The following is a 288,358-nucleotide window of genomic DNA, read 5'->3' as shown; positions in this document are numbered from 1 at the left end:
AATCCTGCTTCGAAACTGATTCAGGTCCAAAGAGATTGATATGCATCATAACCTATTATTATTAATTGTAGTGTGGGAATGTGTAGAAACCATAATCAGGGACATTGTACTAGCTGCACAATCACAGAACAAAAAGATGGTGTCTGCCCCAAGGAGCTTACAACCGAAAGGTTATTCTGTGGCGTATGAGGAAATGGGTTGGTGATTTTAAGCCAGTGTGCATTGGAAAGGTGCTGACATCACAAAAGTCACCACAACTTGGACTAAGTGACATGCTTGTTGATGAAGGCATCAAGCACTGAATGGCCTATCTGGTCTAATAACAATAAATATATGAATAATGGTTTGACAGAAATGCTCTTTTTTCTAATCCAAAGCTTTGGGAGAAATATTGTCAAAACTGAACACTTTTATGGTTTTTTAAATCAAAAAGTTTATTGATATATTTTGTTTACAGGCTTTCAATAAATGAAAAATTTCAATAACCATTTAAATTTTAAAATGTGCATTTTTTATGAAAAACAAAGGGTCAATTTTGAACCCTGAGAAATGAAATCAACTTGGACATGTATCATGGAATGCTTTTTCCAATTTTTTTAAACAGTTGCAGTGAATGGACAAAACAACTGATCTCTCCCTAAAAGTATGGTCCCTTCAGTACAGAGTTGAGGTACGTTACTGGAGCACTCTGGAGGAAATGTGTATTGAGCCTGTCCCATTGACGTTCGATGGGAGTTTTGTACTGATTTCAGTGGGAACTGGGTAAGGCCATTGTGTCTAAACAGAGGATTTCAGCTTCCAGATATTAACATGCCACCTTTGAGCAGCAAAATATTAATTCATAAAATAAAATAAAAAATAATAATAATCTAGGCAAACTGATTTTTTGGTTTTGGATTTTTGTTTTTGTTTTTTTTTGTTTACTGAAAATCAAACCGAGTACAAATGAAGTCTTATAATAGGATTCATAAAGGTACTTAGGTGCTGAACTTTCCTGGAAATCAATGGAAGTTACATTTCTAAATACCTTTGTGAATCCCACCCTTAAGAACAAAGGATTAGAACCAAATATTTAACATTTTCACTCAATAAACAACTTATTGGCATATTAGGCTGCAACAGCAAATAAGGAACCTGTATAAGAGGCAGAGCATATTCATTGGATCAGCATTCAGTCTGGAAAAGAGAACAGCACTGTGTATTTACCAGTCCTTAATGCTTTAACTATTGGTTTGATACATTTCATCATGTGATAAAAAATACCTTTACACAGATAACAGGGAAGAGCAATTACTTATATAAAAGCTGCTGAAAAGTTGTCCCAAGGTATATAATAAAAAAATAAGATTTCCCCCCCCAGTGAGAAATGATTGCACAGTAATCCACGCCACTTAGTCAAATACCAGAAACGGATCCCTTAGACCCATAATTACCAATGTAACAAGCAGAGCCTTGAGAAAACAAGCTGGCTCTCAAGACACTAATCTCCACTGCTAGAACCTAACCACCAGGCTTCATCTTGAGAAGTGAATGAAGCGGGCCAGGCAATAAAGGGACTTACAGAGCCGGCATGAAAATTCCACATGTGCTACTTTGTGAGTGGCCTTCAAGGGGGTATGAGGTGGGAAGCGGGAGAAAAGCAGGACCAAAAAAAGAAAAATAACAAACCAACTTGCTTCTGCAGAAGCTGCAGAGCTACATAAAAATAATTAATCCAACTGGTCCCCTGTTTGCAGAAGATCTTATCAGTAAAAATAATAATAAAATGAGCCCTAGCAGCCTGGATCTCTGCAATTACAGTGTGAATTGCATGAGAGGATTATATGAAGTGCTCTTGGCTTGAAGGGTGGGGAACCAAGACGCTTCAGCTTGAGAGCAGCAAGCAGCTGCTTTGGGGCTTTGCACCTGCTGGTTACCAGGCTGTTTTCACCTCTAGACGAAAAGCAGCCTCTCTGTCTCTCTCTCTCACTTCTTTTCACACAACTTCCCAGTCTGAAAACAGAAAAGAGGAATAGAAAAATAATCAAATCACCCTCCTAAAACCTTAAAGGAGTTCCACTGAAGCAGCAAGAAACTTCTCAAGTCAGTAAAGGGAAATCTAGAGATGAAGTTTGGGGGCAAAGAAGCGGGGCAGAGGCAGCAGACAGAGTGTGATCTGCTATTGGCAAAGTTTCAATGTAAATCCAGGGGGGCAAGGAAGGGGAGGGGGCTGGGGAGAGAAGAAAGGACTCTTTTACTGTTTCATGCTTCTAAGTCCTGCCGATCAGCATAAGCTCGACATTCTGGGAATAGCAATGAGGCACACACAACAATCAAAACACACTAAATCCGTTTGATGATTCAGACACTTGGTGCATCTGCACCAACAAAATGGGACTTCAATTAAATAACCTTGCCGATTTCCACAGGAAAAAAAAAGTCAGGGGAGCATGAGGATTTTTAATTAGTAACTCCAGATACAAGCCGTTTTTTTAATTAGATATTTGCATTACCACTTTAGTCTAAAGTGAGAGTTGTAAGTGCACGGGATTGTTCTGAAGAAGAACCTGGACAGTTTGTTCTTAATGTTTTTGCCGCAACCTGGATTTTCCCCATACAGCTTTCTTTCTTTCTTTATTTTTTTAAGCAAATGGAACTCAGCTGTAATTCGTCAAGTTGTTCAAAATAAGACAGGCTTCCTTTAAGACTTTTTAAAAATATATCGTGAACCAGGAATGTGTTCCAAGGCCATAGAATAATTGTCCCATATTTTTAACATGTCAGGTTTCTCTGGGTGTTTGTGTTTAATCTCCATATATATATGTAATTGTATAGTGGAATATGTACACTCTGGTATAGTAAAAGTGGAATTGAATGAAAGTCCTATATAACTGTAGTGCATTGCAACCGACAATACCAGTCAGAGTGAACCTTTGATGATAGTGAACTTCTGTGGGCCATAAAAAAATAAAATAAAAATGAGTGAAATCTGGGCTCCATTGAAACCAATGAAAGTTTTTCTGTTGACTTCAGTGGGGTCAAGGTTTCACCCTATAAGTCTTCCATAGTGTGTTCTGGTATGAGAGTGTAGAGTCTCCCTCTCCTTCTCTTTCCAGACATGAGCACACACAGAGAGTTCTTAAGGGGCACCCCTTACCTGCTAGGCAGAACTGCCCCTGAAGTAATGAGATTTTGTCTGCCTACGGCCCATGCTGTCTTCTCCTCCTGAAGGTTTAGAGGGAAAACCCAAGCTCTCTGACAGCTTAACTGCCAAATCACACCAGGGTGTGCTAGTGCCTTCATTTTTGTTTAAAAGAATTAGACTGGTAAGGATACGTTTGTATTGAATTGTGAAACATAATTTTGAATCCTTGCTTTCTGGCTTTGGCAACAATTTTTTCTTTGACAGGAAATTTTCACCCCTGATGTGGAAGTGTTAAGATTGGGTTCCTTTTTTTCTCTCCAGTTTTTAAACCCATAACCTTTGTTTCCTCCAATTGCAAAAATTAGATAAAAATATTCCCTCCCTCCCAGAGATGCTGTGAGGCTTACCATTTGTAAATGGCTTTGGGAACTTTGGATACACAAGGTCATGTACATTATTAGATACTATTAAATACTTTGTTTTCTTTCTACATACACAAGGCCTGACTTCCAAAATGGCAAGGAATCCAGCCCCGTGAGCAATTTTGGGCCTAAACTGAATGCACAGTAACTACAGTTGCATGCACAAATCAGATATCTGTGCATGCAGACTAGACACACAACTGTTTACAGACCTGGACAGCTTCTGTGTTTTGGAAAATCAGGGCTGCAGTACACTAAGTAGATAAAAAAAATGTTGCTGTCTGTATAATATCAAATGGCTCCCTGGAAAGCATTTTGAACGGGTTAATAATGAATGATGATATCAATTCCTTGAGAGACTGAAGTTGAAAACGTTAGGCATTTATTATGTAAACTTCAGGTTATGTTGATTTTGGAAATCTTGCATGGTCACCTAGCTTTAGACAAGGCATGACAGATTAGATTCTTAGCAGAGGAAAAAGTGGGTCTTAGCAGGTGTAAATCATCATTAACCCCATTAAAGTCAATGGAATAAACCCAATTTTCCAATTGAGGATCTGTTCCTCATTGTATGCTGACCAGGAAACCAAATATATTCAAAGCTGGATAAGTTTATTCTGTGAAGCATTGCAAAGGTTTAATTACTTAGGCCTCTCTAGTACTCTTCATTAAGCAAAACGGACCAAAACTAGGAAAATTCTCCTGAAAAACAATAGCTCTGATCGGCTTGGGGGAACTGGAAAGGAATTTTGGTGCTGGTTCCTTTTGATTATGATTTATTTGTAAGCTAATGAGGTCCTATGAAGAGAAAAATGGCCAAAGCCAAGCAGAGGGGGAGCAGGAGTGCTGGACCGATTTTTAAAGTGGGTGCGCTGATCATGGAAACCATGTATTTGATGTTTGTTATTACTACTTCAAGCCAGAGAGAGAGGCAGCACCCTAGTTCCAGCACCACTGGGGAGGAATATGTGGCATGTACCCCATCTCTATACAGTTGCATGCAGCCCCAGTTCAAATTATCCTGGTGACCTGTAACTGTGCAGGAAAAGAGAGCATGGATAAGCCACAGGGGGAGAAGGGTCAGAAGTAGGATTGTGCAACATATTTACCCACAGATCCCCACCCCGACCCCTCTGTGGGATGTCAAAGCTACATTTCTCAGTGTTAACCAGCATCGTTTACTATCTCAATGTATCCTATGTGCTCTCCCTACCCTCCATCATAGGAGGCATATCACCCAGGGGCCATGGGGAACAGGCAAGATGTTCCATCTACTTGCAAGAAGGAAGCGAAGGTTGCTCTGTGGATGCCACCCTTCACGTGCCCACCGTGCCTGGGATACACCTTTTCTGGCCAAGTGTCACAGATGCTGGAACTAGGGGTGCTGGGAGTGCTGCTGCACCCCCTGGCTTGAAATGGTTTCCATCATATACAGGGTTTACAGTTTGGTTCAATGGCTCTCAGCACCCGCACTATATAAATTGTTCCAGCACCCCTGCCCAATGTAGTAGAGAATTCCTGTTCCTCTATCTCCATACCAGGTTTTGAGGTGAATGTTCCTCTCGCTCACCTTTTTACGAGTGGGAACATATGGTTGGGACCTTTTGTTAGTATCTGCCCTTAGCAGTGTACTCACAGGGGAAAGGGACTACAGTGATGCCTGTCTGCAATGTGCACCTCTTCAGCACGGGTGACTGGTGTCAGCTTCTGATGTCCCCATCACCAGGGCTTATATGCTTTAAGCAGTAATACACTAATTCACTACTGTGGTAGGAATGATTGAAATATTTAGACATAATGGAGGAAGTTTAATAGGGTCTACTGGGAAACCCAGGTGTTTAGATCAGCTTAAAAATAATAACCTCCTCCCCTGCTGAGAGCTTTCTTTTCACAATAAGCTCAGCTTTTATTCTTAGCCATAAAGGCTACCTCAGACAGGAAATTATTCACGTGATTGGTCTTTACAAGTAGTGGAGGGTTTAAACTCAGGGCTGGAGAGGTCATTAGTGGACAGCCATGTGATTAACCTTTGCTAGCCCATTTCTTTTCACACTTTGTTAACAGCTTCCATTATTGCCCTTCTATGTCTTGAGGAAGTAGTTTATTGACAGTATTAAAAATACATAGCTACAAATTCCAAAGAGGCCATCCTGGTGTAAAACGTCTAACAATTTATAACCATCTGATGTAAACGGCACAGAACTCCTCTATTTTTTCATGAGGGAATCCCAAAAGAAATTGAACGGCTAACATTGGATTTGATTCATACCCATTGTTTTACCCTTCACTGGGTCCCTATTCCCCGACCCCTCCCCAAAAATATATTTTATGTGACACACACACACACACACACACACACACACACACACAAAAACCAGGTCACAGCTGTAAAGCTTGGTTAGCAGTCACCTAAAGTGTCAGGGTTTAATTGGATGAAATCAGATCCTTAATATTATTTTAACTGGAGATGGGTTTGGACCAAAATCCAAGGATTTTGAGGATGTTTAAAATTAAAACCTGGATCAAGGTCCAAATTTTGCAGCTGGCCCCCATTTTTACAGTGATACGAAGATAAGGACATACTATGATACCTTTCCTTTTGGTCCATGTAAGCTGTGGATCAGAAAATGTATGCCTGATCAATAACATAAAAACATGAATGATATCAATCATGTAACAGAATCTTTAGTGACATTTTAACAATGCAAAAAATTTCAACTGATACATATATTTTAATATTTTAGTGGCACCCGCTTGCAGCCCTATTCTTAAAGATGTGTTGGAATTTCTATCCTAAACTTTAGCTGGTGGCTAAAGTTTGACACACAAGGACACAGGAGCATATGTTTTAATGAAATTTAAAAAAACGCAATTTGACAGGTTTATAAGATGTCCGACTGTTTCTAAAAAAAATTGTACACCAAGGTATTTTTTGTTCTCTTGTAAATCTGGGATTTTTAAACAGAAATGTTGCTGTCTGTTAGTTTGCAACAATTGATATTTTGTGGTATTTTATGGCAGTGGGGACGGGAATCAGGAAAGGCACCAGGGTAATGTTTCAAAAAGCAGCTACTACATATATGCTTAATTAATTGTCTTCCCCATTCACTCCTCATGCATTTTTTTTGACCAGCCCCTTTGCACTTCTCTGGCAGCACCAAAGGGCTGAGATTTGGCCAGGTGAGAACACTGTTAAGTGGTGAGGAGCTCTCAGCTGGTATAAAGCAGTCATGCAAGATCTTGCACCAGCTGCCCCTTTCTGTCCAGTCCCTCCCCCTGACACATACTCCTCCTCAAGCGTATGGCGTGTGCGAGGACAGGGCAGAAACGTGCCAAGGACAGAGTGCAGTTCTCTGCTTCACTACTCCTTTGTACCTACACTAGTGACATAAATAGAGCAACCCCTAGACTGCTCACACAGAACCTGAGCTAACTATTCCCCACAATATGACTCCCTGACAATGCCCCTGTGCTGAGTGAGTTTAGTTGCTGAACAGAATCTGACCCTTAAATTAACACAGATTTAGATTTGAGATTTGGCCCAATCCTGCTCCCAGTGAAGCCAATTGCAAAAGTCCCATTGAATTCAGTCCCAATGTTTGTAAAATGCTTTGAACATGAAGTGCTAAGTATGGTTATTTGAAGCCTGTGGACAGTGCTTGCTCTGGGAATCACCTCCCTACTCCTTAATGCTGCATCATTTCAGTCCTCAGCTAGACTCTGGAATCTCAAAGATTTGGATTCAATTTGATGAATGACTTATTTTAACTGAACTAGTTGGTCTCTTCCTACTATGACCTATATGCACAATGGATATTATCATTGGAATTAGGTTCCATTATTATTACTTTATGCTGTTACTGGGATATCACGATACACTATATATATATATATATATATATATATATATATATAATGCATATAAATAGGTCTCTAATATATATAGTTGCATCTGTCTGATGTATATGCATTGTTCACTGCAATATATTTGCTAGTAGTATGTGTGGGGTTTTAACCAGATACTTGGGGAGGGTTCCCCATAAATTACTACAGTTAGAAAGTTTTCTTATCCAGTAGCACTAGTGTACCATATAGATCTTTATTTTATTTTATTTTATTTTATTCAGCATCCATAACCTATTTCCATCTAGGATGGAATAGCTAAAGCACTGTTATCAGTTGAGGTTGACCAAACACTCAAGAGTTCAGAAGCAGAGACCTCATAAGGCATGTTACCAATTAACATGCCATTATTTCCCTTTCTGAGCATAGTTTCATGTGGTAATCGAAAGAGGGAAGAATTGTGTTGTCTTAAAGAGAACAACACTTACTCTCAATTGTGAAACAGGTCGATGTGGCCATACGCCTCAGCATTCTCACTGCATTGGAATAGTCAGGACTCAGCAAAGTTTTCAGTTAGTCACAATAGTACACTTTCTAATCATGGTTTAATTTAGCCGAAGAGTAAGGGCATGACAAAGGGCATGATGAAGCCCTGGCTGGGATGATTTAGTTGGTGTTGATCCTGCTTTGAGCAGGGGATTGGACTAGATGATCTCCTGAGGTCCCTTCCAACCCTAATAGTCTATGAGTCTATGTCTTGACAGGAAAACAGGTGTTCTTTTCAGTTGTGTTAGCTCATCTGAGTTGGCTAACATGGTTTTAAATACACTAACCTATGTATTAACAGGGCTTTTCAATCATGTTAAGCTAAGTCGACTGAGGTAACATGGTGTGGGGGCATCAAGACATGGCCTCAGATTCAGCTTTATCTAGTTTTTAGTGAATGCTTTAGCTAAAGCCAAAGCTGACCTCAACCCAGCTCAGCTGCTGCACAACTGTGCAACTCTGTCCTGGGAGAGATTAGAATGACTACAGAACTTGCTGCAGAAGGCACTTCTCTGTTGTAATGCGTCAGCTTTCCCACTATTATGCAGTTTAAAAAAAATCCTTTCATGGTCTTGTGGCTAAGGCACTGACCTGAGAGACCTAGGTTTAATTCCCAGATTTGGCACCATTTTCCTATGGGACCTTAATCAAGTCACTTCATCCCTCTGTGCCTGCATTTATTGTCTGTAAAATGAGGTTAATATTTCCTTTGTTTCTATTACCTATTTAGATTGTAAGTGTTCTGGATCGGGGCTGCCTCTTATCACATGGATTTACAAAGCTTAATGCAATGAGGCTCCCCATCTTGGTTCCCTCCCTTAAGCAGTACTGTAATACAAATATTAAATACTGTAGTAATAAATTAGGGAAGGAGAGAGAGAAAGAGGTCTCATTCCTATAATTTATTTTAGTTCTTTCAAGATACCTCAGCACCACTAGGATGAATATTGTGAATAACCAGGTTGACAGCCTGCTGTATGGGGAATGACCAAGCAGGAGAGAAAAGAAAAGATTAATTCCCATCGTGAGGTTTTATTTCAGTGTGTCAGGTTGATGGTTTACAATAACTGCTTGGTATCCAAAGGGAAAAAGAGAGAAAGAACTATTATACCAATAATATATCATACTGCAGGCTTTAATTGTGTCCTCTGCATCAGTTTATATCCTGAAATTTGACTCTGCAGATCTGCTCCAATCTACCCTAAATCAGCTGTCCAATTAAAGGTTTTGCATATGAGATAATCCTCTGAGTCTGCAGGAAGCTGAGCTAATGTTTGCTTTATATTTTAATGTCTAAAACCCTAATAACTTAAACCTCAAAATGCCCAGTCAAGTTTGGGGAGAAGCCCTTCATTTTTTAATTCAATGCAGTAACGGTTGGGATCAACATGGTATCTCCTCTCCGAATTCTGGCCACAGCACCTTGCCATTGCCAGCTATTTGGCTATCTTTTCCACACTGCTTTCTCAGGCTTCTTGGAACTCAGACTGGAAGACAAAAGGCAATTCAGACCAGCTTGATGCTCTCATATACTGAGAACTAAACCACTAAGCAGATATCATCAAAACACATTTCACTTGTGACCTTTCACAGCCAATGAATTGGAAGGATTTTCTTTTGCTGTGGATTGAATTTAAAACTACTTCCCAGGAGCGAAAGGTCATCTCATGGAGTCATGATATCCAGTTAAAGAGTTCTATTTAGCTGTATTTAGCATCACAATGAATGTAGTTATATATTACCTGGTTTGGGACGCTTTTGAGCTGAGAAGGGAGATGTTGATGGGGGAATAGATCCTTCATCACCCATGGAAATGCACTGTAATAGTTGAGTGAAAGAACAAAGGTAAAATATTTGACTAAATCTGCTCTTAAATCTGTTCCCCTTTGCCAGCAATGTAAGTGGTCAGGACAGCATGGTTTGTGTTGCATAAAGGATGCATTCTCCTCTTGATGTGTACACATTCATGGGAGTTAAGCATGCATCAAAGCAAGAATATACTATTTACCAACTTTCTACAGAACTTTGATCTTCAGATACAGGATGTATTGTGGTAAAAAAACAAATTCATTGATCTTGGTGCATGAAACCAAATGCCCCCACAGCAGCAAATTGTACCACCGGCTACAAATCTAATTGGCAGCTAAAGGGCCATATACACCAGGGGATCCCATGACATTATGTATCCTTTGAGGCCATCTCTTTTCTAGGGAGCACTCCCTCTGCTCCAGATCTCTCTTATCTTAAGGCCTCTCTATTTCAGTCTTTCCCTTTCTGTTCGGATTTCAGGAACGCCTTTCTCTCTGAGCCAAATTCAGACTAGGTGTAAGTGTGTGCCACTCACAGAGCTGGCTGCAGTTCATGGCATGGGAAGTGATTTCTGTAGACAATTTGGAAAATGTTTTGGGATCCTTTGGCAATATAAAATGAGAGGTTCTACACCCAGTGTTATACATGATTGTACTGCTGAGCAAATACCACTTAGGGAATAATGTGGGTGATTTAGCTGCTTATTCTGTTTGTGAGATTGCCACACCAATTATGGTTTTTCATGAACTAAGCCATTTTTTAAAAAACTATTCAATCTTCTTAAGTGTTTTTTAAACTTTGTGAATTGCTTTGAAATTGCTGCACTTACCAATACTCAAAACTCATAATTGCTGCATGTGTTAGTTGTATCAGTCATGATTCACATAGATTCATAGTTATTTAAAGGCCAGAAGGGACCATTATGGTCATTTTGTCCGACCTCCTGTATAATATAGACCATCGACCTCACCTAATAACCGTTGCCTCAAGCCCATCATTTCTGTTTGAGCTCCAGCATATGTCTTAGAAAGACATCCAGTAAAGACTTCAAATGATGGAGAATCCACCCCAACTCTCTGTAGCATGGTGTTCGAGCGGTTCCGACTGGATGAGCATCACTTTTATAATCAGGAGGTGGGCAGCTTAAAGAATCCAAAGGGGCTTGGAATCTCTCAGGGTGAGGGAGCAGATAGAGTTGATTGAAAACAAAAGGAAACTTTCATTAAAACGTTCATAAAAAAATTCATTTTGATTTTTTCATCAAAGTTTTGAAATTCAAGGGAAAAAAACTTTTGCTTACTGAGTTACATAGGGCTTGCCTGAGGCACCATTCCTAACAAAATTAAGGGATTCTAAGGGTACATCCCCACTGCAATAAAAGACCACTGGCACGGCCGTGGCTGGCCAGGACCAGCTGACTGGGCTTTGGGCTGCAGGACCCTAAATTGCAATGTTGGTGCTCGGGCTAGAACCCCGGCTCTGAAACCCCTCGAGGGGGAGGGTCTCAGAGCCTGGGCTCCCTCCAGCCCAAGCCCGCACATCAACACTGCAATTTTTACCCCCACAGCCCAAGCCTTGCCAGCCAAAGTCAGCTGACCTAGACTATTCTCTGTGACTCAGATTTTTTATCATAGCATACACATATCTACTATTTACAATCCTGCACCCAGCCATTACAAGTCTTAATGTGTGCTCTCACCCATGTGTCTGCAAGGTGCTAGTTTTAAAGGGTGCAGTCAGGCAGATCTTAGTTTGGCTCATTCAACTCCCACTTTGCCGGGGATCAAGTGAGGCGTTTTTGAGGATTCTGTTGCCCAGCTATATTAGGGAGTTTCACAGCCCATCTAAAATATACTATTTCCCTTGCAAATACTCACCCAAGTCTGCTTAAAACTCAGTTTCTGCAAGGGTTGATGCGAGTAAAACATAATCTGTCAAGTGTTTGCAAGAAGCAAACAAACAGGTAATGTGAATGTGGCTAAAGTTGTTATTAATGTTGATTACTTGCAATGTGGACCAGTTGTAGTAAGCACTGCACAAACACACCAGAAAGCTCTGTCCGGAAGATCTTGCAATCTAGTTTCAGATAATGGCAAAGTGAAAACTGATAAAAGGAAATCCGTTTGATGCCAGGTACAGTTAGCCTGTGGAACACAGAGCCAAATTGGATTAGACATTGATATGAATAACAAGAATATTCAGAATCAAAATAGTAAATACTAAAAATAAATAAACAAAAGAGGTTAAAACATAAATCATCCCCAGGGACAGATTATCTCATAACTGACTGCTCCAGGGCTTCTTGCATTTTCCTCTGTAGCACCTGGAACAGTATTGTAGGCCCGATGAACCACTGGTTGGATCCTGTATGGTTTACGTTCCTAGAAGATGAAACAACTGAGTGTACAAGCAGTGAAGTGCAGAGATGGAAAGAGTATGAGGGGATCAATATTAAAAATATGCACTTAGGCCAACTAGGGACATAAATTGATGGTTCTAAATGACTTTCTAAAGTTCAAAATAAAAAAAAGTAACTAAGTAAGTATCAGCCATTCCTACTAGCCATCCAAATGGCCTCTCTCCCTGTAGATATTATTCTTGAGGTAGGCCTTGGGAGAGAAGAGGGATGAAAGGGGGTGTAAGATTTGCCTTGCTCTACAATACAATTAATGTTTTAATTGCTTTAAAGTATTCAGTGAACGCACTATACATGTATCTGAAATGTATTGAAACAGCCCAGTCTTTCTCTGGTATAAACTAGTTTAGCAGCCCTGGAGACAATGCAGCTAATGCTGATTTACATCAGCTGAGAATTTGGCTCAAGGGTGTTGTTTTTTGTCTCCAGTTTTCCAGCTTTTACAAGCTAGAATAGGGCACATTCCATGCAGGAGCTCATGTTACGCATTTAGCATAGGAAATCATCACTTTTATGCAGGCAAGTAGCAATGTTTCTAGAAGGCTCGCATTAGGCAAAAGCTGATTTATGGGTGAAAAGGAAGCACTTTACACAAATGGGGAAATGCCTACCGTGCAGGCATCTGGAATTCAAGACGTGCATATTGCTTTGCTTCATGCTGGCAGAGCTGCAACTAAATTCTGACCCAGAAGACCACTGCCACCTCAGGGTCTCAGCTCCTCCAATCACCTACAGTTTTTCTCCTCCCACAGCTTTAACCCTTACAATGCTGGCTGAATTAATACTTCATGTGACATAGATATCTGTAGTTTTCAAAAGACTAATCTGTCACCTTTCTCCACACCCCAATTTCAAATTAGAAACCTGCCCCGCAATATATCTTTTCGGATTTATGGAAATACTACATTCACACAAGCCATTAATGAGTGATTCTGTCAGTTAGGACCCTAATATCTCAGAATTATCCTGTACTGTAGTGGTTTCTAAGGCAACCACTCTTTTTGAATGAACTGTAGAGTAAAATATGTAACAGTCAGTCTACAAAAAGCAGCCACTGCTGTTCTAAGTACATGCAGATAGCAGGGAACCTGCTCTTATTGCATTTAAAGGCTGGGCCACATCCTCAGCTTCAATGAAAGGAACTGTAGTGATTTATACCAGCTGAAGCTCTGGCCTTTGGTGATTTGGGATATGATATTTAATAAAAATCAAGCAGTTGAAGAGAGTAAGACTATAAATTAGGAAGAAGGAAAGCCACCAAAATATTAAGACCAGTCCTTTTCAAGTCCTTTGAGGACTCCCACTGGGCTTTGAGTGAAGAGGAGGTGATTGGAGGGATCTGAGGAATTGTATATTGTGCTTGGGGTTTCAAATTGTGCAACAATTTTGGGGTTTTCTGTTTTGTTTTTAAGATCCAAAACTCCTTGAACTCTAGGAGAAATTAGTTTGGAACTTTGCAGCCTGGTTTTCTCTTATATCCCTAAGTGTTTCCTCCCAACCCTAGAATAGGTACAGTCTGGGTGTTTAAAAAAAATCTAACTTTAATTATGTTTTCCCATATACAAAGAGCTGTGCTCTAATTTTGGTGATAATGGGTCATATTTTGTATTAAGAGAACCCCATCATCGAGAGAACAAATGTAAGGTTTCCATGAGAGAGAGAGAGAGAGAGTCTCCTCTGTAATAGGCTGACTCTAGACACAAAATAGCAGCCTCTGGAGCAACGAGTGGGAATGCTCTCTGTTTAAAGGTGCAGTACAAATTCAAAGATCTTTTAAGCTGCATATAACGCAACTCTTACCCTAGTTTTCTCTAATTGAATCTAGTTAAGGCTTTTGAGCACTGGAGAATCTTAAGGAATTCTGAGAAAAGTTGTTCTCAAAGTCCATAAAATCCAACCAATAGCATGCATTAGTCATATCTAACTGAAGAAAGTGATTGGGCCTCCCAGAGAGAGGGCAACAGTGTAGGTTTCTAAAGGAAAGTGATTGACAGGTTCAGAGATGACTGCTAACTAACCCTTATGGCAAATATATTTAAAAAATGTGGATTTCAGTTTTCCCCAACCCCTCCTTCCTTGCCACCATCCTCTAATCAATATTGGACTATGCATGTGGCTATTTTGACATATCCATATCAACTTTAACCTGATCCACATGCATGTTCTTTCAAACAGAATAGCTAATGGAGACTTTTATAATGCCAGATCTACAGTACAACAATGCAGCATAAAATATACTTTCAACTATTGTGCACATCTTTTGCAAAGAAAAACTTCTGATGCATTCTTTTATTTACTCAATTTTATGTGGGCCAGCCCTTGTGCTTCTAGATTTTTCCCCCCTCCAAAAAAGAAATATTTGTCTAATAGATTGTCACTGCTCTCACATTTCTATTTTTAGCACATGCATATGTGCTCACTCTGATGGAACCTTTCATTTTACTAAACATGGAAAAGGATTTTTTGTCCATACACCAATTGAGCTGCAATTAGGATCATTACAAGAAATGGATCCAGGAAAGTTTTTTGTGTAAAGTAGGTCCTAGGTTTCTTGGCAACAGATTTAAAAAAAAAAAAAAAACAAGAAAAGAAATCCAGGACATCTCCTTCACAACAATCTCCTTCCATCATATCTAGTCTTTTGTTGCGTCTTTTCATTTTTTCAGTTTCTCTTCCCAAGAAAGTAGGTAGTGATAACCATAGGTATCCCAGAGCCTTTTGTTAATGCCGTAATAACAGAAGAAGACTGTTCAAAGGTGTGCTTGAAGTATGCAATTTCCAATTCCCTTTTCAGTGGTCAAACATTATTCAGCCTTTGCTTTTGATTCAAGCTAAACAAAAATCAAAGATACACCAACCAAAATTCAGGGTTTTGAAAGTTTCATCACCCCATGTTTGCTGCTAATACTTACGAAATAGAAAAGAATTCTAATTTAAAAATGTAGGGGGCGATAAGTTCACTCTCCTTGCCATCCTAAAGATGTAGTTCAATAGGTATTATGAATTTTGTAATATTCTTGCAGTGTTTTTACTAAAAGCCAAAGCAGAATGACCCTAGCTGAACAATACCTCTTGTAAAATTGCAGCAGTTGCTAAAAGCTTGAATACTGCAGATAGCCATGGGTCTGAATGCAGTTCTGTGTACTCTTTAAGAACAATTGATATAATTTTCAGGTATCTGAAGTACAAAGACTCATCTGCTGCATTCTGCCAGGCAATTATGAGGTTGAAAGTGGCCTGGATCTCAATAAGTAGACTTGAAAAACCTGTATGATGGGGATCCTGAAAGGACAACATTGGGGGATTTGCTGGGAGTCAGCGATGCTGTACTTCATATGTGGCTGTGAAAATAACACTTAATGGGTGGATGGAAAGGATGCCTTTAACTACTGGAACTTGAGGAAACATTTTAGGTGGGATGTTTATTTCTGAGACCTTTAATCTATTTTTCTAAGGGAGCAGTCGCCACATTTCCTAAAATGTTTGGACAACAGTAAGTGTATTAAGCTCCAAACAGCTGCTGTGTGTTCAGCAAAGTCAGAGAGAGCATGCCTTATGCACATTTAACAGTGGGTGGCACACATGGAAAAATGTCTTCTTCCATCAAACTGCAACATGATGTGTCATGAACAGCTTGTCGGAAAACAATGTAGGTTTTGTGTTTGCTTCCAGGTATTACTAGATAGAGAACATCTGACCTGTGATTTTTTTTGCAGCTAATTAGGAGGTGGGGTTACCCACACAGATGCAGGTATTTAGGGATTAACTGGAGATTATGCAGGTAGCATCACTTAGCAGAAATTCAAAATAGTTAACACAGTTTATCTGCTACCATCACTTTTTAAGAGGGTCATGATACATACCATACTCTCTTTGCTAATTCATAGATTCAAAGGCCAGAAGGGACCATTATGATCATCTCATCTGACTTCCTGTATAACACAGGCTATAGAACTTCCCCAAAATAATTCCTAGAGAATATTCTTTTAGAAAAACATCACGTTTTAATTTTGAAAATTCGCAGTGATGGAGAAACCCTCACAACACTTGTTAAGTTGTCCCAATGATTAATTATTTTCACTATTAAAAATTCACACCTTATTTCCAGCCTGAATGTGTCTAGCTTCAGCTTCCAGGTGGGATTGTGTTACACCTTTCTCTGCTAACTTGAACAGTTTATTATTAAATATGTATTCCCCATGAAGGTACTTTGAGCAGCGGGTTGGACTAGATGACCTCCTGAGATCTCTTCCAGCCCTAATCTTCTATGATTACAGACTGTAGTTTTGTCACCTCTTAACCTTAACCTTGTCCTTGCTAAGATAAATAGACTCAGAGACTATCCCTATAAGGCATGTTCTTTAATTCCTTAATCATTCCTGTGGCTCTTCTTTGAACCCTAACCCAGGCCATCACTTCCACCCAGACTTTGCCCCAAGGCCCCCCCCTTACCCTTGAAGCTGGCGGAGGCTCTGCTCCAGCCGGCGGCCAGGGACAGCTTGTGTCAGCCCCAGGGATTGGGCCAGCAGCCTGGGCTGGCCAGTGGCCCGGTTCTCAGTGCTTGGGCTGGTGCACGGGCCAGCCTGGGGATCGGGCCGGCACAGCTGGGGAGGGCAGACCAGTGGCTCAGCTTGGCACTGGCGGGCCAAGGCTCCTCTGGCCACAAGGGGCTCAGGGTTCCAGCCAGAGGGGAGGGGTTTGGGGTTCTGGCAGGCAGGGCCTCTGGTGGAAGAAGCAGGGGGCTAGCCTCCCCGAAAGGGGGGTTCACCCGCCGCCCATGAATAGATAGTTGTGTAGGGAGACAGTCATCCTGTTCCCTAGTGTGGTCTGGCATTCTGTAGCAAACACCAACTAATATCCCACCTTGTGCTTTATCTGTTAGGACATTGGTCCATCCTGGCTTTTATAGAGATGAAAACAAACCTTATCACATAGTATATGTCTATGGAGGAGCATAAGCACAGTAGCTGATTTAACAACAGAACATGATAATTTACCACTTTAAAGCTTCTTATTGGGTTTTTAGTGTATTCAATTAGTTGGGTAAAGTAGGAAATTAATAGCATATACATAGCCGCCTATTTTCATGTTGGAATATCGTTTGATTCCTCCCCTCCTCCCTCATTTAAGAATCTCTGGGTCAATGAAACAACTTCCAGGATTTGAACCGTTAAAAAAAATTGAATTTGGGATAAAATGTCTAAGTCAAGGTTTATCTGGATGCAATCAGAAACCCTGCAAATTGGAAGGAAAATGGTCACCTTTAAACACAGAGCCAAATTCCACCTACAGATTCCCAAGCACCACTCCTACAAACTTTAATGGGAGTTGTACATGTAACCTTGGACAAAATTTAGCCTATTACTGTGAGACATTGGTGTAAATCCATGAAGTCTCTAAACCATCATTTGAGGACTTCAATAACTCAGACTAGGTGAGAGATTTATTCCTGGAGTGGGTGGGTGAGATGCTGTGACCTGCATTGTGCAGGAGGTCAGACTAGATGATCATAATGGTCCCTTCTGACCTTAATGTCTATGAGTCTAAATCAGAAGTGAAGTATTAATTAAAAGGGCCAATCCTGCAATGTTCTGAGCAACTGCTAAAAATTTACTAACTGTTTTGACCCCCCACTGAGTTCAGGGCATTCAGCATGTTGCAGGAAAACCTAAGCCAATTTTGTTTGGGATAAAAGTGACTGTGGACTAGGACCACATCCATGGCAGAGTTATACTTTCCTCCCCGAGAATGTTGCCTTTGCCAAAAGAAGAAATAATTTCACCTTCCTATTGAGCCAACACAGACAAATCTAACAGTATGTGCCGCAAACCATATTTGTGTCTACTCCTGTGAGGGCTTCTGTGAGGTCCTGAGTAGCCTCAGAAAGTCACTGAAGTCCTGAGGGTTACGTGGAGTTCTTTTTGGTTCATATATCTTCAGCAATAAGAATTCTATGATCAGAACTTAGTTAACAATTCTGTTGAGGATGGACAAGATAAAAGGGAATCAAGCTCGCTCCACAAGAGCTGGATCAGTTCTGCACCTGCTAACAATAGCAAAAGGTAATGAGAACTTATTTTAGTATGTGAAGTTGGCAGACATGCCTCTGAACCCAAAGTTGCACTTATAGCACAAGGATCAGCTCTGATTAAAGTGCCACTTTTGGATAGTCCATTTTTTTTAAGGATAAATCTGCACGTCAAGGAGGAATTTGAAGGGTGGAGGCACTGGACAAGGTGAGGGAAGGATTCTCAGGTATGTGGGACTGCATGGAAGGTGTAGAGATGAGCGGGAAGACAACACAAAGAGGGAAGATGAGTGGCACACAGTCAGCAATTGTCAGTACAGGAATAAAAATAATAGGAAAAATCAGTGATGTGCCATAGAAATCCATACTGTTAGTAGGTAATGGCTGAAGTTTATATTACTAAAGTTTCCGCTATTGTTGGGCTACATCCTTGGCTGATAGAAATCCAGTGTAGCGTCATTGAAACCAGTATAAATATATCAATTTACACCAGCTGAGACTCTTATCTGTGTTATATTTATCTTGTTACTGTAATCTTAACTGGGGCCTCATTGGGCTGGAGCCATACGGACACAGGTTCCTGACTCAAAGGTCTTACAGTCTATGGGTATATTATGTGTATGAGGAAGTGGCACCAGTTTAATTAACAGTGTGATTTTCTTAAAACTGATGTAGTTAAACTGGTGCAAAAGGCTGAGAGCATACTGTTATTTCAGTTTAAACTAGGCTTATTTTGGTTTAGTATAAATCACTAAGGAACTAGTTGAAGCTAAACCTGAAGAGCCACTTTTAAAACAAATAACTGTCCACACATGGGTTTGCATTGTTTTAACTAAACTAGTTTAAAAACTGTTGCAACTTTCTCATGTAGATAAGTTAAGACCCACAAACCCATGTGCAGCAGTCAGAAGGAATAAAGGAAAGAAGACTAGCAAAGGAGTCATAAGAACATAGATTTGTATGGGCTGGCACTATGCATGTTTTGAGGTGGTTATTTTGTGAACTAGATGTTAAAATTAATATAAATATCAGAAGTACCTAACTAGACATGCATCCAGCTGTTGTTGGTTGGAAAGTTCCAGTGGAAGTGGGTCTTGACAAGGGATCTGAAGGAAGACAAGGTAGTGTCTTCATGGACTAATTTGGGGAGGATGTGCCATGCAAAAGCCCCAGTGGGATAAATGGACAAACAGCAAATGGGGCTGCCATTGCTGGACGAGGGAACAATGTGATAAGATATAAACAGGAGAGGCTAAATTGTGAAGGGCCTTAAAGATAAGGAGAAGAAAGCAGGCAGTTGATGAGATGGAGAAGTGGGAGGAAACTAGTGGATGATTCTAAGGGTTGGGAGTTGGAACGGTCAGAATGACAGGCATATTACTTATTAATTTAAAATAATGAGATTGGCACCTTAAATGTCACTGCATCAGAGGACAGAGAGATTCCTGAGAAAACAATAAAAAATGTTCTCCTGAACAATACAAGAGTACTGGCAAGAACTGACTCCACTACCAGAGTGGAGATATAAAAAGGACATCGTCAAGATCTGTGAAAGAGAGGGAGATTTGGTTCATAAAAGACATGCCAAAATCCAGCCATGAACCTAGCAGAAAATAGTGGGCCAAAATCTCTGCTGGGGCAATTCTTTGGTCCTTTTCTTTCTTCTTTTTATAACTCACCATTGTGTTGAAAGGGACTCGGTACTCTAAAGACCCTGTTCTATTTGGGAAGATACGGCAGCGTATGAATCTGGACAATGAGGTGTTTGTCTGAAGTTCTCCTTAAAACTGTTTGAATTTTAAAGTAACTAGTGTGGGGAGCCAGGGCCAGATTAACGTTTTGTGGGCCCAACACCAAACTATTTGTGGGCCCCCATGGTGCAGGGAGGGTCAGTCACGGGAGCGAGGCAGGGGCTAGGGACAAGCACAGCGGGGTGGGGGAGCAGATAAGATCCCCCCGGGGTGGGGAGGAGCTGGTACCTACCTCTCTCCGCTAGAGTTGGGTCCTTAGCAGCTAGTTCTCTTTCTCCAGCTGAGCTGCAGCTCTTCAAGGCACCAGCAGCTGCTCTTCCTGCCCTCCTGGCAGGAAGGTTGATTGCAGTTACTCCTGTAACTGGACTTTTATTGTCCGCTTTTCGACTGGACTTTCTGGTAAAAAACCGGACACCTGGCCACAGGGATACCGGAACAGGGGGAGCCAGGGGCCATGACCTCATCACTTTTTTCTCTCCTTAAGGGTGAGAGATGAGGGGAAGGAGAGGAGAGGAGCAAGCAGTGGGTGAGGTCTCGGGGGAAGAGGCAAAGTGGGGCAGGGCCTCAGGGCAGAGCACTGGTGGGACCACAGTCCAATCTCCAATGCCCTCCCCCCCCCAACTTCTAGGGAGATTCCGGCACTCCATCTGGCAACCATAATGCGTCTCTTCTGAGCATGTGCCCAGTGTGATGGCACCATTGGCATCATTTTAAACCGGGTACTGTGGAGAACAATGTGTGAATAGTTTATTATGCAATAAAAGAGGAAGCTTAAGACTGATAGCAGGCTCTAAGAACATATGGAGTGTGAATTAGGTGTTCCTACTGTAGGAGCTGATTCAGCTTCCCATTGAAGTCAGTGAAAAGACTCCTATTGACTTCAATGGGGAATTGAACTGGGCCTCAGAAGACTATTCCTACAGCCCTTCCTCACATGGGTAAGATCAGCAGAATTATGCCCTTAGTGACTGCAATGTTTAGCATGAAGGAAGCAGTCATATTAGTCAGAAGAGAAGATACAGCATTTCCTTATTAAATTCGTTAGCACTTAGCTCATTCTGAGTCTGTTCAGGCTTCTGAAGCCATAGTTCATGCAGAGTATGCTCAAAGGCTTAATACAGGTGCTAGAATAGTTGGCTCCATATTAGAATTACATCATCTTGTTTTTCAAAGTTGAGCCCATGGTAGTAACTTGATATCTATCCTGATGAGCCTCTGTCATGTACTCTGGTTCACAAGCATGGCTGCCTTTCATTCAATTGTGTCCAGTCAACCAGTCACTAGTGTCTGAGCTACTCACAGAATTGTGTTTGGGGCAGTCCCATTGCGGGTTAGATAGAGTACATATAACTGGGAGATTTATTCAGCTAAGGTCCAAAGGCCCAATTCTGCAGCCCTTATTTCCATTAGTGAGGATTGAATCTTTAGTCTGATAAATGCTATTATTGCCTAGCAAAGCTGGGACCGCTTTGCTGTCCCATATTATCCTGCTTAGTTTGGTCTGAAGCCAGCCACGTTGACCATCACTACTGATATTCAATAAAAGAAAAAATGACTCCTGCAAAACAACATACTGAGACCAAGACCAGGCAAACAAGTCCAGAGGTGAAACTAACATTCACAATCTCCCACCGCAAATCTGAAAAAACACCCAGAGCTGCAGCTGACATCATATCAATAGAACAAATCAGGGATCTGGACTGTGGATCAGAGAGGAGAATTTTGTTCAGAGAGGTCCACTAATTAGATCCACCAATAAGCAGCAGCTTCCACCAAGGCAGCACATACAGAAAATGTGAGTTTGTTTTGTAAACATGAAAGTATATGTAAAGTATGCCCTGTAAAGTACATAAATGGCAATATTATTCCCATTTTCCAGATAAGTAAAATGAGATACAGAGAGGTTAAAGGGGCCAGTATGAGAACCAAAAGTCCTGCCTACCAGCCCCTGTTGTAACCATCAGACAGCATCCTCAAAATGAGGTTCTAAGAGCTTGGCATGCTCTCCTGAAGGACTAATTCCACCAGCGATGGCATTCTTTTGTCCTAAGGCCAGGTTTTCACCATAGAACATATCTGCTCATAATGATGGAATACAGTGTTGGTAGTGAGTGGGAAGGGGACATCGGGGGAATTACAGCAATTGTATGTATTTGCTTGCCTTTATGACTTGCAGGTGGTGGACAGCTCCGAAGCACTATTTTGATTTATATAAACAATGTAACTCATCCAAGAATGAATTTGTACTCCTTGAATGAAAGCGGCAGCTGCTCAGCACAAATATCAACCTCGGAAATAGACACATCTTCTCATTTCAGCCTAACAACTGTAATCCACCATCGACAAGTTGGAAGAAAATGAATATAAGAAATCAGAGCAAGAGGAACAGAGAAGGGAAGTGTGACAGAGGGGTAATGCTTAAGATGAGCCAGGAGGAAAAAACAACCCCTAAATAGATTCCATATTCCCTTGCTGTCCTTGTGAAAGGAGGATAAGGCAAGGCAAGACAGAGATGCTAAAAAGATGAGACGCAACACAGGAAGAAGCAGTGACAGGATGAAAGGTTTGCTGAGATCAAACAAGAGAAATGAGAACTATAAGAGTCATTGCTTCCTCTTACACTTGCAGTTCAGGTACTGGCTTGTGCAAGAGCCACAAGGGAAAAAGCAGAGTTCAATGGATGACCTAGAGATGCAGGGCCTGATTCGCGGCTCCATTACACCAGTTTACACTGGTATAACTCTGACACCAGTGCAGAAAACTGGTGTAACACAGTAGTGATTCAGCCCCTAGTTTGAACAAATGGTATAACAGTATAGAGCCCAAACCATGTGGGCTATGTTGTGGAACAGTAATAGTGCTATGATTTCCTAGAATCATCGAATTGCAAGACTGGAAGGGATCTCGAGAGGTCATCTAGTCCAGTCCCCTGCACTCATGGCAGGACTAAGTATTATCTAGAACATCCCTGACAGGTGTTTCTCCTACCTGCTCTTAAAAACTTCCAATGATGGAGATTCCACAACCTCCCTAGGCCATTTATTCCAGTGCTTAACCACTCATTAGGAAGTTTTTCCTAATGTCCAACCTAAACCGCTCTTGCTGCAGTTTAAGCGCATTGCTTCTTGTCCTGTCCTCAGAGGTTAAGAAGAACAATCTTTCTCTCTCCTCCTTGTAATACCATTTATGTACTTGAAAATTGTTATCATGTTCCCTCTCAGTTTTCTCTTCTCCAGACTAAACAAACCTAATTTTTTCAATCTTCCCTCACAAGTAATGTTTTCTAGACCTTTAATCATTTTTGTTGCTCTTCTCTGGACTTTCTCCAATTTGTCCACATCTTTCCTGAAATATGGCACCCAGAACTGGACACAATACTCCAGTTGAGACCTAATCAGCATGGAGTAGAGCAGAAGAATTACTTCTCATGTCTTGCCTACAACACTCCTGCTAATACATCTCAGAATGTTTGAGTTTTTTGTAACAATGTTACGCAGTTGATATATATTTAGTTTGTGATCCACTTTGACCCCCAGATCCCTTTCTGCAGTACTCCTTCCATTTTGTATGTGTGCAACTGATTGTTCCTTCCTAAGTGGAATACTTTGCATTTGTTCTTATTGAATTTCATCCTATTTATTTCAGATCATTTCTCCAGTTTGTCCAGATCATTTTGAATTTTAATCCTATCCTCCAAAGCACTTGCAACCCCTCCCAGGATGGTATCAGCCACAGAATTTATAAGTGTACACTCTATGCCATTATCTAAATAATTGATGAAGATATTGAACAGAATTGGACCTGAGGGACCCCACTTGCTATGCCCTTCCAGCTTGACTATGAACCACTGATAACTACCCTCTGGGAACAGTTTTCCCACCAGTTATACACCCACCTTTTTGTTGCTCCATCTAGGTTGTATTTCCCTAGTTTGTTTATGAGAAGGTCATGTGAGAGAATATCAAAAGCCTTATTAAAGTCAAGATATACCACATCTACCACTTCCCTCCTATCCATAAGGCTTGTTACCCTGTCAAAGAAAGCTATTAGGTTGGTTTGACATGATTTGTTCTTGACAAATCCATGCTCACTGTTACTTATCACCTTATTATCTTCTAGGTGCTTGCAAATTGATTAATTATTTGCTGGATTATTGAAGTTAAGCTGACTGGTCTGTAATACCCCAGGTTGTCCTTATTTTCCCTTTTATAGACTGGCCCTATATTTGCCCTTTTCCAGTCCTCTGGAATCTCACCTGTGTTCCATGACTTTTTGGAGATAATTGCTGATGGCTCATTGGTCATTGGAATGCACCCAATTTTTGGTCAAGATTCTTAATGTTCAACTTGAGGACTTTCACATTTGGTTGCAAATACAAAAAAGGCCCTGTTTTTGCAAAAACTTCACAATAAAATGAGCTCGTGAAGCAAAATGGTTTTCATTGTGAAATTCCATGTTTTCAGAGACAAATTACTATGATCATGAAAATGTACAGAACAGAATTTCATAAGAAACAAAACCACAATGATAGTGCAAATAGCCAATCATGCAACAGAAAGACTAGACATAGGAGTAGATATACCAATTATATAATAAGGGGTGGAAATAGGAACAAGCATTCTTCTCTGGTTTGTTCTTCTTTGTATAAACCCTGGACAAAACTGATCAAGATTACTGCATTGAAACTTCACAAATGTATCCTTAGCCTGGCTTCCTCTGTGCCTAGTAAGTATTCATGTATGTCCTTGTTGTAATACCATGTCATGTGGTTCTTCCTACTACCAGTCTCTAGTCAGTTACTGATGCACTCTTTCACTGAGCAGGTTGTTTCATGCACATTTCATCAGTCTAGCTGATATTTCCACAAATATACAGTAGCTTACAGTTTCCATAATGTGTATCTGTAGCAAATTGTACTTACGAACAGAATTGATCTTTCTTCCCTGAAACTTGATTTACTTTAAATGTACCTTGCTAAGCTGTAGTTCATATATATAATCAATATGATTAGTTCTGAAGTGACATACAGTCTTTTTTTAGTATTTCCCCAAGTACCAACTACACCTCCCAACAGCAAGTCCTGTGACCCACCTTTCTTTCCTTATATGCCTTTGCAGGGAGACATAGTGACCTTTACATTAGAACTGGGCAAAAAAAATTGGACAATTGTTTATTCACTAGAAAAAGCAGTTTGGTATGCCCTAAAACTATTTACAAATTTGACAAGAATTCACCAAATAGTTTTGGCCCATTGGTCCTACTTTGAGCAGGGGGTTGGACTAGATGACCTCCTGAGGTCTCTTCCAACCCTAATCTTCTCTGATTCTATGATTTTTTGTTCGAGTTAGATTCACAAAGGACTTTGGCACCATTAACAAAATGGCCAGAGGAGGATGTGCTCCTCCCTTTACAATTTTTAGCCCAATGGTTGGAACACTCCCCAGGATGTGGGAGACACAGGTTCAGTTCCATCCCTGCACACAAACACACACACACCCCCGACGTGGAGCAGTGTTTTGGTCTTAGATCTCCCATCTCCCAAGAGAGTGCCTGAGCACTGGGCTTATGGGGTATTCTGGAGCAGGTCTCTCTCAATCTCTCCTAAAAGAAAAGGAGTACTTGTGGCACCTTAGAGACTAACAAATTTATTAGAGCATAAGCTTTCGTGAGCTACAGCTCACTTCATCGGATGCATCGTGAGCTGTAGCTCACGAAAGCTTATGGTCTAATAAATTTGTTAGTCTCTAAGGTGCCACAAGTACTCCTTTTCTTTTTGCGAATACAGACTAACATGGCTGCTACTCTGAAACCTGTCAATCTCTCCTGTTGATGTTGTTCCACTTTGTATAACATACCTCAAGAGTCATTAGGCCAGAGAGAATAGCCCAGTGGTGAGGGCACCCACCTGTGAGGTGGGATGGGAGACCAAGTTCAAATTCTTGCTCCACATCAGGAAAAGGGGGGAATTGAACCTACATTTCCCACATTTTGGGTGAGTGCCCTAACTACTGGGATAAAAGTGATAAAGGGGATATCACCAGCTCCTTCTCCTGTTTTTAATTCTAGCCCTTTAAAAATGCCCTGGGAAGCAAAATGTTTTATTTTCACTAAACATTTTAGTTCAACCCCAAACAAACATTTTTGATTCATTGAAGATTCAGAACAATTTTAGATTTGGTTCAGCCTGAACCAAAAGTTCTTCTTTTGTTTGTTTGTTTGTTTTGTTTTAAACTGCTGACAACTGAAAAATCAGTTATACAGCGAGCTCTACTTTTCACCCCTTCCTTTTTCTTTTTCAAACCTGATGGCCTCTCCCACCTCCCACAAACCTCACTGGATATAGTAATGAGCACAGGATGTGAGTCCTAACTTCTTGCATGAGTATGTAGGCAAGAAATCCTATGCCTGATTGTGCATAATCGTAAAGATGTCTTGTGTGACATGACATGTTGTTGTAAAAGAAGTTCAAGTGTTCATCACTAGCTGGAGGCAGGGAGTTGCTCACCCCGGTAGCAGCATCCAATAAGGGCTGGTGCTTTCCGCCATCATAAAGGCTGTCTTGGATGACAAGTGGAATATGGAACGAGAAAAGGGAAACAAATTTCTAGCTCTGCTGCCGGCTGGCTCTAGTGAGCTGGAGCTGAGCAATCCTGTGTAATGTTTAGCACTGTGGCTGCATATTATTAGAGTTCTCTAGTGAATATGTTCAGGATTAGGGGGACTCTAGAGGAATTTGGCAGTGGGAGTTAGGAATGCTTTTGATGCATACTACACTTCTAGAAGAGTTTATTTTGGCCTTGGATTAGCATCATTTCCTCCTTTTGTGGTTCTAGATGACCAGGCTGTGGGAAGCGGCCACACATCAATCTCATAGCCCCAGGCAAGGGATTGAGCCATCTGACTCCAGGAGAGTAGAGCAGGGTGGGGGAAAGCCACCAACCTCCCCTGAAGACAGCTAAGGTACGGTAAGAAGAGGAGTCCTGGGAAGGAACACAGAGAAGCCAGCTTACACAGGTTTTGTAGCTATGCAAACAGCCTCAGTCAAGGACCGCAGGCTCACTGGATTAAATCCTGGCCTCACTGAAGTCAAACTCCCATTGACTCAACAGGGACAGACTTTCACCCACTGAACCTTGAACCCAAGTTTCAGTTGAGTGAATTTGAGATTGATTATTTTACACAGCTTTACTATATATATATATATATATATATATATATATATATATATATATATATATAAAAAGAAAGTGTTTATTTAATATACAGGGCCCAAGCCTCCCAAAAGACAGGGATAGATGGATGTCTAAAAGCATTGTTTTCTATATTGCATAATGTAGGTGACATTACCACTAGTCGTCTTAACTATTGGATGACTTATTCTAGTCCAATAAGATTCATTTAGAGCCCTTCTGTCAATGAAATTGGACAATGTTTTTATTAGCTGACTGTAGTGAGGTTGAGTGGCCTCCCACTGAGCCAGAAGGGGAGGGACCACTACCTGAACCCAGGTGGGCGGAAGTAGGCCATGCATGCCCCTCCCACCGGCAGTCAGGAGGAGCGACAGGAAGTATAAAAGGCAGGTCCTGGAACTCAGTTGGACTTCAGCCATCGGAGGAGATAGATGCCTCCTGCCTGCTCCCAAGCCGCGAGACCATAGTGGAGTCCTGCAGAGCTGAGGACCAGGTACACCCCGGGTGGAGGGGAGGAAGTAGCTCATGGGTAGCTGACCTCAATCTGGCTACATCGCTGCCTAAAACATGGTCAGTGTGTTGCGGCTGGATTCCCTGATAACCCAGAGGCAGAACGTTCCACCTCTGTTAGAGCCCTGGGCTGGGCTCAAGTCAGTCAAGTCAGGTAGACCCGTGTCCCCTTACCCCCTGCCTCCCCTCCCCTGGGGTGACAGCCTCCCCTCTCTTGGCCAAGAGGCCTGAATTTGTTGGCCGTCCTCTGGAGCTAGGATGCCAGACCCCTTTGCTGCTCTGTCCTGAGCACAGGCCAGAGCCATAGACCATTTGCTGCCCTGCCCTGACTGAGGAGTGAGCTCATAAACTGTTGCTGCTCGGCCTTGATTTCAACCCAGAGCCCCAAACTGTTGCTGCTCTGCCCTGACGGCAGGCTGGAATGATAGACTGGTTAGTGCCTAGCCCTGCTTGAGGGCCTGGGGCCCAGAGACTCGTTTGCGGCTCTGGCCGGACTGTATGCCAGAGCCATACACTGTTCAGTGCTCTGCTAATTCCCTGACTGTGGGTGATGCCCAGTGATGTAGTGAGATGGAGTGGGCTCCCACTGACCCAGACGGGGAGGGACCACTGCTAACCCACTACACTGACTCCATAAGTAATTTTTCCAGTTGCATTGTTGGAACAGTTCACGATGTAATCACTCTTGAAAACTATCAGCAAGATCACTTCTGATTCCATGGTGTATTTTGGTTAAGCTATTGGGTGATTTAATTAAAATCCAAGGTGGGCAACATGTCACATCGATGATGTTTTGGAAAGTTTGATCGTTTCAACCCCATACCATCTGCTTTGAGGATATTATATTTAAAAGATCGTCTGAAATAACATTTCCATTGGCATTAAAGATACTGTCATGAAAAATAGTTTAGTTTGGGGCAGTATATTTTCATGAGACTAATATGTATTAAACTAAGCTGTTAATTCTGAGTTGAAGCCAAGACCTGGCAAATAAGATTTGCTTTGCTCACGAAGTGGGATTTTCCTTCAATATTATTTTTTCTTAAGATTAAATAGTCTTCAGCTGAATTCTGAGCATATTACCTAACATTTCTCACAGTGTGCCTGTAGCCAAAATATCAAACCTTGGATGATACATTTGAAAACAACTGCTTGAGAAGTTGAATTTGATTTTTTTTTCAATTAAAAATATAGACCCTTAGTCAAAAATTTGACTGAGACCTCTTATCAAGCCACATGTAATGTGTGTTATGACATATTTTTTATCATACATTAATGAACTATCTTCTCAGTGGAAGAAGACTGCATGTCTCAGCAATCTGAATAAGTACAGAGCATTTAGTTCCTCTCCATAGCAAATTCAGCCTTCAACAAGTCAGTGCTTCCAATGATGGCAGAAATGCAAAACTGCTTCGCAAATGTTTTGCTGGGTTTGTTGCTAGGTGATGCCTTGGAAAACTTTGCTATTCCTGCTGAGCAGTTTTAAAAAAAGGCTTCATATTAAATAGCATAAAAATAGGCCATCTTGCTTCTTTAACTTCTGTTTTCTACCCCCTGTAGTTCCCTTTCCCCCACCCGTGCACACACTCTCAGCTCTGCTATCCAGAAGTTGGGGCCACTAGAAAACATTTACATTTTGTAAGTAAAGCAGGGGAGGGAGGAACATTAATCTTGCTGCACATGAAATATAGTGACTTTTACAAATGCCCAGTGATTTATGGTGTCTCTTTGTTTTTACTTTAATTTCAGGTTAATAAAATAATCAGATTTTTAATTATTCAATGTGATTGGAGTTGGGTTTACAGGTAACAACAGATGAGGGAGTTAGTTCCATTGCTCCTGGGAATGGCCACTCCAGCTCAGTATGTCTGAACCTGGGCTGTATTTCAAAAAGTCCTTGGCTGTGACTCCTTCACCTGCCAAGCAGCAGGGAATCCTGGGAAAGCCCTTAGGCTTGTCTGAGGCCTGGTAGCATGTCAGTGATTAATGATGTAAAGTTCTAGAGGTGAGACACTGTTAAATCAGATGGTAGCACAAAGAGTTAATTCTTGGGCTATTTCCAAACTGGGCTTGTGAGGGAAGACAAAATATTTATTCAAGACATTGTACCTTTTGTATCTATGGAGGTACTTTTGATGTCTTATTCTCTAGACATGATGCCAGCAAAGTAACCATAATAGTATATGGCTAAATACCATACAGTTAGATGCAATTATTTGCCTTTTTTTTCTGCCTTACTGTAGACTTCTTTTTAAATCTTTGCTCTGTTATGCGATATGTTGTAAACATACTGTAGGAACAGCCATTTTGTGTGGCAGATTTGGACAAAAATAAACAGTGGCCCAAATTTGCCACAGTCATAAAAAAATGCAACTCCGCTGATATTCGTGGAGTTACCCACATTTTCAGCCAAGAATCTGGACCACTGACCTTTATAGCATCCAGTTATAATCTAGCTCATAGGGCTTGATTCTACAATGTGCTAAGTGCAGAGTCCTTAAATCCCACCTCCAAGGAGATGCTCAGCAACTTGCAGGATTGGGTGTTTTAAAAGTGCAGCTTTCTTCCGCCCTTCCCCCCCCCCCCCGGGGTGTGTTTGGTGCTGTACAAGCATAGAGGAAGATTTGGTTCAAGAACCTTACAATCTTAGGCCCCAGTCCTTCAGGGATTATATAGCTGTTTAACTCTACGTACATGAGTTAAATAGCTATATAATTATTTCAATGAGACCACTTGCATGCATGAAATTCAGCATGTGCGGAAGTCAGGGTCTGAAAACAGAAAATGAACAAACATCAGAATTTGTGCTGAGTTTCCTGTCCTTAGAGGAGTGGGATGAATGTGGGTTTGGCTCTGCTAAAGAACTCTTTTCTTATCTGTGTGTAGTTTCCCTCCAGCTGATGTACAAACTTTAGCAGAGTCTCTTTAATACTTCATTAATTATTGAGAGATGGCAGAAGTTGTACGCTCCCACATCAGTAAATAGTAATTTAGGGGAGTGGGGGGTGGCATAAGTGAGCATCTTTTTCACTACAGCTGCACTCCGAGTGGTACCGAAGGTCTTTCTGTGCTTTTTGCCAAAAGAGCTTGTTAGCATAACCTTTATGGGTTATATTATTTAAAAAAAAATAACAATAAGAACAATTTTGGTGCTAAATGTGTGAAGCAAGAATGGGTGAATACATAACATGTTGAACAGATAGATCCATGCTCCCCACACTTCATTCATTTTATATCTTCATATTGGACTACAGAGCTGAAAGGCATAAAGACAAATTGATTTAATGATGATACGTTACATAACATCATAAAAAATTTAACATTCATTACAGCATTGCTCTTCTCGGCAATATACTTGTCATTAAGTTAGGGGAGTCTGTAGAACTTGGGAATGGTTAGCTAAGGTTAGCTTATTATCAGGATATTACTTCATGGTTTCTAGATCCATCCCTTGGGGGCCAAGGTTTTCAAAGGTTGGAGTCTAACTTTATGATCCCAAGGCTATAGTTAGGCTCCTAGATAAATGGCTTCAATTACAAAAGTGCTGAGTACTAGGCCTGGTTGCAAAATTTCAAGCAAAACATTTTCCCATTGGAAAATGGGCTTTTGTTGAAAATTTCCATAGGAAAAGATTGATTTTTGGCAGAATTTTTCATCAAGAATATCATAAGCCACAGAGAGACTACAAAGCATCATGGGAGATGTAGTCCTATGAGCCCTACTCCCCTGCTGGAAAGAATGGGGGCAATAGGGACATGGAACTACAACTCCCATGAGGCACTGTGGCACCTCAAGTAGATGCAGAAATTAAGGTTGATTTAACCTGAAACAAAATGTGGTGATCAAAAAATTTTTGAACGGCTTCTTCCATGAAAAGTTTGATATTTTGACTTTTCTTCCTGATTTGAGACAAAAACAAATGTCATATTATTGGAATTTCTCACAGGATGGAAATTTTGTTTTGGTTTTTATCGACTCTGTCGAACACCCAGCTACACCTATTGAAGTCAATGGGTGATAACCACTTCTGAAAAATCCAGGCATTAGTTAAACTGGATTTAGGTACCTAATTTTAGGCTCCTAAATCTTAATCCTAACTCACAGGAACTGAGCCAATGGAAGTTGATATAGCAGTGACCTGTAAAATAAACCCATTTGGCACACTTCTGTATTTGATTGTCAGCTCTCTAGGGGCAGGGACCTTCTCTTTCTTTAGGTTCTTCTCCTCTCTCACCCACTGGACCTACAAGATGAGGGAGTAGCCACCTAGTAGCCTCTAAATATCCCAGCACAAGATTACCATATAGGCACTCTTTCCTAAGACTTCAAATGAAAGAGATATGCAGACCTTCTTGAAGCAGAAGGGGGTGTTATGCACAGAGGCAATGCAGTCCAAACATTATCCAAACCCAGGCCAGTTGTGAAGACTTTTACCAGCTCTGTGGGCCAACTTGCATTCATTGTTTGTAGCAACCTGCATGGAACTTGGAGGGAGGATCATAGGTTGCAGGACGGAAACATACAGAGGAGGTACCAGGAGCCAGTCTGTGTGCACATGACTTGAATGTTAGTGGCAGTTGCAACATCTCTGTCAATAGTTTCCTTAAAGATCCAGTTTAATTTTAGAAACATGGAGCCTTCTCATGTTATTACCCAGGATATCATACATAAAATCTGGTGGCAGTAATCAGTCTAGTGTGACCCACAGTAAGGAGAAGAGTGTGATTAATAGGATAACAAAGAGAAACCTAGAAATAGACCAAATAGGCAGCATGAAGGGACTCAGACCACTGGGAAAGCTTGATTTGTATACAAAAAAATCTTATAGAAGTATGAAAGCAGTGGAAGCAAGAATTGAGCCAATATACAGAGGTGATCATGGGAGACAAAGTTGGGACAATGAAGCTAAAGATTTCTGCCTATCTCATTGGGGGGGAAAGGTTGAGAAGCGAATGAGACACTGTTGCCAGAATAATGCCTGAAATATTGAAACAGATGATAAAGGCGACTGATGAGTACTGTGACCCCAGACTGAATAAGATTGTAGAGAGACTATTTTTTTACCCAAAACCAAGAAGCAGAAGAGGGAACAGATACGTTACAGAGCTGCAAACTGTGGCATCAATATGTAACTTTGGAGACATTAAAGATGCCCTAATTAAAGACAAGATTGTTTGTGGGACATGTAATTCCATCTTACAGCAGATGTGAGAAACAGATATAACCCTGGAGAAATGCCTCCAAATAGCAAGGTTGAGATGTGACCAAGTGCTGGTGATGCACAATAAAACCATTCTGAGGCCAGTGCACAAAAGCATAAGAAACCCATGAAACAAGGCACTCATCCTAAAGTACTACAATCATGGGGAACGGCTAAGTCTACAGTGTGATGCCTCAGAAGGAGACCTAAGAGCAGCACTGATGCAAAGTCCAGCGACCCTTTGCATTTGCTAGTAAAGCCCTGACTGACACAGAAAGGGGATATGCTCAGATGGAAGAGGGGCTATTGGCTGTGCGCTTTTGATTGGAACAGTTCCATCAGTTGGGCACAAGATGGATGTGCAGTCTGATCTACTGCCAGGTCAGGAATGTGGGATTTTTATTTAAAGGGGCTAAAGTGTAATCCTGGGAGATTTAAGAGCTCACATAATGAGACTGATACACGCGTCACACCTGGGGACAGAAGCATGCGTGAGATGAGCAAGGGAGTATATCTGCCAGCAAGGCACAAATGCCAAGTTGAAAGCATACACAGAGTCATGGGTGGTGCATGAACTGCCGGCTGGGAGAGGCTAGCCCCCAGTCCCGCCCCTTCCACCAGAGGCCCTGCCCCTTCCACCCCAGCCCCAGAGCACTGGGAGGGCAGGTGGCTTGACCCCAGCTCCAAAGCGCTGGGAGGGCAGGCGGCACAGCCTGAGCCGGGGCCACCCCACAGGGAAACTGGTCACTGGAGCCACGTCGAGTGGAAGCAGGATGGGGGCAGAGCTTGGGCACGGCCACTCTTGGCTGTTTGGGGAGGCACAGCCTCTCCCAGCCTATGTTTCCCGCCGCCCATGCATGGAGTGGTGCATGGTGTGAAAAAAGTATAGTGGCCGACAACAGAAGGAATGAAATCCTCTACAGCCAATGAAATCTCAACCCGACCCTGGAAAAAGGTCAGAACAGATCTGTTTACTTGTAATGATAATAACTACATGGTCACAGTAAATTACTATTCCGGTTTGTGGGAGGTGGACTATCTAGAGGACACTCAGGCAAGAATTGTGATCAGGAAACTGAAGGCGCATTTTACAACATATGTCATACTTGACACGCTGGGCTCAGACAATGAGCTGCAGTACGCTGCAGCAGAATTCAAACAATTCATGGCCAAATGGGATCCAAGGTACCTACCAACTAATGGGAAGACAGAGCCGGCACTAAAGACAGCCAAGAGTCTGATGGCGGAGGCAAAATAGACAGGAAGGCAATGTTGGACCTACCAGGCAATGTTGGACCATTGTAATATACTCTCCCAGGAACTAAACAGTAGCCGGGCACAGGGTCTGATGAGGACCGACTCTCCAGGCACAGGGCTGGAGAACCAAGAGACAGTACACAGAAGCAGTTAAGAAAATGTCAGGCTAGACAGACAGTCTGCTACAACAAAGCAGCCAATGACCTGAGGCCGCTACACATAGGTGAGCTCTGGGTCCCACCATCAAATAGCTACACAAAGCAATGGCAAAAAGCTACAGTCCCATCTGCAGTGGAAAGCAGGTCATATTGAGGTAGGTGCAGACTCAGGACGGCAGTGGAGATGAAACCGAAGACAACTGTGGAGTAGTGACAGACAGTAGACCCACAGGACCAAGGCCAGAACCAGGAGAACTAGATGGACTGATATACCTCATTTCTTCTGACTATATGTGAGCAATACAACAGGACAACACCCTCCAGAATTACAGCAGTGGAGTGGAAGCAAGTTCCCCGCCAACACCAGCAACACAAACCAGAAGTGGCAGACAAGTTCTAAGACCAGCATCCCTAGAAGACTAACAGGCCTAGCAGAGGCCATGATAGGCTGGTGGTAAAGGCCACATCCCTACAGTGGGCTGTGTACTAGCAGCCTCTGGCCTGAGCAAGTCAGTAAACACTGGCACAGAAGACACAAACAACAAAAATTGATGAAAGATGTAGAAACCTGAGTAGGTCTTGGAGGGGGGAGCACAGGTTGCAGGAGGGAAGAGTGTGAAGGAGATGCCAGGAGACAAGTCTTTGTGCATGTGGCTTGAATGCTAGTTGCAGTTGCAGCATCTCTGAAAATACTGTCCTTAATAAAGAGCCAGTGTAGTTTTAGAAACAGGGAGTCTTCTCATGTTATTACCCAGCACAAGTTTACATGCAACAACTGTCTTGTTTTAACCACTTAAATGACTAATGCTTTTCCACTCTGGCTGTACTTACAGATATCCCAGTCTAGATCTTGAGTGGCCCATGGGAGCTTGGTGTAGCTCAGAATGGAGGATGGCTTTAAGCATCTTCCCCATCCTTGGCATAGCAGGTGAGAATTACCATGGAATAAGAAAGCTCTGGCCACACCCTATGCAGGAACCATTACAGAGGGTGACTAACTAAACTGCCATCAGAGCAGCTTTACACCAACATCTGAACTGTTCTTTTTATCACATAGCATCTGCTAACAGGGAAAATGTTCTAGGTCAGCCAGTATTTACATGACAGACTGAACGGCACGAAAGGAGCTTATTCTGGTCTATTTGGTAAGTAATAATATATCTTTCGCATTTTTCTTTTTAATATGTATTTGCCTGACATACTGGAATGGCTCAGAAGAAGCAGTTTTGTTCTCTTGGGTACAAAACACATGGTGTGTTTTTTTGTTTTGTTTTGTTTTTTGTGTTTTTATTAACTTCCTGGATATACATTTACTCAGTCTCCAACATAGCAGGTCTGTTTTCTGGAATAAATAATACACATCTTATAACCTTCCATTACATTTGAAAAGAAATACATCAATTATATAATTTTTTTAACATGTTATACAGATGGAAAAGTTTTGGCAAATCTACAGGAGCCAGAAAACTCTACGTTTAAAGAACACCGTTGGATTAAAAAGTTCTTCTCTTTATTGCAAACACCACCTTAGATTATTAATAGTGGATGAATGTATTCTTTGGCCTTTGTTTCCTTTTTCATTTGTGTAAGCATGAACAGTGAAACCAGACAAGTATTCTGCTCACTTTTGCTTACGACAGGTTTCCAGGCAATTGCACTCCCCGGTTCTCATGGTTTAATGCTGCAATCGGTGGATCTTATTGGGCACGTTTGTGGGGGCAGGACCATTGTTTTGTTCTTTGCAAGCACCTAGCACAATGGGAGTGGGGGCTGGCTCATGACAGGGGCTCTTAGATGCTACAGCAATGCAAACAATAACTTGCAAGTAAGCACTTTTTCCTGCTGGCTGTCATCTTTTGCTCCAGAGTCTAAGCTTTCTCTTAAAGTAAAAAAGTTTGCTCCTGATCCAAAGCCCAAAAATGTCAGTAGATGGCTTTCCCAGGATGAATTTTTTAATTTTATCTATGTAACTCTAGGTTCCTCCAAGGAGCTGAGGAACCTAATTATGTTCTGAATCTTGTGGGAAAACGCATCTTTTTGAAGGAACTCTCTTCCTGGGTTTACATTTCATTGAATGCTCCATTCATGAGCTCATTTTAGAATGTTTTATTTCCCCCAGCTTCTCTTGTGGTACTGACAGTTTAATGGTGCCAACATTCTGCTACGACAGCAACGTTTGCTGATGAGACAGATTCGGTAGCTGTGCGTCTAAACTTCCATTTTTTTGCAGATTAAAAACAATCCAGTCCTGCCCCTGAACTGCTCTGAGCAAAATGTTTCTGTGCCCTACAAACACCAACAGTCAAAAGGTGGAGATAACAGAAAAGGGCGCAACCAAACCACTAAATATGGATTTGTAGCTGGGCTTCAATAGCTCATGGTTCAAGGAGGGGGAACACTGTTCAGTCCATTGTACGTTTCTCCATTGCATGATGTGACACCGTCATCTGTTCTCATGTGGCTATACAGTTCAGTCCATGATGAGCAAGATTGCAAACTGATGTCACACAGGAATGTGCAGGCTCCCACAGAAGACATGGCATCACATGTGGCCCTTTTTCTCAATCAGTTTTTTGTGTCTATCTTCCTCAAAGTGTTTACAGCCTTTATTGATAATTGCCATACGTGTCTGTCCATGGCTCCATCTTCAAAGTTATCAATATTTATGCTGCATAAGGGCAGATTATATTAAGGGTGTCTTTGAAATGTTTTTGTTGTCCACCGCACATTCCAGGTTTCAGCTCGCCATAGAGAACTTTTTTCAGGAGTCTCTCCTTACCTCTTCTGATAATGTCCTGTCCCTCTAAATTGAGCTTTAATGATCATTGCCGGTGGTTTTTGATCTTTCAGCAATGTTAGTGATGGATACTTTGTCTTGACAGTGGATCTTCAGAACAAAGCACGTGGCATTTTTCAAGTTGTTTAATGTGTCGGTGGTAAACTATCCATGTATCATGCCCATGTAAAAGGCTCTTTGCTGCATTGTACATAATCAGTCTTATTGGCTGTTTGATGGTGTGCTGGTTGCGTATCCTATGGTGAAATCTTCTGAAGGCCTGGCTTGCCTTTCGTAGTCTGTCTGATATTTCTTGATCCAGGGAACCATCACCAGAGATGGTACTGTCAAAGTGTATAGCTATACATTATACAGCTAGGGATTAGTCATAAAACTAAGTTCCAGATCCAAATGTTCGCCACATCAAAGCCAGTTCACACATGCTGCCACATGTGCCTTTGCAGGGGACTTCCAGGAAAAGGAGGCCCTGCCCCACCAGGGACAGGGTAAAATACTATTGAAGCGTTTGCCATTTGTGTTCTAGTGACATGTAATGTAGAGTATCAGCAGATTTTAGATGACTGAACTGTGATAACAACTTTAGCCCTATATGGAGCTGGAACATTTCCCTCACTGTCTAGCCCTGGCCAGAACACATCATGGTTCCCCTTTCCTCCTGTGTAACAAGGATTGTCCCTTCTCTAGTCCCCCATCTCCACTCTCACACATTCATAATGGGAGACGTTACACGAGATTCTGATTGCATTTATACCGGTGGAAATATGATGTGACTTCACTGATGTCAGTGAAGTAATCATGTCTTTCCTCTGTTTGCCCCTGCGGGAATAAACACTCCCCTTCCTTCCCTAGCTGGCATGGCACAGGCAGTATTACTAATCTCAAACATTCAAACAGGTCCCCAGACTTGAGAGAGGCTGAAAAACCATGAGACTTAAAAATGTATCGTTTTTTGGTTTTGATTTTGGTTTTGGTTTGGTTTGTTTTTGGTTCTGAGTCTTTAGAGTCACTGATTCAAGCTTTTCTCTGCAGCCACGACAGCTAGAAACTTGCATTAAAAAAAAAAGCAAGCTGAGATTCTCCTGTGATCACATGATTCCAGAAGCTGGGGCTCTTAAAAAAATCCCCCAGATAAAGTGAGAGTCATGATAAAAGTGTTGGAGTTGGCAACACAGACACTGACAAGATTTTGAAAGTCACCTGGATCAATATTTAGATTTTCATGAGGTAGCAAGTTTGGAAAGCTTTGAAGGTGGCGATTTGCATTTAAACCCTAATTGAAAGTGGAAAGAAAAGCATGCTTATAATAACAACCACCTCCTTTCTATGCCTCCCAATGTGCAAAAGGGAGGCTTGAAGACTTTGCCAATTTCCATTTGCAATGCTGGGGGGGGGGGATTACAGCTCCCCCCCCCCTTTTTTTTTTTTTTAAAAATATGAGAAAGGGAAGTTCACTGTAAGCTGAAAAGTAAACAACCAAGCAAAGACTTTCCATGTACAAAGCAGATGGATGCGCATGGCCTTTCTTGAGGGAGCTGGGCAGGTCTCCTTAACCACAGCTTGTTTTGTACTGCACATCACTCCGCACTGGCAATTGTTACTGTGCACCTGTCTGTAATTTCAGAGGTTCACCCACCTCAAGCAAGCTATATTTAAAAACTTGACACTGATAAAAAAAATAAATAAAAAAAGAAAAGTTCAGAGGAAGGGATTTCCTAGGTCACAAATAAACATGTGCAGTTGAGCGCTCACTAAGTAAACAGAAAACAGGGGCAGCTGAGAGAAATCAATTTAGCTGAACAAACAATGTTCCATGTAATGAACTACTAATTATCCTTTTATGCCATGTCAGTCTGAGTGATTACAGAGCCGTGCAGTTTAATTTGACGTTTGAGCATTGCCTTGCTCCATTAGCCTCATATAAAGCTACGACACGTTGAGAGGGGCTGGGGGGGGGGAAGTGGTGTATGGGGCGGGGGGAGGCTGTCTTTATCTAGAACTAAGTAAGCACCTGTAGCAATAATAAGGAAAATATCTTTTGACAAATATCCGGATGATGATAAAGGGCCCAGCATCTGGGGACTGTAGCAAGCATGAGGAGGCATCTGCTGCCCTTTCAGAAAACTTAGCTCTGTGTTTTGATGGTGTCCCAGATATTTGAGGCTTGCATTAAACTAGGCATAAGTAGAGAAATAAATTCCACAGATCAGCCACATGGACAGGTTGTCTCTGTCTCCAATACACAGGCTGCTGCATGGGGTTTACCTTTGGCTGCAAACTCTAAAGGAGAGGATACGTGGGCCTCCCAGATTTGAGAGGAAAAAAACAACACTTCCTGGGCATAAATATCTTTCCGTGTGTGTGGTGTGGGTTGTTGGGGGTCCCTCCTCCCAGCACACACATACAGTTTTATCTGGCAGTTTTCACACTGTAGATAAAGCAAATCCCCTTAGTATTTGGGAAATCTCCTGGTTAATCTGGAACTGAAAGAAGTGTATGATAAATACTAGTTTATCATCACACAGTTTGTCCAACTAGCTGTACTGATAACAGGATTAAGGAGAATTAACATGTGGAGAAAGCTAAAGACAATTATTTGGTATATACATTCTGGCTATTAACTCTGAGGATACCAGTGTAATTACCATATTCTAATATCTGGAGATAAACATTTTGGACTTGATTCTCTTCTCACAACAGCATACATCCAAAACAATTCCTCAGAAATCACTGGAGTTACTGCAGTGTAAAACTAGTATAAGTGTGAAGAATTGGGCCCATTGTCCAGTATAATAAAATGCAGATTCTTAAATCAATACTTTCCTCTAAAAATAACCACCCAAGCCTGGAAACCCCAAGGATATGTTTCAATATGTTATCTTTCATATAGGATGTACCATCTATAGTTCACCTACAGTCAGATCCCCAGCTGGGGTAAATCAGCTAGCTACAATGACATCAGTTTACACCGTCTGAGGCTCAGGTCCACAAAACGTAACATACTCAAACATCCACCCTCCAGAGTTCTTGCAGTTTCCACATCTTGAACCATCATTCAGTTTGGCCTTTTCTTAGGCTATTCCCAGAGTTTCCACACTGTCCCCAGTTTAAGTGAATTTAGAGCTGTGGAAAAGTATCACGTTGACAACCCTGAAGAGTGAAGTCCTCTTATCTACAGTACAAGTATCACGAAATTGGACCTACCAGGAACGTTGGACACTTTTTTGCCTATAGGCTTCAACCATAATTTGGCATGACCATCATTAGGGAGGTTCTGTCTCCATGCTCATTCAGTTCTTGGCCTTTCTGCTGAGCCAAGAGCCTCAGCTGCGATTGGTGGGTTTTGTTGTTTGTTGTTCTCAGTGGACAGGTGTCCAGGATTGAGAACACCAAGCTCACTTTGCATAGGATCCCAAGCACCTCCAGGGTGATGGCGACTTTTTGGTCACTGCCAACCTGGGCCAGTTTACAACACACTGGGTAAAATTCAACTCTGGTGTAAGCGACAGGATTTAAAAATAGAACTGCATCTATCACCCCAGGGCTGAACTGGCCCCATTATTTCTTTTTAATCTGGTCACTGTTGTACACATTGGGGTCTCTCTCCAAAGAGCATTTGTAACTCCCATTGATGCTAATGGGTGTGACATGCGGGTATCCAGAAGACAATAGATCCCATTGACTATCGTAGCTCCCTAGACTTGAGTGATGCTCAACACTTGATTAACCTAAACTAATGAGGCACAACTAGAACTAGTGGAAATGCATAGGACTCATGCCCTCTGAAAGGCTGTAGTGCAGAGTTTACAGTGGTGTTTTCCAATCAGACACACCAGGAGGGCTTCACCCTCATCCTGAGAGGGGCCAGTGGAAAGTGACGGCAAGAAAAAAGTACACTCTTAGGAGCAAGCACTCTCTTCCTTGCACATGTGTACAGTGCACAATGGGGCCCTGATCCTTGTCTGGTGCTCCTGCAATATAAATAATAATAAAAATGACATAGGAGATTGTTTCAAATTCCTGGGAAGTTTAAGATTTTGCAAGATTTGATGTCAGCTCTCCACTCGTGCTCTTCCTCTTCATAGGCCAGGAGCTTGGAGGTTGCTTTCCCAGTTGGCATTAGCCAAGCAAGAATGACCAGCTCTTGCCAACATAAAACACTGATAATATGGCAAGCAGGAATCAGGGAAATCTGTGAAAATCCAGTGTCCCATGCAGTGGACACTGGTCATGTACTGACAAGTATCTGGCATTGTCATGGAGTACTATCCATCAACCTGGTCCTGAAGGGAGGTCAACACTTCTGCAAGGTGATAAGTGCCATTGTTCATTCATTTATTCATTGATTCTCCTGCTCATGCAGTGTAGAGTGCATGCTTTGGATCACCCATGTCCAGAGCCTGCTCTCCTGCCAGTGTTGCAGCCTGCTCTGTATTAAGGCTGATGTAGGCAAGGTCAGAAGCCACAACATCCCTCCAGTATTTGTGCAGCCATCCACGAGGTCTTCTCCATCCAGCTTTTATTGGATCAAGTGCACAAAGCTGGCGGACTTGCATGGACTCCAGCATATAGAGCAGAAGTCCAAGCATCCTGAGCTCATGTTGAGTCATTTGGGAAGAAATTGGAGGCTGGTTAGTCTGACACCTGACATCCTTGTTCAGAATGTGATGAAACCACCATGTATGTATGCCTTCAATTCATCCTCGCTGGTTCATGTTGTAAGTGTCGAGCTGACACATTTGAGTCTCTGTGGTGGCCCAGGTTTCAGAGCCATACAAAAGGATAGAAGTCACTGCTGCTTGATAGATGTGCATCTTAGTCCAAGATGATATGTAGCATTGATGCCACAGAGGCTTCCAGAATGTGCATAACACCCAGAGCCTTGCTGATGCAATGTGTCATATCAGCAAGGCAACCTTCCTCCTTGGTGATAACAGAGCCAAGATACTCAAATGAGTTAACAGATTCAACTTCTTGTCCATCAGTTACAATGGGTAGGAGTAGAGGTCCACCATCAGCTTGGTCTTCTTCCAGTTGACTTGAAGACCAAGCTTACCACTCAAATTAATGCCAAGGGAGCCCCTATTAATCTGCTCCTTCTCCTCTTGAAGTTAATGGCAAAACCCCAAGGGAAGCTTAATCAGACCCTTATACAGGTAAGAAACAGTATTAAAAATCAAAGTCTCATGTAAAACATATAGTTTATTGGGAACACTTGGTATAAAAGTTCTGTAGTACATCAGTCTTTCTCATTGTATTTTACACTGCCAGTGCATTCCAGGTCACAGCAGGTTAGTGTTTTTGTCATATCTTGCAATGCTTGCCTTTATGTAAGTGCTGCTAAGAATAAAATTAGCAGTGGGAGAGAAAGAGCAGTTTGATGTCTAAATTTAGAAAACTTGATGAATAAATCTATTAACTTCATTGCAGGAGGAGAAAAGAATAGCAACCCTTTTGTTTAAAGGAAAAATAAAATAAATATAAAATAAGAGCTGATTGCCCCTTTAGTTTCTTGAAGTGGCTGATTTAAAGTCTTCTAATTCCAGGTAGAAATCTAAATATTAGTTGATTGCCTGGTTTGATTCATGGGACCAGGACTTAAGAAGAAATTTTCCAGTCAGATCTGAGAGATTTTTGATGAAAATATTGTCAAAAAGGTCTCCTTTCAGCATTTATTGGAGGGGAGAAGCACAAAAGGCTATGTCCTCTTCATTACATAGCATAAAGCAGGTTCTTCCAGGTGTTCTGTGCTAACATGATGCTGGCTTCACTGTAACGCTCACAATAATCACATACCACACCTCAGACATCGGGCAAGCAATACTGCTCACAAAGTGAGGAGGACCGGAAGGAGTGAAAAGCTGATTCCTAAAATAATGGTGAAGTGAAATAGCACAGGGAGCTGTGGGTTTTAAGAGAGAGGTTCCAAGCTTATAAATAATACAGAGGATACCAATAATTTCCTAAAGTGAAGTTAACCCCAGTGCAGATGGCCTGCATAGGAACATATGCACCACTTAAACCCCATGGTAAGGGCCAAATAGGGTATATATACATGGAAGCTCTGATCCAGCAAAGCAACTGAGCACATGCTTAACTTTAAATACATGAGTAATCCCATTGGCTTTGCTGGGACTACTCACATGCTTAAAGTTAATTAAGCGTGTGGTTAAGTACTTTCCTGGATGGTGGCCATAAGGCCTTTCTGCCCCAAGGGGACATCCACCTGGAGAAGAGATCACAATTTCATGGATCCTGAGCCATGCCTGAGGATGGATTTAATTTGTCCCAGCTCCCTAGCTCATCTCCTTCTTCCAGGCCAAAAAGGCCGCCTCAGGAGTCCTGGTGCCAAGAGAGAGGCTCCAAGATGGGAGTCAAAAGTCCAAAAGAACAACGTGGTGTGACTATAGATCTGTAACACACACATATCCCAAAGCTGCTACTGCAGAACCTTAAAGAAACAGTCCATGACTATGGCAATAAAATCAATAGCCATGGCATGACACTGCTCTTTCCTTAGCTTTCAGATTAAAAAAAGGGAACGCTCATAGCTAAGCATGTTAAATCCCTGCTGAGCAGGAACAAGACTATGCCTCAAAATGTTTATTTTCTTCCTTGAAGAATATTTGCTCAGCTTTGATTTCCAGTGTTTTCAGTTGCCATATCAACCTGAGAAACTTGCTCTGCAATTAACAACATATTTTTCTACACAGGATTTTAACACTGGTTGCGTCAGCACAGAGTTTCGATTGCTAACATTCCATTTTTTTTTTTAAGTCTGTATCTTCCCAGATAACCCATGTTAGTTTGGGAATGTGCCATTCCCTGTTTACTCAACACTTCTCAGGTTTAAAAATGTCTCCTGAAAGGCAAGACGCAATGGACCAGAATCACCCCAGCAGCAGGAGAGAGGTCAAAACTATGGGCCAGATCCTTAGGTCTTGAAAATCAGCGTCACACCGTTAACATCAGTAGAGCTATACTGATTTAAACCAGCTGGGGATCTGGGCCTATACGCTTGCAAGGCAGGCCTGCGGTACCGCAGGAGGGATTCAGCCCTCAGGGAAGGATAGTAACCATTGCTGCCCTTCTTTTGGAAATTCGATCAATCAAAGTCAGCTTCATTCTCTAGAACTCTATGGGACTCTAGAAGCGTGGCTGAAAGAGGAGATACATTGAATCAATGGCGAGCACTACCTCTTTTCTTTGGGGCTGTGCTGTCTCTCTTAGAGCTCCCCCAGTGGAGGGGACCTTGTCATCCTCCAGTATTGTTAGAACCTTAGCCTTCAATCCAGTGGACTTCCAGTTGCCGTTGGCCAACCTACTGGCCTAAACAGGAGTGAATCTGGCCCCAGTGCATGAAATGAGTCTGATAGAGTGAGAGTCTATAACATTTTTCATGGTGACTGTACTGGGCTTTTAAAAAGAGAGAGAGAAGGAGAAAAGAAAGCAAAAAAACCCTGAATCTCTATCTCTTTAACATGGAGATGCTGCCACAGCAGGAAATAATGGATTGCTGTGATGATGGTTTGCCTGAAAGCCTGTAGATTTATGTAACGAGAAATACAATTCTTGCAAAGGACATTGCTAAATCTTTTCAAAATTTCAGCAATAAGCCATTTTATTGCTAATAATATGGCTAGATCCTTCTTTTGAAGAATCTAAGAATGTTTGACAAGAGAGGAAAATGGATAGGACTTGAGGCACTGTAATCTATATTTTTCATTTACCTTGCTTGAAGCTTGAACAACACATGTGCCACAAATGATTTGTTTATTACTCATAGCCCCTAAGGGGACCAGTATCCAGTCTCGGAAGCATAATGGCTATTCAAATGAAAGCTTTAATAGATTGTTGCAGATTTGATATCAATGCAGCAAGAGAAAGAGATATGCAAATGTTCAGAATTAAACAAACTAGCAGCCACCTTTCACCTCTGAAGCCGCTGTTTCAAATCTGGATCACATCATAAGTGAAATGAGTTTGTTGGCCTCAGTCCAGGTCTCTGGGGAAGTTTTTTTTTCTGTCTCACAGTAACATTGCCCAGTTTGAGATGTTTGGCATCTAACTGGCGTTTGTGGCTGAGGAGAGCTCAGGGCTGTTTCAAGTCAGGACCAAGGTATATTAGCAGGGGAAACAGCTGCAGTCCCGGTCTGCTTGTAACCTGGGTTGACTACCACCCAAGTGCCACCGCATGACCAGAGGTATCTCTGCAGCACTCCCCTCCTCCTGTTGTCTCCTTCACAGCGTTCCTTAACCAAACTCATAATAGTTCAAAGGAAATTAAAACATTCCCATCCTGTGGTCCAAGTTATTCACTCTTTAAGTACACACTGGCCCTCTAGCCCCCAAACCCTGTTCAATATCTCTCTCCCGTTAGTTGAGGGGTTCCCAGCCCTCTTTCCCAGAGTTGGGCACAGTTAAAAGCCTCTGCGAAAGCTAATCTTGCTGCCGCAGATCTCTGCCTCCAGAACATCCCCCACCTTACTGTGGCCACCTGCTGCTCTTTATAGGGAAGTTCCTGATCCTACTCAGGTGGGGTGCATCCTGTAATCAGGGTTGGCTTAACCCCAGCACATGGGGCAAGCCACCCTGTTACTCTGCCCTATGCCTATCTTAAACCAGGGCTAGTAATCTCACCCTTAGATTCTGTATAGATTTTTATACCGCACTCATCACCATAGCATCTGATCGCCTTCCAGTAAGAAACGTGACTACACAACAATCATGTGTTCTCTTATCCTTTTCCCAGGGGGAGAAGTGTGTGCAGTGGAGTGTCGTGCTTTGGCAGGGTTTTTATTTAACTATACGCGTTGCTCCATGTTTATGTTGCAGAAGGCAAAGTCAAAGAAATGCGCCTTGCACTTGGAGTGAAAGGTGGTGAGCTTTTTGCTGGTCCTCCTACTGAGTCATAGAAATTAAAGATGGGAAAGCACTATACACAAAGATCCCAATGGCCCCCCTATGTTGTGTTAACTGCTGTGGCAGGAGGACCCAGTTATATGTTTGGAGAAAATAGAGCAGAGCTGTAGCTTCATTTGAGGACACAGTTTAAACATGGTTCCATCCCATCTACACTGCAAGACCATGTTGGGGGATTGCCTTGTTGTTAGCGGGGTCCCCCATGGTACAATCTGCCTAGGAGCCCAGCTCCAAATACACATCAAGAAATGCTAGTATAACACCCTTGTCCACCCTGCAATTGAAACTCTGCAAGCAACAACTGAGAACATGAAACACTGGGGAAAAATAATAATTATACATAAAAAAAACCCTGTAAAAGTTTTCAGTGTCTTCTCAGTTCTTGTAAAACTGCTATTATCTTGTCCAACCTCCAGAGCTTTTTATGCAATTATCAATTATGTCAGGTGGATTTCAAAATGCAGTCTGAAACACAGAGGCCACATTTCAGGAAAGAATGCTCAATATGGAGAAGTATTCCTCTTAGCCGTACTTTTATTTGTTATTTGCCCAAAATGAAGCATAAAAATAAGACAATGGAAAAGGTTGCAGAGAAGGATGGTCCTGCGGTTAAACCACTGGGTTGAGATTCAGAAGCTGTGGGTTCAATTCCTGACTCTGCTGCAAACTTCCTGTGATCATGGGCAAGGTGCTTTAATCTCGTCATACCTCACTTCTGTATCTGCAAAATGATGATAATGATAATCCTGATGGCCGTCTTGTCTACTTGGATGGCAAATTCCTTGGGCAGGCAGTGTCTCTAACAATGTATTATTAGTAGGATTATAACAGTGGAGCCTAAGGGTCTGTCTGCACTGAATTGTAAACTTGGGTCTGTTGGACCTGGGCTTGTGGATTCAGTGGGTAGGTCTACACAGCAAGCAGAAATCCTTAGAGAGAACCTGGCAGAGAGTCTCAGAGCGCATGTCTATAGACTCAGGCTTACAGAGCTTGCATCAGGGCAGTAAAAATAACTGTGTAGACATCTCAGGTGCCAGACTCTGTTTGCTTTTTAATACATTTGATTCTTTTTAAACCTGGTTGGGCCTTAGGATGTTTTTCCAGAAAGTTATCTTGCCTAAACTTTAATATGGTTAGCAGTCGATTTTAGAAATAAGTAAGGAGATGTCAGTAGATTTATAGGAAGAGAGAGTAGCAGCCGTTCATAATAAATATTTAAAATATTGTGCAGAAAGGGTCTCAAACCCTATGGCTTGGGGTAGTGACGCAGCAGTGTTTGGTGCTGTTGCTATAGAATAATATAGTATTTGTAAATGGAAAGATAAGTGGATGCGTTACTACTATTTGGTCCATATTTTTCAGTGAGAATGACAGCACTGAGCACTCCATGACTTGAACTCAAAAGTAGAGCTGGTTGGGAATTTCCCAACAAAGTGTTGTTTCACTGACAAAAATTTGATATGTAGAAACTGAAATTGTTTGACACAGAGGGCTGGTTTCAACAAATCTCCTGATTCTATAAAAAAAAATTATTTTTTTTCAACTTGTCAAAACGTCCGAATATGATAGTTTAGAAACAAAAAGTTTCATGTGTGCATTCTAAATGATTCTTTGCTTTGAAATTTTAATTTATTCTAAAAAGGTTTTTTTTCTAAACCATCAAAATTGCAGTGAAATGTTTCAAAATTATCAAACTGAAATGTGTTGTTTGAGCCAGTTTCAAAAATCTTTCAGATTATTTGTTGGTGAAATTTTTCAAGATCAACTTTTTGTCTGTTTCAGGATGGGAAATCCATTTCCCATCTGGCTCTACTCAGAAGAGACCAAGGAAATTCTTTTGTTCTCTTCTTGGTCCCACTTAAGTACGGCCATGCTAGGTCAGACCAATTGTCCATCTAGCCCAGCATCCTGTCTTCTGACAGAGGCCAGCAGCAGATGCTTCAAAGGGAATGAATGGGATGGCAACTATAAAGTGATCCATCCTCTGTCGTCCAGTCCTAGCTTTTGGCAGTCTGAGGTATAGGTACACCCTGATCATGAGGTTTCATCCCTGACCATCTTGGCTAATAGCCATTAATGGACTTATACTCCATGAATTTATCTAATTCTTTTCTGAATCTAGTTATACTTTTGGCCTTCACAACATCCCCTGATAACATATTCCACAAGTTGACTGTGCATTGTGTACTTGTGGCACCTTAGAGACTAACAAATTTGGAAATCTATCAACTTCATGAAAATTTGTTAGTCTCTAAGGTGCCACAAGTACTCCTTTTCTTTTTTGCGAATACAGACTAACATGGCTGCTACTCTGAAACCTGTGCATTGTGTGAATAGGTACTTCCTTCTGTTTGTTTTAAACCTACTACCTATTAACTTCATTGGGTGACCCCTGGTTCTTGTGCTATGTGAAAGGGTTCCCTATGCACTTTCTCCAAATCATGCATGATTTTATAGACTTCTATCATATTAGTTGTCTCTTTTCTAAGGTGAACAGTCCAAGTCTTTTTAATCTCTCCTCATATGGAAACTGTTTCGTATCCCTAATCATTTTTGTTGTCCTTCGGTATCAGTACTGATCTATGTTTTTTTGAGATGGGACAACCAGAACTGCATGTAGTATACAAGGTTTGGGCATACCATGGATTTATGTAATGGGATTATTATATTTTCTGTCTTATTATCTAGCCCTTTCCTAATGATGCCTAACATTCTGTTAGCTTTTTTGACTGCTGCTGATTTCATACCAATGCAGTTTTCTTCATGCTGCTTTCCAAGACCAAATCTGAGCCAGACTCTCAATTTTGTGTGAATGGCAAGTGGGTTTTTTTCTTTTTTTAAAAAAAAAACAAATGTTTCCTAAGTATAGAAGGCTGTCTGATCACAAACAGCTTTTAAAATGATTTTAGTAAATAGTTTGAAACCAGACCACGAAGTCTCTCGTAACTGTAGGCTTGTCCTAATTTGGTTTGTCGCTGGCAGCCCATTTTCATTTTCTTCCCCAAGTCCCCCAACCCCCTGCTCTGTAAGACCAAAATGTTGTATGTTACTTTTGAATAAGGATTTGTAGGAAGCTGCTACACCAAACAAGATACATAAGTAAACAGCGACACCTTGTGGACAAAGTGTATCAGCTTTTCCAAAATATGGAAAAGGCTTGTCGACATGATATTTCTATAATTTACCCTCTGTCCTAGAAAAATCAAATTTCAAATGGAACGAATTAAATGTGACATATGTTTTGGTTCATGGTAGTATCAAGAAAGAGTCTTATTTCCACAATTCTGCAAAAGTGAAGGTGCCCAAAGCAGTGGCCTACAGATAGGGGATCTGGATTATTCTAAGGTCTGAGCATGGACACAGCTCCAAATAATGTCCGGGGAGATGATGAAGGAAGAATAGACTCTCAAGTGCAGAACCTGAAATTCAAAAGGTAAATAAGCAAAACATGACAAGCTATAGAAATGCTTATCAGGGGACTTGCTGGGCACTAGCAGATGCTCACATAAACAAGGGCTCAGTACCAGATCGGTCAAAATGAAACTACCATTTATGCATCCAATGAAGTAAGCTGTAGCTCACGAAAGCTTACGCTCAGATAAATTTGTTAGTCTCTAAGGTGCCACAAGTACTCATTTTTTTACCATCCATTAGTACAGTTCTGCCTATAAAGAGTGTAGAAGTCTCACGAGGATTTCCATACGAGTAATGGTATGGCCACGTCTCTCACCAAGTCAGGTTAAAATGAACTACTAGCTCTGGTCAACTGATATGTTTAGAAGAATATTTGTTACAAATTTGGCCTTTTATCCTGTACATGCAACAATACTAAGCTGAGTGTTCACCATCCAGAATGAACAAACTATGTTCATCTCATGCTACCGTTCATTTCTTCTCTTTGCTACGTGTAATAAGTATTGTTTCTGCTCCCTGACTGAAATCTTTCAAGCCAGCGACAGAAGCATAACAGGCGCTCTAGTGTTTTTGTGGAGGAAATAATTATTTGTGCTGAAATTCACGAAGCTTTCATGATTCTCAGACTTCATCAATTATATCGAGTGGCTGTCCAGATACTAAAGGAGTACTTGTGGCACCTTAGAGACTAACAAATTTATTAGAGCATAAGCTTTCGTGAGCTACAGCTCACTTCATCAGATGCATTTGGTGGAAAAAACAGAGGAGAGATTTATATACACACACACAGAGAACATGAAACAATGGGTTTATCATACACACTGTAAGGAGAGTGATCACTTAAGATAAGCCATCACCCACAGCAGGGGGGGGAAAGGAGGAAAACCTTCCATGGTGACAAGCAGGTAGGCTAATTCCAGCAGTTAACAAGAATATCAGAGGAACAGTGGGGGGTGGGGTGGGGGGGAGAAATACCATGGGGAAATAGTTTTACTTTGTGTAATGACTCATCCATTCCCAGTCTCTATTCAAGCCTAAGTTAATTGTATCCAGTTTGCAAATTAATTCCAATTCAGCAGTCTCTCGTTGGAGTCTGTTTTTGAAGCTTTTTTGTTGAAGTATAGCCACTCTTAGGTCTGTGATCGAGTGACCAGAGAGATTGAAGTGTTCTCCAACTGGTTTTTGAATGTTATAATTCTTGACGTCTGATTTGTGTCCATTCATTCTTTTACGTAGAGACTGTCCAGTTTGGCCAATGTACATGGCAGAGGGGCATTGCTGGCACATGATGGCATATATCACATCGGTAGATGCGCAGGTGAACGAGCCTCTGATAGTGTGGCTGATGTGATTAGGCCCTATGATGATATCCCCTGAATAGATATGTGGACAGAGTTGGCAACGGGCTTTGTTGCAAGGATAGGTTCCTGGGTTAGTGGTTCTGTTGTGTGGTGTGTGGTTGCTGGTGAGTATTTGCTTCAGATTGGGGGGCTGTCTGTAAGCAAGGACTGGTCTATCTCCCAAGATCTGAGAGAGTGATGGCTCTCTATATCATAGATATATATATATCTATATCGGAAACCTACTGACCGCTATTCCTACCTACATGCCTCTAGCTTTCATCCAGATCATACCACTCGATCCATTGTCTACAGCCAAGCGCTAAGATATAACCGCATTTGCTCCAACCCCTCAGACAGAGACAAACACCTACAAGATCTCTATCATGCATTCCTACAACTACAATACCCACCTGCTGAAGTGAAGAAACAGATTGACAGAGCCAGAAGAGTACCCAGAAGTCACCTACTACAGGACAGGCCCAACAAAGAAAACAACAGAACGCCACTAGCCATCACCTTCAGCCCCCAACTAAAACCTCACCAACGCATCATCAAGGATCTACAACCTATCCTGAAGGACGAGCCATCACTCTCTAACACATACAGACTAACACGGCTGCTACTCTGAAACCTGTCCAGATACTCACACACTAATAATAGGACCTTACAAGTCATGGCAAACTGAATTTGGTGTTCTTGCACAAAAATATTTGTGAATCAGGGTTTCTTTCATGTTCAGCCAGCTCTCCTAAACCCTCTCTTTAACACAGGCTAGAGCTGCAAAGCTCCAAATCCAACCTGCCTTAGTGAGAGATGTGGACATATTGTTACTTGTATGGAAATCCTTGTGAAACTTTTGCACTTTTTGCAGGCAGAACTGTAGTAATGGTCGGTAGGTTTATATTGACCCATCTAGAATTGAGCCTTTGTTTATGTGAGCATCAGCTAATGCCCAGCAAGTCCCTTGATGATCATTTCATGTTTTGCTTCTTCTGTGGAAGCTCCTTTCAGGATCATGCCCATAGTTTGTCAGTGGTGCTCTAGGAGTCTGATTCCAGCATCAGTAATGCTTGTTTGACAAAGGTGTAAGTGTGACTTCAGCAGATTGACTCCTGATTTACATACACAAGGATAACCGAGACACGAATCAGGGCCTGTGTTTTTGCCAGTCAGGGTTCTTGCAAAATGTCCGTTCTTAAACTTATGTGTTTATTATTTATTTGCATTGTGCATCACGGCAAAGAAGAGTTTTAAGGGGGGATTTGAAGGAGGACAATGAGGAGTCTCTGTAGGTTATGTGACAGGGTTGGGCCAGATGGCTACAGAAGAGTGATAGAAGGCAGATATATTAGCCCCAGGTTAAGTAGGTCCCTTTTCCCTGGGTAAGGTAACAGGGAAGGTTCCAGAACTATCAGGAACCTTCTGGAAACAATTAAGACAGACAGGCTGATTAGAACACCTGCAGCTAATCAAGCTGTTAGAATCAATTAAGGCAGGCTAATCAGGGCACCTGGGTTTAAAAAGGAGCTCACTTCAGTTTGTGGTGCGCATGTGAGGAGCTGGGAGCAAGAGGCACTAGGAGCTGAGAGTGAGAACACATACTGTTAGAGGACTGAGGAGTACAAGCATCATCAGACACCAGGAGGAAGGTCCTATGGTGAGGATAAAGAAGGTGTTGGGAGGAGGCCATGGGGAAATAGCCCAGGGAGTTGTAGCTGTCGCACAGCTGTTCCAGGAGGCTCTCTAGACAGCTGCATTCCACAGGGCCCTGGGCTGGAACACGGAGTAGAGGGCGGGCCCGGGTTCCCCCCAAATCCTCCCAACTCCTAGTCAGACACAGGAGAAGTTGACCTGGACTCTGGGTTCACGAAAATGACCAAACTGAGGGCTGCCATGAATCTCCGAGGCGAGCAAATCCACCAATAAGCGCTAGACCCACCAAGGTAGAGGATGAACTTTGTCACAGTACTTACAGGGATCTCCTCCCATGCACCAGTGGCAGCATGGGAAAAAGCACCAATGTGCTTGTTTGAAAGTTTAACAAGTGGGCGATGAAGGCTGGCATCATTGGCGAATCAGAGGCAGGAGGCAAAATCATGATAGCCTCAGAGAGATGATGGGTTGCATGGGGATAGACTGTGAAGGGCCTTGAAAATTAAGCCAGGTAGTTTCTGTTTGATGGAATGGAGAAGAGGGAGCCTGTGAAGAAGTGTAAAGAAAAGTGTAATATGGTCAAAACAACAAGCTAGGGATCTTTGCAGCAGCATTTGGGATAAATATGAGCAAGGCAAGAAGGGATTTGTCAAGGCCAGAGAAGGGGATGTTGATATTGTGACAGACTGACAATATGCTGGACAAGCCTTATGGAATTAAGATAAATTTTACTGAATTTAGTTAAACCTTATTGAATTGGGTTTAATACCTTTGGGGTTCTTTGTATTTTTAAAAATGCAGTTGTCTGTTGTGGCATTTTATGTAACTACTCTAGTAGGTGGGGGATGGTAATATCCTTCCTCTGTTATCAGCCCTGTGAAGCCACCCTCCAAGAGAGGTGCGCACGTACTAGTTCCCATGAGCGTGGGGTATCCATAGGCCAGAGAAGGCTATGCCTCCCCAAACAACCAGGCATGGCCCTGCCCACGCTCAGCCCTGAGGCCCCAGTCCTGCGTATTCCTCTTTCCCCGTGGCCCTGTCCACACTGCTCATCTTCCCGCTCTCCCTCAGCCTCTCCCCTGAAGCTGGTGGGGGCTGGGGCTGAGGCTAGGGTGGTCTGGCCAGCAGCTCAGGGTAGCTGGTGGGTTGGTGCTCAGGCCGGCTAGTGCTTGGGCTGGCTGGCCAGCAGGCCGGGACTCAGGGCTGGTTGGCCAGCAGCCTGGGCTGGCAGGTGGGCCAAGATTCATGGTGGCCAGTGGGCCAAGACTTGGGGCAGCTGGAGCTGGGCTCCTCCAGGCACGGTGGAGGACTCGGGGCTCCGGTGGGGTAAGGAGTGCGGAAGGGGAGGGGTAGGGCAGGGCCTTGGGCAGAAGGGTGGGGCTAGAGGCTAGCCTTTGCGAACAGGGGGTTCACGCACTGCCAATGCTAGTTCCAACTGGATTCTCCAGGGACCAACAGACAAAGAAAGGAGTGTTGGATAAATAGCCTGATTTTACACAGGCTCAGGTCCAAGGTATTAGCACCTCATGTTTTGCAGAAGTCCCCAATTCTTAGGGAAGGGTTGGAAGAACAGAGCCAACAGAGGCCCCATAAGACTGGATGCTTGTTCTGAGCTGAAGCTGCAATGAACTTGAAACCACAAGGAATCCCTTTGGGTTGGGTGTTGAAGGCCTGCTCCTGCCAGAGCCCCACATGAGGGTTGGGGTGATCTCTGGTTCTTTTATTGTTTTTAATGTGTTTTCTCTGTAATGCTTTTACCTTAAGAATAAAATAGCCTAGCATAAAAGAATTGCATGGTAACTATAACTGTGGGCAATCAGGCTATTAACCATTCCTGAAGCGCAAGCAAGCAGGCCTGCTTGGGCAACCTGTCTCTGCTGGGAATAATGCAGTGAAGACAGGGAACTGTGCAGCCTGGAGGTACTGCAGTCAGAAGGGAGTGAGATGCAGGTCTCCACTGGGGAGCTGAAAGTCTGAGAGTGGGTGCCCTTGCTGAACCATTCAACTGAAATACAGGTGCAGTTGCCATGAAGTGTGACAGATACTGCAGGAGTCAATATTCTATTAGTCAACTTGATATTATCTAGTCTTCGAATTTCAGGGATTTTTTTCACTGTTGTTTTTAAGAATGAATATCTATTTTCCAAATGAAGAATATTCTGATATTTGATTGGTAAGGCATTATTTTTACTGATAAGCTGATTCAAGGCCTCTGATATTTTTCTTTCCAGCTGTCTAATAGAGGTGTCCCTCATTAAACCAAACCAAACAATTATGTGAGGCCTTATTGCCTGTCAAAAGCCAAATGGAACTCTATATGTGAGTAGTCTAGGGTGACTTCACACTGCAAGTTGGGACACATTCTCATTTGAATATGGTTGTGTTTGCAAAACAAACACTTGTGTAACAGTATCTACCCTATATTTAATGCAGGCTTCCATCGAGCTATTTTATATTTCTTTTTCAAATATACTTTTGGACAGTTCCCTAGTTATCATGGAATAGTCAGTGGAAGTGAGTATTTCCTCGTGGCTAGTGCCTGGGGTAAGGATACTATTTTTGGCTGTGCCAAGGGCTCACTGCATAACTTTGAGCAAATTCCTGCTCTGCACCTCAGTTTATCTGTCTGTAACATGGGTTTAAAAATACTTACCTAATGGAGGTGTTAGAGAGACAATTGTCTTTCTTACCAACAGAAGTTGGTCTTAACAGAGATATTACCTCACCCACCGTGTCTCTCCAACATCCTGGAACCAACATGGCTACAACATGGCAAACAATAATGGGGGTATTGTAATACATAGGTAATAGTTGAAGGATCAGAGATCCTTGGGGGAAAGGTGCTATGGAAGAGAAAAATATTCTTATTACTAAATACAACATTTTTCCCTGCCTCCAAAACACTTGAATTTACAGTAAATTACACAGCTACAGGGGCATGTTATCTTCTCACTCAGACGTAAATGAAAAGGAACTCTTTTAAAGCCAGTGGAGTTACAATAGTGTAAAAAAAGAATATGGGAACTTAGAATCAGGCCCATCTGTTTATACTGTTCACATCAACTTTTAATGGAAATAAAATGGGTGGAAAAACAGGAATGTATCAAAGATTCTACCCTTGTGGAATTTTTTAAACTTAGAAATAAGATGTCTGGACTGACAATCCTGCAAGAAGAAGATACTCCCTGAAAACCCCAATATTAGTCACATATCGTCTTTCTGTCTATTTAATAGAAATTCAACTCCCCTGCGGAATCATTTTTCAACTTCTTTCCATGGACTCCGAAAATACTTCAGAGACTCTCTATTTTTTTTTTTTTTAAAAGTGCCACTAAATCTTCACCTCATTGAGAAAATACTAATTTCATTCAACAGAATTGTAATTAATCTAGTTTGGAGGTTGAGGAGGGCTGGCATATCCCCTTAACTATGGTAATGAAAGCCCAAAATAGACTCAGGCAGCTTAACGTTCATGACTTGGAATCCTGCCCTTAACAAATGTATTGGATGTTCTTACATGGCCTCCTGGCTGCTTATGCTCATATATCCATGTGCTTTGATGGCATCGTGCCCAATCACAAGGTGGCATGCCAGTTTCGCTGGGGGCATAGGTACCATACAAAGAGGGGGAGGTTTGCTGGGTAACCTGCCTAATGCTGGAAGGTCAAAGGAGAAGTGGTAAGAGGGGAATGGAGTGTGCAGGATCACGTGTAGTAAGAGAACAAAATAGGTCTCTAGGAGAGAGGAAGATGACCTGATGGTGTGTGTCTTCTGTACACTAGGCTGCTGACCGAACACAAAATGGAAACTGCCAGTGCATTTGTCATTTCTCCATTCTCTAAGAGTGCAGTAAAATAGGGTGACCAGATATCCCGATTTTATAGAGACAGTCCTGATATTTAGGGCTTAGTCTCATATAGGTGCCTATTATCCCCCATCCCAGTTTTTCACTCTTGCTATCTGGTCACCCTGAGTATGTAGAAAAACAAGTCGCAACAGATTCAAACTACTTACAGCAGATATTCTATGATCACCTTTCATGCGTCTTCATTTGGTAAGAAGTGTGGGCGCTCCTGAGGCCTACGAATCAAACCGAACAACAAGGAAAATTTCAGAAAATAAAAAGTTATCAGAGACATGGAAGAAAACACTTTTTACTCTTTGACCAACATGTGTTTTACTTAACAGGAAAAAAAGAAAAGGGGGGAAAAAGGCTCTGCAGTTGCTGGGGGGGGGTGTATTATTATCAAAGTACTAATGAACTTGTCGTGGGAGAATGGGTCTGATTTCCATTATTTAAAAAAAACCACTTTTCCAAGGCTAATTGTGAGTAGGGCCCCTGATGGCTCCAGGGAGGGGAATGGAAGGATGAAGATGTGGGGGATATGGAGGCTGAGGGGGTACTGAGCCCTTCGTCCTCCGCTCCAGGTCACTGGTTTGAATTTGTCCCTGATTGTCGTGGAACAAGCTTTTCCCTTCTTGGTCTCCAGTTCATATCCAGCCCCAGGGCTCAATCACTGCCTTCAACTCTGTGAGTTGGGGGCTGGAGAAAAGCTTGGCAAGGTTCCCTTCCTGGAGATGGACTCATAGCACTCTGCCAGTGGACAGCTTTGCCTCCTCAGCCTGCCACCACTTCCCCAAGGAAAAACAGAGGCTTCTGTGCCTCTGTATTGGCCCTGTGTTCCCCTCCCCCACCTCCTGGGTAGGGTGGTTACAGTGCATCCACTCTGCTGCAGGCGGCTGCCCCTGAACCTGCGAAGCAATTGAAGGGGCTTCAGCATAGTCAATGCAGCTTCAGGCTACATGTTCACTGTCGGGCTTGGGTTAAGAAGATGATGCACATGCCTCAGGCCTCTAACTGCCTGCTGTCAGCATGACCATTTTCATAGGATCCCAGGCCCGTGGAACTCCCTTCACAGAGGTTCGGGGAAGGGATGGGGACAGTGCACCGAAGTCTGTCTCACTCCCAAAAATCCTATTGCATCAACAAGGGCAGATCCTCGTGTGGATAGATCTCTTCACATACTAATCTTAGGGGCCCCGAGTCAATAGCTGTTTAGTGGCCTCTGTAAAATGGGTGAGTGGATCTCAGGCCACTTTGTCAAAAAGAGGTCTCCACATCAAAAATCACCACTACAGCAGGGTAGTGGCATGAAGCTGTCTGGGCACCAATCTACCGCCTCATTTCTAGAGGTGGACCCATATAGAGTCACACTAATGAGGCTGGAACAGCTTCTTCTGCTTCTGCCTGTTCTGTAGATAAATATAGGACTCAATCTCCAGTCCAGCACCTTTCCCCACACTAAATTCACTATGTATAGATTGATAGATAGTGGATATTCTTGTTCGTGTTCTAGAGGTAGCCTTAAACAGGATGTTTTAAGCCATGTTGCTGGCTCCTGGAAAGGTTAGCCACATGACCCTGCGGTGAGCAAAGTGTGTGATTGCCATCGAACTAGGCAGTCATGCTCTCCTTGTCTTGGATTTCTTTATATGAGTCAGAGGATGAGTCAGACAAGGAAACGCTGAGGGCACACAGGTCTCTAGTCTAACCCGTGCAATGACTGAGGTTTTGCTGGGGAGCAGCAGTTAAAGAAAAAAATAACAGAACGTGAGTCACGTTCATCCCTGGTGCAGCTCCACCAATTTCAGTGGCACTAAACCCATGACGAATCTGGCCCTGTGTTCGTCCCTCATAAAATAAAGGAAGCTCCCTCCTGCAGTAGAATCAATTGGAAAAGGGAGAGAGGGGGAAAATGTGCTTCCTTCTAACCCACATTAAAAATAATCATTTTTAGTTGCACAATGGGGACAGATAAAACCAGTTCTGCTAGATACCATGGTACAATCTCCACAGCATGTCATGCAAAACAAATGGACAAAACCCAGGGATTTCTTTCATCTCTGCTCATTTATATATAATTGAGGGGGGCATAAAGTGTGGGGGGAGGGGAGGTTTTTTCCTAAGTTGATCATGTCACCAGGGTGAGCACCAAAAAGCTTTGGTGTGGATTTTATACATGGACAAAATGATTGGAAATTAAAGTTTTTATTTGCCAGGTTGATTTAGACCAGTTGGCTAGAAATAATAATATTTATTTTTTAAAAAGACTGCCAGAGTTTTCTCTAGTGTACAGTGTTTTCTGTCTCAACCGTTTCCTCCCATTTGGCAGGTCAGTTGTATGTGTATGTGAGCACTACTGGAATGCTGAAATACTACCTGAGGGAGAAAATTGCTAATCACTAAAAATTAATCATTCTCTAACACTAAACAAATGCTGCAGAGAGATTTTTTAGTTACACAACGGTGCTGCCCCACGCCCCTTTCCTCCCAGCTAATGATACAGAGATGCAAAAGTGACTATATCACATACTAAAATTCATTAGCCATGGCATTTCCACATGGTACGTTCTAAGTCTGAGTGCAAAATAAAGATACAAAAGACTGAAAAATCTTTGAATGCACAGCACCAGTGCTCTCTGACAGAAACGGCTGGGGAAGGAATTTAGACAGTTATATCATATTCTCTTAATATATTACATATTGTCAACCATCCCCAACTGACATTGTAACCCTGTTGTGCTAGGTGCTGTATAATACCATAGCAATTGTGGTCCCTTCAAAAAGTTTATAATCTAAATAGACAAGAGAGATGAGGTTGGAAAAAAAGAAAGCATTATTTTATGGGTAGGGAGCTATGGCACAGAGATTAAGTAATGTGCCCAAGGTCACACAGAAAGCAGAGCTGGGAATTTAACCCAGAGCTTCTGAGTCCAGTGCCATCCTTCCTCTCACTCCTCCATTACCCCCTTTCCCTGCCATATAAATTTCTTATCCCTAACAATGACATTTTAATGACATCCCTGGGGATATGGAGCCTTCTCTTTCCCCACTGTATTTTAACAAAGCCATACTCACGTAAACCTTCTAGTTGTCACTATGCGACATACCATGCCCACTCAACTGCCACTGGCAGCAGGACTGAAATACCAACCCTTCTGCTCCAAAAGCCCAAGTCCCACGAGAATTATAGAAGGGAGACCACTGTGGTGAACAAATTAGAGGATGTGCAGACTAGCAGAATGCGTACCGGTGAGATGCTATTATAGTGGTCATAAAAAATATATTGCCCTAAAGTGTAATTAACAACTATGGCAAACATATTTCATCAGTAAGACTAAACCAGTCAGCAGCAGCTGAAGGTGACTAAAAAGAGGCTTTTAATCTGCCAACACCAGTGCTCTGTATTTCCCCTGCAGCAACTGATGTAGCAAAGGTCTAAAACACGGCAGAGTGCTGCACATCCAGCGTTCCAGACACTGTTCCAGACATTGACTCTAGAAGAGGAATCAGGGTGCTGTGAAATAGGGTGTTCGACAACTGAGAGCAAGAAGGGCCATGCATTTATTGGGGAAATGTTGAGGTCATGTACTCTCTGGCACAGTTCCAAAGGCGTACGCCCTCAGCTGTTTGAGTCCGGCTCTTGTCTTACACTCAGCTTGTAATTTCTTTGGGACAGGGACCATCTTATTGTTATGTGAGTTCACAGCGCCTATCACAATGGGGTCCTGCTCCCTGACTAGGGTTCCTAGGTGCTATGGTGATATAAATCAATAATAATAATTAATAATAATGTCTAAATGCATCCATCTCTCTGGTTCAGAAATCTGGGGGATTTTAGGCATTTCTCCCACAACTAGCAGGAAAAGTGCTGTGTAGATGGCAGACCTAGCTGAATTTAAATGTGCACCTTACGGTGGATTTAAAAAAAATTGCTGTACAGTTTTGCTTGCTTAATTCTACTTTGGGCCTCTGAGAGCCATTAGAGAACTTCTGATCAGTGGAACCTGGGCATGTTTTGTTTTCCTCCTTTAAGATTCTTTGGAAGCCTGTTTGAGCTTCAGATTCCAGAGCCAGTGCTGTGAGGCCGGGATTTCCTAAGGCTCAGCTGCTATGCAACAGATGTACAGGTGTGTTCTGATAACACATCAGCATTCTTGTTTTTCACTTAAGCAGAAAGAAAACAAAAAGGTAGCAGATTAAGTCACATACAGGCACTAACAGACGAGAGAGAGAGAGAGAGAGAGAAGTTTGAAAGTACATTTGGCGAACATAGGAGGTCCATGATATCCTCACAGAAGCAACTTTTTTTTGACAACTGTGACAGGAAATTTTACCACCAGCCTTTCTGAAACCTACAGTCAGGTTGGAGATTATCGTCGGATTGTAGCAAAGCGCTTGAGCCGACAAAATAGCATGGTCTTTAGTCAGTCACCATCAATTCTACATGACACCATTATGATAGCGCCATCTGCTGAGCGGGCTGTTGGTTTTGGGTATTGGTTTTTTTTTAAGGCATTTCATGTGATTTGATTCTTTGAGTCAAATATAACCCTAGTGTAAACAGACTCAACTGTTGACTCCAGTTTATGACTAAACTACACTGACTCAGGTACAGTACGTTCTCTGTTCTCTGTTCTCTGTTCACTGCAGCCCAAGGCCTGGAGCTTACCCTGTGTGTCAGTTGTGCCCCACTAGAATGGAAAACACAAGGCCTTTTCCTGGAAGATTTTTTTCACCACCCCACTTAAATAGTGAAAAAGTTTAGAACCTGGAACAGGTCTTAGGCAATTACATCTAGAAGACCTGAGTGATGTTTCACTACAGGACAGATCCTAACTTGCCCTCCAGGACTGAGTGGGACACCCTATTGCAGCTCTGCCTACAACCTAGGATAGCTAGCTATTTCTGCTAAAATGATCAGCAGTGAAAGAGTTAACATTACCATTTAAGTTGTTGTCATTGAGCTTGAGCATACACAAGCATTCATTGGAGTGAATGGGGGAAGTCCACATTATTCAGCTCTGTTAGCTCCACTGAGAGTTTTGCTTATGCAAGGGCTGCAGGATGTGGCGCTGATATTCCAAACACATGTGCATGTGCTGTGTAGCCCTGCTCACTGCTTTTCACCAAATCTTCAGAACTAATCTAAAACTAGAGCGTCAGCCAAGTGAGCCAGTCTTCCATGCAGGAGATGTGGGTTTGGTTGCCTCTCCAAATCGCTTGCTAACCTCGGGCTTGGAACAGTATGGAGACAGCATTCTGCATTGCTGGGTGGAGAGAGTACTTTGTATCACTGACAGTGAACTCCTCCTGCCACTGTGGTGTTGAGGGGCTTCAAAGGGAATCTCCATCCAGTCCTTATTGGATGAAAGGTTGGTGATTGCAATTGGAAGGTCAGAAAGTGAGGCAAGGCAAGGTAATGTTGTAGGGCAGTGGTTCTCAAAGCTGGTCCGGCGCTTATTCAGGGAAAGCCCCTGGTGGGCCGGGCTGGTTTGTTTACCAGCCGCGTCCGCAGGTTCAGCTGATCGCGGCTTCCGCTGACCGCGGTTCGCCGCTCCAGGCCAATGGGGGCTGTGGGAAGCAGTGCAGGCTGAAGGATGTGCTGGCCGCCCTTCCCGCAGCTACTGGCCTGGAGCAGCGAACCCCGGCCAGTGGGAGCCGCGATCGGCCGAACCTGCAGACGCGGCAGGTAAATAAACCAGCCAAGGCCGCCAGGGGCTTTTCCTGAACAAGCAGCAGACCGGCTTTGAGAACCACTGTTGTAGGGGACACACTTCTGAAAATCTTCACTAGAGTTTTTGACTGTTAGCAGACAAACCTTTCTGGATGTATTCACCATTGTTGCTTACCCCATTTAGCTTTATCTATCTATCAGCAAGATTGAGTGCTTGTCTCCACACAAAAATGATACTGCTTTAACTCTACCAGGATCAGGGCCGGCTCCAGCTTTTTTGCCACCCCAAGCGGCAAAGAAAAAAAAGAAGCAGGGCCTGCCGCCGAGGAAGGAGAGAGGGAGTGAAGTACCCGCAGCCGAATTGCCGCCAAAGACGCCGATGTGCCGCCCCAATCACGCACAGAGTGCTGCCTTTTTCTATTGGCCACCCCAGGCACCTGCTTCCTTCGCTGGTGCCTGGAGCCGGCCCTGACCAGGATCGTTAAAGGAGTACAACCATACTAATGTGGGTGCAGCCATATCAGTACAGCCTATTCTTGTGTGGGAAGGGAAATAAGCTATACTGATACAAAGCACCTATATAAAGTATAACTGCATCCACACTAAGCACAACTATTTCATTATAAAAAAGTCACACCCCTAACTAACATAGTTATACTGGTACAAGACCAGGCATAATACTGAGCACTATATTTGTAACTCTGCTGCTATGCTGAAGGAATCAACAGCCACAATAATTCAACTGTTCACTGATAAGTTTGGTAAATGCTTTTAATGTACATGAGTCAGAAGCAATGGACTGGTGCATATTTTTACAGATCAATCAGTAATATTAACATGAATGTGACTTTCAGCTCAAGTTACAGATTGCCTGTGAAATGCTTTCTCAAAATGGAGCAAAAAGATGCTTTTTATAAAAACACCTGGCACTCTCCTGTCAAAGTCTTTCTCCAAATCAGTATTGTCTGGTAAAGCAGGATCAGGGCTATTTGAAAACAGCAGCAAGTTAAGCTCTTCTCCGAAAGTTGTGGTGAGGCCTAATTTGCTTATCACCTGGGGTTTCCTTTTTCTCTCAAATTTAGGCATGCCAGTAATTTCTATGGTGATTGGTCTGGTCATGCTTGTATACTAGTTTATTGCAGGTGGGAGTAAAATAGCCAAATATCTGGAACATCTGAGATGGGAAAAGGGAGCATAAAGAAGTCTATAGGAAAGAGAACATGAGGGAATTATATTAAAGCCTCAGATTGCTCAGAGGCCCAAAGTTCTCTTTTCCATCCCCACCAAGCCATAGCTACTGAAATCTGCATGGACCCACTGCACTGCAGTCAGCTTGGTTAGCACTAAATGCAACCAGGCTCTTATTAACTCACATGTAAGGAAGCTGCAGTTAAATGAGTTACTCATTAACTCTTAGGTAAAGGTAAAGCAACATAATTAAATAGGGCACTTTGTAAGCCACAGGTAAGCAGTCTGCTCAATAATGTACAGATAAAGCAATTCACACTTAATTAGAGTGATCCTTAACCAAGAGCAATAATTCTTATCTATACTTTCATGCAGAAGGATCTCAGAGTGCTTGACAGACTGTGGACCACATCCTGTTGTTCTTGTCTGTTGTCTAGTCTCGTTAGGTATGTCTATACTGCAATGTAGGTGCAGATTTCACACTCAGGCTCCAGCCTAAGCCCCCTTCTATGTACATATGAATCTGCTAAGCCAGGGGCTCAGACCCAGGGACCTAGGACCCCCTGGGGATGAAGAGTTCAAGCTTGACTCAAGCCGGGACCCAAGGTTCAAGCCCTATTGCTTTGCAATGTAGATGCAGCCCCATGGGACTTCTGCTTTAGGAGTTTGCCTAAAGTATCCCACAATCCCATGGACCGACTGCTCTTTGTCTTCTGGACAGTTACGTTTTCCCACATTGCACCACAAAGGGCTAGAGAGGCCACGTTTTGGGAGGGGACTAGGAAGTCTGGATAAGGGTGCTTGGACTCAGATCCGTATAATACAGTATAGACTCTGGAACTCCAGCTTGGGATACAGGGTTCAGCAACTCTGAATCTGGGGTTACAAATAACCTTAGGTGATTGAGACCTAAGTTTAAAAAGGTGCTCAAGACCTAGGTGTCTACTAACTTGAGTTCTACTAACCTTGGGCTTGCTTTGTAGCATAGACCTACCCCTTGAGTCTGTGAGCCTATCCACACTAGGAATAAAGGTTAGAAGGCTGAGGTAAATTCTATCTAAACCTACAACTGCCTTGTCCTCAGTAGGATGTTAGTTACTACATGTTAGCTCCACCTTTTTTCCTAGTGACCCCAAGGCCTGCAGTGTTTGAGTTTACTGAGGGCTAGATTTTGGGAGATAGGGGCTTAAATACCTTTGAGAATCTGGGACTCCAGGATTCTCTCTTCTGCCTACAGTTAGGGCTGTTTTACATGCAGAATTGTAATGGTTGAACTTAACACCTTATCTTAAACAGGTTTAATTAAACTGGCACAAAAGTCTGTGTGGACACTTATTTTGTCTTAAATCAGGCTTATTCTGATTTAGATTAAATTGATTAGGAACAGGTGTAAACTGAACCAAAATAAGTTACTCAAAACAAAATAAGAGGGTCCATACAGGGATTTGCACAGGTTTCAATTTGGGTGTAGACAGGGTCTGATTCTCCATTGCTCTCTGTCTTGTGCAGTCATTTACACCACTACAAAGTGGGTAAAAAAAATGCTACAGTTCTGATCTGCTGTAAATGACTGCACAAGATACAGAGCAATCAAGAATGAGGCTCATTGTGCTTGCTAACTTACAGGTGGAGTACCTCCCAACTCATCAAGGTGCGCCAGATGGAATAGTGAGAAAGAAGAGAGCAAAGACAACAGGAAGAAGAGGAAAAACAGATGAAAGGTATCTTTTCAGCCCAGCAGTACCTCTTGTCAGTCACAGACCGGAAGGATTGCCTCCAGGGAAGCCAGTTCAGGTAGCAAGAGTGATAAGGGATAGATGATTCACCCAGCTTGAGATAAGGAAATAAATTGTAACTTGGTTCTTAATTTTGTCCCCCTATTTTTTGGCCACTGCTCAGGTTCTTTCCTCCATGGATAGATTTCTGAAATAGATTCTGATTCCCCCAAATTATTATTATTATTATTATTTATTATTAGCTCATTGGGAAAGAGACTCTGCTATGCAATGCACTTTGGTTTGGTGAACAGGAAAAAGAGTGCACATATCTGATCTGTTCTTATGTCCAGTTAAGTTTTATGTATTGCATTTTCCAAGCAAGTTTATTCTTCTAACTAATTTGTTCTTTTATTAGGTATTCATTTAAACCAGGGTCACCATATAAGTGAACTCTCCTTATAATGTCCTTGGATTTTTACATCACCACTGGCCACTTGGTCCCAAACCTTGTCATGCTCAATGAGTAGAGGCATAGTTCATTGATAATATTCTGGGCCTTCTGTAGCTTTGTATATATGATGACACTCATGGACATAGTGGGTCAAATTGAAGGCAGTGGAGTTAAGCCAGCAATGGATATAGTGTATATGGCTATATAACTGTGAGGACATATATTGATTTCATGTAATTTGCCTTTAAATCTTTCATTTTGCCTGCTGTAGAAACTGTGGTATGAGGTGCTTTGATGTGGAGGATTTTGTGGAGATTTGATATTGCTAACCTATGTTTAAAGTATATCTTATGGGCTTTCTGAAAAAAAAACTTCTAATATGCCTTGTTCTTGTATGTGTGGTAAAGACAAGGCTGCATGGCCGTTTACGAAGCTTTGGGTGTTAGCAATGTGTTGTGGAAGTATTACAGTAATAAGTAAGGGTTGATAAATTTTATGTTGATGTATATAAAGCCTGAGAAACAGAAGTGGAGGATTTGACCGTAACTGTGTGTGTGTTAACTTTTCAACATCTGAGGAAAATGTTACAATAGCAGAATGTAAGAACCTTAACTAACATTGAACAAAGGGTTGTTTTCTGCCTGGGATTTGCCTTAGATATGTGGGAAATGGGTTTTTTTACCCACTCATTTCCTTTATCAGGTGTTCACCAGAGTTGGTCTCAAACTTCCAAATTCCAGTGAAAATCTTCATCAAAATTTCAGGTTTTGACAGAAAAGATGAAGAAAAGTGGCAATTATCTCCCTACCTTTTATATTCACTGAAATAGCCCCTTTGCTTTTTGAATTTCTTCTTGTGATATAAGGCATTTTTTAAATTCTCTAATTATTTTTCATTTGGTCTGACATGGCTTCAGTGTTCACTGAATGGAACAAGAATGGTAACACATGGTCAGGTTATTAACGCAGAGGTTCTTGACATCCCAGAAATGAGGACTGTGAGTTACCACTGTCAACTTGTGGCACTGGAAAATTATATGCTGTGCGTGGTGATTTTTAAGGTACTAGAAAGGAAGACTGGGCTGTGAGCATGTCTGCAAATAATTATTAAGGAAAGAAATCTAGAGGACTTGGGATTGACTTCACCTCTGATCCAAAATAAAATTTAGCCCAGAGACAAAATGTGAATGAGGGGAAATATTCGAGGATATGTGTTAATAGTAAGCTGTTGTCTAGGTGTGCAATGGGGAGTGTATCTCACACAAGCTCAGAGTTGTCCATTAGGAGACCAGGAGAGAGATGAAGCAGCCACTGGGAGTGGAGCTGGCACCACTGCTATTCATGATTAAAGGGCATGATAAGGACTTCCAGGGAGAGGGCCCTGGGAGGTGCTCAGTGGAAGAACCGCAAGGGGGTTTATGAAGCCACACCCAAGGAACATGGAAGTTGATTTTAGTTTATGCCTTTGGTTTGGGTTTGTTAGGGGCTTCTAAGGGAAGGCCTTTAGAGTCCCAGCCCTGAGAGGATTTACTCATTGACTCTACTCATAGACTTTAGGGACATAAGGGACCATCTAGTCTGACCTCCTACACATCACAGGCCACAGAATCGCACCCACTCACTCCTGTAATAGGTACATAACCTCTGGCTGAGTTACTGAAGTCCTCAAGAGTGAACCTAGAGAGGCAGCTGGGGAGAAGGCCAGATAGGCTGAGCAGGAAGAAGCCCAGGAAGACCGCAGCAAGGAATGAGATGAAGCCCCAGTCCTTGGCTGCTGGTTATAGGGACCTTTGGCTAGAACCATGTGTAATGGGAGGGCTCAGTTTACCCTACTCGGCACTGAAGAAGGTTGCTTGAAGCCCCTGAGATGGGGATAAGGACGAGTGAAACCCAGGGAGAAAGGTGTGAGGGCCCAGAGTTGGAGCCAAAGACTTAATACAGGGTCTTGGGCTCTGGCTTGTTGGACTGTTATCCCAGAATGGGTGGACATAAATCATGACCTGACCGGAGGATTGAGTCATGGGAAGAGGTGGACCACTGGAGGACCAGAACAGCTGTCAGGAGGGGGTGCCAGAGAGGGACAGAGCTGCTACACCACGCCAAGTCACGAGGAGGCGCTACAGCGGTGAGTGCCCCCTTCACTAGAGATAAGATGCCCCTACATGCCTGTGTAAGGCCCATACACCATGGAAATCACTCACTTCTACTCCACTATGAAGGGTCCACAGAAGTGGACACTGCACAGCCCTAAGTGGTGGCCTCCCCACCACAGGCTTCCCATGTTGCCACTCCCAGGGAAGGAGCAGGCCTTAGGAGGGCATGGGTGCCAATATATCATGCTTACACCTCCTGCCATAGCTGGTTATGTGGGTTTGATCACTTTGAATCGCTTGTTGGGGCTGAAGATTCCTGTCCTCAGCCCTCCTGTCTTTCAGAGCATTTTCCTCAAAGCAAAGCCCTTTATTCAGGCTCAGCTCTGTTTCTGAGGGCTTCACCCTAGAAGTGCAGGGACTTATGAAACAGCATCCTTTCACCCTACCAGACTGGGGAAGCCCATATTGTAGCTATTAGCGTAGCAATGACAGCAGCATGTGGATAACTAGAAGGCCTTCTCCCTGAGTGCCATTAAACCACTACCTTTTCATGAGAGGAGCACTGAATTCCTCCTCACCCAAATAAAACAGTGAGCCTTTTATTCATTTCATCATTATCTAGGGCTGCCACATTCAAATGATTCTCCAGCAGTCCCTTCATTTTGGAGTACATGTGTTGAGAAGGGATTGGAAGCCTTTTGATTAAGAATAAGAGGTGATGACACTTACAACCAGTGCACGGTTGTTATCATTACCAGGTACCCTCACTTCCACGGAGCTCTCTCTCTAGGTTGCCTCTGATATAAAGCTACTGTACTCTGGGTCTTAATTGAATGGAACTATTCTATAAACACACACACACACACACACACACACACATATTCCTTGAATCCCAAAAAGATCCCTAGGGAGGGAGGGATCAAGGGGGGAGGAGAGGAGAGACAGATGTGTCTAGTCCCTAGCAGACTGTGTGTGAGAGAGAAAAAGACTTCTTTGTTCCCTGCAGACCTGCTTGCCATCCACCAGAAAGTATCTTTTTTTTCCGGATGTCGAATGAGTGATTTGACCACCCACTTTTAATCCCACGATTTTCTGCTTTTGGCCTGGATTACCATTCACCTAAGGCCACCTTTCCTGCTTAGCTCACAGTAAATTTACACAAGACACCTAAGGGAAAACATCTACCCTTTTGACCTTATTTACTGTTCATACATATGACGCTTTAACTCTCTGACTCTGTCGTGGTAACATCCTCTTGGTAACAACATGGGAAGGAAACTTGCTATCTACCCATCAGGATGCAATCAACTGTTTCCTGAGATTTTATTTTCATATGCATCTTAAATCCATCCAGAAACTACAGCTGGTGCAATGTTCGCCAGACTGCTTGTTAACCAGCGTTTGTTCAGTGCATTGGTAAGCCATCATCTACACTAGCTGTCTATTTTCCTGGTTTATTTTAAGGTGTCAGTTTTGATTTATATATATCCCTAAAAGGCCGGGGACATACCTATCTCTATCCCCATACAGTACAGCCACAGTCGTGGTCAGCATAGGCACCCTGCTATACCCTCATTGATATAAAAGACAAGGGGGTTTTTGGCAGGGTATTTTCCATTTAGAGTTCTGCTCCTTCTGGAATTTGCTCCCTCCATCTTGGGTTGTAATAGCCTGAAGTTTGTTAACCCTTTGTTGCCCCTGGCTTGCATGGCTGGGGAGAGCTCAAGTTTTTCCAGGGTGCCTATATCTTAAAATAAATACTCTTTGTTTTATAAGGCAGAACTAATGGCCAGGAAAATTGTAACCAATGAAAAGAAATGCTTCAGTAAGTAGTCAGACTGCGGAATTCACTGCTGCAGAAGGACATTGTGTCAAAAGTGGTAAATATGATTTCATATTGTATCTTGAATTACGTAAACGTAATCCAATCTAATCTCCTAGCTCAGAATGTAAATTGATCCCCCGCAGGAATCAGGAAGGAATTGTTCCTACAGGAATGACAACTAACATTTGATTAAGTACCCTGATATCTTTCTCCTTCTACTCAAGGGACAAAGGGCAGTCCTTTTGGAACAGGAGGTTCTGAATTCTGCCCTCGTGGTCAAGATATGCGACATATTGGCAAGAGTGATGTTTCTAGAGGGTTCTAGACATGTTGCAGTAGCTCAGTGGATCAGGCACTGGACTGGGATTTAGGAGCCCTTTGTTCGATTCCCTGCTCTCCCACTGGACTGCTGGGTGACCTTGGGCAGGTCCATTGCAGTCTCTGTGCCTCAGTTTCCCCATCCATAAAATGGGGATGTTACTTGCCTCCCTTGTGAGGTTATCTGAGATCTAAAGATGAAAAATGGTATACAGGACATAGGTGTTTTATGACTACATTTGACTTGTGTGTCTTGTTAAAGAAATATATCTATTGCATTATGCAAGACACCTCTTCAAAGCTTACATTTTTTTTAGACTCCATCACTTTTTGCCATCCTGATGTTGAACTACTGTATCTCTGAAAGCATGTCTGTGTGCGTGGGGTGTCTTGGTTTTGATTTAGGATATCTGCAACCTGAAATCCTAGTGCAACAGGATTTGCCAGTCAAGCACGGCAGGAAAACAAAGGGACAAATAAGATGCAGATTCCTTTACATTCTCTCCATCACAAAGTGACACACCCCCCCTCCCCCAAAAATATCCTTTTGCATCTCGTCTGCTTCCTGTTGGTCTCCTGTCATTAGGCCTCCCTACCCACAGCCATCAACAGTTTGCTAACATGACAAAAAAAAATAAAAAACAGCTTGACGCCCGGAGCAATCTTGGCAGCTAAGCCCCATTCCAAATGTGTTTTCTTAAGCATCATGGACATTTTTTTCTTTCCCCGTCTTTATTTTTCAAGTCCAGACTTGACTGCTAGCGAGCTGGGGATTTCTGTGGTTGTGCTTGTCATGCTCCAAGTTTTCTTTGTTTGACAATGTGTGCAGAGTGCTGGTCACCCTCTCCTCTTACTAGATAGAATGCACTGGGATGAAGAGTCTTAATTGCCATCTGATGCCCCACTGAGTGTCAGAGTACATGGGGTATGCATGCTGCTCTTTAGTTTGGGTCATTTGAAATGATAGATGTTGGAGGATGGTAGATTAGCTTCTGTTGAAATCCTAGAGGCTGCCTATGTAGGTAAATGTCATCCAGTGCTCAGCAAAAGCATTCAGTTGAAATCAACAAGACCTTGGATTTCAGACCTAAGTGACCACTAGAAGCACTGACAGCTTCTGCCCATGGCATAAACACTGCAACCTAATGGCACTTTCTGTAGCGTGCGCTCTCCCATCACTCCCTATCTCCTCTCCTATTTATAACATTCCAAACTCTACCCAGAACACAAATACATTAACCTCCATTATAAGTGTCTTGTTAAGCAATTATATTATGATCAGAAGTCAGAGGTAGAGCTGGGTGAATGTTTTATGTTTAGGCTCAGTGGCAGCTCTGAAAAATAAAAATACAAATGTTCAGGTAAAACTGAATCTGAATTTTTTCAGAATTTTTGGTGACTCAAAAAGGTCTGGGTTTTAGAGCTGTTCCAGAATGGGGATTTGTTCCTGGGTCTACCACACCTAAGGTGGTTGCTCTAACCCCTGGACTAAAGGTTATAAAAAGGGAATGTGGTGGCATCACCATAGCCACCTTCCTCCTTCCCTTTCCCCCACCCCCATCTTGTAAATGGCTGGAGCGATTCATGTCAAATTTGCAAATAGTTGCAAGTTGATCAAAACTGCATTTCCCCCCCCCTTTAGTGAATAAACTATTCCTCTGAAAAACTTCATCCAGCTCTAGTCACGATGCTGTTTGACTGAGCTGAGTCACACAATCTTACTGTTTACTCTTGTACGGAGCTTGGATTATAAAGTGTGGGATACTGATGGGGGAGATGCCGGACTTGGATATTTCTTCTCCTTATTGCATTGTTGGGTAACTTGTCTAAGAGTTTTTCCCTAAAGAATCTTTTGGAGGCAGTGTGGTCAACTGTACAGTGTGCTGGGCTCTACCATGGACTTGCTGTTTGATCTTAGACGAGTCACTTCCTATCTCTGGTTTCCTCTCCTATCCATTGTGTCCTGTCTATTTAGTCCATAAACAATTTGGGGAAAGAACTGTCTCTTGCTATGTTTGTGCAGTGCCTTCCATAATGGAGTCCAAGTCTTGGTTAGGCCCTCAAGGTATTACCATAATAATAGTAATTTAACATAACGGTTAATAGTATGGAATAACAGCACCATTGTTCTTTGTTTTAAATGGAAAATCCCAGTACAACAAAAAGGTTAAGGGAAACAAACATGTTTTGATTACGCTCAAAATGATCAATAAGGTTATGAGAGTGGAGAATTATTTTTTCCCATTTTGCCGGTAGACCTTTCTCTCTCTATGCTAAGAGTTACACTCCTGTTTCTCCTAACTTGTAGAGCCAACTCTGCAATGGGGAGCGTGTCGGTTAGAATTTAAGAAGCGTTTGATTTCGACGTTAAAATAAATTAACCGAGGTTGCATTGCTCTGCTGCTGCACCTGTTCCACTCATACACAGAAATGCTAGTGTGCACTGTGGGGCCGCTTCACGCTGGTGAGATTGGATGCCGTGATCAACCATGTGTTGATGAAATTATCCTTTTATCAGTAACTCCGGGTGGGATTGCTTCAGGAGCTGGAAAAATCCAGGAGGGCCCAAAGCAATGGTTTTCAGTGCTGGATGCTCAAGACAGCGGAGGTGAAATGGCCTGTTGCCCAAGTCCCGTATTTTTGGCACATGCAAATAGTCATATTTGCAGTCCTGTGTCGATTGAAGCATCTGAATGCAGGCTATGGATGTGCCTGTGTTTCAACATTCAGCGTTGTTGTCTTGTAGAGCTCTATCCAACTCCCAGTGGTTTCAGTAGGAGTCTTTCTATTGATTTCAGTGGGAGTTGGAACAGGACCTTAATGAGAATATCAAGTGGATTGTAGGAGGGGGACAGAGAAAGGAAATGGGAATGAAGCAATGCTGAAATAAAAGAGTTGGGTGCCTGAGCAGCCCAAGAGGAGAAAATGAAGATAGATGGGTTGCTTATGTAAGCGGGGGAATAGTCCTGCTATTGTGGGGAACTTTCCTGGCTTCTGCACTACCCCGGTGAAGTGGGCTAGCGAAAGGATCTGAGCCCTCGCTCCCACTTCCTTTACCCAGTGGCCTCCCTGCCCTGGAGGGCTCCCCTTCCACTCTCCTGTCTGGCAGAGTCCTCGTAACCCCAACAAGGCTGGGCCCAGGATTCCTGGGGGGCTCGACCCCCCCCCAACCCTGCTGTGGTCACCTAGGACAGGGGCTAGGGTGTCCCCACTCAGGGGTGCTCTCTCTGCACTGGGCACTTCTCTGACCCACTGACCATTACATACAAGTTAAAGCAAATGCAAGTTATTTAATCCACAATTAATTTTAAAAAGAATAAGGAAAATGGGAAAGGTTAAAGGAAACACATCAGCCCACTCTGTGGCCAGGAACATCACAAATTGTGTCTCTGGAACGTCAGGGCAGTTCACAGTGTGTTCCTTGTAAGTCCCAGGCCTTCTTCTCAGGCCCTGGCTGTGCTGCAGGGATGCTGTGGGTTGGACGCTTGCTCTGGTGGTGGCCACACGCTCTCAGCTCTAAGTGGTAGGACCCTTCTTCCCAGTGTCGCCCCCGCCCTGTCGGGGTTACTGGCCTGCAGAGCCCCTTGGCTGAGGCGTCTCCCTGTGGTGGGCCCGCTGCCCAGGGTCCCCCTCGGTCTCCCCACCTGCTCACCGCACCCAGCTCCGGACTGCTCCAACCCCAGCTCCACCACTCAGTCTCTGCACTGCTGCTGTTACTCTGCCTCAAGCTCCCTGGGTTGCTTCTCTGGCCCCTCTGGCTCTGGTTGCTGCAGCTCTGCTCCCAGGACAGGTCTGCTCTGGGGGCTGCTTCTGTGACTCTGCTCCCAGCACTGACCTGCTTCCTGGCCTGCTTTTCTGGCCCCTCTGGCTCTGGTTGCTGCAGCTCTGCTCCCAGGGCAAGTCTGCTCTCTCTGGGCTGTGCCTCTGGCTTTGGGGCTGCAGCTCTGCTCCCAGGACAGGGTCTGCTCTCTCTGGGCTGCTTTTCTGGTCCCTCTGGATCTGGCCCAGCTCTGCTCCCCAGCTCAGCTTGGGCCCCTGCTTTCTCCTTAGCTTGGCCCCACTCTGTCTGACCCGGGCAAATCCAGCTCACACAGAGGATGGGACCTCCCTGGCCTCCTGACTCCCTGATTAGCCTCCCCGCCCTGTCATTCAGGCTGACCTGGAGCATTGGCCTCTCCCCATTGTTCCTAGGGACTATCAGTCTCAGGGTCCTGGTTTTCCATAAACTCTTCCCCTTTTAGTACTGGGAGCTAGCCAACCAAAACACCCCCACTGAATGTTAGTAAGGGGGCAACAGTCCCCTTACACTTAGATTGGTAGGCCTTTGGGATAGGGACCATCTGTTTGTACAGGGCCTAGCACAGTGGGGTTCTGATCCATGACTGAGGCTCCTTGGCACTACCAGAATGTAAATAAAAAGTACTAATGAAATGGGCTTGAGCTGCAAAGCTCAGATCTCATTTTTCCCAAGATGGAGATCTAGAGTTTTGGTTGGGCTCACATCTAACTAAAGAACTCAGTCTCCAGATCTTCATGCTATCTGTAGAAAAGGGTGCTGTATAGGAGAGAGGAAAGCAGACTTAGGGAGAAGAAAAAAGAAAACAATGGCCGAAGTACACTAAAAAGTAGAGCTGAGCAGGAAATGACCTTCCCATCCCATGAAAATTTGAGATTTCAGATCAGGATGAAAACTTTTTTTTTTTTACTCCTCTTGGTCTGCTCAGTCAGCAACCTTTTCATTTCAGCATCATCCAGCTCTTCATTCTTGAAGAGAATCGCTTTCAACTGTATACACAAACTACAGAAAAGAAAGTTCTCTAATATAACACCAGTCGTTAGATGGCTACTTTCCCAAAAGCAGCTGTTGGGAGCTTTCTTTCAGATGCTTATTAAGCACCAGCCTGATCACAGTAATCAAAAATGCGCAGAAAAGATTCAATTCATTCCTGGGGAATGCCACTGGCATTACATTAGGGATTAATTTGGCCCAGATCATTTTTTCTGAGCTGTATTGCAACTGAAGGGTTGTACTTGCAGTACTGCCAATGCTTGAGACTTTATCGCAAACATCCAACAATATTTGCATCAGGTCCTTAGAAAAATTTTAAAATGAAAAGACATTTCCAAAATGTTCAAGTGGGATTCAACAATTTTGAAAGTTCTTTCAAAATTGTTTTGAGTCAAGAAATTTGTTGAAATCAACCCTTTTCCACAAAAAAATTTGGTTTTGACAGATCAGCATTTTTCAACAAAAAATGTTTTTTGTTTTCGCAAATTCCTGACCAGCTCTACTAAGGAGTAGTTAGAGGACCATGTCCCTCATGTTGAAAGATGTCATTCATAGGAATACGTACGTTCCACACAGATTTGGTATCCCCTTCCCTCTTAATGCTTGAAAATCATTTACATTGGAAATCAACTCGTGAAACTGCAGGTACAAAATGTTACTTGCACTGAAGGAATGAGTCCCATAGTTCTTAAGTTTCCACAGATGATTGTTCTGTGTGTCTCATTTTGGGTTTTTGTCATGCATGATGTCCTACATCTGAGCCTCAGCAGATTATGGTATGGGTGGCACATAGGAATAAGCAACAGGAACCACAATTTAATAAGCCCCGTGTTGGAGAGAATGTAATTTTAAAACACATTGTCCCAGCTAACTGATGCTTATAGCTGGAATCCAAAGACAAGGGTTTATGCTTGGCTGGGAGAAACAAATATATATTGATCTGTTTTGTAGCCATCACCTGATTGGCCTTCTAGGCAAAGAAAAATGCCAGCCCCGTATCAACACTTATTTTTAAGATTTTCACAGGTAGGGGATTGTTATCATCAACCCAGACGAACCCTTCTCTTTGCTCCCCATCCTGATAGTCAATACACTGACCATGCACAGTGGATTGTCTTTTTCCATATATTCTGCTTTTGCCATGTGGCCATAGGGGATATATGGCTTGAGCTTGCAGGTCAGGGGATGCAGGTGAAATAGAGGGCTAAAATTCATGTTCTGCTGTGCCACAGCATGCAAACGATGATGGTAGCTCCAAAGCCTGCAGAATATCTATTGCTAGCAAGGGCATTATTTCCAACAAATCATGAGATTGGATTAAAACTCATGAGACTTTTCTTTAAAAAAATACATTTTGGGTTTTTTTGCTTTCTGGTTTTTAAACTTTTGGGGTTTAAATGGGTCAAATTTTCAAGCTTTTCTCTGTAACCCTGAGAGCTAGGAACTTTTTTTTTTTTTTAATGAAAGCTGCAATTCTTACTTATTCACATAACTCCAGGAGCAGGAGCTTTAAGAGAACAACCAAATATCACAAGATTTGTAACACTGCAAGTGCAACCTTTCAGTTGCAAGACACCTCAGTAAAAATGATCTGGGCCAAATTCATCCCAAGTGTAACTTCAGTGGTGTTACTCCAGGCATGGATTGAGCCTCATTTGCCTTTTCTGTGCATCTTTGATTTCTGTGATCAGGCTGGTGCTTATTATGCACCTGAAAGAAAGCTTCCAACAGCTGCTTTTGGGAAAGTAGCCATCTAAAGACTGGTATTATGTTGGAGAATTTTCTTTTCTGTGGTTTGTGTTTACAGTTGAAAGCAATTCTCTAAGTCTTGAAAAGGATATAATTATTTGCTTTTACAATTAAATCCATATAAGGGGCTAGCTATTGTTGCATGCTCCTTGAAAACATGCTCTCTTTTGATTACTGTGATATTATTAATCAGTTAATTATCATCCCTGAATTAAAATAAAATGCCAAGTAAACAAATGCCTTTTCTCTAAGGAATGTATTTGAACTCTTTTTGTGTTTTGTTTTGGTTGTTTGGTTTTCATTGTTGTCTTTCTGGTTCTTACAGATGTGGTGCATGTCTCCCTGTCTCTGCAGAGCTCCACCAAATGACAAACACGTGTGCATGCCTATAACTCTCGGAGATTGTGCAGGCCTCCGAAAGGTTGATGCTTTTGTAACCATTCCATCAGGCTTCACCACAAGGTATTTGTCTGTCAGCAATGGCCAGCTAAGTGATTAGCTGACACAGCTACTCACTATATGGGTCACTGGCAGAACAGACAGGTTCAAAAATACAAGACATTAGTTCCAAACCCTCCTGAATGCCTTGCCTATTTCATTAAGCTTTAAGCTAGGTTGTCTTGGGCAGGCAAAATAACACATGTTGGCACTTAAAAATAAAAATAAGCTGTTTAAAAATAGCAAACTGACCCCCTGCAGGGAGAGAAATTAATTTTTGAGGGTAGGGATTTTGTTTATTTTTGCCACCTTTATTAGAGCTAGGTTGTATTTCCTATCTCTGTGGAGGGTGGAAATGCACCCCAATTCTCCATTCTGAACATCAAATGTATTTATCTGAACCAAAATTCTGCCCTGTGACTGCATTACATTTCTTGACAATTCTGGTCTTAATTTTTGCATGCCATGTGTGTACATCAGTTCTACTAAAACACAGACCAGCGTCCCCCTTCTCTTTACTGCATACATGAAGTTAGTGCTAAGAAACAAATCCAGTATTTTCATTTCTAGAAACTGTAGATATCTAACACTCAATTTTAACATGAGGGGTTTTTTTATCATTTTAATCTTTACACCCACACCCCTCCAAATACTCTTCACTCAAGCACAATTTTTAATGAGTGCAGGACTGACAAGTATTGGTGACACAAGACACAGATGGCATTTTAGCCCTTGAGATAAAGAATAGGTGTAAATGAGTGTTATGATTGTATACAACGAGCAGAAATGCAAAAAACTACCATATGAAGTAGATAATAAGCAAATTCTCTATGGAGTATAAAAATCTATGGTATAACAGAGAAGGATCAGTAATCAAACTAATGGACTGAAAGATGGACGGCCTGTTTTCATTATGACAGGAAGGAGAAAGCAGAGTTGCTTTCCTATTAAAGCTGCATTTCATGCTGAAGTGGGAAGGTGAAAAGTTGCCAGACATTTAATGTTTAATTTTTTTTTTTTTTAGAATTACCCTAATGCTATTCAACATCAAAGTTTCATAAGGGCCTAGTTTCTTGGATTGCCTCCTCTGTACTCATATATGTGAATTTCTCTTGAAGTGGTAATGGCTGGTGATGAAAGCTATGGGATGGACTCAAGGTGATCCTGCTGGCCAAAAAAGTTGCACAGATGGAGGAAGTTAAAGAGCAGGTTTCATGAAATATAAAAGAGGCAAGTGTGATTGAAAGTCGGGGGATATATTTAGATGGAACAGGATCATATCCTAGTGCCTAGTTTCCATGGTGTCAAAGTCTTAGCTAAATCCTTATATCATAAAAAAAAAAAAGTAGACAGAAACATTCTCTCTTAAATTTCGATTATGTGTCAGAAGGGCAGTAGGATTTGAAGATCTTGTCAACAGACAAAACGGAAGAGTATTATCCTTTTTGTGTAGGATTCAGCACAAAAAAGATACAGCTCAGTTGACCACAAATAGAAATGCCAAGAGACACGAGCCAAAGAATAAACTGTACAGTGTGTGTAAAGGACTTTAAATAACTTACACTGGGCTTAAACTACCCAAAAAATATGTTCTGTTAAAGGCTGAAGTCAAACCCTTAATGTTAAGAGCAAAGCAATTCAGAGTTCAAAGGCAAAATATCTGTCCCGTTGTGCCTCTGTACATCCGTCCATTGGGATGGCTTGTTTGCTATTGCACTACAGCCATGTAGGAAAATAATTCTTACTGGCAAAAACTACATTTTTCCACTGGTTTTGCAGAAAAACAATTTTTTTCATCAGCTTTTTTCCCACCCATAAAAGTAAATAAGCACAGGTAAATAACACAAATTTGGGTCATTGTTTTTCCAATGAGAAAACATTATTTTCAACATCGTTATTTGCAAAAGTGGTGACCTTTACCAAGGACCAAACTGACAAACATCAGCATCAGCATTTTCAGAATAGCAGCCGTGTTAGTTTGTATTCGCAAAAAGAAAAGGAGGACTTGTGGCACCTTAGAGACTAACGTATTTATTTGAGCATAAGCTTTCATGAGCTACAGCTCACTTCATCAGATGCATTCACTTCATCGGATGCATTTTCCACTGAATGCATCCGATGAAGTGAGCTGTAGCTCACGAAAGCTTATGCTCAAATAAATTTGTTAGTCTCTAAGGTGCCACAAGTACTCCTTTTCTATCAGCATCTGGCACACTGTGATTCTGGGTGCTGCCAAAAATGAATGATAGACCTGATTCTGCAAATACATATGCACATGCTCATCTGTAATATGCCAGTAGCCCCATCATTAGGACAGCTCACTCCATAAAGTTAAGCATGTGCATAGGTGGTTGCAGGATTGAGGACAATAATACATGATTTGGGGCTCAAGCCAACTGTTACTGAAATCAATGGGAGCAAGATTATACCCTGCCTCTGGGAATATGACAGGTGGTGTTTGAGCTGAACAAAACTCATTCTTGGTTTAAATTCACAAAGTCTAACAACAGTCACATACTTGTATGATTTTTAGCATTTTTCATCCAAGATGCTGCAAGTGAGGCACAGAGAAGATTAAGTGATTGCCCGCTGTCAGACAGTGAGTTGTGGAAAAGCTGGAGAAAGAACCCATAAGCAGTGACTCCTGGTCCTTTTATCTAACTCCTATATCACCCTGCCGCCCTAGTCTTACATCATGGGGGAAGGGGGATATATAGCCAATTAAGGTTTCAGAGTAGCAGCCGTGTTAGTCTGTCAGAAGTACTCCTTTTCTTATAGCCAATTAAGGTATAACTTTAAAAAAAGGACATCTTTTGAGTGCATCCCCCGAAAAAGAACCCCCCAAGAAACTAAAAATGCAAGGTTCCTGTATATAGTTGGCAGCCACATTTTCCCCATGGTTACATTAGTTGTTGCACCATTGCAAATGAGGGCAGAATTTGCCTCTTTGAATTTCTGTGGTACTCCTTTAAAAGCCCTGGTTCTGCACTTTGCTGCTCAGGGGAACAGGCGTTGCCTCACACAGATCTGATTGCAAGATGAGTGCCTTAATGTGCAAGCATCCAAGTCAAACCAAATTTGATTTTAATTGACAAGAATTTTAAAAAAGTAAAACCACAAGTCAAACTCCCTCCCAGCCTGAATCCTTGCATGCCAAGTTTCAGACCCGATTATATTTAAATTTTTACTGCCAAGCTATAAACCCTTGCAAAAAATCTTATAATGGAAATGCTGACAGGCCCTTAACTACAGCAGCGCCAGCAGTCGCCGCTATAATAAAGATATTGCATGTTATCAATAATCCTCTTTTTGGCTGAATCCCTGTATTTCTAAAGCAAAAGGGCTTACTGTCTTAACAAATCTATTTTATAAACTTTGTCTCGGCAAAAGAAGAACCCTATTGACAACGCAACTGAGATCTGGGAAGGCACCACAGCCTGCCTGGCTGCAAGACAGCAGCGAGCTGAGTATCAAAATGGGGCACTTATATTTTTATCTCTGTCCTCTAGAAGTGGGGAAGGAAAAACTCTTTTCTCTGAACAAGGCAGGGTCAGCTGAGTTATACAAAGATTGAGTAAACTGCTGCTCTAGGCCACTGGGATGGGTTTGATATGGAAAGATATGCTGCTTTCCATTGGGCAAAGTTCTCCTAATTAGGTGGTGGATGTGTGTTTTTGTTTACGTAATATAAATAAATATACCCCTGTTTCTTTGGCAAAGAGGAACAGGATGGTTCTTCCTTCATCCTGGACTAAAATTGAATATGCTAATACTTCTAGTTAAATAACAATACTTATAGGAAACACCAGCAGAAATGGATGAGATCTCAAGAATGACTCTTTTTATTCATTATTCATTCTTTTTCCAGTAGGAGTTATTCTAAAAAGGTGTATTTTTAGTTTGGCTACATAGTGGATTTCACATCCATTACGTTATGTCTCATGCTTTACTTACTATACCCTGAGCCTGCTCGAAAGGTTGAAATCCTGAGTGAAATCTCCTACAGTGAGGACAATGGATCTGATTTATCAAAGGGAAAAAATGCGTATAGTTGAGGTCTGATTCTTCACTGCTTTACTCCACTATGAATACCATTTACACTGGTGCAACTCCATTAGAACTCCCTTGGGCGTGGGATTTTGTTTTGTTTTCAGATTTAGCAAATCAAGATGGCAGTCGTACTTGCTATTCACCCCTAGCTGAATTGTATCAAATAACTGTTGAATCTCCATATGGACAGTATGTGGAACCTTTTCCCCAGTAGAATAGAACTGACTGGATCTTCATTAAATGTCTGTTTTCCTGTGAATGCAGCAGTCTGGTGCCATGTTTTCTCTCTGCTGCATGTACTCTGCACTTGAATGGATTTAAAAGCTACAGGAACAAGCACTCTCCCCTTTACCATTCTTGCAATTACCATACACCACAGACCATGCAACCCATCCCCCCTTAGCTCTGCCAGCTTTCCATCACCCCCTTAACTGCCCTTCTGCACACAACCTTCTGCTAAACAACCCTCTTCCAGCACAGCCAAGTATACACCAAACATCAACTACTACTAACGGTGGGTGGGAAGGGTGTGAAAAACTTTCGGGTAAAGAGGCGTGTGCAGAAGGGCGAAAGGGGAACATGGCAAAGGTTGCAGTGTATGGTCTGCAGTGAGTGCTTAATCTGTCATGAAAGAGATGCCAGGGCTCAAGTAATTTTTTTTACATTCATAACGGATGCAGCAAGCCCACAGGTGCCAGGGCTATGAACGGCCGAGCCCAGAGGTGCTGGGGCTCAGCCTTGGCACAAATTCAACACTGTCTGCGGTGCATAATAGTTGTGGTGAAAAGATGTGTGCTTGTGTGTGGAGGAGTAGCAGGGTTGTGCTGGTAGATGGATTTATTTTTCACTTCTGTGCTCTTGTGGGTTTGTGTCAGGTAGGGTGTGGGGAAGCAGCCCGATCTGCTTCACAACAAAGTTCTTTGAGTATTCATATATGTAGGACAAGATTTCAGGTGTTCAGTATTGGTCTAACCATTGTTTTCAGGGGCAGCAGAGTTAGGCCGGTGCTGGATGCTTTGGAAAATCCCACCCATAATGTGTATGGTTCTCCTTTATCATACCAGTGACAGACTTTCCCCTCATTTTACCCTAAGGCTAAAGTTTACACAAAGCAGAACAGCAAGGATCACGTTCTGCCCTCCATAACAGCTTACCATGTGGAACCAAAGCATCACAATGGGTTCCTGGTTCAGACACGCAACATGGTCTGTGATTAGGGTTACTAGCTGGTACAGTAATACAAATAATAGGGAATTTATGTGAATGCCATAATGTTTAAGTCGCATGTGAGTTTCATAAAGGACTTATGAGTTCAGTTCATAATATGAATAATGGTTCATTCTGTATATTACAGTCCATGTACATATGACATACTGGCTAGAGGTCTGCTCTAACTCCCATGGATGTTAAAACTAGGTCTTGATTTAGATAGATCTGGATCAAGACCTGTGTATAATACATGAAATATATATGTCCTTTCCCCAAGGACTCATTGGGGGTAGCTGAAGGTGTAACTAATGGCAGGATTTGATTCTAGCTGCTCACTTTCAGCTGCATGATTCAGAGATATTTCTTAATGTCTTTGTAGAGAATATGCTCTAGAAACTGAGGAGAATGGAGGGAATAACGGAAGTGGGAAAACTACTTTGGGACAAATAAAAAGTGACTGAAAATCTGCATAGGAACTGACACCAATCCCTTTGTAGAGGCTGTGAAGAAAGCAGGGAACTTTTTTTTAGATTTGTATTTCACTCTCTTTCTCCTGGTACATTTCCTAGTCTGTGGGATGGCAAGTGGAGGTACCCCAAAAACGTGAGGGAGCTGGTGACTGCAGTATGTCTAATTCAACCAAGGAAGTACTGAAAGTCTTGTTAGGGAGCCTGGTCTAAGGACAATACTCTATCCACTGTTTCCGCTAATGGACCGTAACTTCCAATAGTCCAGTTGAGCCCCGACAGTCCTAGGTTTGGAACAACATCCAAGGGAACTGAAGCCCTGATCAATATCTCAGGGCTGTAGCAGTGGGAAAGCTCCTCATGCTGTGCGATGAGATGATCTTTGACTGCTGAGAACTGTGGGGCTTTCTCCACAGGAGTTGTATAGCCAAGACCCTAAAGTCTAGTATATTTGCCTTTGAGTTTTGAAGACTAAGACTATAATTAGGAGGCGCTTTTGATGGAATTGACTAATGCCTTTTCTCCCAGAAGACACACGTTGGGTTAGTACAGGGGTGGGCAAACTTTTTGGCCCGAGAGCCACATTGGGGTTGCAAAACTATATGGAGGGCCAGGTAGAGAAGGCTGTGCCTCCCCAAACAGTCTGGCCCCTGCCCCCTATCTGCCCCATCCCACTTCCCACCCCCTGACTGCCCCCCTCAGAATCCCTGACCCATCCAACCCCCCCACTCATTGTCCCCTGACCACCCCCTCCTGGGACCCCCACCCCAACTGCCTCCCAGAACATCCAACCCCCCTTCTCCCTGTCCCCTGAGTGTCCTAACCCCTATCCACACCCCTGACAGGCCCCCAGGGACTCCCACCCCCTATCCAACCCCACCGTTCCCCATACCCTGACTGCCCTCCCCAAAACCTCTGCCCCATCTAACCGCCCCCTGCTCCCTGTCCCGACAGCCTCCCCTAGAACCCCCAACCCATCCAATCCCTCCTGCTTCCTGACTGCCCCCACAGAACCCCTGACCCATCCAACCGCCCCCTGCTCCCTATCCCTTGACTGCCGCCCCAGGACCCCCCACCCCCTTACCGTGCCGGAGCCAGCCACGCTGTTGCGTTGCCTGGCAAGAGCGGCAGGCCAGAGCGCTGGCAGTGCAGCACGGCATGCTCAGGCTGCGGGGGAGGGGGAACAGCAAGGAAGGGGCCAGGGGTGAGTTTCCCCAGCCAGGAGCTCAGGGGCCAGGCAGGACGGTCCCACGGCCGGATGTGGCGTGCAGGCTGTAGTTAGCCCACCTCTGGGTTAGTAGGTAGTGGGAGATCAAATGTGAAAGTTGCGAGACACCAGCAGTTACAGAACTGGCGATTCTGCACTGGCAAACCAATAGCAATTGAAAATACCACCACAATTTCTGAATGATTTACACTGCTCTCGAATTTAACTGACCATACAGCACTGAGCGAGGAATGGATCACTTGGCACAAACAAGCCAGTCTTTCCAAAATCCTCATTCCAGAAATCACTGTTGCTATTTTGGGAAAGGCACAAGAAGAGTGGGGGGCTCTCTAAAGTAGATCAGAGTTTCAAATGGCAAGTTATAAAACCCTTTATTCACTGTGACGGGGCAAGGCCAGATGGCTATAGAAAAGTAGTGGGAGATAGATATATTAGCTCCAGGCTAAATAAATCCCTGGTACCAGGATAAGTGAAATGGCAGCAGCTCCAGGTCAATTAAGATACCTGGGGCCAATTAAGAACTTTCCAGAAGGCAGGGAGAAGGCTAGGTTGATTGGGACACCTGAAGCCAATCAGGGGCCGGCTGAAACTAGTTAAAAGCCTCCCAGTCAGTCAGGTGGGTGTGCATGTCAGGAGCTGTGGGAGGAAGTTGTGCTGTTGGAGAGACTGAGTAGTACACACCATATCAGGTACAAGGAAGGAGGCTCTGAGGTAAGGGTGAAGTGGAGCTTGAGGAAGTGAGGGCTGCTGTTGGAGGGAAGTAGCCGAGGGAATTGTACATGTCATGTTTCTAAAAGGTGAGCAACCATAGCTGATGCTATTAGAGTCCCTGGGCTGGAATCTGGAGTAGAGGGTGGGCCCGGGCTCCCCCCCTCCCCCCCGCTTAGCCCCCTGATTAATCCCTGAGACTGGGAGACAACAGAGACTGTGCAAGGAAGGATAACTTCCCCTCACCTCCCTCGCTGGCTTATGATGAAAATGGCTCAGTAGACTGTGACCCTTGTCTCTAGAGAAAGAAAGGTTACGTGGAGGATCACAGTGAGCCTCTGAGACTAGCAAAATCCGCCAGGAAATGCGGGACCCACAGAGGCAAGGACAGAGCTTTGTCACACCACTTATAAGGTTTTAGGGGTTGAGGAGGGGAGTGGGGTAAAAGGTGCAAGCACTGGGAAGAATTTAATAAAACCATTAACTAAACCATACTTCCGGGATGTACTTTTACCCAATTCTTTCCTCTTATGTTTGATTCATTATAATTACACACTTAGAATCTCTGCAAGAGCCTTTTTTATTTTATTTTTAGACAGTACCAATAACTAGGTCTTATTCATGTTTAACTAAAAAAAAAAGTCTATTTCTTTTTTTTTCTTCCAGTGTACTGAAAATATTGCACCATCTGTTTCATACAATCTAGTCAGAAAAAAACTAATTTACTAGATTTTTAGATCATTCCATATGTACTTAACGGATTAAATCATCTTTCTACATATAAACCCTCTCTCACTATATATGTTTTACACGCACACTTGCGCACACACAAACACCCCTTTTGATCCATAAGTTTTCTCACACAATTCTTATTACTGCAAAATGTGTCTACACAATTGTTTTGTTTTAAATGTTTGAAATCCACTGTGCCTTGTTTTCTTTTTCCACATGGGGACTACTTTGCGTCAAAGTACACGTTTTAAGTCTAGGTAAAGGTGTCTAGGTACCCTGGAGATGAATACTCTGGAAATGTGTGACTGCGGTTGGGGGCGAGGGGGTAGAGTTATGTATGGTTGGTATGTAAAATAGATGGCAGCCCTCAGCATTAAAACGGATGCTAGCAATATCATCCTTAAAAGAAATTTCTTCCTCAAAAGGGTTAAAAGACTCAGAGCAATAAAATATTCATCATTGACAGTTTTAAGAAGGTAAAAGCATTTCCCAGGGGGAATCTTGTGGTGCTGTAGTCTCGCCTTATGCACAGTTTCCTATCTCTCACTTCCTTCCTCATTAGGTTGGTGTTTGGATAAAAGAGTAGAATGGGTCAGGAGGTCCTGTTCCAAGTAATTAGAGAGTTGCTTCTTTTATCTAAGTGTACCTTGTTAAAGTATATCGGTGTCAGCCAGGTTAATTGGAACTTTAATACATAATTGATGTTAATTTATGGCCCTTTTTGTTCCAGGATGCTCATGTGGACCCTACACTCAGGATACAGTTTTCTTTTTATTAATTATATACAGAAAACCAATATCCCCATGGGAAGAAACCAGTGTCACCCACAACATATAAAAGATCCAGCATATCCATTATAGTTATGCAGATCTTCTGCTCCTAACCCTGAGCTGCTCAGTTTACTGGTAAGTCATGATTTACAAAAGCTTCTATTCAGTGTTGGCTTAAAAAAATGTAATTTCTCCTCTGGCCAGTTAACACTACTGAGTTCAGTGGACCTACTCCCAGTTTTTACCATTGTAAGTGGGAGGAGTAAGACTGGACTCCAACATTATGGATTATTCAGTTAGTTTCATACATACACAATCTATTTTCTCCCTGAATTTACAGTTATCCATTTGGCAGCAGCAACACCTTGGAAACTGATGAAATAGTGTGCAATACAAATTTTAACAAACAGTCCATTTTAAGATCAAACCTAAGACCCTCCATTAATTTCTATACCAGTCAATACACTATATAAATTCACTAATACCAGCCAAGGTCCATCTCCAGCAATAGGTCATAAGAAAACAAGAAAAAAGAACTAGACTTCAGCTTTCCTGTATTCCCCCCCCGCCCCCAAGCTCCAATTTACTCTTTCTGTCTTGCTTGGTTGCAAAATTGCACTGTGAGTGGCCTAAAACCCACCTGGCTCTGGTTTCTTGTTCTATTTTGGAGTGGAGGCTGATTGATTTGTCTAGATCCTAAGGCTCCTTCATGCAAACTTGATCAGCAAAAGAAGCACAAATACTGCCTTCAAATACCTACAAACTCAGGGCCATATGCCACCTTTCTGAAATCCCATCAGAGGGGAAATAACTTGTTGCATCGCTTCATGAACTGGAGTTGGGAGCCCCCAGGAGGAGATAGCAGGTGCAGCACTGAAACTCTACAGATCGCTTGTCCTAAAGGATAGCCATAGACTCAGCCTTGTGAATTCCAGGACATCCATAAAGACAGCTCAGACCCTCTGCAGGGAGTCCTCCTCCCTCCCATGTTGCCATGGGTTCACCCTGCTCTGTGTGGGCCTCTTTCCATCCCTGATATAAACAGAAGGTAGCTGGTGCTGATCTGCCTAATACCAGCTCCCATGTAGATATTGTAATAGAAATCTGCCTGTGTGTGACGAGCACATGGTATGTAGAATGGCTGCTTCCCCTTCTCTCCAACCCCATAACTCATCACTCTAGCCCCAAACCTGCAGTTCCCCAGCCTCAGTTTGCATAGGCTCCCTTTGGAGGCAGAGCATTTTTTAGAGAGCCGTGCTTCACCCTTCTCCCAATTTATCCATGTTTGGGCAGACTTTATCCTCCATTTTGATTCCCCTCTACAGCAAGGAATGCATGGAGAACATGGTACTTTCAGAGTATGGTGCCCTCAAACTGATGGGGATGTACCCAACAATACCTTGAACACTTGCCATTCCAAGCTCAGTGAGAGCTTATTAATGCTGCTGACTTTCACTTTCTCCTAAAAGCTGCCAGGTTTCAGACTGGAGAGACATGCTAACCCTGTACAACTGGTTTTCCCCTTTAATTTATATCTTGACTCATTTTGCTCTTGGAAAACCAGCTGTGACATAACATAACAAGCCTGTTGTGGCTCACGCTGGAGCATGACACAAAACATGATGTGTCAAGTTTCTTTGGAACCTTTCTCAGATCAGGTGTCGGCCCAAAAGAGGTCATTTTAATTATCAGATGATTAATTAATTAGAGAGTTAATTGTCAGACAGATGAACCCAAAGATTATGTAGCACTCTCCCTGTATGTCTGTGATACAAAAGAAAAATTATGATTTTTTTTTTTTAAGCTGAATGAATAGAAAGAAAACTGCTCAAAGTTTTTTGGACATCCATTTTGCTGATTTAATGGTTTGAATTGAAGCCTTTTATGTGAGGTTTGTGTAACATTTCTTAGGTATTATTGCATCTTATTGCTGGCAGAGCTATTGCAACAGCTGGTTGAACAGTGACAAAAAAAATTGTGATCATTTTGCAAGTTGGAAATTGCATCTTGGTTCAAATACATTCCCGCCCCTTTTATTCTCCAGTACCCAAAAGTTTATACTAAGCAGCTTTTGTCTGTACAAATGCGTGGGGCAGAGCATGGGTTTGTGTGAATAACATGTTGCATGAGAACACGGGGATTTGTGCCAGAAGTACTTGCCCCATTATCCCATGTGGATTTTCTTTGTGAGTCTGGAAGTGAGGTAGGTAGGAGGCATTTAAAACCAGATAATTCTGATGAAAATGCAGCAGTGATCAAAGAAGGGAAGAGACGGGGCTAGGAAGGTGGATGTTTGAGGAACAAAAAGAAAAGTCCGTTGCTTAGTGATATTTTGCGCTCTAGCCCCTGAGCGTGTAGTAAAGTCTTTGAAGTGTGGCCAGAAATTGAGGCCAAGAGATCAGTCTCCTGGGACAACTACCCTTTAGGCCTACCTCTGTGTATGGCACAAGCGTGTATGTCTGTGCAGCCACAGAGTCACCAGAGGGAGGACCGTCAGGAAAGTTTGGAAGCCGGCAAGCAGCTCCAGTCAGGAAAGGGGCGGGGCCTCGGTATCAGCAAGGAGAGTGGTAGCCGCTGCAATGTGGGAGGGTGGAGGCCTGGCACTAAGGCAATTAAACAAAAATAAGTGACCAAGCTACAGAAAACAGGACTGCACATGTAATCACTGTGTCAGTGACCATGGAGACGAGGGCTGAGGAGATCAGTGTATGCAATACCCTTGATATCATTCTATGATGGCTATATAGGTCAGTGTTTAATGCGGCAAGCAGGACTTCAACCTCCAGCTTTCATATCCACATAAACTAGCTTCCCTTTACTCAATCCTTTCTGGATGCCAGCATATAAACAGTAAGCCTCTTTCACAGGTTTATGCAATTTTTAGACAAGATGCCATCTTGAACAGCTTGGTTAAATATTGCAGAGTTGTACTGTGCCTTGTTAAATAGCTTTTAGGATGGAGTGCAGGTCTTAGCTTCAAGAGAACTAAGCGTCCACATTTTTTTAAGAATCTGAATACTTAAGTGTTTTTTCTCAGAAGGGTTAAGGTTATGAGAAAAATCCAATAGACATCAAACAGATCTAGACACCATTAGAATTGCATGAAAATCTCTTATGGCTTTTTATTGTATTGCTTTGTCCAAGAATTTCCTGAGAGAGCACTGAGCAGAACAGATTAACCTCACAGAAACTCCTTCAGGACTCAATATTCTCAAAGGAAAGTTACTAACTGGCACTGAAGGCTCTTACTGGCCTGTAGTCTGGAAACCATGGACCAAGAGTTGAACCAGGTGTCCTTCAAATGCAAGGTTTCAGAGTGGTAGCCGTGTTAGTCTGTATCTGCAAAAACAACAAGGAGTCCTTGTGGCACCTTCGAGACGAACACGTTTATTTGGGCACCAGCTTTCGTGGTTTTAACCCATGAAAGCTGATGTCCAAATGAATGTGTTCGTCTCAAAGGTGCCAAAGTCCTCCTCGTTGTTTCTTCAACTGCAAGTAGCTGTTGACGTAGTAGGGTCTTTTTGGTAGTGTCTGCAATTTATTTTCATGAATGCCTGTGTCCCTTAGTCCACGTTGCTAGAGACAACACTCCACGTGCTTGATTGTTGCTGCTTCAAATGGTTCAAAATCAATAGAATCAGAAAGACATGGGTGAATTAGGGCTGCAGAAACCAAAAGAGAAACATTTGAAACCCTATGTGACCTTTATGCCTATCGCTACAAGAGAGATGTCTACACTGCAGCTGGGAGCATGCCTCCCAGCCCAGACAGACACACCCGCAAGCTCTGCTCAACCTAGCACCCTAAAAATAGTGGTGTGGATATTGTGGCCTGGGTGACTACTCTGGCTAGCCACCTGAATATGAACCCGAGGGGTTGGGTGGACTTGGGTGGCTAGCCCGTGCCACAACAGCCACAGTGCTATTTTTAGCACACTAGCTGAGCAGAGCTAGCACATTTGTCTACTTGGGCTAGAAGGCATGCTCCCAGCTTCAGAGTAGACATACATACTCATAATGATTTCTGCTTCACTGGTGTGAAAACTGAGAGATCTTTGCCTTTCTTCCCAGGTGCGACCGATCTATGCCACTGGGGCAAGTGATGCTGTCAGGATTAGCAGTAAAGGACAACAATCTTAAATGTAGGGACTTGTTTCTTTCTTTCTTTCTTTCTTTCTTTATTTTTTTTAAGAAGTGGCTGAGAACCCACAAGTCCCATGAACTCCAAACTGAGCTGTAGGCACTTAGCACCGCTGAAGATTAGGCCTATAGTGCTCAGCTATTGTATGTACATAGTGCTGCTACAAAAAACTGAGGGCCTGCTGGTGCAACCCTTGCATTGGTGACAACACAAGTACCAATTTAAAGGCTGCCCAACTGAGCTCTGAGTTAATATAACATATGCTTAGAATATGATTTATAACAGGATCTTCTAGCTCATACCTGATTTTTAATGGCCCTGAACTTGTGCATAGAAAACACAGGTGAAATATCTATCCACAGAGCTAGGAATAGAAGCTTTGACAATTTTTAATCCTGGATGAACTCTACCCTTCCTCTCTCCTCACTATCATTTTGTTACTCCTGTTGTCAAATCTGAAATTAAATTGGAAGCTCCTTGGGCAGGGGCCATGGCTTTTTATCTGTACTTGAAGACACCTAGCATGCTCCTGGCTGGGTGCTGGAAAGTAACGATAATGAAAATGTTTAGGAGTAGATTGCCACAGACCTCACTTTGCTACAAACAGGAGTCCAGTGCCACCCTTATTCCCTCTGCTCACATTGTGAATGACTGGAGGAGATCTGGGGCTGCTCACTTGATACTGTCCCCAGCAAGGAAGGGGGAGGGGAGGGAATAGAATAGGGTAGGCAAAGGGAGGAGCCCTGGGTCTGGCCACTCCATAGTAGCTTGCTGGGCCCATGATGAGGAGTATGTAGCTCCGCACACAGAAGTGCAGTGACTTATTTTTCCCCCCGGGGGAGACTTTGTGAATTTGTGGGTCACAATGTTGCCCATGACCATGCATCATGAAGAGGCTGAGTGCTGTATACTGACATTGAACAGGCACATCAGATGCTTTTGGAGCCCTGGGTTTAAAACTTGCATGAAATATGTGCAGCAGTGCAGAGGCTGGGATAATATTTCTAGGTCTCAGGTTAGAAAGACCCGCTGATGTGTGGTGGCAATCTGAAAAACATTGGCTCAGATTCACGGCTGCTGTAACTCCAGTGAAGTGGAGTTCCCTGTGTCATGTTTTCCACAGGGGTGTCTCCCTTAGTTCTGTGTGACTGTAGCCGTCGGTGAGAGAGAGGCATGGTTGGAGCACTAGAATGGGCACCATAAACTCCTGAATCTTAATCTTGAGTAAGCCCCTTAACTTCAGCAGCCCCATCTGTAAAATGGGTTAAGGGACGTTACTGACTGCATACCTAGTAGTTAGGGTTAATTAGATAGTGCTTTGAAAATGAAAAGTTCTCTATTAATATCTTGAGATGACCAGGCTGTCTTTTTACAAGTGAACACCGAGTGGAACTCTGCATGTTCAAGGAATGTACGATCAGGCCCTTTACCCAGCGTTGATTCCTCACTTGCAGCTGTCATCTTGCTTCTGACTTTGCAACGATGTCTGCAACAATCAGTTGCAATGCCTCCAAGGATTAGAGAGAGGATTATGACTTCACTGGGGGGAACTAGTACTGGGGTAAATGAACCCTACAGAAACAAAGCTCCTGTTTTCCTACAAATTCCCATAGTGATCAAAACAAGAGAAGGGAAGCACAGACAATCGAATATACCTGCAGCTTTGTCTCCAAGTACAACAGTTGGATTGGTGTGGCAGCGGGACCTTAAATGGGAATTGCTTTGCTCTTGAGCTTGACAGAACTGCCGTTAATAATATTGATGCATTCTTATTGCGTCGTGCAGTAGGGACTGTGGAGTCCAGAATGGAAAAAAAATCCCCATCTATTCACTGGCCTGCCTAAGACCAAGAAAAATACAAACATTTGCTTTAAGGTGACCTGTTCTTAACCAGACCATAGAGAAGTTTGAGGAGACTTGCAGGAAGAGGGGATAGATGAGACAAAGTTTCCCTTAAAAACAGTCGACTCCAGCCATGGCCAAACAAAATTGACTAATCAGTGATATTCCAGGAGGGTCAGAAAATGTTGGAAAGACACCACTTTTCATGCAGTGAGAACAGCTCCTGATAAAGCTCTGTCACCCAGAATAAAACAAGCCAAGTGGGAAAATATTTACATCCCAACCTAACCACATTAGAGCCCTGGGCATAAGCCCCTCACAACTGTCAATGTGGCTGTGGAGGACCTTTCTGGCTGTTAAACACCTTTTGATTTCACCTCAGGGACAGTTAAATCATGAGGTTATACTCATCATGCACCATGGACTGCTGCTCCCTCAGGTTTGTAATGCTTCATTCTCAAATTGCAAACCAATTAGAGCTGTTTTGTTTTCCTGGTTACGCAAAATTCCAGTGTATGCTTCTCCCAGAGCTGCATACCTGTTGCAATGTGTTTACACTACCCAATGAGCATTGATCAGATTGCAAGTGCTTCATGCTGCAAACTGTGCCACAGTCTGATCTGAAATTTTATTTACACTGACTCTGTAGCTTTCAAATTCCTAATATTCATCTCTTATAGGTGAACATTGCAAATGCTTTGGAAGCCACACCACTAAAATGTGAGCAAACTCCTTATCTATGTTATAAATGATGCTATATTGCTGTAAGCTAGGGCTTTAAAACACTAGTCTTTAGGCTCAGGAGGTATGGGTTGGGTTTTGGGGGAGTTTTTTATGCCATATGCTAATAGATTTGGACTGTAGGTATTTTATAATGAAGTACTAATCCATGTACATTGTAAAAGCTAAATTCACCCTGCAAGAGTTCTGTGGTCCTGGGAAAGTATTGAGGGTCTGAATGAAATTTTCTGTAAACTTCCATTTCTGCCATAAATGTGCGAAGTTCCAAAAAAGGATCTGTTTGCTACCCTTTTGCAAGTGCCATCAGGAACATTATCTGAACTGACTTTTGCTCACAAACAACACTGTAAATATTCCATTAATTATATGTACCTTGTTATCACAACATACTCTAGAAGCTTTTTTACTGTAGTTTACATAATATAAGGAGCCAATGTCTAGTTCTGAGCTTAGAGCTCCCCTTAGTGGACTGAGTTGTGCATGCAATTTATTAAATATATTGCTTCTAAGGACCTAAGATCACAACTATTAGAGACAGAAATGACCGATTTGATTATCCAATCCATTTCCCCCCTAGCAATACCGGGTTGTTAATATAAGCCCCATTTCACAGATAGGGAAACTGAGGTATCTTACGTGACGTTTCTGTCAGAGGTGAGGAACAGATCCTACCTCTCTTGACTTCTACTTCCATCATTTAGCCACAAGACCAACAGTTCCTCCAACATGAGTCTCTGTTCAGCAACAACTTGGATTTCTATATTGGTCATAGGTCAGAAACCTGCCCATTTCAACTGCTTTGATTCTCATGCTTGATTCAGAAGCCCAGGCATCTCAGTAAGTGGTCTGATTTTCAAAAATGCTGTACATCTGACCCTTTCTAGGAAAGAAAAAAAAAAAAAAAAAAAAGGCTTGACCTAATGCTTTCAGAGTACTCGCTCCTGTCTCTGCTCGAGTCCACAAACAGCGGAGAGACCCTGTTACTAGTAAAACACACCCCATGCAATTTAGTTACAATATTAGTTTCCATCATCCTTATATACTTCCGGAAGAGCACTTCTCTCTTTTTCTGCTTCCCCACCTTTCCCACTTCCTTTCTGTGCCTCTTGTGTCATCTGCTGAGTCAGCTGTCTAATTAGCCTCTTAGTTCTCCTCTGCCTGCCCGTCAGTGAGGCACAGCTCTTCTTAACGAGGTCTGCTCTGGAGTAATTCATTAGAGTTGCAGTGACTAGAGTGCTGGATCCGCTGCTGTTGCCCAGGCCTCTGTCACGAGCACGAAACCCGGGGATGAAAAGTGATATGAAAGAGCAAAGTATTTTTTACCTGAGTGAACTGAACTATTCAAGTATTTACAATGGGAAACTGATTCTACTCATTACTCATCCAATCGGGGCACAGAAGCACACTATGATTTGTACGTCCAGTCAAAACGTTTGTTCTTTATTTGTACTGCAGTAGCACTTAGAGGCCCGAGTCGTAGACCAGGGCACCACTTGTGCTAGACACTATACAAACACAGGACAAGACAATAGTCCCTTCCCTGATGAGTTTATAATCTGAAGTAGCCCACACATCTTGAGTCTCAAATTACATATAATTTTCCTGGACAAGTGAAGAGATGTAGCTCATGGCCTCTGTCAGTCCTCTCTTTTGAATTATTCAGATTGTTTCACAGTGCCTTATCTTCTACAGGATCTATTTTCATGCACAGTATCCAGAGAAAATGGTTTATTTTTACAGATTTGACTCCTCCAGGGTTGGGTTGTCTTTGTTTATCCGAGGCACAACATTGGCCTCCATCCTGTGAGGTGATGAACACCTGCCATGTGGACTTCAGTGAGGAACACGGGCAGCTCAGCACGTCACAGGAGCCATTTATTATCTCACAGGATTGGGTCCTCTTTTTGTTGTTAGTTGGCACTCTGCCTGCAGTATATCTTCCCTTTCTACATTCGCAAAAAGAAAAGGAGTACTTGTGGCACCTTAGAGACTAACAAATTTATTAGAGCATAAGCTTTCGTGAGCTACAGCTCACTTCATCGGATGCAGTGAGCTGTAGCTCACGAAAGCTTATGCTCTAATAAATTTGTTAGTCTCTAAGGTGCCACAAGTACTCCTTTTCTTTTTGCGAATACAGACTAACACGGCTGCTACTCTGAAACCTTTCTACATTGTTTAAGTATTGTGGGCTGGAGATCCAGTGGTAGACATGCCAAACCTATGAAAAAAACCACAGAAATTGGGCTTGTTTTTGGCTTAATTGGCTTGTGAGTTGCTTGTTGGCTAGTTTTTAGCTTGTTGCTTGTTGTAGCTTGTTGCTTCTTCTTTTTGATTGGCTCCTGGCAAACAGGGGCAAGGGGAGGCAAGCAGGGGCAAGGGGGGTGGAGAAAGTCAGGGGTGCAAATTGGGCCCACCACAGTCCCAGACTGCACGCTGGGGGAATCTAGTCACATAGAGTGTTGGGGTTCTTAGGGATTGGCTTGTTTTGGCTTTGTTTTGAAATGGAATTTGCTTGATTTTTGGCTTATTGTGAAAGTCGCAGTGCTTATTTACCACGTGAAAGTTGGCAACTGTGTCCAGTGGTAGCATAGCAGCAGTAGGTGTGATAAGACACACATCTGTATTACAGTGTTGCATGAAGGAAGAACTTCCAGAAGAAGAGATGATTCTATTCAGTCTGGCCATGTCTTGGAACTTGTGTCCAAACCAGCCTGGCTCAAACAACTTGTAAATGGGATTGATGGCATATTAACAGGTGGGCATCAAGTTCGAGATAAAAGAGAGTTCATGGTCATCAAACCTGTTTTGCTGAAGTTCAGGATTCCCACTAACCTATAAACTTTGTAGGAGTTGAATATGCACAAGATGAGAGAGAGAGAGATCTATGCCCAGGGTAGTGCAAGCTTCCCTGCCTGTGTATCTCCAGGTTCTGGTAGGGAGGATGTAGGTTTGGTCTCCATGCCCATTCAGTACTGGTCTTCTCTTTGGAGCTACAATTGTGTTGGGTTTGCTATGCAAGGCACCCAGTTGTATGTATGATTCCACCACCTAATTTCATATGGATGACCGAATAGCCATGATGCTCACTCCCTGCCAACCTAGACTGAATTTGGACTAGTGACCTACATGCAACTACACCATGCCCCATTCCCAATTCCCTAAACTATCCATTCCCCTATAACTCTTCAACATGATCCTCTTTCCCAAAACAATCTGTGTCCATATGATGAGACCTACTGTTAGGATTTAAGTAGTGAAGTAAGAGTAAATACCAATTTTATCTGAAATAATGGCAATATTGAATTAGGTCCCTTTTTAGGAGTGAAATCTAAAATAAGTTAGCGGTCTCCCTGAGGCCCAAACCTAAGGTCTAGATTTGGATTGGAGTCTAAATTCCCCAATGCCCGGGAATAGCTAGATCTAGGGTTTCCCTCCCAGCCCATCTCTAGAAAGGCCATTTGCATGGTAAAAGCGTATTTTGACAAACATGCAGAAAATCAGTAGCAGCTAAAGTATGACTGAGCAGGTGATTTTGAAGGGTGGGGGTGGTTTTGAGGGAGGGAGGGAGGATAAGATCTTGACAATGTCACTACTTTTGATAAACTTCTTTTGTTTAATTCCACAGTTTGAGCATATGTTCTATCAACTTTTCATAGGCATTTAAATTGCATTTCATAGCCAGGCTAAGGTGTGTGTTATTAATGCAGGATGGTGGGAGGTGTGCTCACAAATCCTGTTATCAGATAATGGGATTAGCATGCATACCTCTTGAGCCTGCTTTAAAAACTTACTTCTGAATCTACATATTCAGGGCCTATACCAGCCACACTATGGTACAACAAATAAAAGTGCTGGGGAAGCATTCTGAAGGCCCTCTGTCGTGCTTATGATTATTCAGCAGTGGCGGCAGGCTGAATGGAAGACAAGCTCTGGCAGCATTTAGTCTGATGGAGGAGGTGAGCTCTGGCAGGACTGCTGAGCGGAAAGAGTCTCTTTGAACAGGAGAAAATGATGCAGTGATAGAAACAATGAAGGGCCTTTTCCTGTCCCAAGTGGATTCAATTCTACTATTAACTTCAGTGGGAGCAGCAATAGACTCAAGGCGGGGAGGAGGGGGAGCAGAAAATAGCTAATTTGAGGGTTTGGTGGGCCAAACCCAGGAGTTCTCACGACAGATTTTTTTGGTGGCCTCAGAGTATTTTTCCTAAAATACTTAATTAGGTTTAGGAAAAACAAATAAATAGGCACATCAAAATCATGGTCATTTATTTTATTGCTAGCTAGGAAGTCTGCTGCTGTGAAAAGTGATATTTGTTTGTACGTTAATATTTTTCACAGCCTCCCAGCTAGCTACTATGTCTTCTGGGAAAAGTGATATTAACAAACATACAAGTATCACTTTTCACAGCAGACTTACTTAGCCCCGGAAAGCCCGGGGACAAATTAAGTCCTGGATGGGGAGGTGGCTGGATAGGCAGCAGGAGCTGGGGGTGATCAGGGTGGGGGAGGCAGTGGGGAGACAGAGTCAGAGCCTGAAGCCCTGGGGACAGGCCCTGGAGCTGTAGCCCAAAGCCCTGAGGCCAGGGGATGGGGCCCTGCGGCCAGGGGACGGGGCCAGAGCCTGTAGCCCCATGGCCAGGGCTCGGAGATAGAGCCCAAAGCAAAGCCTGAAGCCCGAGCCCTCCCCCCCCCCGGAAGGTGGGGAACTCGCTGTCTGCCTGCTCCTCCAGCGTTGTGCCTCAGGTGTCTCCAAAGTGGGGCTGGGGCTGGGGCAGGGGCATGGCCCAACCCCTGCTGGCAGCCCCAGCAACCAACACCCTGGTGGCACATCCAGGAGTAAAAGAGAGGGGGAGGAACAGCTGCTTTGCCCTCCCCCCCTCCCCCCCCCCCCGGTCACTGCCTATGAGGCTGTGGCCGCAAGAAAAGCCCCTGGTGGCTGCATTTGAGAAACGCTGGCCTAACCATCAGAACTCCCATCAACATTGTCCTGTACAGCTGCCTTTTCCATGCCACTGCCCAAATCTGCCCTGCAGCACAACAGAAGCTCCCTCGCCGGGTCAGACCTGCAGTGGAGTATTACCAACAACTGATCTTGTATTCTTTGCCCACCTCAGAATTCCCATTAACTTCAAGGACTTCTACCATCAGCCCCACATAGTTTACGGTTGGCAACTTTTTGTATATGTAAGAACTGTGGTGATTATTAAAGGATTAATCTGTTTAGGAGCAGTTTTCTAACCTCACGATCTGGTCAGCTAATAAGAGCTTTTTCTGATGGTGTTACACCTCCTATCTTGTATCTCATTGGTTAGGTTTGTTTAGTGAGTGGAGTTTTGGTTTTTGGATTTTTTCTTAACTGCCCAGAAATGCATATTGCATATTTACTAGTATAGCCATTCTATACAATCCTTTCCAACAATGTAAGCCTAAAAATCATAATCGGACTTGTATTGATTACACACTACTGTTTAAGATAGAGCTGGTCAAAAATTTTCTGACAAAGTTTTCTCATAGAAAAATAGGGTTTATTTGAAAACTACATTTTATATAGAAAAATATTAATTTTGGACAATATCCTCAATTTTCCACACCCACACAAAAAAAAGCTTTTAAACACTTCGGGTAAATGGATCCCGCAATGTAGAAACAAAACATTTTGGGTTTTCCACACTGACTGTTTCTCAACTGGGAAAAGTGTAGGGGGAAAAAATAATTTACCTGTTTCAAAAACTTCTTGTAGATAAACTGGAGTTTTCGTAGGAAAGATCCTATTTTGTTTTGGTTTTTTTTTTTTCACCCAGTTCTAGGATTAATCATGAAGCCTGAACCTAAATCAAAACCACAGAACCAAACACCTGCAAACATGAAAGTCTTAGAAATACAGTATTAAATATCCAGATCTGTATCTGAATTTTGTAACATGGACCCATATTTACCTTTTTAACAACTGACTCTTTCATTCCTGAAAAGCAGAGATTACGAAATTGGTTCACTGTTCAAAGAATGTCCTACAATCTGCAGAATGAATTGGACTGTGAGCGAGGGGGAGCGAGAGGGTTTAACATTCTTATGGTGCATCTGTTAGTTTGTCTAGTAAAGAACATGTACAAGTTTGAAGATTATTAGCATGAAAACAGTAAAATATATTGTGAAACAGGATGCAGAGTCTTATGGGGGAAGAGGATTAGTGGATTTTGTCAAAAGGCTGCTGCAATAAAGGATGTACAAGGGTTTTAATAGCATAAGGAACTTACTCAGTTTATATCTCCGTATACCTAAAGCTTTTGACTGAGAATTATAAAGCAGTTGAAGGGATTTGGACACACATCTTCCACTAATGGTATCAACAAACTGCCACTGGCTTAGAAGCTGCCGAGAGACTGAAGAAATCCAGATCTGGCTCCAATTCAAGATCCCAACTTTGTGACTCAGACCTATCTCTGTAACTGGCAAACCAGAAACCAAGTTCAAATGCTTTTAAATTTGGAGGAAACTCGTATTCAAATCTTAATCCAGATCTGGATCCAGCTTGGGCCTAGGTGTATTATACACCAAAATAGAACGACTCCTGATACCCTCAAACTCTGGGGCGGTTTTGATCTGCATGTGAATCCAGAACGAGAATGTCACAGCTTGGGCCCATCTTTAATTAGAATTTGTAAGTGGTAGACTCCAGTTACTATTGATCTGTTGCTATGAGGCCAAATCCTGAAAAGGACAGCAGAGGGAAGGTCCAGAAAAACAATCACCAATAAGAAGTGCTTACCTCAGGTGTGAAGTTCACGTAATATATATAATGTCTCCCTTTAGTAGCTGTCCTGAGGAGCTGCAGATACTTTAGGAAATGTTCATTTATGTTTCAGCAACAGTGCTCACACTGGCATAGGTACTAAAGTAGATATGGCTCATGCTTTTCACATTATGGAATCTATGATGTCAAAACCGCCCCTGAAATAGCTGCCTAAGTGGGCTCCCCATCACAGTGGTTCCTTAGTGAAGGGAAAGATGCTTCCGTGAAAACCCAAGGTTACATGCCACAGTATGGAAATGAACTGCTCAGAGCTCACTAGCAGGAGATATGCATTATTGTTGTAAGGCTTAAGAAGAAAAAAGGTATTGCAGATAAGTTTTATCTGAATCCTCCCCTTCCCCCCCATAAAGGAACCAACATTCTAAATTCATACGTTTGGGCAAGTAAAACTCCTGTTAAATTTCTTGCTCTTTAAAATGAATATAGAGCTTTTGAAAGGTGGCAACCTTTTTAAAATCCTGGGATGGTGGGTGGACTCAACAGTGAAAGGCTCACTCCCTCAGAGGAGGGCAAACCCCCAGAACTTACCCAAGTCTGGGGGACAAAAGGTGAAGATCAGTAAGGGGGACATGGGTCACTGGGTCAGCAGCCCTGCAGAATGAAGAACTCTATTTATCCTCTCAACAAACATAGCACAGAGCTTCCCCAGCATAGGCCCACCAATATACCACAACCCTGAACTGCAGGGAACACCGGTAGGGATGGGATGATAATTCAGTTTCCATCCTTGACCACTTTGCTGAAACAACCAAGCAGGGTGCTAGTTGTGGTAGTGGTTGTCCATGGACACTTGTCTACTAGGAAGAGCACTGGGATTCATGCCTTATTTCACATAGGTATCTGTGCTGCTTTTGGATGGTAACTACTTCCGTAGCTATGTTGGTCTTGATGTGGAAGGTCTGGCTGTGAAGGGATGAATTCCTAGTCACCATAACGTTGCACTGCTGAGCACTGTACTCTTTATATGATGGATGTGACTGCTAAACGAGGCCCAGGGGGACGAGTTCAGTGTAAATGAAAAGACTGCTCTCTGCCCAGCTTTGAAATGGGAACATCAAACAGAATGAACAAATGCTTTCTTCTTCCTTGAACCCATTTGTCACTGCTTGTATGGCCAGCAATGGCCACATGGCATCCTGTATCTGTCACTCTCTTAGAAAGTGGAGGCAGCAAGGAGGAGAACACATGAGAAACTGGAAGACCCCATGACAGTCCATAGAAGGTGAATCATTCAAAGGGGCCACCCTGCTGGTGCCTGACAGGATAGCTCTGGGCAGGAAGCCATACTGCAGCATACACCACTGATCCTTTGGAAAAGAGCAGGAAGAAGCCCTGGCTATTGCATGCCACAAGCAGCCCTTCCTGCCCTTTTGGGATGTGGGGATAATTGATACCAGCCAGTTCAGGAGCACAGCTGCCTGGCCAGTGCTTGTATGGGCCCCAGTTTAGTAAAGCGCTTAAGCATATACATAAATTGCCCTCTGCAGGACTTAAGCCTGTGATTAAATGATTTGCTGAATCTGGATCTAGAATTCCAATCTGCATGCAGTGCATTGGGAAGATTATTATTATTATTATAAATGATCTTTTATTTTCAGGCAAAACTCTGCAAAACTCCAGATTTTTCATACAATTCCACCAGCGTCTGAGTCAAAATGTAATTCAACTCCAATCTACACCCCCAATATTGTAATGATTTTGTTTAAAATATTTCACATAGCCCAGCAGGATTAGCTGTAGGATCCCTCATGTTGACAAATATTTTCACTCTTTAGGCTCTGAGATCTTAGGAATTGTTCTAGAAGCCATAACACCGGGGGGGAGGGGAGGATGTTAATTTGAGTGTAGATCCCTTGTTGAATAGATCCAGTAGGCAACACTGCCTGCTGTGGGAAACTGTCCAGCTTCTTGGTTAAGATTTGGTTCTTTCGGAAATGCCTGTATAGATTTCCTCACAGAAAGAACAGAGTATTCCCCTGCATGTGAATAAATCCAGCTCAGATGTATTAATTTTTTCTTCACTAAATACCATTTCCAATGCAGTGAAAGTATCTTTACTACCATACTTTCTAACCCTGTATTTGATGTATTGGGGGATTTTTGCCTGGAAGAAATTTCTCTGATTTTTCACTAGATGGTGCTTTAATATCTCTTTACTGAATGACAGTGCTTTTCGGATTTTTTTTTAAGATGGAAATTCAGTCACACTTAGAAGTGAGCAGCTCAACTACTTCTACAGCAGTAAGTCTCCGTGGCCTCTGCTAATATTATTTTGCTTTACTGAAAATGGAAACAGCCCAGAGCAACAACTGTTGTCCTAGCTGGGTGGAAGGGAAAATTCCCATATATACTAATGAAAACTCATAGAAGAATTCCTGAACTCATGTATTTATTCTTGGAGTATAGCCAGAGCATGTGTTATGAAGCAGTTTGTGGCAACCATACTGTCCCTGGTTTTTAAGTTTGCAGGATATCTATGCTCCAGAATAACTTCCAGCCCTTATGGTTGAGAAGAGAATTGTCAGCATTCCTACTCACAGACATAGCACCTCCATGTATCAGGAGACAGTGCTGCACTGATCTGCACCTCTGGCACCCCTGCTTTCTCTCCACTTGTCCTTTTGTCAATGTGTTCTGTGACCTACCCCTCCGGCCAGAACACTTCTCCAGACCCATCCCCTTTTGGGGTATCAAAAGTCTAATGTAATATATTCCAATCAACCATAAACAAAAAATTTCCTTCTGCCCCTCCACAGGGCTATCTCAAGGTCATCAACTTTCCTCTGTCCTTCCCTCACAAGAACCTGTCTTGCTCCTTGTAATTCTCTCCTTTCAGAGGAGTTCTACCTTCTCTGGCCTCTTTCCTACTAGTGGGTGTCCCTCAGCTTACTTGTAAGGTTACGAATCGGTCACAGATTTTATGTGACCTCCACGACTTCAGCCCCATGCTGCAGGGCTTGGGCTTCCATGATTTATTGTTTGTTGCCTGCGTCCTGTCTGTGACTTTTACTAAAAATACCCATGACAAAATCTTAGCCTTTCTTATAAAGCCCAGGTTTCTCATCATCTATCTCTACCTACTCTGGCCAAATGGCAATCAGTCACTGCACAGTTGGGGAGTCTCTAACTGTTTTTTCCCTTCTCTGGCCGGTGATGGGGGAACCCCATCACAAGAACTTCCAAAATATGAACAGAATATAAACTGATGACTAAGTCTGCAGACAGCTTGAAACAATAGCAGTGAAAGAAATATGAACTCCTACGATTCATCTTGATGTGTGTTGATGCTGAGGCCTAATGATGGCATTCCAGATGTTAACATTCTTGGCAGTTTCAAAGCTGATCATTTTAGCAGACTCATGAGGGCAACAAATTTCCCCATTAAGTCTGGATGTTCTGGCGAGGGGTATCAGGATACCCCTGGTCGCTGTCGCATTTTGCTGCGGGGAGAGGGAATGAGGGATTCAACTACGACGTCATATTTAAAGTCACATCTACAACTGCCCATAAATGGAGAAAGAAAAATCATCCCTTTCTCAAGTGCCAAAAACCAAAACTTAGATCCACACCTTCCAGTCCCCGCCCTGGCTGTCAAAACTGCCAATGTTTTCCCCATAGCTTCTATACATTTCCAAGAGCATAATTCCATAGTGTTCTAGAAGGAGAAACAGGGACTGCAGAAGGGTGACTATACAGTTAGTGTTTCTATCAGTGATAGATGAGAAATCCTGAGCTGCAGAGGGACTTCAGTGTGATGGAGGGAAAAAGATACTCATTCTACCAAATCTACACCTCGGGTACCACATTGATGGGGGTGGGGGTGGGGATGAGAATTGAACTCCACATTTCCTAATGAACTTACACGGGTGAAAAATGTGACCGCTGCGGTCTGATGTGGGTGACATTTAAGAGCCTGTTTACGCAATTAAAACTTCCTTCTGTTCCAGAAGTTCTTTCCCCTATATGCAGCACAGCTAAACAGCTTGGGAAAGGCACTTTTGTTTTAGCACTGAAGAGAGATGATGATTATATTATGTGGTGGTGTTGACAGGGCTTCATTTGTAGCAGTTCATAGCCCCAGCACCTCATGGCTTGGCAGTTCATAGCCCTGGCACCTCTGGACTTGCAGCATCAGTTATGAAAGTAAAAAAATTGCTTCAGGCTTGGCACCTAATTGCTTGAGCCCCAGCACCTCTTTCCTTACAAATTGAGCACTGGGTGTTGAGCACATACAACAAAATCAATTGTACTTGACCGATTGTCACAGAAGACCCATAGAAGAATCTGTCCAGTGCCCATTCAATGGGCCCCTGACCTAACTTTATATGGGAATACAAATGATAAATAATAACAAAATAACTGGACAGTGTACTGGTCAAGTATATTTCTTCAGGAAATCTGAGACAGCAATAATATTTCCAGTCTATTTTGTTCTAAATTTAAGCTAGACAGCCCAACAGCCAAAATTCAACCTGCCCTTCAAGCTGAATTCCAGACTTTCATGAGGTGTGTTTTTGTTTTTGTTTTGTTTTAAACAGAAAGACCCTGCCTTCCTACCGAACAGGTGAAATGTTAAGGCCTCAGGTGAATGCAGTGAACATTCTGTTGTAAGAGAGGGTTGTATATTCTGACTAAGACTGCATCTAAGATTTATCGTCCAAAATAATGTCTGACATCCTTGAGAGCACCAGAGCGTCTGAGATTTTGTAAGCTGTTCATCTTTGCTCCTTCTGTATATGCCAGCATAGCTCAACTTGGGTGTCATTTTTCAGACTGCTTGCAAAATGCTTATTTGTGCTTGTTGAGCCTGAAATGATCTGCCTGCTTTGTGCAACTCTTCCCAGTTAAGGGCATTCTCAATTAAATGGCTTCCAGAGCTTCTTGGATGTACTGATTTACAGTGAGTAATAATGTATTTTGGGAACTACCCAAACTGATGGATGAACCTTTAAAATCCAGCCTCTGCCCTGATCTTTAGTCAAACAAGTTCTCCTCTGTGGCTTTTTTTTCCCCTCTTATTTTCTCGACTCATACTGAAATCATTTATTTGGTCATAAAAGCTAAAGATGGTATTGCTTGCTCATTGATCAGCTGATTTATAACCAATAGACTGTCAGTTTCCAGTGTCTCCTAAACTATTCTGGAAAAGTATAACTTTGCAGCTGGACTGAAGGAAGAGAAAACAATGTCACTTGAGGAGAGCAATGCAGTATTGATAAAGGGGTGATTTTCTAATATGGATCATTGTTGTATGGAAGGAAAGGTTGATTGCTTACAGTGTCATAGCTCCTTTGTCAAGGGCACCTGCAGGGTTGGTTGCTGGACCGGAAAGAAGAGAGGAAAGTTATCCCGAGGTAATTCAGAAAAAAAGCATGTATCACAGTTTCAGGGACATCCTTTAAAGTGGCTGCTTTGCATTTATAGAACCCACTTCCCAGGGAAAAATACTTGAACAATATTGATTCAGGGTGGGATTTTTCAAAAGCACCTCAGTGGTTATGTGCCTAACACCCATGGAAAGTCAATGGGGCTTACGCACTTCTGAAAATCCCACCCTCAGTCTCACAACCTTCCTATCAGGGACCCACAGCCAAAACCGGACACAGTTCATTGCCCCCAGCTGATTCAGCGAATGAACCTAACCTCCTGGTTGTGCCTGCTGGAGTCCTCAGCCGTTCTTAAGGGCCTTCAGCAAGCCTGGATCCCTGGCTACTCAATAGCATTCTATGCCTCCAGCTATGTTTCTGGTCCTGTTCCTGTTCCTGTTTCCTTCTTGCTCCCAGTTCTTCCTGGCTCCTGCGCTGGCTCTGGCTGATTCTCTGGTTTTGAGTCTTAGCTCTGGCTTCCTCCCTGGACTTGGTATTTGTTTCCAGACCCATGGCTTCTGCTTTCCAGCTCTTGACTCTGGCTCATTCCCTGGGTTTAGTAACTCCAATCCCGATTTGGGTTTGGGCCACTAGGGCTGGTCACCCCAGTTCCAACCAGTAGGCCACCCTCCTATCTTGAGCATTAGGCAAGACCACCAGCAGCTTGGTCCTTAACACTGCCCGACAATGAGATAGGTCGGGATTGTCAGATCTAGTTTACAAATGGGGAAACTGAGGCACATAGGTCCAATGATTTGCCCATGGTCACACACAAAGTCAGTGGCATAGATAGAACGGAACCCAGGGATTCTCACTTTGTTCCCTGATCTAATCCTTGCACATCACTCCCTCTCACAAGAAAGTATCATTTTCATTCTTTTAAACAAATCTTCCATTATCTCCCAGTAGCATCACTAATATCCACCGCGCTACCATTGTATTTTACATCTGTTGCCTTCCTTTCTGAACCAGTGATAATTTCCCAAAAGATTTTGTCAATTACAGCATGGAAATTATTTAAAGCATTTAGGATGTGTCAAATTTGTTGCAAACAACCCATGAAAATAAATAGAAATGAAGGAACCTAAATCAAAGATCTGGACTTGAAAGGATAGAATTGCTTCCAGTCATCTATCTGGAAGGAGGGATATTTGATAGCGTTTCTTCTGCTCTGCCACCTGGTTAAGGATGGATGAGTGAGTAACACAGCCTTTGTGGTACAGCTAATTACCTTATATGTTAGTTCATTCTTGTGAGCCGGTTACAGCTGGTAACTGTTTCCAAGCTATTCAGTTGTGTTCTGATGGGCAGCTGCAGTGGACATGAGAAATAGGCTTGGGGGGGCACTAGGTTTTACCAGCTGTTTTTATCCCCCTGAAGTTGACTTGCTGAACCCTTCTCCTTTTTTAAGAATTTTTTTTTCCTGGAATGGAGATTCCTCCAAAAGCCCCAAGCGAACAGACAAAAGGGACTGCCTGCCAGAGTAAAGGATGATGCGGAACTGCACTGGTGCAAGAACAGATCGGAGCATTAATTGAGTCTCTGTTACATTCCTTGCCTGCTCTCCCCACCTTGATCTTGAAGGAAGTAAGGGTTGCATTTGTAAAGGTATTTAGGTAACTAAAGATGGATAGAGGCACCTAGGGGGATTTTCAAAAGCATACAACTTCATCTTTAGACACCTAAATTTCTGGCCCCAAGTTACTTCTCCCTCTTTCATGGAACCACCCTACTTCCCCTTGTGCACTCAGCCAGCTACTGTGGCTGGAAGGTCAGATGAGCAGAGCCAGGGCTACTTGCATCAGTCAAATAACCTATGCTTTCCCCACTGCAGAGTCACAATATGAGCACATCTAATCAGAGGACTAAGGCAGGGCTTTACTGCCTTGTGCAGCCAGGTAAGGGCTGTGACAATCTCTTACTTGAGGGGGGAGGGAATATTCCATGCAAGTGAAGAGGACATAACTATAGTAAGAGGGACAAATATAAACAAAGCCATATGGTTCCTCTTTCTCCCAACCCCTCTGTGCAAGGGCATAGTTTGAAAAATATCAATCTGCCATAGAATTGTAAGATGAGTATTGTCAATGGTCATCAGCATGTCCTGATGCTTACATTGTCACATCATCTCAAGATATCACCATATTGGTGATGGGCAGTTGCAATGGGGTGCTATTATGTGTGACAAAAGTGACCTTGAGACTTGTGACCATACCAAACCTAGTGGTTTACTTGCAAAATCTGGAGTGAGGGCAACCCTTAATTTATAGGATCTGGACCCTCTACCAGAATAGTGGTTATTGCTAAATGTTGTACAATCTAACCGGAGAAAATGCATATAATATCAAAATAATTTTTAAAAACTTCCCATTTTTGTACCAAAAAAAGCCATGTTTTAAAGGTCTTATATACATACAGATAAAGGAAAACAATAGTAAATTTGGTGATGATGGCCCCGGGTAGATTTCAGCAACATCAAACTGCCTTCTGCTAGCTAATTATCATTGCTATTAAACATCTATCTTAGTGCAAAATACAGTTTAGGAGCTTTAGGGCTCAGACTAATCAAGAAGCAAGATTAACCACTGATGCAGGTCATCTTTTCCATAATTCAGTTGATACAAAGCTGCTACTCGTTGCTTTTTACCACACAGTAGTTTATATTGTAAAAAATAAAAGGATATTCTCCGATCTGAAATACTGGAGTAATTACATTTTTATTACTTGGGGATCAGTCCCTGTATACCCATTCCATTGCAAACAAACTAGCTGTATAGAGGACAGAGAATTAGATTAAATCCAATGATGTATCTTCTAGGTTATACCTTTTATAAAAGTGCTACATGGTTCCACTTTAAGTGCTCAACACATTGAAGAAACATTGAAAACATTATGTATTTGTATTCTATAACACTTACACCAGACAATTGTGCTAAGCAATGTACAAATATATAACACATAGTCCCTGCCCCAAAGATTTTACAATCTAAGAATTAGACAAAAGGTGGATCTAACAGACAGATGGGAAGCAGTGACAGTGCAAGGTTCTCCATGCTGCCCTAACCAATGTGCCTCAACTATGCAGTGGAGCCTCCCAGTCATGAGGTGTCTTGATACTCTTTATTCATGCTTGTATCTCTTTGATGGGAGTGCCAGTTGTAACAGGAACGTGGGACTGAACCTAGGACATGACACTACAAACCCTTGTTCACTTGAATATTCCCATGGAACTGAATGGAACTACTTACTGGCCTACAACCTCAGCTGGATTCATACCCTTAATCAGGACATGAAAGGGTCTGGATCCCATTACCAGTTCTCTGAGCCATCTAGTCTTCCAGCCTTTCGCTGTTATGAGACTGTTCTCCAGGCTAATAGATCACAGAAATGAAGAATGAACTTGCAATATGTCAAGCATTTCTAATTTCTTTGTGTTCTGCTTTTCTGATTTGAAAGACAATTACAATCTACTTCAGAAGTTGCTGTTGCATCCATACTAGAGACCCAGTGATTCACACAAAAAGCAACTGTACTATTTGTATAGGTTCTTCATATTATGAAAAATATTCTTACACACTCAAACTTTTTCTATTCAGTTTTTTTGTAAGTCATTAGTAATTGATCTTTATGAATTGATTCTCCTCTCATTTCCACTGGTATAAATCCAGAGTAGCTCCATCACAACCAACGGAGCAGATCCTCAACTGGTGTAAATCAGCAGAGCTCTGTTTTTTGGTGTTTTTATTTTGTCTTTTGTTTTGAGGTATGCTAGTTTACAATAGCTGAAGATCTGGCCCGACAGCATTATACCAGTGCAATACCATTGTGAGAGGAGAATCAAGCCCTTGAATAAAGTCAGCATTGACACTCACAAGATTAGGGAGTAATTCACGCTCTCCTTGAATTGCTCAAACAGGTATTTTAATACCCTCTTTTCTAGTTTAAATAGCATTAAGGTTGTGACCCTAACTGACAAAAGCAAGGAAGTTCAGAGTTAACATTGTCCTTAACTTCCCCTGAGTTGGAAAGGTGCCTCCATAACACAGCAGTGTAATCTAAAGAGACAGTGGCAACCTTAGGTGTAAAAAAGAAAAGGAGTACTTGTGGCATCTTAGAGACTAACAAATTTATCTCTAAGGTGTCACAGGTACTCCTTTTCTTTTTTGCAAATACAGACTAACACAGCTGCTACTCTGAAACCTTAGGTGTTTGTTTCTATTTGCTTATGACTGTATAGATCTCTGATGTTTGTATAAAATAATAGACTTGGTTTTGCTTGTGAATTATAACCCATAAACTGATGTTTGAAATGGACTCTTGTGCAGAGGGCCAGATTCTGATGCCAGTTTCATTACACAGTGAAACTACACTGGATTTATATGGGTGTAACTGAGACTAGAATTGGGCCTGATACCCCATTCCTTGGACACCGAAACCTCCCATTGATTATTTTTGTGGGACTTCTGGGTGTGCAAAGAATACATGATTAGGCCCCAAATCTAATTAACTTTCCAATTACTTGATCTAGAGTTATTTTTAGTTTATCCTGACCTACCTTTATTGTCACTCTGTTTAGAGTGCTTTGATAAAGCAATTCAATCAGATGTGCAATTACACAGCATAATCCATAAAGCAGTATTGTGTTTAATAACACATGCACAGCCAATCAGATAGTTGACCAGTGAGCAACCATCTTCTTAATCTGTGGTAGTTAAACTTGTCATATGCAGCTTTGGATAATATTACATTGTGTTGCGTAACTTGGGAATAAAAACAAACTAACAAACTCCCCATTACAATAATAAACCTTAATGTTTATATGCAGGGTTGTTATAGGCATGTTAGTCCGAGGATACTAAAGAGACAAAGTGAGTGAAGTAATATATTTTACTGGACCAACAAAGGCTAAAGAAGTGGTCCAATAAAAGATACTACTTCACCAATCTTGTCTCTCTTAGATTTATTGCTTCTAACCACCTTCAATGTATGTTGTTTGAAGTGCAGAAGAAAGAGTAAGAAAGGTGCATATTCAAAAATAGAACCTCAGCAAACAGATCTGATCCCTGCCTGCCATATCTTCTTACTTTCCTGAAAAATGCAAGATGACAAATGTCAGACTGCAAAGCCAACACAGATGTCGGTGAACTCTGGATTCTGTTGTACCTTCTGAATCATTCACTGAATTGCCAAAAAGGGACTTTCAATAGAAGTTATGTGCCTAGCCAGCATCCACTCCCAGTCTCTATTCAAGCCTAAGTTAATTGTATCCAGTTTGCAAATTAATTCCAATTCAGCAGTCTCTCATTGGAGTCTGTTTTTGAAGTTTTTTTTGTTGAAGGATAGCCACTCTCAGGTCTGTAATCAAGTGATCGGAGAGATTGAAGTGTTCTCCGACTGGTTTTTGAATGTTATAATTCTTGACGTCTGATTTGTGTCCATTTATTCTTTTACGTAGAGACTGTTCAGTTTGACCAATGTACATGGCAGAAGGGCATTGCTGGCACATGATGGCATATATCACATTGGTAGATGCGCAGGTGAACGAGCCTCTGATAGTGTGGCTGATGTGATTAGGCCCTATGACGGTGTCGCCTGAATAGATATGTGGACAGACCTGGCAACGGGCTTTGTTGCAAGGATAGGTTCCTGGGTTAGTGGTTCTGGTGTGTGGTTGCTGGTGAGTATTTGCTTCAGGTTGGGGGGCTGTCTGTAAGCAAGGACTGGCTGTCTCCCGTGATCTGTGAGAGTGATGGGTCATCCTTCAGAATAGGCTGTAGATCCTTGATGATGCGTTAGAGAGGTTTTAGTTGGGGGCTGAAGGTGATGGCTAGTGGCGTTCTGTTATTTTCTTTGTTGGGCCTGTCCTGTAGTAGGTGACTTCTGGGTACTCTTCTGGCTCTGTCAATCTGTTTCTTCACTTCAGCAGGTGGGTATTGTAGTTGTAAGAATGCATGATAGAGATCTTGTAGGTGTTTGTCTCTGTCTGAGAGGTTGGAGCAAATGTGGTTATATCATAGAGCGTGGCTGTAGACAATGGATCGTGTGGTGTGATCTGGATGAAAGCTAGAGGCATGTAGGTAGGAATAGCGGTCAGTAGGTTTCCGATATAGGGTGGTGTTTATGTGACCATCGCTTATTAGCACCGTAGTGTCCAGGAAGTGGATCTCTTGTGTGGACTGGTCCAGTCTGAGGTTGATGGTGGGATGGAAATTGTTGAAATCATGGTGGAATTTCTAAAGGGCTTCTTTTCCATGGGTCCAGATGATGAAGATGTCATCAATGTAGTACAAGTAGAGTAGGGGCATTAGGGGACGAGAGCTGAGGAAGCGTTGTTCTAAGTCAGCCATAAAAATGTTGGCATACTGTGGGGCCATGCGGGTACCCATCGCAGTGTGTCTGATTTGAAGGTATACATTGTCCCCAAATGTGAAATAGTTATGGGTGAGGACAAAGTCACAAAGTTCTGCCACCAGGTTAGCCGTGACATTATCGGGGATACTGTTCCTGGCGGCTTGTAGTCCATCTTTGTGTGGAATGTTGGTGTAGAGGGCTTCTACATCCATAGTGGCTAGGATGGTGTTTTTAGGAAGATCACCGATGGATTGTAGTTTCCTCAGGAAGTCAGTGGTGTCTCGAAGATAGCTAGGAGTGCTGGTAACGTAGGGCCTGAGGAGGGAGTCTACATAGCCAGACAATCCTGCTGTCAGGGTGCCAATGCCTGAGATGATGGGGCATCCAGGATTTCCAGGTTTATGGATCTTGGGTAGCAGATAGAATACCCCAGGTCGGGGTTCCAGGGGTGTGTCTGTGTGGATTTGTTCTTGTGCCTTTTCAGGGAGTTTCTTGAGTAAATGCTGTAGTTTCTTTTGGTAACCTTCAGTGGAATCGGAAGGTAATGGCTTGTAGAAAGTGGTGTTGGAGAGCTGCCTAACAGCCTCTTGTTCATATTCCGACCTATTCATGATGACGATGGCACCTCCTTTGTCAGCCTTTTTGATTATGATGTCAGAGTTGTTTCTGAGGCTGTGGATGGCACTGTGTTCTGCACGGCTGAGATTATGGGGCAAGGGATGCTGCTTTTCCAAAATTTCAGCCCGTGCACATCGGCGGAAGCACTCTATGTAGAAGTCCAGTCTGCTGTTTCGACCTTCAGGAGGAGTCCACCCAGAATCCTTCTTTCTGTAGTCTTGGTAGGAAGGTCTCTGTGGGTTAACATGTTGGTCAGAGGTGTGTTGGAAATATTCCTTGAGTTGGAGACATCGAAAATAGGATTCTAGGTCACCACAGAACTGTATCATGTTCGTGGGGGTGGAGGGGCAAAAGGAGAGGCCCCGAGCTAGGTCAGATTCTTCTGCAGGGCTAGGAGTATAGTTGGATAGATTAACAATATTGCTGGGTGCGTTACAGGAACCACAGTTGTGGCCCCTTACGGCATGTAGTAGTTTAGATAGTTTAGTGTCCTTTTTCTTTTGTAGAGAAGCAAAGTGTGTGTTGAAGATGGCTTGTCTAGTTTTTGTAAAGTCCAGCCACGAGGAAGTTTGTGTGGAAGGTTGGTTCTTAGGCTTGAATAGAGACTGGGAGTGGATGGGTCATTACACAAAGTAAAACTATTTCCCCATGTTATTTCTCCCTCCCACCCCACCGCCCACTGTTCCTCAGACGTTCTTGTTAACTGCTGGAAATGGCCAACCTTGATTGTCACCATGGAAGGTTTTCCTCCCCCCCCCCCCCCCGCTGCTGATGATGGCTCATCTTAAGTGATCACTCTCCTTACAGTGTGTATGATAAAAACCATTGTTTCATGTTCTCTGTGTGTGTATATAAATCTCCCCACTGTATTTTCCATTGAACGCATCCGATGAAGTGAGCTGTAGCTCACGAAAGCTTATGCTCAAATAAATTTGTTAGTCTCTAAGGTGCCACAAGTACTTCTTTTCTTTTTGCGAATACAGACTAACACGGTGGCTACTCTGAAATCTGTCATAAATAAGTGATACATTGAGAGTAAGAGAGAGTTCAGTGCAGTAAGAAAGTGTTTCCCTCAGCCTCACAGCAGACTGAGTGTAACAGAGCCATGTAACTTTCTGGACTTGATTCTGCTCTGCCATCCACAGGTTTTACACCAGTATAACTCCATGGGCTTCAGTGGAATTACTCCTGATTTACACAAAAATGGGAAATTTCAGAGTAGCAGCCATGTTAGAATGGGAAGAGAGCTAGGCCTTGTGCTTTTTTGTTACAGGATGTTGTGATCCTTCAAAACTGTGATGTTAAATTATTGTGTGTGTGTGCTGGTTTGGAAATGAAAGAATTATTTACATTAGAATGACCTCTGTTCACATGTGGCTAAGTTCTGGCAAGGGTTCACACAGGTGTAGGCCCAAAAGGGTTAAAAAGATGTAAGGTGGAGGAAAACAGCTGTGCACTTGATAATCATTGTACTGCTAACTTGGGGGTGGGGATGAAACACAGCTGCATGTGAAGTTGCAGTATAAGAACAAGAGTTTCTCAAGTGGGAAGAATCCACTTAAAGTTCTGTCGTTGCGATATGACTAAACTACTATGTCTCTGAATTGAAATAGTAGCAAATGTGTATTGGTACATGCACTCACCTGTTTCACAGACCTGGTAATTGGACTTCGGAGCCCTGTAGCAGAGGTGGGTATTTGGACATAGACAAATATTTGGCCTAACAAAGTGACATTAGGTGTATATATGACTGAAATCTTTGGGGGATTATTATTTATTATCACTCCTGTAGAAGTGCCTTCGTTTATCACCTTGACCGGGCCTCTGAGCCATCCACAGTTCCTGGAATAGCTCCATCCTCTTTATTTATAAATACTGTGCAGAGTACAGCTACTTTGTGGAGGTTTTGGAGGAACTATATACCCAAAAGCCTGTAAAAATGGGACTGGTAAATTGTGTTCAGGCACCAGTAACAAAGTCCTGGCAGAATTATAGAATTCTCTTGTGAGCATAATGGTTTGAAAACTTCTGTGTTAAATGGAAGGCCGAAATCTGGGGGAGCACATAACCCCACATGCCCCCCACATGTCGCCTCTGTTCTCAATTAACTGTATGAGTAGCTAAATTAGTTCCCCTCCAATGTGCATTACTTTGCACTTAGCAAATCGAATTTCCTCTGCTGTTGTGAGCTTCATTCACCTACCTGGGTTAGGTCCCTCTGAAGGAGCAGACAAACTGCAGGACAAACAATGACTATTTTAGTCACTTGTGGTTAGAGCTGGTCAAAAAATGGAAAATATCTTTGAAAAACTTTGAAATTTTGAAGTCCTTTTTAGTCCACAGGTTGCAAAAAGAACCATCGTCATGTATTCAAAAAATTTTGTGAACTTTTTATCAAAAATTTTCAGTTTCAAAAAAAAAAATGGGGGGGTCGTCTTTTTTTGTTGCCATTGCCTCCCACCATTTTCCTCCCCCCATTTTCCCCTTTAAAAAAAGAAAAAGGAGAAAATAAAGGATGAAAATAGGGAAAACCATAAACTAAAAGAATGCTTTTGTTTGTTTGCCACTTTAATAATAAAAAAAGTCACGATTTTTAAAGAAAATGTTAAGGCCATTTTGAAAAACTCTGGCCAGCTCTACTTGTAGTACTGTAGTTTTTACAGTTTACCACTAACCACCTCTACTTGTAGTACTGTTGAACTATTCAGGCTGCTTCTGATTATATATCCTTGCTGGATTTAATACCATCTTTACAGCAGGTGCAAAATCTGCAGAAGAATTTGAACAATTAGCACTAACATGATTCTTGGGGGAAATGGCAAGTGACTATATAATTTACTCAGTGGTGTATTTGTACTTCTAATTACTGCTCAAGCAAAATACACACAGCACGTTGCATGACAGCACAGTGTAAAATGGGTGTATAAACTGAGCATATATATCAGTGGAAATACTCTGCAGGATGACAAATGAAGTGCAAAATGCTATTGTTTGTTTATCATTTGTTGCATGCTTAAGCATTCAGTAATCTGTGTTTCAAAATGTAGCCTAATGTTTTCAGAGGTATCTGTCATCCTGTTGATAATTCAGCTGTGCCAACATTGGGAAGCTAAGCAAGTAACCACGATTGCAATTACCAGATTTTTTTTTCTTTAATACAGCATTGTTTCTTTATACTAGTGTCAAAACCCAGGGCCCTGTTGGACTGGCCCTTGAATAAGCACAATAAGGGAGCACACGTGCAGCCTTCCCACACCTCTTGTATAGCCTGCACAGATGCAGATCACGATAGTTGTCCCCACAAACCTCTGCTTACTGTAAACTACTTTCTTCCCCTGCCACTTCCCAAACACACTGCCCAGAAGGGAAAGGGAGAAGTGAGGAGAAGACAGAACCATGGCCCTGCCTCCTTCCACAGTAGTTTATGGAATGGAGCTAGCACACGAGAGAGAACAATCTGCATCATCCTCATTAAAAGGTAGAATATTCTCCACTGCCAGACACATAATACCTCAAGAGGCAAAGTCTCTCCTGGTGCACTGTCAGGAGAGGTGAACATTTACACAACCCTCTATTTAGGGTTGTATGTAAATCACACAATCTAGTCCACACCCATTACTATTTCACATGTGGGGACAATGCACATCTTCAAATCAGACGCACTGCGGTGGGTACCCTCATTGCCCCACAGTATGCCAACATTTTTATGGATGACTTAGAACAACGCTTCCTCAGCTCTCGTCCCCTAATGCCCCTACTCTACTTGTGCTACATTGATGACATCTTCATCATCTGGACCCATGGAAAAGAAGCCCTTGAGGAATTCCACCATGATTTCAACAATTTCCATCCCACCATCAACCTATCTGCTACCCAAGATCCATAAACCTGGAAATCCTGGATGCCCCATCATCTCAGGCATTGGCACCCTGACAGCAGGATTGTCTGGCTATGTAGACTCCCTCCTCAGGCCCTACGTTACCAGCACTCCTAGCTATCTTCGAGACACCACTGACTTCCTGAGGAAACTACAATCCATCGGTGATCTTCCTAAAAACACCATCCTAGCCACTATGGATGTAGAAGCCCTCTACACCAACATTCCACACAAAGATGGACTACAAGCCGCCAGGAACAGTATCCCCGATAATGTCACGGCTAACCTGGTGGCAGAACTTTGTGACTTTGTCCTCACCCATAACTATTTCACATTTGGGGACAATGTATACCTTCAAATCAGACACACTGCGATGGGTACCCGCATGGCCCCACAGTATGCCAACATTTTTATGGCTGACTTAGAACAACGCTTCCTCAGCTCTCGTCCCCTAATGCCCCTACTCTACTTGTACTACATTGATGACATCTTCATCATCTGGACCCATGGAAAAGAAGCCCTTTAGAAATTCCACCATGATTTCAACAATTTCCATCCCACCATCAACCTCAGACTGGACCAGTCCACACAAGAGATCCACTTCCTGGACACTACGGTGCTAATAAGCGATGGTCACATAAACACCACCCTATATCGGAAACCTACTGACCGCTATTCCTACCTACATGCCTCTAGCTTTCATCCAGATCACACCACACGATCCATTGTCTACAGCCACGCTCTATGATATAACCACATTTGCTCCAACCTCTCAGACAGAGACAAACACCTACAAGATCTCTATCATGCATTCTTACAACTACAATACCCACCTGCTGAAGTGAAGAAACAGATTGACAGAGCCAGAAGAGTACCCAGAAGTCACCTACTACAGGACAGGCCCAACAAAGAAAATAACAGAACGCCACTAGCCATCACCTTCAGCCCCCAACTAAAACCTCTCTAACGCATCATCAAGGATCTACAGCCTATTCTGAAGGATGACCCATCACTCTCACAGATCATGGGAGACAGCCAGTCCTTGCTTACAGACAGCCCCCCAACCTGAAGCAAATACTCACCAGCAACCACACACCAGAACCACTAACCCAGGAACCTATCCTTGCAACAAAGCCCGTTGCCAACTCTGTCCACATATCTATTCAGGGAATACCATCATAGGGCCTAATCACATCAGCCACACTATCAGAGGCTCATTCACCTGCGCATCTACCAATGTGATATGTGCCAGCAATGCCCCTCTGCTATGTACATTGGTCAAACTGGACAGTCTCTACGTAAAAGAATAAATGGACACAAATCAGACGTCAAGAATTATAACATTCAAAAACCAGTCGGAGAACACTTCAGTCTCTCCGGTCACTCGATTACAGACCTGAGAGTGGCTATTCTTCAACAAAAAAACTTCAAAAACAGACTCCAATGAGAGACTGCTGAATTGGAATTAATTTGCAAACTGGATACAATTAATTTAGGCTTGAATAGAGACTGGGAGTGGATGGGTCATTACACAAAGTAAAACTATTTCCCCATGTTTTTTCTCCCCCCCCCCCCCCCCCTATTCCTGAGATGTTCTTGTTAACTGCTGGAAATGGCCCACCTTGATTATCACCATAAAAGGTTTTCCTCCTACCCCTCCACCCCCGCTCTCCTCCTGGTAATAGCTCACCTTAAGTGATCACTCTCATTACAGTGTGTATGGCAACACCCATTGTTTCATGTTTTCTATGTATATAAATCTCCCCACTGTATTTTCCATTGAATGCATCCGATGAAGTGAGCTGTAGCTCACAAAAGCTTATGCTCAAATAAATTTGTTAGTCTCTAAGGTGCCAAAAGTACTCCTTTTCTTTTTGCAAATACAGACTAACATGGGTGCTATTCTGAAACAACTAATTAAGAAATTAAAGCTGTGAGAATAATCCGAGGTCTGGAAAACCTGCTTTACAGTGAAAGATTTAGAAAGCTCAATCTATTTAGCTGATTAAAGAGAAGGTTAAGAAGTGACTTGAGCATGGTCTATAAACAGGCTTGGAAGGATTAGATTTTTATCGGTAAACATCAATTTCACCATATACACACAAACCAATGCAAAACAATTTCCATCGATAACTGAAATTTACAGATAGGCAAAGGAAGACAAATGCTGCTTGCGAACCTATGAGAGTTTGATTTTAAGGATATTTGCTTTGTATATTTTAATATGGAATGTTGGTGGTTTGTCTTAATGATTATAAAGCTTTAACTTTTTTGAATCTCAGCCTCTACTGTCATTAACTGTTGTTTGTCCCTCCCCACATAATTTTCCATAACTGTGAAAATTTAAATTTATAAAAATTAAAAATGCTTAAACCCATCATTTTTCACAACTGTGACAATTTAAGTTGATTAAAAGTTGAAAAAATGCTTAAAATTGATTTTATCCCTCAAAATCCTAAAATAAAAATTTTATTAGGCTTGGCATAGTTATAAGTACCTATATGGGGAGAAGACCTCTCTAGGTAAAAAACCAAGGGATTATAAGGCCAAATGACTGGAAGCTGAAGTTAGATAAGGTGCACATTTTAAACAGGGTAATTAACAATTGGGACAAGTTACCAAAGGATGGGGTAAATTCTCTATCACTTGAAGCCTTTAAAGCAAAATGTGTGTCTCTTAAATATGTTCTAGCTCAACCACAGGATATGGGTTTGATGTAGGAATTACTGAGTAAAATTCTGTGGCATGTGAGATCATCTTATGTGACCTCCTATATCATCTTGGCTTTGCAAGCTAGTAATCTATAATATTATGTATAGCTAAAAAACAACTATTTGAAAAACTAACATAGTAGTTCTATAATACATCTTTAAAAATATTAAAAGGTGATCTGCGGAGCTAAAATAAAAGTAGAATTAAGATGAGAAATAAGGGCCAAATTTCTTTACTCAGCAGGCTGTTGAGAAGCTCAACACAAAATAATTTAAGAATTATTTTTCACCCCCCATTCTGTGAAATCCTCTGGCACTTCCTGACTTGTTAGAGACACCTAAACATGCCATCTTTTTATGGCATCTCTGATACAGCTTGGCCGGTAGGGCTAATGCTATCAGTGATGTCACAATACGGATTTAAAATTCAAGCTGGGTGAAAAGCAAAAACATAAACAAGCAGCAGTATAAGGTAAAAATAACTTGAGGCCAGATCATATCCTCATAGAAATACTCATGTGGAGGCAGGAAATCCCATGAGGTTCCCCAACAGTTTCCTTTGAATTCTTCCACTGGGGCTGAGGGGGATTTTGTCTCCTGCATAGAACAAACCCATGGTTCAGCCTGCTCACAAACCTTGTCGATCATCCACCTGGAAACCCTGAATCTTCACATATGCTCTGACTGCCTGCAGTTCTGTACCCACAACCTGGCACTGAAGCTTCACTGGAGCTGTGCAGCCAAGAACTCCCCAGCTGGCATCTACCACTGGAAACCTCTTATTAAGGGGGCTCCCCAGCGCAGCCAGGGTTCCTCAGGAAAGTTAACATAACTTCTGCTTGCATTATCTTTCTGCTGGGATTTGTGCTGAATGTCAGGTTGAAGGTGCATATCCCCCACTGGCCATGATCTATGCCTGCACACTCTTTCCTAGCCCCTCACCATCCATATCTCCCTGAACCCACACAGAACCCTCCATAGGACCCAGCAAATGAAGCCACAGACGCTGAGCTCCCTCATATACCCCATCTGCACATGGTGGTTGCTCTCTCTCTCTCTCTCTCTACACAGATCCAAATGGTACCATCTGGCCTTCATTAATACAGAAACAATTTTTAGAAGCTAATCTAGTACCACAGGTATGGTTATCTGTCTGTCGTTGGGATTTTAAATATGGTAATGTCATTCTTAACCTGCCAGTAGAAGGTACAGTCTATCTGTGTACTAATTTGTAACATTTCCAAAGCTATGTATTCTTGCAGAAGCTTTCTCAAGTGTAGAATTACATGCCTGACATTTAATGATAGATCTACTAATACAGTACGTACCATAAGGAACTGCAGAATACATTAAAATTAATGACCTTCTTCTGAAAAATGGGATATGACATCTATCCACCTTATTTGTGGTGAGACTAGTACTGATATAACTTTAATTATGTATGTTTGTGGTTATTTTATTTCTCTAATTTATTTACTAATTTTGATTGATTTTGGTTCTGTTGAAAGTCTAGGGACTTTTAAAGTGTATAGAATGCTCTTCTTTTCTGTTTTAGTTTGTGTTTTTTATTATAAGATTTAAAGTTTAGTATCATGTCATAGTGTTTGGATGCAAACTGTCCCAAAGTTTGTGGATATTCAGAATCATGCTTTTTGATTTGTCCCTTTATATAGGAGCCAGATGCAAAATTTAGATCTGGATCTGAACTTCTTCTGTTTCAGATGTACCAGAATATGATGTTTGGATTCAAGCCTATCTCTAATAAAATCAATACAATTAGATTAATAAAAAATATATGTCTGAAACCTACTATAAGTTATGGAAGTCAAAGATCTGATTCTGATCTCATTTACACCAGTTTTGCATTGGTGTAACGCCATTGACATTCATAGAGTTACACCTCATTTACATTGGTGTGAAAAGAATTGGACCAAATAACTTTTATTAAAAAAGTCCATCAAAAATTATATATAATATGCGTAATGTATTTCTCTCTCTATGGACTTCAGCCATGCTTACTTACTATTGCGAACCACTTCTATTTAATTTGTGTCTTTAGGACTCCCTTGGCATCTGTAAGTACCTCTGCTCTCAACTCCAACTGATGCAGCTGTATCCATATCATGAAAAATTAATTAATCTGTTGCAGAATTACTTCTTGATTGTTTCTGATTTAAGTAGCTCAACAAGGTATTCTAAAAGTAAAGACATGTTAAAGTAAATCTGCTTTTTAAAGGCATTGGCATGTGGCTAAAAACCAGAACAAGGAACTGTTCTGTATACGTTACAACAGGTTTTAATTACAATCTGTATGTCCACAGTTCTGGATTGAAATACTTGCATTTATTTAACCCCTAGTAATAGAATCTCTAGATCATTTGTTCAAATCAGGACTCAGTTCAAGATCAAAAGTGTTGCCATCTGAAGATGAGTGGCTTGTGGTATGTGAAATGAATTTTGGTGTGGTCCTCGGTGGACTGGTATTTGATATCATATTTGATCACTAAAATTAGCAATGATTGACATATTTTTCTACACTGTCCTAAAAGAGACCAAGAATGGAATGGACATGAAGAGCTGGACTAACCTCATTAGCCCTAGAGGTATAGTCCTTCCAGCTCAGTTAGTCCTAGAGTGCCACAGTGTAAGCAAGTCTGTACTTCTGCTGCTTATGATGTGCTTTACTTACTTGTGGTACAAAGGACTTCACTCCCCAGTGCTGTCAACCCAGCACCATTCATCTACTCTAAAGTTTACTCAAGAATATTCCCGTGATGGAAGAAACCAGAGGAACTGTTTCCCAGGTATACGACATTACCTTAAAGGGCACTGGCAATTAAAATAATTCTGACAATTTGACATCTCGACTGGAACATGACCCTGTGAATTAATCTACCTTGACAATCTGTTGGTGAATATTTAAATAGGTTGGCAGTCAACACTAGAACTGTGGAACATAATATACATTGACAGCAGGAAGGAGCAGGTAAACGCGATAGCCAAATTAAAGTGTAAATTGCATTCTTATTAGCTTAATCTCAGTATAAAAATTCAGTCCTCACATGAAATGAAATAATAATAATAATGAACGCTTTCCCTTTATATTGTGCTTTTTAGCTAACAACTTTCAACAGGAAAAGAAACACATCTATTTGTTAAAATGCAGATTAAATCCTGCATTCATTCCTTTGGCAAACCACCCATTCACTTAAACAGCAGTTTTACTTGAATAAGGATTTCATGATATGGTCCTGAACCTTCAACCCTTATTCACATGAATAGTCCCAGACAACTAGTCAATACTCAGTTATTCACATGAATAAAGGTTTCAGGACTGTACCCATAGTTTTAGGTATTACAGAACTGTGTTGTAATTTCCAATAGTCCAAAAAATCAGGTAGCGGGACACAAGATGTTAACCTATAGGTTACTGATTCTAACCCAGCTCATGCCAGTAATGTCTGAAAGTTTTTGGTATAAAATGGCTGTTACATGAACGTGCTAAAGTTTCCAGTTTATAGGTATCTATATCACAAAAGTGATATTCACAATTATTTCTTGTACCTTTATTGGTCTCTCTGCAGAGATGCTAATAGCTGGATGGGAGTAGAGACTAAACAACTCATTCACCAATAAAGATGGTCCCTAATAAAGCAAGTTGAAAACAGTGCATTTTATTCTGATGAAAAAGTGGGGTTTTCTAAATGAAAATTTTTGTTTTATTCTAAAATTGTTAGTTTCAATAGAAAAAACAAAATGTCCATGAAATTTTTTGAAACCGGATCCCAAATTTTTGTTTTTTGTGTAAGTTTCCATGGAAAATATTTACTAATTTCTCATCAGCTCCAGGCTCTACAAAATATGATAGTGTTCGACCAAAGTGCCTCTATAAGGGAGCCTGCACTGTCATTTTCTGTGCTAGGCTTCTGTTCTGGGAAAGAGAAGACTCTGCATTCCAGACTCTGATACTAACTCTGCTAAAAATAACAAAAAAAAAAAAAAAAAAGTTAGAAAAAGAAGGAAAGATTGTAAATATTATTAACTTAGTTCATATCTCAGCTTCTGTATGTGAAATCTAAACTTATATACAAACTAGGTCACCCCAGGTTTCTTTCCGGCAATATTCAAAAAGACTAACTCAATTGGCACCACACAAATGGAGCTGAAAGTACATCATTAAAAATGTACAAGATAAAGAATGCATTTTGACTATATCGGTTTCAGGTTTTTCATATGGCACCTGTCCAAAATCCAAGCAAAGGGTAACACAGTGAATCAACAATGGCATCATCCATATTATTCATTGAGATTGATGCATTCCTTTCCCAAACTAAAATCCCATGTATCTCAAAAAGCACTGAGCTTACTTTTGAAGGTTACTTAGTCCATTATATTGATAACCCCGTGGTTTTTAAGAACATAAACAAAATACAAGAAAACAGAAAAGACTTAAAAACCATGAAACCAACAAGGTGCGTGAATCACACTTCTCTTGCATTCTGTCAGCTGCTGTTCCCCTTTCAATATCTGTAGGGCCTTCATTTTCAGTTTTTATTTATTTAATTTTCCCTGGGAATTTATCGTTATTACCACAACAACAAAAACAGGTGAAAATCAGTGCACTAAACTATTCATCACTTTTCTGGGTAAATATTGGGATTTATTTTTGTGGAAGGAAAGACTGGGGGGGAAGCATTCAGTAGATTAATGCTTTGAAATCCATTCATCAATGTGGTTTGCTGCAGAACTAAGAACTCAAACCACAATGCCATCTCTGAGTTTAAGAAAACAATACATCTCTAATCCCCACATAAAACTTTTCATTTGAATAAACAATTTACTGTTGTAGACTTAGAACTATTAGCCTATAAGCATTTAGTAATTGGCCCACACCATTTGAAGCGCATACATTCAACTTCATCCTTTTTCTCCTGTTTTTGTTTTTTAAAACTTTCAACTACTTCTTTGTGTTCTGAAACTTCTTCTGTTAAAGATTTTCATTTTCTTCCCATTTTAGCATGTCAAATCTTGAAATTGTTATCTGCTAACAGCTTGAAATGTGTATGTGGTGGGTGTGAGATTCATCAGTATGTTCAGATGCGCACACACTTCAGAGCTTGTGCACGTGCCTGTTTTTGTGTGCATCTTCTAGACTAATACATAACTTTACTTCAACAGACAGCTTTGCATATACACACAGACTAATGCATTATCATAATGTAAAGATCTCATGCAATGTATTGCATTTCCCTAATAAAACAAGCTTTTTAAAATATATATGAATAATGATACAAATGTAGGATGAAAATCAGAAAAAACTGAATAATACTTTTTGTAAAACCCAGGAATTTTTCAGTATAAAAGTTTTAAACTGAAAATGAAGGGGCTTAAATATCTTTCAGCTGTAAATTGTAAATATATGCAATTGAGGCCTATCTGTATTTATGTCAGCACTGAAGCACATGCTTACATCCACCCCTTTTTAGGACAGCAGTCCTGCTGAAGTCAGTGGAACATAAGCATATGTTTAAGTGCTATCCTTTAAATAGGTATGTTTTCCTGAATGGGTGCCTTCGTTTTTAAGCTCTTTGTGGCAGGGACCTTGTCTCTACTGAGTGCTAGGTGTTTTACAAACAAGTATAAAATCCAAAACCAAAATACTCGAGAACTATTTATTCAGAAGGTTTCATTATTAAATACAATTGCTTAATTGACTTATGTCTTCATAATCCCTTGATATATGTAATAGTGTCACTGTTTAATCCTTCAGCCTGTATTTTGTGGCTCTGCTTGTTCAATGAGCATAAGACAAGATAATACTACACATCATGCTTCAAGGGGCTATTTAAGCAAGGTGACATAGCTACTAGAGATGGGTGAATACCACAAAAAAGTCCATAAATATTTGCATTAATTTTTTAAAATAAATGTGTGTTGACTGTGTTTGGTCCCTTTTGTGTTCCTTTTCCAACATGTTCTAGCAAACAAATTGACCGGCAGAAAATAGCAAAGTTTTAAACAAGTGTTGGAAATATTCACAGGACTCATACGTTCGAAAATTCATAAACATGAGTATTCACAGCAGAAAACTGTTTGTAGGAGTTATGTTTATGCAGCTAGGGAACAGAAGAACCATGTGTCTAAAGTAACCAGTACAGCTCATATTTTGAATACTTGCAGTGAACTGCTTGGCCAAAATTTACAGCACAATAATTTTTCACCAGTGGCCCAACACCAACTCCCATTGAGGCTAATGAGAATCATCCCACTGCTCTCAATGGGAAGTAAACAGACCTCACAAGTAGTTTGGCAAATACGCTCAAATAACTACCATATGCAAAAATCATATGCTGTTTGTGCACAATCTGCAAACAGAAAGAAGCTAAATTAATTGAATAAGTTATTTATTGTGAACCATTTATTCGACTCTGCTCATTAGTTCCTGTCTTATGCTCCTTCGCACCCTTTGCTAATCAGTCATCATAAAATACTCCATTTTATTGTTAAAAAAGGGACTTCCTCACATAAATATGATCCAAAGGTATAAAAATTGCTATAAGAAAGTAAAAACTACGTCTTATATATATATTTTTGAGTAATAGGAGACATTTACAAAGCAAGTAAATTCCAAAATACTCAGTGGTGATACCTGGAAAGTTATTCACTAGTCTCTTGTTGATTTGGAATTCAGCATGTAGTGTCTGATCCTGCACAGTGCTGAAGCCCTCCTGGCCATTGCTCAGTGAATCAATAAAATCAACTCTCACCGTGTCAGTGGGACAAATCTTAAGATCCTTACTTTATCAAACTCCTGTTGATATCAATAGGAGTTTGAAGTCAACTGGAATTCGACTAAGTACTGAGTCAAAACTGTGTAAGGGCCTCTGGGTTTGTGCCAATGGGCACTTCAGCTACTGGGGTTTAACATCTCATTGGATCAGGTCCTAATATAGCAATAGCTTCAGTAGAATACCATTGCCCTGTTTCAGTTTCCAGGACACTAGGGAAGCAAGACAGAAAGCTACTCCCAAACGATAACAGGACCCCTCATTTAATTAAGCCCAGTATCAGTTGAACATGCAGGCTTTCAGACAAAGGTGATCAGTTAGGATAAGAAAATAAAAATATCCAGGGAAATCAAATAGGAGAGAGCTGTAGCTTTAGTGCTGCAGCAGGACTCGACGGAGAAAGTGAGACAGCAGAAAAGCGATTAGGATTAGGATTGCTTATGTACTTACATAATGTTTGGCCTAAATTTGATTACAGTACTCAATAAAATCAGTATTCACCATGTACAGCAAAAGACATTAATCTGCATCGGAATCATGCCACACAGTTGCATAACTAAGTCAGCAGCAATTGTAAAATGTTTAATTAAGTAATGTTTATGCTGCACTTTGAAAATATAAAGCATTGCATACAAGCTACATAGTAGCAGTAATGTTTGTTTTGTATTTCTGCAATGGCAATAATAATAATTTTCACATACAGAGCAACATTCCTGTAAAAATCCCACTCTGCATTACAGTTTGTTTAAGCCTTATGTGTCTGCATGGGCAATACAGTATTATACTCAGTTTATCAATGGGTACATCAAGGCACACATATTTTAAGGCCCAGAACAGTGGCCTTTAATTTTGGGAATCCAATTTTAGATACATAGGGTTTATCTTTAAGAGGTGCTGAGCACCTGCCGTTCCTATTGACTTCACTTGAAGCTACTAATGTTCATCATCTCCTAAAAACAGCTTCCATATCTCTAAAGTTTGGCACCCAAAATTAGAGACAATTTAAAAAAAAAAATCTGGGCTAATGACTTTTCCAAGCCACTTGGATAGTCAAGAATAGGAATAGGATCAGGAGTGCCCTGCTTATTAGACAATACAGCCTCTCTTGGAAACTGACCCTTTATATACAGAAACACCTGAGCTAAAAGTCGCCCATTAATTACGGTCATCTGTGCTAAAGGCCAGTAAGATCACATTCCCCATAATTACACTAATTATGCTGACACCAAGAATATGAGCCAGAAAAATAGCCCATTTACTGGGTGTTATTAAAAAGTTTCAGTAGCTCAGAAAATAAGTATAGGTAAAGAAAGGTGGCATACAGTGTCTGTGGAAGGGTGTGGAATGTCTGGTCGTTGCCTGTACACAGGCAACTTCAAAAGAGACTTGGTATGCATGTTGTGACAAAGTGGGAATGTTCTTAATGGTTTTTCTGAGTACTGTGTGGGTGCCTCAGTTTCCCTATGCAGTTCTTAAGTATCTAAGTGGTGAGATAAGGGTGTATGATCGTTGCAGAGCCCTAGAGGGCAGGTGCGTGCAGGGGTCTGAACAGAGAATGGCCACACCCTGTCTCCTGGCAACTGATGGCCTGGGCCCCATTTCCCTGCAAAGGTGCCAAGTGAAGGTGTTGGAGAACAAAGAGATCAGATGACCTCCTGGCCCGGGAAAGACTCAAAGGCCAGAGGAGGAACCTGGAGAGTGAGTTTGGAGCTGGCTGGGGATGTGTGGGGAGGCGCAGACATAGTCTGGCCTCCCTGCCCCCCTGTTTGGAGCCGGCCAGGGATATGGAGGGAGGCCCCCCAAGTTGGACCTGACTGAGGAGTCCTGTTTCTTGTATCTACAAGCTCTGTTTCAGACCATGTTCCTGTCATCTAATAAATCTTCTATTTTACTGGCTGGCTGAGAGTCACAGTGAATCACAAAAAGAAAAGGAGTACTTGTGGCACCTTAGAGACTAACAAATTTATTAGAGCATAAGCTTTCGTGAGCTACAGCTCACTTCATCGGATGCATCCGATGAAGTGAGCTGTAGCTCACGAAAGCTTATGCTCTAATAAATTTGTTAGTCTCTAAGGTGCCACAAGTACTCCTTTTCTTTTTGTGAATACAGACTAACACGGCTGCTACTCTGAAACCAGTGAATCACAGGAAGTGGGGGTGCAGGACTCCGTGACACTTGCAACAGCAGCTCTGAGAAAACATGACAACACAAAATGTACTGATGGGGGAGATACTTATGACCTCCAACTGAACCTAGTAGTGGGAGGTAAAAAATTTCATATGCAAATGTCTGGGGTACACATTGATAACTTACTTACAAATGAAAACTAGATCGCTTACATCTTTTCATACCGCTTAATCTGAAACCTCTCTTTATAGCAAATTCTCTGGCAAAGTCTGCTGGACAGTGGCGGCTCTGTGTCCGTTTTAGTGGAGGCATTGAAATTTGGTTTTTTTAATCTTATCTTTTCCTTCATTGCTCTGCTCTGGCTGGCCAGTTATTCGATTAAGTCGTGATGCTCTGGAGCCTCCTCCTGGAACATGCACGGTGCAGCTAGCACAATGGAGTGGCTGCAATCCTTTGTGCCAGTTTTGAGAAGCTGGTATAGGGCAACGGCCATTGTATACCAACTACATCTTTTGTACCCCCTAAAAAAGCTTCCCCCTCCCCACAGCTTGTCTTCCTTTCTTTCTTCCTCTTCAACAGCTCTCACCTCTTTCTCCTGTCACAGATGTTTTTCCTCTGCTCTCCTCATCTAACCCCTCCATTGTCCCAGTTACCCCATCCTATCTCCTGATTTCCTTGTGCCCACTCTCATCCCCTCCCTTATTCTTCTCCTTGACCTCTCATTCTCCTCTGACTCTTTCCAGTCACAATACAAGCATGCTTACGTTTCTCTGATCTTAAAAAACCCACTGTGACCCAGGGACCTGTTGGTGCCAACTGACATGGGGGGGTGCATAGGGTTTTACAGGGATCTGCATAATAGTTTGTCAAAGGCTGGCATGTGAGAGAGCCAGAAGCCCACTGCTGGTCATAAATCTTTGCAAAATATACTTACAGATAATATTTAAGGAGTTATGTATCTATACTAAAAAGTATGTTCTTACAATCTTGGAGTTAAGGTAGGTCACCAGGAGATGACATACCTCCTGTCTGAGAGGCACATTTCCAAGGTACCTGACACTTATCTCCCTGTCTGACCATTTGTGTATTTTATACCTCACATAGTTTGCGTGTTTGCATTCCGAGCCAGGCACGAATTGAGAGATTGTGAAACCTACAAGTGAGGAAATCTACAGGAAGAAACCAACAGCAGTGTCGTGTTTATGAATAAAGACAAGGAATTGATCTGGTATATCTTAGAGTGCAAAGAAACACACTGAATCCTTTGCTAGGGAGGCAAACTGTCCGTGTGTATGTCTCATGAAAGAAGGATCACAGTCTGCCTGGCTGTAAAGTACTGCAGGGATTGTGGGTGAGCAATACTTTCAGACATGAGTATCTTGTTAATTAAGTCTAGGCTCTAGAATGTGTTGTGATTTTTTTTTATATGTAACCATTTGTTTCCTATACTTCCACTTGCTGCAACTTGAATCTCTATGCTTTGTTAAATAAACTTCTACTTTATTTCACTATAAACAAATGTATGTGCTGTGAATTAAGCAGAGTGATGATTTGGTAAAACTGGTAAACTGGGGTATATTGCTTCTTTGGAAACAGTAGATCAGTAAATACTGCAAGTGTCCAGTGAACCAGAGGTTGCATACTCCAGGGAGATGCTCAGATGGCTCAAGGGTTGGAGTGTGTCTATCGCTAATCTGTAGAATGACAATGGGACCTGCAAGGCCTAAAGAAAAGTGGTTGTGTTGCCCTTGGCCATTGACACTGGGGAGTTGACCCCCAGCAAGCACAGACAAAGCTTCCTCACACGGAGGGCAGGTGGTAACAAGGTGCCTCACAACCTTGGGTACCCCTGGAAAGCACCACACCCACTCTTGACCTCACTTGCTTCTCCAACTACTGCCCCATCTCCCTTTCATCTCTAAATTCATTGCACATTGATTACAATCACTGTCTGAAGTTCTTCTCCTCCAATTCCATCCTATATTCTCTCCAATCCGGCTTCTGGCCCTTGCACTCAACTGAAATTGCTCTCACCAAAGTCTCTTTTTCTACCTCAGAGCTCAGAACCAGTACTCCATCCTCATCCTCCTTGAGCTGTCAGCTACCTTTGACTCTGTTAACCATGCTCTTCTTCTTGAAATCTTGTCCTCCCTTGATTTCCATGACTCTGGGTTCTGGTTCTCCTCCTATGTCTCTGATTGCTCCTTTAGCATATCCTTAGGAGGATCCTCCTCATCCACACTCCAACTTTCTGTGGGGGTTCCTCAGGGCTCAGTCCTTGGTCTTTCCTGTTCTCCCTGTACACCTTATCTCTGAGTAATGTCTTCCACAAACCAAATTAAATTACCATCTCTATGCTGATGACTCATAGACCTGTCTCCTATCTGAACAACTCTCAGCCTGCCTTTCTGACATCTCCTTGTGACTGTCTAGTCAACAGCTCAAGATCAACATAGCTAGAACAGAGATCCTAATCTTCCCCTCTTCGCTACCTCCTTGCTTGATTGCTATGGACACCACCATCATGCCAGACACTTAGGGTCATGACCTACACATCAGATTTTCAACTCAGATCTATTTCTAGGTCCTCATATCCAAGCTGTGTCTAAGTCTTGCCCATCTTTCTGCATAACATGTCTAAGATACACCTTTTCTTATCCATCCACACAGCTAAAACTCTGCTCCAAGCTCTCATCAACTCACATCTAGATTACTGCAACATCCTTCTGTGATGGGTTATACCCCTTTTTGGGGTGCCACCTGATGTGCTGAGCCCACCCGTTCCACCAGCCTGGCTCCCTCACCATGTTCCGCTGTGCGAGGCCCTCAAGCCTTCTCCAGGACACACACACTGGTCGGGATACACCCAGCTGCAAATGGACATAGAGACACTGAGATCAGTTCTGTGTGGAAAGAATCAGATCAGGGATTGCCCAGCACTCAGGTGCACACCTCCTTTGAGATGTCAACCCAAAATTATATGGTCTTGCACTGTATGGAGATCTATACAGCATAAGCTCATGAAAATTGCCTCCTCCCTCAATGTGGAGGAAGATATACACAGCTTCCCTTCCCCCCCCCTCTGCCCCCCAGTTATGGTTTGCAAAAACTGGGTTTTGGAATAAACAAAGAACAAGTTTATTAACTACAAAAGGTAAATGTTATGTGACTATAAGAGATAGCAAACAGAACAAAGCAAATTACTGAGCAAATAAAACAAAACACATAAACTAAGCTTAATACACTAAAGAATACTGGCTACAAATAATAATTTCTCACCCTAAATGTTGTTTCAAGCAGGTTGCAGAGTTTCTTGAAGGTAAACTGCACCGCTTGCAGCTTGAATCTCCTGGTATTCCTTTTACAGGCTGATCTGTCTCGCCTGGGCTCACTTCCTACCTCCCCCAGCTTAGTTCCTTTTGTTTCTTCAGGTGTTTTCAGCAGTCTTCCTTCTTGGGCAGAGAAACAGTTGAGAAGAGCCTAGATTAACGCACTCCCCAGCCTTAAATAGGATTCACGTATGGCAGCAATCTTTTATTTCCTAGCCCACCCCTTCCAGTGGAAAAATACCAGCTCAAGATCGGACCCTGTACCAGGTGACATGATCACATGACCCTGCAGTATTAAAGTAGCACCCCAGGAAGTGTCTCAGGAAGTTGGGAGATTAGTATCTTCAAAGTTCTGTTGTCCTTCTTAATGGCCCATCCAGGCTGATTGCCTACTGTCTGGTGGGCATTCCCCCAAGAACACACACACAGTTGTAATTGCTACATAGTCAGTATTGCTAACTTCACATACAAAAATGATACATGCATACAAATTGGAAAATCACATTCAGTAAATCATAACCTTTCCAATGATACCTCACATGACCCATCTTGCATAAAACATAACTTAGTTATGTCATAGTCTTATCATAGCAATACTTTTTACGAAGAATATGGGGTGCAGTGTCACATCTTCTGTCTGGTCTTGACAAATGCAATCTTGCCCCATTCCTATCCATTCAGAATGCTGATGCAAAGGTGTGTCCTCTTTTCAAATGTTAAGGATTATCCACATAGCAACCTTAACTGAGATGCTACAGTATGGAAAAAAGAAAAGGAGTACTTGTGGCACCTTAGAGACTAACAAATTTATTTGAGCATAAGCTTTCGTGAGCTACAGCTCACTTCATTGGATGCATTCAATGGAAAATACAGTGGGAAGATTTATATACACACACAGAGAACATGAAACAATGGGTATTACCATACACACTGTAAGAAGAGTGATCACTTCAGATGAGCTATTACCAGAAGGTAGGGAGGGTGGGGGAAAGGAAGAAAACCCCTTGTGGTGATAATCAAGGTGGGCCATTTCCAGCAGTTGACAAGAACGTCTGAGGAACAGTGGAGGGTGGGGTGGGGGGGGAGAAATAGTTTTACTTTGTGTAATGACCCATCCACTCCCAGTATTATTTCTATGTATGTATTATAGAATTACTATGTTAATTTTTCAAACAGTTGTTTTGGTAGCTATACATAATATTATAGATTCCTAGCTTGCAAAGCCAAGATGATATAGGAGGTCACATTAGATGATCTCACATGCCACAGAATTTTATTCAGTAATTCCTACATCAAGCCTATATCCTGTGGTTGAGCTAGAACATATTTAAGAGACACACATTTTGATTTAAAGACATCAAGTGATAGAGAATTTACCCCATCCTTTAGTAACTTGTTCCAATTGTTAATTACCCTGTTTAAAATGTGCACCTTATCTAACTTCAGCTTCCAGTCATTTGGCCTTATAATCCCTTGGTTTTTTACCTAAAGAGGTCTTCTCCCCATATAGGTACTTATAACTATGCCAAGCCTAATAAAATTTTTATTTTAGGATTTTGAGGGATAAAATCAATTTTAAGCATTTTTTCAACTTTTAATCAACTTAAATTGTCACAGTTGTGAGAAATGATGGGTTTAAGCATTTTTAATTTTTATAAATTTAAATTTTCACAGTTATGGAAAATTATGTGGGGAGGGGCAGACAACAGTTAATGACAGTAGAGGCTGAGATTCAAAAAAGTTAAAGCTTTATAATCATTAAGACAAACCACCAACATTCCATATCAAAATATACAAAGCAAATATCCTTAAAATCAAACTCTCATAGGTTCGCAAGCAGCATTTGTCTTCCTTTGCCTATCTGTAAATTTCAGTTATTGATGGAAATTGTTTTGCATTGGTTTGTGTGTATATAGTGAAATTGATGTTTACCGATAAAAATCTAATCCTTCCAAGCCTGTTTATAGACCATGCTCAAGTCACTTCTTAACCTTCTCTTTAATCAGCTAAATAGATTGAGCTTTCTAAATCTTTCACTGTAAAGCAGGTTTTCCAGACCTCGGATTATTCTCACAGCTTTAATTTCTTAATTAGTTGTTTCAGAGTAGCAGCCGTGTTTGTCTGTATTTGCAAAAAGAAAAGGAGTACTTTTGGCACCTTAGAGACTAACAAATTTATTTGAGCATAAGCTTTTGTGAGCTACAGCTCACTTCATCGGATGCATTCAGTGGAATAAAAAATTAGTTGTATGTCTTGAAAAGGAGCAGTGTTTAAAGGAAGAGTGAGTGGGAATAAATAAATAAATATTAGATCAAGTCATTGAAAAATCTGTAAAGGTACCACAATTGTTTTCTGGGTGTAATCATCGATACTTCAGAATGGTAATGTAATATGACAGTTTCCATCAAAGCATAGTTTCATCACATGACATGACCGGATCACATGATGCCTATGTTATGGACCAGATTGTAAAAAGAAAAGGAATAATAGTGGCACCTTAGAGACTAACAAATTTATTTGAGCATAAGCTTTCGTGAGCTACAGCTCACTTCATCGGATGCATTCAATGGAAAATAGAGTGGGGAGATTTATATACATAGAAAACATGAAACAATGGGTGTTACCATACACACTGTAACGAGAGTGATCACTTAAGGTGAGCTATTACCAGGAGGAGAGCGGGGGTGGGGGATAGGAGGAAAACCTTTTATGGTGATAATCAAGGTGGGCCATTTCCAGCAGTTAACAAGAACATCTGAGGAACAGTGGGGGTGAGGGGGTGGGGGGGAGAAATATCATGGGGAAATAGTTTTACTTTGTGTAATGACCCATCCACTCCCAGTCTCTATTCAAGCCTAAATTAATTGTATCCAGTTTGCAAATTAATTCCAATTCAGCAGTCTCTCATTGGAGTCTGTTTTTGAAGTTTTTTTATTGAAGAATAGCCACTCTCAGGTCTGTAATCGAGTGACCGGAGAGATTGAAGTGTTCTCCGACTGGTTTTTGAATGTTATAATTCTTGACGTCTGATTTGTGTCCATTTATTCTTTTACGTAGAGACTGTCCAGTTTGACCAATGTACATGGCAGAGGGGCATTGCTGGCACATGATGGCATATATCACATTGGTAGATGCGCAGGTGAACGAGCCTCTGATAGTGTGGCTGATGTGATTAGGCCCTATTATGGTGTCCCCTGAATAGATATGTGGACAGAGTTGGCAACGGGCTTTGTTGCAAGGATAGGTTCCTGGGTTAGTGGTTCTGTTGTGTGGTGCGTGGTTGCTGGTGAGTATTTGCTTCAGGTTTGAAGGCTATCTGTAAGCAAGGACTGGCCAGTCTCCCAAGTTCTGTGAGAGTGATGGGTCATCCTTCAGGATAGGTTGTAGATCCTTGATGATGTGTTGGAGAGGTTTTAGTTTGTTAGTCTCTAAGGTGCCACAAGTACTCCTTTTCTTTTTGAGAATATAGACTAACACGGCTGCTACTCTGAAACCTACAGTATGGAAAGACCTCCTTGCAAGATTATATTATGATATAAGCTTTCATTAAGTGATCAGAATACTGAGCTATGTCCTATGCTGTTTTGCATAAGAATAGGGGCTGACTGTAAAATACTGTATGACACATTCATCTACTAACTGGTACTAATTATCAGATTATAAAATTTACAGGAGGGCAATTATAAGATTTACCACTAGGACACCTATATTCTTACAGATCATTAAAGAATCTGAAGATTAACCCATATTTCATATAGATATCTGTATTTCTTCTTCTTCTAGCCTTAGTTCCATCTACATGGGATCAACTCTTTGAGTTTTTCTTCTCCATTCCCATCTGTACTGAAACGGTTCCTTGGAAATTCTGCAGCTAATCAAATCCTTTTCTATGACATCCATCCATCTAGTTTTGGGTCACCCAACCTTTCCTTTACCCTCTACTTCTCAGCTGAACACCCTGTTTCCTAAATACTCTTTCAACCTTCTTTTCACATGCCCGAACATCTAACCCTGGATTCCCTGATCTTTTCTATAATTGATACCATCTTCACACTTACCCTAATTCATTTGTTCCAAACATGGTCCATTCTTGCAAAACATCAATTTTTAACTTTTTCCTTTCTGCTGTATTCAAGATCTGCTCCTGTGTCTTCCTCAGTAACCAGCAGTCAGAGCTATAGGCATGCACATTTGTAACTATCATCTTGTAGATCTTACTTTTCAATTTGAAAGGCATTTTCCTATCACAGATCAGTCTGCTCACTTCTCTCCATTTAGTCCACGCCTTTCCTGTTCTGCATATAAGTTAGATATCTGTATGTACAGCGTATAATTGCAAAACAACATTAAGTAGCATAGATGGCAATTAATTGCCAAATACTAATGTAACCATTTACAGAGTCCTATCTTGCAAGGTGCTGGGTGCCCTCAGTTCCACAAATCAATGAGTGTTAAGAGGCTCAGCACCTTACAGAACTGGGCCCAAAATTATTAGAGATGGGTAAATGTTTCTTTAAAGAGCTAGAGCTTGATTCTCTGTTCTGGCAGAACTATGCCTAATGTAGAAATGCAGGGAGAAGAGTGCTCTAACCTATCTTTCCGCTGCCTCTATTCTGAGATTCTTCAACTGACATAGAACAGCCTTAGGACAAAGCCAGAAGGTGCTCTGATGTGCACTCAGCTTCCTATGACCCTTAGGGGCCATTCTGGTAGCTGGGACTAACTAGAATATAGAACCCCCATCCCATGGCCACGAATATTAATTGAAAGTGGCTACTGTGTGACCAATAGTACCCCAGTTCTGCCATGAGCTCTGTACAGATGAACTCCTTCACCCATGCCTGAAGGGAACAACTTCCAGGATTAGGGCCTTAGTGATCACAACTTACAGTCTGAGGTCCACAGCATTTTAATTTTAATAAGGTTTTTTTATTGAACTGTTACCAGGCTGGGTGAGAGTTCTGTTAATCCCAAAGACCTGTGACTCTCCTTTTGTTTGCTAGTAATAAATTAATCTCTTCAGTTTGCCTTGTTATTAAATCAAATCGAGCAGATAAAAGTATATATATGTTGTGTCAGGATAGCAGTTGAAGCTTTACACTGTAAAACAGATTTTTCAAGTCTAAAAAGCAGTAGTAGGGGGTGAGGTAAAGCAAAGGATCCAGCTTCCAATATACAGGAGCAGATATAGCAAAAAGAAATGAAAAGATAAAGCTCTGTTGCATTTATATAAACTTGTAAATGTTGCTATTTAAAAACATATATTACTTTTGTTCATCAGATCTTATTTCTTGCAAGCAGCAAAAAAGCAACAACAAGCTCGACAGAAGATTTTCTTTTTTAAAAGCTCTATTCATTTGATAAGAGTCTCTTTGTACTTTTTCCTGAAGATTGATTGCCCTAGGCAACGGTCTGCATGTGTATTTAGATTCAGGGCCTTGTGACTGGAAATCAGCCACTGATTATCTATATAATTGGTGCTCCAGCCAGGTAATTGAATGCCTGCAGAATAAGGATGTGTTAAAGTAACCCTGTATCTCTGACGCAGACTTTTTGACTATGCTGTGATGCTGGCAGACTAGGTGCCAGCTCATTCCAAGGACCCTAGGCCTCACTGAACACTGACAAATACATAGGTGAGGCAGACTGGTTTCCTGCTATGTGTTAGCATCGTTAAAATAGATGTTAAGTTGATAACTGTCTTTCGACTTGATGAACTGATTCCAGGATGGTGCATATATTGATCTCATAATCTCTGTAACCCATTGTATAAAGTTATATTGATTGCACTGTAAATCTCTGTAATTGTGTAACTCACCAAACAGGAAAGAAGCATGAGTGTAAAGGACTGGTCCTGCACACAAGAACACCCACTGAAACCACATGAGCCATTGCAAAACATCGAAGGACAAAGACTTTGTTTATTGCTCCCGCACACATCCATGAAGAAGGGACATGCACGTGAACTCATCCCATAAGCTTGAACACTGGGGGAACAGAATATAAATCAGGGGTGGGTAAACTTTTTGGACCGAGGACCACATCTGGGTGGGGAAATTGCATGCAGGGCCAGGGCACGTGGTTAGGGTGCGGGAGGGAGTGCGGGGTGTGGGAGGGGGTGAGGTGTGCAAGAAAGGGCTCACTGCAAGGGATTGGGACAGAGGAGCGGTGCGGGGTGTATGAGGGGGCTCAGGGAAGGGGGTTGGGGTGCAGGAGGGGTGCAGAGTGCAGGAGAGGGCTCAGGGCAGGGGTGCAGGAGGGGTGCGGACTGCGGGAGGGAGCTGAGGGCAGGGGGTTAGGGTGCAGGAGGGGTGCGAGGTGCAGACAGGAGGCTTACGGCAGGGAGTTGGGGGGCAGGGTGCAGGAGGGGTTCGGGCTCAGGTCCAGCGCCACTTACCTAAAGTGACTCTGGGGTGGCAGCAGTGTGTACTGGGGCCAGAGCAGGCTCCCTGCCTGCCCTGGCCCCACGCCTTGCTACTCCAGGAAATGGCTGGCACCACATCCCTGCAGGGCCCCTGGGGGAGGGGGGGCATAGAGCTCCTCGTGCTGCCCTTGCTGCACCGCTAGGTACCTCCCCTGAAGCTCCCATTGGCCGCGGTTCCCCGTTCCCGGCCAATGGGAGCTGCGGGAGGCAGTGCCTGGAGGGAAGGGCAACGCATAGAGCCCTCTGCTCTCCCCCTTCCCCCCCCCCGGGCACAGGGATGTGGTACTGGCCACTTCTGAGAGCGGCATGGAGCCTGCGGCACCACGGAGAGCAATCCCGTGAGCCGTAGTTTGCCCACTCCTGATAAAAATACTTGAGACGAAGGACCTGTATTGCTATGCTGCTTGGAATTTGGAGAGGGCAATACTTCTAAGCATAAACAAGGGATCCCCAAGCTGCTTAGATTGGTTTAGCCCTAAAGGGCATATAGAACTTGCATATATAGCAACTATTACCACTTTTTGGAACCGAAGACTGTAAACTCATTTGTATATGTTTACCTGCTTTAACTTTGTACATAACACTAATTTTTTTCTGAGTATTATAGGATTGGCTACAAGCATCTTTAGTTTGAGATCTGAGATCTGATTTGAGATTTACAATTGACCTAGGGTAGGTAACTGGTCCTTTGGGATTGGCCGTAACCTGAATATTGTTGTGATTTTTGGTGTAAAGAGCCATCTGTCATGGAAGCAAGCTTGCCTAGGTGGCTGTTGTAATGCCTGATGAGCTCACGCTTGATACTTGATTGGTGAAATCTAAGTATAGAACACACAGCCAGATTGGGGTTTGTGGCCTGTTTATTAACAGTCTGCCCTGAGGCTGTCACTCATGGTCATGAGCCACTCAAGACAGTTTGACTTGTGGATCTGGAAATGAAATCACTAATGTATAAAATTAGTGTACATAGGGGTTTTTTTCATTTGGCATCTTAGTTGCCAATATAAATTTTGCAGATTAACATTTTCAAGAATTACGAAGTTATTAATTTTAAAATGGAAAAAAACAAGCATTTTTCCAGTGGGAAAACATTGAATCCTAAGGAATCTTTACTGCCCCTGATACCAGGGCCTGCATCACTCAGGGCTGGATCCTGCAAGTCTTTATGCATGCTTAATTTTATACATGAGTAATACCATTGACTTTACTGAGACTACTTACATGCATAAAGGTTTGCAGGATTGTGTATCTGAACTCTAACTTCTTATATTTAATTTTTGAAAGTGTCCTTTTATCATTATATATTTTTGTTAATATCAGTGGACAGTGAAGTCTTCTGTTGCTAAGTAAACAATTGAAAGCATCTTCCCCAGGGATTGGGAAGCCTAGTCAAGTGGCTAAAGCATATGACTGTGGTTCAGAGTATCTGGGATCTTATTCTTTCCCTGCAGGATAGTTACTCATGTTGAAGTCAAGGTGGGTGGGACCTTTGTTCTATTTCTTCAACACAGATTTACTGTGCAAAGTTGAGCAAGTCTTCAGATCAAAGTGTTACAAAATCAGAGGCCACTTTTGCTCTCAGGCTATATCTACACCACCCCGGTAAGTCGACCTAAGTAATGCAATTTCAGCTACATGAATAATATAGCTGGAGTCGACATAGCTTAGGTAGACTTATTGCGGTGTCTACGGTGCGCTGGGTTGATGGGAGACACTCTCCCTTCGACTTACCTTATTCTTCTCATTCGGGGTGGAGTACCGGAGTTGACCAGAAAGCAATCTGCGGTCGATTTGGCGGGTCCTAGACCCTCTAAATCGACCCCCCGGTGCATCAGTTGCTGGAGCATTGATCCGGTGGTTGTATAGACGTAGCCTCAGTTTTTGGGTGCCCACATCCAGACAGCTGAGGCTTCATTATCAGAAGTGCTGAAGACTCACTGCCTTCTGCAAGTCAGGCCTTTAGTGTCTAAGTTGAGAACCCCAAAAAATTATGACCTGAAATCTCAGGCTCCGCTTTTGAAAATTCTGCTGCAGATCTTGTTTTACTTCAGTTTTTCTTTTCGGTAAAATGTGAGCCACACAAGTATATTGTGAAGCTTAATTGATTAAGATTTGCACATTGCTTTTGAACAACTCAGAAGGGACACTCCAGAAGTACAAAGTTTTATTTTTCTCAAGGGTAGAATTATTATGATGGATCAAGTGTTTGCCTAATATTGTAAAAGGTAGAGTGTTCAGAGCCTGTTATAGTAATTAATACCTTAGTTCCACTAATGCACTTTCTTCCACTAACTTTTACTCCATTTTTAAGCAAAATATATATAAGTGATGTTGGAATCAATTAGTCTGTCAGGTGCTTTCAAGTTATTTTTGATGCACTGCACTGCTAGAGTAACCTAACAGGAAGTGAAGAATATCTTCATTTAACCAAAACTGCAGGTTGAAATGAAGGCTTTCAGAATGTTGCTACTCTTATTTGAATTTGCTAAGGATACAACTAACGCTCTGATTCTTCAGAAAAACACCATGATCTTTAATAACTAGTCGTCAGGACCTTATTTTTATTTCTTCCCTGAAAGACACCAGCACAAGAATGCTGATCAGATCAGTTAAGCTTTTGGCCAGAAGCTTTCCCATATGACTGCTATCTGGGCAATGTTCCACAGCTGTGAAATCACTTTGGTAGTTCAGAGGTGGATTGATATAACATTAATTTAGTTTGTAATGCTGTTTGAAATTCAACTTTGCTGTATTTGAATCTTTTCAATAATACCTAGCATTTAATATAGAACTTTACAAAGTTTGAGGTGCCTCTGATAAAAATTAAGGATAAATATTTTCTAATTATAAATTCATATCCTTAAAACTGCAGGGGAGAGGAGAGATCTCACTACTCAAAGCATCCATCAGCCACACTAAATGTCCAAAATAAGTTGTATTCTGCCTAAATCTCTAATCAAACGCTGAAACCTACACATAAGAGCTGTGACAAATACAGTTATCATGCAATACTGCACATTATTGTGTTGGACTAATGTGGTAGGCAGGACTACATTACTCCTGCCTCAGCACAACTGGATTAGATGATCTCTCAAGGTCCCTTCCATCCCTACATTTCTATTATAGTAATTTGGAACTTCAGGGTAGCAGCAGGGATAGAACTCAGATCTTCCTTCACAGAGAACCTGTTTCTATTTTAATCAATGATAAAGCTCTCCTTGACTTTAATGGGAGCTGGATCAGGTCCCAAAAGCCCAGGCTTTTACTACTTAAAATAATCCTCTTTTAACTATTTGCAGTAAAGAGCGCTGGAGCAAGTCCCTCATCCTACAAATACGTGTGTGCGTATGGTTAAACATGTAAGTGTTTGGAGGCTCAGGAATGAATAATGTATTTAATTTTCACAATTAGAAGTTATATTTTTAATACAGCAAAATAGAAATTTCATGGAGAACATTACATTTTATGAAAATGCGTTAATATCCACTTTTAATCAAACAGTAATTTTTTTTAAACAGGCATCTATAAATGTTTCAGCACAGATTAAGATGATGAACCAGTCAAACTCTCTACTGCATTACACTACTTTATACCATGTAATACAACAAAAAGGAGATGCAGGCCTAAAGACTCTCAATTTGCTTTTAAACATCTGATGAAGTGAGCTGTAGCTCACGAAAGCTTGTGCTCAAATACATTTGTTAGTCTCTAAGGTGCCCCAAGTACTCCTTTTCTTTTTGCGAACACAGACTAACACGGCTGCTACTCTGAAACCTTTTAAACATTGCTATTTTAGTTTGAACAATTCCCAGAATTGCGCAAAACACACATTTAATTTAAAAAAAAAATCAAACACACATGCTGGCATTTCTACTCCAGCAAAGCCAAATGTTTTATTTTGCAGCAGCACATTGTATAGATGTAACTTTCTCTTTTCTCCATTTAACTTCTGGTCCCCTGCTTCTTTGTCTCTTCCCCACCGTTTACTCTCTGTAGGTTGCTGTAAGAAAAGGAGGACTTGTGGCACCTTAGAGACAAATTTATTAGAGCATAAGCTTTCGTGAGCTACAGCTCACTTCATCGGATGCATTTGCTATACTTTGCCTAACAGCGTCCTCTGCTTTGGCCAGCTTCTTCCCAGCTTTATTACTTATGGCGCTGTAGTGTTTAAGAGCCCTAGTAATGGACATGGACCCCATTGTGTAGGCCCCGTACAAACATATAACAAAAGCACAGTCCCTGCCCCAGACTATACAATTAAGTTTGAGAGAGCAGACAACATCTGGATGCATCCAGCTGGGGGAGTACATGGAAACAATGACAGGTTTCAGAGTAGCAGCCGTGTTAGTCTGTATTCGCAAAAAGAAAAGGAGGACTTGTGGCACCTTAGAGACTAACAAATTTATTTGAGCAGAAGCTTTCGTGAGCTACAGCTCACTTCATCGGATGCATTTGGTGGAAAAGTGAGCTATAGCTCACGAAAGCTTCTGCTCTAATAAATTTGTTAGTCTCTAAGGTGCCCCACGTCCTCCTTTTCTTCATGGAAACAATGAGACCGTTTCGGTCAGCGTGATGAGCAGCGGTTCCAGCACCGCAGCTGCTTGCTTCTTGTTGAGGGTTTTGTAGGCATCACCCCCAAAGGAGGTTTTAAAGCAAGAGGAGTTGATTTTTCAAGTTTCAGAGTAGCAGCCGTGTTAGTCTGTATTCGCAAAAAGAAAAGGAGTACGTGTGGCACCTTAGAGACTAACAAATTTATTAGAGCATAAGCTTTCGTGAGCTACAGCTCACTTTTCCACCAAATGCATCCGATGAAGTGAGCTGTAGCTCACGAAAGCTTATGCTCTAATAAATTTGTTAGTCTCTAAGGTGCCACAAGTCCTCCTTTTCTTTTTGATTTTTCAAGACGTTGAAAGGGGCCGTGAGAGGCAGCGCAAAGGTACCGGCTTGAACGTGTTCCTCAGCAACCCCTGTCCCCCCCCCTCCCTCCTCCGCGGCAGCTTTTCCCTCCCGCTCCCGCCACCTTCTTCGGGACCAACTTTCCCGCCCCCCCCCTTCTTCAGGCCCCGCCCCCCCTTCTTCAGGCCCCGCCCCTCGCTCTCTGTGGCTGCTCCCCCGTCATTTCCTGGGGGCGGGGCGGACCGCCGGGAGAACCTGCCTCGGCGAGCACAGCGGCTCTTTGATGGCGGTTGTCGGGCGGCCGCGGCCCCGCCGGCTCGGGGGGCTGGGCCGCACCTAAGGAGGCGCCGCGTCTCTGCGCCATGGGGAGGCGGAGCAGCGGCGGGCGGCTGCACTGAGGCGGCGGCACCGAGCGGCGCTTTGGAGGGGAAACCCCACTCCGGGACCTGCAAGGCCGGGGGGATGTTACGGTGGATTCGCCAGCAGCTGGTAGGTGCCGGGCCGGCCGGAGCCAGAGGGGCCGAGCAGCGCCAGGCCTCGCCCGGGGCAGCGGCGGGGGCGGCCACCTTTTGCCCTCACCTCAGAGCCGCCCCTGAGGGCGGAACTTCCCCGCCTCGCCCCCCCCCACACACGCTTGCCCCGTGTGCCGCGACCCCCGCCGGGGCGGCTCGCCAGCGGGGAGCCTCACCTCAGGGTCCCGCCATCCCGAGTTCCGTCTGAAACGCGCCCAGCCCGAGCCCTTCCGCCCCGAGCCGGGCCGCGCTGAACCCAGGCGTACCCTCGCTCGCCGCGGGAGGACTTGAGGCAGGGCTGAAGTCGTCCGGGACTCACTCGCTCCTCCACCTGTCTCACAGCGGAGGAAGTCAGAGGCGGGCTCCTCCTCCCCCCAGGGCGGGCGTGGTGCAATCTGACGGCGGTTCAGGAAACGAGCCAGTCTTTGCTCCTGAATGGGGGATGTGTATAAAAGAGCGCTCAGAGGAGCGAAATGTGGCAGGGCGGCTGAAATCGGGGTGGATTTTTGTTTTGTCTTGAATAAGAGATGTTCCTGCAGCTGCTATCTTTTTTGGGGGGGAGCGGGGATGCTCCCACTCTTGAGAGAAGAATGACAAAAAGAAAAGGAGGACCCGTGGCACCTTAGAGACTAACAAATCTATTAGAGCATAAGCTTCCGTGAGCTACAGCTCACTTAGTGTCCTTTTCAAAAAAGAAAAGGAGTAGCCGTGGCACCTTAGAGACTAACAAATCTATTAGAGCATAAGCTTCCGTGAGCTACAGCTCACTTAGTGTCCTTTTCAAAAAAAAAAAAAAAGAAAAGGAGGACCTGTGGCACCTTAGAGACTAACAAATTTATTTGAGCAGAAGTTTTCGTGAGCAACAAAGCTCATGCTCAAATAAATTTGTTGGTCTCTAAGGCGCCACAAGTCCTCCTTTTCTTTTTGCGGATACTGACTATCAGGGCTGCTGCTCTGAAAAATGTCATTTTCAGTGGCTGGACAAATTCTGGGACTCTCCTTTCCTAGCACAAAACCTTTTGAGTCTTCTCTTTTCAATCCTTGCCTGTCCCAGTTCTCAATACATCGGCTCTTAGAAGCTGAGATAACTGAATGAATAAGATTTAAATCTGATTGGTAACATAACATAAAACAAAATCTTCCATCTTAAGTCGGACTCTCTTGATTAAAAACTGCCTTATGACAGACTAGTGTAGGGAGACTCCTTCAAATGAGCAAGAGTTGGTATGCCTGTTGCACAGTACTCTGACAGGAACACAAGGCAACTGTACAGTAACACACGTTATCTCTGCCAGTTCAGAAATAAACATAAATTGATGTTTGCTGTCTCCCTTTAAATCATTTGTCAATAAAATAAAAGTCAGCAGCCCTTGAATGCCTTCCAATTCATAATACAAAGTGAAATGCACACTCCCAGTTAAAGAAATGTTTTTGGAGTGTTCCATGGATAGATGCTTCTATTATTTTTAAACATTTATTTATTTATTTATTTATTTAACTGCACTTATCTTACGGATGGCATGCTTTATACAACATGTTAGTGTGGCTAGAGCTCTTATTTATTCTAGTTTGTTTAATTGCAAGCTTTCACTTTTTTATGATGTAAAGAAAAACAAAGCCAAGACTGTCTTGTTTGTGGACATCATTTGCTTTTTTTGAACTGGTTGATAGTCATGAAGAGACCTATATTTTAGATTATATCGGATTTAATTATTTGAAGCGTAGAGCTGCCAGTGACAATATGATTGCCAGTTTTGACTGTTTTTATTGCTTTGGTGTGATGCTGAAGTTTTATGTCCCTGGAAATAAATTGTTTTCTCAGTTCTGGCTATACACTTTTGTTTTATTGCATCCACACACAAAAGGTTTGCTAGTCTGTTTGTGTCATCAAGAATGAAGACTTTGATATAGTGCAGTTATCTTTCATGTTTACTGTGAAGATGGGATTACTGTAGAGCCTGCCTGTAAATAGGTTGGTTGTGTTTTTTTTTTTTAAATGTCTAGTCTCTTTCACACTAAGTGTACCTTGAAATAGTATAATCGGTTCTGGATATTAATATATAAGACATGGTTTTCTTTGTTCAAGTGCAATGTAATACTGAGCAGTTCTTCAAAGGTTTTTAGTCTTGGAGTAGAAAGGTAAATTATGTGTCATAGTCTGCATGCTCAAGATGATCCAGTAGATTTAAGGTAACTGCTTAAAGTGTGGCTAAAAGTGACTTTATATGCAAAAATTGTAGCGCTATCCTAGATTTTTAATTACTTAACCTGCTGTTTATTTTTAAAGTTAGACATTAGGTTGTCTGAGCCCACAGCTCAGCCACTGCAGGTATTGAACTTCACGTTGCAAGCTGACAATGGCAATTTTCTTAAGAAGATCCTTAATTTAATATTTAAAATACTGTAACTAAAAAAAATCACATAAATTAAAGGTATTTTTTCAGATTATCTGAAGATGAAGCTGTGATTTCTCATTTCTGTAAAAATAATAAATGGCCCATAAGGTTCATTTTATTTGTAGTTTTTGTCAATGTTACTATGTCACTGTAAAACTTTATTCTAAAAAGTACAAACATCTATACCACAAAATTCAGCTAAACAGGTATGTTTTAAAGAATGGTCTGAGGAAAAGAAGGGATGGCTTGCTAAAGTTGCTTTAACAGTGGAGGAAATCAGGAAGCAAGGGGAAATCAGGAAAAGAGGAATCGTGATGCAAGGGGAAAAGGATTGGGTTGAAAAAGAGTGCTAAGAAAGCAAACCTGAATGATGGGAAGGATGAGTCATGTTCTTTTTCTTTTGTTTTTAACCTCCTCACGAGAAGTTTAATAGTTCCGCTGTTTCACAACTCCTTACGTTGAAATTCAGTATATGCAAACTGCCAGTCTGTGTTCTCTCACAGCTCCCTCCCTCACTGGTGCCCATACATACATATTGATCTAACTTTTTAATGTTAATAAAAGTTCAGCAAACAGTTGTATTAGAAGAGAACATAGTAGTGCTGAATAGCTGGGGTGAAATAGTGAGAAGGTACTAGGGAAAGAGGTGAGCTGCAAGAAAAATAGGTTTGATTGTGCCATGGATGGCACAGAGGTTCAAGGAGAACTGGGGTTATTGTGGGGAGGTAGAGGCAGAATCTAATTTGATGTGGGTAGGAGGAAATATACTTTGTTTTGGATATCTGCTGGACATGTGTTGGGTGTGGCAATGGGTCTTGAAACAAAGTATGCCTGTAGATGGGAAGTTTGGAACCTTGAGTGTCTGAGTGAGCCTGATTTCAGTGAGTGGGAGTACTGAAATAACTATGAAAGAAGAGTATGGAAAATAACAGGGAAGCAGCGTGGGAATGGGTATCAGTGGGCAGGGCAGATATCCTGCTAAGGCTGCATCTATTGAGATTTTATGTGAATATAAAACTAACAATTTTTGTTTTACTGACAGTGCAGTACTGCCTATTGTTACTGGTTAAATATGCAGAAATAGGATCATCGTAGTACCTGAACACCTATGTGCACAAGGAAAACAGCAGGAAGACTGGTTTGCTCTGAGATGTAGGAGGGATGGTATGGGAAATGGGTTACTGATAGAACCTGATTCTTAGCTGAAGAATTAGATAGTAAATTCCTCAGAGTGGTGACCTTGCCTCGTTTTTGTCTGTGAAGATCTATGCAAACCTCCAGTTTTGTACAGTTAAGTCATTGGCCTAGATCTCTCTTGTGTTGGGAGGGCTCTGGAGCCCTCATGACTGGGAAGGCCATAAATAGAAATTAGCTTCTCAGGAGGACTGGATTTGAAGAGACTGAAAATGTACGGTGTGTTTAAAAAAAAAAGCGTATAAAAGAAGCAGGAGAAGCAACAACTATAAAAAATGAACAGAGTACAATGTATAATGAACTTAATAGCATTCATCACCATGAAGAGAGTAATTGTTCTACTCTGTCCCTCTGTTTTTTCAAGGGGTGTGTGTGTGTGTAGTTTTTCATTATGGTGTATGAACATGTATGTTACTATTCTAATGCACATGAACAACAAGCATGAGAGGGTATAAACAGATCTATTTTGCAGAAGAGGAGAGAACAATCCCATTTGAAAATACTTTTGTTGTCTAGATGTAATCTAAAACTATTGTTTTAAAATATAATCAAGCTAATGTTAGTATATTGCTATACAGTATTTCTCCCAAGCCTATAAACACTTTACAGAATTGCAAAACTATATCTGCATTAATATTTATACATTGTTTTGAATGTTTTCCAAGTAACTAGTCCTATAATATAGCTGTGTTCTTAGAGATATTATTGATGAACACAGAGCAAGATAACGTTGGTAAGACTAGAGGTCAGTGTTCAGTGTACACACATGAATCTGTAATACCAATCACTAAGTTCTGTTTTGTTAGGTACTGTACTAAATTTCTGCATATTACATTAATAACTCTCTGCATTGTTAGCCTAATTAGTAAAACTTTAAAAAAATGCAGCATCTTCAGTTGTTTTCATTTACATAATGCCAACATGCAACAAGTCATGAAGTAGATTTCTAACTAGGTTGTGCTACTAGCTGCCAGTTAATGTATATATTGAGTGTGTGAGAGAGGAGGTGGATGTGGGACCAGCACAATCAATAGTGATAGGAATGGGGTATGGAGGGTGGAATGTGCTTTTCTATCTTGGAAGCAGCAGCAAAGATGCTGGTGCCCTCACTATATCTAATCTTTAGATTACACACAGAGAGTCGGTGGGTGGATTTGTTGAGGATTGGTTAATTTCATAGGTGCAACCAACTCTGCAGAAAAATGCAGCCAGGTTGGTAAAGAGCAGTTAATAGAACGCTGCATTAACATAGAATGAAAAGTGTCACTTTGCTTTTGAACAGTAATGATGGCACTTTAAGACAATACATTTTTAAATTCTACATACTTCATTTGAAATGCTAGTGTTCTGGAGTGAAATGTGTCAAATTTGAAAGCAGTTTAGTTATAGATAATTTATAATATATTAAACAAAGCGTTGTAGTTCAAATCTTGCATATCTTTGAGTATTTAGAGGTGAAAAATCAGACAAGTAGCCTGTCAGAAATTACTCTGATTTTGATGTAACTGGCTAAAAGATTTTTTAAGAGTATGTGAATAATTTGTGTATTTCCCATTGGGTTATTCAGTAGATGCTATGAGCCTGCCACTATTTCCTTTCTGGCAGGCTCTAGAGTTGCCTATTCTTTGGTTTATATGCGATTGACCACTCTGTTGCATCTAAGTGAAGCATAAATATAAGTTTGTCATGTAGGATACTTGTTTCTCTTTTATCCAAAAGTGAATAGAAGATCTACCCAAGCATATAGGCCCAGTATGCAGAGTCAGGTTCCTAACAGATGTATATTAATTATGTTCCAAGACCAGGTCTACATTGTAAATGTACATCGTTATAACTGTGTTGCTCAGGGGCATGAAAAATCCACACGCCTGAGTGATGCAGTTATACCAACCTACCCCCACTGTTGATAGCCCTAAGTCGACAGGAGGGCTTCTCCTATCAACATAGCTACTGCCTCTCACAGAGATAGATTAACTACGCTGATGGGGAGAAGCTTTCCCATCTACATAGTAGCATCTTCACTGAAGTGCTATGGTGTAGATCTGCCCTAAGATGCTCTTAATCATGATTTTGAACTAAAAACATGGTTGAGAGAGGATGTCCTAGGACAGGAGTGGGCAAACTATGGCCCGCGGGCCACATCCGGCCCACCAATTGATTTAATCCGGCCCTCAAACTCTCGCTGGGAAGCGGGGTCTGGGGCTTGCCCCGGTCCTGTGCCCCAGTCGGGAGCAGGGTCAGCAGCCGCTCTGCGCAGCTACCAGAAGGAGCGACATGGCCCCTCTCTGGCTCCTACGTTTGCACGCTGCACCCTCCCCAGGCACCATCCCAGCAGTTCCCATTGGCTGCAGTTCCCAGCCAATGGGAGCTGCAGGGGTGGTGCCGGCAGACGGGGCAGCGCATAGAGCCGCCTGGCCACGCCTCCGTACAGGACCCAGAGTGGGGGATATGATGCTACTTCCGGGAGCTGCTTGAGGTAAGCACCGCCGGGAGCCTGCACCCCTGACCACCTCCTGCACCCCAACTCCCTGCCCCAGCCCTGATCCCTCTCCCGCCCTCCAAACCCCTCAATCCCAACCCAGAGCACCTTCCTTCACCCCAAACCCCCATCCCCAGTCCCACCCCAAAGCCTGGAGCCCCAGCCCAGAGCCCCCTCCTGCACCCTGAATTCCTCATTTCTGGCCCCACCCCAGAACCCACACCCCCAGCCAGAGCCCTCACCCGCCTCTTCACCCCAACCCCAATTTAGTGAGCATTTATGGCCTGCCATACAATTTCCATTCCCAGATGTGTCCCTCGGGCCAAAAAGTTTTCCCACCCCTGCCATAGGACATAGCCAAGGATATAGCCATCATGTTGCCAATTTGGAGTTAACTGTCTAGTTTTGAAAAGAAAACCCTGTTTTAAAAAACAAACAAAAACCTTCCAAAAAAGCAACCAGGAATATTATTTTCCATGATATTTCTTCTTTGTGGTATGCCTGAGATTAACTGGTGCATATCAGGCATTTATAAGGCATGGGATGTCTTATTCAATAATCGTTATATTATGCTTGTCTCTATACAGCGAAGTACTACTGTAGTTTGCCTGATCCAGTCTGGATGAACAATCTGTCATGAAGCTGTGGCTTTGAATATAAAGTTGTAGAAATGTTAATACATTTATAGCAAGGGTTTCTGTTTTTCAGGGTTTGTTAATTTAGTTTTTCAGGTTTATTTTTCACAATTTTCAGTTTTATATAGAAGTCCAAAAATTAGGGGGCTTGGGGGCTTTGTGTATAGCGTAATGAGTAATCTCTTTTTCTAATGTTCTCTCATGTGCTTTAATGTAGTACTGTTTCAAACAGCGCTATACTGAAGCGCACAAGGTTGGGTTGCCAATTTTCTAATCACACAAAACTGAACACCCTTATGCCGCCCCTGCCCCTTCTCAGAGGTCCTGTGCCCCATGCACTGCATCCCCCCTCCCTCTGCTTGCTTGCTGTCCCTCACTTTCACCAGTCTGCAGCAGGGGGTTGGGATGCGGGAGGGGGTGAGAGCTCCGGCTGGGGGTGTGTGCAAGCTCTGGGAACAAGGAGTTTGGGGTGCAGGAGGGCGCTCCAGGCTGGGGCTGAGGGGTTTGGAGTGCAGGAGGGGATTCAGGGCTGGGGTTGGGGGTGAGGGAGGAGGTGTGGGCTCTGGAATGGGGCAGGGATGCAGCAAGGGTGTGGGCGTAGGGAGGGAGTTTGGGTGCAGGAGGGCAGCTCAGGGCTAGGGCAGGGGGTTGGGGTGTGGGCTCTGGATGCAGGTGACGCTTACCTCAGATGGCTCCTGGTCTGCGGTGCATCAGGGCTCCCTGCCTACCCCGGCTCCACATGCTGCCCACAGGGGCCGCCCCTGCAATTCCCATGGGCCACGGTTCCCAGCCAGTTGGAGCTGCAGACCAGCAATTGGGGCAGGGTCAGCATGTGGAGCCCCTGTGGGCACCCTTGCGCCTAGGAGCTGGACATGCCAGTCGCTTCTGGGAGCCAGGGTTGGCAGGAAGCCTACCTTAGCCCAGCTGCACCACCGACCGGAGTCACCAGGGTCCTTTTTTGACCGGGCATTCCTGTTAAAAATTGGACACCTGGCAAACCTACTAGGGAGCCTGCAGTGCTTACCAGCAGTTTCTACATGGACAAATTAATGCACAACACATCAGTGTGTTGTAGAAATCACACCTCCATAATACACATTGCTGCTCTATATAGAGACAAACCTTTAGATCAGTTGTTTTCAACCTTTTTTCATTTACAGCCCACTAAAAAATTTCAGATGGAGGGGCGGACCCCTTTGGAAATTTTAGACATAGTTTTCCACATAGTGGAACAAAGATTGAAAACCACTGCCTTAGATACAAGTCACCATTTCTGCTGTTTTTCCGGTGTTTGTTAGATAAACACCAATTTAATTTTTGTTAAATCAGGGGTATTTTATCAGTGTTTATTGGTTTTAACCAATAATCAGAAGCCCTATTTATAACTGTGTGTGGCCTGATTTGGCCATAATGCTATTTTGGGCAGTGCTTATGCATGTTTGTTTTGATAAGTCATTGCAATGTGAGCAGCTGAAAAGAATGGCAAACTTGTGATACTTTCATTAAACTGCCCTGCAAGAAGTCCTTTTGAAAAGCCCTGTCAAGTGAGAAAAGCTCTCTGGATCTCTTTGCTAGCTGCTGTTCTGTGGAGTTCTTGAACTTCTCAAGCTATTATATTCTTGCACTATTCAAATGAATTAAAAAAAAAAATCTACCTAGGAGCAGATCCAGGGAAGATGCTGAGAACTACCTGGACTCTAAATTTTCGCAAGCAATAATCCAAGAGTACCAGCATGCTGCAGTTGGCAGAGTATCTTCTTTCTGTGTCCAGCAAACCTGAATATCATCATGGACTGACAATGCATTTGACACTGTGCAAGACATGAATCGAGACAGTACCTGCCCTCGTGAGCTTATCTAGAAAATGGACAAAATTTATGGAGCAATCCTTAGGAATAAGTCAGTGTTTTGTGTGTGTTTTAAAATACAATTTAAAATTAATAATTTTCTTTTAGTACTGCCAAACTTAAATATTGTAATACATTCCATACTCTTGAGAATGGGAGTTGCAGGGTGATTGAAGACTCTTTTCATATTCGTAATTAGACATTCCTAGCAGACCAGTCCAAACTATGAGTCTTATATTTTTCTCCTAGCAGATGGACACAAGAAAGGTAAAACCCCTAAACCTTTGTGACATCGTTACTTGAAAAGGGTGCTGTAATATATGTCTACACTTTATTTCCTGTATCCCTACACTGGGAGGAGATTTTTTTCCCCTACCACCTGTACTATTTAATTATCTAATTTAATTTTAGTAGACTTCTTCATCTAGCATCTCAATTTAGTGATTATTACTTGGTTCTAAATTTTAGTTGCTGCTTAGCAAAGGTTTTCTTAATATATCATTAAATGGGCTTTCATCTAGTACCATACATACAACGAGCAAAGCCTGACTTGCTGGTAGAAGATAGAAGAGGGGGGAGAAAAAAAAAATCTGTGTTGGACTCTATTTAGACTTTTTGAGTAGGGTGGAAGGAGTTATGAGGTAATTCGCATTTTCTGTACAACCATAGCAAGTTGAATAGCATTTGGCCATATTGCCTATTTTGGCACTAAAGGCCTTTCATAATAGTTTCATTTTGTCACTTTAAGTAATTTCACTGCTTTTATTTTTTATACATTGTTCTAGTTTTTCTGTATTGTAGTGTAAGTGCTACATTTTGAACTAAAACATTATTAAGGATTCTTAATTTCTGAAGTCATCAACAAAATGTTTGATTGCTCAGGTTTCAGAGTGGTAGCCATGTTAGTCTGTATTGGCAAAAACAACGAGGAGTCCTTGCGGCACTTTAGAGACTAACAAATTTATTTGGGCATAAGCGGCTTCTTTGCATTGCCTGAGCAATGCAAAAGTGGAAGAATCTTGCCATCCCTGCTTAGCTGAGTAGTCCCCTGGCTCAGCTCCACCGATTCATAGCTGGTATATGATCCCACACAGATTATGGTGTTGTAAGTTCTGGGCTCCTCTAACTTGTGTTGGGACTCAGACAGCATGAGAATCGGGGGCTATAACCAGTGCAAACAGTCTCCCTCGTGGATCTCCGCACAGGAGAGAATCTGGCCTCGTGTCTTTGAATGGGCACATTCCATCACCCAGTGAGTATGTTGTCTTTTAATCATGTTACAAAAGTTGAACTTGCTGAGTATTTTCTCCTTCTGATTTCTCTTTTATTGTCTGTTTTAACTGCTGGCCAGGGTTTTTTTTCAGTACAGAGCATTCCAGAAGCTTGTAGAAATGGTCCTATATTCAACCAGCTGTCCTGCTCCACAGAGAAACATGCCTCATATATGACTTGTATCCCATTTCATAAAACTCTAAATTTTAAATCGACTTGCAGAGCAGTGTGATTTTTGGATGAGATTATTATTAAAGAAGAGTTTCAAAACTGAGATTGGAGATTCTGGATAGGGTTTGGCATTTTAATTATATGCTTTGGGTTTGTTTTTTTTTCACTTGTATCTTGTCTTGTCTTTTGCTCTAGTCATGAGCCTCTTCTAAACATCAATCTCTAATTGTGTCAAACTTTTTTGGTTTTGATTTTTGTGACTTAAATGATGGATACTTAAACCAGTGACTAGTAGACTGTGACCATTGCATAGATTGCATGGCTGTATGCGCAAGACTCCTGCATTCACCCAATCCTATCAACTAGGTGTCCACTCTAAGTTTATATTATAATATTGTTGGCTAAAGTATTCACCAAAAAAGTTACTCTGATAAAAATGAAGAATTTTTTGTATTTTCTGGCCTATGCACAATTTATCAGTAAAAATAAGTTGCAGTAAATGTTTGTTATACTATGTAAATTCGCTTACAAGGGAGGAGCTAGTTTACAGTTTTGTAAAGCATGAATAATTTAAGGTAGTGCCAGTACATGATTTTAAATCAGATTTGCAACTAACTTCCAGAACTTGGAGAAACTTGCTGTTCTGGCAACTGCAGTTTTCAGAAAAGTTTTAAAATTAAAAAACTTATCTTTAATAGATTATTTAAGAGTACACAGCCTGGGGCAGGGGGAAAGCACCCTCTTAATAAGTCAAAATATTTGAACCACAGATCAGTTTTTAGTAGGTTTCTGTTACTATTATAACGTATTTCTACTGATTAATCGTGTAGGGGTAATGCCAGAAGGCCTCAATCTGGATCACGGTTCCAGTATCCTAGGTGAGTACAATCATGTAAAAAGAAAAGGAGTACTTGTGGCACCTTAGAGACTAATAAATTTATTAGAGCATAAGCTTTCATGAGCTACAGCTCACTTCAAGTGAGCTGTAGCTCACTTCAAGTGAGCTGTAGCTCACGAAAGCTTATGCTCAAATAAATTTGTTAGTCTAAGGTGCCACAGGTACTCCTTTTCTTTTTGTGAATACAGACTAACACGGCTGCTACTCTGAATACAATCATGTAGAAACACATAGGCAGCATCAGACGTTTTAGACACTTTATAGTCAAGTTACAGAACAATGTGTTTGTCACAAGGAGCTTAGTCTAAACAGATTACTTGTAGATGAGAGATGCAATATAATAAAAACCAAGTTAATCTGTTAAGCTTATCAGTTTTGTCTTTTGTTTTTGAGGATCTCTTTGGTGAAACATTCTGTTTTTTCTTTTTTGAAAGGAGTCCTAGGGATTAGAGGCTTCATGGAAGAATGATATTTAAGGTGGGATTTGAAGGAGAAGATGGAGACACAATGCACTGGCCTATTTTGCCTGGATGACAGGCTTTAAATAGAAGCTAAATTCTTGAAGGTCCCTGAAAAATGAGTAGTTGAAGTCCCTACACCTAATCATGTGAGGGTAGAACAAAAAATACATTATGCACTTCGAAAGTAAAAATTTATACACTGCCCTAAAAAAAAAAAAATAGAAAACAGAAAAATAATTAAAGTATCACTGTTAAGGTGGGCAGTCCTGAAGTATAATCTTCCTTTAAAATAGCATGCTTTCTTTTGTACTACTGTACCTGGACTCTTGTATTAGTTCTCAGAATGGAAGGTGTGATGTATGAAAAATGCCATGTACCCAACTAGGTGAGTATATGGTGACAAACTAGGGCACTGGAGTTTACTGTTCTATAAAATCACTGGAACATAAAAACAACTATACATATAGTATACTCTAGCATATACAAACAAATACCTACTATACTTGGTCAGTCCATTTTGTTCTAGTGTGCAGGTAGAGTATTTATCCTGTGGTTAGAAAGCCTAGATAGTGTTTTTTGGATGAAGATAAAAGTATATTTAAAGTCCAGGTCTAGCAATGAACCCTTTTCTTTTTTATATGGATTGACACAATGAATCCTAACTGACACTTAGAACAAATATGTTAAGACAAAACTTTGTTTTACTAGGCTGTTATATATTCCTTAAGAATCTTCAAACAGAAGGCCAAGGGAATATCTTTCAAAAATGTGAAAGTATGACCCAAATCATGCAAAACATGTATTAGTTTAATAATTCAATGTTACTGCAGTCTGGATTACAATCTAATTACTAACTACTAACTAAATTATTTTCCTTTGAAATTTGTTGAGCAATAACCATAAGTGCAGTTGCCACTATAATTTGGCCTAAATTTGAAAGCTCTTCATTTCTTGTGACTGTGTCTAGGAATTTTAATCAGGGTAAAATCTTCAGCTCTCCCTTTCTGTGAATGAGGGAAAATCTGAATAGATTTTGGGGGAGAGCAGGAAATACTTTACTTATTTTCAAACTAAACATATTAGTCTAAATTATCTACTAAATTAAGACAAAATATTGGAAATGAGAATTATAAAATGTTTTTTGGTAAGCCATTCATAGGTGTCTGTTTGAATTACCCATAGGGACACATAGTAATAAGCTTGTTGAGTAACATTAGGCTGCATGTTTAGAGGATTTGTCTGGGATGTCATTTAGAAGTGAATAGGGCAAAATTGTTCTTTAGTTGGTGTAGTCAACATTACAAGTAAATACTGTAACAAAGCTCTGTCCTTGCCTCCATGGATTCTGCGTTTCCTGGCAGATTTCGCTAGCCTCAGAGGCTCACCCTCCACGTAACCCTTCTCTCTTTAGAGACAAGGGTCACAGTCTACTGAGCCATTTTCATCATAAGCCAGCAAGGGAGGTATGGGGAAGTTATCCTTCTTTGCACAGTCTCTGTTGTCTCAAAGTCTCAGGGATTAATAGGGGGCAAAAGGTGTGGGGGGAGCCCAGGTCCACCCTCTACTCCAGGCTCCAGCCCAGGGACCCTAATAGCATCAACTGTGGTAGCTGTCCTTTTAGAAACAGGACATGTACAATTCCCTGGGCTACTTCCCCCACAGCAGCTCTCACTTCCTCAAGCTCCACTTCACCCTTACCTCAGGGCCTTCTTCCTTGTGCCTGATATGGTGTGTACTACTCAGTCTCTCCAACAGCACAACTTCCTCCCACAGCTCCTGACATGCACACCCACCTGACTAACTGGGAGGCTTTTAACTAGTTTCAGCCGGCCCCTGATTGGCTTCAGGTGTCCCAATCAACCTAGTGTTTTCCCTGCCTTCTGGAAAGTCCTTAATTGGCCCCAGGTATCTTAATTGACCTGGAGCTGCTGCCATTTCACTTATCCTGGTACCAGGGATTTATTTAGCCTGGAGCTAATATATCTCCCACTACTTTTCTATAACTATCTGGCCTTGCCCTGTCACACTTTACTTTCTGCTGTGCGCACCAGTACCATCACCCAATCCCCTGGTTGGAACTGTTGAAGCTTCACTTGGTGGTTATAATGGGTTTGTTGGGTCTCCTGTGGTCTCTCCAAGTGTTCCCGTACAATGGGCGTAACTCAGGCTATCAGATCTCTCATCTGCAGTACATGCTTAACTATGTTCCTTCTGGGATTTGGCTCCTCTTCCCAGGCTTCTCTGGCTATATCCAATATGCCCCGAGGCTGGCGCCCATATAGTAGTTTGAATGGAGAGAAACCCGTGGGGACTTGCGGAACCTCCCAGATGGTGAACATGAGGTAAGGTAATAGGGTATCCCAATCTTTCCCATCCCGGCTCACCAGTTTCCTGATCATGACCTTGAGGGTCCTATTGAACCTTTCCATAAGGCCATCTGTTTGCAAGTGGTATACAGAGGTCAGTAGGGCTTGTACATGGAGCAATGAACAGAGATCTTTCATCAACTTGACTGATCAAGGGACACCTTTCATGTCCAAGATCTCCTTGAGTAGCCCAACCCAGGCAAAGATCTGTACTAGCTCCTTAGCTATTGTCTTGGAAGCTGTGTTGTGTAGGGGAACAGCTTCCGGGTACCGGGTTGCATAGTCCAGTACAACAAGCACATGTTGGTGGCCCCGAGCTGTCTTCTCTACGGGCCCTACCAGATCCATGGCTATCAGTTCGAAAGGAATCTCTATTATTGGAAGAGGTATCAAGAGGTGCAGTATTGCCGGATATCTTCATGTACTCCTGGCCAGAAGAACCTCCGCAGGATCCGTGCCTGGGTTTTCTCTACCCATAGGTGTCCTCCAAACAGGTGACTGTGGGTGAGACTCAATATGGCTTTTTGATGTTTTCGTGGCACCAGACGTTGTTGTATCTCTTGCTCCTGCATTTGCACTACGTGGTACAGGAGATCTTTCTTCACTATAAAGTAAGGTCTGGGACCCCGGACCTTCCCATCTACGGGTATCCGATCGATCTTGGCAACCTCTTTCCTGGCGTTATCATATCTGGGGTCCTGCACCTGGTCCTGCCCAAAAGTCTCTCTCCCAGGACTAACCTGCCCAAGCTCCCAGGAGCCAGCTTCTGCTTCTTCCAACAGCTCGCCACCATCATGGCTGGGGGCAGCCTCTGGCTCACCTTCCGTGGTGCAAGTTTCTCTGTTGGTTGCTCACGTCCATCTGCCTACTAGGTAGGTCTTCTGGTCCTGGGTCAGGATCCAGGTTCCCAAGGCCTTCCTCTCTTTTTTTGTCTTCTGGGTCTTTCGGGGGGCTGAGAACAGATCCTGAGAAATCTCAGTGAACATCGGGGGTTGACGTTCCCCCGGTGACAAGTCGCTGTCCTCAGGGTCCCCACCTCCCTCCAGCCTCTCTGGGGGGAGTAAATTATCAAACCCTGGATAGTCCCTCCCAATGACTGCAGGATATGGGAGTTTCGGAACTACGCCCACGGTCACCTCAATGGGGTTTCCCTGAAACTCTGTCTCCACTGGGATGGTGGGGTAATGGCTCACGGCCCCATGCATGCATGTCACTGCTATGAGTTTGGCTTGTAACAGCTGACTACTTTTTACCAGCTTACCCAATATGAGGGTGATAGCACTCCCAGAGTCCACAAGCGCTGTAGTCTCTGCTCCATTTATCCTCACTGGCTTGGTATAATTATGCAGGGCTAATGCGACCCCCGTGAGGTGAATAAGGGAGCATGGGTTCTCCCAATCCCCCAAGTTGCATTGCATAGGCTCCTCGGTGCTGGGACACTGTGCTGCTATGTGTCCCCACTCCCCACATGCATAACATCTATAATTGCTTTTAATCACTCCCCTATCCTGGGAGTTAGGGGGTTTAATCCTGGGGTTCCCCCCACTCAGGCCAATCCCTTTCTTCTGGGGTCCCCGCTGGTTTTCGGCCCTCCCCTTCTTCCACCTAGGACTCCCTGCGGGTTTTGCTGCCCAACCTTCCAGGGTTGGGGTCGGGGTCGGGTGCTTGCTTCTAAAGGGGCCTTCCTTGGGTAGTCGGGTCAGTTCCCTGGCTGTCATCTGTCTTTCTACCAGCGTGATCATCTCATCATACGTGAACGGATCGTTCTGGCCTACCCATTTGCGGAGATCTGGCGGCAGTCCCTGCATGTAATGATCTATGACCAGGGTCTCCAAAATCTTCTCCGGCCTGCACGCCTCGGGCTGTAACCACTTCCGCGCGATGTATGTATGTGTATGAGGTCGAATAGCTGGGACCTTGGGGGTTTGTTCTCCTGGTATTTTCACTTATGGAATCTCTGGGTCCTTACCGCTGCTGTTACCCCTGATCGTGCTAGCATCTCTGCCTTCAGACGGGTATAGTCAGTGGCATCTGTGGCAGGCAAGTCAAAGTAGGCCGCCTGGGCCTCTCCGCACAAAAAAGGGGCAAGAATGCTGGTCCGCTGCTCCTGTTGCCATGCCTCACGCTGAGCAGTCCTTTCGAATGAGAGGAGATATGCCTCTACGTCATCTTCTGATGTCATCTTTGGCAGACAACCAGTGGCCCTCAGGGTTTGTGTCCCGTTGGACCTCCGGGCCAACGTAGTGAGGATCTTCAGCTGGTCCACTACCTCTCTCAAGAGGGCACAATCTTGGGTCGCCTGGCTCATCAATTATTGATTGGTTTCCTGCTGTATCCACATAGACTCCTGTTGTGCGATTGCCTGAACCCGGGTGGCCTCCTGCTGGGCTGCTGTGGCTTGTACCAGAGCTCTGACCACCTCCTCCATTGTGGTACAAAACAAGCAAATAAACAAACCAAAACAAAAAAAACTCCAAAACCCCAGTGCACTTTTTTCTTTTTAAAAAAACCTCTTTCTTCCGCCACGCTGTGAAATCCCACGGCTGACACCAGTTGTGACAAAGCTCTGTCCTTGCCTCCGTGGGTCCTGTGTTTCCTGGAGGATTTTGCTAGCCTCAGAGGCTCACTGTGACCTTCCACGTACCCCTTCTCTCTCTAGAGACAAGGGTCACAGTCTACTGAGCCATTTTCATCATAAGCCAGCTTATGAGGGAGGTGAGGGGAAGTTATCCTTCCTTGCACAGTCTCTGTTCTCTCACAGGTTTCAGAGTAGCAGCCGTGTTAGTCTGTATTCGCAAAAAGAAAAGGAGTACTTGTGGCACCTTAGAGACTAACAAATTTATTAGAGCATAAGCTTTCGTGAGCTACAGCTCACTTCATCGGAATGCATCCGATGAAGTGAACTGTAGCTCACGAAAGCTTATGCTCTAATAAATTTGTTAGTCTCTAAGGTGCCACAAGTACTCCTTTTCTTTTTGTTCTCTCACAGTCTCAGGGATTAATCAGGGGGCTAAGTGGGGGGGAGCCCGGGCCCACCCTCTACTCCAGGCTCCAGCCCAGGGACCCTAATAGCATCAGCTGTGGTAGCTGACCTTTTAGAAACATGATATGTACAATTCCCTGGGCTACTTCCCCCACAGCAGCCCTCACTTCCTCAAGCTCCACTTCACCCTTACCTCAGGGCCTTCTTCCTTGTGCCTAATATGGTGTGTACTACTCAGTTTCTCCAACAGCACAACTTCCTCCCACAGCTCCTGACATGCACACTCACCTGACTAACTGGGAGGCTTTTAACTAGTTCCAGCCAGCTCCTGATTGGCTTCAGGTGTCCCAATCAACCTAGTGTTCTCCCTGCCTTCTGGAAAGTTCTTAATTGGCCCCAGGTGTCTTAATTGACTTGGAGCAGCTGCCATTTCACTTATCCTGGTATCAGGGATTTGTTTTGCCTGCAGCTAATATATCTTTCTCCCACTACTTTTCTATAGCCATCTGGCCTTGCCCCATCACAATACATTCATGAAATGAATGGAAGTGCATCCCCCTTTGTGGTTGTGCATCTGTCATGGTATATACTCAACAAGATAAATGAATTTTTGCATTATGAAATTGATCTCTGCAAGTGAAAAAAAGCTTGAAATTTCATTCTAATTTTAAATTAGAAGAAAGCTCATGGTATGGCACAAATTTGGATTGTCCTTTGTCCCTGTAGAAATTTTTCTCTGACTTTCAACACACAGGATGATGATAGCTGCCTGATAGTTGTGGGAGGAGTACACAATTGGATTTTTCAAGACAATATAATTATTCCAGATGTATGAAAGATAGGTGTTGAAAGAAATGGATTTTATTATTACTGAGGAGAAAAGAAGGCACATTCTTTTTTTCTTTCATATGCTTAGAAACCATGCAAATCTTTCACCATATATAACATGAGAGACACTACAAGAAGGATGTGAAAAAATTGGAAAACGTTCAGCGGAGGGCAACAAAATGATTAGGGGGCTGGAACACATGACTTATGAGGAGAGGCTGAGGGAACTGGGATTGTTTAGTCTGTGAAAGAGAAGAATAAGGGGGGATTTGATAGCTGCTTTCAACTACCTGAAAGGGGGTTCCAAAGAGGATGGATCTAGACTGTTCTCAGTGGTGGCAGATGACAGAACGTGGAGTAATGGTCTCAAGTTGCGGTGAGGGAGGTTTAGGTTGGATATTAGGAAAAACTTTTTCACTAGGAGGGTGGTGAAACACTGGAATGCGTTACCTAGGGAGGTGATAGAATCTCCTTCGTTAGAAGTTTTTAAGGTCAGGCTTGACAAAGCCCTGGCTGGGATGCTTTAGTTGGGGATTGTCCAGCTTTGAGCAGGGGGTTGGACTAGATGACCTCCTGAGGTCCCTTCCAATCCTGATATTCTGTGAGCACAAGGAAATATTAGAATAATAATACTTAACACTTAACATTCAAAGTGCTTTATGTATATGTATTTTCAAAAGTGGCTATTCAAATACCAAATTTTGTGTGCCTTACTTGAGGCATGTTAAATGTGTTTGATTTTCAAGAAGTGCTAAACAGCCACTTTCTGAAAATAAGATACCTTTCAGGTGCTCCAAGGTGAGCATCCAGAAATTGCTAGTCACTTTTTGAAGATCTTGGCCATTATCTAGTTATCACACTCTTCTGGGAGGGAAGTTATCATGCTGTAGATGGGGAAACTGAGGTTAAATTATTTACTCGAGGGCACAAAGGCAACTGAAGATAGCACTGGGATAAATAATACCTAATTCTTCAAGACATCTTGAATCCCATGCTTAAACCACTAGACCACAGTTGCCTATCGGAGTAAAACTAAATATTGCATTCTGGAACTTGTAAACTCTGTTCACCCTGTTGTTAGAGTTGAGGATATCTCGGTAAGCCCTGCCTGCTAGTCTGCCATCTCTGATGGTAACCAGTTTGTTCAGCATATCTTGGACTCTTGTTAAAAGCCCTGTTGAAAGACAAGCTCCATACTTAGCACTCCTCTTTGGTGTACTCCTACTAGACCTTATTTTGTTGCTGGAGTCAAATTTTCTTCCCATAGGGCCAGGGAGGCTACTCCTTATCTAGCAACTGTGTGAAATAGGACAAGATCATATGTTGGAAGACATTGAATGAAGTTGGAACTGTGATGGCACCCATAAAATAAACTTTTTTAAAAAAACATAGTTTACATTTTTAATTTTAGAATTACTTTTGCATGAACCTCATTGACTGTTGCACAATTTTTTGTTCTGTCCAAAGCTTTATTGGAAAAATGACAGGAACTTGTGTAAGGATCCATAGTTCCACATAAATGCCAAAATCCCTTCCCCAGAATACTAAAGAATTAGAGCAAATGTACTGATTTGTAATAAGACTTGAATAGATCTATTATTTACTGATAAAATTTAATGTTCTACGTTAAATGAATAACGCTTGTAAACATTTAATTCTTTATTATCGTTTTTGCTATAAATTCTCATTTGACTTTAATGTTAACAAAACATAGTTTAGAAGAATTCTCAAATCTGTATTTTAGTTATGTATCCTGAATTCAAGCAGTCAGTGAGAAATGTAGTATGGATAATTGGTTAATTTAAATTACATGTGTGTTTGTGTTATACTGTACCTATTTAATGTTCTCCTAGAGAACTTGAATTTTTGGGTGGGGGAGAGATAGAGAAGGGTATCAAATTTCTATTGGAACAAAATTTGTAAGAGAAAATAGCTAAATTGTATGTATATGCTGCCATATTGATTAAGGTAAAAACTTTTTTACTACTGCTGCAGAGGAGTTTAACTGACTTAATGCTCTATAGAGTTTTAGGAATACAGTTTTGTTTTATTTTAAATTGACTTTTTATGCATGCTTTACAATCAGTCCTGGTTACCAAGAGGTCTTTGTAAACAGAAGCAGTATCCTTGCTCAGATTGCTTTTTTGTTGTTGTTTTTTGTTTTTGTGATGTCAGAAATCCATTGTTTGACATCAAAATTATTTCCATGGCAAAGCTGCCAGAGTAAAGTGCAGCATCATTGAATGACCCTGAAGAAAGAAGGGTGGATCCAGAAGAAGGCTTACAGGGGTAATTTAGACAGGCAGTGGAGTTCTGCTTAAATTGGAATTCATCCAGGTTGTTTTGGTTAACAGCCTTACTCTTCTTTTAAAAAATTTTTTTTTAAAAAAAGTCTACTAAACATCATCATAGATAGCAGTACGATTTTCTAAACAGCATGCTGAGTTATTCTCTTTTTCAGAATAGAGTACTGCCTACTGAATTTTCAGCCTCACTTCTTGGAACACCTGTGTTTCCCATCAAAACGTCATCTGATCTTATGAGATTCAATGTGAATTGGTTACAAAATGTGGTAAACAGTAGTGATAGAGATGAGGAGGAAGAGGAAACTGCAGAAATAGTACAAGATAGCTATGTTTTCTTCTTAACATTGCTGCAGTGGATCTTTAGAACAGGAAGGAATAAAGCAGTAGTTCTTTAAAAGAACAGGAACAAATTTGAATGGAAACACAGAAGGCTGGGGGTACCTGGGGTTCTTCACTCTTTTTCTGAAACAACGAGGAGTCCTTGTGGCACCTCAGAGACTAACAAATGTATTTGAGTATAAGCTTTCATGAGCTGTAACCCACTTCATCAGTTGCATGGAGTGAAAAATTCTATGCATGGAGCCACTGAGTCACTACAAAAAATAATTTTCCCTCTGTTGATACTCTCACCTTCTTGTCAACTGTTGGGAATTGGCCAAATCCACCATAATTGAATTGGCCTCGTTAGCGCTCTCCCCCCCCCACTTGGTAAACCAATTCCCATCTTTTCATGTGCTGTATATTTATACCTGCCTACTGAATTTTTCACTCCAGGCATCTGATAAAGTGGGTTACAGCCCACAAAAGCTTATGCCCAAATACGGTTGTTAGTCTCTGAGGTGTCACAAGGACTCATTGTTGTTTTTGCTGATACAGACTAACACGGCTACCCCTCTGAAACTATTTTTCTAGTTGACACTATGCTTAAAATTGCTGTAAGAAAGGTTTTTCCTTCCTCTACAGCAATCTTTGATATGACAAATTTTGTTTGACTTTAGTACACCAATATGCCTAGAAAAATTATTAGCTGGCTATATGAGTACAAATTTGTATAGACTGAGTATATGTGAGCAGGTCCTTTTCTGATATAGGAAAACTAGTCATCTAAATAAAATAGTTTTCAGAACTTGGATTTTCTTACTCAGGTTTTTTTTTTTTTATTTTTAAAAAATCTGAATAGGTTCAGCAATCTATTGGCAGATCAGTGGGCTGTTTCCCAGAGGGCAAGAGTTCAGATCCCATGCATCTTGGGTCAGAATTCCTCCCCTCCCTAGGGAAGTGACCTCTTGCAATGATCTCAAGTTTATTCTCTTTTTGTTAATACATGGTGGTGTTGAAAGGCTCCTGAAGGAGCTCTCTTTCCTCACTTAGTGTTGCTGTTGTACATGTCTTCTGAGTAAAGGAAGAGTTTCCAGATAAGACTTTGCCCTCTTTCTTTACACGTGAAATTCTGAAATTGCCTTGTTTCTTTTCCATAACAAATTAGAGAGTCTCACACCTTTCTCACAGGAGTTTGAATGATCAACAGTAGGAGAATTACTGATGGAAGGTGGGAGATAATATAAGATGTATGTAACAGGGTACAGGTTGGCCCCTCTATCTTCTGCCACTTCTGCACCCACAAACCAGCTGGAGACCTCTGCTTTGGTGCAATCACCTGTGCTCTTTATTTACAGTACAAGGTCCCACCACCTTGTAGCTACAGACAGTGTCAGGCTTACAGCCTCAGGGACTGCTAGCTTCTGCAGCCAGACAGGGAGAGTGGCTTCTAACTCCCTTTCCTCTCCCCTGGTTTCCTTCCTGACAGCCTTTATGTAGCCCCTGGCTAAGGAGGCCAGCAGCTGTTCCCCATTTGCCACTTAGGCCTGGACTCTGCCAGCTCCAATTCCCCTTTCCTGATTGGAGCTGGCATGACAGAGGCTGGCTCAGGGTTTCCTAGCCAGCACCCTGTCACACGCCTCTCCCCTTATGAACTGCCACGTTCGTCCTTCGTCGGCCTTTCCCCCCCCCTCCGGTGGGGTTCAGTTGGGAAAATTGCTCCCCCTCTTTCGGGTGACCATCTGCGTCATCTTCCAGGGGGTTCCTTCATCCCCCACCCGCAAAAAGTACACTGGTTGGGGGGTGGATGTCTCCATAGCTCTGCTGCCACCCACAGGTTCACACCAGTCGCACCCCTGAAGGCATCCCTTCTCCCTTATCCCCTTTTTTTCTGGTAGGCCAGTCCTGACTTCCTGCTGGATATGGTTTCCCAAACCACCAAGCAGGGTCCCTGTCTCATCTCTTCTGGGAGCTGCGTTGCAGGGAGCTCCCGTTGCCCCTTCTTTCCCCTCTAAGGGGCTTTGGCTAGCCATCTCCCCAGTACCTCCTTCCCCTGTCTACCCTGTCCGGGCTCTGGTGTCTAGAGTTCTCATGTTCATTACCCTGAGGACCTTGCTCCTCTTCCTCCCCGGGACTTCTCAGTTTAGGGGTTCCCGCCCCCTTCTTTGGGGAACCTTTCTTTTTCCCTCCCAGGGGAGGGCCCCAGTCCATCCCTAACACAATGGGGTAGGGTAACCCCCCTACTACTCTGACCCGCTTCCATTTAAAGCTGCACCACACTTCTAGGGGCACCTGGGGCACCAGGCAGTGTCTCCTGTCTCTGTGGAAACATTCCAGGGCCATCTGTGCACCTGGAATTATCCAGTGCGGTTTTATCAGCCCCCTCTGGACGAGCAAGCAGGCTGAAGCTGTATCCACCAGGCCCCTGTGTGGCTTCCTCCCCACCGTCACCGGGAAGGTGGACAAGGGGGCAGAGGCTGTCCATCCTCCAGTATTGGTCCAGCCACAAAATTCAGCCCACCTACATTCCATATCTGGGCATTCCCCTTTTTGTGTCCTGGTCGCTTGCACAGCCAGCAAACAATTACGCCGGCTCTACTGGGAGCTCCTCGGGGTTCTTCCTTCCTCTTGGGGCCTTTCAGCTTCTTCCCCAACTTTGTCTTTATAGGATCGGCCCTCCCTTCGGGAAACGTCTGCCTCTGCGTAGTCCTCAGTCAGCTTGACTGCTGCATCGACCGTACTTGGCTGATGTCGCCTGACTCATACTCAGATATTCTCGGGGAGGCCCTGTAGCAATTGTTCTAGGATGAGGGTGTCCGTTATCTTCCCCACCATTTGTGCCTTGGGCCTCAGCCAGTGGGTGGCCCAGTCCATCAGTCTCTGGGCTAATGCCTGGGGCCACACAGCCCCTGTCCATTGGGCAGACCTGAACGTTTGGTGGTATTTTTCCGCCTACAGGCCCACCAATCTAGGATGGCCATCCTCACCATCTTATAATTCCAGGCCTGTTCCTTACTTAAGGCCATGTAGGCTGCTTGAGCTTCTCCCGCCTGGTAGGGAGCCAGCCATAGGGCCCAGGTTGCCCTATCCCATCCAGTGCCCATGGCTATCTGATTGAATGTACTGAGGAAGGCATCCGGGTCATCTGCTGGACCTATTTTTATAGAGTCCTGAGCCTGGTGGCCAGGTGCCATCCTCTACTGCGGGACTCGCCATTTGTTGCAGGAGTTGCTGCCGCACGCTGGCCTACTCTCTTATAAAGTCCTGTAGGCTTTTCTGCTATTCTGCCTGCCACATTTGCAAGGCCTGTCTCTTGACCTAGTAGGACTGCTGGAAGCCTTCTGGGGCCTTCTGCATCTGCTCCTGCTGTTTGACGAGCCATTGCAGGGTCTCCTCCATCTCTGGGCTGCCAACCACATCCATTGGTTCAGGATCCCGCACAAGCCCCCAGAGGTGGTCTCCTCTATCTTCTGCCGCTTCTGCACCCACAAACCAGTCGGAGACCTCTGCTTTGGTGCAATCACCTGTGCTCTTTATTTACAGTACAAGTTCCCACCACCTTATAGCTACAAACAGCGTCAGGCTTGCAGCCAGCAGGGGAGAGTGGCCTCTAACTCCCTGGCTCCTCCCTTTCCTCTCCCCGGCTTCCTTCCTGCCAGCCTTTATGTAGCTCCTGGGTAGCAGGCCGGCAGCTGTTCCCTGCTTGCTACTTAAGCTTGGGCTCACTCAGCCAGCTCCAATTCCCCTTTGCTGATTGGAGCTGGCATGATAGAGGGCCGGCTCAGGGTTTCCTAGCCAGTACCCTGTCATAGTGCATAATATTTGTACATCACGTGATGGTAGATAGTATGCAAATCATAAATTTACTGTTCAACTACAGATCCGTAAATATTCCTTTTGTGTATTATAATATAAAGTTTGAAACATGGGTGCTGGTGTGTTGTACGCTGGCAAAGAGTTTCATATTTCATCAGTCTTAGTTGAGAGGATCATGACAGATATTTTGCTTCAGGGCTTGTGCTGCTGTTTCAGTTGGCAATGTTGTAAAATGTGCGTGTTGGTTTAACTGATAAGTGTTGCAATTTGTTAAACTTAATGCTGCTTTAAATAATAGTAGATGTAAGGATAAAAAGCGTGATAGCTTAGCAATGGATAACATCCGCTGTCCCAAGAAACTTTGGCTGATGAGCTAGCATGACTTTAATTCAGGGTTTGTTTTTTTTTCTTGGCTTGCATTTTGGGGGGATCATTTGCACAGTTCTATTGTAGGTAGCTCTTCCTCCCTTTTCTCTTTCAGGTTACCATACATGTATCCCCAATAGTACTTCCTCAGCAGTAGTGTGAAACTTGCATGAGGCAAGTGTGGGAGAACTCAAGTGGGGGTCAAGTTCTCAGATCTGTTCCTGACCGTTATTGAGTACTCTGACTTTGGCTAAGCTATTTAACATTTCCCACCACGATTTTTAAATTCAGTGGATGATTGTGGGCTCAGCTTCTGCCTGATGTAAACAGCACAGTTAAAATCTCACTCTCCAGATGTCAGCTGCTTGCTGAGTAGAATGTTTCACCTCACCACTACTTGGCTTTTGACAAATAGACTGATTGATGGTCTGGAAGGGGGACTTGAGATCCTTTACCTCCTTTCTCTCCTGATGTGGCAGAAGTGGATAGATATAGTGAGGAATCTCTTTTTTTTATTACCACTGTCACCCCCCAGTATCCTCTCATTGGTGGTGGTGGTGGGGGGAGGAAGGCTCTTGGGTTTTTCAAAGAGTAAGCTGCTTGAGTCCTAAAATAACTGTTAGAGTAATACCTTTTTCTTTCTTTCTAATAAAGCTGTCTCTCCTACCATAGCAGTGCTAGGAAAGAGAGGGAGGTGAATAGTCGCTCCTCAGCGAGAAGGCAGAGAGCAGCTTGGGAACAATAGTACTTAAGCTTAATGCTTTACAAAGGTAAATAGGCTTCATAATGTCCATTTTTAGTGATGGTGAAATAGAGGCACTAGATATCTTGTGACTTGTCTAAATCCAGTGTTTTTAAAACTTTTTTTCTGGCAACCTAGTTGAAGAAAATTGTTGATGCCCATGAACCAGTGGAGCTGGGGATGAGGGGTTTGGGGAGTGGGAGGGGTCAGGGCTGGGCCAGAGGGTTAGGGTGCGTGGGTGAGGGCTGCAGGGTGGGGCCGGGAATGAGTTCAGGGTGTGGAAGGGGGCTCTGGGCTGGGGCAGGGGGTCAGAGCTCTGGGCTGGGGGAGCAGGTTCTGGGACGGGGCTGGGGATGAGGGGCTTGGGGTACAGGAAGGGACTCTGGATTTGGTGGGGCTCAGGGCTGGGGCAGGGGATTGGGGTCCAGGATTACTCAGGCAGCTCCTGGGCAGCAGTGTAGCCGGGATGCAGAGGCAGGCTTCCCACGTGTCCTCGGACTACGCTGTGTCCTAGAAGTGGCCAGCAGCAGGTCCAGCTCTTAGGTGGAGGTGCTCAAGCAGCTCTGTGTGGCTCTTGCGCTCAGGCACCACCCCCTCAGCAGAGACAGTGGTCCGGTCAGCGTCCAGAGCCCTGTGGCCCCCGCACCCAGGAGCCAGACAGGCTGCTGGCCACTTACGGGGTGCAGCACGGTGTTGGATCAGGTAGGGACTAGCCTGCCTTAGTTGGGCCACACTGCCGATGGGATTTTTAATAGCCTCCGGTTGATGGTGCTGACTAGAGCCGCCATGACCCAGTGCCTTACATTCCTCGACCCACAGTTTGAAAACCACTGGTCTAAATCAGGAAGGGTGAAATCTTGTATCCTGTTGGTCCCAAGAAAACATGCATTCCTCTAAAGTGAAACTAGGGCCTGGTCTAAACTTAAAAATTAGATTGATCTGGCCATGTCACGGGGAATGTGAAAAATGTTGCACTATATTTAGGTCCACCTAACCCCCACTATAGATGCAGTTAGATTGATGGAAGAATTCTTCTGTTGACTTATTTCAGGTTTCAGAGTAGCAGCCGTGTTAGTCTGTATTCGCAAAAAGAAAAGGAGTACTTTGTGGCACCTTAGAGACTAACAAATTTATTTGAGCATAAGCTTTCGTGAGCTACAGCTCACTTCATCGGATGCATCGAAAGCTCACGAAAGCTTATGCTCAAATAAATTTGTTAGTCTCTAAGGTGCCACAAGTACTCCTTTTCTTTCTGTTGACCTAGTTATCACGTCTCAAGAGAGGTGGATTAACTACACTGAACTATAGAAAAAAAGACTTCTGTAGATGTAGGAAGCATTTGTGTTGCTAGAGTGCTTGTAGTGTAGACATAGCCCTAGGAGTGCAGTAACTGACTGGAGAAAATAGCTTTGAAGTGTGTGAACTAGTGGAATATGTGTGAGATGAGATGGAGGAAAAAAACAGGACCCTACTTCTTATTTTGGAGGGAATCATATTTTTGGCATCCTGTAGAATAGGGAGAGAAGATAAGATTGGGGTGGAAGGAGAAACGCTAGTAACCTCTTTCATTTAAAAACAAAAACTCTTTTCTTTCTCTTTCCATTTCTGTTGAAATATGGTTGATAGCCACCTTTGTGAAGGGCTCTGAGAGCCTCAATGAAAGGTCCTATTTGAGTCCAGGTATTATTACTCTTCCTATAAATTTATCATGCTGTGACCTTTTGTACTGCTATAGAAGTATTAATATGCATAAACACATGACCCAGCTGACAGATGAGAGATTTTGTGGGATTTTCATGCTTGGTTAACTTTTTAAATATGCAGAATGGTACACCAGAAACTTTGAATTCCTGATCCTACATTCACTTTTAAATCCCTATGCAAAACAGCCTATCCTTTGTTTTCAATTGAAAATCATACTTCAGTCCATTTTAAACACAAATCTTTTTGACTGTATGACTTAAAGAACTTAAGGAAAGAAACAACCACCAGCAAACGGAACACTACTACATATATACTGCCTTTATTATGGATTGAAGGCATTTGCTTCATAGTTAAGGTTGTAGCTGGGCTTCCATACAAGCTCACTACCCATTCTAAAATCTACAAAAAACCAAACCCTATATTGGAAGGCTGGATGTAGGACTTGGCTGAATTGTTCCTGGAAAAAAGTAAATGACTCAGACAAAGGTTTCCTCAGCTATACTACCCTAGAAATAGAGCTGTAAAACAGTTCAGAGAGGGTTTTTTTCTGCTACTTTGAAGTGAAAACAAAGGAGAGATGAAATCCACTTTATTGGACTCTTCTAACAGTTACAGTGCTTAGGACCTAAATTTAATCGATTTTTTTTTTTTTTAAAGTCAAATTACTGAAGTTAATTTTGGTAATGACGCTAGGGAGTCTGAGCTTAGATTTGCAAGAGTGCTTTGATACCATATACTAAGTTTTTACAATTTTTTTAAAATGAATCTAGTTGTTATTCTTGTAGAAAGACACCTCGGAAATGTTTCATGAACGCCGGCAGGCTTATCAATAGGAGACATGAGATTTCCCCGCCCCCTGAGGCTCACATGGGAAACTGACACTTTTCTTAAGGGTTAGTGGGGCCTCTTCAGGAGGCCTAATAGAAGGGGGATTATGCTCCCCTTATCTCTTCCCCCCCCCCCCCCCCCAAAGAATCCAGTTCTCATCCAGTCCCATCTTCCTGAGGCTCTCCTGGGATTTATAATGATGGGTACCCTGCTCATGCGTAACTTAGGAGATCTGCAGATGGCTGAGAAGAGGGGGTAGTATCCATAATGGTGTTCTTCCCTTCCTGTGGACCTTCTGAGGTCTGCAGGTGGGGATGAGTCCCAGCAAGCATTAAGAGGCTCACTGGGAGCCACCTCCAAGTCTTTGGCTAATTGGAGCCTGCCACATTCACCTGAGCTTGTGGGGGGGTCACCCTGACCCCTTATGAACCTAATGCAGAGAGGGAGTGCTGGTCCCCAGTGGGCCCAATGATACTTATCAAGTGCTTCTTCCTCTTTCCCCTCCTCCAACCCTCCACAAACCTTAGTAGGCTTATTATTTCTCAGTGAGCCTGTTTTGGGTTGCTGGGATGGCGGTTGTTACGGAGTTGAAGAGCCTCTAAGGGTCATGGGGAAGTTGGGAGCCAGGGAGGTAGTCTTCACTCCTCGGCGATTCCTACATTGGGTCATAGTACAGTAAGGATATGGGGGGCGGGGGGAGGAGTTCACTCTTCGTGACCTATGTGGACTGTGTGGACTTCAGACCAGTGTGGATTGAGAAGTGGTGAGATTTTTTTTCACCACCACCCTTTCCCAGTTACATTTTTTCCCCTTCCTTTATACATCAGAAGTCAACAGGAAAGGAGCCCTTAGCACCTAGTCTCTGCAGCCTTTTGAGTTTGGCAAGATTGGCCGTTTTGAGGACCTTAAGTAGCCTACAGTTTCAGGGCTCCCCTACACAGGGCTATGGGTGAGTACTTTGGTTATCCGGAGGCATAGTGGCTAGCTGATTAAGGCTCTAATCCTAGAATGGCTTCTGCACAGCCACAGGGATCCACTTGCCCAGAGTTCATTGCAAGATAATGGCCAAAGGGTTTATACAGTGTTTTTTGTTCTGTTTTTGTAAACTTTAACATTCTTGACAGGTAATATTCAGTTAAACCACTGAGTCTGCACCTTAACCTTAATGAAGCTTTTGTGTGATTAATTTTATATATTATTACTTGTTGTGTTAAAAAGGTTACATTTTCTTCATGGGTTAGCTTTTGTTTCACAGTGCTTATTAGAGTCTTGGCAAGTGTTGCTAAAGAAGAAACTTTAGTTTCTAAACTTCAGGATCTACAAAACCGCAGCTGAATAGTTTGGTGAAAGCAATATACAGTTCCCTTTTGTGGAGGTGTTTAAAATTATGTAACACAGTAGTAAACTAAAAATAAAACCAGATGCCATTTCTTTTTTGTTTTAAAAATTGTATGTCTTTTGGCTCCTCCTTCAGAGATCAATGTTAATGGTTGCTTATGTTTTGCCTTGTTTAATGACAATATTATTTATTCTGTTTATTTCTATGTCTTTCTGAGAATTTTCCATATTACTTAGTTGAATTCAAGTTCCATACATGGGAAAAAAAAAATCGGTGTGACCTGTGTTCCAGAGGCAAATGATACACCTACTACTCCTGGGTGAATTCATTGCCATTACGTGTACACAGAATTCATGTCCCCTGCAGATTTTTTTTTTTTGCTTCCCCGCAGAAAAATTACTTTCTGACGGGGAAGCAAAAGGAAGCCACAAGAGCGGTCACGCGCCCCTCCCCAGCAGTGTGGGCATGTTGTTTTGGGCACCTGGAGCAGCCACCGGGGAGCTAAATCACTGTAGGGGGAAAAGGGGGCTAGGGACACCCGGGCCAGTGGCTTCTACCCTGCACTGGGCTCAGCTGCTAACCTAGGCAGGACTAGGGAGGTCGGGATTTACTCTTCCCCTGCAAGGAACGGCCAGCCCGATTCACCCCCAGAAACCTGCCCCAGCTGCAGGAAGCTCCATGCCCTCCCTTCCCACTTCCTGCCCCCATCGCTCCTCAGCCGCTTGGGGAGGGGCTCATTGTACCGGGAGCTGCTCCCCTGACCACCCAACCCCTGCGCATCCCCTGCCATACCCAGACCCCACCGTTGAGCCTCACCCCCTGCATCTGGAACTCTCCTGCACTCAGACCCTCAGCGAGCCCCTTCCCCCTGCATCCAGACTCCCACCCCTGCACCCAAACCACTCCCCAGTGAGCCCTTCCCCACTTGAACCCTCACCTCAAAGAGCCCCATCCACCCTACACCTAGACTACCCGGAAGAGCCCCCTGCTCCACTGAGCCCCAACCAGCTTCACACGGACCCCTATCCCATCAAGCCCCATTCAACCACATTGCACCACACTGAACCCTCTCACCCCACACCTGGATCCCTCCACAGTAAGCCCCTCCACACTTGGATCCTGCAGGATCCAAGTATTGTGGGGGAGATTATTAAAAGCACTATGGGAAGCTGGGTGTCTAACTTCCCTTGTGGCTTTGAATAGTCCTCTGTGTATTTTTAATGTCCGTAGTTTAAAAAAAAACAAACAACCAAATAATGGCATGGTGAGACCATTTTATTATCAGAATGTCACCAATTGTTATCATCTTTGGGAGTTTGTTTATTCTGCTTTCCCTACTCTCATCCTTTCTTTCTTTAGAATGTAACTTCTTCAGACTAAAGACCAGGCCTTTATGTATGGAAAGTGCCTAGCATTTTGTGGTTGCCATGCACTTTCCAAACAAAAAGAAAGAAAAAAATCTATGTACGTTTTTCATATCAACCAGGTAAATATGCTTTCTTACTCACAAATATTTCAGTTATTAATATAGTTTAATATACTTTGGTATAGTTTTAGAAATAGTTTAAGAAGTATTCATTCACAAGCTCCAGTTATCCAAAATATTGGTATTAAAAAATTCTTCTATCGTTTGTTCTATGTCAGCATTCAAACAAAAATCCCTTCATTATCATTCTGTATTTTACCATCTCAAATCCATGCTTTTTAAACTTGTCCCTTACAAAGCTCTGAACAGCTTATTCCTCTTTTGTTTCCTATATATGTTTCTAGTCCTTTCTCCTAACTAATCCCTTTGTGTATGTCTACACTGAAAAAAAAGAACCCATGGCAGTGAGTCTCGGAGGCTGGGTAAACTGACTTGTGCTTGTGCTACAGGGCTAAAAATATCAGTGAAGATATTTAGGCTGAGGCTGGAACCCAGGCTCTGAGACCTGCCACCTTCACAAGGATTCAGACCCCAGGCTCCAGCCTGAGACCGAACATCTACACTGCTATTTTTAACCCCACAGCACTAGCCCCACGAGTCAGTTGCCCTGGGCTCTGAGACTCGCTGCCACAGACTCCTTCCCCCCCCGCCCCGTGTAGACATACCTTTTGTGTTCTTGTCCCAGTTTTATCTTCATACCTTCTTTCTTGCCACTGTACATAGAACAGACTCTAACTTCTTGTCTGCCAAAAGTTTATTCTTCTTCAAATCTTTTTGTAAAACCTTCCTAAATTGTTCTTGCTCCTTTCTTTCTTCATTAGCTTCCTTCATGTTTTCTGAAGTAAATTAAGTTTTGCAATACTTACCCATCTTTGTGTATAGTGCTTTTCAGATCAATGAATGAAAAGCACTGTGTAAGTGTATGACAAAACACTCGGGATTAAAGTATTTTGATTTTTATCCATGTTTTGTTGCATTTATATTTATCACATTGTCCATCACATATTTTTGCTGGCATCAATTTCATGCTTACAAATTGAATATGAAGGGATAGAGCTCTAATTGGTTTTGTCAAGCACTGAAAGAAATTTTAATATGACAGTTTTCAGAGTACTTGACATTGCTTCTTTAATTTTAAGGTCTGATGCCTTTATTACCTATGATTATAGTTTTTAATCAGTAAGGAATCCTCTTTGAGTTATTTTTTTGCAAAAGGCCTCTTTATTCCCTCTACAGTTTATAAAGCGGAAGAATTGAACTTTTCAACCCTATCTATATTACTAGTGAGGCCTTGAAAAACATACCTAAATTTACTAGAATGAGGGTTAAGCCTACCAGAAAGGTGGAAAAAAATCTTACGTAGACTGGGAATCTGTGGAATGCTACAAAGAAGAGAACGAAAAACTTAGAGCATATGCTTATATTTTGTGCTGTGTTGCCTGTTCTACCTTGTTGGGTTTTTAAATTCAACACTTCTGTGGCTTTATTGGGGTTTGGTCTTGTCAGATTGTCCCTTTATTTCTCCAGTTCTCATTTGGTGTTGGTTTGTGGTCATTTCTGCTGGATTTGGACTAATTAGTTGTTGCCTTCATTTCTTTACTCGGTTTATTCCATGACTTTTGCAGATAAAAAAGCTAGCTTTAGGCCATGTGCATTCTGTGATACCTTGTTGTTTGTTACTAACGTCCACATGAGATGTCTCCCGTCGTCCGCTGAAGGGCAATCTAAACCAAGGGTTCTTAAACTTTATTGCACCTCCATCCCCTTCTGACAAAAAAAAATTACTACATGACTCCAGGAGGGGGGACCAAAACCTGAGCCCCACCAACCGGGGCTGATGCCCTCAGGCTTCAGCTTTGGCCCTGGGCAGTGGGGCTCAGGTTTTGGCTTCAACCCTGGGCCCCAGCAAGTCTAATGCCAGCCCTAGCAACCACATTACAATGGGGTTGTGACCCACATTGGGGTCCCAACCCACAGTTTGAAAACTGCTGATCTAAACTGATGTTTGCTTTCCATCAGACCCAAAGGAAGTGTAAGGGCTACCTCAGACTCCCTCTGTTGGAATAGATTTTTAAAGCCCCCGTTCTGCAGTCCAGCGCTGAGGATTTGGTAAGGGAGCCATAAAGGAACTCTTAGATATCACTCATCTAGTTAAGCCCAATGCCAAATTTGTAGGATCGGAATTGTATGAAGTCTGAACATATGGTGGAAAAGAAGTTCTTGGTGCTGAGACTTCCTCAGTACCAGCCGCTCAGTGCTGAGATTCTTCTTCCGCAGGGCAGATTCACCTAAGCATTTCCCGAGAGTGGAGATTCATAAAGACAGTTATTGAGGGAGAGAGATTTGTTACCAGTAACAGTAGTTCTTTCCCCTTCTTGTCAAGTAGTTGTCTCCCGGAGTGTCTTTATTTCCATAGCACTTGTAGGTAGGTTACACAGCCTTGTTGAGCTTGGGAGGTAACGACCAACCCTCTAGAAAATTGACCAGAATGGTCTGACCTCAGTGGCACAAATGGCACCTGTCTCAATGTGAGTTCCCTCTCACCCCCATCCCCGCCTTGCAATTTTGGTCAGGTTGTGTCCCCAAAATAATATGGACACCTTTCAAATTGTAGGATTTGGCCACCAAATTTAAGAGCATACATAACTTTCTTGACTCATAATGCTTGCTGTTTCCTTGTGAGAACAGACAAAAATGGCAGACCAGGCAAAAAGCAGGCTTAATCCCTGCAAGGAGGGAAATGGTTGTGGCATGCAGGAACAGACTGGGTCTCCTTCAATATTTCAGATGGCCAAGAGCAGTCTCATAGCATCCTCCCGGTACTTATCCCCGCTCAGCTTTTGGAGCAGCCATTGCACTCAGGCACTGCTGTCCTGTCCCCCTCCACCCACTTTTACCCACTTTTTTTGATAGTGAGTCTTCCTGACCTACTACCAAAACTAGGGCAGCAGCAGATATTGGTGTGGCTTTGCTGGCTCTGATTCCAGAGCAGCTGCCAGTGTAAGCTAGAGCAGCACCAGAAGTAGGATCAAACTCCCAGGTGGAGTATCTGCTCTTTGAAGAGGCTTTGGAGAGGAGGCAGCACTATGGGATTAATGTTCACTTCTAAGATTTGTCTAACCCTGCTCAGCAAGTCTACAAAACACAGTACTCCCACTGTTATCATTGGTGGACCTGAATTGGTGGTAACAATGGGAAATTTTAGAAGATAAAGTCTCTGAATGTAAGCAAGGCTTTTATGTTCTTTGAGGCAGGAAAATCATTTACTTACTTGAGAAAGAGGGAAAATGATGTTTGGCCAGTTTCTTGATTTTCCACTGATCAGATTATTTTCTTCAAACTTGAATCATAGCATTGTTAGTGTGACTCTCTTCTGTTTGTTTAAACTTTCTTATATGATTCAATTATGATCAACATTAGTATGGCTTTTAAAAGTACAGCTATGAATATCTTTAATTTCCGCCTGTATTTTGGTTTCCATTTTTTCTTCTCTCCGCCTTACTCATACCCTCCCTCAGCCAAACTGCCATTTCTCTGTTTTGTTTTGTTTTTCTGGTTTTACTGTGAGACAGTAACTTTTACCCTTATTTTTCATAGCCTGTATGTGCTCTTTCTTCTGATTCTTAAGATTTTTTGTGATGTGTCCCCCATAAAGAATGAACACACTCCACATAAATTTAGGATTGTTTTCAGTTGATCATGTCAAATTTTAAACACAATAGGAAGTTTAAAAAAACACACAAATTAATCAAAATGCATTTAAATGACATTAAAAAGCAAGCCTCCTAACAGCAAAAAAAAAAAAAAAATCATCCTTTTTGGCCCAGATATGGGCATCTTTGTGTCCAATTCATAATCTGCTATTCTAAGACTCTTGTTAAAATTTGGATCCCAATTTCAGTTTAAAGATTAGCAGAATTTTGTGTGCCATCTGTGATCTGAAACTATAGTTTTGATGTAAAATGTCCTGCGTGTTATTCAACTGATTTTTACTTTTACCTTTCAGGGTTTTGACCCACCACATCAAAGTGATACACGAACTATTTACATAGCAAATCGTTTCCCCCAGAATGGCCATTATATTCCTCAGAAATTTGCAGAGAACAGAATCATTTCATCTAAGGTAAGGATCCATGTACTTTGTCAAAAATATTTGATAAAAAGTAAACATCACTTAGGATGTTATGGAGTATCTGTGCATCTAGTAATGTGATGTTTTTAATGATGTGAAAACACAGCAAATGACTTCAAAACCAATGTTTAAAAAGTGAGGCCCCTTCTTCTCCTCCTCTCTGCTCCCCTCACCCTGCCCTTCAAAATACAAAAGCCTAATTGCACACTGACCGACTGTCTCAGGTAAAATTCCTCAGAAAGGAGATGGGTCTTGAACCATGAGATTCACTGGCAATTCCCTGCATCACCTCCAGATATTTACATCTGTACTTAGAGAGGGCATCTCTCAAATTGCCACGCCAGTTATGTGAAAAGGAGCATGTTAGCATAGAGAACATTGAGCTGTACACAGAGTTTCCTTCCTGGTGCACAGTCTGGCCGTTGGTGGGGTGCATGGACATAATTGGTCAGAATAAATATCTTAGTTGGCTGGATGGTAAGAACAGAAGGCAGCAGATAGCAATGTCTGCTGCTGCTGCAGCAGCCTCAGTAAATCTTTCCCTCTTCCCAATACCAGCTTGCAACCAGCTGATTGGCTCAGAGGGAGGGAGAAAGCAGTCCCCAGGGGAACCACTGTGACACCCCTCCCTCCCTCCGTCCCTCCCACCCACCCACCCACCCACGTATATGCGCGCACACCGATAGGTAGGAAGGCATCTTCAGCGGGCAGTGCTGCAGCCAGCACAGCTACCTTTATGCCTGAGCTTCTCCTAGCTCATGGCTTGCCTACAAGAAGGGACAAGCCTTGGCTCTGCCTCACCCCAAAGACAGAGAAGAGGGTACAGGACTTTGGGGAGAGCGAGAGAGACAAGAGGAGAATGAGAAGGTTTTGAGGGATTTGTTAGGGAGAGACTGGGAAGAGATTGAAAAGTGTTTTTTTTTTTTTTTATGGAAAATTTATGCAACATCATGTTATATAACCATACTTCTCTTTTCTTTACAGTATACGGTGTGGAATTTTATTCCAAAAAATTTATTTGAGCAGTTCAGAAGAGTAGCCAATTTTTATTTTCTTATTATATTTTTGGTTCAGGTAAGTTTGAATAAAACTCTTAATTTCATGAGAGAGACTCCATAGCTGGAGTATAGAGCTGGAAACCAGGATTTTCCAGGTTATATTCTCAGTTCTGCTACTCATTCTCTGCCTTGTGCAAATCACTTAAACTCTGTCTGTTTTTTCATCTTTTCTTTTTTTTTTTTTTTTTTTTTTTTTAAAAAGGCACAGTAACTACTTCACAAGGGTGTTGGAGGCTTAACTACTTGGACTGCCCTGAATTTAGGCTCAAATTTGAAATACTATTTTGAGTATTTGCAGCTACATGCCCCTATAGGCAGTCTCATCATACCATCCTCCTCCATAAATTTATCAAGCTCAGTCTTGAAGACAGTTAGGGTTTTTTTGCCCCCACTACCTCTTGGAAGGCAGTTCTAGAACTTCACTCCTCTGATGACTAGAATTACAAAGGGATCTCGCAAAACTGGGTGACTGGGCAACAAAATGGCAAATGATAAGTGTTGATAAATGCAAAGTAATGCACATTGGAAAACATAATCTGAACTATACATACAAAATGATGATGTCTAAATTAGCTGTTGCCACTCAAAAAAGAGATCATGGAGTTATTGTGGATAGTTCTCTGAAAACATCTGCTCAATGTGCAGCATCAGTCAAAAAAGTGAACAATGTTAGGAACCATTAGGAAAGGGATAGATAATAAGACAGAAAATATCATAATGCCACTATATAAATCCATGGTACGGTCACATCTTGAACACTACATGCAGTTCTGGTTTCTCCATCTCAAAAAGATATATTGGGATTGGAAAAGGTACAGAGAAGGGCAGCAAAAATGATTAGGGGTATGGAGCAGCTTCCATATGAGGCGGGATTAAAAAGACTGGGACTGTTCAGCTTGGAAAAGAGAGAACTGGATGGGGGCAGCATGACAGAGATGTATAGAATTATGAATGGTGTGGAAATAGTGAATAAGGAAATCTTATTTACTGCTTCACATAACGCAAGAACCATGGGTGGTCAAAGGAAATTAATAGGGAGCAGGCTTAAAACATAATGAACTACTTCTTCATACAATGGTCAATCTGTGGAACTCATTGTCGGTGGATATAGTGAAGGCCAAAATTATAATGAGGTTAAAAAAAAGAATTTAGATAAATTCATGGAAGATAGGTCTCTCAATGTCTATTAGCCAAGATGGCTTGGGATGTAATCCCATGCTTTGGGTGTCCCTAGCCTCCGACTGCCAGAAGCTGAGAGTGGACAACGGGTTGGATCACTTGATGATGGCCTGTTCTGTTCATTCCCTCTGAAACACCTGACATTGGCCACTGTCGGAAGACAGAGTACTGGGCTAAATGAACCATTGGTCTGACCCAATATGCCCATCCTTTATCTTCTTGGAAACTTGAGAGCAGCATTTCTTTTCCTATCTACTTTATCAAAGTAGATTTTTATTTACTACTGTTCATGGTCCACTTGGTACTGCACAATCTTTGTCTTTGTTATAGTATTCTTGGTTTAAGACATGTTTCCAGGCTGAAATCCTGTCTGGCTGTATAATAGCAGAACACAGGTTATCTTGCTCAGACTGGAATTTGTCATATTTTTAACTCTTTGGTAAATTTGAGAGTAAAAAGATCATGAATAGGCCCTGCTGTGGCCCAAGCTATTTTCTCTAACCTTTAACTCTATGCAAGATTTATTTGGTAGTGCTTCCCAAGGCAATGAGTTAAATTTCAGGTAAACCTAATAAATTTCTTAAATTAATATTAATGTTTTCAATAACTGTTTGCCTCTGTATCCTTTCTCTGCAGCCCTTTAATATAATTAGTTTATCGTTTAAAATAGCACTGTTCCTGCAGTAGAGAAAAACCCATACAGGCTCGTGCACAGAAAGCAGTACTATGCGCAAGGGGATTCTTTAAGTTATGTGCCAGAGATAAAGTCTTAGGAAATTTGTGTTTTCAGTTTGAATTTAAGATGTCTTTTGTCCTGCTTTTTTTGTTGTAAGCTAGTTTTTTGTATGGTGTAAAAAAGCAGTTTCATATAATATACATCTTAACACAACTTGGTAGGAGAAAACAAATTCTTATTTTCATTGGTTAAGAATCTTAAAAATCAAATTATGTGATGCACACTACCAACTGCAAGAGAAATTCTCTTCTGTGATCCTCACCATAGATTTTCTGTCTGCACTGTATGTCAGTATTGCCACCTTTTAGGAGAACTGCTGCTGACATGAAGGGGAGTTTTGCACTAGAATGACTATAGAATATGTAATAAAGAGCCTCTCTGACTTGCATAATTTTGCTCTTGTGGTGTAAAATGTAGTTGCCTTTGGTTTTATAAGATTTTAAGAATAATCTGGTACTAACATTATGCTCATTCTCTTTTCCTATAGCTTATGATAGATACACCTACCAGTCCTATTACAAGCGGATTGCCATTATTCTTTGTCATAACTGTAACAGCCATAAAACAGGTATGAAATTAGCCTAAATAACATGATTCCTTTTTAAGCAGTTTCTTAATATTTTCTTTAAATAATGTAGTCAGGATTTGTTAAGACACTCTAAGCAGTAAAGCGCACACATAGTTTCTAGAAAGAAATCAGTAAATGTGTTTAAAATGTTGCCCACTAGAAGCTTAAACTGGGGAGCTCTGCTTCTTTGTCAGGCACCCAGTGACTCTTTGTAACACCCTTAAATGCACAGGAATGACTGTCAAAAGACATTTTTGTCTAGGCTTTGTATGTCAGTTGTTATAAGACCATTTCCTAATACCTCTCACTTATTCCTTTGGCACACCTCAGTACACATTATAAAGGAATCCTCATACATAATACAGACCAGGAAAGAGACTTGGGGTGGATGATGCATTAAAAGTACCTGCACGCTGTTTGGCAGCAGTTAAGACAGCCCCCAAGAGTGGCAAAGAGAGATTTTTCTTGCTGGTGTAGAATAGTGCCCTAGGCAGGAAAAGCTTAAGTCCTCCCCTGGGGCAGAAATCTAGGCATTCACAAGCTGTCAGATGAATGGAGGTAATCACTTTACAGTTACATATTGATTAGAGGCAGAAAATCAGTTAATATCCTAACCTTACAAAAATATTGTTTGTAACCTAAACAAAGAGATCTGACTATATTTCACTATCCCTGAAGTATATTAATGCTGGTAGGGCTTTTGGTAAGGCTTAATGGTTACCTGCAAAATAGGATTAAAATTCAACAACTCGAGATATCTGAGCCACTAGTGATTATCTTTGAGAAGTCATGGAAGATGGGAGAGATTCCAGAAGACTGGAAAAGGGCAAATATAGTGCCCATCTATAAAAAGGGGAAACAAGGACAATCTGGGGAATTACAGACCAGTCAGCGTAACTTCTGTACCCGGAAAGATAATGAAGCAAATAATTAAGCAATCAATTTGCAAACATCTAGAAGATAATAAGGTGATAAGTAACAGCATGGATTTGTCAAAAACAAATCATGTCAAACCAATCTGATAGCTTTCTTTGACAGGGTAACAAGCCTTATGGATAGGGGGGAAGCGGTAAACCTGGCATATCTTGATTTTAGTAAAGCTTTTCATGCTGTCCCACATGACCTTCTCATAAATAAACTAGGGAAATGCAACCTAGAGGGAGCTACTATAAGGTGGGTGCAAAACTGGTTGGAAAACCAGAGAGTAGTTACCAGTGGTTCAGGGCATAACAAGTGGGGTCCCGCAGGGATCAGTTCTGGGTCCAATTCTGTTAAATATCTTCAATTATTTAGATAATGGCATGCAGAGTACTATAAAGTTTGCAGATGATACCAAGCTGGGAGAGGTTGCAAGTGCTTTGGAGGATAGGATTAAAATTCAAAAATGATCTGGACAAACTAGAGAAATGGTCTGAAGTAAATAGGATGAAATTCAATAAGGACAAATACAAAGTACTCCATTTAGGAAGGAAAAATCAGTTGCACACTCAGAAAATGAGAAATGACTGCCTAGAAAGGAGTACTGCAGAAAGGGATCTGGCCGTCATAGTGGACCGCAAGCTAAATATGAGTCAACAGTATAACGCTGTTGCAAAAAAACCAAACAAACAAAAAAAAAACACAACAGAAACACCACCATAATTCTGGGATGTGTTAGCAGGAGTGTTGTAAACAAGACATGAGAAGTAATTCATCCACTCTGTTCCGCTCTGATTAGGCATTAACTGGAGTATTGTGTCCAATTCTGTGCGCCACATTTCAGGAAGGGTGTGGACAAATTGGAGAGAGTCCAGAGAAGAGCAACAACAAAAGGTCTAAAAAACATGACCTATGAGGGAAGACTGAAAAAACTGGGTTTGTTTAGTTTGGAAAAGAGAAGACTGAGAGGGGACATGAAAACAGTTTTCAAGTATATAAACGGTTGTTAGAAGGGGGAGGAAGCAAAATTGTTCTTAACCTCTGAGGATAGAACAAGAAGTAATGGGCTTAAATTGCAGCAAGGGAGGTTTAGGTTGGACATTAGAAAAAACTTTCTAACTGTCAGGATGGTTAAGCACTGGAATAAATTGCATCTTTCATGCATCTTTTACAAATCCGATGAAGTGAGCTGTAGCTCACGAAAGCTTATGCTCCAATAAATTTGTTAGTCTTTAAGGTGCCACAAGTACTCCTTTTCTTTTTCTGTTTGTGTGACTCCCCAGCATTCGCTGCACCCGTTTCAAGATACACATCACAGAACTCCGTAACTCTGTTAGACTGGAGCCATTCAATAGCAACGTTGCAGTGGAGGGAAGAGAAATAGTGCCTCTTAAAATTAGGGTATTAAAATACTGCAAGATGGTGTGATATTTTAAATCCAGTAAATTTACATCTCCAGTCTGTAGCAGGATTCCATAGTGTGTGAGGCATCACCAGCATGCTGTAGTGAAGTACTGTAGAGTAAGCTCTTTATCATGAAAATGCAACTTAGAAATGTAAAAACATTTTTGTTACATAATTGCACTCAAAACCAAAACAATGTAAAACTTCAGAGCCTACAAGTCCACTCATGCCTACCTCTTGTTCAGCTAATTACGAAGACAAACAAGTTGGTATTACATTTCCAGGAGATAATGATGCCCGCTTCTTATTTACAATGTCACTTGAAGGTGAGAACAGGCATTCGCATGGCACGTTTGTAGTCAGCATTGTAAGATATTTATGTGCCAAGTATGCTAAACATTTGTATGCCCCTTCATGCTTCGGTCACCATTCCAGAGGACATGCTGATGATGATTTTTTTTTTTTTTAAACAGTGTTAATTAAATTTATGAATCAACTCCTTGGGGGAGAATTGTATGTCTTCTGCTCTATTTTACCTGCATTCTGCCATATATTTCATGTTATAGCAGTGTCAGATGATGACCTAGCACATGTGTTTGCTTTAAGAACACCTTCAGTGCAGATTTGACAAAACGCAAAGAAAGTACCAGTGTGAAATGTCTAAAGATAGCTACAGCACTTGACCCAAGGTTTAAGAATCTGAAGTGCCTTCCAAAATCTGAGAGGGATGAGGTGTGGAGCATGCTTTCAGAAGCCTTAAAAGAACAACACTCCAATGCGGAAACTGCAGAACTGGAACCACCAAAAACGAAAATCAACCTTCTGCTGGTGGCATCTGACTCGGATGATGTAAATGAACATACGTTGGTTCACACTGCTTTTGGATCGCTATTGAGCAGAACCCGTCATCAGCATGGACGCATGTCCTCTGAAATGGTGATTGAAGCATGAAGGGATATATGAATCTTTAGCAAATCTGGCACGTAAATACCTTGCGATGCTGGCTACAACAGTGCCATGTGAACACCTGTTCTCACTTTGAGGTGACATTGTAAACAAGAAGCAGGCAGCATTATTTGCTGCAAATGTAAACAAACTTGTTTGTCTGTGTGATTGGCTAAACAAGAAGTAGGACTGAGTGGACTTGTAGGCTCTAAAGTTTTACATTGTTTTATTTTTTGATTGCAGTTATTTTTGTACATAATTCTACATTTGTAAGTTCAACTTTCATGAAAAAGAGACTGTACTACAGTACGTGTATTAGGTGAATTGAAAAATACTTTTTTGTTTTTTACAGTGCAGATATTTGTAATCAAAAATAAATATAAAGTGAGCACTGAACACTTTGTAATCGGTGTTGCATCTGAAATCAATATAGTTGAAAATGTAGAAAACATCCAAAAATATTTAAATAAATGGTATTCTATTATTGTTTAACAGCACAATTAATTGCAATTGATTTTTTTAATTGCCCAATTAATCATGAGTAATTTTTTTATTCACTTGACAGTCCTAGTTCCTAGTGTGTATTCTTTTTAGCAGTTGTGTTGCTCAGAAACAAGAGAATTGTAATGGCATGGGGATTTACATGACCCAAATAAGCCTTCTCTTCTTTTTTCTTCGTTAGAATCATAGAATATTAGGGTTGGAAGAGACCTCAGGAGGTTATCTAGTCCAATCCCCTGCTCAAAGCAGAACCAACACCAACTAAATCATCCCAGCCAGGGCTTTGTCAACCCAGGCCTTAAAAACCACTAAGGATGGAGATTCCACCACCTCCCTAGGTAACCCGTTCCAGTGCTTCACCACCCTCCTAGCCAAATAGTGTTTCCTAATGTCCAACCTAGACCTCCCCCACTGCAACCTAAGACCTTTGCTGCTGCTTCTGTCATCTGCCCACCACTGAGAACAGCCTAGCTCCATCCTCTTTGGAACCCCTCTTCAGGTATATGAAAACTATCAAATTCCCCTCCCCCCCCTTCTCTTCTGCAGACTACATAACCCCAGTTCCCTCAACTTCTCCTTATAAGTCATGTGCTCCAGCCCCCTAATCGTTTTCGTTGCCCTCTGCTGGACTCTCTCCAATTTGTCCACATCTCTTCTGTAGTGGGGGGACCAAAACTGAACACAGTACTCCAGGTGTGACCTCACCAGTGCCGAATAGAGGGGAATAATCATTTCCCTTGATCTGCTGGCAGGTCTCCTACTAATACAGCCGAATATGCCGTTGGTCTACTTGGCAACAAGGGCACACTGCTGACTCATATCCAGCTTCTCGTCCACTCTAATCTCGAGGTCCTTTTCTGCAGAACTGCTTAGCCAGTCGGTCCCCTGCATGGGATTCTTCCTTCCTAAGTGGAGGACTCTGCACTTGTCCTTGTTGAACCTCATCAGATTTCTTTTGGCCCAGTACTCCAGTTTGTCTAGGTCACTCATTGTTCCACACCCTCAAAGAATTGGGTTAGCTTTCTGAGTATTAGTAACAAAAGACTGTAAACTTGGAAACACAGAATACGGTACTTCAGGGTTTTTTTTTCTCCATTCATTAGTCGTGTGGGATCGTCCAATATCAGGTCATTTTTTAAATAAAGTGTTCTGTTTCCAGGACACTCTTTAACCCGAAAGAAGAAAAATCTCATTCAGTGGCTGAATTAAGAGTATAATTGGGCAAAATGCTTATATTTTATATATAATAAACACCATGTATGAAGGTGATATCAATTTTATAAATTAAGAACCAGTTGATAGGTTTATCATCTATCCATACCCCTTTGGCTGCCTCAATAAACTTTCCATAGAAATATTTCCTCTGTCAACCCCCACAAATTAACCCTAGTCCAAGGTTCAGGACAAGCAAGATTTAGTTTTGTATCATTAACAACTTTTCTATATGTGAATATCAAAACATTCAGGTTCAATATCTTGTGGCATTCCAAGGCCAGAAACAATCTCATTGGGGGGGTGGTGTTTCCAGCATTTCAGTGAGACCCCCGTACTCACTCCTAGGCTTGCAAGGTTCCAAGAAAGCAGACTGCTTTGTCATGCTTTTATGTACGGAAAAGCAAGAAAGATCGCTTTCCAGTTTTTTTTTTATGTCTGCTTCTGACCTCTGTACAGATGGAATCATGGTAACTAATCTCCCCAGCCTTGCAGGTGGAGAGAGAGAGAGAGATGAAAATACACACAATAAGACTTCTAAAAAAAAATCCTCTAAAACATCCCTAAAACAGATTTCTGTAATATTGCATATGACAAGTATAGAATATACGATGGTGTGTAAGATGTGGTATAAATTTATAAAGCTACTGGAGGTAGCACTTTAGAGTTGGTTGGCTGTTTTGTCCATTTGAGGCAAAGTAAGGTAATGAATCTGTTTCTCAAGTGTCAGTGGAAAGTGACTTCTCCACATTAAATGAAAATGCCCTTGAATATTTGTCTCACTGAATTTAGTATGTTATCAAAAGTACCCTAGATTTTCACAGAAAACTGATCTTTTGCTGTAATCTTTAGAAGTAGTTGATGAACACACTTTTAGTACTTAGAGTAGTATTCAGCTTTTTATATAGAAATGGTAAATATAAATCTGCTGCAGGCTTTGCTTTTTATCAAGTCAAACTTTTTAAAATGTTCACATATGAATTTTATGCACAGCTGTGAGCTTGCTTACTCGCCCACCAGACCTACTTTTGTAACTTTGAATTGAGAGTACAATACACATATACTTGTGAATGAAACATTGGTAGAAAAATTATTTAACAATGAATCATAGCCAGAGTTAGCCAAGAAACAGCAAAATACATTGCTGCTAAGAATTACTAGCTCAAGAACTTCTCTGTTATATACTTAGATTTTAAGCTTCTTGGGGCAAGGCCTGTCTTTTTGTTCTGTGTTTGAGCACACCTAGCACAATGGGGTCCTGGTGCATGACTGGGACTCCTAGGCAGTACAATAATACAAATAATATTAACATTAATCTTAGTTTTAGGAATACAGAGAGCCATTTAATTCATATGAATGCTGGACAATCCATTGCCTCATGCATATCAATAGTATCTTCCAGGATATACCTATTACTATCTGTCCACAAATTTATTGGGAGGGGTACAAGTAAACAAGTAATATATTAACTGATGCACAAAGAAAATATAAAACAGGACATGTACTCTCCTTTGATTTTTGATTATCTGGAGGGGAAAATGTTGGATTGTCTTCTCTATTAAAAATCCAGGTTGATTAGTCACTCTAAACCGTTCCCCTCACACACTCTGGATGAATTAAAACTTTGTACCTGACTGATTTGCTCACATACACGGTCATTTCCACTTGCTCAACAAAACATGAATGTCAACTCCACACCATAGAAGTTAAAATCTCTTTGCAAGGACAGGTGCCTCGGCTGTTGCTCAGAAAGACGCTAGAGAAAGCTGTCTGGGAATTGCATAGTTCAGCAGAAAAGGGGGTTATTTTAATAAATCAGTAAATGAGACTGTGGGAATGATTGTCTGTATTCCCTACTCAGTTGCCTTAATCCACTTAGACATTGTGAGGCTCTCAGGTTGCATGAGCAGTTGTTTTAACTCTTCTTCAGGAACCTTCACCGCAGATATTTGTTTTAAAATAGTAACAGATTCCATAATTCTACATTACATTTGCTATGTTTTTTTATCCTTATTTAACAAATCTGAAACTAGTGAAAACAGAGGGTGCTTCGACTGCACAGTGATGGGTGCAGTCAAATCTGAATAGAACAGAGGTCTGGTGATATGCTTACGGTCACACAGCTGGTTGCTTGTTTGCAAAGCTATGGTGCCTCAAACTACTTTGTTACTCTTAGAAAAGTATAAAACTGTTTAAAATATAACTTTCAATCTTGTATTTCTGCAGGGGTATGAAGACTGGTTACGACATAAAGCGGACAATGAAGTAAATGGAGCTCCAGTTTATGTTGTTCGAAGTGGTGGCCTTGTAAAAACTAGATCAAAAAACATTAGGGTATGTGTCTAGTAACAAGCAGAAAACTGTGTGTTTTTTCTTTAGAACTATAGTTATGCCAGTTCATTGCTCAATTATGTCAGTTCATAAAATGCTCAATTTTATGTTGGCCTATTGCATTATAATTTTGAATAGCTGTTAAAATTAATTTTTAATCTATTCTTTTTCAAAAGCATACTCTTTTGTGTTTATCTTTCAGGTGGGTGATATTGTCAGAGTAGCCAAAGATGAGACTTTCCCTGTTGATCTTGTACTTCTGTCCTCCGATAGAGTGGATGGTTCGTGTCATGTTACTACTGCTAGCTTGGATGGAGAAACCAATCTTAAGGTTGGTAGTCAAAACATATGCAGTTTTCTAGTATGAAATAAGAGTCAAATCAACTTACAGCCTTTGCTAACTTAGTAAAGGCCAGCTTCCTTAAATTTCTCTGTTAGTGACTCAAATGGGAGGTTTTTGTGTGTCTAATTTTACTTTTTTTAAAAATTTCTCACAGCTCCCACAATGTGCTAGCAAATATCGGGGGGGTAGCCGTGTTAGTCTCTATCCACAAAAACAACAAGGAGTCTGGTGGCACCTTTTAAAGACTATCAGATTTATTTAGGCATAAGCTTTCATAGATAAAACATCACTTCACATCTGAAGAAGTGGTGGTTTACCCACGAAAGCTTATGCCCAAATAAATCAGTTAACCTTTAAGGTGCCACCAGACTCGTTAATGTGCTAGCAGTTTTACTAAAAGCAAAGAGTGTCTAGGTTCTGTACTTATTGAAATATAATTGTTTTTATCTTAACTTATTTGAGCACATAGCAAGGCAATTTTTTAAAATGACAATATGTCATAATCTGCTGTTTTACCTTCTTCTGCTACACATAAGATCTTATTCTGCCACCCTTACTCAAACTGAGTAGTACCCAACCCCTCTTGAAATCAGTGGGCTTACTTTTGAAGTAAGATGTACTACTCAGTGAGAGTAAGAGTAGCAGAATCTGACCTTTAGTTATTAGGTGTGTCTTAATATATCAGAACTGTAGTATCCCTGTTTATTTTTCTTTTGGTTTGAGCTGCAGTATATTAATAGGACCAAGAATCTTGCTTGATCTGGTAATGTAAGAAATGTTATAAATGGTAATTAACTTGGCCAAAAAAACCCCACATTAATCACTTTTAAGGAATGTTATTGTAGTACTTTAAATGGTAGTTTGCAGTGTCATAATGGTGAAACATCTGTCAGTATACAAGATGTGACGCTTTCATATACAAAATCCATGACTCTTTTCAGGGTTTCAGAGGCTTTCCTTGACCAAAGAAATGCCAACAAACTGGTACCTTTCTGTATCATTGAGATATTCTCATATATAGAGATGTATATTTTTCAGACTCATGTTGCAGTCCCAGAAACGGCAGTATTACAGTCAGTTGCCAACCTGGACACGCTCGTAGCTGTTATAGAATGTCAACAGCCAGAAGCAGACCTATACAGGTGTCATTTTATTATTCATAATTTCAAAGTTGATTTAAATGCAAAATTTCTGATGGTGATTAATTATATGGATTTTACTGAGAGGAAAGTTTCTCTCTGTGTATTGTACATTTCAGGTTTTATTAAACAAATGTAGGCGTTTGTGTGTAAATCCCTATGCTGCTTAACGCTGAAAAAAGGAAAAGAGCCTTCTGATTTTTATTGTTTACATTTTAACTCCAGCATGGTTCTACATCGCTTGTTAAGCAGTAAATTTGTTCGCAACTTTTAAAAGTAATGGTTCTTGAGCAGGAATTGTGGAAAAAGACGAGCTGTACGTGGTTCTGCCAAAACACTTCAGTCCTGAATATTTAACTCCCCTTTCTTTGGTTATAAATTAAAGTTTCTCAAATTGTGTGATTTGTTTTGATTTTTCTACTAAGACCATATACCCAAAATTTTACTTTCATTTACAGCCTAAACAGGATTTGAACTGTTTCCCAGTAGCAAAAGATTAGTTTAGTAAACCCTTACTACACCAACATGTCTCATTTTAAAAGCTACAGTCAGCAAGCAATCTGATAGACTTTTTAAAAGGGTGTTTTCCTAACAAATGTATGCTGTGTGTAGGTCTATGGCCCTGTAAATATTTCTTACTCATAGCATAATATTAACATTGCATGATTTTTTTATTAATGACTAGCTTTAATAGAAGCTGATAACTTTCATGTACATTAGTTTTAGTAATCATACTATATGGACAATAGCTTATTTTAACTGAGTATTTGGATCCTTGTGAAATTTCAGATTCATAACGTGAATGTATATTTGCTTAACTAGTTATTGAACACTGAATCTCTTAAGTGGATTGTAAAGGTCATAGAATTAGTGATGTCAGTAAGGAACTACTAAACCAACGATAGTAAACTTTTACAGTCATTTCAAATCAGGGTGTTATAAGGCATACAAAATATTTTTGACATTTCAGTCACGTAAGAATTTGAAAGTACCTGTATAGTTTATTCATCTGCTTTCTTAGATGTGAAATTACTATTCATTTCAAATGAAAAATGTACTGGAAACTGACTTTTTTTTTTTTTTTTAAAGGAATTATATTTCCTGATTGGAACATGTAATCATTTGGGGTGGGGGAGGTTCAATGAACTTAAAAGAGATTTTTTACCTGATTTCATAAATTGAGTTGTATGGGTTATTTCTAAAATCACTCAGTTCATTTTCTTGAAGGGGGGATGGTTCATAGCTGATGACTTCTTGAAACATACCTCAAAATTATCATCAAGGTTAATGTATTGCCCATTAATAAAACAGACTGTAAATCAAGGATGGGATATTCCATCTGGTGCATACCACATTTATGTCATGCTTTCCTCTCATAAATGAAATAAAGACTTTTTTTATATTGGAGTTTGTACACCAACATTCTGGCATATGACCTTTTTTCATAGATTTGTTGGAAGAATAACTATAAGTCATCAAATTGAGGAAATTGTGCGGTAAGTAAAATGTTTGTAAAGCTAACTTAATAAAACTTAAAAGCTAAGCTAAGGTGATCGAACATGACCATCATAAAAGAGCATTATCATGGAATGGAAAAGGGTAATAGTTTATTATCCAGATGCTACTTCAACTCCATAGTAAAGGTTGAGTCAAATAAAACTAGATTAGACAGCTGAAGTAGTTAAACCTAAACTTACTTGTTTTCCAAAATTTAGTTTATGGAAACTTTAAGTGTTAGCTTCACCACTTGAATTCACTTGCTTTTTGTAAAGTTGGCATTTGAATGTTTTTAAAATGTGTGTATGAAGTTAGCATGTCATATTTGTGAGAAGTGTTGTAATTTACAATTCTATGTCTTGTAATGCAATAGATACCCATGGCTTGATGATCAGAGGCACTGAGCACTCTCAGCTCCTGTTGCAATCAGTGGGAACTACTGGCTTATTACCCTGCTGGGGCTTTTTTTTTTAAATGTATTTAATAAATGTGCACTTTCACTAGGTATTTAACTACTTAAATGTTGCAGAGCATATAATCTCATGTATTGCAGTAAATGCACAACACCTGTGGTAGTGAACGTGCCTGGTGTAATAGGTTTTCCTGTTCCATTGAGATAAATGGAATATCCATTTAAAATGCAGCAAAAATTATAAAAGGGTCAAGCAATAAAGAAGTTCAGAGATTTAAGACCTGATTTTCAACTGATATTAGCTCCCATATAGGCACCTAAAAGAAGTGCCCAGAGTTTCAAGAGTGCTTAGCACCCAGATTGAAAGTAGAGCTGGTAGGTGTTGGGACCTCTTGAAAACTTAGTCCTCTCTGTCTTTAAAATGTGCTTTTATACATAATAGATGTATTCATTAACAAACCAGTTCCTTCCCATGACTTGTTTACGTTATAAGAATTTTTACTCAAGTTTGGATTGAATTCTTTCTAACAGTGATTTTATATGGAAAAAAATTAAAGCAAATGTCACACACTCAAGTGCATAATTTGCACATACAGTTACTGTGGTTATAGATGCAACTATGGCAATTGCTTGTGTAGCTACAATTAGACTAGCATAAAAGTCTGTCTTTTGAGAACACAGTTTTTTAAATCTGGGTTATGTTTTCAACTGAACTTGAAGGATCAGATACTTTGTTTATGTAAATGGTAGTCATGAGCTATTGTTGCTACTGCTTATGAAAGAGAAAAATCAACACTAAACAGTACAGGAGGCTAATAAGCTGTACATCTTAGTGTTTAGTTTTTAATTCTGGTGTCTGCCTTGCCACTGGAGTTTTTTTCCATTTCAATTTCTGTTGGAACCACTTCAGGCAAAATAAGAAAATTTTACTTTTTTTGCTTGACTTTAAGCGAACTTTTTTGACAATTTCCAAAGATAGTACAAACACTGGGATGGAACATATACATACCACTCTTACCTTAAATTAACCTTCCTGATAACTACAGCTGTGCTTTCCACAGCACCAGTTTCAGCTAATACAAATTAATTTAAAGGGACCCTTAGAATTCAAAATGTGGTGATGTCCTAGACTTTAAAAATAGCCATTCTTAAATATTGTGCTTCTTAAAAAAAAAAAAAAAAAAATGCTGATGTATCTATTTCTTTTTAGACCTCTTGGGCCTGAAAGTCTCTTACTTCGAGGAGCAAGATTAAAAAACACAAAAGAAATTTTTGGTTTGTAGACATCGAAACATTTTTAACAGTGTGTCGTCTTAAAACATATTGATGAATTGTGGCCTAATTTTCTCCCTCATATTGAAGATATTTTAACAGTCCTACTGGGGGTTATCTGTAGATGGGGTATGATTATGGCTGAAGGGGAGGAGACTATCCCACAGGGCTCTCTGGTCATATCAAATTCTGTCTTTGGGTTTAATAATGGAGTAATGAGTCCATTTGATAGGTGGCTCTGACACGGCTATCTGTTTCCAATGTTTGACCTACACTAGGGCATTTATATTCTGACCTCTATATCCTTAATTTATATATCAGGGAACAGTACAGACCTAACATTGAGCAGTATTAGCAAGTGCTAAAATTAGTTCCAAAACTCTGTTTTATCATCACAGAATGCCACCGAAAAGTCTAACTAGCCTCACCATGGTGTCCAAGTGCACATTACAAGTAGCAACCCCTCTAATTTTTGTAGAAAATACCAAGCTGTACCTTAACAAAAACTGAAGCATGGTTCTGGTTTTTTTTTTTTCAGGTGTTGCTGTGTATACGGGTATGGAGACAAAGATGGCATTAAATTACAAGAGTAAATCTCAGAAACGATCAGCAGTAGAAAAGTATGTACTGTATGTGTTATACTGTCTTATATGTAGAATCGAAACTCGGTGTTTCAGCAGTAATTAAAAAAAAATTGCCTATGTTTTTGTCAGTTGTCAGTACATAGACAAAGGGAGCTATTGTAAATGCTAGGCCTTCTGCAGGCTGGTGTAATTGTAATTTAAGTTTCATTTGTTAATACTCGTTATCTAATTTCATTACTTACAGCTTCATTTTGCAATAGTGTGCAAAACTAGTTTGATTGCTCGCTCTTACAAGGAAGGATTAGAATAATAAAAATGTCAGTTTTTCCTCTAAAGCCATGTTTGGCGGTCCTCACACAGAGACGATCTAAGGCCATAATGCTCCTCCAGAGTAGGCAGGAGGAGATTATTCAAAAGATGTGAGGTGCTTCTTTCACCAGGGGTTTGGAGTCTGTGTTTTGCAGTAATCCCAACCTTTGTCACTCTCTTGACACATCCTTTATTAGGAGGTTGCATCCTGCGCTTGCAGTGGAATGAACTCAGTCGAAGTCTTAATTTCTATCTCCTGATTTCTGATTTTCTCCCCTTCTTGTTCCAAGTGGGTGCTTGTCCCTGTTACTTGGTCTGCAGTATTATTAGAGAAGATACAGACTCTGAAAAGAATGTCTCCTCAGGTGTATATGGAGCATTAACTATCTGAAGATACTGGAAAATGCAGTTTGCCATGAAAAAAGTATTTTTTGTTTAATTATTTCTGGAAAAAATAATTTACCCAGAAACATTATGTGAGGGATATTAACTCCTTATACAGATCGCAAGTTCTATTTTTAATTCTTGGCTTGTTGTCTTTCCAGTCTAAAAGGCTCTTAAAAGTACTGTTTTGACATAAGTCTACAAATGGAACTCATTATACCAAATTGTCTCTCAAAAATATTTAATTTGTTTTATCTGTGCAAGTTGTTAAAAGTGCAGGCTGTCCCGCTGACATTCTTTTACAACCAAAGAGTTAATTACCGTATATATTTGATCATAAGCCGGTTCATTTATGAGCCGACCCCCCCCCCCCCGATGGATAAGTAAAAATGGAAATTTTTTATGACTGATTCATAAGCCAACCCTATAATTCAAGGGTCAGCAAACTTTGGCTCTCGGCCATCAGGATAAGCTGCTGGCGGGTCAAGATGGTTTGTTTACCTCAAGCTTCTGCAGGCATGGAGGTAAACCTAAGTAAACAAAGTGTCCCAGTGTGCCAGCTGCTTACCCTGGTGGGCCAGGACAGCAACTGGTGGGGAAATTTTTTGGGGGGAGAAACTGGGGATCAGGGGAGTGATGCCTAGGGACCCCCACACTCTCCCCATCCCATCCCTTCCCACCTTATCTGGGGAGGGCCAGGGGAGGATGTCTCTGGCCTGGCTAGAGCTGTTCCGGCAGGCCGGGCGGCATGGCCACAGCCTGCCAGCCCCAGAGCTGCAGCTGCTTCGGAGGCTGGGGGGAAGAGCAGCATGGCCAGAAGCAGAGAGACTCTGGCACCTCCTCTTCTCTTCTGGTTCTTCTGGCTCTGCTGCCTCTCCTTGCCCTCTCTATTGGGGGGAGGGACTGTCTCCCACCTCTCCTCCTCTATACCCGTTCATAAGCCAACCCCCTTCTCTGGTGCTTCCCTTTTTTACTAAAAAAAAAAAAAAAAAAATTCGGCTTATGAATGAGTATATATGGTATACTAATGTAGTCAGACACAAACAAATCTGTGGGATGCACAAGAAGCTGCTGTATCTTTCCCTCCCATCATCTAACATTTCCCGTGCACTGACATCAACTCTGACCTTAATGAGTATTGACAGGGTTGAAAGGTGGCCACTGTCCAGGCAATGCTGTGGAACTGCATTTTCAGTTAGTGAAAAGGGAGTGGCCTTGCATTGGATCGCTGTATTGGTCTTCCTTAGTTCCTTCATATTCTGAAGTGGTATTCAGAAGAGAGGGTGTCCTTGGAACAAGGATAATAAAAGTTAATCCCCAAAACTCCAAACAGCAGCTGTTACAGGAGACAGATTTTGATAGTATTACACCTTAATCTAACCTTCAATGTACAATAACTGCAGAAATCTACTGTAATTTAATATACATTCTAGTCAAATGTAGTATTCCATTCCTGTTTGCCATTGTTTCCATTTGTCACATAGAAACTTTTCTGTTGTTTGAAACAGATGCACTGAAAATTGCCAACAAAACGTTTTATCATAGTTAAAATTTAACATTGCTTTCATACATTAAGGAAAAAACAGAACAGAATACACTGAAATAGTATTTTTGTGTCGTCCTAGGTCTATGAACTCATTTTTGATTATCTATCTAATAATCCTCCTTTTTGAAGCCGTCCTGAGTACAATCTTAAAATATGCATGGCAAGCTGAAGAAAAATGGGATGAACCTTGGTATGACCAGAAAACTGAACATGAAAGAAACAGCAGTAAGGTAATATGTGGTTATATAAAACTACATATTGAGTAAATACACCCATAGATACTAATAGTATGTCTGAACCTGAGAATACTGCCATTCTTGGATTTAGGCATGGCAGCTGTATAGTCTTTCACAGATATAGTTGGAAATTAGTATTGCTTTAATTTAGCCTTCGGAAGAATCCAGCTTTAGTTTTAGTCCTGTTTCTGAAGTGAGGGAGCACAAACTGTCATTTCCTAGACCTTTTGTTTCTTTTGGCAAGGCCCAGTTTTTGATAGTTTTGGTTTTTAGTAGGGTATATTCACAAGGCTCTGTCACAGGGTTCTGTGAGATGTGTTCATCTCACATTGTTTGATGGTATCTTGCCTATCCTTTTATGTTAAAACAAAGACATTTTTGGGATTTTGTCTATTTTGTACACTGCCTGTTCCAGTGATTTTATTATATTTTTTTTACTTTGGGAAATCCTGTCATGCTGGTATCATTCAAGTAACTTCCCTTTGCCTGTAATTTCACTGCTTTGAAGACTTTGCCAGACAGAATTCTCTTTCCTTTAGAGTATGAAGGCATTCTTTGAAGAGATGTTCCATTGAATCTTGTAGTTTACATCTCTGGAGGATATCCCTACTTAGTCATTTTTTTACTTTACTTTTATTTTAAATTTCTAATTTGTTTTGGGGGCCTCCTGCTTCCCATGCAGTTCAGGAGTTTATAGGAAAGCTTGAGAGGGCTTGAAATTTTCAGAGATACAAACTGGAGTTAAATGTTCATTTCCCACTGACTTACACTGGGAGTTAGGCACCTAACTTGCCTTTGTAACTTTGGAAATTTCCCCTCTAGACTCTACGGCAGTGGCAGTTAGTGTGTGCTGACTAGTCGTCATACAAATATGTAAAAGGATCCAAATTGTTGGATTGAAGAGAGTTCTCCCAAGTTTCACACTGCCACTGTAAAATAAAATGGAAGAAGTTATGAGGAGCTCTCATTCAGGAACCTACAGCTAATGTTGTATTGGTACCTTTATTATAACACAACTTTCCCAAGGGTTTATGATGTGACTGTTCTTCATGATTGAACTGGAAAAACATAAACATAATCTCTTCCTGGATGTCACTTTTTTGTAAATTACATTTATTGTTAAGTTGAGTGTTAAGCTTATCAAATGCTCTAGTACTAGCTTTAAAACAATCTTATTTAAAATTTTAATTTTGCAAAGTATTAATGAATTGAAGATGTTTCAAAATTGCTTAGTGACCATTTTTTTAGGATCTAAAACTACTTAAAGAATCTCCAGTTTTTTGAAGTAGTCAGTCAAGTAAAGGTGTGTTTTTTCTTAATTTGTATAAAGTAGTTGCTATATAAATGAGAAGAACTTCTGGAGCCATTGTAGTGTGTTGGGGGGAAAAAAACAGGATAAGTATTTACTAAGTCATTCAATCCCCTCATCCTCACCTTCAAGGCTATATGTAACCTTGCCCCTTTCTTTGATGTCATTTCCTCCTACTTTTCCCTCTTAATCATATCTTTTTCACTTTGTTGCTCCCTTTATCTTTCTTCAGTTCTTGTTAGCCACCTGCCCCTTTATATCTCCATTAAATGTGAAGTTTTTTAAGAATTCCTTCTAGCATCTGCCGCTGCCTTTTCCCCAAAAAATACCTTCACACCCTCCATTTGCTGAGCTACTACACTGTACCATGACTTTTTTTTTATCGCGTCTGTTTTAGATTTGAAAATCTTTAGGGCAGGGAGCCTCTGTTTTGTAAATCACCATGTAAACTTACAGTGCTGATTAAATAGTTATGCCAACGTTCCCTTGATAGGAAGAACATTTTTTTATTAGCAAAATATCTACTAAGTTTCCACTCTATTCCCGCACATTGTTCTCCTACTCCAGTATATTTCAATGGAGTTAAAAGGTATGTTTCAGTTCTTCTTGTCTCAAATATCCCTCTTTAAGCTTTCAGACATTGGTAGGAATTTCTTCAAAGATAAGTTTAATGCTGAGATTGTCTCACTAATTATCAAGATAATATTCAAAGAAACTAAAATTGTATTTCATCCTTGATTCACACCTTTTTCATAGTATGACTAAACTATGTTGTCATCCTTTAATATAGAAATTTCTAGCTTTTGTTACTTTGTAAAGCTATTTTAATGTGATCTTCAATATTAAATGTACATTATGAATACTATAGATAAATGGGTAACAATGTGGAATATCTGTTGCTCTTAACTTGTTTTGCCTTCATAACTTGTGGATTGTTAAAGTCTGTGATTGGCTGTTTTGTGGAGTATGTGATGTGAGTTGGTCATCTCAATCAAATTCCTAAAAAAAAAAAGTGTTTGCATTACAGAATCATCAGCACACTTAATATTGCACCCTCCTTTACAGTCTCAGCAGAGAAGACATGGATTGATGAGCTTGAGAACTGAAATATCCTCTTATCACTAAAGGCAGTCTGTCTCCATCAGTCTTAAAGACACATTGCTGGGGCACTGTGGTGAAGTCTGCATTGTTGCTACTTGTGTTGTACCTCTTTCTGTGTATATAGAGGACTTTGGTCTCCTCCAGTACAGACAATCTGATACCTTTCATAATGTTGAAACACACTTAAGTGACCAAGTTCCATGTAATGACTCTGATAATCCTTTCCTTCTCTCTCACAGATTCTGAGATTTATTTCAGATTTTCTTGCTTTTCTGGTACTTTACAATTTTATCATCCCTATTTCGCTTTATGTGACTGTTGAGATGCAGAAATTTCTTGGATCTTTTTTTATTGGCTGGGATCTTGACCTCTATCATGAAGAAACAAACCAGAGAGCACAAGTAAATACTTCAGATCTCAATGAGGAGTTGGGACAGGTAACAATTTAATGTCCAGTTTTTACTTTTTGTTTAAATATCAGTGTTAAACAGTAAGGAAAAGTATTAGTGACTTCATATTGACTCTATTTTGAGCAGCTTATGAGTTTGAAAATAAGATCTGCATATCTGACATGATGGCAGAAATACATATTTGAAGTCTCTTTTAATGTTAGCAAAATAAATTTGTGATATATGGGGAGATGGTAATAATTTTTCTGTATTAAATGTACATGATTCCAATTTGTTTTCTTTTATATTACTCTAGGTGGAGTATGTGTTTACAGATAAAACTGGTACACTAACTGAAAATGAAATGCAGTTTCGGGAATGCTCTATTAATGGCATCAAATACCAAGAGATCAATGGCAAACTAGTTCCAGAGGGATTGACTGAGGATTCCCCAGATGGAATCAGACAGAGTCTTGTAAGATTTATTTTTCTTCAAACTGAATAGATGCTGATGAACATTTCAGTTTAAATATTCTTTCTTGGTGTGTTATGGAGAAGAAGCAGAACTTCTGGAAGGATTTCAGGTAGTAAAAATGGTTACAGAAAGAGTGGTAGATGTAGGGCAGTTTGAGAAATTTGATTATTTAAATACCTTATTTTAGGTGGTACTGTAGAGTAATGCATCTTGTTAAACTTGGCTTATGAACTGCTCTGTCTTTTTATAGATGAAAGAGGAAGAACTTTTCTTGAAAGCAGTCTGTCTCTGTCACACAGTGCATATCAGTGCAGATCAAACCGATGGCATTGGTGATGGGCACTGGCGTGCCAATGGAATAGTGTCTCAGCTGGAGTACTATGCTTCCTCACCAGATGAGAAGGCTTTAGTTGAAGCTGCTAGCAGGTGAGTGCTAAGGCCAAAATTGTGACCGGCACAGCATGGCCAACAGCAGCTTCAAAAGTGAACAGGGAGATTTCACAGCCCTATGGCTAATTACTACAGTTTACTGCAAAGGGGTTTTATATATATCACACACCCACACACACCCCATCCAGGCATTTTTTTATATAGAGAAAGTTTTTTTTTTTACTTCTGGATTAATTGATTGATGGAAAGTAGGCAGCCCAGGGACATAGTCAATGGGATCTCTACACATCACGGTTCCACTGGGCCACTTAGAGACTTAGGCAGCTCACATCCTTCACAGGTAGCCTGTTATTATTAGCCTTTTTGCACAGTCTTAGACTATATTAATAATGAGGCATTGGAACATTGCAGAATATTTTAATAACTATTACAATTAAATACTTAAATACTCTGGCTGCAAATGTCTCAGTTTTAATTCTCTAGTTTATAATACTCCAACCTTAAAATTGGATTGCTGTTTAATAGTTTTATTAGTTATTTTAAAAATAAGTTAGGCTACGTTACCAGGACCTGTGAACACTTTGAATCAGTTGATCAAGCTTAAACAAAGCAGACTGTTTTAATTGTCATATCTGTGTTTTGTTAATATTTAGGAAGATGCTGCTATTGCTGAAATGCAGTTATAATTAGGCTTAGCAAATTAGTCTGTTATGGAATATGTAAAGTGTATGTTTAGAATAATAAAGCACATAGTATACTTTAAGGTAGACTGTAGATCTGTAGAAGATGGAGAAACCCCCAGCTGATGTTAAACATTGGGTAGTTAAAAACATTTATAGAACTAATTCTCTCAAACTTAAATGGAGGGCATATTCCTCATGTTACTATGTTTCACACAGCACTGCATCATCTTTACTACAAAAGAGGCATAGAAGTATAGAGTATTTTTAATTTTCTGGAAATTAGATCTTTTTTCAGGATATGTAATAGTTCTGCATTATTTAAAAAATGGCTCTTCCACAGAATCTCATGTTAATGAAGAAAATAGCAGGCAAACCTGGTTTGGTTTTTTTATTTGTTTTTTTTTTTTTTTTTGCACATTTTAGAGTTGGTGTTGTATTTACTGGAACTAATGGGGAAGGTATGGAAGTGAAAAGCCTTGGAAAACCAGAAAGGTATTGCTTTCATATCACATTTATTGTGGTTCTCAAAGGACAGAACGTTATTTCATGTGGATTAGTATAATGTTGTACTTTTATATTATCTTTACACTTCCTAGCTGGAAAGCACAGAATATTTTGTTCCTCTTGCTTTCCCGTAACTCCCTTTTTCTGAAACCTTTGCATATGATGTCCTTGAAACGGTAGTATTCAGTCTTTTTTAATGAGAATTAAATGCATGTAACAATGGAAGGTGTAGGGGTGTGTGTGTACGTGTACACACACACACACACACACACACCCCTTCCAGTAGGTTTTATAACAGAAGAGGACAAGTGTAACATACATACCATTAGGTTTTTATTTATTTACACACACACATATACACATATATAAAATAAATAAATCCTACTGGTATGTATGTTACACTTGTCCTCTTCTGTGCCCAATCCACAGAGGATCTGAGCCTTTTTATAGTTCTTAGAGAATCTGGTTCTTTAGCTCAAGTTGTAGCATCTCATGCTTTCAGCTCTGGAGGTTCCCAGTTCAGTTCCTAGGGTCAAATCAAGATGGCAACTGTCATACATGTGCATTTTGATCATGTCTCAAATTTTTCAGCAAGCAGTTGAGAATATATGGATATTTGCATTCTCTGCATTATACTATAGAATGTTTTTTCTTGGTCTGATCTATCTTAGTAATAACATGACTAAGGTCAAAGTTTTCAGAGCTCTTAAATAACATTTTCAAAGTGACTTAGACACTTAGGATCCTAAATCTTATTGAAAGTAAATGGGCCTTAGGTTCCTAACTGACTTAGCACTTTTCCGAATGTTACCTCTTAAGTTAATACAAGATAAGGCAGCAAGCTAGCAGCTAAAAGTAATTTCTGGACCCAAAGCTAGTATTCAGTAAACAAGATTTCCATTGGGAAAAAGAACTTACTTAACTCTGGCCAGATAGAGGCTACCAATACACCATTGCTGAAAAATAGCAGGTGAGAAAGCATGGCTAATAGTCCCCATTTGTTCATAGTATAGTTCTTATAGAATGTCTGGAGCAGAATAGGGGTTTGGGAGACATTTTTATAACTTGTATTTAACTGTTTCCTACTGGCATTTGTTTCTAAGAAAAGCTGCTTACCTTCCCCTCTGTCTCCCCAGGTTTAAATTACTTCATGTTTTGGAGTTTGATCCAAATCGTAGACGAATGAGTGTCATCGTAGAGAATCCCTCTGGTAAGCAGCCAGATCTTGCACAAAGTTGTAATTTGTAAACTGCTAAATGGTGCATATGCTCAATTTTTACTCTGTTTTTTCTTAGGAGAAAAGCTCTTATTCACAAAAGGAGCAGAATCTTCCATTCTTCCTCACAGTAGAGGGGGAGAAATAGACAAAACAAGGATTCACGTAGATGAATTTGCTTTGGTAAGTCAAAATGTTCAAGATCTGAACCAACTAATAGATCTTGGTTGCTCGTGCTACTGCTCAGAAAACATAGTGGATGTGTACAAAAGAATTGTGGGCCTCTGTTATGTGGAAGGGGTATTGTATGTATGTGGTACTGCCTCTGCGAGATCTGAACCTGACACCACCAAATCGGAACAAATGAATATGTCTTCTAATTTGGTTTGATGTATAACTCAATGTAACTTATAAAACAAAAAAAATTGATTTATAGTTTAAAACTCATTCAGATTTCAATTTGGCAATTGCATCCTAAGAAGTCACTGTTACTTAAGCCAGTTGGGAACCCATTCAGTCCTTTTCTGGCTGCTGTCTTTTAACCGATCCCCTTGAATCTCTGATCAGCTCTTTTTGTTCCTTCCAATTACAATATCTAGGGTCTTAAAGCTGCATTAGTGGCTTAAACCAACCAAAAGCCTTAGTCTTGAACAGATTAAATCACTCTATCTAAGGCTTTAGATTAATTTAAGATGTTTATGCAGCTTTAAGGCCCTAGGTAGGTTTAAACTAGGAAAAACGTTCAAGAAAACATAATTTAGGGCAGTGCTCTTCACTATTTTTGAAGTGGGGGCAATTTTGGGAAAAAACCTTCAACATGAGAGCCACATCAGCCTGACGCAGACGATTGAACACATCTCCGACACAGACGGTTGAACACTCAAAGTTCTTTGTTGGTTGATATGGTAATATTACAGTTATTGGTAATATTGCTTGGAATGCAGGAGGGAGTATGGGGGGCTGGCTCGTGGAGGGGTCTCAGGGCTGGGGCAGGGGTTTGGGGTGCAGGAGAGTGTGAGGGGTGCAAACTCTGGGAGGGAGTTTGGGTGCAGGAGGGGACTCCAGCCTGGGGCAGAATGTTCGGCTCCAGGAGGGGGCATGAGGTGCGGGCTCTGAAAGGGGGTTCAGGGCTGGGGCAGGGCTTGGGGTGCAGTAGGGGGTATGGAGTCCTGGCTCTGGGAGGGGACTCAGGGTTGGGACAGGGGTTTGGGTGCACTAGGGAGTATGGGGGGCTGGCTTTGGGAGGCTGCAGGTTGGGTGGTGGAAGAGCTATTCAGAACCTGTCCCGGGGGACAGCACTTCCAGGAGCGGCTTGGGGCCAGGGCTGCCCGAAGTAAGGGACCAACCTGCCCATGTGGCCCCTGGAGGAGCACATGGCTCTGCGTGCTGTCCCTCTCTGGAGGCACCGCTCCCACAGCTTCCATTGGCCACAGTTCCCTGTTCCTGGCCAATGGGAGCCATGGGGATGGTGCTTGCAGGCAGGAGCAGCATGCGGAGACCTCTGCTCCTCCCCCTTACCCCTAGGACTGTGGGGGACGTGCTGGCCGCTTCTGGGAGTGGCGTGGGGCTGGGGCAGTCAGGGAGCCTGCCTTAGCTGCAGCCTCACTACCATTGGAGAGCACGATTGACAGTGAACTTCACTTAAGGTCCATGGGAGCCACCACTGGTTCACGGGCTGTGCAGTAAAGAACACTGATTTAGGGGGACTAGTCAAGAGTGGAGAGGCACTTACATGGGGAGAAATTCTAAGATTCCATGAGCTCAAATGCCATCAATTTGCAGGTGATACTGAGCTCTGTTATTAACATTTTTAAGCCAATGCCATCCTTGCCCCCATCTCTCCCAGGATCTAGGTGAGGAAGATTTGACTGAAGCTATACCCAAGCATGGTAGAGGTTACGTTTGCAAGCAATAGGAAATGCTTAAAAAAGCTTCCAACCACACTGAGATCGCCTGATGAGGGAATTTGTTCCCAAATCCTCAAAATAGACCACAGTCTGAGTCCTTCTAGACTCCTCAAGGATACTGAACTCTCATATAGTGCTGGCTGCAAAACAGACTAACTAGGAATCTATAGCCTATTCTTTCCAATGACAGCTTTTCCTTAGCTGAACACTTTTGTTACCATCACACTATACTACCGCAACTCAAAATGCATGTACAATTTTCTAATACCTGTGTGTATAATCTGCAGGGCTCTGTCACTAGTCAACATTTGCCTTGCTGGTGCTTTTAAAGTCAAATACGTTCCTTCTGCCTCTTCTAGGCTTTCCATTATGTTTCATTTCCTCAATGTCTTCTAGTTATTTATTTTTTGTCTTGTATGGTGCTGAGCGCATTTTTGTCACTTAACCAAATTTTAGCTTGGTAGTAGTAATCTGCCTTATCTAAAGCAACTGGTCAGTTTTTTAAGGTGTCCTTTATGTGTATTTTTATAGGATATAAATATTGTACTTGTACTGCCTTTCATATGCTTTTAAATCATTTTATGAACATTATTATCCCTGAAAACGTGTGACATCTTGTTTGGTTGCAGAAAGGGTTAAGAACTTTATGTGTAGCCTATAGAAGTTTCACAGCTGAGGAGTATCAGGAAATAGACAGACGCCTTCATGAGGCTAGAACTGCCTTACAGCAACGAGAAGAACAACTGGCAGATGTATTCAACTTCATAGAAAAGGATCTGGAATTACTTGGGGCTACAGGAGTAGAGGACAAGTATGTTTTGGGCCTTCTGCTGATTTCTCTACAAAAACAAAGCAAGCGTCTGTTTTATAATTCCATGATGGTGCACCCTTCTCTGTAAAATTGTCCCGACAAACCATGAAGTAATAGATGGCTACCTATCTTCACTTAAATAAATGCACACATATGCTCAATGAAGTCTTAAGTGTACTAAACATGTTTTGCAATATGAGACTTGGTAGTTCCAATAGTGTGCTATGTGCTTTACAGACAGGTTTTCAAATGTCTACCTTGTAAAGTGCATTCACAATCAGACTGACTTAAATGTATGGTAAGGCTTCCAGATGCCTCCTGGGAAAAACCTGAAAAGTAAATACTCTTGAGGCCCTTATACTTTTATGCTGTATTTTTTAAAAACTGTTTTAATTAGTCTCAAGATAAATTCTGATGATTCCCAATTTGAGGTCATAATCTCTTTAACAATAGATTGCTGAAAAAAGTACTGTGATTTGTGTAAGATTATAATTTCAGGGTGCAGATAGAACTCTCAAAGGTTTTTCATGTATTTTATGGAAATATTGCTAAAAGTAAAAAAGAAAAATAGAAAAAGATACTGAATATAGGAAACTAAAACTTTCCTTATAAAGATTTTTTTTAAATATATACAGAAGATCTCATCCTAAAAGGCCTTACTGCTGCAAGTTTGAAGTCATTTCACTTAGTAGAGGTAAAACTTTAGATTGTGCTTCACTGAGGTCTTGATTAGACTGGGTGAAAATGAAATTGGCTGAATACATTTGTGAATAGTGTTAGGAAAACCCTTATTGCCTCCAAATAAGCCAATTTACGGGTTAAATATCCTACCATATCATAATTGCCTATTTCAAACATGATTTTGTGTACCTTTTTTCACACGTTTTGTTATATTTAAACCCAGTCATAATGTGGACTGTTTCTTTGTAGTGTGTTCTACCAGTTAGTGAAGATGTTCTCTATTTTCAGACTCCAAGATAAAGTCCAAGAAACTATAGAGGCACTCAGATTGGCTGGTATCAAAGTGTGGGTGCTTACTGGAGATAAGCATGAAACAGCTGTTAGTGTGAGTTTATCATGTGGACACTTCCATAGGACCATGAACATCCTTGAACTTGTACAACACAAATCGGACAGTACATGTGCTGAGCAGCTGAGGCAGCTAGCCAGGAGGTAAAGTACCATATGTGGCAATCTGAATGATGTTACTAACTCTGGATTATTTATTTTTTATTTCTCAAGTTTTATGACAATTAGTCACTTTAGTTTATTTGCATGCCTAATATATAAACTTACTCTGACACTAATAAAGCTGTTGCTTCTGAAAGTCTGAGACACACTTTTTCTCAACTTGTGTGATTATTTGTTGTGAATATAGTACTTGCTTACTGTAACTAAATTAAAATACAATGTTGTTATCAATATAATAATGACCTCTTTTTTTTTTCTGAATAGAATAAAGGATGATCATGTAATCCAGCATGGGCTAGTTGTGGATGGGACCAGCCTCTCTCTTGCACTCAGGGAACATGAAAAACTGTTCATGGAAGTTTGTAGAAATTGTTCTGCAGTGTTGTGTTGCCGCATGGCACCCCTGCAAAAAGCAAAGGTAAGTCAGTATGCAATATTAATGGTTATTTTCAAATATAAGTGTTTTAAATTTGTAAACTATATTGTAGCATTGATTATGATGACATCTGCATTCCAAAGCTTATTATAAACTTAAGTATTGTGAACTTCTTCTTCTCAGAAGAATAGTTAGTATACCTGAAACCAGAGACATATTGCATAATAAAGGTTTGGTTCTCAGGCATTGGCTTAGCAGTTTGGTCATCTGTCAGCATTGTCATTATTATTTACCTATTAAGGCTGTGTCAGTGGTGGTTCTGTCATTTGGGCAACTGTATCACAATCAAAAAGGAGAACATGAAATCTATGTGTAAAATTTAATTTCTAAATCTGTGCACCATTCACATCAATTAATTTAACAAAATACCTCTTAGTAAGGATCCATGTGCAGCAGCTGTTCTAGTGCTACGTACTGTACAGTTTTCAGAGTAGCAGCCGTGTTAGTCTGTATTTGCAAAAATAAAGGAGTACTTGTGGCACCTTAGAGACTAACAAATTTATTTGAGCATGAGCTACAGCTCACTTCATCGTATACATTTGGTGGAAAATACAGAGGGGAGATTTACTTACACACACACACAGACAGACAGACAGACAGACAGAACATGAAACAATGGGTTTTATCATACACACTGTAAGGAGAGTGATCACTTAAGATGAGCCATCACCAGCAGCGGGGGGGGGGGGAGGAAAACCTTTCATGGTGTACACACACAGAGAACATGAAACAATGGGTACAGTACATATTCCAGTAGGTGGTTTCAAAGTAGTAGTACTTACGTGAACAGCCTGGCAGCCACAGCAGAGCAGTGGGGGATGCCGTTGCTAGTATCCCTAATTTAATGAGTACATGGACAATTAAGTGTGAGCAAATTAATGTCCCAGCTAAATTTGGACAAGGAGCCTCTACAGGTCACTATTCACTAGAATTCATGTAGCAACATAATGTACTGGGTTTTGCTCATTTCGGATATTTCAACAAAAGACAAAAGGAAAACATACCAGTAACAGTTTTCTTACAAATTTTCTTGTGTTTTTTGTTTTCTGTGAAGTGTTTGTAGGATATCGAAGTGACTGTGACACCTGCAATACTTGTAATTACTAGTGTTTTGAGTATCTCAGCTCTTCAATGCTATTTTAGTAAAGACGTAAGACTTTCTCATAGACTGTCAGTTACTACTGACAGGAAGAGAGGCCAGTACTATTGATCAGTAATACAGTTGAGACTCCTTCAAGGAAATCATTTCCATATCACCTCAGTAGCTAAATGGAGAAATCTTCTTGGATTAAATTGGAGAAGCTTTATGAAGAAAGTACACCTGCGGTTGTTAAAAGGTGTAAAAGATCTGGAAATTTGAGTTCGGGGGGGAAATGAGGCCTAGCTTCTGAAAGAATAAGATCTCTAGTGGTAATGTGCCTTCAAACTCTTCCTTTTTTTCTCTGAAGCTGTCCTGATTTCAAGTCTACTCATATTTAGGTCTTGATTGAATTTTGTTCAGCACAGTATTAATAAGCTGCTGGATATCCCACAACAGTAGGTAGTGGCATCTCTCTGGCTTGTTACTATCTGGCACACGAATGAAGTTTGAACCTTCTATGATTCTGTTCAGACTCTGTAGAAGAAAGTGGTTGCAGAAGTACTGGTAACTTATTACCACTATCCAGCCCAGAAATCCAGATGTTTCCAAAATTACTGTCATGGGTGAAATGTCATGTTTGGCCTTGGCTTGTAAATGATCCTCTCAAGAATTCCTTTGAGTAACTGGGAGCATGGCTAACCATCATGATAGACTTGTTGCTCCTGAGAGAGATTATTATTCTGCTTAATGTAGTGGGACTGAAAATGGGTGTATAATGGAAGAAAAAACTGTTACCTAAAGAGCATCAGACACCTTTCCAATGTGGAACTAGTTTCTGGCTTTGTGTAACATTGTACCTATTAAAGGATACATGGAAATCAAAACAATTAATTATGGACCTGTTCCAATGTCCACTGAAATCTGTGGGGTTCTTCTATTTAAATTTCTGAAATCTCAGGAGAGGTTTGTTTCTTGATGTTGCGATTCCCCCCCCACTGGCTGAGACAATTTACTGGTCTGATGATGATAGTCATATTACATACTTTGCTTGACTTGAAATTTTTGTTGCCAACCAGCTATGCTTTCAAGATGCAATCTTCCAGTTTGGGGTCAATACCCGTTTAGTTGCTTTTGCATCTGTGAGATACTTATTCTTGGCTACCAAAGAAGGTAGGTGGCAGCCAGCAAGAACATTTTTTACATCCTCTAGTTCCTATCTTCTCCTGCAAGTAGAACTTCCTTATTTCCTGCATCTTATCACAACCTGTGTTAAAGTATCTTCTGATGGAACTGACTTGCCTTAGCCATCGAAACTAGTCAGATTACTCTGAAGTGAGTACAGGATGAGAATAAACATGTTTTGTGGCAGCTTACTCTAGGCCTTTAAGGTTGTATTCCTTCATTCATCATGCCATTCCTCTGCTTTCTTTTGCCCTGAGTGCATATTGATACATCAGGGAGTTGTATGATTTTCCTCTGGGAGATATTTTCTGAAAAGGTTTCTGTCTCCACATCCAACAACTTGAAGGCTCAGAACATCTGTAATTGTGTTTGTGAGGTTTATCCCTTTTGAGCTAAAGCAGCAGTTCTCAAACTGTGGGTTGAGACCCCAAAGTTTTATTTTACTGGGGTCCCCAGGGCTGGCATTAGACTTGCTGGGGCCCTGGGCTGAAACCAAAGCCTGAGCCCTAGTACCTGGGGTGGAAGCCGAAAGGCTTCAGCCCTGCATGGTGGGGCTCAGGTTACAGGCCCCCTGCCTGGGGCTGAAGCCCTTGGTCTTTGGCCCCCCCTGCCCAGGGTGGTGGGGCTTGGACAGGCTCAGGTTTTAGTCCCCCCTTTGTGGGGTTGTGCAGTAATTTTTGTTGTCAGAAAGGGGTCACAGTGCAATGAAGTTTGAGAAACCCCTGAGCTAGAGCACTCTCTCTCCCTCCCTCCCCTACAGGAAATTAATCATTCATTGTTTCTTCTTGGCAATGTGTGTTCCAAGGAATGCTTCTCAGGTAGGAGTATTCTTAGCATTGGTTAGAGGGTTCTTGTTCAGAATGTGTTTTTTCTGTGTGCAGTAAAGGTTTTCGAGGACCGCTTTCTCAGGAATGCACATAATTCTTGCATCCAGAGATACAATAGCATTTCTCCATTTTACCTGTTCTACAGTTGTCCTGCCCAGTAACTAAATTGGGACCACTCACTACCAGTAGACTTATTTTGCTTTGAAAAAGGAAAAAACTATTTTTGTTAGTGTCATTCTTAATTGACGTTCCTGACGACTCTTTGACTTTCTCAGATCATATTGGTGGTTGTCTGTCTGTCCTTTTAAGGGATTTTTCTTATATGAACTTATCCTTTCTTGCATCCCTTCTAATATGTGAGAAGGGTGCAAGATTCTCTTATAGCAATGGTATGTTCTTCTGGCACAGCACATCCTTTTCATTATCTGTACTAAAATACATATTTGATTACATTAGCAATTCCTTTATTGCACTGTACTTAAGTAATCTGGGGAGACATCTGTTCATTTGTGTACTTTCCTTAGCTGTACTCATCGTGGTTGATTCTATGGAGTATCTCACAAAAGTTTTAGCATTCCCTTCCAGGTTTCCTGTGTCTCCTGTTACATTACTAGTACCTTTCTAGGTTCTAGCCTTGCAATCAGACATTGGGGCTGCACCTCTCCTGCACAAACCAAAGGCAGTTCAAGCTTGTCTAGAGGGCTTGGTCACATCCCTTATCTTTACATTAGATTCTCTCTGCCTCCATTCGTGCAAACAAGCAGTTTAGCACCCCTTTTCTTTTCTATTGCAATCCTTAGTGGTAGAGCAGTCCAGTCGGAGCAAACTGAAGATCAAGAGATGCTTCATCTGCAAAAAAAGACCTTTTCAGGAGTCACTTCTCTCCTGAATTATGTGGGAAAGAGGAGTTTGTTAATCCTTTTCCATTAGCTTTTCCATTTAAGAATATATATATATATGTCTTTTGGATGACTTTTTTAGAATATACTCCCTACTATTCAATTTGATACTAATGAAAAAGATCACATACAAAGGAGTGCAGCACAGACCATATGTTGTTGCCTTCATTTTGAGCAGTGTTGATCATGTCTGTGGCTGTTTACCACCTATTCAGGTATTCCTTTACTCTCCTGTTTGTTGTAAGAAGTTTGGGAAGTCTCCAGGATTTTCTGAGATACAAGATTTCAGAGTAGCAGCCATGTTAGTCTGTATTCGCAAAAAGAAAAGGAGTACTTGTGGCACCTTAGAGACTAACAAATTTATTTGAGCATAAGCTTTCATGAGCTACAGCTCACTTCATCGGATCCTTTTCTTTTTGAGATATAAGAAACATCCTTGGATTATTCCTGGACCCTTTTATGATCTGGTGATTGTTTGGTGGATACTTCCCTTCAGCTATATAGTCTCCAAGAAAAGGAATCCAGTTAATACTGTATTTTCAGAGAGATGAAATGTATTGTAATTAAGCTTTAAGAGCTGAGGGAACATCATTCAGTCCTGTCAAATTATGTGAAGCTAAATTCAGAGAAATTAATCTCTCCTTAAATCTGTACATACCACCAGGTAAAAGTTTTCTCCATAACCTACTCTGCATGATCTTGAGACAGTATTATCAGGGGATTCAAATTTTGGATTATTCCCTGGTTGCATTTTCAATTTTCCCTTTGTTCAGTAGGTATGGAATGTCTGTGTTCATCCTAGTTATTTTGTATGTCTTTTTATGTGATAAAATACCCATTTTGTAGTAGATATGGTTTTATATTGTAGTTTTTTAATCGGTAGCCTGTGAATTAATATGAGAAAATTGTGCTATATTCTTTTCCCACCCATATTGAAAATAAGATTTTCTCATGCTGTGTGGGATGATTTATGTCATACAGTTCAACTCCAGGATACAGCTTGGCTTTTTTTCCCCGTCCTTTTGTCTTTTCTTATATTTCAAGTTTTTTAGCATTCAGGCTTTTTTTGTTTGCCTGTATTATGTATACACAGCATGATCTGATGGATGAATGAGTCTGGTTTTATAGTCCCCATGAAATCTTTTAACAGAGTTAACTCTGTAGATAACCTTTGAAGGTACTGTCTATCTGTTGCTCCCACTCCCTACTTGCATGAGAAGTAAAATTTAGTATTTTGGTTAGATTAATAGGTGTAAAAGAGCAGATGGGTATGTGGTGTGACGGTTGTGTGTAATAGTCTGGAGGCATGTGTAATTTCTGATTTCCACTCTGCAGTTTGAAGCTGTGATTGCAGCTCAGGTAGGCATGCCTTGGTTAGCTTTAATGTAGACAGCACATCTTAAAATAGCAGTGAAGATGTGTCAGCATGAACAGTGCAGGCTAGCAACTCAAGTGTGTACCCAGAGCTACAAGCAGCTTGTACAGCCTGTGCTGAAGCACGTGTCGCCAAGTCTTCACTACTGGATTAAAGCTCACATAGGTATGCCTACCCAAGCTGTATTCACATATTTGATTGCAATGTAGACGTACCTTAAAAGTTGTTAAAAAGCAAGAGGCTTTTCCAATAGAGTTATGAATTTGTGACATGTCCATTTATGTGACATGCTGGAGATACTCTTATCCAAGCATGCTTATCCCTGGGGTTCATTAGTGGGTTCATTTATTTAAGCTGTTCATGAATTAGTGACGGATTTATAACCTGAAAAATCTAATTTCAAAACCTCCTCTCCTCCTTCCAGGTAGTACGACTGTTAAAAACATCTCCAGAGAAACCTATAACCTTAGCCATTGGTGATGGGGCTAATGATGTAAGCATGATACAAGAAGCGCATGTTGGCATAGGTACCTGACCTTTTTCAGAACTTTCACTTGATATAAATTACTAAGTTTGTGTTCTTAATAAAGCATTCTACTGTATGCAGAATTAGTCTGTACTTGTACTTTTAAACTGCTAAACTTTAGACATTTTTACATCTGAAAACAACAATACATCAATCTTCCAATCACTTTTAAACACACTTGCAGTTGCATGTTATATGTCAGAATTTCAGTGGAATCTAAAATGTAAGACCATTCCCTTCTGAAGACAATATCTTAAATATCAATAGCTTGTGTCTGTTGTATGACACATCAGAATCTAGACCCCCATAAAGTGGTGTTCTCTTATCTCCAGTCATTACTTAAGACACTATTAAACGTCTCTTGACACAGAATTGAAGCTATTCTCTCTATATAGGTAGCTAAAGTTTTGCCACCATATCTTTTATTACTACACATTGAACTTTAATTTTACATTGGTTAGTCACACCAATGTTTTCTTTCCATATGTCTGTCTGTTTTTCTTGAATCACCATGTTGAAAGGGGGCCTTACCCAATGTCTAGTGAAAAGAATCCAAAAATTTAAAAATCATTTAGTTTTATGTTTCACAAATAGAATAATACTTCATCAAATAAGACTTCAGCCCATTTTACTAATCCATCTCTCTACTTTTGCAATATATAAATAGCAAAGTTATTAAGATTTAGATTTGGATATAATTAAATTAGATTGTCTTCCACCTCTTATCAAAAAGTGCTTAATTTTCAATGCTGATTACATTTATTTCCTAAATTGCATCTTAATCTTGCCCATATACAAAAATGAAAGACAATAAAAAGAAGAGTAACGTGAGAAGAATGAAAATTTTATTTCTGCAGTCACTTCTTCAAATCTTTCATTTTCCTTCTAGACCATTCTGTTATATTCTGCATGAATAAGAGAGGTTGATTTTGCCATTTAAAAAGAACTCTTAACAATCCTTTAATCATTTTTTATCTGGAAGTCTTTTGCAAGGCATCATTCAGGATGCAAAAGCCCATTCCTGGGGTATCTTGGTTTGTATCTCATTTCTCTTACTTTCCTCTTTTCATTCCTAAACTAACAAAATGTAGCAAACTTTCTTCACAAAGGAGTTTTTACTTGAGGTTTCTTTTCTAATCCTTTTTGAAAGGTCCTACTGGGACCTCCGCTATCTGTATCCATTAAGAAGGCTATCTATTTAAAATCAGTATGGATTAATGGAGGTTTGCATTCCAAACATAATAGTTTTGCTGTTCCTTCTGCTGTTGTAACACATGAACTGGTAATCCCCAGATTTTTAAATTCCTGCTTTCTGTTTTATTTTCAACTTGTTTCCTCCTCTGTACACACCTGAGGAATTGTCCTTAAGGCACTAAATTGCCAAGCAGTTATAGAAATGGAAAAATTATCTTCAGTCAGATTCTCAGAGGTGCTCAGCACCCGCAAGTGGGGGCATATATGGGAGCTGAGCTCTTGAATTGTAAAATGTAGGCACCTCAGTTAAATAGCCAAATTTTCAAAACTTCATTAAGATATCTAAATAGGAGCTACTGGATACTAATGAAAGTTTGACCCCTAGACTATACTCAACCCCATACTTCCACTGCCAGTTCAGAATTATACTTTGCCCAGTCTAGCTTTAAATGCTTCTAAGGAAGAGGCATTCTCTCTTTCTCTTGAAAGTCTGTTTCCAGTCCACAGTTAAATATTGTAGGTTTCACTGTTAAGATTTTTTTTTTACTGTTACTTAGCTTAAATATTCTTTTTCTTAATTTCCATCCTCTCTTTCTGGAATGAAAGTGGGTTATGACATACATGTGCCACTTTTCATTCTGTTAATCTTTTCATATAAACTAATCCCACTAGCCTCTTAAGGATTGCTGTAACACCACCACCCTACAAGTAACTGTAGGAAGAATTGCCGTAAGGTCTTGAATATCCTGATGTGCATCTAATAGCAACTCTTTCTGTGACAAGAAAAAGCTACACAATGTTAATTTATTATGGTGACTGTGAAGAGCACAGGACAGCGTGCTTGAGAAATATACCAAGTAAATAGTAGATTGTCATCTATTGTCATAGATGTGGTTAGTTCACATAAAAATGATGTAAGGAACATGAAATGATATACACTTGTCCAAGTTCCATTTGTAATTTGTGCAAATAATTCTAGCAGTGATACCTTTTACAACCTGTTTTTAGAAAAAAGCATCTCTCTAAAACTGGGTGTAATAGGGGTTCAAGGGTTGATGGTAGATTTGCACATTGTAAGTAAAATGTTTTTTGTGACTCTGTATGCTTTATTGTTGCTGTATGTTCCCTTAACATATTCCTTTGCTATAAACTGTCATTCAAGTATAAATACAGTAGTATTTTGGTCTAACTGGTCCAGGGGCCTTGAGTGAAGCTGATTCTCTAGTTGTCAAAAGTGTTACCTCCTATTGGTATCAATAGCTACTGGAGTCTTTTAAATGTGAAAGATATAGAAGATAACCTGTCGCTTTCAAATGTGTATTTTCATCAATTTACTTTTTCTGCAGCATTTACTCTAATTTCATTTATATTTTATGTGCTAAATATTACAGGAATCATGGGGAAAGAAGGAAGGCAAGCTGTAAGAAACAGTGACTATGCAATAGCAAGGTTTAAATTCCTCTCCAAGTTGCTTCTTGTTCATGGCCACTTTTACTATATTAGGATAGCAACCCTTGTACAGTACTTTTTTTATAAGGTAAGTCTATTCAGTGTGCCATTGATGTTCAGTAGAACTAAGAATTCTTTTTCCTAGCATAAAATGTGTCTCAGACTTTAATTCTTGCAGTTAAATCACCAGGATATTAAATATCTCCCATTTGGGAGTATGTAGGTGTTGATATACAACAGAGCACACCTGAAATGAGAGACCCATTTTGCTTCAGAATTCATGTGGAATACTGCCCACTGGAAGTATCTTTTAATACTGCAGCAGAGTTCACCTAGGCCAGTGTGCAGCTATTGTTACTCTACCAACTTGAAATCCAAGTAAATTTTAAAATGAGTTTAAAGTCATCTTGGGTACTACCCTGAGCCCAGTTCCTCCCTGTCAGTTTTTGTCATCGACAGTCACCTTTTCCTATTTTTTAAAAAAAAAAAGTTTATTCTTCTACAAGTGATTGTCCCTTTTGTATTCCAATGAGGGATATGTGCATGTGTCCTTTATTGCCTCGGGCTAAACCACAAGGCAATACAAGGGCAGGCCTGACCGACCGCATCTCCAGTTCCTTCTCAGTGCCACGTGGTCCAAGTTGGAGCTTCTGCTGACCTCTTGTCCTTAGTGATGCACTTTTTGAAAATTTTTACCAAAATACTTATTTTCTTTATGGTTGTAATTTGATAATTCCTTTGGACACCACATTGGCATTTTTTCCCACCAAATAATTCCTTCCCACACGCCAGTTCCTAGGTCTGGGTTCTGGATTATGCCAAAGATGCCAAGATTCAAAGTCTGTGCTTCCTGCCTGGCTCATTTTCCATCAGCAACAAACGCCAATGCTGTTTGTACTGTTTGGGGGAAGCCCACTGCACCTGAAGGTGCAGTATCTGCCTCTCCTTCTCTGCCTATCCATGGGAGGGCCAAGCTCTCTACCTCAAGAAACACCTCACGGAGGTTGCCATGGGGCCAAAGTTGGATCCTGGCCAGGGGAACCCCCTTTGTACCTCAACCTGAGCAATCCAAGAGTACTCCTCCTACCACAGAGCTCCGTCTGGATCTGCCAGTACCAGTGCTACAGACCCCAAGTCGAGGACTAGCCATCAGCCGCAGAAGTATGCGGAGAAGCATGGTAGTAAGTCTTCCTTTAAATCCAAGAAGGACGCTGCATGGTCCACAAGTTCCAGGCATGGAGGAGCTACATGTTCCATGGTGCAGAAGAGAGACGAGAGGCCACACCACTTGCCAGATCCACCGGTCCCAGTACCAAATCCACATACCCCCTCCAGCATCCTGTGAATTGTTGGTCCTGAGACGGATGCCTTTACTAGTTCCAGTCCTATCAATACACCAGGCATACCATTGACTCCAGAGAGATTCAGAAGTGTTCCCAGCCCTCACAAACTGTTTGCTCTGGAAGGAGCGAGGTCTCTGTGTGTTCCAGTGCATTCACCTCTGCAGAGGGCTCCATCTCCTGCACAACATCTCCCATCTGCTGGCCATACCTCTCTAACGCATCTTGTTCTGTCAGTACTGCCATTTGTGCAAGATTCCGACTCCTCTGAATCTGAGGGATCTGGACGTTTGGCACAGTGTGCCGCTTCCATTCCAGAAACACGACTACCAGAGGGTTCTGATGGCTCCATGGCAGTTTCCCCCTTTGTCTTACCCAAGAAGCTGATATGTGGCTCCTTGGGCACAAGTACAACAATAGGATCAATTGGGTTGGCCATATTGGAGCTCCTGGCCCCAGTATTCGCCTTCGGAACAGTCTTGTCTGGCTTGTGAGAACTCCTCTGTTTCATTGCCCTATCTTTCGTCCGGTAGACGTTTGGAAATGGGTTTAGACAAGGCACCGATCAGCCCGGCTCTGACAGTACTGGGGGATCCATGGAAGATTCCCTTTGTCATCTCCAGACACGGCTGTGTCGTCGACACTGTCCTCCCTGCTAGACGACTATAGTCAGTTTCAAGAACTCCTATGGAGAATAGCCAGTACCCTTGATATCCCACTGGAAGAAGTGCAGGACACTTACCACCAGTTACTAGACATTCTGCACACATCAGTACAGGCAAGGGTGGTCTTATCCATCATTGATAGGTTTCTTCAACCAGCACACATCATGTGGCATACCCTGGCCACATGTGCATTGACCCCAAAGAGGGCCAAGAAAAGGTACTACAGCCTTCCCCCCCCCTCCCCCCCCCGGGTCAGAATTTTTATTTTCACACCCTCCACCTAACTCCATGGTAATACAAACTGTGTCAGAGCAGACCAAACAACAACACCCATGCTCCACCCAGCAGACTGGGAGCGTAAGAGACTGGACCTCATGGGTCAGAAGGTCTTATCCTTGACTGGACTACAATTCTGGATCTCTTAACTACTTGGCACTGATGGCCAAGTATACACTCTGGCCGGATGGAGAAATTTGAAGATAAATTACGTCAGCAGGATCGTACTCAATTCCAAGCAATTTTACAGGAATGCAAGTTGGTCACCAGGACCATACTTCAGGCTGCAGTTGATTCAGCAGACACACCTTCTCTTGTATTGACAACTGGAATTGTCATGAGGAGATAATCCTGGTAGTACTCCTCCTCAGGTTTCCCTAGAAAGGTACAGAACACAAATAAGGACCTTCCCTTCAGTGAATCACACCCCTTCAACCAGAAAACTGATGATTTCTTACACTCGCTTAAAGAACCATCTTATGATCCTGGGGCATATATACACTGGCACCAAAGAGAAAATGTTATCACCTATCACCAGCCCAGTGCTATAGAACTCCACACTTCTACCACCAACAAGCCTACGAACCTTTTCAGAAGCACCCTAAGGTACCCAGAACCCATCCAATGTTCTGGCAGCACAGACCTCCACACAACACACTAAGTCATAACAAAAGCGGTATTTCTTAGTGTGCCTAGAGAGCCATCAACCACTCCGTACACTGAGCTCTTACCCTCCACCCCTTTCAGGGATCATCTCAAACTGTTTCTACTAGCTTGGAGAGCTATTACAACAGACAAGTAGGTCTTAGACATGGTTCTGTGGAGCTACACTGTGGTATTTATGCCGACACCTCCTCCACATCCCCCACCCTGACCACCCATAAGAGGTTTCTCTCACAACAGTATTCTTACCCTAGAGGGTGGACTCCCTTCTACAGAGAGGAGCAGTGGAGCCAGTCCCTGCAGCCTTTCAGGACACAGGGTTATATTCTAACAATTTTCTGGTACTGAAGAAGAAAGGTGGATGGAGACCAATTTTGGATCTCCGACACCTCAACCGTTCGATTCGCAAGCCGTAATTCCATGTGGTCACCCTTGCAGCCATCATTCCCTCACTGGAAAAAGGCATATGGTTTACAGCTCTAGACATGCAAGAAGCCAATTTCCATATTGGCATACATGCGGCCCACAGAAGGTTCCTGAGGTTCAAAATGGATCATCCACATTTCCAATATTGGCTTCTCCCATTAGGGCTCCCACTGCCCCACAAATTTTTATAAAGGTTTTCTCTGTGGAAGTGGCTCACCTACAATGTCAAGGAATCCTTGTCTTCCGCTACCTGGACGACTGGCTGCCTAGTCGAAAGAGGAAGCTCGAGCATCAGTGTCCCAGCTTCTTCTTCTCCTGTCCTCCCTAGGAGCGAGCATCAACATCGAAAAATCAACTTTGCATCCTACTCGGTTCTATAAAGTCATAGTAGCTCACATCAACAGCCTCCGCACAAGCTTATCTGCCACAGGACAAATTCCAGAGTCAACTGGACCAAATAGCCCTGATAACCTCCAACCCTTAGGTCTTGGACAGGACCTTCCTTTCCATCCTAGGGCACATGACGGCAGGCACATATGTCATGCTCTTTGCTGGCCTGCACCTTCACTGTCTACAGCTATGGCTGCAAAGAGTCTATACTCTTATGCACCGATCCATGGACAGACCCACTACAAGTCTGCTCTGGGATGCCCTTCCTCCCATCTGCACAGACTCTGATAGTCATAACGGACACATGTCACTTGCAGGCAGGGGTGCTCATATTGGAGATCACATGACATAAGGCACCTGGACCACGCAGGAGGCCAGGATGCACATAAACATACTCAAACTTGGGGCAGTACGCAAAGCGTGTCATGTGTTCTTACCAGCTGCTTTTGCCATGTCCTCATCATGTCAGACAATACCACCACAGTATACTACATAAACAAACAAGGGGGCATGAGGTCCCCAATGCTTTGTATGAAGCCAGTTCACCTCTGGGAATTGTGCATTGCACATGTCAGCAGCCTACCTGCCTGGCCCCCAGAATGTGACTGCAGATTCTCTCAGGAGGAACTTTGCAGCTGACCATGAATGGGAGTTGTCCATGATTATCATGTTGTGCATCTTTAGTTGCTGGGGTGCACCAATCAGAAACCTCTTTGCATCACACACCAACACTAAGTGCACCTGGTATTGGTCCAGGGGAGGACTCGGTGCTCACTCACTGGCCTATGCTCTGGTCATCAGTTGGTCAGACCAGACGAACTACACCTTCACCCATACACGGATTCCTATCCCTCATCCTCCATGAACTCTGGCAGGAGAGAGCAACGGCCATTCTGATCACTCTGTTCTGGCCTCACTAATTCTGGTTCCCTCTTCTCCACATATCTAAACAACCTCCTCTCCCACTACAGACATTTCCAGAACTGCTGAGACAACACATTAGACTCAGGCATCCAAATCCATGGACACTACACGTGACAGCATGGGTTTTGGATGGACACCTCCATTAGCACAAGAATGGTCATTAACAGTGCAAGACATCCTCTCGAATAGCCGAAAGGACTCCATGAGGTGATCCTATCAGGCCAAATGGACATACTTCACCTCCTAGGCCCAACAGTAAGGTCTTGCCCCCAAAGCTGTGCGCATCCCTGTGCTCTTAAACTGTTTCCTCCACCTGAAAACCTCGGGATGTGCTCTCAGCTCTGTCAGAGTGCATGCAGCCACCGTTAGTGCTTTCCACATCTTGAGTGGAAGGGCTTTCCATTTTTACCCACCCCTTGACTGCCCGATTCTAGAAGGGCCTTTTGTGTAAATATCCACTCATTCAGCCTATTGTTCCCCAATGGGTCCTCATCTCTTTAATGGGTCTTATCTCTTTAATGAATGCTCCCTTTGAACTGCTGGCCTCTTGCCCTCTCTCTCTCTCCTCTCCATGAAGGTTGCTTTTCTTGTTGTTACCTCAGCAAGGAGGGTTGGTAAACTGAGAGCCATGATGGCACCACGTTCCATAAAGACAAGATCTCACTGCGACTGCATCCCAAGATTTTGCCAAAGGTGGTTTCCCAATTCCATCTCAACATCTGACTACCTTCTTTCCGAAACTACATGCCTCAAATGAGTAATGATAGCTTCCTTCCCTCGATGTGTCCTTTTTATCTACAAAGGACAAAGCCATTCCAGAAGTTTTCCGGGCTATTTGTCACCATAGCAGAGAGAATTAAAGGACAGGCCATTTCCACCCAGAGAATTTCTAAGTGGGTCTCAGGGTTCATTACACACTATCAATTGTTAGCACTCCCCTGAGATGGGATATGAACCCATTCCAGGAGTGCGCAAGCATCAACCACAGCCACGCCTCACGACATGCCTCTTGTGGACATGTGTAAGGCGGCCACAGGGAGTTCAGTACACACCTTTTCCTCTCGCTATGCTCTGGGACGTGATTCTATGATGGACACCTCATTCAGCACAACAGTCCTCTGCTGCATGATTCCACCATCTTCCTCGCACCATCCTCTCTAGGTACTGCTGGTCAGTCACCTTCAATGGAATACAGTAGGGACTAGCATTTGAAGAAGAGGAGGATACTTACCTGTAACTGAAGGTTTTTTGAGATGATGTGTGGTCCCTCTCTGTATTCTAGGCCCACCCTCCTTCCCTTCTGATGTGGATCTGTAGGTCTGTGGTGAAAAAGGAACTGGAGACAGTTGGTCCACCCCACCCTTTATCACCTCAGGCGAAACCACAAGGCAATACAACGGCGCATGTGAAGATCACTGAGCAATACTACTTTGAAAAGCTCTGGTTCTGGGCACATGGTGCATGTGCATAAGCCTCAGAAGAATACTGATAGGGACCATCTATCTCAAAGAACCTCCACTTACAGGTAAGTAACCTCTTCTTTCCTCTCTTGCTGTGTGAAAGTTCCATACCAACAAGACACTGACTATAGAGGAGTCGGAGTGAAAATAACTCTGCATAAAGTGCTGTTAAATGACCAAGTAAACAAGCTGGGATGGAAATCGAGATTTTTTATTTATTTATTTATTATTGTCACATCTTTCAACAAGGGCTTGTCTACACATAGGCTGGTCTATACTAATGCTGTAAGTCAACCTAAGTTACGCTACTTCAGTTACATACGTTATGTAACTTAGGTCGACTTACAGCAGTGTCTACACTGCGCTATGTCGACAAGAGATACTCTCCCGCTGACTTACCTTCTGCCTCTCGGGGAGGTGGAGTACAGACATTGATGCGAGCGTGCTCTGCCATCAACTTAGCTTGTCTTGACGAACCCTGCTAAATAAACGCTGCTGCATCGATCACAGAAGAGCCAATTTAGCCGCAAGTATAGACAAGCCCACACACAGTTTTTGTGCTGCTATACCTATATCTGTTTAGAAACATGTATCATAGAAATATAGGGCTGAAAGGGACCTTGAGAAGCCATCAAGTCCAACTCCCTCTGCTTAGGTAGAACCAAGAAAACCTGGATCATCCCTGTCAAGCATTTGTCCAACCTATTCTTAAAAACTTCCAATGATGAGGATTCTACAACCTCTTTTGGAAACCTATTCCAGAGCTTAACTACCCTTAGAGTTAGAAAGTTGTTTTTTCTAATATTTAACCTAAATCTCCCTTGCTGCAGATTAAGCCCATTACTACTTGTCCTACCTTAAATGGACATGGAGAACAATTTATCACAGTCCTCTTTATAACAGCCCTTAACATATTTGAAGAGTATCATCAGGTCCCCCATCAGTCGTCTTTTCTCAGAAGTAAGCATGCCCAGTTTTTTTAACCTTTCCTTGTAGGCTGAGTTTTCTAAACCTTTTTTCATATAGTTAAAGCAATACAACCCCTGAATCTGGACACAGTTATACCAGTGGGAAAGGTGTTTATATTGGTGTAAATTATTCTCATAAATATATTGAATCTTAGGTGATGCCTGTGAGAATAGAGATGGTAAGATGATTGTTTGTTTAAATTGAACCTTAATTCAAAAACAAGATCTGGTGCAAGGTGAAGCTTATTCCTTTGCTTTCCAAAGTGAAACAGTGGAATGCTTTACTCACTCCATGTATTCATGCCCGCTTCATAGAAGTCATTTTTTTCAGGGCTGAGTGTGGGGGTCATATACTTTCTAGGACTAACAATCCCTTTCATTTTTGTTTTTCAGAATGTATGCTTTATTACACCACAGTTTTTATATCAGTTCTTTTGTTTGTTTTCACAACAAGTAAGTATTGGGTGTTTAACTTCTTTGTACATGGGAAGGGATGTTAAATGACTAGACAAATGGGGAGGAAAGCAGTAAACTTTCTGCAGAAACTTTGTACAATTTGGCAGCTTAGTAGGAATTGTGAATTTTGTAAATTGCATATTCTTTAGCTTGTTGCTTTATTCTTTTTCAAGAAATGCAAAAATATATTAAATGATATGATTTTATTTTTAAAAGCCAGCAGTCATTTTTGATAAAGGAAATAATCAGCCACCTGTTTCTTAACATGGCACTTTAAAAAAAAAAAAAAAATAGCTTTCTCTTCAGAAGAAGTGTCTGCTGTGTGACAGCTACTTTTCCACAATAACTGTATGAATCAGTAGAGCAACTTCATGGATATTTTATTTTTCTCTTTCACCTTCAAAGTTTGTCACTTTTTTAAACTGAATCGATGAGCTGTTTTTCCCATGTCTAAAGAGAACATAATTGTGGAGTGAATAAAATTATACTATTGACAACCCATTTTCTCTGAGCAAAATATCTCGTATTTTGAGGGCATTTTTAACTCTTTGTAGTGCCTTTCCCGCATTACAGACAAATGAGCTTCTGCTGTACAAATGATTGACTTCAAATGAACAACGCATTTAAATATTACCTTAAAAATAGCCAGCCTCCATTTTAATATTAATGATCAGTAAAAAGCAAGGTAATTTTCTAGAACAAACCTAAAAAGTTCATTATGTCAGTGAGTTACTGTTTTCCACCCCAATTAAGTCACTTCTGCTTATCTGTCGTAAATTATTATATAGCTGTACAGAGTTTATAAAATAGCAGTTGCTAGAGGTTGGGGATCTGAACTTTTAAAGCTTTAGGCCATGCAGATTTCATCTCATGGGAAAGTGGTCTGGAGGACAGTGTGGAGCAGAATTAGGCACTAGTGGGTGAAGATCAGAAAACTGGGCCAGTGATGGAGGTCTCATTGACTCCTCTGCACCACCTCTGACATCAGTTCCTGCACAAATAGCAGATTTTATTGTTAACATCATAAGTAGCCTGTTTGGGTTTTTTTTTTTTCTTCCAATATCTCGTACATAATTGTAAGGCTTTTAAAAAATGTAATGGTTTACTTTATGCACCAAGATTTGTTTAGGTAATTGGTTTTTGCATTTGAATGTCCCTGCTTTTATTGCTTACATGTAGTTTGTGTGTAAATTTAATCTTCAGATTATGCCAGTTTCACACAGTCTTCAACTTTACAAATCTTTGATTAGATTGTGTGGATATCTGTCAAAGCCAGTCATGTTACAAATCAGAGCTTATGGGATGATAACACATTTTTTTTTTGCGCCCCCCCCACACACAATAAGAGGGGAGCTAAAAAGCTCTCTTATTCCCTCTTGGGAGTATAAATCCTATTCTGAAAACACCATCCCTTAGTATCCTGAAGACTAAGGCAAGGTCTACACTATAAACTTACATTGGTATAACTGCGTTACTCGGATGTGAAAAATCCACAAACCTGAGCAACTCGGTTATACTGACTGTGACCTGGTGTGCTTGGGGCAGCCCTCACTGGAAATGCAAAGGGCAGGACAGGCTTCAAAAGGGAGTGCAGATACTCCCAAGACTGGTGGATAACACTGAAATTAAACCTCCCAACCAGTCACAAACTGTGCTTCTGATCCCCACGCTGGTTATCAAGAAGCAAAAAAAGAAATCATACAGCCCTCTTATTGCATTCCAGTTCTCCAGTTCCCAGTTAGCACATAGGTCCCGTACAGTGAGACGTTATTTTAAAAACTCTGCTCACATATACAAAATGATCTGCTGACCCCAAAGGGTCAGCCACTTTACCAGCTCAGTATAGGTTTGGATCTTATCCAAAATACCACACTGTCAGCCAATCCTTTAGTGTCTAAATCTAAAGATTTAGTAGAAAGAAAGAACAAGAAGAGAGTTGTTAAATGGTAAAACATATACATACAAAGACTTCAAAGTTCATATATCAGGTTCCTAGCAGTATTAGTGAGTTTCCTGGCTTGAAAGTCCCTCTAGAGCACATCCACAGCTTGGATGGGTCATTCAGTCCTTTGTTTAGAGCTTCATTTGTAGAAAAGTTACTCCAGAGGTAAGAAGCAGGACTGAAGACAACGTGGAGAAGATGCAGCTTCCTTTTATAGTCTTTTGCCACGCGGCCTGTGCTTCCTTTGTCACAAACACAAGCTGCCTAGCACATGGCTTGGAAGCCTTAGAGTTCTGTCCATAGGCGTGCCTTGCTGAGTCATAAGGTGTATCCCTTGCCTTCTCTCAATGGGTCAGTTGTATAGCTGATAGTCCTTAATGGGCCATCAAGCAGGCTATGCAGTGCTGATGCCAAACTGTCTGGGGGTGTCACCCAGAAGCATAGCACAAGTTTTGTAATGCAGACATACATATGTATCCACTTAAATGTATACCCTAAATGAAAAAATAGTAGTAAGAGAACCAGAAAAGAGCCACAGTGGCTAAACCCCAACAAAGTAAAAGAAGCAGTGAGAGGCAAAAAAGCATCCTTTAAAAAGTGGAAGTTAAATCCTAGCGAGGAAAATAGAAAGGAGCATAAACTCTGTCAAATGAAGTGTAAAAATATAATTAGGAAGGCCAAAGACTCAAAAAGTAATAGCAAAAAAAATGTTAAGTACATCAGAAGCAGGAAGCCTGCTAAACAGGCTGCTAGTGGGGCCACTGGAAGATCAAGATGCTAAAGGAGCACTCAAGGACAATAAAGACATTACGGAGAAACTAAATGAATTCTTTGCGTTTGTCTTCACTGTTGAGGATGCGAGGGATATTTCCAAACCTGAGCCATTCTTTTTAGGTGACAAATCTGAGGAACTATCCCAGATTGTGGTGTCATTAGAGGAGGTTTTGGAACAAATTGATAAACTAAACAGTAATAAGTCACCAGGACCAAACGGTATTCACCCAAGAGATCTGAAGGAACTCAAATGTGAAATTGCAAGACTACTAACAGTCTGTAAGCTATCATTTAAATCCGCTTCTGTACCAAATGACTGGAAGATAGCTAATGTGACACCAATATTTAAAAAGCGCTCCAGAGGTGATCCCGGCAATTACAGGCCGGTAAGCCTGACTTCAGTACCAGGCAAACTGGTTGAAACTACAGTAAAGAACAAAATTGTCAGACACATAGATGCATATAATTTTGGGGGTGAATAGTCAACATGTTTTTTGTAAACGGAAATCATGCCTCACCAGTCTACTAGAATTCTTTGAGGGGGTCAACAAGCATGTGGACAAGGGGGATCCAGTGGATATAGTGTATTTAGGTTTTCAGAAAGCCCTCACCAAAGACTCTTAAGCGAAGTAAGCAGTCATGGGATAAGAGGGAAGGTTCTTTCATGGATTGGTAACTGGTTAAAAGATAGGAAACAAAGGGTAGGAATAAATGGTCAGTTTTCAGAATGGAGAGAGGTAAATAGTGGTGTCCCACAGGGTTCTGTACTTAGACCAGTCCTATTCAACATATTCCTAAATGATCTGGAAAAAGGGGTAAACAGTGAGGTGGCAAAATTTGCAGATGATCCAAAACTACTCAAGGTAGTTAAGTCCCAGGCAGACTGCGAAGAGCTACAAAAGGATCTCTCAAAACTGGATGACTGGTCAACAAAATGGCAGATGAAATTCAGTGTTGATAAATGCAAAGTAATGTACATTGGAAAACATAATCCCAATTATACATATAAAATGATGGGGTCTAAATTAGCTGTTACCACTCAAGAAAGAGATCTTGGAGTCATTGTGGATAGTTCTCAAAAACATCCACTCAATATGCAGTAGCAGTCAAAAAAGCAAACAATGTTGGGAATCATTAAGAAAGAGATAGATAGTCAGACAGAAAATATCATATTGCCTCTATATAAATCCATGGTACACTCACATCTTGAATACTGCGTGCAGATGTGATCGCCCCATTAGAAGAATATGTATTGGAATTGGAAATGGTTCAGAGAAGGCCAACAAAAATGATTAGGGGTATGGAACAGCTCCCATATGAGGAAAGATTAATAAGACTTTTGAGTTTGGAAAAGAGAGGACTAAGGGGGGATAATATAGAAGTCTATAAAATCATGACTGGTGTGGAGAAAGCAAATAAGGAAATGTTATTTACTCCGTCTCATAACACAAGAACTAGGGGTCACCATATGAAATTAATAGGCAACAGGATTAAAACAAACGGAATTAGAGTGGTAGCCGTGTTAGTCTGTATCAGCAAAAAAACAAAACAAAAAAACCAAGGAGTACTTGTGGCAGACAACGCACAGTCAATCTGTGGAACTTCTTTGTCAGAGAATGTTGTGAAGGCAAAGACTGTAATAGGGTTCAAAAAAGAACTAGATGCACTGATGGAGGATATGTCCATCAATGGCTATTAGCCAGGATGGGCAGGGATAGTGTCCCTACCCTCTGTTTGCCAGAAGCTGGGACAGGAGATAGATCTCTTGGTGATTACCTGTTCTGTTCATTCCCTCTGGAGCACCTGGCATTGGCCACTGTCGGAAGACAGGATACTGGGCTAGATGGACCTTTGGTCTGACCCAGTATGGCCGTTCTTATGTTCTTCTATCCATAACCCAAAATACAAAGGTTAATACATCAGCAAAACACATAAATGAGATTATCGTATCTGGCAAATTGTAACATCTTTGCAGATATCTTACATGGCATATCTGGTATAACTCATTGCAATTTTACAATATTGGTATTCATAATATCCTAAAGTGTTCCCCAGCATACAGCATCACGCTGACCTAACCTCCAGAGTAGACAGCACTGTTTCAATGGGAGGGTTTCTCTGAGCAACATAGCTACCGCCTCTCATGGAGGCAGATTAGCTATTCTGATTGGGGAAGTTCTCCCTTCGGCGTAGCGCCGTCTTCACTCAAGCACTACATCGGCGCAACTGCACCAGTGCAGATGCGCCGCTGAAGCATTTTTAAGTATAGATCTGCCTGAACTTGGAAGATTACTTCACATTTGCATAGGAAAGAATGATCACAAATGTCAAAACTAGAACTTGCTTAAATTATTAATTCTTTGGAGTAGGGGACTGAGTTTTTGTTCTGTTTGCACAGTGTCTATCACAATGGGGTCCTAGTCCATGACAGGAACTCCTAGGTGCTACAGTAATACAAATAAAAAATAATTGTAATAGGATTTAACACACAGTGGAATGCACTTTCATGTATACACTGTCTATTAAAAAAAAATTAAATAGTGCAAATTCACATGAGATTAGGTGGATTTACTGCTACTGTTGCTTTTATATATCTGTTTTTAAACATGTCACTCTTTCCATTTTTGTGTTTAAAAATTTAAACTAATTAAGTGTACTTCCATTTACAGACGCTCTATGACAGTGTGTACCTGACTTTATACAACATTAGTTTCACTTCTTTGCCTATTCTGATGTACAGTCTTTTTGAACAGCATGTTCACCCTCATGTGTTACAGAGCAAGCCAACGCTCTATAGGTATGCATACTCTTTGTAACTAAATGTGGACCTAATAGAATGTCAGTAGTAAAACTTACTAATCAAGTAAAATAAAGTGATGTCTTCTGTAGTTATATCTTAATGTGCTAAAATTACTGCATTTGCTTAGATTCCCAGTATTTGTATAACTTCTTAACAGCCTTCAAGAAAAACTTTTAAAAATGAGGTTTCCAATATTAAAGATTAGTTTAGAAAAATATTTCTGTGATTCAAGAGCCACATCTGTTATATCCATTACCATGTTAAGATTTGAAAAGATTGAGCTCTTCTTCGAATGATGGTGGTCCCTATTGTATTCCACTGAGGGTTCATACATGCGAGCCATGCATCCAGAGCCAGAGAATCTGAAAGCAGGAATGTCCATTGGTCCGTGTATGTGTTCTTGCTTCTCCTCTTGATTTTGTCTCAGGTGATAAAGGGTGGGGCGGACCGACTGCGTCTCCAGATTCTTCTCGCCATCGTGTCGTCCTAGTCAGAACTACTAGTGTCCTCTCGTGTGTGACACACCTTAAAAAGTGTAGAGTTGTATATCATTTGTTTTTCTTATATTTGCTGATTTTGCTGTTTTAACATAGTTTTAGCTTTTTAGTAGTGTTTTTGAGTAGAACTGAGACTTTGGGGAAATCTGTTTACTGGTTACCCTTCCCACCCGCATATCCACATGTGGGTATTGGATTATGCCAAAGACTCATGGATTTAAAATCTGTGCCACCTGCCTTCTCGATTAGTGACGAACATCTGTGCTGCCTCTACTGCTTGGGAGAAGCCCACATTTCATCCAGGTGCGGTATCTGCCAGTCTTTCCCAAGCTGTAACCATTACTCCGTTAGTCGGACCAAATTAACTGTGCCTGGCCTCCTTTACCACTCCTGCCACTAATACTCCACAAGATCTGGCAGGAAAGAGCCATGATCATCCTGATCATTCCATTCTGGCCAAGACAATACTGATTTTCCAGCCCTCTCTGCGTGTCAGCTCGTGCCCCACTTCCTATTCCCGCTTTCCCTGAGCTGTTAACACAACACAGTGGCAGCATCAGACATCCCGATCCACAAACGCCTAAACTCAGAGCATGGTATTTGGATGGGGGCATCTACTCTAGAACAAAAGTGCTCGTCGGAAGTGCAGGACATCAAGCAGAAGGAAAGAGTCCACTAGGCATTTCTACCAGGCCAAGTGCAAACGCTTCGCCTTCTTGGCTGAACCGAAGGTGCTTTTCCCCAGAGGAAGTGGCGATTCCCCTTCTTTTGAATTACTTCCTATCCTTAAAGGTATCAGGGCTTGCCCATAACTCTCTCAAGGCCCACCTAGTGGCAGTCAGCACTTTCCATCCCCCCAGGGAAGGATACTTCCTATTTACACATCCGTTGACTACTAGGTTGTGGAAAGGCCTCCTCTGAACTTTTCCACCTGTACAACCTATTGCTCCCCAATGGGACCTCAACTTTGTCCTGTTAACCCTGATGAAACAATCCTTTGAGCTGCTGGGTTCATGCTCTGTGTCCCTTCTTTCCATGAAAGTCACCGTCCTTGTGGCTATCACTTCAGTGAGAAGGGTAGAGGAACTTGGGACCATGATGGGGGACTCCCCTTTCACCACTTCCCATAAAAACAAAGTCTCTCTGTGCCTATATCCTGAGTTTCTACCAAACTTCATCTCTGTTTCATCTCAACCTTGCCTGCTTTCTTCCCAAAGCCAACCATCTGCTTGCCTGCTTTCTTCCCAAAGCCTCATGCCTCAGAAGAGGAACGACAACTTCACTCCTTTGACATACAATGGGCTTTGGCCTTTACCTGCAGAGGACAAGATTGATCAGAAAGTCTTCTAGATTGTTTGTTGCAATAGCAGAGAGAGTTAAGGGCCAATCACACAGAGAATTTCCAAATGGATTTCTGGGTGCATTACACTATGCTGTCAGTTGTCAGTACTGTGTCTGCTCCTCAGGGTGAGGGCCCATTCCATGAGAGCCCAGGCATCCAACATGGCCACCCTCCACAATGTGCCACTTAGAGAATATGTAAAGGGGCCACGTGGAGTTTGATACATACCTTCACTATATGTTACGCCTTAGTGCAGAACTCTGCAGTGAATGCTTCATTCAGCACAGCTGTCCTCCACTCAACCATTCCATCCTCATCCTCACACCCTTCTCCAAATTAGGTACTGCTTCTTAGTCACCCAAGGTGGAATAGAATAGGGACCATCACTTGAAGACGAGGAGGTTACTTACCTGTAACTGGAAGTTCTTTGAGATCTGCTGTCCCTATCTATATTCCACATCCTGCCCTCTTTCCCCTCTGCTGCGGATCGGTTAGATTTGTGGTGGTGAAGGAACTGGAGACGTGGTCGGTCCGCCCCATCTTTTATCACCTTGGACAAAACCATGAGGCGAAGCAAAAGCACATGCACGGACCAACAGACACTACTACTTTCAGATTATCCAGCTCCGGATGCAAAGTGCCCTCGGTGCAATTCAGATAGGGACCACATGTCTTGAAGAATCTCCAGTTACAGGTAAGTAACCGCCTCTTTTCAATCACTGTCGGCTCACATCTAAAATCAATGGTGGGGCTGCAGGTGGCAATCCTTGCAGTGAAGGGCAGTTTGTGAGAAAACCTTATTTATCCTTGTGTGACTCTCTTCCCATTCTCTCTCAATCTCAACCTACCTCCTCAAATCTAGTTGTTACTATGTGCCTCATTTCTCTGCTCTCTGCAGTTTGCGTGTGGACTAGAATTCCCCTAGTGGAAGCATGTGGTACTGCATTCTTCAGCACTAATCGCATTACACAGTTGTGATATTATTGGTGGTGCTTAGTCCCTTTAGCTTCTAATGATCAGCTGACACTTTCTAAATTATATTTACTTATTGAAGGTAGTTTTGCATATTGGAGACAGAAAAATGTACTGTAGCTAAAACTAAATTCATTCATGTCATCTCCAAAGATGTTTTAAGTAGAACCATCTGTCATAATTTATTTTGTGGGTTTTTTTATTTGTATCAAGTAATAAGTGAAATAAAAGTCTATAGACAAAATAGATGCTCAGATTCTACAGTAATGGGAGCATACAAGTACCCATAAAGAAAATACAATGCAGATTAAAACATCTCTTAGCCAATTTGATAGTAAGGTTACAGGGCCTAGGAGGCAGATCATGCCACCCCAGGGAAGGAGGAACTTCGTTGTCTGCCATTCAGATACAGTTGTCACTGACATTCCTGTTAGCAACTTTTTAATTGGACACCTGTCTACTAGAAAATGGGCAGAGACCAACTTTTTTTAAAAATGCTAAGTGGTTAAAGCAGGGTACTCTGAGTGAGAGAGCTCCCACTGATTTCTCTTATGGCCTGAAGCATATCATTTAACGTTTCTGCCTACGTTTTCCCATAAAATTGAGATAAAAATAATAGTCCACTTATGAGGATGTTTGTAAAGGTGATTTAGAGGTTCTTGCTTAGATAGGAAATAAATCCTGTCAGTGGTTTCAAGGTTTCCAGTTACCTGTCCCTTAAATAATTGTTTTATTTCTTTGCATTTTTTAAAAATGCATCTCAGCAAAGTTACAGAATGAATGTTGTTGTTTTGAGTAAATTGCAGTTTCAGTAGCTAGCTGATTGGTTATTTGGAGAAAATTTGAAATCTAAAATTTGTTTTATTTCCACAGAGACATTAGGAAAAATGCGCTCTTGGGCTTTAAACCGTTTCTTTACTGGACCATTTTAGGGTTCTCTCATGCATTTGTTTTTTTCTACGGCTCATATCTTCTGATGGGAGAAGACACTTCTCTGCTGGGAAATGGCCAGGTAAACTAGTTCACAAATTGCAAGACAGTGTATTCAGTGATTTATTTTTTTTTTGATTTAATATACTTGACACAGTTTCTGTAAAATTAGTGTATTCTAGCAGTGCAAAAGTCACACTGTGTTCAGTAAATTTAAACAGTAAACCAGTAAACTTTTTTTCTAGACCTTGACTACCTTCTACACTGAATAAATACAAAATGTGCTTTACCATTATTCCCTTATAGGCAGTAAAAGATCCTGAAATTAAAGTGAAGAAAATACAGCAGAACAGATCACTCATATGATGATCTGTTGCTTCTTGGCTTGTGCCTGGATGTTTGTCCAAAATAAACTGATATCCTAGAAAGATCCCTGCTAATGGATTAGATTCTATCTGCTTTATTTCTAATATAGTAAATAATTGAAATGTTGAATCTTTGGATAGTGATTATGAAAAACCATTGCTGTTCTATCTAATTACTGAAAATCTGCACACTTTCTGGTTACATAACTTTCCCTTTGTATAAGCCAGTGACAGTAGAACCACCGACTTACGAACACTTTGGGAATGGAGGTTCGTTGTAATTCTGAAATGTTCATAACTCTGAACAAAAATGTTATGGTTCTTTCAAAAGTTTACAATTAAACATTGGCTTAATACAGCATTGAAACTTTACTATGCAGAAGAAAAATGCTGCTTTTAACTATCTTAATTTAAATGAAACAAGCACAGAAAGTTTCCTTACCTTGTCAAGTCTTTTTTTAACCTTTCCTTTATTTTTTTTAGTAGTTTACGTTTAAAACAGTAATGTACTGTATTGGCTGCTTTTTTGCGGGGGGAGGTGAGGGGTCTCTTTTGTTGCCTGATTGCATACTTCCATTCCAAGTAAGGTGTGTGGTTGACTGGTCAATTCATAACTCTGAAGTTCTGTTCTATAAAGCAAATGTTCATAAAAGCCCAAACAAACAAAAACCCACAGAAAAATTAAATGGATTACTGAGTTTTTATATCGCATGAAAACCTGTAATAAAATGTGTTTGAACTCCCAGTGAATTATGACTAAAGATGACAGACCATTATATAAATACCTTCACTCTCGGAGGTACAGAAATTCAAGCACTAAAAGAGAGATCCTTCCAGATGAGCATTTCTGTCTTAGCCACTTAACAAAATGTTGAGCAATCCTTTAGTATGCTCTTGTATGTAATTATGTGGTAAGCCTATTTTGATATTTATTAAGATAATGAATAGAAAACCCTGTGCAACTCTTATTTGTCAGAATAATTCTGCATAATCGTATATCTGTATTCCAAAAAAATTGTCCCCCTAAGAGCATGTGCTGAAAGGCTTCTTCTGAAGTTGTTGCAGAACCAACATATTATGATTCAAAATATCATCGTTTAACATCTCTGTAACTTGAAGTCTTTAAATCATGATTTGAGGACTTCAGTAACTCAGCCAGAGATTATGGGTCTATTACAGGAATGGGTGGGCAAGGTTCTGTGGCCTGCAATGTGCAGGCGGTCAGACTAGATGATAATGATGGTCCTTTCTGGCCTGAATGTCTGAGTCTAACAGAAGTCCTATTGGTTCTGTGTAAATAGTGAAATTTTAAACTTGTTTAGTGATTTTAAACAATTTTTCAAACTCTTTATTCACTGTCCTAGCTAGTCTTTTATAAATCATTTTGACAGATTTGATAGTCTGTCGTTAAATTTATATGAGTAAAGTGTAAATAGTTTGTTTTCCAATAACATGAAGTCTTCAGCAAGAAGTGGCTGTGGTATCAATGATGAACTCTCCTTCAAGGACATGAAATGGAATAGGAGAGTCTAGTTTTCAATACTTAAAAGTGAAAATATGTCAGGAAGACTAAAACTTTTTGTTTTAGTAGTATTTAATCTTTAACCTTTTCAAATTACAGGACACTAACACATCAATTCTTGAGATTTCTTTTTTTACTGCTAGACCAAAAACAAGAAAAACAAAAACAGATTCTTCTAGAATCTGTCCAGGGTCAACTGGCCATTGTCCCTTTACCTCCATCGTTACTCAACTTGCAGTGTGTTTGATACTAATGGGCAACTGCTGATTCTGTGGGACTAGGATTTAGCATCAGAAAGTAGGGGGTTTTTCTTACAGATGGCTGTACAAATTAGGCATTTCTTACATTTAATTACCTACTACCTTGTCCTCGGTGAGATTCTTAGGTACCTTATTGTTGAATGTCAAATAACAGGAGAACTAAATCCTATCCTAGAAGTTAGATTTTTTTTTTCCTGCAGCAAATAACTTCAGCAAAGAGGACTGTTTGACTTAGTAAATTTATAATGGAATATATATCTCTTCTCTAGGTCACTGATTCAGATTCTCCCCATCTCAGTGACCTTTTTCCATCCAGTGGCCAGTGTGAAATAAGTTGGTAGTCGTCTTCTAGGATGATGTGGGGAAACTCACATTTCCACTATCCACATGCTACCTGTTCTATGAAGAAAGAAGATTTCAGTCTGCGAGGCTGTAACTGAGCACCTTTCACATATATACTTTGTAAAATAAATAAATTTCAGTGCATACAGTCATATTCTTTTATTTTGCAGTATGGCAAGGTTTTTTTAGGTCTTCCAAATGAGTGCTGCCACTTATGTCAGGAATTGTCAATCTGTTATATTCTGTATATCTCTGCCATAGACTCCTCATTCATTCTTGCTCAGACCTCAGTAAAACTTCCCTCCATAGCTTCCATTTATGGCAGTCAGATGTTAGAAAAAAGGCATCTGTTAAAGTTATTGAATGTTCCCATAGTCTTACAGATGCCTTATTGTAAGAATGTGAGCTCCACCCCAGCTTCCTAAGCAAATGATGCATATTTTCTGGTAAGTGGACAATGGCCAAAAATATTTTGTGTGGCTAAAGTCAGAGAGAATATGAAACAATTGCTAAATTCTGTTTAGAGAGAACAGAACTTAGATAGGGTGCAGGCTGAAAAGTTAGTAGTGATAATACAGCTAGCTAGAGTACCTATCCACTTATGAGATGTTTGACAGAGGCATTAAAATAGTTGAACCTCTAAGCAAAATATCTTTATTAATTGAGATATGCATTTTCTCCTCTGGTGTAACATAGTAAAGACCATATGACTTTCTGCTTGTGCATTCATGGAGACCTTGCTTTTGTTGAATTTTGTTGAATGGAAAAAGTTTTTCAGTATAGCTTTTCCCCACTGGATCAATCCATTTCTGAGCAGTTATTGGTTCTGGTACATCTAAGTGCCTAAGTACAGACTTAATGGTAGACTTTTATAGCACCAAACGGAACAATTTACTTTGTATAGGTACAACATATGGTTAGCTTCTAGAGCAGAGTATGTAAATGTGTGTTTTGAGGTTTAATAGCCTTGCGTCATGACACACTGTACTTCAACTTGATTTTTTAGTTTTACTTTTTTTCCCCCTTTTTTCATGCTGTGCATGTCATCAGATATTGAAACCTAACAGGCAAATGGTAAGATTTATGTTAGAAGAAGAGAAGGCGATACAAAATATTGTATCGGTATTTCACAAAATTAAAGGATGCAGCATCTATTCTCTAAATACTTTCAAAAATAAAAATGGTGGCGAGAATTTGTTAATTTTTTGCATTGCAGCTGTACAGCCATCAAGGGTAGTGTAAATTAAGACGCTTTCTTTCATGGGCCACTCATAATAGCAGTAGTTTAATCTCATGGTTAACGAGCTGAAAATTTATTTTTCTTCCTCATATAGCGAGGCACTGGGTGTAGGGGGATACACTTGAGGGGAGGTTTTGTTTTTAAAATTGGTTCCCTATGACAAGGGCTGCAACCGTATTAATCCTAGCTTTCTAGTTGGTGAACTAAACTATCAAATTCCAAAGTGATGAATTTGGTTGCATATCTGCAGGTAGTGTCTTCCTGCGCTATCCATGCTTGCCTACTTCTAATGAATGGTAAAGAAGTGAAATTGACAAGAATTCTGCTCTCTGTCTTAAAGTATTTAGTGTGTCAGTCACCATAACCTCTAGCTGCTGCAGAGTCTCTTCAGTTTCAGTATCTGCTTGTTCATGAAAATAGTACAGGCAGGCAAAGTAGAAGGGTGATACGGGTTTGTGAAGCATGTGGGTACAAAGTTGAAACAAACACAGCATCCTCACCTATTGTTAGAGCTGGGATTTTTGAAATCGGAGAATTTATTCCAAGGTCTGATAATTTAGTATATTGGGACGGGATGATGAAAGCGTAGAAGTACTTTAGGGTTGGGATTAAATTTTCATTTTATCAGCCTTGGAGAAAAAAGTGTCTCTCTTTTCTTAATGTTCTCTTTGAAGAACGTAACAGCACCATTATTTTTGAATTATGAAGATTGTGTTTTGGAAAAACTAAACCTTTCAGTGATGCTGCATTTTAAAAATAACCTTTCATGTTTAAACTTCATAATTGAGGAGTTACTGCTTTTACACTAAAGTGGAATACCTTCCCTTTGATAGTCATGGCTAGCTGGATATTCACACATAATTGGTTGATTAGTAACTTCATTTTCCTACCATCTCATTTTTGGTTTGGTTTTGTCATCTTCTGCTGTAGATTTGTGGTGGTAAGGAAAAAGATTCCTTGCTAGTGGGGTGTAAATTTTGTGACTCTTAATAGGAATTATATTTTTTCTTTGCTTGTGGTTTGTGCTTTACCCTTCCTTGCTCTACTTAACTATACTAGTGAACAATCACAGGTTTCATTAGTGTAGCTGGTTTCAAATAGCTATAATTTATTACAACTGCTATTAATTGATTTTGTGCAATGACTTCTGTTTTTGTATTTTATTTAGATGTTTGGAAACTGGACTTTCGGTACTTTGGTCTTTACTGTTATGGTTATAACTGTTACAGTGAAGGTACAGTAGTATAATATTTACTCTCCATTTTGGGAAATGTAGGCAAATACAGAATAATTTGTCAGTTTAAAGTTGGTTTTGATAGTTATACAAGAGTGGTAAATAATTTCTGTCTCTCAAGGAAACAGGAGGTAAAGAGGGCATTAGGGTTAGTTTCAGTCATGGCTTAAAAAGATTCATTTCATAGCTTTGTGTCTTGAAAGATGTTTACTGATTAAGTTTGAAAGTAAATCCAAATAATTTGAAAGCAATGTTGTCCTTCATATTAATGAAGTAAAACAACATAGAATAATTTTCTAAACATGTTCTTTGTTTTTTAGATGGCTTTAGAGACCCATTTCTGGACTTGGATAAATCATTTTGTTACCTGGGGCTCCATTGTATTTTATTTTCTATTTTCCTTGTTTTATGGGGGAATTATCTGGTGAGTGATTTTTCCTTTTGTTTGTGTATGTGCATAAAACATAGGAAGATAAAGTAGAACATAGCTTTTAGTGTTTGATAGATCCTGCAGTATAGCTATTAATTTCTTCATACATTTAAAACAGGAAAGGAAATGCCAATCCCAGCAATGGCTTTTTGCCTTTTCTTCAGACCTAGAGCCTGTTACTCCTAACATATAGTGTGTAACTTTGCAGCCTTGCATGTATTTATCCCTCACCTGAAGCAGACACATCTTTATGCATTTTAGAACTCTGAAATTCATTGCGTTTTTTCTAAGTTTATTAGTTTTCTGGTTAAGTGAAACTCTAGTCATTTTTCAGAGTAGCAGCCGTGTTAGTCTGTATTCGCAAAAAGAAAAGCAGTACTTTGTGGCACCTTAGAGACTAACAAATTTATTAGAGCATAAGCTTCCGTGAGCTACAGCTCACTTCATCGGATGCATCCGATGAAGTGAGCTGTAGCTCACGAAAGCTTATGCTCTAATAAATTTGTTAGTCTCTAAGGTGCCACAAGTACTGCTTTTCTTTCTAGTCATTTTGTGTAACAACCCAAATTTTTCCCTTAGAATAACTGTTTTCTAAATCTCAGCATCCTTGTACTGTTTCTGGAAACTCTTTTTTGCCTGCTACAGTACTCCATGGATGCCATTCTCTCGAAGGTCATCTACCTCTTTCTGAAGAGGCTTCTGGCACCCATTTCCATACACATGAATGCTGAAAAATTTGGACCGTTTTCTTTGTAAATACAAATTTTCACTTCACTATGCTGCACAATGCAAGGCTCACTGTATCTAATATGGAAGATGAACTAATTAGATATTTGCCAATTAGTTCTCCATAGAATTTAAGGCTTTATAATTTCTATATAATGTTGTTTTAACCATCAGAATACTGTAAAGACTACTCTTGTTAATCATATCCCTTTTAAAAATCCTGTACTGTTCTCATTTCTGGTTCTACAGGGATTTGCAAATTGCATATAGCTGTATCAATATGGAACTTTACACAGCTGTGGGAAATCCATGACATATGAGGAAGCAATGTTTCTGTGGTGCCATTCTCATGTATTCTGTTGAGGGGCAGCCTTAAGGTGTTCCAGGAGCTCCAAAGGAGCCCTTCCTCTTATAGAGGCTGTGGCAGGGATTAATTAAAACGGCACATCCCCAAACTTCCCTAGCCACACTTTTCTCCAGCCTACACCATTCACTTTTTAGCTGCCCTGTGCCACTTTCAATTAGTAGACTCCCCTCAGTGGACTCACAGATGCTGGGGTCCTATACTCTGACTTATTCTGGTGGACACCATAAAACAGGGATGAATTTAGCAAATTAGTTTTGTTTAATTTGTACTTCTAATATTTTCCTCTAATTATCCATCTCTGATTTTTCAGGCCATTTTTGCATACGCAGGACATGTACTTTGTATTTGTTCAGTTGCTGTCAAGTGGTTCCGCTTGGTTTGCTATAATCATCATAGTTGTCACTTGTTTGTTTCTTGATGTTGTGAAGAAAGTGCTGTGCAGACATCTACATCCAACAAGTACTGAAAAAGCTCAGGTAATATGTTTTTATATAGAACATGGTCAATAATTAAAAGAAGAACTTCATTAAATTCAGTCCTGTATTCGGATAACCAAATAATCCTCCTCTGAATAAATGTCAAAATATCACTTCCTCTGCAAGAATTTAAACGGCTTTGATGCTTCAGTATGTAAAATAGTGCTTTCATTTGAAAGCTGTCATGGGATAAGGGGGAAGGTCCTCTCATGGATTGGTAATTGGTTAAAAGATAGGAAACAAAGGGTAGGAATAAATGGTCAGTTTTCAGAATGGAGAGAGGTAAATAGTGGTGTCCCCCAGGGGTCTGTAGTGGGACCAGTCCTATTCAACATATTCATAAATGATCTGGAAAAAGGGGTAAACAGTGAAGTGGCAAAATTTGCAGATGATCCAAAACTACTCAAGGTAGTTAAGTCCCAGGCAGACTGCGAAGAGCTACAAAAGGATCTCTCAAAACTAGGTGACTGGGCAACAAAATAGCAGATGAAATTCAGTGTTTATAAATGCAAAGTAATGTACATTGGAAAACATAATCCCAATTATACATATAAAATGATGGGGTCTAAATTAGCTGTTACCACTCAAGAAAGAGATCTTGGAGTCATTGTGGATAGTTCTCAAAAACATCCACTCAACGTGCAGTAGCAGTCAAAAAAGCAAACAGAAAGTTGGGAATCATTAAGAAAGGGATAGATAATCAGACAGAAAATATCATATTGCCTCTATATAAATCCATGGTACGCTCACATCTTGAATACTGCGTGCAGATGTGATCGCCCCATTAGAAGAATATGTATTGGAATTGGAAATGGTTCAGAGAAGGGCAACAGAAATGATTAAGGGTATGGAACGGCTTCCATGTGAGGAGAGATTAATAAGATTTGGACTTTTCAGCTTGGAAAAGAGATGACTAAGGGGGCATATGATTGAGGTTTATAAAATCATGATTGGTGTGGAGAAAGCAAATAAGGAAATGTTGTTTATTCCTTCTCATAAACGTAAGAACTAGGGGTCATCAAATTAAATTAATAGGTAGCAGGTTTAAAACAACAGAAGGATGTATTTCTTCACACAACGCACAGTCAACCTGTGGAACCCTTTGCCAGGAGATGTTGTGAAGGCCAAGAGTATAATAGGGTTCAAAAAAGAACTAGATAAATTCATGGAGATAGGTCCATCAATGGCTATTAGCCAGGATAGGCAGGCATGGTGTCCCTAACTTCTGTTTGCCAGAGGCTGGGAATGAGCAACAGGGAATGGATCACTTGATTGCCTGTTGTGTTCTTTCCCTCTGGAGCACCTAGTATTGGCCGCTGTCGGCAGACAGGATACTGGGCTGGATGGACCTTTGGTCTGACCCAGTATGGCCATTCTCATGTTCTTATGAAAAGGTACATAATTTAAATTATGTAAACCTATTAAATGCTATCATCAGATCCAAGTATAAGTAAGGATTTTACTCTTGCAAAGGATGGTAACTTTTGTACTAGAACTGAATAAACCATTTCTGAATAAAGCGAGCCTACAGACTTGCTGGAACACAAACTGTTCAGTCTTTAGCATCTAAGTTTGTAAAAGCATGCCAGGATACATGTTTTGTAAAGAGGTGCACTGCTTTAAAGTTGGTTGTGAAATTTACTCTTGTTGTTTTCTGAGACTGAACAAAGTCTCTGGAGATATTATTGCCTTTGAGTGGCTGCTACAATGTAATGATGTGCAATAGTTTAAATGATTTCACTAGCATGTAGTTTGGCAAAATAGTTTTATAGCAAATATTCATTAAGATTACTATACAGAAATACATAGTTCTCTATTATATGCTGATAAAACATTCTCCATAATGTAAATAGTGTTATGACTTATGCCTTGGTTATGACTCATGCCTTATATAGACTATTTGAATAAAGGTTATTGAGTTTAATAAAACTATTATAATGCTAGAAGGGACCACCGTTATCTAATCTGACTTGCTGAATAACAGACCATAGGACTTCCCAAATTAATCCCCATTTGAACTAGAGCATCTTTTAGAAAAACATCCTATCTTTATTTAGAAATTTCCAGTTATGGAGAATCCACTAACCATTGGTAAGTTGTTCCAATAGTTAATTACTGTCATTGTTAACTATTTGCAGCATATTTCTTGTCTGAATTTGTCCAGCGTCCAGACAGTGGATCTTGTTATACCTTTGTCTGATATATTAGGTGCCCTCTGTTGTCAAATTTGTGTTTCCCATGTAAGTACTGATAGATTGATCTAGTCACCCCTTAATCTTTTCTTTGATAAACTTAATAGATTGAACTGAGCTTCTTGATTCTTTCACTGTAAGATGTGTTTTCCAGTCCTTTAATCATTCTAGTGGCTCTTCTTTTAACGCTCTACAATTTATCAACATCCTTGAATTGTGAATGCCAGAACTGGACATAGCATTCCAGCAGTAGTTGCACCAATGCAAAATACAGAGGTAAAATAACCTCTCTACTCCTACTTGAGATTCCTCTGTTTCTGCATCCAAGAATCACTTTAGCCAGCTCATGTTCAGCTGATTATCCACCATGACCTCCAAATCTTTTTTAGTCTCCTTGCTTTCCAGGAAAGTCCCCTATCTTGTAAGTATGGCCCAAGTTCTTTGTTCCTAGATGTATGACTTTACATTTGGCCATCTTAAAACACATATTAGTTACTTGCTTCCAGCTTACCAAGTGATTCAGATCGCTTTGTATCAGCGACAGGTCATCTTTATTTACACTCCCCTAATTTTTTTTCATCTGCAGACTGTGTCAGTAACAATTTTATTTTCTTCCATGTCATTGATAAAAATGTTGAATAGTGTAGTGACAAGAACTGAACCCTGCAAAACCCAAATAGATTCACACCTACTTGTTGATGATTCTCTATTTACAATTACGTTTTTGAGACCTATTTCTTAGCCAGTTTTTTAGTCCATTTAATCTGTTCCATGTTGATTTGGTATCATTCTGGTTTCTTACTCAAAATGTCTCGATACCAAGTCAAATGCCTTACAGAAGTTTAAGTATATTCCATGAGCACTATTACCTTTATCAACCAAACTTGTAATCTCATAAAAAAAATCAAGTTAGACAAGATCTATTTTCAATAAACCTGTTGATTGGCATTAATTATATTGCCCTCCTTTAATTCTTGATTGATCAAGTCCTGTATCAGCCATTCCATTATTTTGTCTAGTATTGATGTCACGGGCCTATAGTTATCCAGGCTGTCGCATTGGCACCACATTAACTTTATTCCAGTGCTCTGAGACGTAGCCAGCATTCTAAGACTTAATAAAAATCAACAGTAATGGTCTAGAGAACTCTTGGATACAAGTTATTTGGACCTGCTGGTTTTAAAATGTCTGACTTTAGTAGCTGCTGTTTAACATCCACTTTAGTTACTATTGGAATGGAAAATATTTCATCATCATATGACAACATCATCTGGCTTTTTCCCAAATACAGAACAGAAATATTTATTGAACACGTCTGCATTATTGGCAATTCTACCACTTCCATCTAATAATGCACCAATTACATTGTTATAGGATTCCTTTAGTTACTAACAGACTTTATACACACACAAAAACAAAACAAAAAACTTATTTTCCTTAACTCAGCTAGCCATAGATTTCTGCTTATGTCTTTTTTCTCCTCTTATGAATTTTCTACAGTTCCTAGCTACTGATTTCCATTCATTATAATAAATCTATTTTTAATCTCACTTAATCTTTCAGTAAGATGTTTGTTGCCATTGTGATTCCATGCTTATGGGCATGGCCTGTCATGTTACGTAAGAGAGAAGTATGATGCTATCTAACATTTTTCCTGTGGTAGTCTAGGTATGTGTTTTGGTTAGTGCATTTTATTTCCCTTTCTCCATTAGTACTGGGCAGTTTGGCAGCATCTCCATTAGTGCCACTGTATTCTGCAGGAGTACATCTTGCTGGGAAACCCCAACTCTGGTATCAGTTGCATTAGACCATCAGCTAAACTTTGCAATAAAATCCATTAACTGTTGGGTAATTTTTAGTGGTGGTAACAACTTAATGACTATCTAGCTGCTTTTTGTGTGTGTGCATGTGTGTCTTTAGAAGTATAGTTATAGTCAGAAAAGTAAATTTGCAAAAACGGGCCTTACTATTTCATGGGTTTTCTCCTGCATACATTCATACATATACTCGCCTCTTTCAACAGTTGCAATCTAAGGTTCAGGTTCTGCCACTCTTTAAGAGCAGTTCTTGGGACTAGTCTGAGCTCATGAAATCAATGCGAATTACCATGGAGTAAGGAACTAAACATGAGTAAAAGGGTGACCATTTTTTTCTACTTATTTTAGTTAGCTGTATTATCATTTAAAGCGGTGCAGTATGGGGTTGTTTTCAGGTTTGTACATCACTGTTTGTTTAATTCTAATTACAGAATTTTTTTTACTGTGGATCTCAAAGCAAAGAAAATAACCCAGTTTGACTTTCAGATCTCATGTTGAGTTGGTAGGGATGACCACTAGAAAAAGTGTTGTTTTTAAAACTAAGCAAATTTTGTATGGAAGCTATTGAGAGAATAAGTGGAACTCCACACTTCCATTGTAAACTCACTTTTCTCAGTACAACTGCATCTTACATGTGGCTGAATTAATTCCTGTGTACTTGCGTCTTTTAAAAACAGCTTAGCTCCCAATAACTGAGACTCTATGTGATTAAAGCAAAGTAAAAGTAGTTTTAGGTCAGGACAAGGAAATAGATTACATGCAGTAATCACAAATTTTTAAAAATGGAGCTGTAGGGGTTTCATCACCTGCTGTCTTTCACCTTTAAATTCTAAAATATTTCACTGGGAGAAATAAGAAAGCTTAAAGTACATTTTCTTAACTTGGTATGCAAGGGATAATAATTGTCCCGGTAACTCTGAAAATGAGTCAACAGATTGTCTCCATCTTTTTAAACAGAGATAATAGTTTATTTTGGAAATTATAAATACTAGTATCAAAATAATCATTCCCCAAAGACCAATTTTTTTCTGCACGTAGTTAATTGTTTAGACAACATGTAAGATCTGATAAACTTCTGCATGAGAGAAATAGCTGAAAAATAACATTATACACTGTTTCTAAAAGCTGTCTTAAAATGTAAATGTTAAGGTATTGTAATTGGGAACTACTGTATAAGAAACTTAGTTTTACTGCATTTTTAAAGCCTGTTTAATTAAAAACTTGGCAAAAAATGTAGTATGGCTTTACACTGGGCTTTCATAGTGGGACAAGCATGACTTCCCCCCCAGGTGTACTCTGCATGTGTATAACTTTTTGTCACGTTCCAGGATTTTCTGCCTGATACTGCAATGAAATCATAATTCTGTGTTTGACTTCTGTCAAATGACATGAAGCTAATTGCTGTGAGCTTTTGCATTTATAACTCTACTGTGGGATCACATAGGATGAAATGGCTACTGTGGGGGGACAATCCCAGTCAAAATATACATCTTTTGGTAAATAGCAGAAATTGCAGTATTAATGGGGTGGCAAGAGAGTCTAAGGACAGCTGGAGACGTATGCCCCAAGTATTTCTAGGGTTTTTTCACCAATTATGAAAGTTAAGGGACACTTTTTAAACATGGCAACGGTGAAAAATAAATGATGATGGTGCCGGGAACAATCTTGCAAGTATCAGTTTCATGTGTGTTCTGTGTATGAAGTATATTCCAGTAAATAACAGAATGTCTTTTAAAATCCTGTCCTGTATCTTTCTCTTAGAAAAATACTATTACTTACTGACTTGTATGTTCCATCCCTTCTCTGTCCACTTATAGATATACTCCAACAGAGTTGCTTTAAGTGATGAGTTCATTGCACTGCAGCCATTATCCAGGGCAAGGAATCAGCTGAGCAGAATTAGGTAGAGTAGGAGGGACAATTCCTCATAACTCTTATGCATGTTGAAGGTCAACTAACCAGCATTGAGAGAAATGGGAAGAGGCATGAAAATTAATGTGGGATGAGAGGCAGTATCTATAGTGGAGATTCATTCTATTTGGCATCTTTCTTGGCTTTGCTCGGTGTTTTTTCAGGCCAATTGCTTCTCATAAGTAGCATGTATTAGACAGTCTTTTATAGGAGAAAATCCCTAGCATGATGCTCAATTTAGAGAATACAGTTCTAGTCTTTCTTGCATCCATTTTTTAAAATAACCATAGTTTCTAGCATGGTTCCAGTGCTCTTGCTTTGTGTAGTCAAAATTGACAGTGCTTTCTGCATGTTGGATAACTACAGCTTCAAAAGACCACATTAGAAAGGTCTTTGTATTTTAGGCAGTAGTTTCTTGCTAATTGTTTGCCCATTTTAATTTGCTTTCACTTGTGCCATAAGAGCATAGAACATGTATTTTGCTTGGGTGTAAATATACATTTGTGCATCAACTAAGACTCTTGCTTTTGTTTAATGCATCTATCAAGTGAATGTTTATTTTCAATGTATTATGGATATCTATGTCTAAAGATTTTTGGGTGTAAATTGTACGAAATATTCAAAAAGACTGAAGTTTGCCTGTCTGTTGTCTAGGTAAAATACTAAGATGCTGGAACTTTTATAATGCACTCAGACTCCGTATCTGAAATGCTATAGGACTGCAATTTGACATTTTGAAAGAATAAAACATGCACAAAAATAAATGTTTTAATTGCACCAAAGATTAAGGGCCAAACCTTCATCCCAGCCTTAAACACCCCTCCACTTTTGCAGCAACAAAAAATTAAAAACACAGTTTTGTTCATGTAGTCTGGGATGGTGCCTGTAAATCAGGACTAGGACATCCATGTGACCTACATTGAAGGAATAGATGTACATCCTTCAAAATAGGGGGAAAAGGAGAGGAAAGTGACTTATGCCAAGGTAATGAATGCTATATTTTAAACAAATAATTGCCACAGTTAACACTTAAAAACCTGAGAAATCTCAGTTGCAGACTCTGTGGTTCGTCTGCCCAGGTGAGTGACATCGCTACAAAGAGAAATTTGAAATAACAATTCCATTCTTTTCCATTATTACCGTGTGATGGTACTTGTAATACGACTCACTCTAGCAGAAATACCAGGAAGTCTGCAACTCAGGTTTCTGAGTATCACAGGGAGTTAATCTTGTTGAAATTCAGCTCAAAATTAACTTTTGAAGGAAGGTAAGTTGGCACTTTCTAGCTTTTTTTTTTTTAAAACAACAAAGTTTTTGTTTAGGAATGTCCCTGTGTTTTGAACGTGGTACCAAAAGTTCAAAGTAAGTTAGTATATATGGTCCATATGAGTAGCGCAGGCATCAGCAGGTCTTAAGAGTTCTTCTAGGTGTCTTCTCTCCTATAGACTTCACCTGTACATGAAAGTTGTGTGTAGTGGGGACATTATAGTTGGGTGGCAAATTAAGGTTTTGTACAACAGAAGAGGAATCTAAGGGACAGGAAAGACTTTTATCCACACGGAATGCTAATGCATGAAGTTATAAATCTAGGAATTAAATGTTAACACTTTTTATTAATGTGGATAAAGCTCTGTCCTTCCATGACTCTGCCCCCACCCTCCTCAAACAATTTCACTGTTGCCCCTTGTTTTCTCCCCTATCTCCATGCACTTCTGCCTTTCCTAAAGCCCTCCATTGCAAGACTACAAGAGTATGCCTCTGTGGCCTCAGGTTTTAATGACCTGAACTGCTACTGTTTTTCTGACTCCTGTCTGATCCTTGTGGCACCTTAGAGACTAACAAATTTATTTGAGCATAAGCTTTTGTGAGCTACAGCTCACTTCAGTCTCTAAGGTGCCACAAGTACTCCTTTTCTTTTTGCGAATACAGACTAACACGGCTGCTACTCTGAAACCTGTCTGATCCTTGTTTTCCTCTTCACCATTATGTCTGCCTCTGGTCAGTAGCTGCTGCAGCAAAGCCTGGGGCCAGGAGCAGGTCAATTTCTATTAAATTTGTATTGTACATATTGTTGTAATTCCACTGGTAGACCAGCTTTTTTCTTACCCTTCAGTGCCCCCCTTTCCCCCCCCCACACACACACACTAAGGGTCACCAAGGCATCTCTTCTTAGCATGACAAACTTAGATTGTGTGCTCTTTGGTGGCAGGGACGATCTTTTTGTTCTTTGTTTGTACAGGGCCTACCACAGTTGGGCCCTGATCCATGACTGGTGCCCCTATGGGCTGCCACAATACAAATAACAAAAATTATTTGGTGTTTGTAGACCATCATTTTGGAGTTACAACTGAGCAAAAGGCTCAGGAATTTTTTTTTTAAGTGGCATTTCAAAAGTCTCCCTGGCAAACTTCAAAATGCCTTTGCAAAACTTTCTAGAAAAACTAACCAAGGATGAGATGTGGCGTTTGAAATTTCAGGGGAATCAGTCTCTTGTTGGGGTGACTAGGAGAAGGTAAAAATGGGGCTCATAAATGGGAAGCTACTTTAAAGCTTAATTGTGGTGTTGCAATAACCATCTCATAATCTATTTTAGCTATTTACATAGCATAGATTATATTAGTATCTAGGGCCTGGCTTCAGCAAAGCACTGCTTAAGCATTTGCTTAACTTTAAGCACATACTTAAATCCATTTCTTTTTAGCAGAGCACATAAGCAATGAGATAAGTGCTTTGTTGAACTAAAACCTGCGGGTGTCATTTGGCATACAGACGACCCAACAAAATTGGAAAAGAATTGGAAAGATCCTTTGGACAAAAGCGCTAGTTTTAGACCTTTATTTGGGGAAAGAAGAGGTCAGAATTGAAAATTACTCATGTACATTCTTTGTAAGCCTTTAATTTGTTGATAAACTATGCTCTGTGGTAACGTTGATGTGCATCAATAAATAACTTGTGATTTGTATAACTTTGATAACTTGAGAAAGTGGTCATCTCTTCCCACATAAGCAAATGTGCACTGTTCTATCAAGAACAAGTCAGTAGATTAAAGATTGGTTTAAAGATTACTGTTTTGAATTAAACTGAATGTGGTGTTTTATAAGATTTGTTGCTTTTCTGTCCTAGATGGAAGAGGATAAGGGTTCAGTCAGCTCAGCATATGACTTTGCTGAAAGCAGGCCCAGAGGGGAGGACAATAGGCAACTGCTAGCTGATCCATCTAGCCAGCAGGACAGTTCTTGCATTCACTAGGTAGTACTCCCACTGTACCCTTATGTATAGTCAGTCATGGAATCATCTTTGAAATTCCCATACTTGTGATATTTACAAGGAAACTTGTATGATGACATGTTTTTTGTTTGGGCTTAACAGATTGAATCACTAATTGTAATACATAGTATTTAATTTTTTTCTTGATTCATTCCATTAAAGTTATCCATTCCCTGGAAAACATTTGCATTACAATGATTTAAGATCCTTAGCCCTAAACCATACCTTTTGAAAACTTCTTTGCAGCCCGAAGATTAGTGTTCTCAGTTTTTTCACTGCATATGTCAATCTTTAAGCAATGGCTCTTCCTGCTAGTTGCAGCCCAGTCAGGGATACGCTTAGGATTGCCAGAGACTTTTTTGTTTTAAAACTATCTGCGCTTAGTAGTGTCCACCTCACAGCATTCTGCATTGTTGTCTTACCTGTTTTTGTCAGGTCTTAGTTTGGTGTAACACCCAACTATGATCAAATTTTGCACAGATCTAAAATTGGAGAGGAAGGCTAGAGGAGATGTAGGCAGTGAGGGGACATTCTGTATTAAAGTTAAAATCCTTATTCAGGAAAGGGATATAAAGAAAATGGATCCTAAACCAGGCAGCCACTGCCATCATATTGAGTTTCTTTTACTATTGTCTCCTTTACACTCTCCCAATATTACTTTTGATCTTACTAAGAGCTAGTTGATATAGCTGACATAAGGAAGGTATGGATTTGGGATTGCAGAGAGATCTCTGATGTTCACAGTTTACTCTGGAAGTACTACTTATAATGCTTCCACTCAGTTTTTAGTCTTTAAAGTGGGAGGTCTGTGGATTTAAAATAGCAAAGATTAATTCTTCGCATTTATCTACGTACTGGATTCTGGAAGGTCACTATTTTCAAATAGGTGGTATTAACCCTTTTAAGTCATGGTAAAACATTGACTCCTTATTAAGCCACTATTTTATTGCACAGAAACTGAAGGCAAAATTGATTTTAAGCTCATTAGATCTTAAATATTTTCATCTTAAGTAGATTTTTTTTTTGTATTTTTGCCTGTTATATTTTTCAAAAATCCCCCCTTTCCATTGCAGTCACTGCTTTTTTTATATGTATTATAGGCAGTTCAGAAATATGGGTGCATTATACATTAAAGATTGCACAGACAGAGCATAGGATTCTGGTGTTGAGGGAGACCAAGATAGTTTTATGCACCTTTTATATGACTCTTCCTACCAAATTCTGGTGCCAACTGTTTCATCCCACAGGTGGAAATTTGTGCAGCCTCTTGGCTACTCCTTCTTTGTGTCAGCTTGTAACATTCTCCAGTGATCCCTAGCCATTATGCCAGCTAGGGATCATTAGAGCGCAATTGCACCCTGACTACTTCCCCAACGTGCACCCTCTACCAGGGGCTAAGGAGGCCTTAGCGCTGCACCATCTGGATATTCCCTCAGCTAATTGGTGAAGTCAACTTTATGGCCCCTGAATACTGCAGGGGCCAGGTTCTGCTTCATACAGTATATATTAAGGGAAGAATCAATTCTGTATATAAAAATCAAGATTATAGAATGTGAAGGTGGCTTGCCACTGACCCAAAATTAGAGGTTGTATGAATCTATTGCTAATAAAAGACCTGTTTCCAGAGAGAATGAGACAAAAATATAGGTACATATGTCTCCATGAGTGTAGTGAGAAAAGGGACATGTATCATGCATGAGTAAGTAATAATGGAGCTCTTTCATGTGTAATCAGATAGTATATAATGTTTTCCAATAATTTGAATTAGAGAAAGACAATTTGCCGTTAACTTTGAGCCAATTATAAGTAGAAATCTCAGATCTTAATCTCTTTCATGAGACTTTTTAAAGCCCCTCTCCTGTGATTTACTGAAGCACCTTCTGAGAGGTTCTCTGTCCTCAACTCCTGCTAACTTCTGTTAATTTCTATATCTAAAGTGAGCAGCATAAATTTGTAAATATTTGAATGTCCTTTTTGAAATTTTTGGAGCCTCAGAATAACTGATGCATATCGTCCAGTCAGTAGGTACACTTCTGTATATAATTCATCTCATTGCATTGCATCTGTGATGTTAAGCGACTAATACAGTTTAATGTGTTCTTCCCCCTTCACTGAATTAGTATAACTGCTTAACAAATAATTTAATTTGGGTTATGTAGGTAGCTTCCCCCATCACCACCCTCAGTAGATTTATATACCCTTTTAGAAGGGAGAGATAAGCCGAACTGAATTCAAAATATTCTCGCTCCAGTTTTTCTGCAGTGCTAAATATTTGGAATTTTATGTGTGCTGCAGTGGAAAAATACTCAGATGAAGTGTAGTATGAAGGAACTTGTTAATAGGTGATTTGTAATAAAAACATCTTCCTAAACTCTCAGTGTAACCTCTTTCCGTTTATTTGTCTATTTTACACATACTAATAAACCTTGTCGTGTTCATTCATAGTTATACTAACATTCAGCTTTTCCTTATTCTTGGGTGGATATGATTGATAATCCTGTGTTTAAATTCAGATAAAAATCTGTAGACAACCTTTCCCCCCCAAAAGTGAGAGGTTAATTCAACTCCGTATCACAAGCTTTAATAATGGCATTCCAAAATTCCAATCCATATACTGGATTTTGTAAAGGGAGGTTTATCTGGCATCATAAATGGTAACCTGGGATAATATTTCAGAGTTATGTAAATGAGACAAGAAGGATAACTAGAAAAATTTACTCCTGACATTTTTGCTCATGATTTAATGTTAGCCTAAAATAGTAAGTCTTTTGCGAGTCATGGAACCTGACTGACTTCCTTCAGAAAACTGCGTCTGCAGTTCTTTTTGAATTGTTAAAACTATTACTTTTAGGCAGGTTGCCACATCCCCAGTCTCACTTATTCTAAACCCTTCTTTTAATTATTATGGGGGGGGGGAAGAGATATTTTGAATGGGGACAGATCTTGAGCTAGTGTAAATTGTCATAGTTCCATTGACGTCAGTGTGGCTATGACAGTTTCTACTAACTGATGATCTGCCCATATAAGCATATTACAGGTAGAGCACTATAGCAGATGATTTGCCAGCCAGGTTACTTACAACAGTAGTGGGAACTGGACATATTTTTATTTGCTGGGTGCTTGTTTGGGTTCAATGTTAAACAATCGCCATTTGTTCAATAAGCCATTTATTTGTTCAAACCTTGGCCACACCAAAGAGCATCTAGATCTCCATCTGTATGATTCACATGGAGAAAACAATCTTTCTAATCTAAGGTATCATAATGATTTTCCTATAAAATAGAAACATATTCTATTAACACTATTGAAATTTAAAATCTAGCCTTATTTAAGCATTGCCTGTGATAGCAGGACACTTTTGTCACGAGAATCCACAAATACTAATTCTTCTCTTTTTTTCACTCCAGCTTACTGAGACAGGTTCAGGTATCAACTGCTTGGACTCCATGTGCTGCTTCTCAGATGGGGAAACAGCATGCACATCTGTTAGAAGATTGTTGGAACGACTAATGGGAAGATGTAGTCCAGCCCGGGTCAACAGGTGTGGAATTTCTCTCAATAGCCTTTGCTGCAGACGATTCTCCTATAAACTGGAACCTGATGAGCCTGCAGCTATTGATGTCTAGCAAACCAGTTGCAGGTTTTGCGTAATTAAACAGGAAATGCTATTCTTTATAGGCTTTTTTGATCCTAAAAGATCCATTTCTTGCTTACTGGGAGTTCTTTCGTTAGAAAAAGGAAGAAAACGGTTTTTCAAGAAACAGAACTCTCTTCAAACTTTTTGTTTGGTCTTTCTAGTATGAGATCTTGTGTTGTGTGTATATATGGTATTTTCTCTGGGTTTGTACATCCTTCTGTTTAGAAAAACAAACCTCACTGTCCTGATTTGTTTTCCTGATCCAGCTTTTTGCCTTCACAAATCAAGCATTATTTGTAAAGTCAAAAGGTTTTCTTTTGATACTTAATGTATGTCCTCCAAATAGTCATAGATTAGCTTGAATTACTTCTAAAGATATACAAAATGGTCGTATTTCCCCCAGACAATAACTCCATCATTAAAAGGAAAGTCTTTAGACTTTTCATCCATTGGTGGTTACTAAAATTAAATATTTTTTGTAATATAACTATTATACTCTATTTCTAGAAACCAGCTAATTTACAAAACAAAGCCTTCAAGTTGACGTGGTTTTAAGGATTTTTCTGTTTGTATCAAAAATGTCAGCAAAATCATGGGTGCCATTCAAAAATATGTGCTAAATATCTTCTTGAATTGCATACACTAAAACACACATTGATGGAAGAAAAACATAAGAATTATCAGGAATATTTGTAACAAGTAATGCTGACATCTTGCAACAAACATAGCCATGAAAGAAATGTAGAAAGTGATTTTCAGATCTACTGAAGTGAACACTTTCACATCTCCCCATTTCAAAAAACTTGGAGAACTAGGTAACAAATATGGAGGTATTTAGGGGTAAAAATAAAAAACCTTTTGTACATCGTAGACTATCTTTTGCTGAATGATATCATAGCCCTCCATTATTCAAAAGCCAAACCCGGAAAAAAATTGCACTTCTCACATTTACATGGGGTTTCCTTTAATATGTGAACAACTGTCTCTTTTCAAGTTAAAGGATGTGATATCATTCATACAAATTAAAATCTTCTATGGGTAATTTATACTGACATGCATTGTCAGTTCTGATTTTACCTTTAGGTGTTGACTTGGTATGTGGTACATTTCAGTTTTAAAATTCTTGTGTTAACACAGTGTCTGTGATTCTAATCATCTTCTTTATTCTGGCTTGCTTATGAAATTTTGTTAATTATTTCCATAAATCTAGGGTATAATTATGCAAAAATATCTTGTGTATAAGAAGGAACTGTTTATGATCAAGTAAATTTTTTTAAATCAAAACTCTTGCTGTATAGTAAGCCGGCATGATGTGTAAAATAAACAGTTGAATAGAATTTTTAAACTACAAGATGAGCATTTAATTGGTCTAAAACAAACATTTCTGTAGTGGTTCCTTTAGGTATATTTTCGCTTATTGTTATCTTCTGTAACAAATGAAAACTATGCGTTGCAAATTAGAAACTTTTACTTTCCATGCTGCTTTCTTTGTTCTGATGTCACCTAATAAGTGATACGGTTTTTGGCCAAAAATTTGTTTATTGTGCAGGATCTCATAAAGGTAGGTATAATTATTTTCATTCTGCTAGGCATCTAGATTTTTTTTACAATTTCCTCCCTCCTCCTTCGGTGAGATCTATTAATAATAAAAATAAAATATCATATTTGACAGAATATAAAGCACTTCTTCAATATTGTGCTATTTCTCAGGTTACTTGTCTGTTACTGCTTTTTTTCCTAATGACTGTACTAACTGAATAATTTTAGGGCCTGAAAAAGAGTTGTTAAAGCATTAGAATTAACATTGCTTCAAACAAATGAATCTGCAAAACAATCTAGGTGCTAGTCAAAGGGCATTAGAAGTTTCATTGTTGCTGCTCCAGTTTTTATATTGAAATGGCTCTTCACAACCCTTTCAGTTTCACTTTATGAAATTAACTAAAAAAGAATCTGCATGCTTTATTTATTACATTTTTGTTTTCTGAGTGACTCCAGCTCCTTCCCTTCAGCATTTCTATTTAAAATCTAGTCTAAAAGTGGTAGGAGGATATATTTACGTTCTTCCCCTCACTTCCCTTGCAATACATGTAAGTTGCTGAATTCTTCTGTTGAACATACTAGATATTCATAGAATATCAGGGTTGGAAGGAACCTCAGGAGGTCATCTAGTCCAACCCCCTGCTCAAAGCAGGACCAATCCCCAATTTTTGCCCTGGATCCCTAAATGGCCACCTCAAGGATTGAACTCACAACCCTGTGTTTAGCAGGCCAATGCTCAAGCCACTGAGCTATCCCTCCCCCAATAAGCTTTTGTGAGCTACAGCTCACTTCATCTTATGTCCTGTGTTATGCAGGTCATAGAATATCTTGGTTGGAAGGCACCTCAGGAGGTCATCTAGTCTAACCCCCTGCTTGAAACAGGGCCAATTCCCAATTTTTGCCCCAGATCCCTAAATGGTCTTCTCAAGGATTGAATTCACAACCCTGGGTTTAGCAGGCCAATGCTCAAACCACTGAGCCATCCCTCCCCCCATGTAAGTCACATAAAACAGTTACGAGCTGTGAAATACTGAAGATACAATTAAGTACTTTTAATCCCAAAATATATTTACTTCTCAGTATTAAGATTAGATGAGGCTTGGGTACAAATGCAATTTAGATTTTACTAAATAGCTATTAGGGTCTTTTAGAAGATGCATGCAATCTCGAATGTAATAGACTATTGTGTAATGTTACTGGTGATGTGAACCAACTGTTCTATTCCATCCCAGAGGTAGCTGAATATCATTGATGAATTAAGTGATACCTGTATATATGTAGCTTGTAAAAGTGCTTTGTAGTGCTTTGTAATGAAAAGCACTTTTCCAGTTTTGTTGATATAAATAGCTTGTGTTTATATACAATATGTGCACCTAATATTCTGTCAAATATGATAATGGGATATGAAATTAGACATGCTATCAAATTTTGGATGGGAGCCATTTCTTTTGATCTCAAGGTGTACAAATGCTTGGAGTAGAGGGCAACCGGCATAGAGTACTGCAGTTTTTTTGTTTTTAAAATATAATCAAAATACATTTTTCATTGTTTCATTCATTTAAAATAAAATTGAAATATTGCATGTTTCTTGCAAATCAGTAAAATGCATTTCTGTCTGTCTCTCTTCCATTAAACTGTCTGTCTACTCATCAGCCAATAGAATATTAAAAATGCTGGATCACACATAAGTTCTTATGGTAGAACCCATTACTGAATGATCTGGACCTGTCTTTAGCCAATACACTTGTCAAGGTACATGTGTGTACTATTTTTGGAGAAACAGCAGATTTCTGACAGAGGTGGGATTTGGAGCATAAATTATTTCTACTTTATGGCCTCTTCCTCCTTACCCTTTATTTTCAACTTTTAATCTAATATGTTGACTTTAGCAATCCTGCCAAAGCTGTGGCCTATATACAGGATTTATTCATCTAGGGAAATAACTTACTCTTGGGTGAAAAACATTGGTAGATCAAAAAGCAATCATAGTTTGGATATTTTTTTCACTTCATACACTTTAGTTTAAATCTAGTACAGCCAATAGTAAAATATATCTTAATGGCTATAGTTAAACTATTAGATGAAACTTGTTCCAAGTTAAGTTGCTCACAGCATCAGTATTAAAATATTTAAATAAAACACCAATATATTAGCATACTGCAATTAGCTGTTAGTGTACTGAGAGGATTTGTTAGAATGATCTTACTATGCCAAAAATAAAATGTAGTATTCACTCTGCTTGATTTACATATATAATATTGAAGTTACCTCAAAAAGCCTAGAAGCCCCATATAATTTAAATTTATAGCAGATTAAATACTTTTTAGTCATGTTATAGTGAATTTTTAAAATAGTCTGTTCAGAAAATTCATGAAATAGTTGTTACAGCATATTTTTGAGGGTTTGAATGAATTGCAGGTGTCAGGATGGAATTAACGGACTATAGTTTTAAAGAAAGGAGTAATTTGCTTTATGGTCTTAGACCTTTTCTCCTCTCACCTAAAATTATAGGTTCCTAGTCAGCCAAACTTTTCTTTTATTGTTACTGTAGATCATGGAGCTCATCGGATCCCTACTATACCAACGACAGAAGCATCTTGACGCTCTCCACAATGGACTCACCCACTTGTTAACAAGAACATTTGTTAGTGCCTGGTGGCAGCCATATGGTCCTTACATATTGATAATAGGTTATGCATGAGTTCAGTGCTGTATTCTCTGTCCTAGAAAATGTGCTAGCACAACAAAAACATCTAAATACAAACCTTATGGTCTATCTTGTAGCATAGCAAAACATACATGTGAAGGATAATCTCTTCCACTACATTTTCTAATCTTATGACCAAATATTTGAATGCTTTTTCTCTGCCCATTTCCTCTTTGTGCTAACAGGTTGGAATCCTGTGTTTGACATTTTATTTGAAATCTCAAGGTGAAGCAATGACCAAATTTCTGTTCCCAAGTAATTGATTTGGGGGTACTAACTTACTTTGAAGTCTGATTTTGTAAATTAAGCTGATTTTTTTTCCCTTGGGGGAAAAAATATTTTTTTATTCTAAATTTATATTGAAGCTTCTTGTTATGCTAACTTCTTAGTTTACAAATAAACAAAACTCTTGTTTTTTCCATGGGCAAGTCAATTAATTAATATATCACTTTAAAAAAAGCTGAGCTGATGGATTAGCTGTTAAGAAATTGAAATACCATCCGCATATCTGTACTGGTATACAAATGGCAATATACTAGTAAAATATGACATAGCCTTTTCAAAGTGGTGAAAAAAGCATAGCATTGTGCACCCTTCAGGTATAATAAGAATCTCATGTTCTTTACAGGTAATGTTTAAGAGCCAGTCATTCTCGTCCATAACCATTACATCCTACATGTTTTAATAACTATTATTGATCCTGACAGGGAAAAATAGGTGGAAAACATGTTGAATGGATTGAACTGTTGTCTCACTTGAAAATTTAAAGGGGTTAATCCTCTTAACATTGTTGCGGGGTTGCATGTTTTATTCTTTTTAATATATTTATATTTGTTCATACTGTACCTTGAAGATTTAATTAAGCATTATCTTCATATATCTGAAGGATCTGACACATTGATGGCAATGGTTTGATATACAATTATCTCAATAAAAACAAAGTGCACAGATGCTACTTTGGACAGAATTATAAATTTTGCAGCTACATTTTCTGCTATAAATGTGTCTGAGTTCTTGGGCTGGGTAGGAATTTTTGCAAATACATTTTTGTGTGTTTGTATGTGTTTGTGTGTGTGTGTGTGTGTGTGTGTGTGTGTGTGTGTGTGTGTGTGTGGTGAGAGAGAGAGAGAGAGAGATTAGCAGTAGAACTGAATCTACTGGCAATGGAGAGATGCAAAGAAGAAAGATGCAGGGGATCCATCAGTGAGATGCACAGGATACTTCTCAATAGGATGTTGCTAGAAACCTGGTGCCCTGAAGCCAGAAGCGGCGCAGGGCTGAAGCTGGCAAACCTCCCCCCAGAACCCAGGAGCAGTGGCGGGGCTGAAGCTGGGAGCCCTGTGCGCTCTCCCCTCCTCCCACCCCCGCTTAACCTGGGAGCTGCACTGGGAGCCCCCTGTGCCCGTACACAGCCTTTAGCTATCCCCCTTCCTGCACCCTAAGCGGTTTTCAAACTTTTTGAACTGAGTCCCCCCTTTGAGTTACATTTTTTGTTTGTGTTCCCCCCACAGCCCAGACAGGCTGGGTGGCCTCCTGAGGGAGTTGGGGGTGGAGGTGGCACTGGACCGTGCTGTGCGGAGCTGGCTCAAGCCCTGCCAGCTCTTCTCCCCCCCCATAGAAGTACAACTATGCCCATACCCAAGGGTCCCCCACTGGCCTGGAGCCCTGTGCTCCCATCCCAACCAGGCCCTGGCATTTTCATAGCATGTTGAGGGGGGGCCCAGCAAGGAAAAAGGTTGAGAACCCCTCTTTTAAATCAGCCTCTGGCTACTAAGTCCCATAAAATTTCTGCCCCCCTGAAAAGGAGAAGGAGGTGTTGGAAAGCTGCATCTATACTGGCAAAACTCAGACCTGTAATTAGCTACCAGCAGTGGCAATGGAGAATGCTGTAGCATAGGCAGTGGGCACAGACTTTCTTACCAATGTCTTACCTAATCCGAGGTAGTGTGGACAAGGTGTGTAGGCAGGCCCGCCGATGTGGGGGGTAAGGGGGCAATTGACTCAGCAGACCACAGGGCTCCTAGGTGCGTGCAGGGTGGTACCGGCGAAGGTGGGCGAGCATGTGAAAGCCCTGGCCCTGTTGGAAGAGCGTGCCCGGCAGCTCACTGGGCCCAAGCCAATGCAGGCACAGCACCACCCAAATGTCAGGCGGACCACGGCTTGTGCATGTGTGCACCGGCTGCCGCACATGGTCCGGCTCCGCACCCATGTGGTGACACCACACCAGGCCTGGGGCCTATTGACTGTTCTGCCCTGGGGCCTGGAATTGCTGTCGATGGGCCTGTGTGTAACACAATGATCTAAGTGCCTGCCCCTGTCTACACTACAGCTTCCATTATTGCTATCACCTGTACAGCTGGATTAGCAGTGAATTACATGACTGATTTTTTTTCATAGTGTAGACAGAGCCTTAGAAGTCTTCTACACTATGGCTGTTGCAAGAGAGAGATTGGTCTCCATTATTCTCCTCCTCCTCCCAAGCTTTCCTGGATTCTGTGAACTATAGGAGAGGAAGTGTTAAGATGTCTCCACTGCTGTTCTCAGATTTTTGGGTCATCCTCGCTGCTAACTCCAGTGCCTATCTCTGTTTATGGCTTTCACAGCAATGCAGCATTTTGGTTCACATCTTGAATCTTCATTTTTGCAACAAGAAGGACTAGAAACTTAACTTTTAAAAATGAAAGTTTAAATTCTTTAGCAACTGGCGGATTTATCAATCTTTCAATTGTATACATATACTTGGAAGTCTGAGTTAAATACTAGCACAGGTTTTCTCAGTGGTTTCTGTTCCTGAGACACACATATTTTATGCCATTGTTATCTGTGAAATAATCTTAGGCCACGTTTTCTAAACAACTTCTCAGATATCTGTTTGCAACTGTTATCTTTGTTTGTTAAGCCATTCTGCTTCACTTCTCAAAAATAGCTGTGTCTGTCAAGGTCATTCATTCCTTAGCCAGCCCTCAATGGTTTTCAGTGTTGCCATATAGTTTTTCATTAGTTCTTGTGATAAGTATGTCATGTTTTTAAATTTAAATTATGGTAAATGGTTTTATTATAAAAAAAAAAAAAGGGGGGGGGGGAATGCTTTGAAAAATAACCCTGCTCCAAGCATTTATAACAATTCCATACCACACATATAGAATGTTTTGACTTTTGTGGTATGAATAAAAGGTTGAATACTTTGTGCCAAGCAAGCAAAATGTTTATATTTGAAGAGTAATTTACCTCCATTATGGTTTTATTAAACCTTCCACCTCTTCCTGCTTCCCCTCCCTTATCAGTGTGTCTAAGGTTACTGAAGAAATATGTATTTAAGCAATTCAGGAAGATCTTAAGAATTTATATGTCTACCCCAGGTACACTTCTCTATTTGGAGAAAAAAAAATTCAGTAATGTTTATTTCTCATTAATGGGAATGTGTAATTGGTTTGCATAAAATACAGAATTTTTATCTAATGAATGCTTAGGAGGAAAAAACACTATTTGTAATGTACCACAAATCATATAGAATTGGTTTTACTCAAGAAAGGTTGTTTTTGTATAAACCTCTGTTACAGTATATGCAATATGCTAGTTCTAGATTCGCTAGTATGTAGAATTTTACACAAAGCAAGTATGTTGTCTTCAATTATCCAACTGTAACTATTGATCTTTCTGATTGAGAACATGAAGAAAAAGAATGTACAGTATAGAGATGAGTGTGTAGAGTTACCTTTACTCTTGAAATCCACAAAATGAAGGCAGATGCAAAGGGTTCCTTCTGGGTTTTCCTTTTAGTGCAGTAAAGGCTGCTCCAAACGTTCTTAACTCACAGTAACACAAGTGATATTATTTTCATTCTTATTCTACTGTGCAGTATTTTTGATATGGATGGAAGAGAGCACTTCCATAGCCACCTTTTAAAACTAGATTGAATTCTCAGCAGATCTTAATACCTTAATAATTAATGGGAAGAAGTCAGTTTTTCAAGAGCATATATTCTTTCATGCAACATTTGGTGTCTAAAGCATACCGTGTAGAGACTGGGAACTAGAAATGACATAAAAGTCTGCTTACATTAAAAACACTTCAAGCTAAAATATAAATATTACTTAAAATATCCATTTAAATATAATATTATAGAGGGAGGCCACATAAGTGAAGAGAGCGAATGTTGAAAACTTTATAATTTCAAAATGATCTCATTTACTGGTGAAAATGATTGTTTAAAACAGATTACCCAATTTACAATACAAACGACCCAACTATCACTCCTTACTAGAAATTATTGGTAATTCTTTCAAACCCTTATTTTTACAATCGGATAAAACTGTTGTGTGTGTGAAAAGTCTCATTTCTAGTACTAGAAGTCTCGCATCATAAAGCAAGGTAAACAAGGATAGTCCATAGAAATTTTGATTGGCTGACAAACTCTCTTTTAAGATTAAGCTTTATGTACTCCAGTTGTATTTGTGAAGTGCAGTATTCAGAAGTACTTACCATGTATGCTACCAAAATCATTTGTTCAAGAGAATCCTCTATCTTGCTATATTAGTTTCTCATTTTACAATATACAATAGTAATGTGGCTATTTAACAGAAGTTAACCCATAGTAACTAATTGTTACTGCATTATTGTATGATCACCATAGTTTCTAATGGAGTTACATTCCTAGAGTTGGGTGAACCATTCATAATGAAAAAGTTGACTAAGTTATCCCTTTTCCTGTCACAAATTATCTACGGATGGACAATTTACAGATTAGTGTTTTTACGCAAACATTTCAGTCTACGGCTGGTTTGCAAATTCCTTGCTTCTACTGTTTGTTTTCTAAGGTGTGTGACTTATCACCTCAGTCATTTATCTGGTTTCTTCTCCCTTTTTTGGTTTACTTAACTTTCATGAACAGGGGAAGGGAAATTGGAGATTTTAATATAGCTGTGTGAAAACTTCTGCCACTGATCTTCTCGCAAACACATTCACAAAAGTACTTGACAGGTTTCAGAGTAGCAGTCGTGTTAGTCTGTATTCGCAAAAAGAAAAGGAGTACTTGTGGCACCTTTGAGACTAACAAATTTATTAGAGCATAAGCTTTCGTGAGCTACAGCTCACTTCATCGGATGCATCCGATTATAAAGCTTATGCTCTAATAAATTTGTTAGTCTCTAAGGTGCCACAAGTACTCCTTTTCTTTTTACAAAAGTACTTGCAAGTCTTTTCGTTTTCCATGGAAACATTCCTGCAGCTAAATATCATTGATACAGATTGCAAAGGCAGTCAAATGAAAAATACACTCCAAGTGCTATCCACATTAATCCATGGTCTTAGGATTGCCAGAGACTTTTTTGTTTTAAAACTATCTGTGTGTCCACCTCACAGCATTCTGCATTGTTGTCTTATCTGTTTTTGTCAGGTCTTAGTTTGGTGTAATAGTTTGGTGAAATTGTTTTGTATGTCAAAGGAGCCTGGTTGATTGTATTTTTCTTATCTTGGCCGTGGGATAAATCGTAATATGTTGCATGTATATATTTAAGAAACATGGGCAGAATACTTTAAAAGTGAGACTGTTTCAGATATAAATGTCATTACTACACCAAAGAGTATATTTTTAAGAAAAATGCTTAATTATGGTCCCATTAAATGTTTCAATTCTCATGTACATGTAGAAACTTAACTCCCCCCCCTTAAGAAAAGCATGATGAAGTGCTGCTTGTTTTGGGGGAAAAAACTTGAATGATACTCATGCAAGAAGTACTGGATGCTGTGTTGAAATTGATACTGTTAGACAGTAATGGGCATTAACAACTGGAAACTAGCGATAATTAGTACAAAAAATTTCAGACCTCAAACACTGAGCTGCCTCTAATGTTCTGATTGACAGCAGAATTAATACAGGGGGTTAAATGTACAGTTCCGTTAGTGAAGTTGTTTTTAAATAGTTCATGGAAATTATATTTATTAAATAAAACTTTCACTTTTAGCTAGGTTGGTTTGTTTTTAATTGTGTAATTAGCTTTGAATTATGTACATTTTGATGCATTTATACTACACCATTGTATGAGCATGATCTCATAACCACAATTCTGTCTTTAAATTGCCTTTGAGCTATTGTAAAAGTTGCTTTAAAATCTTAATGCTCCATAGCATCCTCTCTTGTCTACATTTGGGAGTTTTATTTAATCCCCTCAACAGCCTGTTGGTGCACCTACCGCAAAGGGAATCTTCAGCACATCCTTCAACTTGAAGCTGCTAATTTTTCTGGTAGCCACAAATCAGCATCCAAGAATTGTAACAAAGAGAAGTTTTGTTCTCTGATAGCTGAGTCCTTTTTGTTGTTGCTAGCATTCTAGAGTAAATAGTCATCTGCAAACTCGGGTATTAATTTTGTATTAACTTTATCTTCAAGACAACTTTACATTTAGCAGAGCAGCTGCTTTTGTTGAGTTTGATTTGATTGTTTTATACTGAAACTTTCAGTGAAGTTTCTTATGGTGTGCAAGGAGACTCAAAACTTCAAAAACTCTCCTGGGCTGCATTAAAAATTTAACAGCTCCTTTGTCCCGTGGCATCTCGTACTCTTTCAAATAAGAACATCCTGTGCATTGAATCAGGAATACACTTCAGCCTTATTTTGTATTGCATCTTTCATGCAAATCTCTGCTCAAGAACTGTATAGCCTATAGAAACTTTGATTTCAGGTTGAATTTTAAGATGCGTCGAAGGAGAAGAGGAGATCCATGAAAATGTTCCAGCTGACAGGAGTAACAATGGTGAAGCTTTATTTGCAATCCTTGTGCCAGGATTGCGTAATGGAACAGAGAAAACCAGTGCTAGATGACAGAGCGAAGCAGTCAAGATGGCTTAGATGAAGTCACATGGTAGGCTTATAAAGCAAACAAGCCAACTGTGAATTAGAGCCTGAATTGGTGATACATTACAGTATGCAAGGCTGTCAATAAAAGCAAATTATGCAGGTGCCACTCTGGACAGTATTATAAATTTTGCAATTGCTGGAAACACCAGCACTTCATTTTTTTTTTTTAAACAAAGCAGAGGAAATTGTCTGCTGAGAGAGTCTTCAATATATAGCCTAGTTCTTCTGTAATGCTAATGGAGCTAAATGGTGGAAGTGGCAGCCTATGAATTGTATGTAAATAGCATCTTACTATACAACAAAGACAAAAAAAAAATCCTAGAACTGTTCCATCTTAATGGGGCTGAGGGTTTTTCCCTTACCCAAATACTAATGAGCAGATGGCCTAAACTTTTGAACCTAGGTATATCCCAGCATGATGTGCTTTCATTTTATAAAGGGGAGAAGTATGGGTAAGGCCAGCACCATAGGTAAAGGGGTGGATAAAGATGATAGCAGAGGTAGTAAATTGGATGGTAATGAACTGGAGACAGAGAGGAGACTGCAGGGCCACACGTGACACAAATTACCAACGGCAACATTTGAGCTGATAAGTGACTGGGAGATGTCCACACACACCGCCTTGGGCCAGAGACTGCTCCAGAATGAACAAAACCCTAAAGCTCACAGGGAAGACTAAGGGAGCCAATATTAGAAGTAAGAGAGGTGAGATCTCCCATGCCAAGGTGAATTCAGCAGTGATACAACTACGGAGGCCAGCCTGTTTGTTTGTATTGCAATAGTACAGAGCAGGCCCAAGTAGAAGTCGGAAACCTAGTGCAGCAGCAGCAGCTCTACAGAAGAACCCTGTGAGTGATTGACTTGGCTGGGAACAGCTTATGGTTTAAATAGACAAACTGAAGGAGGGAGGGGGGTGACTATGCAGCAAAGAAGCAGTGACAGATCGTTGTGCCTGGTTTGTTGACGTGGGAGCCTGGGCGATGTTGAAGGGGGGGTGATTTTTTTTAAGGTGAGACCCCAGTAAAGGATATGTTAGAGCACAAAAGGTGGGCACTGTGAGGAAGAAAAGGGAGAGGAAAGGTCTGCAAGTTGAGGAATGAGGCGGGGTGGGAAGTGGACAGGGTCATGCTGTGGGTCAGAAGAAGGTTGAGAAGGACACCCCTCTCTGATCTCCTGCTTGTAATGATGCCTTTTGACAACTATTTCTGGGTGTGTTGCTTGCTGCGGGCAAAGACTTGATGCGCACTTTCAATAATTGGCTCTTTTGGCCTATTTAACAGGTCCTCAGTTACCTTTTGTATCAGGCTGACAGGGTTGCCTTTTGCCAGGCCTCTGTGATGTCCTCAATCAGAAATTTCTCTGTCTTCCAGTTTTGTTCTGTTTTAACTCCTTCTCCCTTTCTTGAAATGTTTTAAATCTGCATGTGGGTAGCAGTTCAGACATTGTTCCTCCTCTAATGTCAGTAATTTTGTTTGTAATCATTAATTTTGCATATGCTAGAGTGCATGGCTTTTTAACTTCAAGCGTTTTCACATTGAAGTGTGTTACAGACAAGGCCTTTTCTCACATGCTTATGTTCCTCATTAGCCCATTCATCTCCTAACTTTGTTTGAACGCACTAGTATTGCAGTAGTACCTGCTAATCAGGGATCCATGGTGCTAGCCACCATACAGATACAGTGAAAAGAAAAGGAGTACGTGTAGCACCTTAGAGACTAACAAATTTATTTGAGCATAAGCTTTCGTGAGCTACAGCTCACTTCATCGGATGCATTTGGTGGAAAATACAGAGGGGAGATTGATATACACACACGGAGAACATGAAACAATGGGTTTTATCATACACACTGTAAGAAGAGTGATCACTTAAGATGAGCCATCACAACCTGCAGGGGGGGAAAGAGGAAAACCTTTCATGGTGACAAGCAAGGCTATTTCCAGCAGTTAACAAGAACATCTGAGGAACGGTGGGGTGGGGGGGAGAAATAACATGGGGAAATAGTTTTACTTTGTGTAATGACTCATCCATTCCCAGTCTCTATTCAAGCATAAGTTTATTGTATCCAGTTTGCAAATTAATTCCAATTCCGCAGTCTCTCATTGGAGTCTGTTTTTGAAATTTTTTTGTTGAAGAATAGCCACCTTCAGGTCTGTAATTGAGTGACCAGAGAGATTGAAGTGTTCTCCAATTGGTTTTTGAATGTTATAATTTTTGATGTCTGATTTGTGTCCATTTATTCTTTTACGTAGAGACTGTCCAATGTACATGGCAGAGGGGCATTGCTGGCACATGATGGCATATATCACATTGGTAGATGTGCAGGTGAACGAGCCTCTGATAGTGTGGCTGATGTGATTAGGCCCTATGATGGTGTCACCTGAATAGATATGTGGACAGAGTTGGCAACGGGCTTTGTTGCAAGGATAGGTTCCTGGGTTAGTGGTTCTGTTGTGTGGTGTGTGGTTGCTAGTGAGTATTTGCTTCAGGTTGGGGGGCTGTCTGTAAGCAAGGACTGGCCTATCTCCCAAGATCTATGAGAGTGACAGGGTATCCTTCAGGATAGGTTGTAGATCCTTGATGATGCGTTGGAGAGGTTTTAGTTGGGGGCTGAAGGTGATGGCTAGTGGCGTTCTGTTATTTTCTTGGTTGGGCCTGTCCTATAGTAGGAGACTTCTGGGTACTCTTCTGGCTCTGTCAATCTGTTTCTTCACTTCAGCAGGTGGGTATTGTAGTTGTAGGAATGCATGATAGAGATCGTGTAGGTGTTTGTCTCTGTCTGAGGGGTTGGAGCAAATGCGGTTATATCGTAGAGCTTGGCTGTAGACAATGGATCGTGTGGTATGATCTGGATGAAAGCTAGAGGCATGTAGGTAGGAATAGTGGTCAGTAGGTTTCCGATATAGGGTGGTGTTTATGTGACCATCGCATATTAGCACCATAGTGTCCGGGAAGTGGATCTCTTGTGTGGACTGGTCCAGGCTGAGGTTGATGGTGGGATGGAAATTGTTGAAATCATGGTGGAATTCCTCAGGGCTTCTTTTCCATGGATCCAGATGATGAAGATGTCATCAATGTAGCGCAAGTAGAGTAGGGGCATTAGGGGACGAGAGCTGAGGAAGCGTTGTTCTAAGTCAGCCATAAAAATGTTGGCATACTGTGGGGCCATGCGGGTACCCATCGCAGTGCCGCTGATTTGAAAGTATACATTGTCCCCAAATGTGAAATAGTTGTGGGTGAGGACAAAGTCACAAAGGTAAGCCACCAGGTTTGCCGTGACATTATCCGGGATACTGTTCCTGAGAGCTTGTAGTCCATCTTTGTGTGGAATGTTGGTGTAGAGGGCTTCTACATCCATAGGGGCTAGGATGGTGTTTCTAGGAAGATCACCAATAGACTAACACGGCTGCTACAGTGAAAAGAGTGTCTCTGCCCCCAAAGATCTTGCAGTCTACACCACTTTAAAGGCTGAGCTCCCAGGCTGCCTTAGGGCTATTCAACACAGATTCCACTGGTTTCAGAGTAGCAGCCATGTTAGGCTGTATTCGCAAAAAGAAAAGGAGGACTTGTGGCACCTTAGAGACTAGCAAATTTATTTGAGCATAAGCTTTCGTGAGCTACAACTTATGCTCAAATAAATTTAAGTTGTAGCTCACAAAAACTTATGCTCAAATAAATTTGCTAGTCTCTAAGGTGCCACAAGTCCTCCTTTTCTTTTTACAGATTCCACTGTGGTTCTGGAGAGCAGTGTAGATGGCATCGTACTCGTAATCACTTTGATGAAGTTGACTTGTTTTCCTGCTCCTGGATCTTGTAATATATTTTGGACGTTATGAAGCATTTCTACCCTGGTGAGCCAGACAATGGTTTTCCTCGGTGGGACTTTGTGTTGGAGTGTTGTGTTGTGATCAGACGCACTCAAATAATTTGTAGCTAATATGGAGATCTCTGTAATCCTGTGTCTAGAAAAGTCTCTCTAGTTTGTGAATAGAGGAGCTACTTCTCTGGCCCTCCTCCTGGGGGGAAGTGTCCAGAGCTTTAGGTTAAGTGACATTGTCTAGGGTGCTCTAGTGTCTAGCAAAGTCCCATACAAGCATGTCCTGGATTGAAATATCATGACTAAGGGCTTGCCTACACCGGCACTTCAGAGCGCTGCAACTTTCTCGCTCTGGGGAGTGAAAAAACACCCCCCCTGAGAGCAGCAAGTTTCTGCACTGTAAAGCACCAGTGTAGGCAGGGCCCCAGGCCTGGGAGCTATTCCCTTTGGGGAGGTGGTTCTCTCCCAGCACTCAGCTGTGACTACATAAGCCATGTTAAAGTGCTTCCGTGGCAGCGCTTCCCCTTTGCCACTGTAGACTAGTCCTCAAGCTATGTTTTAGTCACGGGTATTTTTAGTAAAAGTCACGGACAGGCCACAGGGTCTAAACAAAAATTCATGGCCCGTGACCTGTCCATGACTTTTACTATATATCCCTGTCTAAAAACTGTGGGAGGGTTTCAGGGGGATGTGTCCTGGGGGTGCACTGTGTGTTGGGAGGGGTGTGGCCTGGGGGGGTGGTTGACAGGGCTGGGACAGGCTCCCTACCCAGCTCCTCAACGTCATGTGTTGCCTCTGGTCTGCCCCAAGCCCTGGTTTTGCTGTGACCAATGGATGCTGCGGGGGCAGTGGCAGCAGCTGGAGCTAGGAGCTGAGGGAGGGGAGTTCCTGTAGCCCTTTTGGGTAAGCCTTGAGGCCCACCCCACCCCCAAACTCTTGCTGCTGGGGGATGAGGTGGAGGGGAGACTGGTACGACTGGCCCAGGAGCTGCCTGAGTTGCTCAAGCGGCCTCCGGACCCCAGCACACCAAAGTCATGGAGTCCGTGCCCTCCATGAAAAACACAAAGCCTTAATCATGAACAAAGTTGATTTTCAAATAATCTTCAAAGATTGATTGAAGACAGGCACTGAATGTTCTAGCTACTGGCGTTGAGGGAAGGTACTGAGGACATCACAGAGGCCTGGCGCAAGGCAACCCTGTCAGCCTGATACAAAAGGTAACTAAGGACCTGTTAAATAGGCCAAAAGAGCCCATTATTGAAAGTGCGCATCAAGTCTTTGCCCACAGCAAGCAACACACCCAGAAATAGTTGTCAAAAGGCTTCATTACAAGCAGGAGAGCAGAGAGGTTACAAAATACAAGGCTTCTGGGACCTGCCTGCAAGGACACTCAGGGGCTTACACTCAGCTACTTAACAGAAGAAAGATATTGTGACATTATACGCTTTAAGCATTTTGAGGCAGGAACTTTGTGGTGTTGGAGCAGTGCCTAGCAGAGGGAGGTCCTGGTCAATGACTGAGGCTCCTAAGTGCTACCACAATGCAAATAATCATCTCTGACTTCCTGTTGTTTTTCTAGACCATCATTTCAGCTGGGACAGACAGGTCAGTAGCAAGCCTTGCCCTTCAAAACCTCCCTTCCCAGCTTTTTTCAGAGCCATGAGTCTGAGCTGTCCCTGCCTTTCAAGAGGGGGGCCCCTTCCATTTTTCAGAGGAAAGTCATTATCTAGTTTCTGTCCTGTGCCCTGTAAAGCAGTGGCTCTCAACCTCTCCAGACAACTGTACCCCCTTTGGGAGTCTGATGTGGGTACCTCCATGTTTCATCTCACTTAAAATTTACTTGCTTACAAAAATGAGACAAAAATGACAGCACACTATTACTGAAAAATTGTTGACTCATTAACCATATTATAAAATAAATCACTTGGAATAACTATTCTATTGACATTTCAGTGTATAGTCTGTAGAGTAGTATAAACAAGTCATTGTAGGAAATTTTAGTTTGTATTGACTTTGCTAGTGTTTTGTTTTAAAGCTAGGCAAATATTGAGATGAGTTGATGTACCCCCAGAAGATGCACCCCCCTCTGCATACTCCCAGGGGTACAGATACCCCTAATTGAGAACCACTTCTCTAAAGGCAAACTAAGTCTGGAACTCTGACTGTTTGAAGTGTCAACATGTTTTATCTGGAGATGTCAATATTTTCAGTCTTCAGCCCAATCTTTGGGAGAGATGCAGAGAGTAAAGGCACATGCAGTAATACTGGTTAACTAGATTAAAACTTCAAGGAGTCTGGTGGCACCTTAAAGACTAACAGATTGATTTAGGCATAAGCTTTCATGGGTAAAATACTACTACTTCAGATGCATGGAGTGAAAATTATAGATGCAGGCATTATATAATGACACATGAAGGGAAGGGAGTTACCTCACAAGTGGAGAACCAATGTTGACAGGGCCAATTCAATCAGGGTGGATGTAGTCCACTCCCAATAATAGAGGAGGAGTTGTCAATTCCAGGAGAGGCAAAACTGCTTTTGTAATGAGCCAGCCACTCCCTATTCAAGCCCAAATTAATGGTGTTAAATTTGCAAATGAATTTTAGTTCTGCTGGTTCCTCTTTGTTTCTGAAGGTTTTTTTGTTCAAGCATAGCTACTTTTAAATCTGTTATAGAATGTCCAGAAAAATTGAAGTGTTCTCCTACTGGCTTTTGTATATTACCATTCCTGATGTCCGATTTGTGTCCATTTATTCTTTTATGTAGGGACTGTCGCGTTTGGCCAATGTACATGGTAGAGGGGCATTGCTGGCACATGATAGCATATATAACATTAGTAGACATGCAGGTGAATGAGCCTCTGATGGTGTGGCTGATGTGGTTGTCGCTAGCGTAGATTGAGGACAGAGTAGGCAACGAGGTTTGTTTCAGGGCTTGGTTCCTGGGTTAGTGTTTCTGTAGTGTGGTGTGTAGTTGCTGGTGAGTATTTGCTTCAGGTTTGGGGGCTGTCTAAGCGAGGACTGGTCTCCTAAGGTCTGTGAGGGTGAGGGATTGTTTTCCAGAATCGGTTGTAGATTGTGCTGGAGAGGTGTTAGCTAGGGGCTGTACGTGATGGTGTTCTGTTATTTTCCCTGTTGGGCCTGTCCAGTAGTAGGTGATTTCTGGGTACCCATCTCGCTCTGTCAATCTGTTTCCTCACTTCCCAAGGTGGATACTGTAGTTGTAAGAATGCTTGATAAAGATCGTGTAGGTGTTTGTCTCTGTCTGAGGGATTGGAGCCAATTTGGTTGCATCTTAGGGCTTGGCTGTAGACAATGCATCACGTGATGTGTCCTGGATGGAAGCTGGAGGTAGGTAGGCAAGTATAGCAGTCAGTAGGTTTCCGATATAGGGTGGTGTTTATGTGACCATTGCTTATTAGCACCATAGTGTCCAGGAAGTGGATCTCGTGTGGACTGGTCCAGGCTGAGGTTGATGATGGGGTGGAAATTGTTGAAATTCAGGTGGATTTCTTCAAGGGCCTCCTTCCCGTGGGTCCATATGATGGATTCATATAAGTCCATAGATTAAAACTTGTACCCTTGAAGCCTCCTTGGCAAAAGGGACCCACAGTCAAGGTTCTAATGGTCAGGACACTATGATCTGAACTATGATCACTTCCTGGGCTGAAGGAGAGGAAACCTCCGCTGGCCTCTTTTCACTAACCATTACTGGACTGACAACTATGTTTTTGTCAATCCAGTTTCAGCCATCATGCACCAAGATCAATCTTCAAATAAGTTCATTCCATAATGGGAGTGCAAAAGAGAACACAGAACTAGGATCCATGCATATGCACAGCCAACTCAATTACATTAAGTATCAGTTGCTGCATTATTTTCACCTATTTAGTTAGTGTTATCTTTCATTAACAGCAGGAGCTCTCAGTAAGTCAGATTGGTCCTGTTGCCTTTTATAACATTCCTTTGTTTGAATGCCATAAAAGCTTTGTTGGGCATAAATGGGAGAGAAGGCAGAACTACAAATGCTAATTATTGGAAATCTTTGGTTCAGACAGATTTTTCACTTGCCATTTATGTGATGCAAAGTCACTACCCATTAGTTAACACTCATGACTGTTTCTGGTTTTTTTCCATATATTTCTTACTGATACTCCCGACACATGGAAAAAGTGAAAGCCGACTCCCCCTAACAGCAGGGCTAGAAGAATCACCAGAATCATCCTAAAGAGAAGACTAAGGGCTGGCATGTCATTGGCTAAAATGAGAAGAGCCTGAGAAAACATGTTTGAGATGACCTAAGAATCAGCAAGCTTCACTTACATTGAGGTCTTACATGGCTCCATTTGCAAAATGGTACCAGACTCTTGGGGAAGCACATTCCCAGCTCACTAGAACCAAGGAAAGAAAGGATCACCTCATTGTATTCCATTTACTTCCCATTGCCACCACTAACTAGGTTCTACTATAGAAAATATTTGTACTATTGAAGCACCTAGGAGCCCTAGTGATAGACCAGAGCCCTGCTGGGCTATACATTGTACATACACAGAACAGAAAGCCACTTCTCATCCCAAAGCACTTACTGGTGCCTTAATCTCTTTTTTTTCCAGTATATGTGACAGAAGGATTTGAAGACACCTTCCGACACTGAAGGCACATTAAATTCTGCTAAAAAAGGAAGAGTATCATTATGTTGCTTCTTTAAAGCATCTCTTTTAAAATAAAACCACCACACACAGTGATCCCTTTTCAGATCTGACAGAAGGTTGAGAACTGACTTAATAATGGTCTGCAAGTACTTACATGTGAAAGATTTCTGATAGTAAATGGCTATCATATAAGGGCATAATGAGCTCAAATGCTTGGAAGCTAAGCTAGACAACTTCAGAATAGAAATAAGGAATAATTTTATTTTTTTAAACAAGAGCCTGTTGGAAACATTGGAACAACTTTCCAAGGGATGTGATAGATTCTCCATCACTTGAAGATCTTTAAACCAAGACTCTCATTCTAAAAGATATGCTCAAAGAGAAAGGCTTGAGGAATAAGTGAGGTTCTCTGACCTGTGCTATGCAGAAGGTCACAAATGGATCATTATAATGGTCCCTTCTGGCTTTACAATTTGCTAATCACTCAGATTTTTAATTTAATTGGAAGTTAACAGCTGATGAATACTTTATTTATAAATGGGAGTTCTCTCCAATTAAGTGTTTACTGATACTAATATGACATCACAAGTAAGTGTTCCTATTAACATACAAAATAAAACTTTTCCAGATGAAATCTAACTTTCTCCCAAGTATGCCTTTTATTAGATTTCTGTAGAGGTCAGATAAGCTATTGGCACCAAGTATTTAAAAACCTAATGACAGTCAATGTATCATGCTCAAATAAAATCTACAGAGACTTCTTGCAAAATTATATAAATAAGTGTGAATGACAAAAGTTTATTAAACGTATTTTTAAAAAATTATATCTTAAATAAGAATTTCTCAATAAGGATTTCATTGTAAAACAGTTTTGAAGCAATTCATAAGTTATTTTATTTAATAACAGGTTGCTCAATAAAAAAAAAAGTCATTTACTTATATACTGTAGTCTTCAAACCAGCCATATTTAAACAAAGTACACTGCATGTACTTATGGTATTGTCCATCACACACTAGTTAATGTCAATGCAGCATAGCTGGATAAAAATAGCTCCATTTTGTAGCTGTAAACATTTAGATTAAGTGGCAGGCAAGATGTTTATCAGTTCTTAGATCTTTCCCGCCCCCCCAAAAAGCTTGCCGTTTAGTGCACGTTTTATTCAGGACATAGTATTCCGTATTTTTAAAAAAGTCTAGAAAAAAGTTTTACAAACAATCCACTAAAACAATGCATGAGAAGATTTAGTCATGGCAATTTCACTGGAGCTTTATTGCCTCTGTTGGTAATGAGAGGGATTTGTAAGAAATTACATTGAACTTACAGAGATATGCAGATGTTCTTTTCTAAATATAATCTTGATCTTAAATGTTTTATATCGGGCATGTCTAATCTTGTACATTTTTAATGTATAAAAACAGATTACAAATTTTAAGTATTTAACCCATTTTTTGACATTTGGCAAAATGAAACTGATCCATTAAGGGGAAATCATCATCAAATTGAGGACTTAAGCACTTATGAATTAAAGCAATCCAAATAGGTAACTGTTTGAATTCTTTAAAAAACAAAAAAACAAACCCTACACGCATATATAAAGGAAGAACACATGGCCACATGTCTGAGCACTTTTCAATACAAAATATTTCCTGTAACCAGGCATTCATCCTTAGAATAACCACACTGTTAAAATCAAGCTTGTTTCCAACTAGTCATTTGTTTCGTTAAATTCTAAGATGCCATTACAGCATGAATAACCTTAACTTTTCTGCTACATAATTATCCAAAGATTTATGTAATGTATTTTTGTTTTATAATTACACAGTAATTATAAGTATGTAGTACCAAACTGATGACAACACTATTTTGTTGAAAAGGTCTCGCATTCATAAGGAATATTCTTTAAAAACATCATGGCATTATGCCAGTAACCAATATCAGATTTTTGTGAAGGTCATATCTGTATTGGGATAAAAGCTAATTAGAGCTCATCTCAAAACACAGCATACTTGAACTAATCAATCTGAAACTGTACCAAAACCCTTAAGACAGAAAACAACACGCAAATATACCTTGTAAAGTTTTCATAATTCAAGTCCCCCATTGATATTTACACAAAATTGAAAAAGGAAATACTGAAAGCAGCAAAACAAAAAAATCACACACATTTTTGGCATAGCCAATTCCAGTAGCTGGAGTAGAAATTTGCAACGCATTTTATAGAACTGTATTCTTGAAATAAATGCATGACCGGACTTTATTAAAAGGGCACTGCTATGAGGGAAAGCCTACCTTTTAGTCAACTTCAAAGCACACAGGGTAAAAGTTTTAGCAGTTTAATACTTCCTAAAATCTTTTTAGTATCTGCATAAAAGTGTACTGCGGTTTTAGTGCAAGTTCCACTTACTAATTTCAACAGTAATTACAACCTTAACATGGGACTGGCTGGAGTATTCAAGTAAGTACCCTATTCCTAATAATTACTATAATTTTTTTTTTAAGACATCCTAGAGTTTGACATTTTCTGGCTTGTTTTGCAGAAGTTTTTATTTCAAGAAAACAACCTCTTCTTCATAGGTCAGCAACTGAAGAGTGAAAAAGCATTTTCAGGATGAAAGCAGTTCAAGGGCTCCTGTAATGTTAAAAAGCACACAACAAGATAAAATCCTGCTTTGAAGTGAAATCAGTTCTACTTTAGTTATGTGTGACAAATAGTAGTAGTAGTGATCAACAAAATAATGTAAGGAAACAAAAGAAGCCAGGGTAGTATTTTGCATCTGATTATGCTTGTTTGAGAAAGTTTTAACTTTTAATAATCTGTAATTGTCAACCACAATGACCTGTGAAAATCCCAACAAAGTAAGTAATTGAGAAAATGGGCTTTGTCCATAAAGGCAGTACCTATATGTTGTAAAAATGTAACTTAAATGGCCCATGATAATCACTTCAAAACTCAGATTCGTATCAGATTTGCTCTGCTCTTATAAAGCAGGTTCATTTGTTATTTCATACTGCAACCATCAAAACCCATATCTGAATTTAAAATACTGTATTGTGTACAAAACATAAGACACAAAGTCAGTATATTGTTCAAGTTTTAGATTTCCACACAAATGAAAACACCTTCCTGGACAGACAGATAAGCAGTTCAAAACTGTAATGAAATCTGATTAGATAATAATCTAGAGAATATTAGATTCTGTTATGCACATAGCGTGTCTCAATGAAGCTCACTGGAGGCTGACTATAATATTAAACCAGGAGTGCTATAAGTGCACAGTAGTTGTGTAGTACTTCAACTCTTTTCAAAGATAGTTGACATACAATAAAACCTTTCATATAGGCACCTAGATTTCCCAGTATCAACATTCTTGTTTTTGTTGGTTGTTTCTACAATTGTTTTAAATCAGATACTCAAAACTCACTTAGACAAGACCTGTAACTGCCATGAAAGAAAGAAAAAAAATCGGACCCAGTACACTTAAATATATCACTCTTATAGGAAGTGCTATCAGCATAGTCTTTGCAACTAGCCCAAAGTGTATATTTAAGGAGTTTAAAAAAAAAAAACAAAAAACAAACAAAAAAAACAACACATTTGTGATGTTGATCTGTATAATGCAGATGCCAAACAGTTGTCTCATGAAGACAGCATTGTGCTTTATGCGAAACCAGAAATCTCAAAATAATCATCATAAAGCTTCTAAGACTTACGGGAAAGTAAACAAAGGTGGTCCACAAAAATATGATGAAATCCACTATGCTGGAATTATAACTGGCAAAAGTGGTTCAGACTAGAAGAGAAGCCCAAACCACCATTAGATGAATGAATGATATGGTCCAAGATGTATCCTTAAAGGTTTGTCTCAACCCTCAGCCCTTATAGTGAGGATTGATCTTCAGTTCAGTCCAGCCAGCAGAAATTGACTGTGCAATTTTCCGTTGTATTTATTTGTACAGTCTATGTACATTCTAGAAGGGTCCTTTAGTGCTACACTGTCGTACTTTTTGTCCCAGCAATTTGAGGGCGTGCAAATTCCACAAAGTCATCAATAAGAACCGGCCATGCCCCTGAAAGGAAAGAACAAGCAGGAGCACATAAGAAATCAGGTCAACAAATCCTTCCCCCGCCCCCAATGTAGAGCTATACAGTTTAAAAAAACCTCTTTGAATCAAAATAGATTCTTCACATATCTTTCCTGTTTAAAGTTTTAAATGAATAATCCTCATTTGATTCTGTTTAAGATCTGGTTAATATTTTTTTCAATCAATTGAGACCTTTCCCATGCCAACACACAATTTAAACATACCAAATTTTTCAGGTATCATGACAATTTTTTTTTTAAACCAAGAAAAACTGTACAAAGACTCCTTTCAGAGCCAATCAACATGATAATTGGCCTGAGAGGGCGGACAGTACGACAGCAATCTCCACAGCACTCATCTCACCGGGCTAACCAAAATGGGAACCAAAACTCAAATCTGGGTCTGCAGAATAGCAGCAAGCGTGAAGGAATTCTAATAACTGTGAATGCATGCACCACACTAAGAACACAAGAGCACCAAAATAATTAGAACTCAATAGGATTCCAGATTAATGTCATGTTCATATGTTGACATCAGCATGTCTCACCACATTTCAAACAAAAAATCTGCTGCTATTGCAGATACAGTAGGGGACGGGTCTTGAAGAAAACCATACAGATTAAATGAATGTACCAGAGGAAAATACGGTGCACTCAGTGATTATCCAATTCTAAATACTACCCCCTTCATACGTCTTTCATTCTGTGTGTTCCCACCTTCATTTAAATATAATGTCGGAATTGCTAACAAATCAATAACTGGTGGCTAAAGAACAAAAAAACACTATTCCTCTGCTGAGGAACAGCAGAAGCAGAGAAGCCATGCATGGATGGGGGGGGGGGGGGGGGGGAAATGTACAATTACTTGATTTGTTGGAGGAACCAAGAACTGGGTAGGTAAATTTATTTTTAATTTATGGGTGGTAGAGTTGGAGACAATTTGTTTTATGCAGGGAAGAGCTAATTTTTGGGAGGCAGCAGAGTGAAAATGTTAAAAATAAAAACAAAAAAAGTAATCTCCTGACTTTGGGGAAGTGGCAGCACAAGTATTTTTCACCTGTGCTAGTAAGCTTAGTCCTCATCAGCTGCGGCAGAGAACTTCAAACCCCAGAAAAAATTCACACACTGTTCTGCAGACATTCTGTTTGCGAGTTACTAGACAGATATGCTACCCCAGAGACACACTGCTAAATGTACTATCCACAGAAACACACACACACACAAACTGATGCAACGAAACATAAATATTACCTTCCTCATCATAATTAGACATATCATCTGCTATCATTGTACTGAAGTCTAAAAGAAGGTTCCAAGTATCCTTAGGTATTGATCTTTTATGATGTTCCTATTTGGGGAAAAAATCTGAGTTTAAAAACCATGAACTAAATTAATTTTAAAGTCTGAATATTCAATATTAAATCCCTGAGTATATGCAAGTCACCCTCAACTAAATTTTGATGGTATTTGCCAAAACTTGCAACATCTATGCACCACAAAAGAATGCTCTGTCAAAATAAGTTATGTGATCTCTTCAAAGACTTAAATACACATGGATTCATCTTCCACACTAAAAAACCCACAAACTTATTGCAGCCCAATTTATATTATATAATAAGGTTTAAACTTACCAATAAAAATTTGTTCCACAGGTCTAGGAATTTAAATCTTCCATTAAGTACTAAATTCCAGTAGGCTATAGCCATTTCTAAATCTGTAATATTAAAAATATGTTACTCTTATAGATATATTTGAAATATACATTTTCTCCACAGGTATTTTCACCAAGCCTGACTGGACTATAAACTAAACTAATGAAGGTGAAATAAAATTCACTCTCAATGCAAGAATACTCTTAGGTTCTTTCAAAAAAATTTTAAAAAGGTAATGAAAACTGAGGAAACTGGTGGGTTTGTTACAGATGTATGCCCCAGGGTCATACCTAAATCTGAGGGTTAGTTCAAGACCTGAAAACGTATTTAAATTGTCCAGGTTCAGAATTACTCTGCCCAAAGCATACAACAGATTTTTCAACTTCTTTTTACTGTAACTTAGCAACTCAGACCCAACTTTGCTCTACACAAAATATACCATTGATTTCAATAAGAGTTCCACATCATTTGCTGGATTAGGCTCCTTTAATCATATTTAATCAAATGCAATTCCCATAACCTAGTTTGCTATAATTTTATTTTTAAAGCAACTTTGTTACAGGTTTTAGAGTTTCAAAATGGTCTTGTCAAATCGATAAACAGATTTCCTTTAGGTCAAGTATACCAGGAAAGACTATGTACGTTAAGTGGTTGTCTTTATGATGGCCAATGTGGATTCCTGCCCGTTTTAAGTCTATTTTTCAGGGTAACTTTCAATCTCTCTCTATTTTGAGTGGGCCTGTATTTCTCAAAGCCAGAAACAAATCAGGACTACTGAAGTATGTGCATGTACCCCAAAACAACTTTAGTTTACATCATCAATTAAGAGAGAATAAACTCTTCAAAAAATCTCAATACCACCAAGAGAGAATCACTGTCAGCCTAACTGGATCCACCTTCAAAGTGTCCGCTTCCAGAAAGTCTTACATCTTCTGGAGTGTACCAATTTGTTTTGTCCATAATCAATCCATACTTTAAGAAGCAAAAAGCATAGGCACACTGTTAGATTACTCTTTCAGACAAACCAATGCATTTTTAAAGTAATATTAAAGACGTCTAGATTAAATATGTTTATCTGCCAATACGAGTACCTATGCTGGTCACACCTGAAAATTCTCACTGACTTATTCCCTGTGCTGAAAGTCTCTCCCCCTTTCCCAATAACTTTAACAGTGCTCCTCTAACTAGTCTAATAGACAGATTTCAGAGTAGCAACCGTGTTAGTCTGTATTCGCAAAAAGAAAAGGAGTACTTGTGGCACCTCAGAGACTAAAATTTATTAGAGCATAAGCTTTCGTGAGCTACAGCTCACTTCATCGGATGCATTTGGTGGAAAAAAACAGAGGAGAGATTTATATACACACACACACAGAGAACATGAAACAATGGGTTTATCATACACACTGTAAGGAGAGTGATCACTTAAGATAAGCCATCACCAGCAGCAGGGGGGGGAAGGAGGAAAACTTTTCATGGTGACAAGCAAGGTAGGCTATTTCCAGCAGTTAACAAGAATATCAGAGGAACAGTGGGGGGGGGGGGTGGGAGGGAGAAATACCATGGGGAAATAGTTTTACTTTGTGTAATGACTCATCCATTCCCAGTCTCTATTCAAGCTTAAGTTAATTGTATCCAGTTTGCAAATTAATTCCAATTCAGCAGTCTCTCGTTGGAGTCTGTTTTTGAAGCTTTTTTGTTGAAGGATAGCCACTCTTAGGTCTGTGATCGAGTGACCAGAGAGATTCTGACATCATAATCAAAAAGGCTGACAAAGGAGGTGCTGTCATCATGAATAGGTCGAAGTATGAACAAGAGGCTACTAGGCAGCTTGTTTTATCTTTTTTTGTTCTACAAATAAAAGCACACAACAACTCATATTTTAGTATCAGTAGTCTTACCTTTCTAATGCAATGGATGTGCCCTCTTTCCCCCACCATGGCAGCTCCTGAGCTGGGGCTGGGAAGGAGGGGGAGGTCGCTCCCTCGCCACAGCAGCCACAGAGCTGAGGCTGGGAAGGATAGCAGTCTCTCCCCAGCAGCCGCAGCCCTGGAGCTGGGGCAAATCACCTTTTTCTCTGGCCATTGCAGCCCTGCACATCCCAAAATAGACAATCCAGGAAGTTTTTGGAAAGCGTAGGGGACAATTTCCTGGTGCAAGTGCTAGGGGAGCCAACTAGGGGGAGCGCTTTTCTTGACCTGCTGCTCACAAACCGGGTAGAATTAGTGGGGGAAGCAAAAGTGGATGGGAATCTGGGAGGCAGTGACCATGAGTTGGTTGAGTTCAGGATCCTGACGCAGGGAAGAAAGGTAAGCAGCAGGATACGGACCCTGGACTTCAGTAAAGCAGACTTTGACTCCCTCAGGGAACAGATGGCCAGGATCCCCTGGGGGACTAACATGAAAGGGAAGGGAGTCCAGGAGAGCTGGCTGTATTTCAAGGAATCCCTGTTGAGGTTACAGGGACAAACCATCCCGATGAGTCGAAAGAATAGTAAATATGGCAGGCGACCAGCTTGGCTTAATGGTGAAATCCTAGCGGATCTTAAACATAAAAAAGAAGCTTACAAGAAGTGGAAGCTTGGACATATGACCAGGGAAGAGTATAAAAATATTGCTCGGGCATGTAGGAAAGATATCAGGAGGGCCAAATCGCACCTGGAGCTGCAGCTAGCAAGAGATGTCAAGAGTAACAAGAAGGGTTTCTTCAGGTATGTTGGCAACAAGAAGAAAGCCAAGGAAAGTGTGGGCCCCTTACTGAATGAGGGAGGCAAGCTAGTGACAGAGGATGTGGAAAAAGCTAATGTACTCAATGCTTTTTTTGCCTCTGTTTTCACTAACAAGGTCAGCTCCCAGACTGCTGTGCTGGGCAACACAAAATGGGGAAGAGATGGCCAGCCCTCTGTAGAGATAGAGGTGGTTAGGGACTATTTAGAAAAGCTGGACGTGCACAAGTCCATGGGGCCGGACGAATTGCATCCGAGAGTGCTGAAGGAATTGGCGGCTGTGATTGCAGAGCCCTTGGCCATTATCTTTGAAAACTCGTGGCGAACGGGGGAAGTCCCGGATGACTGGAAAAAGGCTAATGTAGTGCCCATCTTTAAAAAAGGGAAGAAGGAGGATCCTGGGAACTACAGGCCGGTCAGCCTCACCTCAGTCCCTGGAAAAATCATGGAGCAGGTCCTCAAAGAATCAATCCTGAAGCACTTAGAGGAGAGGAAAGTGATCAGGAACAGTCAGCATGGATTCACCAAGGGAAGGTCATGCCTGACTAATCTAATCGCCTTTTATGATGAGATTACTGGTTCTGTGGATGAAGGGAAAGCAGTGGATGTATTGTTTCTTGACTTTAGCAAAGCTTTTGACACTGTCTCCCACAGCATTCTTGTCAGCAAGTTAAGGAAGTATGGGCTGGATGAATGCACTATAAGGTGGGTAGAAAGCTGGCTAGATTGTCGGGCTCAACGGGTAGTGATCAATGGCTCCATGTCTAGTTGGCAGCCGGTGTCAAGTGGAGTGCCCCAGGGGTCGGTCCTGGGGCCCGTTTTGTTCAATATCTTCATAAATGATCTGGAGGATGGTGTGGATTGCACTCTCAGCAAATTTGCGGATGATACTAAACTGGGAGGAGTGGTAGATACGCTGGAGGGGAGGGATAGGATACAGAAGGACCTAGACAAATTGGAGGATTGGGCCAAAAGAAATCTAATGAGGTTCAATAAGGATAAATGCAGGGTCCTGCACTTAGGATGGAAGAATCCAATGCACCGCTACAGACTAGGGACCGAATGGCTCGGCAGCAGTTCTGCGGAAAAGGACCTAGGGGTGACAGTGGACGAGAAGCTGGATATGAGTCAGCAGTGTGCCCTTGTTGCCAAGAAGGCCAATGGCATTTTGGGATGTATAAGTAGGGGCATAGCGAGCAGATCGAGGGACGTGATCGTTCCCCTCTATTCGACACTGGTGAGGCCTCATCTGGAGTACTGTGTCCAGTTTTGGGCCCCACACTACAGGAAGGATGTGGATAAATTGGAAAGAGTACAACGAAGGGCAACGAAAATGATTAGGGGTCTAGAGCACATGACTTATGAGGAGAGGCTGAGGGAGCTGGGATTGTTTAGTCTGCAGAAGAGAAGAATGAGGGGGGATTTGATAGCTGCTTTCAACTACCTGAAAGGGGGTTTCAAAGAGGATGGCTCTAGACTGTTCTCAATGGTAGCAGATGACAGAACGAGGAGTAATGATCTCAAGTTGCAATGGGGGAGGTTTAGATTGGATATTAGGAAAAACTTTTTCACTAAGAGGGTGGTGAAACACTGGAATGCGTTACCAAGGGAGGTGGTAGAATCTCCTTCCTTAGAGGTTTTTAAGGTCAGGCTTGACAAAGCCCTAGCTGGGATGATTTAACTGGGACTTGGTCCTGCTTTGAGCAGGGGGTTGGACTAGATGACCTTCTGGGGTCCCTTCCAACCCTGATATTCTATATTCTATGATCCCAAATTGCTCCCACCCCCTCTTCTCACCATCCTCTGCCACCTGCCACCTACTCCTTATGCCCCCCAAAACCACCACCTCACCTTACATGTGTGTCCAGGCACCTAATTAGTGAAGCCATGGCTGTGTGGCTCGACTAATTAAGTGGGTGGCCCTTCATTCTCTTGTGTGCAGCCGCCCAGGCCTGCACCTAGAGAGAACTATCTGTAGACCACCTGAATGGAGCTTGCGGACTACTGGTGGTCCACAGACCACAATTTGAGAACCTCTGGATTAGTTTAAATGCTGCAGGAGTGTACAATCAAAGTGTCACCTATAGCACTCCAATAAGTAACTCCTTTCTTATGACCTTACTTCATCCCTGGAAGTAAAAAAAACTGACAGGCTTTTACATCTCTATCAAAAGTGACCACATTCAGAACAATTCACAGAAGTATACCACAACCAGATGCAGAAGTGTCATGTGTGAGACTCCATAGCTGAAGCTACAAACCACTTAACGGGAGTGATAAAAAAAACAAACACACCCCCTACTTAAAGTCTTTTATCAAATATCTCTGTCTGACATGCAAGTTATGACAAATATATAGGCATGCAACACAAAAAAGAAGAGGAGTTGAAAGCTCATGGAACTACTGTATTGCAGAACAAATTTAATCCTTGGGGCATCCATGTGAGTTATTCCCATTTTACAGATACGGAAACAGAGTTTAAGTGAGCTGCCTAGGAAGCAGCTACACCCTGTGTCTCATTTTACCCATCTACAACCTGAGAATATAAAAGACTGAACATGTTGACAGATGCATGCATGTAGGTAATTATCCCCATATTACTGCACAGATGGGTAACTTACAGCATGGGGGAGGAGGTGCACTAGTGTATTAGACATGTGCCTAGAAATCAGATGTGGGTTCTCAGCCTAGAACATCAGCTTCCTGTGTAAAGTTGGACACATCAATTAACCACTCTGTGCTCGGGATTTTCTCATCTGTAATACAGAGATACTTGATATTTGCCTACCTCACAGGATGTTTTGAGGCACAATTAAACACAATAAAGTGCAAAGTATTAAGATCAGTAAATGGTATGAGTAGAACTAGAATTCTGAAACTCCTTAATCCTGGCACTGCTATCAATCTACTTAACCATGTGTTTTGGATTTTTCAAAGGGGGCAGCAATGAAGACTACCACTGGCTGATTTTTATACATCTGTACCAGCGTGGTGGTAGCATCTCAAATCATGTGCAATTACAGGAACTCCTTCGGAATTTAAGTTGTTTAGGAGGCATGTAGATAGATTAAACATTTCTAGAAGTATACACGTGCAATGTCAGGAAACCTAGAAGCTGATAATATAAATGAAAATAACCTTTAGTGGCTACATAATTTTGCAATCTAATAACCCAGTATTTATTGGACAATACATTAAAACAAATTAGAAGTTTCTACAGGAAGCCACTTAAGTTGGATATTCCAAAAATAAAAGGTGTCCAAGTGGAGTCCTTATTTAAGGAACCCCACAGGCTCCTTGCCCCAGCCTACTCTGCCCTCTCCCAGTTCTTGTCTCCTCTGCATTTGAATCAGGCAGCTTCCTCCTCCATATTGTCTATCCCAATTGGAGGGCCTATCTTAACGAGAGCACAGGAGTGAGTCTCCCTGCTCTCAGTTCAGGCATCTGGACCAGCACAGCCCACAGCAGCTCAGGACTGCAATTACAGGGAAAGTCCTGCTCAGCTCTTGGCGGCACATGTCCAGTGTGGATGGATTCCTTGGGGAATTAAGGTTAAAAAATATAGGAAGTCTCTACTGAGCATATAGAAACTAAATTTTTCAAAAGCTTATAACTAAGGCTACATTTTAGTCACACATATTTTTAGTAAAAGTCACGGACAGGTCATGGGCAGTAAACAAAAATTCACAGCCCGTGACCTGTCCATGACTTGTACTATATACCTCTGACTAAATGCTGGGTGCTCGGGGGGGAGGGGAGGGGGAGACACTCACAGCCTGGGACCCCCGCTGTGGTTGGGAGGAGGGGAGTTGGTGGCCTGGCTCCGTGCGGCTCCCTGGAAGCAGCAACATGTCCCTCAGCTCCTAGGCAAAGGGACGGCCACAGGGGCTCCACATGCTGCCCCCGCCCCAAGCACCGGCTCCGCAGCTCCCATTGGCCAAGAACCGCAGCCAGTGGGAGCTGCAGGGGCAGCGCCTGCGAGCAGAGGCAGCGTACAGAGCTGCCTGGCCATGCCTCTGCCTAGGAGCTGAGGGATGTCCCTGCTTCCAGGGAGCCCCACCGAGCACTGCCTGGAGCCCTCACCCCCTCCCACGCCCCAACCCCGCGTCCCCTCCCACACACAAACTCCTGCTGCTGCTGGGGGGGAGGGGCGGGGGGAGACCCACAGTGGCCTAAGACTGCTCCAGCAATGGCCGGTGCAGCTGGATCACTGCAAAAGTCCCAGAGGTCCTGGAAAGTCATAGAATCCGTTAATTCCGTGACAGACTCATAGCTTTACTTACAAAACTTAGTCAAATTTGGGTAGATTTTCACTGGGATGGCCAGAGGTATACTCCTGACACAAAGGACAACAACCACCCCCTGCCAAATATTGAGCCCCTGCTCCAAAGCACAGGGGCACTAAAACTTTTCAAAGAAAAGGTCACCTAATTTTAAACACGGGAGAAACAATGTATTTTTTCCCTAGCCCGGTTCTCAGAAACAATGTAATTGTTTTGGGCTGAAATTTTTCAAAAATATTCAGTCTGAGCCCCACTCCTAGCATAAACATTTTAGCCAACAGTTAAAGTTTGGCAAAATTATAAGCAACTTACAGTAATATCTTATATATGGGAAATTAATACTAAGCACGGCCACCTGCCTATAGTAAGAGGATGAAAATGAACAATAAAGAGTTTTAGATTTTACTGGCATGAGCATTTAAAATGCTCGCAACACTCATGAATTTTGAAGCCACAAACAAATAATGCAAGTCAGTCCAAATAAGTGCAAATAATCAAACCTTTATACCACACTCATGTATTTTGTTTATGCCACTAATTTAACTAAAAGCTTTTAGAAATATTATATATTTGTGGCATAAACTGAATACATGAGGGGAGAGTTTTACTGCCACTCATTAGGAGTGACTTGCATAATACACATCATGCAACAGTGTTACTTACATCAAACAGGTCTGTGTGTAGTGAAAACCACTTATCCCACTCTAACTTAAAATACCCAGCCAGGCCTACTGAGAGTACAGGAGAAGTTTGAAGAAGTTGAAGTTGGCACAGAAAGTGTCCTTATGGAGAACAGACATTGCTAATTTATTAATATTTGGTTTTGACCTAATGAAGATTGGTCCAGGTGCAAACTGCAGATTTATCACATACAGTAGAACATAAACATAGTTTAATCATGCACAAATGTGAAGTACTGTGCACATTTGTTGGTTTAAGAAACTTTCACTGGTGAGATTAATAAAAGTTTGCAAGCTGCAAATAAAATAGCTGCAGATTTTTCATTGCCCTAATTTCCCTCATTAAATGAAAAAAAATTAATTTCCATTGTTTAACATTAAACAGTTCAAATTACAGAAGATCAGGAAATATGAGTTGCTTTTGGAACCTTAACTGCGCTGTACATAAGGCCTATTTCTATTCCAGACTTTGATTAAACGAGTAGCTACATTACAATGGCATAAATGCATATAATAAAACAAAGGATGTGCATCCTGGCCCAGTTAATATTGCTGTTAGAATCTAGCTTTTGCATTCCCTTAACTATTAATGCAGAATCAAAAGTATTTCATTTAATTATTAGTAACAAACTACACCTTTTCCCCCCGCTCCAATGACTTTTTCCTAGTGAGCAGTTCTTCCACTTCACTTGGACACTTGATGCAATGACTATCAAGGGGGCAGCAATAAAATAAAATTATAGAAATCGTAATTTGTGTGTCTCATTGGGTTTTATATTCTGGAATTTGTCGTCATTTTGCAATCTTTCTCCAAAAGAGAAAAACTATAGATCCAGCAGGCCCTGAATTGTGCTTAAGATCTTGACTGTAGATACAATGAGATGAAAATCTAATCATTCTTGATATGTGGAAATTACTTGGCGATACCTGAATTGTAGTTTGCAAAGAGATTTACATGTATTTTTGGTGGTATGAGAAACTTTGTGCAAGTCTATACCTTACAAGTGAAAGTTAGGCTTTATATTTTTTCTCCTATTGTTCATAGTTGCAAATTCTAAACGTTTTAATTATATTTTAGTATGAAATCATAACGTGTTAACTTTAATGAAATTTTGCACATACTGTACTCTGAAGGGAAGAATGCACCATCACATGTTAAATTGAAACATTCAGTTCATAAGGCCGCAGGAAATCTCCATGAATTTGAAAATCTGGCATTGACCTTCAACTTAGTCCTGATATCTATCTTTTACCACAGTGAAATATATTTTTATCCCATGGCTAGTCTAACTGGATCATAATAATAGTTTCACATACTACGGTAAGTATTAGAGACAGTTTCTAGTAACAGTATCAGAAGTGTTTACAATTAAGAATACATACCTAAACCTTTCTGTCCAGGATTCTTTGCAAAGTTGAAAGTAAACTGATAAAAATCCTTAAATCTTCCTGGCTCTTTTAATTCTTGTTCCATTTTAGGAATCTGGGCCTTTAGTTTTTCTATGCTGTCACATCTGTATTTTAAAAAGCAAGTTTTTCTGTGTATTATTCATTTTGTCAAAACACCACACTAAATTTATTTTTAAAACCTTATCTACTATGGACAATCCTTAGTTGCTTTAATACAGAAGGATTATGCAAACTAATTTCAGCAACTCTGTAACTAGTCTGATTATATAACAATGTCAGCTGCTTTTTAAAAAAAATGTTTCTTCACATTGGCATGTGAAGAAGCTGGTTGATACATGTAATCGAGAATAATTAAAGGTCTGTCAGAATGTTCCTACAAAACAAAAACTAGAGCTCTCATGTAGGGCAAATAAGTTACATTCTTAGATAAACAGCCCTAAACATTTTGGCCTTTGGACCAAATCCTTCTTTTACTCACTTGTTTTGTTGTAGCCAATGGGATTATTCGCATGTTTAAAGCAAGCAGCATTTTGCCCTTTATTTGGGTTCGCTTATAACTTCTGCCAAATTTATAGAAGATGTATTTCTATATTCATAGAAGGCAGATACTAGACAAATTTTGAGAAGACATAATTCAGTTCTGAATTGCTAAAAGTGGACATTTTCTTCTTTTAGTTCCAGCTTTCTCCAGTGTGTTACAGTGCTAAGTTTCTTTTACCTGTTGCATACTTACCCTAATTCTGTCATCCCATCCATAAATTCCAGCTTTGAGAACTCACACTGTGTTGCAGCTCTGAATTTCCATGCAATGATCAGTACGCTAATACTGGCTGGGTCAAGTGCTAGGTCATCACAAAATTGTTGTATACCATCTATGCCAATTTTATTTTCATCTTGAGGATCTTTGGAATACAATAGTAAAGATTAAAAACAAAAATTAAATCTTCCATGATTTTGAAGTAATTTCCTTCACACAAACAAACACACACAAACATGCACAAAATCACCTCTGGAATAAGCCACATTAAAAGGGGATATTTAACCACTTAAAAATATATACTTCAGATTCTATTTGTAAGAAAACATTAAGGCTCGTGGCAGTTATTGGAATGAACTCTGTATAGTTTTCAGAGTAGCAGCCGTGTTAGTCTGTATTCGCAAAAAGAAAAGGAGTACTTGTGGCACCTTAGAGACTAACAAATGCTCTAATAAATTTGTACTCCTTTTCTCTGTATAGTGAAATCCTCTCTGTATCCACTGAGCAGACAATGTTCTGCATTTTCATTATTTTTCACTGATAAATTACCAGGTTTTTTTTAATTAAAGGAGTTCAGTTTTTACTGATTTACACCTATTTATTAATCCACTCAGTCTTTTTTCAAGTACTTATTTTTGTTAAACACAAAAGCTTTACATGATTGCTCTGTCCTTCAACTCTGAGACTGAAACAGTTCCACAGTATAAAAAAAAACACAGCACACACACACACAATGGAGGTTGGAAATAATCAAGCAATGTTAATATCGCACCACAACTGGCTCACAAGGACCTGTGGCCCACCTATTTCTTTGCATCCATTTAGTGTGGCACTGATTTAAGCAATCAATCCTCCACAGATAAAGATATATAATGTCCCCTATCCATCTGGATACCTCCTTTAGTGCCAATCTCCTTACAGGTTTGGATAAATGGGCCTGGGTTCTTCCGGATCCCCATACAGTCAGTCGTTCCCTTTCTGTGGCAAACTCCAAAACAGCTTCTTTCCACACCAGGGGACAGCATCTCACTCCCTATTGGTCAGGCTAGCTCTTCTTCTCAGGCCTTCCTTTGTCAATCATTTCACTCTTTCCCTTCTTCTGAGCAGGCGTATCTGCAATCCTTCCCCAAACCAACAGGGCCTCCTGTTCTACATAGTGTCTCTCCTCTCCCCCTCTTGGTTCCCTAGCAGATTCTGAGTCTGCCCTTGGCTCCCCCTTCCTACCAGGAACAGCGTGCCTCTCTCTCCCTGAACTACCAGCACACAGAACCCCAGGAACCTAGACAAGCTCCTTGGGGATTACAGATAGGTAAGGTAAAAAGGTAAATATGGGGCAAAAATGCAAATCTGTGCCTGAATACCAACAAGAAAATCAATGCTTAGAAATGTTCAATAAAAGTAAAGACGGGAGCAAAGAGGATGCATTGCACTGCAAGTACTGCAGCACCGAGGTCAGTGCTCGCACTGACAGACTAAAGGAGCATGTTGAAAGCAAGTGACACAAGAAGCTTAAAGAATAAAGTGAGCTTCGGGATAAACAGTTAATATTAGGAGCTTTAATCAGAGCTTTAATGAAAGAGAAGACACAGTATGACTGTGTCAATGAATCTGCGTGTGCTCTTTGTTTCGCCAGACAATCACTGTTAATAGCAGAGGGGCCTATTGGTGACTGTGTGTGACAATACGGTCCAGGTGCAAAACCCCTTCCTAATGCAGACAACCTCACTTGTAAGTATCTGAAAGAAATGGATGATGCTTTAGTATCTAAACTGATAGAATTAATTGATGAAAACGGGGTGACTAGTCTGATTTTTTACAAGACTCCTGATGCTTTAGATCACATGCTTCTTGGCCTTTTTTTTTTTTTTCATTTTTTTATTTCAAAGCGAATAAACCTGCATTGTTTTGTGCTGATGTGACATTCATCCCCTCTGCTGCCAGCTATTTTGTCAACATGTTTAAGATGTACCAACTAATTTTGGAAAACGTGGCCACAACTAACACAGATTCTACTTCCTACATGGCTAAGTCTGCATGGGAGATTAAACTCCATCAGAAACAGGAGTTGCTATGTATTATTACCTGTCCTGCTCATCTGATTAATGTTGCATTGTCAGCAGCTACTGCTACAGAAGAAATGAAAGACGTGAAATCTTGCATCATTGGATTTGGGACTGTTTTCAAGTATGCAAACAAGTTGAAGGGTTTGTTTTATGCAGTGCGAGATGAGTGCAGAGCCGGCTGCTCATTATCTACCCCTGTTGTGCCACATTGGTGGATGAGCTTGTGTTTCGCTGCCTGTCATGTAACTAAGGGAGGACTGTGCTAATGCATCTCCTAGAACATCTTGATTTTGTTGGCTCTAAAACAGAAACTCTGAAGAGACTGGCAAATAACCAAAC

The 288,358-nt window shown here is 41.2% G+C and overlaps 2 protein-coding genes and 1 long non-coding RNA gene across 5 annotated transcripts in view; 1 reads left to right on the top strand and 2 right to left on the bottom strand.

Annotated features, from left to right (window-relative positions):
- Positions 1–359: 359 nt before the first annotated feature.
- LOC119861658 lies at positions 360–11,859 on the bottom strand. The gene is made up of 3 exons (XR_005294975.2): positions 10,715–11,859; positions 9,678–9,753; positions 360–1,992 (listed from the first exon to the last, which is right to left on the bottom strand). It is a non-coding gene; the product is annotated as an uncharacterized LOC119861658 (long non-coding RNA).
- A 129,992-nt stretch (positions 11,860–141,851) lies between these two features.
- Positions 141,852–255,998, top strand: ATP11B (ATPase phospholipid transporting 11B (putative)). Of its 3 annotated transcripts, none has more exons than XM_038415893.1 (30): positions 141,852–142,141; positions 176,546–176,662; positions 177,656–177,745; positions 180,132–180,212; positions 187,419–187,526; positions 187,726–187,854; positions 188,905–189,008; positions 190,454–190,501; positions 192,125–192,189; positions 192,725–192,806; positions 195,089–195,239; positions 197,895–198,092; positions 198,361–198,519; positions 198,770–198,945; positions 200,016–200,084; positions 201,233–201,306; positions 201,392–201,495; positions 203,849–204,030; positions 205,000–205,203; positions 205,486–205,639; positions 211,446–211,548; positions 214,133–214,278; positions 221,696–221,755; positions 227,144–227,271; positions 230,959–231,097; positions 235,913–235,978; positions 236,299–236,402; positions 237,812–237,977; positions 250,572–250,705; positions 254,892–255,998. In XM_038415893.1, exons 1-30 carry the CDS (start codon positions 142,115–142,117, stop codon positions 254,971–254,973), a joined length of 3,450 nt encoding a protein of 1,149 aa, XP_038271821.1. In that variant the 5' UTR covers positions 141,852–142,114; the 3' UTR covers positions 254,974–255,998. The 3 variants fall into 3 exon arrangements, with proteins under 3 accessions (XP_038271821.1, XP_038271822.1, XP_038271820.1); XM_038415894.2 differs by lacking the exon at positions 254,892–255,998 and adding an exon at positions 247,021–247,146 and having other exon boundaries at positions 250,572–250,703; XM_038415892.2 differs by lacking the exon at positions 254,892–255,998 and having other exon boundaries at positions 250,572–252,283.
- Positions 255,999–271,556: 15,558 nt separating this feature from the next.
- Positions 271,557–288,358, bottom strand: part of DCUN1D1 (defective in cullin neddylation 1 domain containing 1) — a 30,717-nt gene continuing 13,915 nt past the window's right edge. Inside the window, exons 3-7 of the mRNA XM_038417270.2 lie at positions 285,933–286,101; positions 285,173–285,303; positions 276,084–276,166; positions 275,704–275,800; positions 271,557–274,438 (exon numbers count right to left, since the gene is read on the bottom strand). Of these exons, the coding sequence (XP_038273198.1) occupies positions 274,359–274,438; positions 275,704–275,800; positions 276,084–276,166; positions 285,173–285,303; positions 285,933–286,101 (560 nt within the window). The 3' untranslated portion in view covers positions 271,557–274,358. The remainder of the gene's footprint in view (positions 274,439–275,703; positions 275,801–276,083; positions 276,167–285,172; positions 285,304–285,932; positions 286,102–288,358) is intronic.

Source organism: Dermochelys coriacea, chromosome 9 (genome assembly GCF_009764565.3).
Source record: "Dermochelys coriacea isolate rDerCor1 chromosome 9, rDerCor1.pri.v4, whole genome shotgun sequence".
Lineage (NCBI taxonomy): Eukaryota > Metazoa > Chordata > Testudines > Dermochelyidae > Dermochelys > Dermochelys coriacea.
The sequence above is the reverse complement of the archived record's forward strand: the minus strand, read 5'-3'. Positions and strand labels throughout refer to the sequence as shown.

Coding starts and splice junctions, on each gene's coding strand:
- ATP11B (XM_038415892.2), top strand. CDS start 142,115: ATGTTACGGTGGATTCGCCAGCAGCTG. Junction 177,746..180,131: donor TTATTATATTTTTGGTTCAG/GTAAGTTTGAAT, acceptor CTTTTCCTATAG/CTTATGATAGATACACCTAC. Junction 227,272..230,958: donor AGCAAGCCAACGCTCTATAG/GTATGCATACTC, acceptor TTATTTCCACAG/AGACATTAGGAAAAATGCGC.